The 288,358-nt window shown below is 41.1% G+C and overlaps 2 protein-coding genes and 1 long non-coding RNA gene across 10 annotated transcripts; 1 reads left to right on the forward strand and 2 right to left on the reverse strand.

Moving 5' to 3' along the window:
* Positions 1 to 420: 420 nt before the first annotated feature.
* On the reverse strand, positions 421 to 108,608 carry CUNH3orf22 (chromosome unknown C3orf22 homolog). Of its 7 annotated transcripts, XM_089521222.1 has the most exons (33): positions 108,539 to 108,608; positions 106,964 to 107,049; positions 106,454 to 106,540; positions 101,934 to 102,043; positions 100,463 to 100,585; positions 98,782 to 98,858; positions 96,717 to 96,934; positions 94,654 to 94,819; positions 93,572 to 93,778; positions 92,956 to 93,117; positions 66,819 to 66,899; positions 64,858 to 65,020; positions 63,258 to 63,332; positions 62,297 to 62,449; positions 61,365 to 61,470; positions 45,873 to 45,978; positions 42,613 to 42,818; positions 37,174 to 37,256; positions 36,197 to 36,271; positions 35,106 to 35,238; positions 32,658 to 32,812; positions 32,026 to 32,194; positions 29,560 to 29,627; positions 27,352 to 27,435; positions 26,502 to 26,606; positions 21,651 to 21,720; positions 16,049 to 16,083; positions 12,414 to 12,436; positions 9,989 to 10,051; positions 8,867 to 8,994; positions 4,371 to 4,506; positions 2,641 to 2,781; positions 421 to 1,473 (listed from the first exon to the last, which is right to left on the reverse strand). In XM_089521222.1, exons 4-33 carry the CDS (start codon positions 102,030 to 102,032, stop codon positions 1,326 to 1,328), a joined length of 3,558 nt encoding a protein of 1,185 aa, XP_089377348.1. In that variant the 5' UTR covers positions 102,033 to 102,043; positions 106,454 to 106,540; positions 106,964 to 107,049; positions 108,539 to 108,608; the 3' UTR covers positions 421 to 1,325. The 7 variants fall into 7 exon arrangements, with proteins under 7 accessions (XP_089377348.1, XP_089377318.1, XP_089377338.1 ...); XM_089521192.1 differs by lacking the exon at positions 106,964 to 107,049 and having other exon boundaries at positions 108,539 to 108,592; XM_089521212.1 differs by lacking the exons at positions 42,613 to 42,818; positions 45,873 to 45,978; positions 106,964 to 107,049 and having other exon boundaries at positions 108,539 to 108,592.
* On the forward strand, positions 54,697 to 65,431 carry LOC149321409 (uncharacterized). 2 transcript variants are annotated; one of them, XR_016280930.1, is made up of 5 exons: positions 54,697 to 54,863; positions 56,107 to 56,261; positions 57,581 to 57,706; positions 58,703 to 58,748; positions 64,870 to 65,431. It is a non-coding gene; the product is annotated as an uncharacterized LOC149321409 (long non-coding RNA). The 2 variants fall into 2 exon arrangements; XR_016280931.1 differs by lacking the exon at positions 56,107 to 56,261.
* Positions 108,609 to 116,121: 7,513 nt separating the features above from the next.
* Positions 116,122 to 149,280, reverse strand: TXNRD3 (thioredoxin reductase 3). The gene is made up of 16 exons (XM_089521279.1): positions 149,034 to 149,280; positions 135,540 to 135,600; positions 132,388 to 132,497; positions 131,009 to 131,128; positions 130,211 to 130,283; positions 128,781 to 128,900; positions 128,198 to 128,340; positions 126,827 to 126,942; positions 126,521 to 126,746; positions 126,225 to 126,317; positions 125,278 to 125,354; positions 124,510 to 124,666; positions 123,796 to 123,903; positions 119,431 to 119,526; positions 117,854 to 117,988; positions 116,122 to 117,345 (listed from the first exon to the last, which is right to left on the reverse strand). The coding sequence occupies exons 1-16, from the start codon at positions 149,154 to 149,156 to the stop codon at positions 117,277 to 117,279; spliced, it is 1,827 nt and encodes a 608-aa protein (XP_089377405.1). The 5' UTR covers positions 149,157 to 149,280; the 3' UTR covers positions 116,122 to 117,276.
* Between the last annotated feature and the right edge of the window lie 139,078 nt (positions 149,281 to 288,358).

Raw genomic sequence — 288,358 nt, forward strand, 5'->3', positions numbered from 1 at the left:
ATGGTTCCAAAGAAAGAAAGAAAAATTCCAGAGATGAAGTGAAAAGAGGAGAATGTGTGATTGTTAGATTTTCACACAGGAAACAATAAAAATGTCATGAAGTTCATTTTATTAAGACTATACAATGACAAAGAAGTTTACCTTTCTGGAAACTATCAAAAACAACTGCATTGTGTTGCTTTATGGCAAAACCAACATATAGGCCTCTCTGCTTGCCTTTATTCTAATGTTATACAGATGGTTTGCTGCAGAGACTGCATATGGGTCAGATCACAGTATTACAATCAATAAGGCAGTCTCTGTTATGTGGGGTCAGACACACTGAAAAGTGCAACTGAAAAACAAAATCTTCCACAAGAAGATGACTGTTAATCTCAGAGTATCTTTTAAAATACAACTGTATTTACTGATGTAGCACCATTATATCAAAAATATTTTATTTAAAGATCCGAGGACAGCAGTCTTAATGGTGTGTTGTACTTGCATTTCTTCAATTAGCATATACTAAATAATATTTTATAAAAATATGTAACAAACCAAAAATACCAAGTAAAAGCAGAAAGAATAGTAGGGTTCAGCCACCTGAGGACTAATGCATACAACCATTTTTGAGGTGGAAGAATCTTCCGTGTTCACATGGATAAATCAGATATGGATTACTTAGATATCACTAAGAGTGTATCAGTTTTAATGGGTGCCATTCATGTAGCTATAAATTAGTCATTAAGTAGGAAAAGAAACTACTGGAATGGATAAATCATCTTATTGAATGGGCGATCCCCAAACATGTGATCCCTCTGGTTTTTCAAAGACTGCTTGCAAGGAATTAATTCTGTTTTGTGCTTGAAGCCAACTTGAGGAAAGAAAACTGTGTGTAGTCCGAGATGCACTAGAAGTCTTAAGTGAAAGCCAAAATGAGATGGACCAAAAGGGAAGATACTATTTTAGTCTTCTGGAAATTCAGGCTTCTCACAATGTTAAAATAGGAAACATCTGCAAAAATAAGATCTCTGGGGTTAGCTGAATCCATAATTAATCTTTTGTCTGGTCATTAATACTTAGTTACTAATCACTTGTGAACTGAGGACTCTCATTTATGAAGTATTCATGTGCAAATTGAGCAAAAGCACAGTATGTCATAAAATAATTCATACCACAAAATGAAATAAGAGAGCTCAAATACTGGTGTTATTACTTAGCTAACCAACTCTGGGAACCTATTCAAAGTTACAACCCAGAAACTTGCTGTCTAGTGAACCTATGGAAGGAGCAGGGGAGACATGAAAGCATTCATAAATTGAAACCGTTGAAAATGAATAGAAAGATTAGCATGATTCCTGCACGTCTGACAGTAGAGAATGAAGAATCTTTTCCTTCATCTTTGGGAAACGGACACTGAGTAACTTGCTCTCCAGAGGGCTCATAGGAGGAGTTGAAGGTGCTGAAACTGGCTTAGTCACTAAGATATATCTCCTGAAAGAGAAGAAAGGAGAAATAAATGGCAGGTCAGCAATGATTTTTGAGAAGATCATAATAGACAGACAGACAGACAGACAGACAGACAGACAGACAGACAGAGATGACAATGAGTCCAAAAAAGAATTAAAAGCAGAGACACCAAAAAGGTGCTTTTAAAGTATTGAGATTACCTTATTTCCGACTGTATTACTTTTGTCTAATAATGGCAAGGAGATCTTTCAGAATATTAAACTCTGTTGTTATTATTGGTTGTTACCGATAGTAATGAACTTGGATTGGAAGCTTAATGACGATGAACTGAAGGCTTCATCCTTCAACAAGCTTGAATGCATTTGCTTGGTGCCATTGGTTCCCACAAATAATTACCTTTCCCCTAAAACTTTCTTCATGATGGCTGTGCCAATACCAGAGACTTTTCTGCAGTGCCCTCATTCTTCCCTGTCATGAGAAACAGTTTCTTGGGCCTCCTTTAAAATGAACAACAGCTTGTCAGCTGTGAGCCATCTTGCAAGGCCTTTCTGTTGTCATCAGCAACAGTTTAGGTTAAGTGGGAAAAGTGACAGAAAAATGTTAGAGACTCTTTATTTTTCCTGTGTTGAAGGACAATAGATATTAAGAAATCTAGTTGAGGGAGGAGGGACACTGTATTTTCCCCCCTTTTAATCAAGCCAAATCAAGCCAAAGGAAGATTGATGAGCATGAATTACCAGTGCTATGAATTAATGAGTTTAGATGCTCAAATAAAGTTTTGTTTTACATTCCAAGATAGCAGGAATCGTTTTCTGCTTATTTAAGATTCATAAAGGGGAAGTGAAAATGAGGTGATGAGGGACAGCTAGCCTTGAACTGGCATTGTGAATTTGTTTATTCTGAAACTACAAGAAGTCCAATGAATTTTAATTTTAAATTTTTCTCTGAGGCAATAGAATTTCATTTTGTTTTCCTTTAAAGAGAACTCTCTTGGCATCATCCTCTCTCAAAACAAAACAAAACCCATAAAAATGAAATGAAAGGTCATTCTACTTTTACAATTTACATATAATCCATGACTTCTGACAGCAGTGAGAGTGACATGTCTTCCACAAGGGAGTGGTGAGTGTGGTAGGGAAAGGCTGGCAAAGGCATGGTTGTGTAAGGGTGAGTGTTATGTTCTAAACATACCCTTTTACTGGGATCGATTTTGTTGGTTCCAGCTTTTTCTCAACAGGCAGGCCACTTATTTTATGTTCCTTACTTAACTTCATCTTGGGGCAATACAGCTTTATGCCCAGATCTTCTGTGGTTGGTGTTCCCCAGGCCAGCCTATAAATACAAGAGGTTACAATAATTAATACAGCATGAAGAGGAATTCTCAGAAGGCAAGCTGAAGCACAGTTTATGGAGTTACATGTTCAATTAACAAAGCAGATGTTTTGGGTCTCAGACTGCAGTCCTGTGTGTATACTTCTGGAAGTCAAACCCCCTAAACACAATGTGACATGCTTCCATGAAAAGATGAGCAGGATCAGACACTTCAGCCTTTCTGCCTAATAAGCCAAGTGTGCATAACTGCCCTTTATTCTTTTCAAAATAATTTCTGGTCAAAATGTCTGGACAAAAATGCTTTGGTAATGATATGGGGAGTATGAAGTGGATGTTGGACTTATATCACACCTGAAGAATGTCTCTTAATTTTGCATGAAAAGAAAGTGGGGTCAGAACGCATTCACGTGAATTCACTAGTTCAGCAAATTTACGTGAATGCAAATTGCGTTCGAACTGGCTTCCCATTGCTCGAAAATAGCATGCCATTGCCCGAATTTGTGTTTGATCACCTCTCACGCGATAACGTGAAACCCCATGATTGCGCTCGGACTGACTTCCCATTGCCTGAATTTGCATGTGGTAGTTTATCACGCAGTAACGTGAAACCCCATGATTGTTCAGATTGCCATTGGATTATACTTCCAATTTCCTTTGTCTGATAAACTCTGTTGTAGCTGCACTCATGTCCTGTTGGTAGGCTTCCCATAAGCAACTGGTTGGCTACTGTATTGGACTAAGTAGGCCTTTGGTTCTGGCTGCTGTGAGTTCTGATGCAGCAATAATACTATAATTACCAATTTCTGATTGTAATGGTTGGCTTGGATGATATGATCATCACTTTGTTCTCTTCTGTTTCTTCAGACACACTTAAATGAATATAACAGTGAAGTAGAGGACAATTCCCAGTCTTTTGAAAATTTAACTACAGTTGTCCCTCCGAATTTGCGGACATAGCATTTGCAGTTTTGATTATTTGTGAATGTTAAGCCCGCTGGCATACACTCCTCCTCCCTCTTCTTCGAGTTTTTCTTGGTGGAAGAAAAAAGTCCAGGAGGGATGGAGCAGCCAGGAAGAGGGTTAAAATGTATAACCATGGTCCTTGGACAATGAATGAGAAGATTCTTGCTTTCCCAGGGAGAAAAAAATAATAATGTATTTCATTTGCTCAGGAAATATAAAACCCTGCCAACTGAAGTTCAGTGTTTTGGGTGAATTCTAGAAGGATAGATAAACAAGGAAGCCTAAGTTATTGTATCTTTAAGACATTATGAGGTGAAGTAGGACAAATGAAGCAGTTGATATTCTGAAGGATTGGTCAAAGGCGGAGCTCTGAAGGTAAATCTGAAAAAGCAAAATGAAGTGGGGAAGCAATCCAATCTGCACCACTCATCTTCACTGTATTTGATATAACTATCCTCTTTAACCTTCTGTACCAACAGAATATAAACCTGTATAATCATAGTATCCCTCATTAAGGGGAAATGAACTTTAATTTGTATGAATGACTGGAGAGCATTTCAAAACACGATAGGACAAAATGAACTTTAAAATGTAGATTGAAAAAAAAGTAATTATGTGTCATTTACCTGTAAGGAAAATCTCTAGGGAGCCTTATGGTAGTTTCTTCCATCACTGTGTACGAACGGGTGTGATTTTGTTTGTAAGGCTTCATTAAGGTAAGCAAAGTTTCAGGAATGATTTCAGAAGGTTGTAGATCTAGATCTAGGTAATCAAGAACGAAGAGAAGGAACTCTTAAAAGTATGTTGTTATTACATTAATTCTTAAGGAGATACAGTAAATACCAATAGTAGCAGCATCCTTATAACAGAATGTTTTTCTTCAAGAAAACTTGTTGGGATCTTCTTTGGTATCTTTTTAGTCCTAGATGAGTGCCTTTTTATTGTCAAAGGCTTTTTGCATTTTTATATTTGATTTTTAGTAATATGAGACTTAAATGTGCTCTTCATTTTTATTATATGAGTGTTTTACTATATGTAGTGATTTTATGGTTTTATTTTATTGCAAGTCAGTCTAGAAAAGATGTCATTGAAGAATAATAGAATAAATCAGTGTATTATTGTGTTTCTCCTACTGCATCTAGGGGCTGCAGAAGATGCTATACTATGTGTATAACAAAACAAAAATTTGTTTAATGACTTATTTATTTGTTCATGGTGATGCAAACTGCCTTGATTTAACCCAATTCACTGTGTTATCTGGCATGCAAATGAATCTAAAGTTAGGGATATAGACAGACTAATGGTACTTTTGTTACAAAGGCAGCCTAAAGTGGGTGAAAATAGTTATATTTCCCAGTCTGGGCATCCTTGGAGAAAAGATCTGCCAGGAGAAGGCAAACAGATTTGCATATGTGTAAGGACATTCTTACAGATAATAGAAGTTGTTCTTCTCTGTGTTACTCAAAGCAGTCTGAAAAAAGTGTTATCATTAGACTTTGTGCCTGTGAACAAATACTTGTGCCCCTCTGTAATAAGTGCACTTGGAACAAAAACGACTTGCCAGGTTATTTTAAAAAAACACACACATAAACAATACTTGAGTTACATGAAATGATCTCAAATCTAGAGCTGCATTATCAATATGACCACCTGAGGCTCAAGATGAATATGACAATAGCAGGATAAAGGGACTTACCTCTTCAGCTCAACATCTTGTTTAAATCTGATCTCCTTCTTTTGCAGGCAATGTTTAGCATGTATCTGTCATCTGGGCAGTACACCATGTACTAACACAACATAACCAATGGCTAAAGGCTTAATTAGAATAAGGTGCCAAGACCCAGGTACATGCTGTATTGCATGTTAAGTTGCCCACATCTCAATCAAATTGGACTTGCTGATACTGAGTATGAGATCATGGATAAGAATTAGCTTGTCTTCAGGTAAAAACTTATACCACATAAGGGACATGAAATATCTTGAACTGACTTTCTGTTTCTAGCCATAAATGTTAAAAAACCAGACCTGAACTAAAGCAAAAGCAAGTCCATAGTAGCAAGAGGTTCAAAAGGAGGTCTCCTGCTCTGAATTAGCACTACAGACACAGACCAATTACCGGTAAGTGGTCATCCAGGTACAAGAGGGTAAAGATGATTTAACCCCTTTAGAAAATGCTTCACAAGGAGATCAGTGAAAAACAAACCAGTTTTTGGAGCCAACTTCAAAGATATAGCTGCCAAATTAATCTTAAGGAAAATGTCAACAAAAGATAGAAGATGCACCAACAATTTTATGACATTAATAAGTGAAACTGGACCTTCAGGAACATTATGTTCATTCAGAAAAGTAACAAATCTTGTACATTTAGAATCATATGTTTTATTTGGATTCTGAACAACCTTCAGTATCGCTTTAAGCTGAAGAGTGAAGGGATGGTTCTCCATCCTGTTACGTAAAGTGTCATCAAGTCTCAGAGACAAATGTTGCCCCTCTTCTCAGCCAGAAGATCTAGACAAAGAGGCAATCTCATGTCTTCACTGCAGGACAGATGAAGCACTATAGAAAACCATGCCCGATTGGAGGAAATATGTAGACAAATTTGTAGAAAAGAATATACCAGTAAAAGGGTACGGTGTCTCTGGGTGAACTGGCCTCTTTCCCTGCTCTGTTGCAGTAAACTATGCACTCTGCATACACCCATGAGGCAAAGAGGTCTGTCTGAGGCCAACCACAGTGATTAGCTATGAGTGGAACAGAGTCCTTTGTAGAGATCATGCGATAAAGGAGCATCTGCTAAGATGTTTTTCTTGCCCACAGGGACTATGCTGTGACAATGGCATACTCCCATAGAAGGAGAGTAATGCTGAGGAGCTTGTTGGCATGAATAATACCTTAATTGCTGATGTAAAAATTTGCTGTCATGTTGTTTGTTGCAACTTGAAAACCCAACAAAAAAGAAGTGATTTGAACGAGCGAAAAGCTTTGAAAATTGTAAGAAGCTCTAGAGTACCTAGGGGAAGATAATGTTCCACAGCAGACCAATATGAAATGGTTTTAGAGGTATAAAAGAAGATGGAAGTAGTTTAATGCTCAGAAAAATGTTCCTAGCAGCTGCTAATGTGGGTGACGAAAAGGAACTGAAGAGACTTGGGGTAAGCACGCTGCTGAGGGAATGGGGTGGGGTTCCCACCACATCTCTTAGCTAGAGAATGTTCCATGACTGTTATCTTGAAAGTGCCAAACCTCATTTGTGTGATATCAAATAAACAATAAAGAAGAAGCAACAATGGCAGCATAAGGAAGGGGAGAGAAACTAGCAAGAAGAGAAGGAGCTAGAACTATAATCAGTGAGACAACAGGAAGGAGGAAAGGAGAAGCCAAAGCAGAGTGAAAACCTTACAGTACAAGAGTCTTGCAGCAACTGTTATGTTCTTCCAGAGGAGTAGTCAAGCCAAGCCAAAGTGTGTTGTATCAGTGGTTATCTGCTATATCTTTTGTATTTACCTGCATGATGAATATAAGTTACAATTGGGTATTCTTCTAACAGTCGATTATTGGATGTTTAAGGAAGGTAATTGGAAAGCATGGATTCAATGTGACCTGGTATATGTGGGCCAGTTGTTTAGTACTGCCAAGACATTTTGCTGTCTGGGATGGAGGAGCAAATGGTGCCCATTTCTATTGATCCACATCAAGATGGTTAGTACACAAAGCAAGTCAATAGCTAGCTAGCAAGCTAGCTAGATCATTTTATTTACTAACAGACTTACACGAAAAGAAATAACTAAACATTTGCTGCTCTTTCATGAAAGTAAAAATCTACTGTATTAGGCATTCAACTCATTTTCCCTCATAGTGAGGACAGCCTGCAATTGTTGCTTGAAACAGAACTATATTTTTGAACAGGCCAAGAAGTAGAAAACCTCTTTATTTTTTCTTAAAATATGAGCACAAGCTCTACATTTCACCTCCAACCATGGTATCTCAGAAATCTCAAAAATGCAAAACTTAGTAGTTATGGGGAGACTTCAATTACCATGTCTGTTGGGAAACTAACTTGGGTAAGCACAGGCCGTCCCAACAAATTCTTGATGAGCTTTGCTAATTTCCTATTTTTTAATAGGGAGAAGAAGGAACAAAGAGTTTGGCAATCCTGGACTTGATCCTAACCAACAAGAAAGTGTTGGTTGCTTGAATCAAAGCAGCTGGTATTTTAGGGGGACATGGTAATGCTAAAATCCACAATTGTGGGACAGGGCAAAGAAGAGCATATTTAAACATAGGCCTAAGATATGAAGCAAGATGATTTTAACAAGCTCAGGGAAATAGTGGAATCCCACTAGAGATGCTGAAGGAAAAAGACACTCAACAAGGGTGGGAGTTCTTAAAGGAGGAGTTGCAAAAAGCACAATCATGAACAATCCCCTGGAGGAAGAAAAATGGGAAACATTAAAAAAAAAAAAAAGCAACGTGGCTACAGAGCAAGCTCAAGGAGAAAGTGAAAATAAGGGGCATGGAAAAATAACAAATAATCAAGATACAGTACAGATGTGTTTCCTAGGTTTTCAGGAACAGTATACGAAAGCTAAATCTTGATTAGCAAAGAGGCAAACAGGAAACAACAAGTGTTTCCCCCCAGATGCATTTAAAACGAGCATGACCAAGGAGACAGTGGGACCACAATAAGGATGGTAGAACACTAACAGAACACAATGAAAATGCAGAACTATCCAATACCTATTTTGCTTCAATTTCTTCCCAGAAAAAGAACTGTGTACAGCAGCAGGGAACTTGGCAAGAGATCTGGATTGCATATCAAGGTTGATAGGGAATTAGTCAGGAATCACCTCTGTGTTTTATACCTTCAAGTCATCTCCAGCTTAAGGCAAATCTATCATGATTTTTTTTTGGTTGTTGTTGCAAGATTTATTTAGAGGAGTTTGCCTTTGTCCTCCTCTAAGACTGGGTTTCCATGGCTGAGCAGGGATTTGAATCCTGGTCTCTAGTCATACTGGAATGCTCAAACCGCTATACCATGCTGAAGTTTATTCACTGGTCATTTGCTGTGCCCCCAAATTTTACATTTTAAGGAAGGTATACTAATAAAAATCAATAACATTACATTGTTGAGAGTTGGTAGGTGTGAAACAGTGGTTCCGGGAGCATGGCCTCCTGTTAAGCTCTAGCATTAGACGTCGCTCCTCTGCTTGCCAGATTCGTTCATTTTCTTTCCTCCTCCAAGTCACTGCTCTGTAGAAAGGACATGACAGCTGACATGAATTTGATATGTTCAAAAGTGGTATTAATTTCTATTTTTTCTAGTTTATTATTGAAAATCTGCAGGCAAACTGGAAGAGTGTAGACTAAGATCTGATGATTGTTTATCTTGGCTGTTGCTTATTTCACACACAAAAAAGCCTTAGAATTTGACTGCCTTCAACAAGCGAAATACTATAATGTTCAAAATAGATAATGGGTGTGTCAAACATTAGAATTTTCTTCCCAGGTAGCGGAACCAGTGTTCAATACTGCTAAACATCAGAAGGCAAAAGGTCTCTGTTATTATTTCATCTGCTGATATTTCTATTCTGTTGAATTAGGTTTCAGTTGGAATATATGTTTTCTGCTTTTTAATTAACATTAGGCTGAGATCCTGTTTGAAGTTAGTGGAGTTTAGAATTCTGCTAGCATACTTATTTAGAGGTCCAGGTGCCCAAGAGAGAGAAAGGACAAACAGCAGCATGATGGAATTTCCCAGGACCCCACCCATAGTCAATCAGTCATTGGGGCTGGGGTGATCTTTTTAAGAACTATCTGCTGGGCACAGTTTGCTACTCTGCTGAGATACTCAGATACAAGATACTGCTGAACACGTGTCAAAATAAGTCCACATGGATTTGAAAAATGCATCACAAGTGCTATAACAGCTGCATATAATTGAGCTGTGCTTATATTGCATTGGGCAGAAGGTCACTCCTGAAAAAAAATCACAAGTACTTTGTATGCTTGATAGGCAAACATATACATTAATAAGAATTTTATCTGGCATCACCCTCTGTCTCCTTGACCCAAACTGTGCCCTCATCCTAGCTACTGCTGGATTATGCCCAGTTCTTCCTAAATTAAAATTAAGCACTTGGATCAAGAAAGGTTTAAAACCCCTAATTTAGGTAGAATCATATCTGTGTGCTTTCTGTCACAAAGGCAGATTGCAATATTTAAAAATAAATACTTTATAACATACTTTTCATAAGGTGATTCATAATGTTCCTTTTTCTCTTGCTTAGTCTTCTTTCCTGAAAGTGGCCTATGGATGAAATAAAATTGATTTTAAATATAATTTAAATATATCAGTGCTTTAAGTAATAACAGAAACAGCTTATATTTTACAGAATTGTGTTCCTATATTGGTTTATGGATCGACTGTTTAGAATGCAATCAGACTGAAGAATATATATAAGGAACATTTTAAAGTGCAATCTCCCATTTATGTCTGCATTTAGACTTAAAATATGATGCATCTTGTTGCTCACCTATTAACCTTTTTATTTTTGAAATGTTATTTTCTTAGTTGCAGATGAAGATGGTGATGATTATGAAACTGAGCTCACTATTGACTTTGTAGATGTCCTCTTTTTCCAAAGATTTTTTTAGAACTATTCACAAGTGTGTCAAAGAAATGTCAGAAGACTTATATCATTTATCTGTAAAGCTCAGGGCCACACAACTTTAATTAATAGCCAATTTCAATAGATTCCGTTAGGTCCCATTTACTAGAACACATAAGTAAAGGTAAAAAACAAAACATCTGACAAAAATATTGCTGCCATTTGCTGTACTACAAACTTCGAAGGTTCACTGACAGAAAATTTACAGTGAAAGGAGCCATTAGCCTACAAGTTTATGGGAGAAAAAACACAGAACACCAAAACCGCAAGTCCAGATAGTGAAAAAAGTTCAATATTTTAAAGCCAGGTTTGAAATTACTTAATTGCATCCACTATTAATAAAAGAGCATTAGCTTTCACTAAAAATGTAAGTGCCCAGTTGTTGCCAGTTATCACAGTGCTTTTGCACTCCTTGGCCAGAACATTGGAAGATGAGAGCAGCTTTACTTTTTCCTGCAGATCTGAGCTGAATACTGACTGATTCCTTTTCTTGTATCTGAACAAATAAGATGGTTAGAGATTGTTTGAAAATGAAAGTTAAATACTCAGGGGAGTGTCCTAGATCTTCCAAAAGAATCTCTGATACCTGCTGTGGCTCTAATCATAGAAGATGAAGCGGAAGATGTGTGATATAAATAAATATTTATTATTATTTAAAAATATTTATTAGAAACCCCAACACACAGTTGGAAAAAAACCCTAGTTTTGTGTCAGTTTTCCCATTTTAAAAATGAATTTTTCACTTTTTCTGAACCATGGAGGAATTTTGTTTCAGCCAAGAACCAAGTCTATAGAATCTTAATAAGTATAGCTACATGACTATCAGAAGAAGATTTCAATTTTAGAAATGACGGAATCACATATTTTAGTGGCTTGGTAGCTTGGAAGATTTTCTCGCCATTTTTAACAGCTTTTATTGTATTGTAAATTTAAGCACTGAACTCAACCACTGTTCCTAAGGGTGATGGAGTAAATGGAGAGAGTGCAAACAAAAAACACCGTTCTCCAATCCCACTGCACTTAGTTTTAGAAATAAAACCTCAGGATGAAATTAAGAATTACAATACAGAAATAACAACAGAAGGAACTACTGCAAGCATAATTAAAAGAGTTTTCTAGATGTTTACAGCAAATTTGCACTCTTGGGCCCTCATCTTGAATTGAAGAAACAAGCTAATTTAGAATTCTTGGAAAGATCTAGCAAGTAGAGAACGACTGTGACTAAATGATGAAAAACACACCCAGCTTTTCTCTATAGTTGTTGATTAATTAAGCAATGTTTGCATAATACTAGTGTCAGCATTTTCAACTGTATCACAGCACAAACATTTATTAGCAAAGTTCTACATTTATCATGTATGTAAACACATACACAGTGTTTTCTCGCTCTAATTATAGCCAAGGAATTGATAAAATCGACACAGGTTATGGTCTAAAGTAGAAGTTACTTTAATTAGGACAATTTTTTCTACAGCACTTTTAAAAAATTGACATCATAAACAAAGTCTAATTTTGACTATATATCACAGATAAAACACATGAGTTACCATTTTCCTTTTATGTGAACAGTGCAAGGGCTGAATACAGTGCTAGAAGAATGGACATGAGCAGTAAAATGGATTCCCTCTCCCTCTGTAGCTTTCCTTAATATGCTTCAGATGGCTGAGAAACATTCTGAAGTAGGCTAGGTGCCAAAGCACACTGCAGAAATAATCCAGTTTGACACCATTTTAACTGCTTTGGTTCAATGCAAGGGAATTCTGGGATTTGTAGTTTTGTGAGCCATTTAGCATTCTCTGTCAGAGAGCTCTGGTGCCACAATAAATTACAGTTCCCAGGATTCCCAAGCACTGAGCCAGGGCAATTAAAATGGTTTCAAACTGGATTATTTCTGCTGTGTGTTTTGGACCTAGGAGAATGGGTAGTGAGGAAAAGAGGAAGTGCATGTGGAAGGCAGTTCATATGGTGTTGGATATAACCTTGTGTTGCTTTTTTACATACCTTTTTCCAGCAGGTACCAAACCCTAAGAGAGAGGAGAATAGGAAAATGAGAGGTTAGAAATTTTTAAAACAATATTTTTGTCCACTTTTTTTACATGGAAAAGATAGGTGTTAATTACTTATATTGAAGACTCTCAAGCTAATATATTGGTGCTCCTTAGAACAGAACATTAGTACTTATTGTGAATATTCCTTTTCTGCAATTGTGGGGAGGGAATTCTTCATACTGGGTTTGGCTCATTCCTCATGCTTCTTTCGATGGGCTTTTGTTCTTTCAATCATCCTTACCACACTAAGGAGGAGAACCAGTCCCATCTTTTGAGTGATGGGAAAAAATATACTGCCAGCAGCTTAAAATGTACAAATTCCACCAACTAGGGTGGGAAGGATTTCCTCCCCACAATTGCAAAAAAGGAACTTTCATGGTACCAATGTTCCATTTTCCTGCAGTGTGGGGAGGTCATCCTTTATGCTGTGATCTACACCAGCGGTCACACCACCTGGGCAGGCAATAGCCTACTACACATACACAACCTGCTGCAGAACATGTCTACCAAAGGAAGTGCCTGCTGAAATACAGGTTGTGTACTTGTAACTGTAGTTCTTTGAGTGGCCATCCGTGAACTCACAACAAATCAGTTATCCTGTGCCTGCACAGTGCCTCTTTCGTAACGTTCTAAACCATTCTGAACAGTTTTGATGATAGCCCTCTCCACCTCTGCTGGCCCTATATAATAGGCTCTCGACAAAACCCGCCAGTTCTATAGGACGCCGATATAGTCATCCATGTGAATCAGTAGGACATGATGAGGGGAGGACAGGTGGGGTTGTGTGAGTTCACAGATGACCACTCAAAAAACTAAAATTACAGGTATACAACCTACCCTGCTTCTTTGTGGTCTCTGTGACTCACACAAATGGGAGACTAGCAAGCTACAAGAAGTAGGAGGTGGAAATGTTGGTGCAGATAATGAGCCTTTACTAAAAAACTTCTGGATAGTCAACAATCACAAGCACAACAAACCTCCTGCTCCACTATGTCATAAAACAAGAATGACAGAATTGTCACAGTTTCAAGGGAAGAGAGAGTCCCTGAAACAATACAGCATGGTACTGAGATAAGTCAGGATTTGAAAGCATTCAACAATATGATATAAACAGTAAGTAAATTCAAAGGTATTCAGCCATACAGTACAGACACACTATTCAATCAGTATAATCAGTTAAGGAATGAAGTACAGCTTTCCCATCCACCTCAGAAAGATCCCTATCTGTGTATAATCAGTGTTGCCCTTGGACCTGGAGTCCTCCCAGTTAGTACTGGTATGCACTGCTGCACACAGTCCAAAGGTTACCTAAGCCTCTTGCAAAGACAATTCCCCCAGCATTTGAAGTAATATGACAGTTGATGGGGACCCACCCACCCCTGCCATCTCCACACCTATTCTTTGGGTAATGGGGAGTCTTTGTTACCAGTATTTGGCCTGGGAAATATGAAAAACATCTGAACATTAAGAAAGAGAAACTGGATTACTAGAATTAAAATTGCTGTGAAGTGTAGAAACAGTACACAGGTTGAATTGGTTAGCATAGACATTGTAGAAGTTCTAAATCAAACTGGACACAGAAAAATCTTCAATTTTAATACAGTAAGTAGACATACTAGATCTATGCAGTCAAGTAAAACCTGTTCCTGAATTATAAAATTATTATACAACATGCCCGCGCCATAAGCAGACTTAAGGTCAAGTGGATGGAAATCCGTAATATGGTGAGTGGGGCACGTGCCCATGGCACGCGCCATGCTGTGCACCACATGGGTGTGCTCCGTTCAAATGAATGGGGCTTGATCATATGCAGAATTTGCCTTATGCGGGGGGGGGGGGGGGAGGTCCAGAACGGATCCCCAGCGTAAGGCAAGAGCGCACTGTACTGACTTCATCCTGAAAAATATTAAGTATCAATCAATTTTAGTATACTGAAACATCAATGCTATTTTGAAAGGCACATATAAACACACTAATTAGCCAATATAAATTTATCATTACCTGCCCCCTCCCCATGTTTATTAAGCTACATATATCTTTCATAATTGTGAATGGAACAGCCCGAGATAACTTGGGTCACATAAGCATAGCTAACATCTTTCTATACTGGTGAATGATCAGCAGTTCTCATAGTTCCTTGAGAGGAGGTAGGATTACTATATATACTCAAGTAAAAATCTGGAAATTTTAATCAAAACATGATCCCAAAAAACCTGAGTTGACTTATCCACACCACAGTCAATGTATGTATTGTACTCTTATCAAAAAGAGAACCATCCCCTTCTCTAAGTAGAGAGGAGAAAGGCAAGAGCTTAGTCCATCCCTTGAGCACCTAACAGATGCATTGCCCCCCTGTACTCTCTCGCCTGTGGCACCACTTCTAACTTTTTTTGAATGCCTGTGTGGGAAAATGTTGGCAGTGCAGCTCTTTGGTGCTTCCTCTCAAAGGAGTACTGAGAGGGATGAGGCTTTGGAGGATCCCCACGAGCACAAGTCATCACTTCTTTAACCAGTTTCAAAATTGAGGTGAAGACCATCCTGTTCAGAGAAGCGTTCGCAGGCATTGTGTGACTATTATTTGTTAACTGACTTTTTAATTTGTTCCCTGTGTTACTTTAGTGAACCCTTTCCTGTATTGTTAAGTATTATTTATATGTATTATACTATTGTTTCTTAGATTGTATGCCACGGGCAGGTTTACTTTATCTATTTTATTGTTTGTATGTACAGTGCTGTGTAAAGACATTTGTGTATGTTTGTCAGATTTACTGGGTTAAAAGCACTCCAAGTTATCACATTAAAATTAACGGTTGTAATTCTTGCTAACGTAGGCTGCATCTGCATTTCAGAAATAATGTAGTTTGATGACATGTTAACTGCCGTGAATCAATGCTGTGGAATTCTGGGAATTGTCGTTTGTTTTGGCACCAGAGCTCTCTGACATAGAAGACTAAATGTCTCACAAAACTACAGTTTCCAGAATTATATAACATTGAGCCATTGCAGTTAAAGGCCCCATTCTCATTTGCACACTTGCCCTGGATAGAACCCTGGATGGATGGATGCAGTGTCTCTTCCTATGGGAAAACCCTTGGAGGAGATCCCTGGCTCTGCCCTGGTGGAGTTCCTGTGATGCAATTAGCCATATATGGTCTTGTCTTCCCTGTTGCAAGTGGGAAAACACTGAAAACAAGACTATATATGCCTAAATGCATCACAGGAACTCCAGTGGGGAAGAGCCAGGGATCCCCCCCCCCCAGGTTTTCCCACAGGAAGAGACGGAGGACCTTCCTGACTCCTCTCCATCACTCCCTCCCTCCTCCACTCTGATTAGGGCTATGTGGCCATGTTCTAGCAGAGTTTCTTCCTGATGTTTTGCCAGCATCTGTGGCTGGCATCTTCAGAGAATGCTTTGCCTGGAAAAATTGGGTGTATATATACTGTGTGAGCCTGGGAATGCAGGAGTGATTTGCATGTGTATTGTTCTGTGCTGATGGCTGACCTCAGGCTGGGAGGCTAATGCAAGAGAGGATTAGCACAGCATCCAATATTCTTTTCAATATAACACCAATAATAAATATATCATACCTCAGTTCCCAGGGCAGAGGATACTTTTTGTCCTGCTGCAGAAAAAGAGAGAGAAAAAGGAACAAAAATTACATATACTACATTATTTTTAGATATTACTTAATGCTACCTAAATAGATATCTGACCAGGAATTTGATTTCTTGCCTCATTTTCCTTGGGTTAGATCATGACTAATTTAAAGTCTGTTTGACTTTAGTGGATATATTCTAAGCATGACTAAAGTGGTATTTCTTATTATATTTGATAAGAAAAATATTTTGTACATGGAGCATTGTGGAAGCAGAACATACATGTAGTATCAACAGTGATTTGTGGGAGTTACTCATGGTACTGGCATTCCTAAGATTAGTCTTGGCTATTATTGTCAAAGCCAAATTCGGACCATGCTTAGCCAACCCCAAAACTAGAATGGGGCACATTCTGTATTTCACAGTGCTTCAAAGTAGTAATTTAAACTGGAGCCAGAAGTACAACAAGTTGTCTCTCTCTCTCTCTCTCTCTCTGTGTGTGTGTGTGTGTGTGTGTGTGTGTGTATTATGTTTGTTAAGATAAGACCAGACCACTCATAAAGCAGAATAGTGCCTATCAATGGCCTAAATCCAACATCACAGAAGTGCCCATCTGCTAGTGCAGTAGAAATTCCTTCTTCTCCCCTTGCCATCCTGCTGAAACCTGTTGCCAAAAACCAAAATAAAAGAAAACCTTACTTAAGAGAAGACGTGACTCAGTAGAAAAGACAACAATGCTTGGTAAGGTAGAAGGCAGCAAGAAAAGAGAACGACTGCACTAAAAATCAATAGATTCAATCAAGAAAGCCACCACCCTAAGTTTGCAAGACCTGAGCAGGGCTAAGGATGACAGTGAAACTTGAAAGTCTCTCACTTATATGGTTGCCATATAAGTCCAAATCAACTTGATGGATAATAACAACAAACCAAAAACTATCTCAGTTTGATATATACTTCATTTGATTTACCTGCTGTCCCTGAGGAGGATGTTGTCAAACTTGTGAGGACAGACCTTTGTTTACACAAATGTCATTAAACATGATGTACTTTATGCTACATCACAATGGCAAAATTGGTTTCACTGCAGCATGGCATTAATGCATGATGTTGTTAGCTCCCAGAACAAAGTAGGGTTTTAATAGAGTCTGGTATTCAGAATAATAGAATACCTTCCTAAATCTGGAGGTTATAGACTAGAGTGATAGTATGTACTTCAGTCATTAATGAGCTACTCCATTTAGAAGGGGAAGGATATAAGGAAAAACAGAAGGGCTTCATGCATAAACTAGGTAGGGATTGGTGGTCTTTCGAGATTAAAGTAATATTTTCATATATATTTTTTTTCTTTCTTTCTGAAAGATAAAGGGTATCTTGATGTTAAACCATGACTGTTCATGCATATATTCTCAAATATTCTTGATTTCAAGGAAAAAGAGGTGTATTAGGAAAAAATGTCAACTACTGGAAGACTTGTGGAGCCTTTTTTGCAAAAATTTCATGAAGACATATTATACTGTATATAAAATAGTGGATGTTTGTGCAAAAACAGCATAAACAAAAACAATGATTTTTGTGTTAAAATCCTCCATTAAGATTTCACAAAATAGCCCTAAATGTAGAAAATAGTGAAAAATATACAAAAGTGCATGTAATCTTCTCCAGCAGGTAGAAAACATCCTGTATTTTCCCTTTTTCACTAAGAAAGAAAGAAAGAAAGAAAGAAAGACAGAAAGTGAATATTTAAGTCCAGTATTATTAGTAACTCCTCAAAGAGCTTTCTTTGTTTTGGAAAAGAAGGTAGATAAAGAGTCCCAAAGATAACTAATGTAGCTAATAAATTTAAGATCTGGCCAAAATGAGTGACTTTAAGTTATTGGAGAGATATGGTATAATGCTTCTAAAATGGTACCTATAAGTCTTATTCATTGTATTGTGGATATCAACAATTTCTTTCTTTTTCTCTCTCTCACAAGCCCTCTTAGAGTTACAAGATGTCAAAATAATGCATGACACAAATAGGTATTTCATTTACCATGTTAAAATTAGTTTTAATCTTTGGCAGCTGGCTGCTGCCTGCTATGTCACACACCTGCAGTGTGGAAGCATGCATATGATTCACAGAAAGCAAGGAGAACTAGCAAAATTATCTCTCTCCATGACAGTAACCAAACTGCTATTTTAGAGACTTCTCCCTTTTCCTTGTGTACAGCCATATGCTTTCCCTCTTCCTTCCATTTTTCCTTGACATCTAGCCAGATGAAACATTCTGATGAAATTTTTATGATGCTCTCACTTCACTCCTTTGGTGATGTTTAGCTGATCTTAGGTCCAAAACATACTGCAGAAATAATCAATTTTGACACTGCTTTAACTGCCCTGGCTCAATGCTAGGGAATTCTGAGAACAACTGTAGTTTTGTGAGACATTTAGCCTTATCAGTTAGAGACCTCTGGTGCCACAATAGCCTACAAGTCCCAGGATTCTCTAGCACTGAGCCAGGGGAGTTAAAGCAGTCTCAGACTTGGACCTTAATGAAAGTAGTGGGGAGCCAGCATGGTGTAGTGTTTTGAACATTAGACTAGACTTCTGGGAGCTCTGGGTTTGAATCTCTCCTTAGCCATCGAAAACCACCGAATGACCTTGGGCAAGTCACACGCTTTCAGCCTTACAGGAAGGCAATGACAAAACTATGAATGATTCTTGCTGAGTAAACCCTATGACAGCATCACCATAAAAGTTGGAGTTGACTGAAATAGTATCCTACAGTTACATTTCTAGTGGCCCAAATTCTTAGGACTAATAAAACAGTCAGCAGAGAAGACAAGTCTTGAATAAAAGAATTAGCATTAGATTTAACCATATTCAAGAAGTAAAGGTTTTCAAAAAATTCATTTTTCAAAAACAGTGCAGCCTGTACTCCACCTACTGGTTAATTAAGGTAACTTTACACAACTGTACACAAAAGCATTTTTCTAAGGCTGAAAGCACTGATGTAATTGACAGTGTAATCAAGTAGGCATGTCAGCAAAATCCAGGACAAAATCTGAAGGTACCAGATTTCCCCCTGTTTCATAAGAACAACATCCTCACAATTCTGGACTGCCTTGTCTGTGACTGATCAGGGAAGATTGAAATTTATGAAGATATTTATGGATATTGCCTGTAGAAAATATTGTTTTAGTTTAGAACGTAATTGATGATGAAGATGAAAGAGATGCAAATGAAGGAGAAGTGACACATGTTTGTATCTACAAATACATATTACTAGATTTTCATTACTCTGTCTTGTATTACTGTGCATATTATTTTCCACCTAAAAATCTGCTAGTGTGAAAAAATTTATAGAAAGAATACTTGGCAGATACCAGAGCAGGTGGATTATGTGTGATTCACATATCAGTATATATATCTATATCTATCACATATATCACCTCTTCCTATCCAACCAGGGCACACAGGGAGTGGTTCCAAACAGTGCACTGCACAGGCACAGTTAACCCATCTGTGTGATTTCATTGATGACCACTTGAAGACCCATAGTTACAGGTAAATATCATGTTCATTTATAGGATTTAAGCTTATATGGCAAGAGATTTCATGAACTAGGACACACCTGCTGACCAGGGGATCTAGAGTGCATCGGTACCAAAGGGGGCTTAACTGAAGGACAAGAAGCATGTCAGTATCTATGAGATGGGTAATTTCATATATTCATATTGCTCTGCCACTGGCATCTATAGGCTCTAGGTAAAGTAATATTCAGGAGATGATAAGTCAGAGTACCTGCATGGAGAATCCCAATGATAGTATTGAAGATAAAAATCTTCTCTACCTTTTCTTCTCTATGTTTTAGAGAAGAACCTTCTCTATAAGCATCCTATGTGACTGAGTACCACGTCAACAGTGCTATGACAGCTATAGGACCAAGACTCGGGTGAGCTGGAGGAAGAAGAAAAAGAAGAGGATGAAGGCATTTTCTACAATGGTTTTTTAGGAGTTGAAGGATGTTTCTTCATTAGGGGTGGCTTTTGTAGTATAGCTGCTCTTGGAGAAGATGGAAATGATGGAAGGTTTGGCAGGAATCAGCTACCTGTGGGCTATCTCAGGAGGTGAAGTAGTGTCTCCATCTGGAGTAATCTCTCCATCTGAAGCTGTATAAACCATTTCTAGATCATGAGATCCATCTGGTGACAAAGCAACTACAGTGTGTCCCCTGGGGTGTGTTTTCTTTGGTTGAGGCAAAGCAATAACAATTGGAATGAACGCCTCAGATGGTTGGTCAGTATTGGCTCATTTCCGCTTCTTGGTGTTTCTTCCAAGATCACTGATATTGGTCAGAGACTGATTCAGATACTTCTTCTAGGGATTCGCCTGGAGTTGGTGGAACATGAGCTCAAGCAGGGCAGTGAGCAGGTGTGGATTTGGTTGACATTTTCAGCAATGTTGCCAGTGACAAAGCAACTCTATGCTTGGTTGTTGAATCCAAAGCAAGTCTTTCCACTGAAGGGCACCTTGAAGAGTCAGAAGCTGTTTCCATGAGAATACTTTTCAAGGCAATCTGTATCAAGTAACTCAGTGTCATCAATACCAACTGTATCCGAGGTAAGGTTTTAAACCGAGGCTTCGTGATTTGATACTGAAGTGACATGAATCACTTTGTTCTGTGCTGATGTATCAGGAACTTTGAGAGCATTGTCCCACAAGAGAACTTACAGGCCCAAGGCACAATTTTGATGGGCCTGCGGAGTGAAGGTCCAACAATGGGAACAGGCAGCCACATTGTGCTCTTTTCCTAAACAAATAAGGCACTTGGAGTGCCCTTCTTTCTCTGCTCTTTCCTCTGCAGGGGACACAACATTTAAATGATGATGAAGAGGTCATAAAATTGTAGACTCCAGCCAGGCAGGATTACTGGGCAAGGGGGAAACCAAGCAAGGAATCGATAGAACGAGGTAGGTTAGACCAGAAAGACAATGACAATATGAACCAAGAAGCCAAACTAAAATGCAGAGAAATTTGAAAACGAAGTCCAAATCCAAATCAGTCAAGAGAGGTCAATCAGAAAAACAGCAAGGACACTCAGAAGGCATCTAATTGATACTGCTGCAGCAGAAGACAAAAAGGAAGTGAGGGTTTAGGTGGGAAGTGCACTATTGGGGTGTGTGAAGAATGGGCTAGGCTACTTCCAAAATATTTACATAATAGATCTAGAAAGTGCAGAATGAGACACTATGCAGGTGCAGTTAACCTGTTTGGATGAATCACAGGGACCATGAAGAAGAAACTTATCTATGTAAAAATAATCATTATTAACCAATAAGTTGAGACCACAGTGGGGTGGTGAAAAGAATCAGGATATTAAGTATGTCTTAATTGCATTATATGATTTTCATAAAATGAAGAAATATTCATTAAATACAATATTCATTTCACAAAGATAATTTCTACTAGTATGAGCTTTATTTTATACAGAATATTAATTATTTTTGAAATAAACCTCCTACTTACTTACTATGAAAAATTATTTTTAATGTCCCACTTCCTTCTTTTTCCACAAACGAAATTCAATCTAATTTCAAAATAATGATCTTACCAACAGAAATAACTGACTGGGATGATCGAGCATAGGAGGTATATGTGACTTTTCTTGATCGCATAGCACTCTGATAGATAAAAGGAAAGGAAAGTTATTTTCCTGCAATGAATCTCATGCAACTCAAACCACCAATGGAGTAGACACCACTGGTGGAATAGATTATTCACCCTCTGTAGCCTCCCACATACCACCAAACTGCTCTGGGACCTGGGAGAATTTGTAGAGGAGATGCAGGCATGGGAGTTTCTAGGGAAAAGAGAGGAAAGGGGAAATTAACTTGTGTGACATCAGATGTATGTCCTTCAGTGCCCCACCACCACCACACAAATCCATTTATTTTCACTAAGAATGATGTAGTAGCATATCTGAATTGGATCTCATTATGCTCCTTTTAATCAGGGTGCGGAAACAGGTTCCAAATGTGAGTTTCAAACAAAAGACAACTGTGGTTCCACACTGCTTGTAACTCCAGTATTTGGAACAGAAATGTTCAAGGCACTGGCTAGTCATGCTCCATTCTGTCCTGTAACAACCCTAGTTCTATAGCTTCAGGCTTGTGTGCAGTACAAAGACACTTATTATCATTTGCATTGTTCCTTGGTGCAGGAAGCATATGGTTAAGGCATCTGTTAATAATGGCTTTTTCCCCTCAAACTGCAGGTTTCACACCACCCTTTCTTCTTGCATTGATCACAGCTAGATATATAGGCTTGGGATTTTTCAGCATGGAGTCCAATTTGCAATTTGGGGAAGTTGTCAGGTCAGAAGTGGTTAGTACCACAGGCAGCATGAGTACAGCCAGGCCACATTTCTGCACCAAACCTTTCAAAAAATCCATAGCCTGCAGAGTACACAACGTGACTTCATGTGACAGCTTACAATTCCATGCAATAGCATGCAAAATGCCTGCAACCAATGAAATCTGGATTTGTTGTTACTATTAGCTGCCCTCGAGTCAGTTCCGACTCATGGTGACCCTGTGGATGAGACATCTCCAAGAATCGCTATCTTCCACTGCCTTGCCCAGATCCTGCAAACTCCCCTGATTGAGTCTGTCTATTTATTATTATTATTATTATTATTATTATTATTATTATTATTAATCTTTTTATATAGCACTGTAAATTTACAGAGTGCTGTACATACAATCAATTAAAATAGATACAATGAACCTGCTTATGGCATACATTCTACAAAAATAATTAAATATAATACGTATTAGTATATGTTAACATTCAATAATGGCAGACAACAAATTTTAAAAAAAATAACAATCATGTAATGTCTGGGAATGCTTCCCTGAACAGTATTGTCTTTAACTCAGTTTTGAAGCTGGTTAAAGAGGTGATGACCCATGCTCATGGGGGAAGGAGGTTCCAGGAGTGAGGGGCAGCAAGTGAAAAGGGACGGATCTGGGATGGGGCTGTGAAAATCCTTGGTTGGGACAGCAGACCTTGACTACCAGAACAGAGGGCACAAGTGGGAAGGTAAGGAGAAAGAAGCTCCGATAAATAAGGAGGGACCAGCCCATGCAGGGCTTTAAAAGTCATCAACAGAAGCTTATACCAAATACAGAAAGGGAGGGGGAGCCAGTGGAGGGATGAAAATGAGGAGAGATATGACTGAAGTGGTAAGCAGGTGTGATAATGCATGCAGATGAATGCTGGACAGAAATAAAAGGATGGGGGTGAAAAAGAGGAAGCTCTGCCAGAAGAAGGTGACAAAAATCCAGTTGCAGGACCACTAGGGCATGGACCAGAATCTTGAAAATGAAAGAAATTGTTGGATTTTAGCAATATTATAGAGAAAGAATCTGCATGCCTTGGCTATGGCCTGAATCTGGAGGCTACATGACAGGGAAGAATAAAAAATGAAACCAAGACTACAGGCTTCCTGCACAAGCCGAATAGAGATGTCATCAACAAGAACAGAAAAGGAACTTTGTACGGTAGGCTTTAGTGGAAAAACAAGATCTGGTTTATGGTCTTCCTCTCTTTCTTCTACCCTCTACCTTTCCTAGCATTATTGTTTATTCTAGTGATCCACTGCCTTCTCATTATGTGGCCAAAGTATAACACTTTCAATTTGATCATCTTAGCTTTCAAGGAGAGCCCTGGTCTGAACAATTAAAAAACCCATTTGTTTGTCTTTTTGGCTGTCCATGGTATCCCAAGCACTTTTCTCCAGCATCACATTTCAAATAAGTTGATTTTCTTTCTGTCTGCTCATTTACTGTCCAGCTCTCACATCCGTACATGGTAATTGGGAACACAATGACCTGGATGATCATAACTCTAATAAATAATAATAAATAATAAAAGCTTTATTTTTACCCTGCCTCTCTGTCAAAGACAATTGAGTGCTCTAGTGCTCAGTTGTTTAGACCAACAAGTCTTTGTTCTTCAGTATCTTTTCCAGTTCTTTCATAGCTGCTCCTCCCATTCCTAGTCTTCTTATTTCTTGACTGCAGTATCCATTCTGGTCAGTGTTTGAGCCTAGATATGGGAGTTCTTTAACTATTTCAATTCCCTCGTTGTCTAGATTGAATTTGTTATTTCTTCTGTGGTCTTTATTTTTGTTTTCTTTATGTTCGGCATCAGACCTGCCTTTGTACTTTCATCTTTGACCTTCCTTATTAACTGTTTTAATTCCTGTATGTCTTCTGCTAATAATATGGTATCGTCCGCATATATTAGATTGTTAATGCTGCTTCTTCTTAACTCTTTTTTCTGATTCTAATTCTGTTTTTCTTATTATGTTTTCAGCATATATGTTAAACACGTAAGCTGATAGGATGCAGCCTTGCCTGACCCCTTTGCCTATTGGGAACCACTCTGTTTCCCCGAATTCTTTCTGATGGTGGCCTCTTGTCCTTAGTAGAGATTCTTCATTAGGACTATCACATGTAATGGCACCCCCATGTCTTTGATTGCCTTCCATAGCTTTTCGTGATCTATAAAATCAAATGCTTTGTTGTAGTTTATGAAACACATGCAATTTTTTTTAATTCTTTGGTGCACTCCATTAGCCATCATATGTTTGCAATATGGTGCCTAGAGCCCCCCCTTCCTTTTCTGAATCCTGCTTGAACATCTGGGATTTCTCTCTCCATGTATGGCTCGAGTCTATGCTGAAGAATTTTGAGCATTATTTTGCTTTGAGATTAGAGCTATTGTCCTATAGTTGCTGCAGTCTTTTTTCTTGTGAATCGTTATGTATATTGAGTGTTTCTGGTCTCTTGGCCACCACTTTCTTTTCCATATTTGTTGGCATATTTCAGTTAGCACTGATGTTGCATCTGTCTGTAGGCACTGTAGCAGTTCAATGAATGCAAGAAAACACTAACAGTGGCCAAAAAGAATACAAGAAACCATGATGACAGATGAAACACTTCATGCAATAAAAGAAAGAAGAAAAGCAAAAGCAAAGGGAGATAGGAACAAAGCCAGAAGTATAAACACAACTGTCCAACGTCTGACATGGAGTGATAAGGAGAAATACTACAATGACCAATGCAGAGAAATAGAAGACAACAACAGAAAGGGAAGAATGAGAGACCTCTATTTAAAAAAAAAACTGAGAAATAAAAGCCAAGTTCAAACTGAGGGCAGGGATGTTGTACGGAGAAAAAAAGAACATAATACAAGAAGAGGAAGAAATAAAAAGACGCTGGAGGCAATACACAGAAGAGTTATACAACAGAGATGAGGGAATGAATGAATTAGATTTGGAATGAGGAAATCTGGGTATATAATGATAAAACCAAATTGAGCCCTCATCTGAATAATCTCCTTCATAAAGGTATCTAGCTAATCAAATATAGTTACATGTCATATTTCAGAGGAAGGCAATGGCAAACCACCTCTGAGAATTCTTTGCCTAAGAAAATCCTAAGAAATTAATGTGGTTGCCATAAATTGACAGGTGACTTCAAGGCTCATACACACCAACACACCCACACACTAAAGCTAAAGCAGCATTAAAGCAAAGTTCTACCTTCACTCTAAATGTGTAAAGTCTGAATTCAACCTGTTCCAATTTTGATTCACCTCTACTTAAGCATTTCAGTAGAGATCTGGAAGATTCCTTCCTAACACCTGATTTACCTTTCTCTGTATCCCATACTCCCCTGTCTTATCAGTTTCCCTGCTCAGAATTGAGCTAATGATAGAAATGTCTCCACAGAACCTGAAACGTAACAACAGTGGTAAAACAAAAGGAAATTCTCATTGTTAATTTCCAGAAAGAATATTGTGTTTTTGATGTTTCTTCTGCTCAGATACTTTGAAAAAACATTCTGCCTAATGACTATCAATACATTATGACCCCCCGTATCTGTGTGAGCTATGTTCCCAGATTTACCAAAGATAGTGAAAAATGTAGATAATAGTGAATGCTACATCTCTCCCAGTTGACCATACTAGAGGATCTCCAGATGCCTAGACATTTTTTCCAGACATGGGTAAGTGAAACTGTGGTTATCGATCCCACGGATACAGTGGTGGGACTGTAGCTTTAAGTATCCAGTGACTTAGAGCCAATACCATTGGGATATTATTGCCTACAATGCACATGTTCATTTATGTGTTATAAACTGGTATTTCTGTTGTTGTTTTTAGAGGCAGTACTAAAATATCTCACCTTTCCCACTCCAAATTGTCAATGCATAAAAGCAATGTTAGTGTATTATTTGAAGTACTCAAATCTAGAGGAGATTTTTTTCCATATAAAATTAATATGGAAATTAAAAAACAAACTTTCTTTTACCTCTAGCCAAATGAGAAACAACTGAAATAAAGTTGTAAAAATCAAGGATACGGTTTTATTTATCAACAGAAAAAGGAGTACCTTTGGCACTGAAATTATTTTTGCACGTTTTGGTGTCCGCATCCTTTTCAGGACCATCCTTTCCATTCTGAGCTTTTTCCGGATGCGCTCTCTGGATACATGTTTCTAAACATATCACAGATGTAATATGTGATATATTATATTGCATAACAACATCTAATGCAAACATATGTCTCTATAGACATTGGTGCAAACTGAGACATTTAGACATTGGTATAGGGACTCTTTAGATGATTAGTTAACTAACTTAACTAATTTCAATATATTTTAAGCTAGCTGTGCCACATCTGGGAGCCCTCCTGCTCATTCTGCTGAGTGGGATCATGGATTTCTTCCTCAAGTCCTCCCCTGACAAGCACCATTGCTTGTAAGAATATTAGAAGTGACTGTAGCGTTCACTCAGAAACTAGTACTTATCACTGTCCACTGAAGCTCATTCTAATTAAAAATAATAATTGTAAGCTGCTTTGAGAGCCTTTAGGGCTGAAGAGCGAAGTATAAATACTGTGAATAAATAAATAGATAGAATCTGGAAAATCAGTCCCAGTAGAAGGCAGTACAGTTTAATAACTGAACATCATTGGGACATTATTATAATCACAGGACAGGAACAAGAAATGGCTTCAGTCACAGGAGACAATTTGCCACAGTAAATAGCAGCATTCATACTGTAAATTTTGCACCAATATCATCCTAAGGGTCAACACCAGGGTTTAGAAGTCAACTGGTGTAAGCATAAAATAACTGCTACTGATGGAAGTGAGTGTATTTAGCCTTCTAAAATATCTAGTACAGGGAAATTTCTCTTCATCTAGGACTGAGATGGACAAATACATAAACATAAATAAACCTCAGAGAATGTCTTTATTTCCTGAACTTCAACTGAGTCCAAGGGTGCAGCTTTTTCTTCAAGACGAGAGCTCCATGTACCAAACTAAATGATCAAAATAGAGAACCAAAAGTCATACTCACGTTACAACTGACCATATATATGATAAAATGAATGAAGTGTGCCATCAATTATGTTTGCCACCTTAACTGTGTAACCAATAATGATCTATCTACCATAACTGAATGCTCAGAACCACCTCTCTATTGCATGGTTAATTATACAATATGCCAATGCCACAGTTGGGTTAACTGATTTAAAAGTAATACAGAGAAGATAGGACACCCCCCCATCATTACATCACTCAGACTGCAGTAAAATAGACAAATAATAAAATAAGGAAATCCACAGGCCCAGTGGTTCCCAACCTTTGGTATTCCATTTGTTTTAGACTTCAGATCCCAGAAGCCCCAGCCAACTTAATCAACAGTCAGAAATTATGGGAGCTGAAGTCCAAAACATCTGGTGGGCCAAAGGTTGGGCACAGGCCTCTCAAACCTTAGGTAAGGGCTGGATACATTTCCCTACCCATTAGTTTCCCATAGGTGCACATAAAACCTGACCTAGGCCTGAGTGCTTGCTAAGAAGAACCAAGGGATCTACTATTGCTGTGCTACATCTGCTATAGAGGTAGGCACATGGCAGAGCTGTAGTGTTATGGGGATAATTCCATGCACTTCCAGATTTCTGAAGTCAAGATCTGGATATCAGGAGCACAACACACCCATCTCTTGAGTCCATCTAACCTTTTTTCAAAGCCGCATTTTAATTTGATTGTTTCCCTCACATTGCTTCAATTGACTGATCAACAAAGCAAAGGCCATTAAATCAAAGGGGGAGCTGCCTTTCTTCACAATGTGTGTGATCTTATTCTTAGCACTTTTCTGAATGGTGAAACCTGGAGAGTATCTCTTAATTTATTCTGAACAAATCTCACAAATTTGCTTGCCTGCCATAAATTATTAAAAGCTTTTTTAAAAAAAACTTTAAAATAATAAGCCCAGTGTATTCAAGATAAACAACAATTTAGGGCATGCTTTGGCAAAATAAAGCACCTCCAGAATTCATGGATTTCAATGGGAGTTACGGTATTGAAACTTTCCAGTTCTTTTTCTATGATTCTATGATTCTTTTTGTTTTGATTTTACTTGCAAAGGAGATTATTGCACAGGGATGGGGACAGGAGAGGGTCTGTCTCCCTCCCTTATTCCATCTGTAACCACGATCACACGAAAGAAATTCACACATGTTGCACTCATCCAGTCATTGTCCCATCAGTGAAGTGCAATTGTATTAATGGGTTCTTCCATTAATACAAAATGACAGGAAATGAGAGGATAATTCCACTTCACTCATGGGACAATAACAGGATCAGTGCAACATCATATGAAAGTCTTTTGCTTGATTGTTGTCATTTGTATTTCCCGGATAGGACAATGGCAGGATTGGCACAACGTCATGTGAAAGTCCTTTCCATGATAATGCAGGAAGGACAGGACAAGGACAAGGAAAGGACAGAGAAAGGACAGGACAGGATGTCCTTTTCACCATCCAATAATCTCATAGTCATTGTTTTGCATACAAACTTTTTTGAAATATCCCAGATTTCCCTCATTCCCTCTCCACTGTGTTCTTCATCCTCTCCCTCCCACTGATAATGGGTCACATCTACACTCAGGCAATGCTTCAGAAATTGATTTTCACCCATTCCACTGAGCCCTTTTATTCAGGAATTATTGTCAAAGTGTTAAAATAATTTAGCAATAACACACTAGTTAAGCATTATCATCATTCTGTTGCTAGCATTCCTCTTTCCCTTGCTTTATTTCTATTGAATCTGGGTCCTGGGAATAATAACTGTTTTTTTTGGCAGTGCCAAAAAACTGTTTCCTGGTATAACACAACCACAGAGAGGTGCATTTCATTTTGGGAAATACTGAGTCAATTTAAACTGACCTTGGGAGTGGGAATGAAAAGTCTTTGATAATGCCCAGAGTTCCCTTGGAATACCTCTGGATTGTAAAAACATCATGGAGCTTTTCAAAATAAAACTGGTTTGTACAGAAACAAAATCTGTAGCTTTCAGAGACTTTTGTCTTGTCTGAAAGGCTCTTAGTTATGAAACCAATGAGGTTTAAATATTGTTAACCTCAGTATTAAATAGGATACCTTGACACTCCTGGTTTGTCTTTCTGTACTAGGATACTTTTCTTCTTCATTTTCATAAACATCAGAATCTATAAAAAGATTTTTAAAAGCCTCTCATGTATCATGATTCTGAAAACAAAGGATTAAATCTGTGTATACCATTTCTGTGTTGGTAAGAAGTTATGTACACAGATGTGCTGTTTTCACAGCAGTGCTATTTTATATTTCACATTTACGTACTAAATGAAAAAAATGAAATCAACTTGAAAATGTACTTCCACATGGAAGCTTGTGTGCCAATGAAAGTACAAAAACTGCTACCAAACCTACTCACTATGCAGTTAAGCAAACTTTTCCAGTAGTAGCTGTGCAAGCACTCTAAAATAGTGTAGCAGCTATTTTCTTTCTGTTTGTGGTACCAAATTTATTTTCTTAGTGAAAATGGCAAATGAATTTGAAAAAATGATTTTTAAAAAATGCAATCTAAATAATTATTACTCTTACCAAGATAAAATATGCTATTACCTGATTATGTTGGACTGACATAACATGCTCTATTGCAAAATGTAACGTACACTGAATGATGGTTAACACTAAAGCTTACTTAACTCTATAGAACACATAATGTCTTTTATTTCTGGTGTTTAGGCTGTGAACACCAGTTTATACAGTGGATCCTTGTTATACGCTGGGGTTTGGTTCCAAGATCCCCCGTGTATAACAAAATCCGTGTATGCTCAAGTCCCATTAAGTATAATAACATAGCAAAATGGTGTCCCTAATAAAAAATGGATCATCAAAGTAAATTTATACTTTTTTGGAACATTTTCAAACCGTGTATGCTTAAATCCGTGTATAAAAAATCCGTGTATAAGAAGGGCCAACTGTATAGACATAATAGCACCACCTATGCACAAAGTGGAGGGATCAGCTGGGTTGGGAAACAAAGTATTTGCTGAAGTATAAATAGCACTTTGGAAAATTATCTAAAGAGGGGAGGAGAGCAAGTATCTAAAGAAGGGGACAGAGTTCAAACAGCCTAGTGAGAGAATTCAAGGACATAGCCGTTTTAGTCTGGATCAGTATGACTCAGGCCTGAAACACACAGGCCAAAAGAAGTAGCTTCTGGCTGCATGGGAGGTGTGCTGTTTATACAACACATGTCTCTAATGCTGGTAGAAGCCACACCAAGGTTGTGCTCTGATCTTTTAGACTAGAATAAAAAGGAGCAGCTCTTGGCAGTGCAGTTTGGGTGTGGTGGAGGCAGTCCACTTTCATAGTGGGACATGCAGTCACCGTAGACCTGCTCACTTTGTACCTTCAAGCCATCTGCTTCACCCAGTCTTAAATGTGCTATAAATTCCCTTTGCAACCTAGGCTGCATCCGCACTGCAGAAATAATCTGGTTTGGCACCTCTTTAACTGCCATGGCTCCATGCTATGGTATTCTGGGAATTGTAGTTTGTTGTGGCACCAGAACTTTCTGACAGAAGAGATTAACTATCTCACAAAACTATAATTCCAAAAATTCCATAGCATGGAGCAATGACACTTAAAGTGATGTCAAACCAGATTATTTCTGCAGTGCAGATGCAGTTCTAGTGAAGCTCAGTGGTGTCACTAAGGCAGTGTGGGGGTGCAGAGTGCACTGGGTGATACTCCAGGGGGGGTATCACCCAGTGGTGGAGGGACTGGCATGGCTACTAGGCAAGTGAGAAGGACAGGTTACTCACCTGTAACGGCATTTCTTTGAGTGGTCATCTGAGAATACATACAAATGGATTGAACTGCACAGGTGCAGGAGAATCCATTTGTATGATTCGCAGAGACCACGAAGTAGAAAGGGTGCTTTCCCGCTGCCCAGCAGTCACACCAGACTCTAAACATATTCTCCAGAAAGCCATACCCTCCCCCTGTAGCATCAGCTGCTGGGGGGGGGGGGCGCGCAGAGGAATCTATAGAACCCCCTGCTGCAGGCACTTCCCTCTGCTTGGTTCTTTTACAAATGAAGTCAATACAGGCATGCTCAGTTACTCAATTTGGAATTGATTTTAGGGTTGTTGTTGGTTTTTTTGCCGAAATTGTGTATTGGCTTCAGTCTTGCACTGGAGAACTTGGTAACCATGCTGACATCTAGAGGGAAGCTCTGGAAAAGGTTATCCTTCTCCACATATGAAAATCATAAGCCTGGATTCCCACATGCCTAGTTGTGTGTAATTAAAAACCTTGTTGGACACTTACTTCTGAGTAGTATGAACAAACTGTTTTGCAGCTTATCTTACATCAGAGGGTTGGAGGTACAGATACAGTGTTGGTCTAAACATCTAATACACATTTCATGTTCTTCATTATCACAACAATTGAGGAAAGAACATGTGTAGGTATGCTAATGGTTGAAAACAAATCAGCATCTGCTTCCAAAAGAATATTTGTAATATTTCAATATATATAATGAAAGTGCAAAATAGAAATAACTTTTTTGAATACCTATGCCTGATAATGGCTCCAAGGTCTTTGTTTTGATCGAAGTGGGGGCATTCTCTGGCATTATTTCTAGTAATTCTGGAGAAATCTCTTCACTGATTTGATGCTGCTTTTCATGGAGACTTTCTGGTAATGGCTCTACAGTGGATGCTTCATTCACTGCCTCATAAATCTTAACAATCAATAAAGCAATATCATATTTCATGAAGAGAATATAGCACCATCTTTTATTTCAAATACACACACACACACACACACACACACACACACAGAGAGAGAGAGAGAGAGAGAGAGAGAGAGAGAGAGAGTGATTTCTCACTGATAACTTAAAAGATGGCAACCTTAGAATTATTATATAAACCCAATACAAACATATCAAAATAAATCAAAAAAGATGAACTGGATCCAGTGTTTTATAAGAAAATCACTATATAAATGTAAAATGTCTTAACTAATCTAGCCATATCTGCAGCTATGGAAAAGAAAGAGAAGGATAAAAAGTAAGTGTGGGAGGTGAAAAGCAAAAAGAAGCTATAAAGGAGGAAGGAGAAAAAGAGCAAGAAATGTGAGAACACAACAAGAAACAACTACTCTAGCAGTCTGTTCAAAATAGTCATATAAGGTCTCATACAAACCTGTTCCTCAGGTTGTGTTTTAATCCTGAGCTCTTCATGGACTAGAGACGAACATGGTGAAACCCCAAAGAATGGTATTTCGCACTCTGTAGGTGGAGTAGATTTTGGCCCTGGCACATATTTCATGTCCTTTGTTACAATCATTTTTCTAGACACTGAGGGAAGAAAACCACAATCATTTCAATAAGGCCCCTCACTTCTCCACTCCTTCATTTTAATGCACATGAGTAAAACTCCTGTTGGTTTATCCCAACTACAGTAGATCCATTGAATCAATTGCTGAATCACCATCCAACCAGTCAACACATAGGTATAACCAATTGATTCAATGGGTCTAGTCTAGTCAGGATTAACAGGACATAGGCCATCATGAATCAAGGAAATTAGTGGTTAGGGAAAATCAAGCTATGTTAGACTGAAATGAAATAATACACTTCTTGAACAAAGTAAATATTCAACAAAAAGTCTCATGCATTTCTGTTTCCAATAATACCTAACTGTGTTTTATCAACCACTGACCTATATTGTGACTAAGGGGCAGAGCAGACAGGCAGGAAAAAGCAGCTCAATCCTGCTTTTTCCAATAGCGTGTTAAAACTCTGCTGTCCGCACAGCCCACTCCCAAGGCTGGCTGAATACCCATTGGAAGACCGTTTCATGACATGTCACTGGGTAATTTTTTTTGTTGCTTCCCCACAATGCATATGCAATGTTGCACAAACACACCACCTGTAACATCCACTTACCTCTCATGTACTGCTCAGATGCCATCCCATTGGCTGGCTGCCCCTTTGATCAGCCACACAGTCATACGTACAATGCTCTGCCAGTACAGGTACAAGGCATCAGTGTGCAAGTGATACATTGGCAAAGCACAATCATGGAGGGCCCCCCCCCCCCGCCCATGATCCCTTCACCCCATACCCTCTTATTGGACTGTCTGGTTTGTGTATGTTGTAATTACATCGATTGGATCTACTGCACTTTAATTTTTTTGCTTTGCCGCAGCCCCACACTGGCACTGGATTGTTTATATGCAGGTGCGAAGATGCACATTTTCTGCACTATGGCAGGGAATCCTGGTCTCCTCCAGTTTTGAGCCCTGGAGCATGGCTTCGTTTCAGTTTTTACCTCTTCGGGGGCATGCACCATACAAATGCCCTGCCTTGAAACTGGCTGGAAACTGCTTTAATTGCCCATCTGTTTCACTCCTCTTAGAGATGTAGGTAAACAGGAAGCCTGATACATTCTTCAACAAATAGGATAAAAAAAGGCAAATGTTCTAACACCTGTCTCATTCTAACAGCAGAAACTGGGCATATTATGAATACAATTGTTCTTGGCTCACTATTGTGCCAAAATGTACGATTTGATTTGACCTGATTTGAGCACAGGTATGAATGACTCCTGCACTTGTCATGTGGGGAAAGCCCAGTGATATATTGACAGATATTATTGTCAGGGGGCTTGATTTGCCATTTGTTCTTACTCACTGTGATGCTTGGGTGAGGTTGTTTTTCTCTGTGTCATGAGACTTTATCACATGCTGGGAAAGCCAGGATTAAAAAGGCATTTTCCTGGCAAAGTCCCAAGATACCAGCAAGACACTTTGCGATTAGAGAGGACTTATCCTGGGAATAACTAGGGAATAACCAGCAACAAATCATTCATGGGATTTCCCTGTGAATGATTTGTTGCTGATAATAATAATAATAATAATAATAATGTTTATTTATATACCGCTTTTCCAAATTAGATCAAAGCGGTGTACAACAGGAAGTACAATACAAAGTCAAAATAAAACATGACAGGCCTCTCTGGTTATTCCCTGGTTACTCCTAGGATAGGTCCTCTCTAATTGCGACGTCATCTGAAAATCTTCACCATGATCTCAGGACTTTGCTGGGAAAATGCCTTTTTAATCCTGGCTTGTCCCCGCTTTCCCCCCATGTGATAAAGTCCTAAGACTACAGTCTATTTATTTTGCCCCACAGAATTCAGTGAAGGTCATTAAAAGCTTGTCTGTAGAATTCTACCCTACCTTGATCACACTAGACTGTTGTAAAACTCTTCAAACACATTGTACAGGTATGTTTTCCCATTAGAACTTTTAGTGGATAATACATCTTATAACAGTTACCAGATTCAAATAAATGTCAAACACCAGAGAGATCTCAAACAAAATGTTGCATGTCTGGGTGTTTCTGTTCCATACCAAGAAAATGGTGGCAACTTCCCCTGATCACCAAACTAATCATGCTTTTTAAAATATACCATTTTCAACTCTTCCAATAACATACCAAACAACAAGGTAAAATCTTTCCACTAAATAGCAATGAACCCCAGGGGAAAATGAAAAGAAAAAAAAAAAACAGCTCTTTTCTTCTGGGCATGCTAAATCTGTCTACTAAATTTCTTTAGTCAAAAAAATTCCTTTAAAACAATTACTTATCGCTTTATCTTGTTCTTCTAAGTTGGGGGTTACAGGTTGGAGCAGAAAATCAAATATCTTCAGGGATCCTTCTGATGTGCAAGGAGAGCAGTAGACCTCTGAAGGAGCTATCGGTAATCTCCAGGACTCCTATTGGATAAAGAAAAGGGGGAAAAAGAATAGATATATATTTAAGATTGTAAATTAATGAAATATTTTTAGTTGCTGAATTATCTATTTTTACACTGAATATTCAACAAATTAAATTTAAATAAATCTGGATATAACTTAGTGTTGATACCATTCTGAGCTATTGAAGGAACTGTGGGATATTTGGTTTATTAAATGATACATTATCAGTCACCAAGGAAATGAGCCTTTACTATTTGTTTTTCACTGCCTATCAAGGTAACTTTCAAAAACAGTAGAATTAACATATTTTCAAAACCACAAACAAATATGTAAATTTTCATCCCAAATATGTTTACAGCTGACCTGTTTTGATTAACGAATAATATTTTTAGATTAATATGCCTATAGCATTTTGTTTGAGATCCCTCTGGTGTTTGACAATTATTTATTTACCAAATATGCCTAACATAGCCATAAGCTTTATTAACTATATATCACTTTTGAATTGCATTGTCTCTTCAAGCAACCTGGGACAACATTTATGGGGTTATTCCATGTTATCTCTACAACAACTATTATTATTATTATTAAACTTTATTTATAAAGCACTGTAGATTAATTAAAATAAATAAATAAAAATCTGCAGGAGGCATACATTATAGAAACAATAATTACAAATTCATACAATTTACATTAAAATAATAACTATTAAACAACATAAGTTAAAATGACAAAGGAACTGAGATTTATGTAATGGCTCTGTGGTTGTCTAAGCATGGGAACTATGTTATCTTTCAATTTAAGGAATGACTGGATTTATGCTATTGGTAAGGCAAAAAGAAAGTATCCATTAACAGAAAAGAAAGGTAAGCACTCCTTTACACATATATTTGTTATGTATCTTTTTCTATATGTACAGGTTACATCCACTGTGTAGAACATGTTTCCTTACACTATGGTAACTATATAGCCTAACCTTTCCTTTCTTCTTTGGCAACACCTGCAACTCTGATGTGAAGTCTTCAGTGAAGGCAAAACCCTTGTAAGGTTCCTAGAGAACAGTAAATATATTCAGGGTGAGATTCAATTTTGAACATACTATGCATGGATTTCTAGCTATAAAGAATATATGTTATAGAACGTAGACTTTTTAAAAATTCTTAATCACATTCATTGTATATCTATTCATGTAGATGTTGCATGCCATGCATATGAGCTAGACATTACAGTTCCAAGATAAAATATTGATGTAGACTGGCCCTAATCTAATTTTAAAAGCCAGCCAGGATACGAGAGCAATCCAGCCCCAACGCCAGAAACACCACGCGCAGCTGCAAGGAGGCAGGAACTGGTGGGAGCAGCACCCCTCAAAGTCGGCTCGCCGGTGAAGCCTCCAAGTCAACATGAACTAATATTACAACAGCTGGAGGATATAGTAGTACAAGGTGGTTGTTATAATTTGATAGTATTGTCTGATAGTATTTGATAGTATTGTCTTAATTGTTATCTATTTTATATTTGTTTGTATTGTAATGAGTTTTTGCTGCTGTGATTGCATTTGTATATTTGATATTGGTTTGAGGGTATATCTTAATAGACTTTAATGTTATTAATTTAATTGTATTTTGATTAATTTAACTGTATTTAGTTAAGGTAAGGGGATGAATTTTTAGTTGTATATTTGCTAATGTCATTGTTTATGCATTTTTGTAAACCGCTTTGATCTGTTGGGAAAGCAGTATATAAATTTTAAAAAATTATTTATATAAAATAATGTTGAAATCAGAAATTCCCTGTGGAGTCATTGCATTACCATACATGTAACAGAGGGTGGCAGACTTTGCAGCTGATGTTTCTTGCAATTCATTTTAATAGTTCATGTCTTCAAGAACAAAGTGCTGTGTTCAGCCTTGCTTACTTTGTAAAGAAATGTAATGTCAAGACAGAACATACCAGGTAGGTTGCCATTTCAATTGATTTAGACACATCAATTTTTTCTTGATCATCTTGAGGTTGACTTTCAAAAATATAGGATTCTGGAAAAGAGGTCACAATGTCAGTATTTATATTACATAATTCATATTAAAATATAATATCATAGTGAAAGTTTCATGATAAAATCTACTTAAATTTTATGTATAATTTTGTATAGAATGTTATCTGTTTAAAAACAGTCAAAGAAATCATTGTGTTTTTCATGAAATATTACTGGCATTTTCAGTGCTTTCTCAAAATGAACAGCAAACACATAAGTAAACACATTCCTGTTATTTTTAGGATTCCTTATCCCATTAAATACATTACCATTATTAGCTAGTGCATGTTTTGCAAGCTGGGAATGAAAGAAGTGCACGTCCTCCTCAACTATGAACCCCCTTTTCTTTTGTTGGTTTCATCTCTAGATTACTGCTAATTGTGAACACCAAAGCAAGATTTGCAAATCCATTTCAGATCTTGGTTAGGATGGAAATCTAAGGAGATTATCACATAACCTTTGCTCCCAGCATAGACACAGGATGTAACTTTAAGAAGACGGATTTTATCACATTCACCTGTTGCCGGGCCACAGGCAACCTGTTTGCAGCCTGGGCTTTTCCAGGATTCTCTCACATCTTTTAACAACTGGGATTTTTCCGTTCTTGAAAAGCTGCAGCAGAAGCCTGAATTGCAAATGGGCTGCCTGCTGCCTGGTGATGGCTGAATGCAATAAGATCCACCTTCTTAAAGTAACATCCTGCAGCTATGCCAGGAGCAAAAGTAATGCAATGATTTCCTAATTTGTGGTCAAAATGACTAGTACCATTTCCATTACAAACTATAATTAAAAGTGGCAAGAAATGTGCTGCTGAGCTGAAGAAGATCAAATATCCATTTCTGAGTGTGCCTCCTCCTTTGCTTATTACACAGAAAACATAACAAAACATTACCCAATGAATAATTAACAACTGGAATCTTTAAATATGTGTTTGTAAATCCTAGGTTATCCACACAGAGTATTTGTTATTCTGTAAATGAAGGCAAAGCAGTCTTAATTTTGAAATAATCAGAATTTGTATACAATAGCTACAACAGATTTTTAAATTTATTTTTATTTTGTTAATTTATTTAGAGTATTTATATCCTGCTCTTCAGCTATAATCCTATCTTTCTGCTTGCACAGGAGTCACAGTTATTATTAAATGGCATATTTTGTTTAAGCAGTATGCATTGTTCATATGGTGGGACCAGTAATTTTACAGTGAAATAATTTTACAAGGGAGGGGGTGTTCTTCTAATGATAATAAATATTATATTATTTACTTTAAAATATGCTGAGCTGCATTTCATGGCCCTCCTACTCTTCCCACTGAAGAATGGCTGGTGAATTTCTCCTCCCTGGTCCTGTCCTGGTGACACCATTTATGATGACCAACTGGAAGCAATCAAAATTCACTGGGCCATTTATTACACACTCATTCTTTACCCATCACCTCTTATCATATGTTACATGATTATATGTTATATAATAATTTTACACCCAGCTTGACCTCTGCACCAGGTGCTCTTTTCTTCTGCCCGATCTTACGAAATAGAGAGATTGTGAAGATGTTTGTGTGTGGACACCAGAGACATAGAGATGCAGTAAGGTCTGAAGTTGCCCTGAAAATACCTCCTCTAGTATCTCCAATACATTGGCACACTTCAAGTCTTTTAAAGGCAAATCTGATGATAATTTGAAAGGCTGGATATTTTGTTGTTGTGTGCCTTCAATTTATTTTGGACTCATGGCAACTCTAAGCCAACCCTATCAGGGAGTTTTCTTGGCAAGATTTGTTAAAAGAGGAGTGGCCTTTGCCTTCCTCTGAAGCCAAGAGAGTGTAACTTGCTCACATTCACCCAAAGGTTTTCCATGGCTGAGCAGGCATTTGAACCCTGGTCTCCAGAGCCATAGTCCAACGATGAAACCACATGACATTGGTTAACATTTTTTAAAAAATAATGTAGCATGTTCTTTGCCCTGTATCTCCATGCCTTCCCAATCCTAACAAACCAGCAATAGATTCTGTCACTTCTGGATTCTGCATATTATTGCAGAGCTAAGTGCCTCATCACAAAGCATGTGCCATCACAATTGCTTTGAAGGCTTTGGGGACTTTTCTCACACAGGTCTCCTCATTTGCCCTTGACTGGGAGTTAGCCAATTCATGGCTGAGAGCTAAAAGAAACATAGGCGGGTTACAGACCGCCAAAAAATACGTATGGAATACGTATTAGGGTTAGGAAGGGGCGGTGCTTCCGCACCCCCTAACCCTAGTACGTATTCCATACGTACAACATGGCGGCGCCCCTTCCACATGGGGGCCGCCATGTTTATGTATCGGACGCATAGCGTCCAGACGTGTCGCGGCGCCTATGACGTCGCGAATGCGCCAGCGGCGCCTCGCGACGTCACAGAGGCGCCGCAAGAAGGAGCTCCATTTTGGAGCTCCTTTTTTGCTCCACGCGGGAGCCGCGCGGTGTGGCTGCTGCGGCTCCCGCAAGGAGCAAACGGCGGCGGCGGCAGACCGCCTCAAAGCGGCGGTCTATAACCTGCCATAAAGTGTTCTTTTAACTGGGAAAGTATAAGACTTTCACATGCTCATTTCATGAACAGCTTTGTCCATAACATTTTTTTGTGAATATATTAATTCAGGACTATTTATTTATTTAGTTTACACCCTACCTTTCCCCTGAGATGGGATTCAAAGCGGCTTATAAAATATAAACCATTACAAATCATATTTTACATGAGTTAAAAAAGAATTAAATGCCATTTCTATTAAAACTATGAATAAAACAATTGATATATATTTGAAACATAAATTTCTAATAAAAAAATTAAAATAAAATACAGCGCACCACTTCACACATACTTCTGCTAAGACACTTCACATCTCAAAAATCTGCCTAAGCAAAGATGTCCTCACCTGCCAGCAGAAAGAGAGGAGGGAGGTTGTTCCACAGCCTGGGAGCAGCTGTGGAGAAGGCTCTCTCGCATAGGATTGAGAGAAGGTTCTCTCTTGCAGATCCTAAGACTCTCACTGGTTTGTATAGGGAGATACAACCTTTCAGACTGTCCCTTCCATTTCCTCTCCCAACCCCTTTCCTGTTCTCCAGGTATCATTCAGTTAGTCACCTTTGACTACTGAAAATGCTGAACACAATTAGGTCACTTTGAGTTTCCCTGGTACTAAGATTTCTTTGTTCTTATTTCTGCACACACAAAAAGTCTTATTTCTGCAAAATTTGGAATTATTAGAAGTCTGATGATATCTCCCTGTTATAATAATAATAATAATAATTTGTTTTATTTATATACCGCTATTCCAAAGATCATAGCGGTGAACAGCAAGTAAGCTAATTAGCAAGTAAGATAGCGTTATTTTTGTTGTTACTTTGTGCTTTGAAGTCATTTCTGACGTATGGCAACCCTATCATGGGATTTTCTGAGGCTGAGAATGTGTGACTCGCCCAAGATCACCCAAAGGATTTCAATGGCCCAGTGGGGATTTAAATCCTGGTCTCCCAAGTCATGGTCCTATGATCAAACTACTATGCTACACTGGCTCATTTTTAACATAAGCATGTTTTATAAGCATATAAACTTTATAAGTATATAAACTTAAAGAGAGAGTATATTTTTATAAGTGTCATTGGCCCTTAGTATCTTCTGGGGTTTGGTTCCAGGACCCCTCCCCCCCAATGGATGCCAAAATCAGTAGATGATGAAGTCCCATTAAATATAATGGCATACTAAAATGGCTTCCCTTATATAAAATGACAAAATCAAGGTTTGCATTTTGGAATTTATATATTTATTTAAATATTTTCAAACCATGGATGGTTGAATCTGTGAATAAAGAATTTATGGATAAGGAGGTCCAACTGTATATAAATATAAGCATATACTTAAATATAAGCATATACTTAATAAGCATATATTTATATAAATATATTTTGCAAACAAATGGATTCTAAGACAGATTAAGCCTGAGCTCTCCATGGGAGCCACAATGACTGAACTGAAGCTGTCATACTTTGGCCATATCATGAGATGGCATGAATCATTAGAAAAGTCAATGATGCTAGGACAGGTATGGAGCACTAGAAAGAAGGGAAGACCACATGCCAGAGAGCATCAGGGAGGCCGCAAGTATGAGCTCGTAGAATCTGAGTAGAGCAGTGGAGGACAGAGGGTCTTAGAAATGTCTCATCCACAGGATTGTCATGAGCTGAGGTCGACTCGGGGGCACGTAACAACATATTTTGCATACATGGTGAATCAATTAACTATTAGTATACAGAACAATCTGTCTTGATATAAACTAAAAAATAAGGTTGCACTGCTATATAAACTGATTTCAAATAGTGTGTCTAGGGCTGCAACCATTTGTTGAATACAGTGGAATATGTTTCAGAATAAAAAGGAATGATCACTCCATGAGTACCAACTATTTCAAAGAGCACAGAGAATTAATGTTTTTAGAACAGGTCCCAGACACACTAGGGTCTATTTGTGCCCTGTAAAGATGAGCATTGGACTAGTGCATTACTATCTTCCTCCTGCTCCACACTGTCACTTTCCCAGGAGTCTGTTGACCTGCAGTGGCCCCCTGCGTCACATCTTCTCCTGGCCAGTCAATCAGAGACTGAACCAGCCAGATTGGAGCAGGGTGGGGGAAACCCAAGACGTGGACAGCAAAGAGAACATTTCCTCTCTGGTCCTCTAGGGGGAGACTGTGCCACACTGCCAGCTATTCACATTTCAGTATTCTTGCCATCCTCCCTTGGTTATATGCACTTACATGTGGGGAAATCTGTAGCTATGCTTAGATCTGAATATAAGTCTATAGTGAGCCTATCCCTGGCTCTTTCTTTCTTTCTTTCTTTCTTTCTTTCTTTCTTTCTTTCTTTCTCTCTCTCTCTCTCTCTCCTTATCACAACTTTTGGTAGTTTAGCACTGGGATAGATCCAGTTTGGGGAGGAGAGACAGTGTCCTTGTGTCAATCTTCTCCATTCTGGAGCTCCCCTTTAAGGTATCCTAGGCATAACACTTCAAAGGAATACATCCAGGTTGGAGGCAGTTGGATCTACTTTGCCCCATGTGTTGGGGAAATCGTGCAGTGTCTCACATCCATGTGGAAGTCTACTTCCTATTATTCCCTCAGCAGCTGGGCTACAATAGTAGTCTATCAAATGGTATATGGGTCCTCTGAGGCCTCTAGCTGCAGCTTTATGCCATACCAAATCTCCATGGTTGTAACCAATGAAACTGTGGCCTTTTTTATTCCAACAAAGTCTCACTATGTGCTTGTGTTCCCTCACTTCACAACCAGTTCCAGTATCCACCACTAAGGCTTCAATATAGCCTACCTGCTGCTGAGACTGTAGCAGTTTCAATATTTGTTGTTGATATATCAAGTGCCTTGCTGTGAGACATGATATAAAGATCACCTTTGAAAGCCAATAAAATGTCACCAGAACTATTCAGGAAACAAGCTGTGCTTAAAGTGTTATCAAGAGTAATCTCAGCCAACAGAAACTTCTGAAGATTCCATAGCTTTATCACAGTATCTGAACTAGAAAAGGGAAAAGGAGGGAACAACTTGGGAAACAGCCATAGAATATAATTTAATTCACATATATACAATTGCTTAATTCTGAAATGTAAAAGCCATCAATAACACACTACACTGTAAGTAAACAGGAAAGCAATCATAAATATTTCCAGAGGGTAGCTACATAAAGAAAGTGTCCTGCAATACCTTAAAGACCAAGAAATATAGCATGCACTAGTATGCCAAGTGGAGGGAAATTAAATGCAGAAAGTACTGACAGTGGCATTTATATTATTAACATTGTCATTCACTAAACTGTTGTTGGAAATTCCAGATAACATTTCATGCATCTGATGACGTGGGTAATAAACCATGAAATTCCAAATTCATTTGTCTTTAAGATGCTGCAGAACTCAATTGTTTAGGAAGGAAATGATGTGCATATGTTCTATGTACCTTAGTTTTGCTATGAGTTTCACTCAGTGATTAGGAATCCATTAGCAATCACAATCACAATAATACTTTCCCATCAAAACTGGCTACATCTGAGATACCTTTCATTAATGTACCCAGTTCTTTTTTTAAAAAAAGCTGTGAGCTTTTAGGTTCCTATAACTGTTGTTTGGATAATGTGGAGGTTCCACCTAAAACCATTAAAAACCTTCTTATCATTTCCAACTTAAATTTAGTATAATTACAATGTTATGCTCCTTTCTATAAGCATATGTCATGAACTTTATTTCGGCGAGCTTCAGCATTCTAATCTATGCTTGTTCCAATAATGCATTTATTGTGCAATCATTCTTCCTCATTCATAGAATCTTATGGAAGATCATTTACAACCCTCTCATATTTCTCACTGCTTCTCCCATGTTTTTCTTGCCACAGTAAATCCATTTGGAAAGGAAAGAAGGAATAATCAAATGCAGTACTAGGAACTGTTCATCTGACAGACCCTATGTCTTGGTATAAGGTTTTATTGTATTTAATTAATTAAAAAACACTCTAGCTATATCTACTTATATTGTCTTCTGTGAGAAGAAGGCTTTTGATTTTTTTTTAAAATGCCATCATATCTTCTCTTTGCTTCCTTTCCCCTTAGCCTCTTTAGGTCTCTGCTTATAAAGACTGCTTGTGTGGACAGAAATTGTTACTTGCTCCACTTCTCAGTTTGAATCATCTTTTTTTGGTACATGGGTGATACACTTTTCTGAATGCATTCTATACTGGTGCCTTATACAACTGAATTAATAGTTATTAGAAATGTTTATGTAACACACCAAGTAAGTTTCTCAAGACTTTTATTTAAACCTTCATTCTGTTAGTGGCTTTGCGTCATTAAGATTGACTAATTTCTGATTATCTCTTTCCTCCTGTTACTACCTGATGAATCCCAAACCCAATGAGATGTTTATAAATGCAAGACCTTACATTTTGTGCTACTGAATATCATTCCATTTATATCACTGTGTTCTACTGAGGTCATCCAGTGCTTTCTGAATAAACTCACAGTTATCTGTATGTAAAGTCGAAGGCTTTCATGGCCAGCATCCATGTTTTTTTGTGGGTTTTTTGGGCTATGTGGCCATATTCTAGCAGAGTTTCTTTCTGACGTTTTGCCAGCATCTGTGGCTGGCATCTTCAGAGAATGTTTGCCTGGAAAGGACTTGGGTATATATATTGTGTGATCTGGAAAGGCAGGAGTGATTTGCATGTGTATTGTTGGTTGCTAATGGCAGTCCTCAGGGTGTGAGGGTCTGCACAAGAGGACTAATGTCTGCTTGATTAGTGCTCATAATGTCAAGCAGACATTAGTCCTCTTGTGCAGACCCTCACACCTTGAGGCCTGCCATTAGCAACCAACAATACACATGCAAATCACTCCTGCCTTTCCAGATCACACAATTTATATAGCCAAGTCCTTTCCAGGAAAACATTCTCTGAAGATGCCAGCCACAGATGCTGGCGAAACGTCAGAAAGAAACTCTGCTAGAATATGGCCACACAGCCCGAAAAACCCACAAAAAAATCACAGTTATCTGTTTCCTAAATATCCTGATGGCACAGATCCCATCTGATCTTGGAAACTAAGCAGAGTTAGGCCTAGTTAGTATGCAGAAAGGAGACCACCAGGGAATACCAGGTGCTGTAAGCTATACTTCAGATGAAGACATTGGCAAATACCTCTGAGTATTCCTTGCCTAAGAAGACCTTATGAAATTAATGAGGTTGCCATAAGTTGACAGGTGACTTGAAATCACACACCTTACTTATCTTAATCTCTTTAACCATATACAACAGCCATCTCCTTCCTTGAATGAGGCAGAGATCTGAGAAGCTGCAGCTTACATCAGCCAAAATATAAGTCACATTCTATTACATTAATCAGCGTGGAAATCACACAACCTTCCAGATGTTGTTGACTGAACTGTCAGCAGCCCAAGTCAGTATAATAGAGAAGAATGTTGGGAGTTTCAGTTCAACAACATATTGAGAGCCACACGATTCTCGCCTTTGTTTTAAATCCAGCTATGAATTCCATCTAGAGTTGACCCACTGAATCAATAGGATTTTCATAAGAGCTAACTTCCTCTAATCAGGAATTTAGGTTTGATTAATATTTTTATTGTACTGAAGAGACATAATCTGTCTATTATTATTAGTGTATTAGTATTATTCCCCACCTTTTTCAAGATTTAAGATGGCTTACAAAGGTTAAAATAGATACAGTGGGGGGGAGGGGGATAACATCATATAAAAGTTAAAAATATAATTAAACTGAGAATTAAAAGCAACTAAAAGCATAACAAGTAAAAAGACCAAACAAACAATATAGCACATTCTCCCTCCCCTTCCCTCCCCGAAGCAATTAGACCTCAAAAACCTATTAAAACCTAAGCCTTGCCTGTTTATCAAAGGATATCAGGGAGAGTGCCAGTCTAACCTCTGCAGGAAGAGAATTCCAGAGCACTATACCTGGGATCATAGTATAGTTTTATGGATTTAACAATATATGCATCTTCATATTTGTCCTTATATTCTCTATACAAAAATAATATGAATATCTTCACCTACCCACAACTTAAAAAGATAGAAAGATTCTCACAGGAATCAACAGCTACTACAGGGCCATCATGGCAATTGTCCAAGCAGGAGTAATCATATTTTTTTTCACCTTTCCCTTGAAGACAGAAAATTGAAGTAATATGTGAATTATATGTATATTAATATAGGTTTTAAATATACTCTAGTCAGGCAGTCACAATGATGTTTGTCAGGATATGTAATTTCCCTAGATTATTTAGAGTACAATGGTTCTCCATTGATAACAGCCGACAAAACACAGTGTTTTATTGTACCTGAGTTTGATTTACAAGGCATGAGCTCTATGAATAGATTACACCATCCCAAATGCTTTCAACCGGCTGAGAGTTTCAGCTATTTCAGATAACATGTATATTAAAAATGTTATTTTTACATCTGTAGTACAGTGTTTAACAAACACTTCTGCAACAGGCTGTTATTTAACAGATCAGGCTAGTGGTTTATTTACCTTAGTTATTGTTTACTCTGACTGGCAGGGGCACACCAAGTCTCAACCCAGTTATTACCTATCATCTGATCCCTAACTGGGAATGCCACTTGATGAACTTGGTGCATGCCCTCTGCTGTCTTATTGTAAACTACTTAAGAGAATTCTGTTATGGGACAGCATATGAACATTATAAATAAATACCAGGGTAGTAGTAGCTACCCTGTTTCCCCCAAAACAAGACATACCCATAAAATAAGCCGTAGCAGGATTTCTAAGCATTTGCACAACATAAGCCATACCCCCAAAATAAGACATAGTGATAGGCCCGGCACAGAACGGAAGGTGGTGGGAAGGGAGCGGAAAGATTGGGGCCAATGGTTCCAAAGGAAATGGAGTCACAAGAAATTCAGGATGGAATTCCAGGTTTGGAGAGTTATGACAATGTTCCAGAAGAAGATGACTTAAATATATTTGAATAAATGTAGATTGTTATACCATACTTAATAAAATATAAGACATCCCCTGAAAATAAGCCATAGTGTGTCTTCTTGAGGAAAAATAAATATAAGACAGTGTCTTATTTTTGGGGAAACACGGAAGAGTGGTGTAGTTGTTAGGGGATTTGGCCTAAGAAATTGGGAGACCAATGTTTAAAACCCCATCCAGTCATGACAATTGCCTGGACAATATAGTAGTTTTGTTGGGCAAGTCACACACTCTCAGCTTCAGAGGATGGCAATGGCAAACCACCAAGAAACTTGCCAAGAAAACCCCATCATAGGGTCACCATAAGTCCACAATGACTTGAAGGCACACAACAATAGCCATGCTGTATCCAACAGAATCCTGGGATTTGTAGTCTTGTGTGGTATTTATAATTCTCAAGCTGAGAATTCTATTGCCCTGCCAAACTATAAATCCGAGGTTTCTGTAGAAAACAATGTCAGCTAAAGTGGTATCAAAATACCACCGTAATATGAGAGACATTTACCTAGGAGAAAATCCTACTGAACTCATTGAGACTTACATCTGAGTAGATATGTACATAATTCCATTGTTAATGTAAATAGAACATTGCTATACAGAATAAAAACCTCTCTTGAAATAAGCAGACAGTAAAAACTTTCCCACTGTACAAACAACAAGTTACAATTTTTTTCCCATGGCATTGTGCAGCCCTAAAACATACAGATGAATTGCAATTTGAAATGAAAGGGATGGAGAGAAGAAAACTAATAAAACTAGATCCATTTCAAGCCAGATTTGGGGCAGGCTACTGAGTTGAGACAGCCTTAGTCACCTCAGTCGATGATCTCCTTATAGGCACCGACAGGGGAAGTGTGACCCTGCTGGTGCTCTTGGACCTCTCAGCAGCCTCTGATACCGTTAACCACGGTATCCTTCTGGAACGCCTGAGAGAGTTGGGAATCAGAGGCTCTGCTTTGCAGTGGATCTGATCCTACCTCTCGGGTGGATTCCAGATGGTGTCGCTTGGGGACAGTTATCCGACCAAGAGGGAGCTTATGTCAGATGTCCCTCAAGGTGCGATTATGTCCCCAATGCTGTTTAACATTTACATGAAGCTGCTGGGTGAGATCATCCAGAGACATGGGGTGGGGTGTTATCATTACGCTGATGACACCCAAATATATTTTAGTCATGCAGTGACTAAGGATGGCATCTGTCCTCTGAATGCCTTTCTTAATGCAGTAATGGACTGGATGAGGGAAAACAGGTAAGATGGAGGTAATTGCAATAGGGACTCCCAATCCGGAAATGGAGTTATGCCAACCAGTTCTGGACCTGGTCACACTTCCCCTGAAGGACTCTGTTCACAGTCTGGGGGTGCTCCTAGACTTGTCTCTCCATCTGATGGCTCAGGTGGACACGACGGTCAGGAGCACTTGCTATCAGCTTTGGCTGATACGCCAGCTGCGCCACTTCCTGGAGTGGGAAGACCTTGAAACATTGGTACATGCACTGGCAACCTCTCGGCTCGGACTTTTGTAATGTGCTCTACATGGGGCTACCTTTGTGTCAAGTTTGGAAACTTCAATTGGTACAGAATATGGCAGCCAGGCTGGTTACTGGCACACCTAGATCTGCCCATATCAAACCAGTTTTAAAATCCCTTCACTGCCTATTAGCTTCCAGACAAGATACAAAACCGTTAAAGCCCTACATGGCTTGGGTCCTGACTTCTTGCGGGAACACCTTCTCCCATATCATCCTCTCCGCACTCTTCACTCCACTGGGAAGAATTTGCTTCAACCGAAGAGGACTAGACTTTCTGCAGTGACCCAGTGTTCCTTTTCAGCAGCTGCTCCTAGACTCTGGAACGACCTGCCGGATGAGATCTGTCAGATTATCACCTTGGAAACCTTTAAGAAGGCTATTAAGATGGATCTCTTTCAGCAGGCCTTTCCAGACTAGAACATCTTTGTTGACCTGACTCCCCTCCCTCCTTTTTCTTCCATTATCCTCCATCTCTATCTTTATTTTACCCGGACCCCACTAGAAACTCTTATTTCATTTTAATTGTTATTGTATTTAATGTTTTTAATGTCTTTTTTTGATTTAATCTCTTTTTAGCGTTAATTATGTTTTTATGATTGGGGGGAGGGATGGGGATCTTTGCATTTTTAATGTAGTTCTCTTTTAACTGTATTTTGTTTTACTGTTGTAATCCACTTGGATTTCTTAAGATTAAGTGGAATATAAATAAATATTATTATTATTATTATTAGTTTTAAAATATAAGGTTACAAAAATCTTAATAACAATACTGATCCTATTTTAGGGAAATTAGAGGTGTATAAAGAAACCTGTGTTTCTGAGAAAGAGAGGATGGGAAAGCATCTGGTACAACCTTTTGGAGATGCCAAAATTCAAAGGCAAGCTCCTCCCTAAGCACCTAGTTGTCAGAGCTACTCCCTTTCCCTGCTTCTTATAAGGTGTATTTATTCCTTTTTCTTACCTCAAGAACCAATAGAAGCACAGGATGTTATGTTCTGAAGCTTGAGGAGAATGTAGCAATTTGCTTTTGCCTAAGCCAATTGGGAGGTGCAAGATTCCACCCCCTCCTCTCTGGCCTGCTGAGTTAATGGAGTGCAAACTACCTTTATACTTTGAACTTGATTTGTGTTACCCTAGAGGGTGAGGAGGGTGTTGGGGGTCCCCAACAGCAGTCTCAGCATCACCTTGAAATTTTTAGGGAAATTATAGCTCAAAAGGAAGCCTATGAGAGGAGGCCAACTTCAGGGATTTTTTCATAATAATAATGGAACAGACAAAAAAGGACCAGAAGAATTGATGGTTTTGGCATCAGAGTATCAAAACATTGATTAGATTTGAGACAGTCCCTGGATGGTTTGGCAACAGGGGTGGCCTCTGATTACTTTGTGACAGGACTCCCTTTGTTTCCATTGCAAGAGGAAATGCAAAGAGCCAGGACGGTGGTGGAGGCTAGGTCTCCCACATGTCATCAGGTCAGCATGTCTTTATGCTTGTATCTTTCTATTAATTGTTAATTAATTATGAAACCCCATATCCAGCTAGAGTGGTGTAGGGTATGCTAATATTTGCAGCAACTGAAGTAAGCCTAGAATCAGGGCAGGAAAGTGGGAGGAGAGAGAAACTGGGGCATTTAAAAGCAGCTGAGTGAGTGTAGCAGCAAAAGAATTAATCAGGCTGTCCCTGCCAAACTAGGATAGTTTGAGTGTATGCTGTATAGAAACACAGCACAATGCGGTGGGTTTTTTTAAATGTTACAGCTGTTGTGTGGAAAAGATGCCTATTCCTGTCAAGCAGGCATTCCAGTGTGAATTAGGATCTGTATTTTAGAACTAACAATGCATAAGCCATTAATCATAACCTACATATAAAAAACCCACATAAACTTTAACAGAAATCAGCATTATGAACCCATTATCCTCTAAAAATTCATTGGATGATGCTAACCAACTAGTAAACCACAAAGCATGAGTACTCATGAGTAAGTGGAGAAATGACTATGTATGTGTCAACAGTAAATAAAATAGTACTGGAAGATCTGGCAACAGTACTTCATTTTGATCTTTATTTTCCTTTCACGTTGTCTACTTACAAAATAAACTAGTGAATTCCTCAACCAAATCATTTTAATCATATCTATTTTTCAAATTTATTTGCATGTGGTGGGGATATTTAATTTATACATATATAATCTAATTATACTGTATCAAAGTATGAAACAGACATCTTTAAGCAAAGTAGGAAAATTAAGATCTAATCATACACTCCCAAGCTACTAAACATGGAAAAGAGAATGTTCGAGCTAGTTCAGTACATCAAAATAATACATTTACTCATAAAACTAAGATGGCTTAGATATACTGGTAATTTAAGTATTTCTGTATCACCTAACAATCCACAAGGACTCCCAATGTGATGAACAAATAAAAATCAATTAAAACAATACAAAGATAAAAGCATTTTGAAAGCACATTAAAATACTCTTTAAAGACTCCTAAAAAGCAATTTTAAAACAATCCCAGAATCCAGTTTTAAAACAGTTAAAACAGCAATTTCAAGCACTAAATGCCATGTGAAATAACAGTGTTTTGGGTGTCCACTGAAAGCATGAAAGAGATGGGTCTTCCTTCATTCCACAATTGAGGCACTGATAAAGTGAAACCCCTATTATGTGTACCCACCAACCTAACTTCACAAGGTGTTGAGACATGCAACAGGGCTTCCTCTAAAGAGGCTGAAATGGAAGGAGATGGTCTTTCAGATGGTGGTGCAGTGGTTAAATGTCTGTACTGCAGCCATTCACTCAAAACCACAAGGTTGCGAGTTCAAGACCAGCAAAAGGGCCCAAGCTCGACTCAGGCTTGCCTCCTTCCAAGGTCGCTAAAATGAGTACCCAGACTGTTGGGGGCAAATTAGCTTACTTGCTAATTAGCTTACTTGCTGTTCACCGCTATGATCTTTGGAATAGCGGTATATAAATAAAACATATTATTATTATTATTATTATTATTATTATTATTATTATCCTGGCCAAGTTGTTTAGGGCTTTGTAGGTCAACACCAGCACCTTGAATTGAGCTATTCCTTTGGAAGCTACTATGCCCTTCTTAGTTTCTAAAAAATGTGTTTTAAAAATAGTTCAATAAAAAGGGGGGGGGGAACCTAGGTGAACAGAACAGCAAAGAGTGAAAACCAGATTATAGTAGCATATCAATACAAGCTTGGGCCAGGTAAAAATGCATCACATAGAATCCTTTTTTTATTTAAGAAAATAACTTACAAAATTTATCTGTGGAATCATTTAACAAAAGACAACAGAGCTTAAATTAAACTCTTTTACTAATTAATACATATATAGATGGAATTAAATAGGAGTCACACAAGTTCATATTAATCACAGAGGAAACTCTGTGCTGTTGATCATGAAATAGTTACTCAACCTTCTGACATAATCCTAGGCCCAACCCAATCCTTTAGGGTGAGGAGGCAGTTTCAGTATCCAAACATGACAGTGAATTCTTTCTTTCCTTCAGTTGTCAAGAGTACCCAAAACTTATGTATGTACATATCCAAATGGGGAAATTAGGTTGATTTACAGGAAGCTCTGGTAGCTGCAAATAGGTTTAGCATTTGGAGGAAGAGTTAAAATTACTGGCACATCTTCCTTGCAAAAAAACAACAACCCCAAAACAAACAAACTCTTAACACCTACAACCAAAATCTCCAAATCAATCCTGCTCATAATCATTTACTTACATGATGTATAAAAACGGACATGATTAACAATGGAATGTGTGTAGTTGGCTCACAATGCTTTTACCACATACCGATGTAAAATGTATTGTACAGAAAAATAGCAAGAAAATGATTCATGTCCAAGGACTACCTTGCCATGTTGCTACAGAAGATCAGGTATCTTATCTGTAACTGTGATTCTTCAAGTGGTCATCTGTGCCCTCACATAAATGGGTTCTGTGCCTGCGCAGAGATCACCTATGGAACATTCTAGAGCTCAGTAGCTTGGTAGAAATATCCTATCCCCACTGCCTACTGCGCATGCTCCAGCCCGCCAAGTTACTATCTCCTCAGTTTTGAAGTCTACCATATATAACAGGGGACACAGGGCAGATTGTGTGAGGGCATAGATCACCACTCGAAGAACCACAGTTACATGTAAGCAACCTGTTTTTCTTCATTGTGATCTCTGTGCCTGGGTGACTGTAGGAGGGTCAGGTCTCTGAAGAACAGAAGAAAGGACAGCAAGACCAAAATCAGCAACTGCTCTAGATCTGCAATCCAAGTGGTAATGTTGATTAAAAGTAGAAGGTTGAGATCAAGTAACAGCTTTACACAAGTCAGGCAAGGAGATTCCTTGTAAAAAAAAAGCCATTGAGGAGGCAATTGCTCTGGTAGAGTGAGCCTGGAAGTAATCGGAATTGGGTGCTTCGTTATTTCATAAGCCAAGCAAACAACTTGTACAATCCATTTTTTTGAGAAACCACACTCTTACCTTTCCAGGCACATCCATGGCAAATGAAGAGTCTGTTAAAGAGATGAAACGAATCTGTCCTTTGGATATAAAAAGACAAGTGTCCAAAAGACGTCCAAGCAGTGTATTTATTATTAGTAGTATTATTAACCTTTGTTTATAAAGCGCTGTAAATTTACACAGCGCTGTACATACAATCTTTTAATTAGGCGGTTCCCTGCCCTCAGGCTTACAATCTAAAAAGACACGACACAAAAGGAGAAGGGAGTGGTGGAGGGGAAGGGGATGAGGGCCAGCAGTTCTTCTCTACCTCCGAGGCCTGGACCAAGGCAGATGGACTGGAGGGAGGGCTTGGCTTCTTAATGGATGGGTTAACTTCTTCCAGGGAGGCCTGTTGGAGTTAGCCTGCCTCTCTAGTAGGATAATACATATAAAGTACATAGCAATACAGGAAATGATTTCAAAAACAGGCAACGAAAGAACATCAAATAGCAAGTGACAGTTATGCAATGCCTGGGAACGCTTCTCTGAACAGGATGGTCTTCAACTCCGTTTTGAAGCTGGTTAAAGATTGGAGTTGAAGACCATCCTGTTCAGAGAACAACTTATCCAGGGCAGACTGCGGATTAGGGTAAAATGCGAGTAACACAATGCATGGGTTAACTTGGAATTGAGACACTACCTTTGGTACAAAGGAGATGTCTGGTTGTAACAGTACTTTCTCTTGGTGGAAGATGAGAAAGGATTCATTGTAATGAAGAATAGTAAGCTCAGAGGTTCTCCTTGTGGAGGTAATAGCCACCATAAAGGCTGTCTTCAGGGTAAGGAAGAGGCCATTTGTTCAAAGGGTTGGTGTGTCAGTTGAGAAAGGACCAAGGACAGCGACCAAGGTGAAGTTTCAGAGGCCAGCAGTGGGTACAGGAGAGCTAAGCTCTTAAGGAATTTCTTAACAATCGGGTCAATAAAGAGAGTTTGAGTCATATGATGAGCAACAATTGCCGCCAAGTACCGTATTTTCCGGTGTATAAGACGACTAGGCGTATAAGACGACCCCCAACTTTTCCAGTTAAAATATAGAGTTTGGGATATACTTGCCGTATAAGACCACCCCTCTTCCAATGCACACCAAATAAAAATTTAAAAAACATCACTGCATTTACCCCAACTCATTCTCTAATCTTGGCTTGCTTGCTTGCCTGGTTGCTTATCTCTCTCTCTCTCTCTCTTTCTCATCTATCTATCTATCTATCTATCTATCTATCTATCTATCTATCTATCTATCCATCCATCCATCCATCTCTATCTCTCTCTCTCTCTCTCTCTCTATCTCTATCTCCCTATCTATTTCTCTATCTATCTATCTATCTATCTATCTATCTATCTATCTATCTATTTCTCTCTCTCTCTCCCTCCCCCTCTCTCTATTTCTCTCTCTCTCTATCTCCCCCTCTCTCTCTATCTCCCTCTCTCTCTCCCTCTCTCTATCTCCCTCCCTCCCTCTCTCTCTCCCTCCCTCTCTCTCTCTATCTCCCTCCCTCCCTCTCTCTCCCTCCCTCTCTATTTCTCTCTCTCTCTCTCTATCTATTTCTCTCTCTCGGCATCTATCTATCTATCTATCTATCTATCTATCTATCTATCTATCTATCTATTTCTCTCTCTCTCTGCCTCCCCCCCTCTCTCTATTTCTCTCTATCTATCTCCCTCTATCTCCCTCCCCCCTCTCTATCTCCCTCTCCCTCTCTCTCTATCTCCCTCCCTCTCTCTCCCTTTTTCTATCTCTCTCTCTCCCTCTCTCTCTCTATCTCCCTCCCTCTCTCTCTCTCCCTCCCTCCCTCTCTATTTCTCTCTCTCTCTCTCATTTTTTATTTTTATTTTTATTTACCTCAGGCCTTTGCTGAGGCCTTCAAAGCCTGCCTTGCATGCAGGCAGTGCCCTGGCCTACTATAGGCCAAGTTTAGGGGGCCTGATGCCCACAAACGCCGGCTTCCAAAGAGCTCCGGAGGCCTTTGGAAGCTGGCAGGACAACCAGGTAAGTGCTCTTACCGGCGTACAAGACGCCCCCCCAACTTTTGACCCTGTTTTAGAGGGTCAGAAAGTAGTCTTGTACGCCGGAAAATACGGTAGATCTTTATAGTTGAAAAGACAAGTCCCCTTTCCACAAGGTGCAAGAGGAAGTGCAGGACAATAGATATCTGTGCTAGAGAAGTCAGCTCTGATCTTGAATTAGTGAAGGAACAGAAGTGTTACCATTTGTAATCACAGGCACATTTAGTAGAATCTAGCAGTGGAAAAGATGCAGAGGAGTTCAGGAGCCATTAGGCAGAAAGTCTGAAGGTCCAATATAGGACTCGACCCTTGTAGTGTGAGAGGAGGTCCATCCATATCGGAAGATTCAGGTACCTCAACTATGACAGATGGAGAAATGGTGTTATTAATATGGCATTGGCCATGTCCCCTGCAAGTCTTACTACCACTTTTGACAGCAGGGAAATGGAGGGAATGTATACAGTAGACACTAGGGCCATAGTAAAAGAAAGGTGTTTCCCAGTGACCCCCTCACCTTGTCCAACCTGTGAGTACAAATGAGGACACTTTGTGTTGTGTACTTTGGCAAACAGGTCTATCTGAGATAGACCCCCATCTTGATGTGATCTGTAAAAAAAATTGTCTGATAGGGTCCACTTGTCCTTGCCTGTCAGATGAACTGCTATCGGATGTATTCTTCACTGCACACAACCAATGCCACAGGTGTAGGGCCAGATGGAGTAATGTGGAGGAGTGTGTTCCTCTCTGTTTATGTAGCAAACTACAATTGTGTTGTCCATAATAACCTGAACTGTCCAATTCCCAATCAATTTCTCAAATGCCTTGAGGGCCTTGAACACTGCTAAAATCTCTAAGGCATTGATGTGTAGAATTGATTCAGCAGAAGACCAAAGCCTTTGCACCATCAGGCCACTGCAATGGGCACACCAACCTTTTTCTGAGGCATCAGTGGTCACCATGCACACTGGGTTTGGGATGTGGAATGGCATACCTTTGTGGAGGTAAGGGTAGATTTAGAAGCCCTGGGTTCTCAAATGTGAAGCAACTACAGCCATACATTTGGTGAATACTCTCAGGGCTGTTGAAAGTCCAAAGGGAAGCATCTTGTACTGATAGAGGTTGTTGCCTATTGCAAAGCAAAGGAATCTGTAGTGTTGGGGGCGGATTCTGATGTGAAAGGATGCATCTTTCAGGTCTATTGATGCATATCAATTGTTCATATGCAGGAAAGGTAGCATGGCATGCAACATGACCATTTTGAATCTCCTGGGTCTGATGTAACTGTTGACTCCTCTGAGATCCAATATTGGCCAAAGTCCTCCATCCCTTTTGAGAACTATGAAGTACCTGGAGAAGAAGTTGCTCCTCTTGCAATTTGCAGGTATACATTGCACAGCGCCCTATCGAAGGAGTGTGCTGATTTCCTCTACACAGCCTGGGTATGTCGAAACATGTCAACAGGGGAAATATTTCAGAATTCTGTGGCATAGCCCATACCAATGATGGTGACAACCCAAGCATCTATGGTGATGTTCTGCCAGGTGGAGTAATGGCAGCATAACATGGGGACTTGAGAAGACAGTGGGCCTATGACAGAGGGGTTTGGGATTGATTGAACTGGTGTCCTCAGCAAGGAGTCAGAAATGAGATTTGCAGGATGAAGAGGATTTTTTAAAAGGTGGGAGTCTGAAATGTGGTGGATTTAAAGAAACACCATTGGAAAGAGGAGGTCTGAGATGATGGGCAAGAGAATCCAGACCTTGATCTGGAGAAAGTGGAGGTGGAAGGTTGGCAATGCCAGTAAGGCTTGAACAAGTGTTGCTGGTGTTTTTTGTCCAGAAAGGCCAATCATCCTCACAGTGACTTGCACCTTGCAGAGGTGATACAGGGACTCATCAGTAGTTGAGTTAAAAAGAACACTCAGTATTGGGGTTGATACCGATAGAAGCAACATTCAGATTGGTACTATAACAGTCGGCATCAATAGTAAGGGCATCAGAGGAGGGGAAGGTGGAGGATAGAACAAAGTACCAATAGTACACGGTGGTAGAGAGGGAGGGACCCTGGAGTGCAGAGGAAGGTGCAGGAAAAATGAAGGTGGTGAACATTCCCAACACTGAGGAGAAGGTGGTGAACGACAGAGGTAAAAGTCAGTACTTCAATTAGTATCTTCCTCTCCTATCAGAAGATGAATGGGGCCAGCTTTGGTACCACTGCAGGGAGTGACGGAATAGTGTTGGAGCCCTCCGGTGGTATCAGTCCTGGTAGTAACGTGAGTAGGAACAGTATGATGCAGGGCGTTGCTCCATAGGTCCTCAAGTTAGTATCTATCGAGATACAACAGGGAAGTGTATGGGGAGTCACCTCAATAAGAATAGCCTCATGTTGAAGAAGTAAGTGTCTGATTCTTCATAAAGGGAGATCTGTCCCATCAGTATTGAGGTGAGGAGAACCTTGGTCTTTGGGTCAGCAAGAGAGGATCTGATTCCATAGGAGAATACTGGTCTTGATGCCAGATGGAGAGCCAGGAGGAATGGCAACAGAAAGTCAAGGACGCATGACCTCGGAGGCTGCACAGTTTCCTGGGAAGTAGCAGCTGTTGATGCCAATAAGACCCCTGAATCCTGTGGAATTGTGGAAGTTGTTTGCACAGTAGGAGGTTTCGAGTTTTTCTTCTTCTACTTCACCTTTCCCACAAAGGCATCCAAGTCACAATGAACATCAAAATGCTGATCAGGTGAATGAGGTCGCTTGTGGCCAGATTTGGACTTCTTGGCTAGTTCTTGAGATGACATCAATATGGATGAAGTGTCTATCGGTATCAAAGTCAGTATCTAAGTCAGTATAGATGTTAGTTCCATAGCAGAGACAGGAATAACTGTCAATTTCAGAGTGGAGCTGGGATTTTTTGATTTGGAGAGTGGGATGGAAGCCAGCAGTGTAGACTTGCTGGAGACTATGGCTTCAGAAACTATAAAGGACTGTACCCAACAATAAACTTGGAGGCAGAAAGTTGAATAGCATTGAGTCCTATTCTTGAGATCTTGGGCTGTGAATCCCCTGCAAATAGCACAGTGCTCAACAATATGTCCTATGCCCTTCCCCCAAGCAGAAGAGACATTCAGAGTGCATGTTAGAGAAAAATTCGGAGTGGAAACTTTTCAAACACAAGTACATTTAAAGAGAGAAGCTGAGGCCAGAGGAAAAAAAGAGACAACACTTGGGGGGGGGGGGGGGGGCATGACAAGAAAATGATAAGAGTGGAGAGAGAGGAGTTTATCACATGTGAGGAATTTCTTTTAATTTTGAATGAAAAGAAAGTGGGGCCAGAACGCATTCACGTGAATTCGCTAGTTCAGAGAATTTATGTGAATGCGAATTGCATTCGAACTGGCTTCCCATTGCTCTGATAGTCTTGAAGACAGGGAAGGTTGGGCAAGCAGCGAGAGCTGACCAATCCAAGCAGGCTTTGTATACAACAAGTTTTCCTGCTAAGTACCTGCATGTCATAAGCATTTGAATTACCATATTGAAATCAAATCTGATGTTTTTTTTAATTTTTATTTGGTGTGCATTGGAAAAGGTGTAGTCTTATATAGCGAGTATATCCCAAACTCTATATTTTAACTGGAAAAGTTGGGGGTCGTCTTATACACCCAGTCATCTTATACACCAGAAAATACGGTAATTGTATTACTTTTTGGATAGAGCAGCTTTTTAAAATTTGTGTGTGAAAATGCTAGAGGCAAGCTGTGTTGTTTTGCAATGGTCATGAATGTAGGAACTAAACAAACAAGTGTTTTTTTTCCTTTTTAAATTCAGGTTTGCAGCATGCCACCTACACAGAAGAGAAATGCCACCATCCTGAGTAAGAAGATACAAATTAGTTGTTGCAAGCAGATAAGGAGGAAGTTCTGTACTAAGCAGGCATGCCACACCTTTAAAATATATGCGTCAAACTTTTCCAGTTCCTTAGGAAATCGAGGGTTGTGACACAGATACTACTTACATTTCACCTTTTACATACATACACCAAATCAAACCCTGAACTATAATATTAATATTTCGTGTCATAGCAGATATTATTAGGAAGGTATGAGAAAGAGACAACAAATATTTCCGTTGCCTGTGATTGGTCCCTATCATAAACTTAAGGGTTTAAATGTAACTAAACAAAATAGGAACTACAAAAGTTTTAATTTTTTGGTTGTTTGTTTAGTCATTAATTTATTAATTATTTTATCTACCAATTTCCAGTCTGATATTGGATAAATTAGATGGTTCTCCCCATTGCTCTATGGATGTTCCCCACAGAGAATTCAAGCAGGGTAGGAGAGAGAGAGGAACACCAGTTGAGAGCCAGGGGAATTCTCAGGCCAGGGACACCAGCATGATTTCTCCTTCTGCTCACATCACCCATTCCAAGCTTCAGTGGGACAGGGGGAGAAGAGACCAACACATTTCCCACCTATCCTGTCTACATTCCCCACTGGAAAGGAAATCTCACTGCTCTGCAATCTCAGGGGCCATTCCGACTACCTTGTGTACTGAATTGTAACCTGGATTAAAAGTGGGAAGTTCCCACTGGCACTGGTTTAAACACATCAGGATCAGGGTCTTGCACACCAGATGCAGGGCAAATCCCCCTTAGAGCGTTTTTTCCAAAAGTGGATTATTTCCCGTGTCTTTTAGGAAAACCCGTTTCTTTCCTGCTGCTGGCAAATGTGAACTTGGCCCCGGTCATGATCGGGTCAAGTTCAGGGGAGGGATTTAGGTCAGAGGGAGGGCAGAGGGTGGAACATGCCTCCCCTCTCGCACCGGTCGCTTTGCAAGCGGCATTTTTTTTAAAAAAAAAATTTTGTGTGTGACAGAATATGGGAATGCTTGTGCTACATATGTTTCCCTTTTAAATTTGGCAAATTGATACAATGTGTGAATGCTTTTGCTACATATGTGTATGTAAGAAGAGATGGCATTCTGGGGTGGCAATCGGAGGGAAAGCAAAGAAAGAGGATGCAGAGATGGCATTCTGAGGTGGCCTCCCAAGCAAACAAACATAGATTATTATTATCATTATCATTATTATTATTATTATTATTATTATTATTATTACTGTGACAGATTATGTGCATGCTTTGGGCTGGAAGGGAAGGGAAGGGGAGAGGTTCCAAAGAGGAGGAAATGCTGGGCTTTTGATTTACAAACTATTGCCTGGTCCTCTAACTAGTATCATTTTTGGACAAGCTATTTGAATGTGTGGTGTCTAGCTAATTCCAGGTTTCTGATGGCCAAACTGATTATTAGGTTGCATTCCAATCTTGGATCCAAACATAGATATTAAATTAAATCTAGGTAAATTCTGGATGCCCTGGTGATCTCATAATTATGCTGGATCATTGGCCATGGTATCCTATGATAATCTAGCTGGTATTAGCTTGGGAGCAAGCTACAATGGCTCCACCCCTTTTGGAAGAATAAGTTCTAGAGGGTGGTACTGGGGGATGATGCTATTTCCTATGGACTTGGCATGTCTTTTTTAATCTGACAGGTAAAGTTATCTGGAAATCTGGACTGAGATCCTAACCCAGCTGTATAATTTCTACCAGCAAATCTTGGGAAAGCATTGGAGGTCCTAAATTGTTGTTTGAGGGCATTTTGGGGTGGATGAAAGTGAAAAAAAATCAGATAGAAAATGAGTACAGTTGGTTGGTTGTTCTTGTGATTTTTAAGAAGGTATTAATTAGTGCTAGTAGAATTTACGGGCGGTGGAATTAGTCTTTAAAGACCAAAACCAAGGCTGGAAAAATCTATCATCTCCAAGTGCTTTGGACTATAACTCCAACAGTCTGACACGAGTTGGGGAAGATGAGAGAGTGGGGAAAAACCTTTTTTTCCATTTTGGCACCAGGGTTACAGGAGTTTGGCTGGAGCCTTGTCTCTGTCCATGTGAATGACAAGGACCTGTAGTCTCCATGGGCTCAGTGTGCCGGATTCCAATTATTATTATTATTATTAACCTTTATTTATAAAGCGCTGTAAATTTACACAGCGCTGTACATACAAACTTTTAATTAGGCAGTTCCCTGCCCTCAGAACATACACCCACCCATCAAGGAACAGCTACTGACTAACTAGAAGACCAATTTGTATTTTAAATTCACGTAGTTTGGCAACTGTATACCTTTGCCTTAAAGCAAATCACCCAAATATAACTCACTTTGGCAAAACTGATTTTATAAAATCCCAGTTTTTCCAGTAGATAGATTTAAACCATGCCCTTGGCACCAGAGTGATTTAAATTTGTTTAACTTTGGATCATGCCTCCACCCCACCCCGGTTACTAAGCCAGAAAAAAATTCTGAGTAAAACTTGAGAACAATATATTTTTAATCTTATTTTAAGTACTGATTTATTCCCATCTCAAATATCAAAAATTAGCCTCCAAATTACATGGACATTCAATTATTATTACTAATAATCTTACCATTATTATTCAGACTTTTTCCAGAAAATGTGATTCCTTCCTCTTTATTGTGAATATTTAAAATATCCACAATTCCAGATGTTAAGCCAATAAATAGTGAACTGTTCTGAAATATACATATAATTTTAGTTTGACACACATAAGCTTTCTTTCTGTTTACACATTAAATTTATAGTTAATAAATGAAAAGTGTTCACATTACCACCTTGTTCTGAATAGAACATTCATTCTTTTTATTTTATGAAGCAATTAGCCTTTTTCAGTCAATTTTTTGCTCTTTCATCATTTCTGCAATGACTATAAGAAAGGATGGTGGAATTACATCTACAGTAATCATCATTATCATATGCAGTTCATGAGATACCACCTATTTGTTATATAAAATGCATAAATGTGGGCTCTTATCCTAATGCCGTTATTCTGTTTCACTTAGTACTTTTGTTTCATACTCACATCTGTTAATAACATTTCTCATTTCTGGGCTGTGACTGCTATGCTTCATGAATTAAGTCATGAGAATGTAACCTGGAAGACTATACACAAATGGCTGTGTTCCCAGAAATTCTTACAATGTACTAAAATGTGGAAGAGAATTTCTCATATTTACTCCATAGCAGCTTCTCTGGATGTTTATAAGTGCTTTCTATGTTTTGTTTATGCTAACATAAGTGTTTGCCAGAATTGCTTCTCTAAATCTTTGTCAAATTTAATAGAAGTGTAAAAGTAACTAGTGAACACCATACTCTGTACTAAAAGATCAATCCAGAAATGTACCTAGAAATGTCAAACACTAGAGAAAGTTCATGCTAGGTGCTTCAGAGGAAGTGTTTGATGAAACCAGCTAACTATAAATCACAATAATAATAGTTTTGTCAGCAATGTGTCAGAATGTCATGTTCTCATAATATTACTCCGTTATTCTTGTTACTCACAAGCCTTGTAAAAACCGTGGTTTCATTCGATGTTTCTATCTGGAAAACCAGTTCCAGATTAGGCAAGTTTCTGAAATGTATCAATTTGTGTTTTGGCCTCTGGTACATGATTATCAGTTGCCGATAGGTTACATCATGTCTCAAATGGATCACCTAAATTAATTGATTCATATATTAATTGACACTTATCTTTAATAACTGCAATTACTGAATGGATACACACTTGATAAAATAAAAAAGCTCATAAATGAAACAGTAGTATAACATTCTCAAACACTTTTTAGTAACAATAACAGCTTCATATTAACTTTAAATGATATTAAATTGTTGTCATGAAAATATAAGACTTAGAATTTTTTTTGTGATTCTGAAGAGTTTTAAAAACTGGCTCCATTTCTATTCTTATAGTGGATTAAATTATTTCAGCTGCATATTCATCATTCAAATACACAGAATATAAATTGATATACTGTTGTACAGGATAAGCAAAGGAAAGGCCATGGGCCACACGTGTCCCTTGGGTCCCTTCTTTGTGTTCCCGGAAGCCAATCTGAAGCCTTCAAATGCTCCCAGCCCCCCCCCCCTTTTTTTTTAAGTCAGGCACTTTTTATATCAAAACTGCCCCAATCAGTCAATTATAAATACTATAAAATAAATAATAAATAATAAATAAATTACCCCAGGAACCTTCCCAAGCTGCCCACATACCCCAAAGCCTACCCCTCCCCCAACTGGTTGAAAATATGCTAAACCCATGCAGTCACATTGGGCATACTGGTACAGCCCATCAGAGGAGACAAATGTAGAAAATATTCCCCCCAAGTTCCCCAACTGACTAATGTAGAAGTATAGAGGGGGGAAACTACCCTTTTAATGGCTGTACTACAAAACCTCTATTTTATATTAACATTGAAATATACATTTTCAGTATCATTAATAAAAGTCAGAAAAGTGCACTTACTGGATCTTTATTAGCTGTCATTTCATAATATACCAAATTCTGTATTGAAGTATGAAGAAAGAGAACTCTCCCATCCTTTAAAGAAATATCATTATATTATATTGAATTATATTATCAGGAATGTGATACAAAACCCTGTCTATATACTCACAGAAGCACAGTAATTTCAGGACCATCTTATTTCCAGACCATGGTACTGGAAGCAGGACATCATAAGCTACTGAAGATACTGATGTATAAGTCTAGAAATTTAAGTCAAAAAATTGACCGAAAAAATCTGAGTTGACTTATCCATGGGTCAGTGTAGATACTGTACTTTAACTCTCATTTTTTAAAAAGGGAACCATCCCATGGTGAAAGGAAAGAGTGTAATTTTGTCCTGGAAGCACTGACCTCTTTCTCTTCTCTCATACATCCAGCCTTTAATGTGAGCACATAGTTATGCCTGCTGAAATTTTGTAAGTTCTTTGGCATTGTTTTCTTTTGCTTCATCATTTAGATCCTTTGTTACATGCCCCTACATTTTACCCTCGACTTATCCACAGGTCATTTAAAAATCCATAATTTTGGCCCCAAAACCTGCCCTCGACTTATACATGAGGTCGACTTATGGTTGAGTAAATACAGTAATATATAGGGATGCCCCTGTAAAGAAAGTATTTTTCTAAAACGGGAAGCACCTAGGATATTATTTATTTATTTATAGTAAAAAAATAATAAATAGAAAACTTCCCTTTAACTTGGAGTAACCTGTAGTTTGTGGCTCCAGGGTAGGGACATATGGGTGGATTGAAATGCTTTAAATCTACAAATAGGCATGTAGAAGTATAAAGTGTGGGAAAATCACTAGTACAGAGTTTGTACTAATCCTGTCCCACAGGCACAACTCTGCATGCAGGGGCATGGGAAAGGTGTTGTGAGGATAGCGCACCAAGATTCCTTCTGCTTTAGCAGACTGCCATCTATTTTTAAAAGCTCTATATTAAAAACTGGTAGACTGAAAGCTTGGCAGGATGCAAGAAAAAAGTTCAAATTACTGTATAACTTGTGCGCAACCTCAGATTTCCTTGTGATCATCAGAGCTACAAACTAACAGTATAAGTATAGTATAAGTAAGTATAAGTGTAGAATACGTAAGCTTTATAGCAAACATACGATCTGCTTATTTAAAAACTTTAATTTGTGCACTGCTTTATTAAGATGTTATCTGCATAAACTTCCTGGGAGTATTTTTAACCATGCTATATTTCTAGAAACACACCCTTAAAAATATTATACTTCTTGCCTCAGCCAGTTCCTCAAGAAAGAGAACGGGAATTCCCTCCAAATTAGAATATTTCATAAAACAGAATAAAATAAAATAGCTAAGCAATATTTTAAAGGATGCATTCACACCAGTCGATAAGCCAATTATGGTCAACCTGGTTACCCTTAAGTCTCAAATACGTGTACACCTTTACAAATTCTAATGCAGGGTTTTTGTGTTTCCAACTATTGTGAAACATCTAAATGTGTATAGCATTTGCAAATTATCTATACTAACAAGTATAAAGCTAGCTAATTAATTTAATTATATGCATTTTTGTTTTTTGTTTTTTACCTGCATACCAAGAACCAGAAATTCCTGATTATCTGCATACACCATTCCTTCATCTATCAAGTAGCACAATGGCGAAGACAAGCTGCAGAGGCATTCACACCTTACTGAGGCTTTAACATTTCTTTTTCGAGTATGTTGAAAATATTCATTTTTCTGAACACAGCTAGAAAGATATATTGATGCAGCACCAAATAAGAATGCATATAATGGATTGCAAGCCAATTTTCATATGTTCAAAAGATAAATTTACTAAAACATTTCAAAATTTTACATTTAAATTCAGTTTGACACAGAAATTCATTAAGTAGGACCAACGTGCTGCCTATACGTCCTTTGATGTATGAGTAGTATATTGAAAATAAATGGCAAACCTATAAGTAGTAGCAGGGAAGAGAAAAGTTCCAATAAAGCTACTATGGCTGTGCTTGTATTAGGTAAATTTGCTATATCAGACAAATAATTCATTGGAAACAGACAGAAAAGGTTGTCTCTAAGGAAAAAGTTTTATTTTATTTATTCATCTATTTTGCTTTTTGTAATAATATTTTAACCATTATTATTTTACTTTCATATGTCTTCTTTTTCTGAGAATTATATGTCCTTTAGCCAGACCAATAAACTACTCTGAGATAATAACTTGTTCAGACCATTTTTTTTCTATTGCTGATCTGATTATATCTTTGTTCTGGAGCTAAAAAGACAAATCAGTTTCTTCCCACATGCTTGTATATGCATGATCCCAGAGACATTCTGTATATTTCAATTGCTTTTCCATTTACAAAAATAATGGCTATAATTTAAATAATGGAAAGAAGTTTGGTTGATTTGTATAATTTGGGATGCATATACACTGCAGAAATAATCCAAGTTTACAGAGGGGCACCATCAGACCAAACTGGGCATGGGCATGCACATAACACATGCCCCTAGATCCCTTAGAGGCCACACTGAGGCCCATTCAGTTTGTGGCAGTGGGCCCTCGGGATCCCAGTATCTGGTTGCTGCGGTCCTGCAGCAATCTCAGGGCGATCAGGGCAGAAATGGCCTCTGGATGCTAATTCTGCCTCATTTTCTTTGCCCTTGTAACTGCCCTGGCTCAACACTAAGGAATTCTGAGAACTGTAATTCTGTGAAGTATTTAGCCATCTCGGTCAAAGAGCTCTGGTGCTATAATTTCCAGAATTTCACATTGTTAAGACACAGCAGTTAAAGCGGTGTCAACCTGGATTATTTCTGCAATGCGGATGAACCCTTGGATGATTTGCACAAAGTGCCAATAACTCATATCTAGGATTTTTATATCTATGCTGACATTTTTGTTATTCAAGTTTTATCAGGAAGTTCAAATAAATTTCTCTGTAAAACGGAATCTAAAGGGTGGCCCCCTATACGATCCTCACAAGCCAATGCATCATATAGTGAATGACTCACTCCGACCCACAAGGCTGCCAGTTCTCCAAATGCAAAAGGACTGTGAAATTATGTTAGAAGTGAAGTCGAAGGCTTTCACGTCAGCATCCGTAGTTTTTTGTGGGTTTTTTGGGCTATGTGGCTGGGTTCTGGAAGAGTTTATTCCTGATGTTTCGCCAGCAACTGTGGCTGGCATCTTCTCTGAAACATCAGGAACAAATTCTTCCATAACACGGCCACATAGCCAGAAAAACCCACAAAAAACTATGTTAGAAGTATTAAATATGTAAAATTTCTTCACTATATGTCCTGTCAACCTCTAAAATTCGACTGTTCATCACTCCCTGCTTGAACAAGGATCACATATGGTGCTCTTGAAATGTTGTAAAATGAAAATTGCAGCAAAGCTTTTTTCAAAAGTAAGCTATATAAATAAACTGACTTTAAGTGAAATAAGTGAAGACAGCTTGTTGTAAACAGAACTGAAAAAGTTGTCAAACAATAATATGTAGTAACAGGACAGTCCAAAGGATAGCTTAAAAATGACTTACGAGGCTAAGGGGTGTTTTCTCTGCAAGTGTTGCTGTAGCTCTCCAATAGTCCACACTGCTGCTCTACATGCAGGATCAGTTCTAGAATTAGAACACACTTCAGCTGTGATATCTAGATATCTATATCATTCCTGCAGTGAAATCAAAATATGGCATGTCTGTCTGACACAATACTCTTGTCTGAAATTATAAATCATTTATATTTAAGCTGAATCAAATGATCTACACAGAAGAAATAATTTTAAATGCTCCAACTAAGTAAAAAAGATATAATCTTGTCTTTGTGTACAATGCTAGAATAAGGAGGGACTGGGACAAGTACATTCTTGGGCTCTATTTAAAAATGTCTTCCAACTTCTTTCCCCCTCACCTTAGGATCGCCAGAAGTTGGAAATGACTCAAAGGCACACAACAAAAACAATGGACGTTATCAGACAAGGGCAATTGGAAGTATAATCCAATGGCAATCTGAACGCAATCATGGGGTTTAACGTTATTGCGTGAGTGTGATCACATGCAATTTCGGGCAATGGCAAGCTATTTTCGGGCAATGGGAAGTCAGTCTGAACACAATTCGAATTCACGTAAATTAGCTGAACTAGCGAATTCACGTGAATGCGTTCTGACCCCACTTCCTTTTCATTTGAAATTAAGAGAAATTCCTCCCGTTTGATAAACTCCAATAAACTTATCTATATATGCCTAGAAGATCAGAAGAAAGGCACAGGATGAATTGTTTCCAGGTTAACTGTATTCTCTTTCATTAAATATATTATGACTTCCATAGCAAAATAAAGTCTAACTTAGGCCCAAAACACATGCAAAATACAGCATCTTACAGCTGCTTCAGGCATTGAGCAATCAGGGAGTTATCAGGGCTGGAGCAGCCTCTGTCCGTTTCAAGCTGACAATCTGCTTTCCCCAAAAAATGCTTTATTTTGTATCTAATTTATTGGAACATATAGTCAATGCAACAGGACTAGTAACAAAAAAAAAATACATCTAACTGAAAAAGATAAAAAGAGATCTGACAGATGGAAAACAAAATGAGAAGACAATCTTGGGATAACAATACAAAGAACTGTATGATATGTATTATGAGCTGAAGACATAATATCAATAATACTAAGGCAGAATGCCTTAAAATTTATTATTATTTATTAAAAATATTATTACAGACTTGTGGTATAACAATATCAATGTGCCTGCCAAAGCTTGCCATCCATGGATTTAAGCATCCACTGAAAGCCATGAAAACTGCAAGACTTGAGGTCCTGTGGTTTTTTTCATCCATGGGGAGAAGTGGGGGAAACAAAACCCCCATAGATATTAAGGGCTGACTGAACAAATAACAGAAAATAGTGGGGAAAATGTAAACAGGAAAATTATATACAGTCATCCGTCCCAATTCGCGATCTTGCCGTTCGCATCCTTCGGTCTTTCACGGACGGCAAGCTGGGAGGGACATAATGGCGCACTGTGTAGGGGAGCGTGCCCCCAGTGTAAACAATGGGGCTCCAATATTGGTGATTTTCCTGATTCACGGGTGTGTCCCCCCAGAACGGATCCCCCACAAATTGGAAGGGACGACTGTATTGATATTTGGTGAACTGAAAGTCAGTGTGGTCTGGTTTGAGTGTGGACTACAACTCTGGAGATCAGGGTTTGATTCCATGCTTGGCCATGGGTGAGTTACCTTGATTTGATTCCCTTCTTGGCCACTGAGTGACTCTGGTGAATCATACACTTTCAGCCTGTCAAGAACTGCCTGCTCCATTCAGTTCAGTAAACCAGTCTTGTATTTGAATAGCAAGCCATATTTCAGTAACCAAAGATGTTAAGAGTATTACTTCTGCAGACAGAACTATCATAATCTCCAGGTATCCACATAGAGTAAGCAGTATACCCATCCCATACATTCGTGGGCTTTATCCCCATTCGTTCACAAACCAAAACATTTCAATAGCCAGAGTTATTCCGACTTTACTCCACACATCTTTCCCAAACCCTGTCAAGCTGCTCACACACCTGGCTTTGGTGTATATAGGTACTATCCCACACACATCTGTTCATTATCTAGCTAAGCAATTATTTCACTTTGCACAAGTACCACAAATCCCATCAGCTTTACCAGCAAACCCCTCTTCCATTCTCATGCAACTGGATAAAGCATTAACAGTAGCAGTTTACACAATAGTAAAACAGCAAACGGAAGTAAATCAGCAAACAGCATAACACACCAGCTATTTTCATGGCAGGATCTGTCAAATTCCTGACACAGCCCCAGAAAACCCATTAGGGCAGTCGTTCTCAACCTTTCTATGCCCCACACCTCTAGGAAATGTTTCATTATTGTTTATACCCCTTACAAAAATAACATCACATTTGAAGATAAAGAAATCTAATTTCAATTGTATTGAACCACATACAATACTGTGGACGAACAAATTAAACTTTAAAAAATAAATAAGTGAATAAAATGAAATTCTAAATTGATTTAATGAATATATGTTAAAATTAGATTCTAATTCATTCAGAAAAAAAAAATGTATACAATAAAATGAATCCCAATTGTGAACATAAAATTGAATTACTTCTTTGTTCCTGCTTCTTATTCATGATTTTGTGAAAACATGAAAGAAGTCTGCCTGTGGATTCCGGAGAGTCCTAGATTTTGTCTTGACTGACAAAAGAGGACTGAATCTAGATTCATATAAGCATTGTTATTGCACCCCTGAAATTCCATCTCGCACCCCTTGAGGTATGGTTACAACCCCATTGGGAATTCCTGCCTTAGGAGTTCACTTTAGGGTCTCCATAAGTTAGAAACAACTTGTAAGCACACAACATTTGGTAAATTATATGCTACCACTGGCACTATTATGAGGGCCAGTGTGGCACAGTGGTTTGAGTTTGGGACCAATGACAATGATTTGCCTTCCATGGACACAAGGGCTCTATTCATAAAAGTCTCCCCATTCAATTTTCATAAGTTTCTTCTCTTCCCACTACAGTACTTTCTTGAAAAGAAAATAATATTTTCAATATTTTCTCAACTACATCCCTCTCTAATTAATACAAAATTTGCATTACACATTGCACAATGGTCTAAGGCACTTTGCTTCAACGTTTTCAAAATTAAATTTTCTCTGCTCAGCTTCATCATGCAACCTCTCTTTGTGCCAAATTCTCTTTTCTAAAAATCAGACTGAATATGAAGGCTTCAGACAGCTACATTCCTCAGTTTGTTCAAAGTCCACACTAGCAATCTTCATTATATAAAGATTGGATGAACAATTCTGGAGACCAGGATTCAAATCACCACTCAGCCATGGAAACCCACTGGGTGACCTTGGGCAAGTCACTCTCTCTCAGCCTCCTAGGAAGGCAAAAACAAACCCCCCTCTTAACAAATCTTGCCAAGAAAACCCTATGATAGGTTTGTCTTAAGCTGGAAATGATGTGAAGGCACACATCATCATGATCATAATCAACAACAGCAACAACATGTGTGAATATTTATATAATAAAAAAATGAAGATCTATGAATTGCCAATATTACTGCAAGAACATCCCAGAGGACACTATGAACGGTTTGGGGCATTGATCCCAGGCAAATCTTTCTTGAAAATAGAAAGAGGCATCTAAGGCAAATGAAAAGGGCAACAAAAGGCGACTGATAATGACCAGTCTTACAGAACGGTTTCCCTTGCTTAAATCTAACCAAGGTAGGTGATCAAACGGGGTGTGTGTTATTGCCAGGTGTGGCATACCCTAGGAGACTGTGACTCTGTGGCTGAATGTACGCAAACTATGATCCCTGGATATTCAAAAAAGAGCTGTCTTATTGCAGTGTCCAATATATATTTCCCTCCTTAGGATCTTTTCTAGTTCTTTCATAGCTGCCCTCCCCATTCCTAGTCTTCTGATTTCTCAGCTGCTGTCTCTGTTTTGATCAATGTTTGATCCAAGGTTCAGAAAGTCTTTTACTATTTCAATTTCCTTTTTGTCTATACTGAATTTATGTAGACCCTCTGTGGACATTATTTTTGTTTTCTTTGTGTTCAGCATTAAGCCTGCTTTTGCACTTTCTTCCTTAACCTTCCTTAGTAGTTGTTCCAAATCTGTGATGTTTTCTGCTAGTATTATGATGTCTTCCGCATATCTTAGATTGTTGATATTCCTTCCTCCTTTCTTCATTCCTTCTTCTGTGTCTAAGCTTGTACTGATCCTTTAAGTCTACAAAGAGCTGCTTTGCTGATATCACCAGGTTGCCCTTGCTCCAGTTGGTTTTCCCCAGATTCTCTGTCCTTTGAGACTGGAGTCATCAGTCCTCCCTGTATGAGGCATTTCCCAAGCCTCTACATGCTTTCAAACACATTCACAAAGAGAAAATTGAAGTAGAACATAGGACAGGCTCCTGTAAATGAAAAATCTGTCAACAATCCATGGACTTCTGAGTTTGATAAGAGAGAGAAAAAAACCTACACCTTTAATCAACATTGCTAAACTGTGGACTAAAACGTTGTGGTAGAAATTCCTTGTTGAAATAAAAAGCTATAGAAAGATGGAGTCACCTTTGTCAGCCAGAGAGATGGTTTTTGAAATAAAGGCTTGGAGTTTAGAAAAACTAGAGCAAAGGAATAATGAGTGCATCTTGACCTGGATGGAAGCTGGTACCAGTAAAAAAGACATAACATAAACTACTGAGATAGGATACATAGTTGACATTCAGAAGCAAGGTTAGAAGGAGTGATGATGCAGTTTTAATGTATGCATGTATTTCTGTTCTGATTGTAAGAATTCTGTATGTTTAAATTGTAATTAGCCAATCAGGTGTATTGAAGAAGCTTCTTTGTCTTCAATAATATAAAAAGAGCCATTTTTGTCTTGTTCGGGGCCTCAGCTTTTTGGAACTTGAATTCCAGAGTTCATTGTTTTCCTTTGTCGACAATTGGAAATAAACTTATGGATTTTCAATTACTAGGTCCTCTTGCCAATTCTTTTGCTCTGTCAGTCCTAGATTTTTAAGTTTCCTGAAATTTCTGTTACAACGTTACCCTTCTATTTACATGTCTAATCCAGATACCATTGCTTAGAATATTGGTTTGTAAATGGGTTTCAAAGGGATAATGGAGACACGTTAATTTAAGCTCAAAGTCTGTGTAAGGCAAGCTGCTTGCAAGACCTTTGATTTGGGTAGAAATTTACTGAATTAGCTCTGATCTATCTTGGATAACATGCAGACAATTCTAAAAGGCCACACGGCACACAGAAAAATTCAGTGCGTTTTCAAATTTTTTACTGATTTAACACTGACTTATTTAATAAAGAATCTCTGTGCATCTGCAGGCCTTTCTGGGGCTATATTTCAGGCATAATCCAGTCATATGATACGAAGGCACTTAACAAGGTCTGTTGAGTGCTTTCATAACCTGCTTATCATTGTTTTGTACAACACACCCAACTTTCTCCTGCAGTTGTACATTCCAAAAGATCAGTATCAGCACAAAAACTATCATTCATTTGTGCTATCAGTCTTTTATTTCAGGAACCCTTGATGAGCTTCCAAGAAACAGGGCTCCCAGGACCATATGTTTTTAAAGCACTTATCTTTAGGGAATTGCCTCCTTCCATATAATCTGCCCCGTGCACTCTGTATAATCTGCTCCATACTCTCAGATACTCTGGGAGGAATTTGTTGCAGTCCACAAAGACCAGATTGACGGCGACCTCCCAGAGGGCTTTTTCCGTGATCACTCCCACTTTATGGAATGGCCTGCCAGACGAGATCCGTCAAATTACCAACCTAGAGAGTTTCAAGAAAGCTGTCAAGACGGATCTCTTCCGGCCTTCCCGGAATAGATCCCTCCCTCCAGAGACATATATAAGTGAAGATTCTGCCCACCGTTATTCTATCATTGTACCATTGTTTTTAGATTTTATTGTCTGTAATTTTAATGGTTAGAATTGTTTAATCCTTTTTAAGAGGGGGATGGCATATATTGTTATATTTTTAAAGGTTGTACGCCACTTTAATTGTGGTAACAAAAAGCGGAATATAAATAAAAGTTTTATTTATTTATTATTTATGATCTAGGAAGTACAGTTCAATACAGTGCTCCCTCGGGTTACGAATTTAATTCGTTCCGCGGCGCCGTTCGTAACCCGATACATTTCGCAACCCGAAAAGCCGCTGGAAAGCCGCTAGCCGCGCTTTGAATTTCGCGCCGAAACGCGCCGAAAAGATCTTCATAACCCGAAAAATCCTTCGTAACCCGGAACAGTTTTTTTAAATCTAACTTTTTCGTACCCCGGAAATTTCGTAACGCGGTGAATTCGTATCCCGGGGTACCACTGTACATGAACATTTCATTTTAATTGATAATCTTACAAAACCATTACAAAAGTGAAATTCAACAAATACAATGGAAGAAACCTTTTAAAAATCTCAGATGGGACAGAGCAGGAAGGAGGGTTAATCTTGCCCAAAATAGGGCAGATTATTCCTGAACGAAAGACTGATGGATTCTCCATCCTAGCTATCTGGGATGGGAATGAGAAGGTACCATAGGGGATGAGTTAACTCTCTCCCATTTTTTAAACCTAGATAAAATCCTCATTTTCTGGAATTTGTTCCTGATAAATCTTCTGAATTATTTTAAAATCATTTAGATGCTGAATATACTGAAAAGAGCTAATTTTTGGAAATATATATGCAAAGAAAGGGAAATGGAAAAAAGAAAAGGAAGAGAAAGGGGAAGGGGAAGGAAAGATAGAAATACATAGGATAATGTGGGCTAGGCATAGACATTAATATAAACTGCATGTATAGCCAAAAATATATTTCCATGCAGCTGACGTCTCTAAACTACACACACATGTGGTGATAAAGCAATAATATCATTGGATGGTGAATGTTTATCTTTCCAATCTCAAAGTATAAGTCTTTTAGCTATAGTAAAAGTGCAAAGGATACAATTGTTTCTAGTTAACCAATTTTGAGTTGATCTCAACTCATAGCGACTTTGTGGATGAGACATCTCCAAGGCGGGATACAGACGGGCAGGGGAAGACGTCTTGGAGGTGTATTCTGCTGAATACGGAGCCTCCAGACCGCCCGCCCCGGGGGCGTGCTTCAGGTGTCGGGGCTTCCACACGGGGGGCAGTGAAGACGCCTCACCTGGGTCCGTTTCGGACCCGTAGCTTCTATACCGCCGCCTTGGAGGACGCCGCAAAGAAAGGGGCAGCTTCCGCACGGGCGGCCCAAACCGCGGCTTTTTTTTTCTTTTGCCGCATGAGAAGTGCGCAGCTGCGGCACTCCAGCAGCAGCCGGCAATTTCCCTTTTGCCGGCTGCGGAATGCGCATGTGCACATTTAAAGCGCCAGGCCCCTTTAAACTTTTTTCCCCGCCCTGCCCAAGAACAAAGGTGGCCTCCTGCCAGCTGGTGATCAGCTGATGTTGGCATCCTTGCCCGCTTGCGCATTGCGAGTGGCACCACTGGCATCATGGAAGCCCCCTCTTCTTTGTTCCCTTTGGTCTTCCTGAAGCTGCAATCCACAGCCACAGCTGTCGCCGCTGCCACCGCCGTCTTCTCCACCTCCTCCACCTCCTCTGCCCCCTCCGCCTCCATTGCCGCTGCAATGGAGGTCCCATCATCCACCACCATAACAGCTGTAGACTTGGATGACAGCAGTAGTGATGGTGATGATGACACAGAACAGCACATGGCAGTGGCTGCCATAGCACTTCATCAGGCTACTGTTGGCGGTGCCAAGGCCCTGGCCAGAGTGGCACGCCTCCGCCGATGCTGGAAGGTCCCTGCATCCCAAGACTTGTGGGACAACTTTGTCTCAACCATATGGTCTGAGGAGCAATGGAGGCATTTCTTCCGAATGCCCCGTGCCCTCTTCCACAGGCTAGTGGGCATCCTGCACCCAGAACTGGAGAAGGCAGACACAGTGATGAGGAAAGCCATCCCGGTGGAGAAGAGCGTGGCCATTGGTGTCTTTTCACTGGCACACAAGTCCAGCTACATTGTGACGGGGGCGCTGTTTGGGACTGGCGTTGCCATCATGGGGGAGATCATGGTGGAGTTTGCCCTGGCCATGGAGAAGCTGCTGCTGTCACGGACCGTGTACCTGGGGAACGCACGTGAGGTAGGGACAGCCAGACCACCTTCCCTTTCATCTTTGGCAGCTCTGTGATATTCTGTGTCAAGTGTCACCCCCTCACTGTACATTTGCTGTTCTTGCTATGGTGCAGTTGCGCATGTGTAAAAGAGTTGTCATCTCAATTCCTCTCTTTCTCTCCCTTCCTTTCCCCCACAGATTATGGATGCCTTTGGTCGCCGCGGCTTCCCACAAGTGGTTGGCCTCATGGACGGGTGCCACTGCCTGATCATACCACCCTTGGGGCTGAGGAATGCCTATGTCAACAGAAGGGGCTCCTCTTCTGTCATCCTGCAAGGGACATGTGACCACACAGGAAGATTCGTGGACGTGGAGCTCGAATGACATGGGTCAGCCCACGATGCCAGGGTGGCATGGAATTCTCTCATCTACGAGGCCATGGAGGCTGGCATCTATGTGCAAGGGAATCCCAGCATCAACATCAGAGGCCAGCAGATCGGGCCCCTGATACTGGCTGACTGTGCCTACTCCATTCGGAAGTGGCTCATGACACCGTTTAAGACCCCCCGCACTCCCAAACAGAAGCTCTTCAACAAGAAGTTGAATCGCGTGAGGGGGGCCGTGGAGAGATCGTTTGGCAGATTGAAGGCGAGATGGCGCTGTCTCACTGCCCCACTGCTGGTGGCAGAGGAGAACGTGGTGCCCATCCTGGCATCATGTGTCATTCTGCACAACATCTGTGAGACCAAGGGCAGGGTCCTGGATGAGGGCATGCGATATAGGCGCCGTTTTGTGCTGCCCACCCTAGCACCAATCACAGAGGCTCAAGAGAAAGAGAAGAAGAAAGCAGGGGAGACTGTGAGGGATGCCCTGGCAGATTTTTTTCTGACAAGGAGAATCTGAAGGATGGCTCCTATGCCATCATCTGTGATGTCAGAGTGCAATGTCCTGTAATAGCATAAGCACATGAATAAATGTATCCCATTATCCACAGCCTGTGTCTGCCTATCATTCCTGATCTGTGCTGTGGGCATGTTTTGCCACGTGCCTGAGGGGGACACACACAAACGCACACACACAAAAGGTCTCCTGGCGCCTGTTTTCCTGGGTGAAAAAGATACATCAGCTCCAACTGCCAATTACCCCTTTGACAATGTATCAATCCCCCTCAAATTCAAGCTTTCCTAATGGCTCATTTGAATGTATCAATAGGGCACCCAGAGGGCATCTATTGGGGGACAGATTCAAACTGCTCCTCTGAAAGCTATCATTGGCCTAGGACCACCTTGGCCTAACGGCCCTGAGCCGCAGGTGCCCATATATACCCGTGCGCAACTGTGCAAGACCCCAGGACGGCGATCAACATGGCAGCGCCACGCAGGAGGGTCCCGGTCCGATTCGCCTACTGGACCGATGAGGAGGTCGGGATCCTCCTGGACTCCCTGATGCCACAGGCAGCCGCTTGAAGGGTGATGGCCAGCACTAACAAGCCGAACCGGGGGTATTTTCTCCAGGCGTCCCGTGCCCTCGAAGAGTGAGGGTTTCGAAGAAAGATGCATCAGTGCAGAGTAAAGTTTAAAACTCTGAAGGCATCTTTCTTCGAAACCCTCGAAGACTTTGGGGAGCACCCCCCGGTTGACAGGCGGCCACCATTCTTTGAGCGGCTGAAGGACCTGTGGGTCAGGGGAGATAGGCCCAGACCGGAAGATCGCCGTCCTCCAGGTAAGTCAGAGCTCTTGCCATGCCCTGTCCTCCCCTCTTTGACCCTTCCCTTGCCCTCCTCTCCTTCCTGCATGGTGCCAATGCCATCCCTCCTCTTCCCTTCTGCAGGCGTGCGGCCGAGGCGGAGGCGGAGGGAGGGAGGGCACCGTGCTAGGTCACCCTCTCCACCATCCTCGGGGGACGAGGATGTCCCCGAGGGTGGGCCACAGCCAGGACCAGCTGCTGTGACCCCTCCGCAGCCAGAGCAGGCTCCTCTGGCGGCAGGTAGGTTCCTAGGGTGAGGGGTGGGGGTTGCCTGACTGCAGCCCCCATGACACTTGTGCCCTCCTCTGCCATGCCAGCATGGTAACTTGGGCCTTTTCTTCCTCTTTTGCAGGGCTTGAAGTCCTTGCTGCTGTTGCCGCCGCCGAGGAGCCTGGCCCGAGCCGCCGCCTGCCTGGCCAGCCAGAGGACTTGGCCCTGGATGCCAGGGCCATGGATCGCCTGCTCCAAGCCCGGCAGCAAGGTAAGTGTGGAGGTGAACCCAGGGAAGGGAGTGGGGGTACCCAAAACCCTGCCTGTGGGAGTGGGTGATGGGCTCCACAGGCTGATCCTAACCATCCTCTTTCTTTTCCCCCCACAGAGAACCGGACGGAGCGGAGGTTCTCTGCGCTGGAGGACAAGGTGGAGAAGCTGGTGGAGAGAGTGTCCTCCATGGAGCAGACACTCCAAGAGATCCTCCGCCGGCTTCCCGCCCCACCGCCGCCTCCCCCTCCCTGAAGCAGCTTCCCTCCCCTGCCCCCTGTGCCATCCCCCCTTCACCACCACCCTTTACCATCCCCCTTCCCTTTGTAAATAGTTGTAAATAAGATTTTTATTGTTGTTATTAATAAAAAAAATTATTTTAAAAAATACTTGTGTGGTTCATTATGCGCAACTGCGGCAGTGTGGCTGTGAGTGTGAATGTGACAGCTTAGGCGTAACTGTGCAGTCTAAAGCTAGGCAGGAGTGCTGGGAGGTAGCAATGTCCAAACTCTGTCCTTCCAGGCGTTTGGACTTCATCTCCCAGAATCCCAGACCACAGGGCAAGGTGTCTGGGGATTCTGGGAGATGAAGTCCAAACACCTGGAAGGACAGAGTTTGGACATTGCTGGTTTGGGGACCAGTGAGCCAGGCATGGTGGGAGGAGGGAACAGGAAGGGTAGACTAGAGTAGATAGGGCTGGGAGGGAACACATGCCCTGGGAGGCGAAAGGTCTTGGGCACATTCAAGGTCCGGGGTCTCATCCTCGTCCTCCTCCTCCACCGCCACAGGCTCCGCTCTGGCTGGCTGGCCCGCCGGGACCCTCACACGCTCCGCATGAGACCAAGACGTCCCCCTGCCTTTTTTCGGGGTGCTGGTGGATGGCTGTGCCATCCTGCCTGGTGCCAAAGGGGAGCCGCCGCACAGCTGTGCCAGGAGCAGCCGAACTGTACCCGTTCCCAGGTGAAAATGGTGCAGGAATGTGTGTAGGGGGTCACTTTAAATTCCAAACTTTCCCTTATCACTTTCTACAACCAAAACATCCGCCGGCAAAACTTACAACTTCCCGCGATTCCAGCAACGCATGCGCACATGGAGCTCTAGGGTTAGGGTTACGAGACTTAAAATGCGCCGCAGCTGTGCCGCAGCTTCCACAGCTGCATGGCAGCAGATGCTGCAATTAAAGCCCGACTGCAAACCACGCATGTCCCGGACCCCGACCCAATATGCGACGCAGCTGACACGGAGCTTTTAAATGGGCAACTTAAATTAGCGGCATAGCAATTCTGACGTACCGGTGCAGCAGCTTACAGACAGAGCTGCGCAGCTGCGCATCAAACAGAAAAGAAGCGGAGAAAAGCAGCACCTTTTTAATGCCGCTTCTTCCCGCTTGGGGCATGCGGGGGGCGTGTTCATGGCGGCATTCAGGTAAGGGCCGTCTGAAGGCTCTACCTTCATGACGTCATGAATACACCCCTTTTTGCCAGTCTGTATCCTGCCCAAGATTCCCTGTCCTCCACTGCTCTGCTTAGGTCCTGTAAATTCATACCTGCGACCTCCTTAATAGAATCCATCCATCAAGCATTCAGTTATCCTCTCTTTCTACATCCCTCCACCTTTCCCAGCATTATTGTCTTTTCCAGCAAGTCATGCCTTTTCCAGTGAGTCATGATGTGCCAAAATATGACAACCTCAACTTTATCATCTTGGCTTCCAGGGAGAGTTCAGTCTTGATCTGTTCTAAGAACCATTCATTTGTCTTTTTAGTTGCCCAGTGTCCTCAGCACTCTTCTCTAGCACCACATCTCAAATGAATTTATTTTCCTCTTTTCCAGACTGTCCAGTTCTCATATCCATACTTAGTTATGGGGAATACAGTGGCTTAGATGACTCTAACTTTTTTGCTCAGTTGTATACCTTTACTCTTTAGGTTTTTTTTTCCTAGATCTGTCATAGCTGCACTCCTCATTCCCAATCTTCCTGTGTTATCTTGACTGCAGTCCCCATTCTGATCAATCCAAGGTAAGGGAGCTCTTTTACTATTTTGATTTCTTCATTGTCTAGGCTGAATTTGTGTAAATCCTCCGTGGCCATATTTATTTTCTTTATGTTCATGTTACTATATTTATGTTTATGTTATTTTCTTTATGTTTATCAGTACACCTGTAATTATCATCTGTTAAAATTCTAAGTGACAGGGAACAAACATATGTGTCTAAAAATATCAAAGATTTTTCAAACAGAAAATTAATTCATTATAATACATCCAGTGAAAAGGGGGTGAACACTGAACATGCTCACATAATATGTATTATATCACCAACATTAAATTGAAACAAACAGTTGCTTTTTCTAAGAAAGAAAGAAAGAAAGAAAGAAAGGTGTCCAGTGTGCTGAACAAAGCATAGTTTTAATCTAGCAGGTTTATATAGCTAAGATTGTGATTAAGATTATAGCTATGAATCATAAAATCATAGAGCTGGAAGAGACTGCAAGGGCCATCCAGTCCAACCCCATCCTGCTATGCAGGAAATCACAATGAAAGCATCCCCGACAGATGGCCATCCAGTCTCTGTTTAAAGACCTCTAAGGAAGGAGACTCCACTACACTCCGAGGGAGTGTGTTTCACTTTCGAACAGCCCTTACTGTCAGGAACTTCCTCCTAATGTTGAGGTGGAATCTCTTTTCCTGCAGCTTGCATCCATTGTTCTGGGTCCTGTTCCCTGGAGCAGCAGAAAACAAGCTTGCTCCATCCTCAGTGTGACACCCCTTCAAATACTTAAGCAACAACTAATGAAACAAAAGGGGACAAGGTGGAAAATGTTGTTATTTAAACAACAACAACAACAAAACAAGGAGAGTTCACTTGGAGAACAATCTGTCATATGAGTGTTTGCATGCCATCTGAATTAGTCCACACAACCTGAGAAACTGTGTATGAGAACTGGGTATAACATATCATAGGAATCTGAATGTGATGGATCACTAAGATTAGTGACTGTGTCATATGTCATTTCCTAGCAAGGAAAGAAATATTAGTACTGGTCAAAGGCAATTCATCATAAGAGGAAATCTACAAAAGTGAAAGGAGAGATGCATCTATAAATCACATTTAAATTCACTCTTTCTATTGCTGGCTCATCAGCTCATCCCGTTGAACTTAACTTGGATATGGAAACGATAGCTGTCCTTATGCTTTAAGCAGAAACATGCAGTCTTGGCAGAGGACCAGTGCCAAGAACTGGTTTGACAGAATGCATCCTGTTCTGTTATTAGACCTCTTAGCATCATAAGTTATCCACTGTGGTACCCTTCTGTGGCATTTGCCTATCACAGGCCTCATAATCAACATTTTGTAGTGGTTCTGGTCCAGTTTGGCTAAACATCCCCAACTGGAGCTAGAGGATTATCACTTGACTGCTGGCTATGAGGTTTTGAGCACTATTTGTCATCTGTTATTAATATTTAGAAGAAGTTACTGGGAGAGCCATCAGAGATAGGGGTGAATCTGATTATGTTGATGAGATCCAGCTCTACCTCTTCCAAATGATGGATTCCAGGATAATTGCCTGTATGCAGTGATGGAATGAATGTGAGCTGACAACCCGAAGCCCACACCATACAAAAAAGAGTTTCTCTTAGTCAGCTAACAAGTCAATTAAGGACTGGAAGTACAACCTGTTCTGTGTGCTGTTGCACACTTTCTGAAGAACAGGTTTACAGCTTACAGGTGCTTCTAGACCAGCCATTACGCCTAGAGATGATGAGCCTGCTGTAGCCAGCAGTGCCTTTGCCCAGCATTGGCTACAGTAATGGCTAGGCCCTCTTTATTTTATTTTTATTCCATCTTTCTCCTGGCATGGGTGTTACTCCAAGGTCAGGCCCCTGATCACACCTCTCAATTGTGATATCAATTTAATATTACAAAAGTTGCTGCGGTTGGTAACCTGGAAGGCAACCCCACTGCAGAAACCCGGCCATAACATATTTGAAAATCAGGATGCCTGCAGCATGCGAGGAAGCAAGAGCACCCACCACAATGAGATTTATTTATTTCACTTCACTTCCAAAGACACCAGCAGGGCAATGATGAGGATTCTGGTCAAAGAAAGTGATTGTGCATACACAGACAAAGGACTCTTCTCCAGTTGTAGTTTTCCTTTCTCTGACATAGTCAAGCCAATGGTTCAAACATTTCTCTCCCTTGGGAAAAGGAGGTAATCCATTCACCCCAAAATGGCTGCCCCGGGACATGATTTTGAGTATATATACCACTACTTAGATACTAGTCTGAAGCAAGACAGAATGTCTTTTCAACTTCTGCTAGATTCCTGAGTAAACTGGCCATCCATTTGGCAAAGCAGCTATGACTGTAAGCCATCTCCATTCCAGATACTCCTTGCGTGGAAACAAGCTTCAAGTTCGGTACATTATTACCATTAGTAAGGCCTTCACTTTTCACCCCCCCCTCCCTTTGCTTTGTTAGTTCTTGTGTGTGTGCATGGGTGTGTAAGTGTGTGCTGATTACTTTGTTAATAAACTACCAAACCTATTTGGAATTGCATCTGGAGTTCTGTGTGATTTCAAACCAATATAGAAAGGGGAAAGATCCTAGTTGAATGTTGTCCCAGCCAAAGTATTTTTATCTGAGCTATTAAAATTCACCTGAAACCTACTAATTTGTGGGTGCCCTCCCAGGACCTCAGCATTTTGGGTAACAAGAGCTTCAAGGCCCTTCCTGGACAAAATAATCTGTATCTTTATCATCTGGAGTTTAAATTATCACAATGTGCTCTATGTGGGGCTGTCTTTGAAAATTGTTAGAAAATTGCAGCTAGTGCAAAATGCAGCATCCAGACTGGTTTCTGTGCATTGTGTAGAATACTCCAATAGCAGTAGTGTAAATGTATTCTGGGTTTATACTGGCATATATTTAGGGTTTCTTCATAAATGTCACATTGTATCTGTTAGGAAACTAAGGTTCATGTGGACAAATAATGTTATATTTAATGTGATGTGCACATAATTTTTTCTTTACCTCAGAATGCAAATATTGTATTATGGTTCTCTACATCCAATGCTGTTCTACTTTTTAGCTGTGGCAACATATCAGCCCTAAGCAAATGGGCAGGATAGCATGGGCCAAGTCTGTGCTACCCTGCCCTGGATCCTGGGTCAATGTGGCAACAGGCGGGTGTTTACACATGTAAATACTACCACCATGTGTCCCATACCTGCCTCTGCCATTACAACTGCTGAGAAGACCTCTGTTGAAGCCCATAAGGGTGGAAACACGGCACCTGGCTAGACCCAGGCATCACCATGTGATATCATAGGCTGCGGTGTGGCTCTTCTCAGCAGCTGCAACAACAGAGTCAGGCACAGCGCACATGAGGCCATCCAGTTTGCCATCTGTCACCGTGGAGTTTCCTAGAAAACAACTGGCCTTTTTAGATTGGGTTAAGGCTCCTTTGAACATGATCAGTCAGGATCCACTGGATCCACATCCAGTCTGCCTGATGCTGGCCCAGGGCTAATGGCCGGCACTGTCCAAACAGGATGATGTGAGGCTGGAGGGAGCATGGGCCTTTTGGCCCATGTGTACAGGCCCATTAACCAAGTTTTGTCCACAGTATATAAGAAAATACAAGTCTGACTTGTCCATTATTATTATTATTATTATTAACCTTTATTTATAAAGCGCTGTAAATTTACACAGCGCTGTACATACAATCTTTTTAATTGGCGGTTCCTTGCCCTCAGGCTTACAATCTAAAAAGACACGACACAGAAGGAGAAGGGAGTGGTGGTGGGGAAGGGGCCTGTCTAATAAGACAATACATATAAAATACATAGCAATACAGGAAATGATTCAATAAAACAGACAACAAAAGAACATCAAATAGCAAGTGAGAATTATGCAATGCCTGGGAACGCTTCTCTGAACAGGATAATAATAATAATAAAATTTTATTTATATACTGCTTTTCCATTGATCAAAGCGGTTTAACAACATGTAAAACTTACAATATAAAAACATCAATATATTAAAAACACAGTAAACAATAAACCATATCTCATGCCAGCTCAACAATGCTGTCAGAAGGGGGGGGGGGGGAGAGCATTCAGGAGTCAGGAGTCAGGGATATGCCTGCTCAAAAAGGTGTGTTTTCAGCCCCTTCTTAAATTGGACTAAGGAGGTGGCCGAGCGGAGGCCGCCGGGGAGCGAGTTCCAGAGCTTGGGGCCTGAGATAGAAAAGGCCCTCCTGGTGGTGATAGACAATCTAGCCTCCGGAACTCTTAACATTTGCTTCCCGGCTGATCTGAGTGTGCGGGGCGGATTATATGGAGAGAGGCGGTCCTCCAAGTACCCTGGGCCCAAGCCATTGAGGGCTTTATAGGTAATAACCAACACCTTGTATTGTGCCCGGAAGCGAATAGGCAGCCAATGAAGGTCTTTTAAGACCGGTATTATGTGACTGGTCCTTGGTGTATTAGTGACCAGTCTTGCCGCCATATTCTGCACCAGTTGCAGCTTCCGGATATGGTACAAGGGTTGCCCCATGTAGAGCACATTGCAGAAATCCAAACGAGAGGTTACCAGAGCATGTACTTCACGCTCCCCGTGAAGGACTCCGTGCGCAGCCTGGGGGTGCTTCTTGACTCGTCCCTTCGCCTGACTACTCAGGTGAATGCAACGGTCAAGAGCACCTGTCACCAGCTTCGGCTTATTCGCCAGCTGCGCCCATACCTGGCCCAGAGGGACCTTGAAACTGTGGTACATGCCCTGGTAACCTCGAGACTGGATTTCTGCAATGTACTCTACATGGGGCAACCCTTATACCAAACCCGGAAGCTACAAATGGTGCAGAACATGGCAGCCAGGCTGGTCACTGGCACTTCCAGGGCCAGCCATATAACACCGGTATTAAAAGATATCCATTGGCTGCCCATTCGCTTCCGGGCGCAATATAAGGTGTTGGTGATGACCTATAAAGCCCTAAATGGCTTGGGCCCAGGATACCTGAAGGACCGCCTCTCCCCATACATTCCGCCCCGCACCCTCAGAACATCTGGGCAGCAATTACTTAGGGTTCCCGGGGCGAGGTTTGTCTCCACTACTAGGAGGACATTTTCCATCGCCGCCCCGGCCCTTTGGAACACGCTGCCCATAGAGCTCTGCTCAGCCACCACCCTGGCCCAATTTAGACGGGATTTAAAGACCTTCCTGTTCAGGATTGCATTCTCAGATTAAAGTCTTTTAGGCCTCCTTCCTCCGCACTGGCAACGGGATTGGCTAACCCGGGGCTTTTTGTTTTTATGGAATTGCTGTACGGTTTTATTGTCTATTGTTTATTGTACTGTTTTAACCTGCTGTAAACCGCCCTGATCTGTTGGAAGGGCGGTATATAAATAAAAATTTTATTATTTATTTATGTACTACTGTTTCTAGGTCCCCCCGGCTCAGGTAGGGACGCAGCTGGCGTATCAGCCGAAGCTGATAACAGGTGCTCCTGACCGTCGCATCCACCTGTGAGGTAAGGTGGAGTGAAGAATCAAGAAGCACCCCCAGACTGCTTACAGAGTCCTTCATGGGAAGTGTGATCCCATTCAGGACAGGTGGAAATACCGCCATCCCTGGGCCAGGAGAACCTATCACGAGCACTTCCGTTTTCTCTGGATTCAGGCTGAGTCTGTTTTCCCTCATCCAGCCCATTACCAACTCCAGACAGACAACAAGAGGAGAGATGCCATCCTTGGTCACTGAATCAGTCAGAGACATAGAGAAGACTATTTGGGTGACATCAGCGTACTGATAACACCACGCCCCATGCCTCCGGATGATCTCTCCCAGCGGTTTCATGTAAATGTTAAAGAGCATGGGGGACAGAATGGCTCCTTGAGGGACGCCAGATGTAAGGGCCCTCTTATCGGAGCACACGTCCCCCAGCTGCACCATCTGGAACCTCCCGGAGAGGTAGGATCGGAACCACTGGAGCGCAGTGCACCCGATTCCCAACTCTGCCAGGCGCTCCAGAAGGATACCATGGTCTATGGTATCGAAAGCCGCTGAGATGTCTAAGAGCACTAACAGGGACACGCTACCCCTGTCCATGCCCAGACGGAGATCATCGACCAGGGCGACCAGGGCAGTCTCAACCCCGTAGCCTGCCCAAAAGCCGGTTTGCAATGGGTCTAGATAATCCGTTTCATCCAAGATCGATTGAAGCTGGATTGCAACCGCCCTCTTGATCACCTTCCCCAAAAATGGCAATAGCGATACTGGCCGATAATTTTTATGCATCAGGGGGTCAAGGGAGGGCTTTTTTAGCAATGGTTTTACAATGGCCAATTTCAAGCTAGATGGAAATTGCCCATCCCTCAATGATGTATTAATTATACGGTATAACATGGAAGTTACCACCGGTCCCCCCTGAGCCGCTAGCCATGAGGGACAGGGATCGAGGGAACAAGTTGTCTTCCTAACACTTCTAAGGATCTTGTCCACATCCTTGGTACTTACAGACTCAAAGTGATCCAGTATAACCGAGTCCACAGAAGCTCTGGATGCCTCTACTCCGGGTTCTGCACCAATACTAGCGTCAAGACCTTCCCTTATCAGAGAGGTTTTATCCGCAAAGAAGTTGTTAAATTGGTCGCAGCAGGCCTTAGATGGTTCAAGGATAGGGTTCAGAGCAGGAGGGAGCTGAGTTAGCTCCCTCACCACCCTGAACAGCTCTGCTGGACGCGACTCCGCGGACGCGATACGTGCACCAAAGAACGAATTCTTTGCTGCATCTATCGCCTCTCCGTAGTCCTCCAAAAGACGGTCTAGGAGAGCCTTGTCGGCTAAGCGCTGGTATCTCTGCCAGTCACGCTCTAGCCGTCGCAGCACCCGCTTCCTTGCCCGGAGATCTTCCGTATACCAGGGCTTCTTTTTGGAAGCAGGCCTGAGAGGGTGCTTGGGAGCGATACTGTGTATAGCCCTGGAGAGATCAATGTCCCAGGTGTTAGTCAGGGCATCAACAGACTCGCCGTCATTTCCAACCATAAACCCCTCTAGGGCTTCTTGGAACCTTTTGGGTTCCATCAGCCTTCGAGGGTGGACCATCCTAATAGGTCCGCCACCCCCGGGAGGGATCTGGGTAGATGCCTTGATTTTTGCCTCCACCAGGAAATGATCCGTCCATGACAGGGCGGAAATATTAGTTATTTCCGCCCACGGAATTTCCATGTCCGTGCAAAAGACCATATCGAGTTTATTACCCGCAGAATGCGTAGGCCCCGAGACCAGTTGTGACAGGCCCATGGCTGTCTTCAGCTCCATTTTGAAGCTGGTTAAGGAAGTGATGGCTCTTGCTCGCGGGGGAAGAAGGTTCCAGGAGTGAAGGGCAGCAAGTGAAAAGGGGCGAATCCAAGATGGGGCAGAGGAAATCCTGGGCTGGGACAGCAGACCTTGACTACCAGAACAGAGGGCCCTGGTGGGAAGGTGAGGGGAAATAAGGTCTGATAAGTAAGGAGGGGCCAGTCCATGGAGGGCTTCAGCAAATCTGTTTTTTACTTCCATTTGAAAAGTTACCATCTTATTAAAAACCAAGTACAGTGCAATGTGACTGCAAACATAGTTAAAAAATCCAAAATGTCAGTTACTAATCTATCCATGTAGTCAGAGATAAAACCTTTCAAAAATAAATCCAAACAAATCATTTGGAATTAAGGATGAATAACTCTGATAAAACCACAAGGGCTGAAAATGTTGCAATTCACTGAGCACATTGTTTAAGACACTGCCTTTCTGGCAAGAGTTTACAGTGTACAACAAAAAGCCCTAGTTGTACGTACGGCTGTGAGAGCCAACTGGGATGGGATAGGAAGGGGGAAAGTATATGCTATGGTAACAGTGTAAATTGTAGCAGTAAGGTGACTGGTAGGCCCTAGATCTCCCCTCTGAGGGAGACTGCACTAGCCCCTTTCTTGCTGTCCTTCCATCAGCAAGCACACACATTGTTCCCATAACCTTTCAGAAACTGGCTGTTTTAAAGAAAATGATTTTAATAGTGTTCTCACTTGCTTTTAACCAGTTCCCCCCTTTTTAAAAAAACAACAATATTCTACATTGTTTTAAATTAAACAATCTTAGCAGTAACATTGTTTTTATTTAAATCTGTCTGTCTATCTATCTATCTATCTATCTATCTATCTATCTATCATCATATATTTTTGTTCCATATTTTGGGGGGGGGGTGATTAAAAAATGGAAAAGAAAAATATAATATAAGCAAAATGTTTCAGCTTCTGCCTGCTTCAGTTGTTAAAGATGGAACTGAGCTACATACAAGTTTCCAAATTAGAACATTCTGTCTCCACTATTCTTTAGAGGTTGATGTATTTTCCTCTAAGTTGAAGCCTTCAATCTATAGATCCAAAATTTCTCCCTCTTATCCAAAATGTCTGAGAGAGACAGCACCAAAGAAGAACAAATCAGAGAGGCTGTGATGTTGAGTTGAAACTGGCCACTGGTTGCTCTCATTTGCTGGTTAGAATTGCAGACGTGGTTCCTAAAACTTGTACACAGGTCTGTGGTAGTACAGCCCACATAGTGCAACTGACATCCTGCATGTTTGCATTCAACGACATAAATAAGATTGAAGGACCAGCAGATGATGTGTTCCTGCCAGTTACTCTGCTCCTAAAAGTGAAGTTCTACTTAAGGTATTTATTTACAGGTGATGCAATGTTTTGAATCACAAGGGTACATCTCTGGATTGTTGGCTGGTATTGTCATGACAGCTTTCACCAGCAATCTCTGTAGATTTGTTGGCATGCAGAAAGCTATAACTGGAGTCTTGCTGATGGCTTCAGCAAGATGTTCAGAATTTGTTAGCAATGGCTAGCATTCTCTAACTGCCATACTAATTAGGAGATACTGGATGAAAATCTACCACAAAAGAAATGTATTGTTGGTTTTTCAATTCTGTTAATCATTTCAATAAATCTATATATGTAGTATAGTGATTAACTGCATCTTTGTGAAATCCAGAACAAAACTGGGAGAAATACTGTTGGTCTGCTTTTTAATCACCTCTCTCTCTCTCTCTCTCTGTAAATGTATATGAATGTGTGTACATATGTGTGTGTCATCTCAAGATTGTAATGACCAATATTGAATATGCGATATTGCAATTGTTTATTGGACACTTTTTAATAGTGCATTTCCTTATTTCAATCTAGTTTCTACAAAAACAAAACAAAATATAACATAGTAAAATGAAAACAAAATATTTTGCAACAAACAAGACATTTAACTATTGATAAAAATAAATGTCTTCTAGTAGGTCTTGCATGTCCTTTAAAAGTGCACAAGATTAATGTTGGGGTACTTTGGAAGAAGGGTCATGACACTGATGTGAGGCAGTTGGAGCAGTAAGAAAAGATTAGACCCTTCTGGTAAATGCTGGGAAGTGACAGTAGCCTCTAAGGATATCTTCTTAACTGTGAGCCAGTGAAGAAGTAATGGTTGCATTACTTCAAGAGCAGCAATTGGCCACAATTTTCCCTTCTGCCAGTTACAATCAGTTTCTTGTTGTGACCATTACTTGATATTATTATTATACTGGCACACTTCTTTTTAAAAGGAATATCCCCTAATTTGTCTGGTTGTTCCTTTGTCTGGTAAAGCGGAGGCTGAGAGAAGCATGTATGTCTTTGCAAAAGTAACATCTCTACTCCCCTCCTCATTCTTCTCATTTATGTCCTGCTACGAAAGCTGGATGAAAGATGATAGGATCATAGATAAGGGATATACGTATCAAATTTGCAGATGACACCAAATTAGGAGGAATAGCTAATACCTCAGAAGACAGAATCAAAATTCAACATGATCTTAACAGATCAGAAAGCTGGGCCAAAGCTAACAAAATGAATTTCAACAGAGAAATGTAAGGTACTGCACTTAGGGCGGAAAAATGAAATGCACAGATATAGGATGGGGGACACCTGGCTGAATGAAACTACGTGTGAAAGGGATCTAGGAGTCCAAGTAGACCACAAATTGAACATGAGTGAACAGTGCAATGTGGCAGCTAACAAGGCCAATGCAATTTTAGGCTGCATCAATAGAAGTATAGTGTCTAGATCAAGGGAAGTAATAGTGTCACTCTATTCTGCTTTGGTCAGGTCCCACCTGGAATACTGTGTCTGGTTCTGGGCACCACAATTTAAAAAGAATGTTGAGAAACTGGAGCATGTCCAAAGGAGGGCGCCCAAAATGGTGAAGGGTCTATGCCTTGTGAGGAAAGACTTAGGGAGGTGGATATGTTTCGCCTGGAGACGAGAAAGTTAAGAGGTGATATGATAGCCTTGTTTAAGTATTTGAAGGGATGTCATATTGAGGATGGAGCAAGCTTGTTTTCTGCTGCTCCAGAGACTAGAATGCAGAACAATGGATGCAAGTTACAAGAAAAGAGATTCCACTTCAACATTAGGAGGAACTTCCTGGGAGTAAGTGTTAAGGAAAATGCAACATGGGATATACAGTGAATGAAATAAAACATGTATGTGAGAGTCAGGGTGATTCAGCAGAAGCAATTAGAAGCCACACAGGTGTATAAGGTAATGTAATTAGCAAGTCCTAAATGCCAAGGACAGAAATGTAAAGTGGATAATTGAACACACCTGAGAATTGTTAAGTGGACAAGGTAAAATGATGAAATCATTAATTGTGGGTTGAACCAAGAGAACCAATGAAAGTGGATGTACACGCCCACTGGGTGGAAACAGACAACAGTGGGTGGTATTTTGCAATGACTATAATAATGGCTATGATTCCCAATGTATTTTGTGGGTAGTAGTAGTGAGGAGTATTGGATGGTTTTGGAGCTGTATATAGTAGAATTAAGTAGATCTTTTATATAAGACTACTGAGTTGTCTGGTGTCTTGGGTGAAGATACAAGAGCCAGCTGGATCCTGAAGAAGTGGGAAGACTTCTGTGGAAGCAAGAGTGAGAAGGCTTGGAGAGTTTGTCAGGGTCTTCAGCCTATTCTCTGTAACTCTGCTGCTTTAGAGCAAAGCTTTAACCACTGGCCAAAACTGGTCAGCGCCGGTGCGTAACAAGGTGGTGAGTTCGAGCCAGAGGTGAAGAGCTACAACTCCCATCATCCCTGACAGTAAGAGCTGTTTGACAGTGGAACACACTCCCTTAGAGTGTGGTTCAGTCTCCTTCCTTGGAGGTCTTTAAACAGAGGCTGGGTGGCCATCTGTCAGGGAGGGTTTGATTGTGAATTCCTGCATGGCAGGGGGTTGGACTGGATGGCCCTTGTGGTCTCTTCCAATTCTATGATTCTAGGAAGAAAATCAACTAATTTGAAATTTGGTGCTGGAAAAAAGTTTTATGGCTACTGTAAACTGCTAGAAAGGAGGCTGCCCGCCTTGGCGGGATGGCCCAGTTGCTGCTTGGGGAGAGCCCGGCTTGGGCGGCCCCCAAAACCCTTGTGCGTGGTCACCCGAGCCATGATTGGTCAGTGCTAGGGGGAAGGGAGGGACTTCCGCACATGCCAATGGGGACTACGAGTCCCAGAAGGCGGCGGGGGTGGAAGTGCCTCCCAATTGGGCAGTCATCAGGTGGCGCCACCCAGGATTGGTGGGGAGGCTGGGAGGTGAGTCCTCTGCCCCATCCTGGCTTCCCATTGAAGCACAGGCCTATTTAAGGCCATGAGGCGCCCTGGTCGGTGCCACTGCTAGCTCGGCTCACCCACCCTCCTTCCTTCTGTGGGAAGAGAGTTGCTGTCATAACTTTGGAGGCGGTTGCCTAGGTCTCGGATCTGGTGGGCATGGTTTCCAGGGCTGCATAGCGCTGGATCAGGAGTCCAATGGGGACACGGGGGTGCTGTGAGCGATGCAGTGTTGCCATTGCGGGAGTAACATCGATACAGCGTTCCCCGTTGACATGTGATAAAGATGCGATGATGCGCATATGTGGAGATGCATTCAATCACATGATGAATTATCGGAACAGATGGGCGCTTAACTAGTCTATCCCTTGCCATCCCGAAGTTTGGCCGAGACCAAGTACTTTGGTTCATCCATTCAGTCAGGGGCTGATGGATGACAGATCCAGACCTCATGAATTACAGCCAACCCTACATTTGCTTGTTATTGTTGTGTTAAATAAAGTTGTGGCCTTTTTTCTTCCAACTGCTGTGTATGGTATTTGTTCCATGGCGGCTTCCCTCTGAGGCAAAGACCAATATATGGATCCTAGAGCAAATCAAGCCTGAACTTTCCCTAGAAGCCAAGATGACAGAAATCCCTTAAAAATAAACTCTAGAGTAGAGTTTGGAAGTTGCACATTGGACATATCATGAGAAGACATGGCTCACTAGAAAAGACAATAATGTTTAGTAAGGTAGAAGGCAGTAGGAAAAGACAAAGATGCCTGGAAGACCTGTATAATGGCGTAATGGTGGCGCAATAATGGTGGTGCTCTGTGTATATGGGTGCCACCATTATGACATAATGCATAGCGTCCACATGTCACACCTCACCAGTTACGTCATGGGTGCGCCATTGGTGCACTCACAACGTAATTGGTGCAGGGAGGGAAAGAACCCGCTTTTTGCAGGTTCTTTTTCCTCCGCAGGGAAGCTGTGCGGTTTGGCAGCTGTGGCTTCCCTGGGAGGAAAAACAGGCACCAAAAAACGGCAGTCTGTACTGTGCCATAGCTACCTAGAAAACCTCCATTGTCTGCTGTCAGTATAATGCCATCACATTTTAAAACTAGAATAACCATTGTTTTTGTGGGTTTTTCAGCCTATAGAATAATCATTTCATAAGACTCTGCAAACAGAAGATTCAAGTCAAGGAAAATCCCTAGTCTCCATGTTGACCTATACACTAGAGAATCAACACAGATGTATTTCCTGACTTCTTTTTTATACATGTCAGCAACGTAAATTCTCGAAATTTCCCTAATTCTCCATCAATAGGAGTATTTTAACATAATGTAAACAGACTGATAGTCAAAGGGGTCATGCACACCAGCAGCTTGGAGCAGCCTCTGGCCACTCCAGCCCCGGTCACCCCAACACAGCCCCATGACAACCATATAGCCCAGTCTCGATCCAGGATGCCACCACTGCGGTCCCAAATGGGATACTGGCAAAGAAAAGACTTTCCTGACTCCTTCTTGTGCCAGCTTTTCCCAGCTGGGTGAGCTCTTTGCATGCCTTCCAGCAACTCTGGGGGCATCTGTTGTCTGCACGCCCCTTCCCCAAAGTGGCCGGAAGCTGCTCTTTCCTGCCCATCTATTTCAGGCCAAAGAGATCTTGTAGCACCTTTGAGACTAACTACAAGAAAGAATGTGTGGCATAAGCTTTCATAGACTGTATTTGCACTGCAGAAATAATCCAGTTTTGTGAGATGTTTAGCCTTCTCTGTCAGAGAGTTTTGATGCCCCAATAATATACAATTCCCAGAATTCCATATCATTCAGTCAGTACCACAGCAGTTAAAGTGGTATCAAACTGGATTATTTCTGCACTGTGGAAGCAGCCTTAGACTTATACTACTTCTTTAGATGCATCTTCATTGAATACTGATACTCCAGACAAACACTGCTATGACTTGGAATGTAAATAGACTGAGGTAGACACCATGAAGAGTCATTCTATGGATGTGCAGAGGAGCAATCTAAAATCATCTGGGTTATGTTCCCTCATGCCATTTATGAATTATACTATTCTATTCGATTATTAAAGTGTTAAATGCCATAATTTCATTACCTTGCTGTATAGACCCATATATCGGTAGGTGTCAAGAGAAGATAAATTGTTCCACTAGCTCGATTATAGGTAAAGCTTAGAAGTGGGTGGAGAACAGAGGGACAAAGAGGCGGCAGAACTGTGCATAACCTTGTCCCATTATGAAGAGAGAATATCCTTAAGCTTTAAAAAGAAACAGAGAAATAAATATTAAAATTTTTAAGCCTGTGAGTTAGCTATGGTTTACATGAGAGCATTAAAAAAAAAAACCACCTCTTTTTCATTCTCATAAAAACAGAGCTTGGAAAGGGGGGTGGGTTATATTATTATTATTATTATTATTATTATTATTATTACTCCCAGAATTCTTCTACCAGAAAGGCCATTGGTCATGCAAGCTGGGGGTTTCTGAGAGCTGTCATTTAAAAAGCAACCATTCTAAAACTCCATTTTTAAAAGGAGAGTACTATTTGCTTCAGTGAAGTCATGTCTAGATATTGATATCAAAATAGATACAAAGATAACATTACTCTCCCTTTTGAAATGTGGTTCATGTCCAGATATTCTGACTTTTCATTGTTTTATTCATTATACAAAAAATTCAGCTTTTGCTGTTTTTCTTAACATTTCAACATACCTGTTGTCAACACCCATTGCAACTACTCTACTAGATTTTCCATCAGCACCACAGAGGTAGAGATTCCTTATTGGACTACTGACATGACTCCAAAAGCTGGTAAATGAGTTGAGATCATATATATGAAGACCGCGGGCAGAACAGCAGTACAGAAATGTATCTTCCATTATGCCAATCCAAAGTACTCCTTCTTGAAACAGTGATATGCTAGATATGAAAGAATATTATTGTACAGAAAATGAGAAAAAAAGAAAAGACAGCTGCCTTGTACATACTACAGAAGAGATTGGATTGAAATGCATATCCCCAAAGTTTGTCAAATTCATTAAAACAGTAGTAATGACAAACATTTCCCAGCCCAGGTTTATCCAGATGTTTTGGACCACAGTCTTTATCATCCATAGCCACTGGCACATACTGTCTTAGGATAACAGGAGAAGGTAGATTTCAATTGAATATCAAAAGAAATTTCTTGACAGTAAGAGCCATTTGCCAAAGGAAGCAATCAGAGTGGTGGTGGTGTCTCCTTCTCTGGACGTCTTCAAAAAGAGGCTGGATAGCTGGGGATGCTTTTGTTGGAGATCCTGCATTGAGCTTGATGACCCATGAGGCCCTTTCCAACTCTATGATTCTATAATGCTACATCTGGAGGCGGCCAAATTGTATTGGCCTGAGACATATGTGTATTTACATATTTCCTTCCATACAAAATTGGACCCACAGCAGCTAATAAAACTGAATATAGCAAATACAATGAAAACATTAAAAAAGCAAACACAAAGAAATAAAACACACATTGGTAAAAGCATACCTTCTGTTAAAAGCCCCTCCACTAAAACCAAGGTGAATTGTCAAACATCTGTGTAAATATAAAGGCCTCTCCCCATAGTCTACTCCCCAGTGAGTTCTATGAGTTCTGTGAAACCTATTCCCAACCAAGTATGCACGCAATTACACCGTCAAGAAATAGTACCACACACTTGTATATAAAGTACTAATTATTTTGGTTGAGAGGGCCTTTCTCCTCTGAAAGAGTACCTCTGCAGCCAAACCTTGTATGTTTACAAACTGGACTACATTACCTGTAAAAAATGTCCATTGTTTCAAATGACCAGAGTTTGACTGATCCATCTAGAGATCCAGAGATAAATAAAGTAGTAGTGCTTGGATGGAGCAGCAGCTTTGTGACACTGTCGGAATGACCTTGAAATACATGTAGCAAGCAGCCTTGGTCATTCCAAGATTTTACTGGGTATAAAAAAAAGAGGGGGGGGGGGACAAAAATCATTTAAAAATGCTGTGATAATTGAGTTACAAATATTATTGGCTTGGGTTCAAAATGTTTGGAGTGAGTTATAGGGAGTTTTTGTTTTACCAGTTTACAGGCAAGCGTAATGTACTCTCTACCTCTAATTCAAAGGTCTTCTGTGGTTCTTCTACTTGGAACTCTCTACCATGTCTCTGTGGTTATATGCATGACTGAGACGGAGAGTCCACTCTCCAGTTTCACATTGCTTTTTCTGTCAAGATCCATAGATATTCTGTGCTTAAATTACTGGAGTGGGGCCATATGGTTCCCTTACTTTATTTGGAGACACTTCAATTTACAGAGTAGTGCTGGTGGAGAGGATAAAATTCAGATAACATTTAGAGGACCCAGGGATAAATTGGTTTGCAGATTAACAGGACTGATTCTTAAGAAGTGTCAGAAGAAACTGAGTGGCAGAAAGGACCCTCACCCTAGCCCAGAAATCCTTTAGAAAAATTGGGAAACATTACTGAATTGTTTGACCCATCACAGCCACCTTATTTCTGGTGATCCCTCTTTCCTCCTCAACTCACTGCAGCACAATTCACCTTATTTATGTGGGATTCACAGTCTTGAAGAAGGGATTCTGAAGGAAGGCAGGGGAGAGGAAGGCAGAACAGCAACTTCCTTCCATCTCCAATCTGCTGGGACCTCTCAGGGTCCAAGCCAATAGAAATCTTCCTGTTTTCCTGCCTGTAATTTGAGCACCGTTTTTCATGAATAGAAGGACCTTTTCCAAACATTCTTCTGTTCACAGAAAAAAAAATCTGAATCAAACCCATAATCTACAGATGATGGTAGTAGTTTGAGACTCTGGAGACCAAGGTCCCCACTCACACAGACACACACTGGGTGATCCTGGGTAAGTCACATACTTTCAGCCCCAGAAGAAGGCAATGACAAAACCTCTCTGAATAAATCTTGAGAAGAAAACCCCTGGATACTTTCACCTTAGGTCGCTATAAATTGGAAATGACTTGGAGGCACACAACAAAATTAACAACAGCATTCTACCAAAGATACTGTAAATCTTGGAATATATCTGAAAAGTCCCACTGCCTTCACTAGTGCAAATCCCTTCTCTAAGCCATAACATCAAACAATGCTACTGGTGTGCTCAGTGTTAACTCCTATAGATAGCCACCCCCAATCCCAGAATATCTCCTATAGTAAATCCTTAAAAGAAACATCACACTATCCATCCTTCTGGATATCTCATGATTCTTGTATTGATTTTGTGAAAGAGAATAAATGCTTCCACAACTGACTGAACAATGGCAGTGATGAATAAATCAAAACTGAGGACTTGGGAAGAAGAGAATGAAGAACAAAAATCTAATAGTACCATAAATTTAATCCCCCCCCCCCCCCCGCATGATATTATGAGCACTGACACAGCTGGTATGAAGGAGAGTACAAAGTAAGGTCAACCTTTGCTTGATACAAAACACAGTACAATTTGATTCTGTTTAGCTTTTCTGCACTCTTGAATACCCCAACCTGATTTTTTTTTTGTCACAAAACAAGAAACTGTACAACTTGCCATTTAAATATAATTTTACAACCACCTCAGATGTCTCAAAGGTCCAAAAGGTAATTTTTTAAAAAATTACTCCTCCCCTCAAAACAAACAAACAAACAAACAAAAAAGGCCCAGAGGGAAAGATTATACTTCAGTTTGCATGCCTTCAGGTGCTTCTGGGGGCAATTGCCATTTTGGGGCTGAAAATGTGGGGGGTATGGGGCACATTTATACTTAATAAAATCTGCTATCAAATAAAGAGGTAAGTATGAAGATATGTTTAGGCTAGGGGCTCTTTTTCTGAGTGAACTTACTTTCACTGCCTTTGGAGGAAGTTAGGAAAAGTCTAGTATCAGCTGAGTAAACACAGGAAAGAATAGCAGTTTCATGTGCATTTAATATCTCAAGTAGCATGTTCCCATTGATGTCATAACAGTAGAAGTGGCCATCGGAAAAGCAGTAGTATCTTTGCATAAGGACATCAAAATCCATATTTGTACACCAGCTTCTTCCCATATACGGATATTCTGTGCTGTATTGTACAGTAAAACATTATTGAAACATTGCAATGTGAAAATGCTTTTAAAAACAGACCATGGTCAAAAAGAGATATATAGAGAAAATGTGTTTTTGTACTGATTGATACTGTTGAGTAGGAAACATGGAACTCTCCTGGAATAATTATTTTGTTCTGCCCCCCCCCCCCGACATGATCAAAGGTTAAGAAGATTCCCTAGATCTCTTCAAAGGGATAAGATTTCACAGATGCAACATGCACTAGTAAATGTATAGCAAACTGTATTTACTATATAATAAATTATGAAATCTATATTGGGTAGTTCTATTAGCACTCATACAAAATGATCTAGAGATTAATTGAAGATTTTATTATTTTTCAACAACTGTGATTATCTAAACATAGATGGATTTCAGCTTTTTACCACAGTATTATAGTTATAACCTAGGCATATATGTTCATATCATTATAACAGTGGAACTTTGAGGTTTACTAGCAACCCTAGTCTGACACACCCATTTTTCAGCTATGGTTATGTTAGAACCATGCATGCATGCATGGATTCTGTCAGAATTCTGAATATGTGGCCAATACGTGTGGAATTTCTTGTTCATGTTTTCTTTTCAAATGATAAATTACATTATATGCTACATGCTAGCTTGCTTGGTGCTGATGGGTAGGCTAATAGTTGCTGCAGCTTATGAGTAAATGGATAGCTAGTTGGTATGGGGGGATGGAATAGTTTTGGGAACAATAGGTTTGGAATGTGTAAGATGTGGGCTGAGTTGGGTTGGTGGTGTCTGGTAGTGATGAAAAGTGGGGTGGATGGTAGAAATACTTGAGCCTGAAAGAGATAGGGTTGGTCAGAAGGTTGAAAAGGGGGACTGGCTAGTAGGGGGAATGAAGCTAAGGGAATAGGAAGTGGGAGCTAGTTTTGGTGCCAGTATGGAGTGCGGGTGTTTAGATTTTTGGGGTTTTAATGTATTGCTTGGCTGTTGGGGGGCAGTTCTGGCTTAAACGCTGACTGGTGAATTTCTGACTATGTGTATTCAATAAAGTTCTTTGCTGTTTCAATACACTGGACTCTGATGCACATTGGTTCTGAGTTTGCTCAAGTCTGACAGGTGCTCTTGGAAAACTTTTTATTTTATTTTATTTTATTTAGTTGCAAAACAATTGGAAAATTCTGGCATAGGTTTAGAGTGAATTGCACAACATTAGTTGTCTCTGTGTTGATGTGTCTTTATCTCAGTTGTGAGGGTGTTCAAAATGCACTGGAGGGATATTGTTTCAAAACACTGGAAAATAATTGCAAAACTTTAGCACAAGTTTGGAGGGGATTTCAAATTTTGGGGCTCATAATTAACAAAGCTACAAAACTGAAAGTATAGCATCATCAAGAATGGAGAAGTGTTGCACTACACATCTATAGTCAGAATAAATATAATTGAAGGGGAACTAGTAATAAAAAGGATTTAGATACTGTTTTATCAACAAGCACTTCAGAAATAGTATTTCAGTACTCTTCATATCAAATCTAAAACGATGTATACAAAATGTATGGTGAAAGGATTGAACCAAAAAGATAAAATTAAGTAGACTTGCCTAAAGCTACCTAGTGAGTTCATAGCTCAGGTGAGTTTTGAACTGGAACCATCCAGTACACTATAATTAACAATCAGTTCAGTATTGCAAAATGAAGGTATTGCTAGTTTAAGTTCCAAATAATAAACAATTAAGAATGCCTTTCTCACAGTCATACTCCCACGTATTTTTTTGTAGTCAGATATAAATGTATACAAAATATGTATACTACAGGGAACACACATACATGTATCTAAATTGAAACTATACTCAAGTACCTGGGGAAAAGTCTGTACTTGTACATTGGAACAGGAGCACACTGTTCTGGAAGCTCCGTTTCTTTAAATTTCCAGGTCTAAATAAGAAAAATACATATCTATAAACTAACGTGATAAACTTAAATGTTCTCCAGATCATGATGTTTAAGACAGCAATTCTATGCAGGCTACGTGGAACATGTTTATGTTTGTGCAAATAAGCATATATAGAATTGAGCTCTAAGTGTGAAAGTTTTTTTTTACAGATCAAATCATTCATGATTTTAAATTGCTGTTACAATAATAGTTGACCTATTATGAAATATGTTTTATAGTATTCCTTTTCATTAAATAATTATACATGTTTAGAGAACTGAAACCAACAAAGTTATATGTGTTATAAAATGTAAGTGAACAAAGAAATCTATTTTCAAAAGCAACTGTTTTTGAGCCAAACATCATAAAGGAGAGATGAAGGTTTTATACAATTGCACACTCATGAAGTACAATCAAATTCTTCTTTCTTCAGATTAACCCACTAGTTCAACAATTCAGTGGAAAGAAATTTATATTTCATTAATTCCCTATTATGTTCAATTATACTTGTATGAAATGCAAATCCAGCATGTATCAAATGGCATATTCAAAACAATTCAAGGAAAAGTAATGTTACCCAAATGCTGGAGTCCCAGGAGGGCACCCACAAATTAATAGGTTTTAGGGAAATTTTAATTGCTCAAATTATATTTTTGGCCAGTGAACAGTCAGCCTTGGGATCTTAACCCAATTTATAATGGTTCCAAATCACACAAAACTCCAGAGGCAATTCCAAATAGGTTTTGGACTCATGCACACACATAAGAACTAACAAAGCAAAGATGAGACAAGGTGAATATTGGAGGCCTTGCTAATGATGATACGTTACCAATCTTGAATTGTGGTTCAAATTGATGGGCATCTGGAACAGAGACGGCTCAATAGCTGCTGAGGCAAGTGGAGTGGCCGGCTTACTGATATACCTAGTAAAAACCGACACAGTGCCTGCCTGGTTACAAACTACACCAAACTGCTAGTGTGCGGGCACTGGTATATATACTCAAAATCAGATATTGGGGCAGTAATCAAGGAATGAATGGATTAACTTGCTGCAAAATGGGTTTCCAGGAGAGAAGAATGGTTAAGAGATGGAGCAAATGTTTGAATGATTGGTGTGAACATCTCAGACAAAGGAAAACCCCTTGCTGCTGGAGAAGCATTCTTTGTCTGTGTATTCAGTCACCTTCTTTGGCCAGAATCCCATATCCCCCTCCATACACAAAAGGGATTAAGCTGATGCTAACTCCTTTGCTAGAGCCAACTGGATTTCCAAATATGGCATGGCCACGTTTCCACAGTGGGATCACCTTTCCAGGTCACTCATTGGTTACTCACTTCAGCATCCTTTTAAAATCAAATATGAGGGGCCTGGTCTTGCAGTAACAGTAACATAGATGTTACTGATGAATAAGAATTTCAGTGAGAGACTCATAAGGCAAAATGTTTTATATGTTGTGATTAAAAAGAAAAATCATGGGGCATGTGCTATCCGAATTGCAATAGCTTCATGCTGTGCCTACAAAATTACTGTAGGAAGATACTCCTTCAGTAATAGTAACTAGTATTCACAAAATTAAATTACATTAAATAAGAAATCATGACATACCTTAACTCCTTTAAATCCACCGCTTATGAGTTCATCTTTTACTGGGTTGAATGATATGAATGTTAACCGTCCAGAACCACGATTTTCTACTGAGCAAATCTCAACATAGTTCTTGTTGTAAACCTCAAGAAAACAAATAGTAACTTCAAATAATCTATTAATAACCTTAGAGAAAACAAAACAACCAACAGACACAGGGCACTGACCATGTACTTAATGCAAGCAACACAACTTTGTTTAAAATATACTCAAGCTATATGTGGTATCTGAAAGTAAGACTGTATCCTCCAACAGTATGGATCTGACATTTCTAGGAGTTTGTTCTCGAAGGCAAACTAAAGTAAAAAAAAAAAAAAAAAAAAACACTAGTGTAGAGCTACTCAAAGTGGTATCCACAGACTAGTGACAAGACTGACAGTCTATGGTGTATTTCCAAGAAACTATGGTTGTATGATAATAATATGACAAAGATATGATGATGGTCTCTGAATGTTGGAAAATAATTTCCAGTCTGCTGCATCAGATAGTTTTAGAAGCAGTGCGTTAATGGTTGCCCACCAACATGGCAGGCTACTTTAAAATCCTTGTGTTAAGTTTAAGGAAAGGTATACTGTTATAAGAATTACTTATGATAATTAAATATGTTTAGAAATGGGGAAAGTATACTATAGAACTGAGAGCCAATGCAGTGTAGTGGTTTGAGCACTGGACTAGGACACTGGAGTGGATACTCACTGGGCAAGTCACACTTTCAGCCCCAGAAAACCCCATGGTAAGTTCACCTTAGGGTCACCATAAGACTTGAAGGCACACAACAATGCCATAGTTACTTTTTCCTCAAAAATCTACTGACTCTGTAAGTATGTGGGTCTACTTATATGAATCAGTGACAGTGGTATTCAAATTCTAATGCACATCCCTCTTATATCTAAATACATCTGTAACACTGGGGGAAAACACATTTTGTTCAAGATTTATGATAAAACTGATTTTAATATAATAATAATAATAATAATAATAATAATAATAATAATAATTTATAGTCTGCCCAATCACAAGGAATCTGGGCGGGTTACAGCAATTAAAATACATAGAAAATACAATAAAATTCAAAATAGTCCCTTCCCAAACCAATTTATTCAGGTGATGATAGACAGTACACAGTAGAATTTAGAGCAGCATATTGTTCACGTAAATAGGCATTTAAAAACCTCCCCCAAGTTTGCAATTAAATGACAGATTGAGGAAAAGGCCAAATAACCCCATGATGTTTTCCCATTCAAAATTCTTGTCTTCCAAATTTTTCTTTTAATGATCATACTCCTGTTACAAGTTAGTCCCATAGGTTCATACTGCTCAAAATTATAGAATTCATTTATCCCAGACAGAAAGTTTTTAAAACTATCTTCTTATTTTTATTGTTTTCTCACAAAAAAGCAGTTGAGATAAAAACAGCAATATATAATTTTACCTTGATTGCAAAATCTTTTTGTAGAACGAAGTAAACATTGAATTTTTCAGAGTAAGTGATTATTCTTGCCATGCTGAAGTGATATTTTGGAAAATTCATCTCTCTTTTGACTAAAATGTTTAACAGAAAGAAAATTAGAAAACTACACAAGGTAATAAAAAAGGTAAATGTTGTCAAGTCACATCCGCCTGTAGGGGGCGGTGCTCATCTCCATTACTAAGCCAAAGAGTCAGCGTTGTCAAAGATGACTTTGTGATTGTGTGGCCAGCATGATTGCACAAAATGCTGTTACCTTCCCACCGAAGTGGTTCCTATTTATCTACTTGGATTTTTACATGCTTTCAGAACCAAAGATGCTTTTTGGAACCAACCCCCAGTACCAAGGGCCTACTGTAAAAAGAAGTGACCTTTTCACTTTTGCATCTGGTGTCCACTGCTGACTTTAGCCTGCTACCAACATGCAACCTTTGGCAAGAATACCTATAGGGAAATATGGCCATCAATAGAGTAAAAAAGATTACTCTGCAAAGGACACCTTGTGGTTTGTGTCAGGCAGCATAAGGAGGTAGATTTCAGTTTGGTAGAGAACAGAGCTGTATAACAAATACTTTAAGGGATGCATTTCTTTACTTCAGAAGATATGAACAAAAATATAAATAGTACCCAAAACCAAGAAGAAAATATCAAATATAGCCAGCCATGTACATTTGCAGGGGTTAGCGTTGCAAGAACCTTGTGAAACCATGTGAAAATAGAAATAATGTGAATCTCCATGGAGCCCCTCCATTGCAGGACTCTTTTGGGGGCACTGAGGAAATAGGGAGGAGAGATGCAGCGGCAGTGCTGCCAAAGGGACTCGCCCTGCCTGCCTCTTTCTCTGCCCACTTTCCCTGCCTGCCTTTTTCTCCCATGGTTAGGGAGCACGTGGTGTCAGGCAGAGTACAAGGAAGGAATCCATTTTCTCTTTCTCTTGCTTTCATCCCTTTCTCCTCTCCCTCTCCTGACAAACTCATGAATAATCAAATCCGTGGATGTTAAAGCTATTAATGTTGAGAGCTGACAGTTGTTCTTCCTCATTTTGACAGAAAACAGTAATGTGGAAATTAATATTTTGTTTCCAATAATTCTGTAAAGGGAAAAACTATTCCAATTAAGCACTGAAAACAATTAAAAATACTATTCCAAAGTGCTCAAAGCAGCTTACCAAAAGAAATGTACAATGAAAAACAAAGCTATACAATTATCAGAATAATTTTAAAGGCAATCAAGCAGTCATCAGAGAAGTCAACCAAATGTAAACTGCTACTGAAATATTAACTGTCATCCTGATAAAAGTATTACTTTTTTTGGCAAGACCCGAGTAGGGCTGTTGATGACCATGGCACAGGAGGCCTCTCATTCATAACACTGCCACAAGTAAAAGCTGACTTGACAGTAAATTCCCCTATGCTTGTCAATATCTACATGAAGCTACTGGGAAACGTCATCTGGAGGTTTAGGGCTGGGTGTCCATTTCTCCTTTACAACTGATGCCAAAGAGCCTGTGGTAGCACTAAGTCATTATCTGGATGTAGTAACGGACTGGACATGGACAAGTACACTGAGGCTTCATCCAGACAAGATGGAATTATTGCTGGTCAGTAGGAAAACCAATCTGGGACTAGGATCACATCCGGTTCTGGATAGGGTAGTTCTCCCTCTGAAAGATCAGTTTTATAACTTATGGGTGTTCTAGGACTCAGCAGTACTCCAGGTTGCTGTGGTGGCCAGGAGGACCTTTGCCTAGCTTCAGCCAGTACACAAGTTACGCCCTTTCTCAGGGAAAGCAGATCTGACCACAGTGATTCATGTCTTAAACCCGTTCCGCATGGGTGTAAAGTACGTGGCAAGCGCATACTAGGGTTAGAAAGGGGTGTCCTTTCCGGATGCCCCTAACCCTAGTACGCGTTCGGCGCATACAAAATGGTGGCGCCCGTTTTATACGGGCGCCACCATCTTGATGTCGCGGCCGCTTAGTGGCCGCATATCACACAACACAAGTGATGTTATGAGTGCGTGACTAGCGACTTGCGCCGCCACTTCTGGGGCACAAAAAGAAGCCGCTTTTTGCGGCTTCTTTTTGCTGCATCCGGGAATCGTGCGGTTTGTCCGCTACGGTTCCCGGACACAGCAACCAGCGGCGCCGGCAGAGCGCCCATTTTGGCCGCTCTGTAACGTGCCTTAGTTACCTATCCATTAGACTACTGTAATACACTCTATGTGGGGCTTCCCTTGAAAAGTGTTTGGAAGCTGTAGCTAGTGCAAAATGCAGCAGTCAGATTAATGTCAGGTGTGAGTTTTAGAGACCTTATAACACTAATCCTGCAAGAACTGCACTGGCTTCCAATTTCCTTCCAAGCTCAATTTAAGGTGCTGCTGTTGACATACAAAGCCCTAAACTGGGGGATTTGGGAATCTTAGGTCCTGTACTTCAGTGGTTCCGGTCCTATCTCTTGGGCAGGTTTCAGATGGTGGTGCTTGGGGATAGCTGTTCCTCAAAAAAAGGAGATGTTATATGTGATACCACAAGGTGCTATCCTATCCCCAATGCTTTTCAACATATACGTGAAATTGCTGGGGGAGATCATCCGGAGGCATGGGGTGGGGTGCTATCAGTATGCTGATGACACCAAAATATATTTCTCCATGGCTTTAAATACAGCCTCAGCTAAGGATAATGTGTCTCCTCTGAATGAATGCCTTGAGGAGGTAATGGGCTGGATGAGGAAAGACAAACTGAAGCTGAATCCAGACAAGACAAATATGCTTACTATCAAGGGTCCTATCCTTGTTTTGGAGGTGTATCAACCAGTCCTGGATGGCATTACACTCCCCCTGAAAGACTGTGTTCACAGCTTGGCAGTGCTTCTGGATCTATTGCTCCAAATGACAGTTCCAATAGATGCAATAGCCAGGAGTGCTTATTATCAGCTTTGGCTGATATGCCAGCTGTGCCCCTTCCTAGTGTTGGAGGACTTAAAGATGGTACTGCACATACTGGTAAATTGAAGGCTGGATTTTGCAATGTTCTCTGCATTGGGCTACCTCTGCACCAAGTTAGGAAACCTCAGTTAGTGGCAGCCAGATTGATTACTAGAACATCTAGGAGTGATCATATTACAGCAATATTCAAATCATTCTACTGGCTGCCAATTAGTTTCCAGGCAAGGTGCAAAGTGTTGGTAATTACTTTTAAAGTCCTACATGATTTGTGTCCAGATTACCTACAGGATCACCTCCTCTTACATAATCCTCCCTGTACACTCAGGTCCTCTGGTGGACATTTACTCCAGTCAGCCAGGACTAGGTTGGCAACTATGGCCCAGAATAAATGAAGTGGCTTCCATCTACTTTGGAGGTATGCCAATTTGACAACACATGCCTCCGAAGTGGCAGCAAGCTGGCCACACTCTGGCCCTTTGAACTGGAGCAAAAAGGAGCTAGGATAATCCAATTTCTGGAAGTGCTGGACTGCCTCAGTGAGCACAGCCCGCACTGGAAGTGGGACATGTGGTCAGTGGCGTCTGCACCCACTTCTGGCAGGAGCAGACTCGAGACACTCTTTCCCATCTATCTGCTCCAGCCGTATCAGCCAGAGGACCTTTCCTTCAGCCACCCCTAGACTGTGTAATGACCTGCTAGAAGAGATGCACCAGCTGAATATGCTATCTGAATTTAAAAGAGCATTAAAGACCCGTCTCTTCCAACAGGCTTATCCAGTTGATTTTTAAATGGTGAATTTTAAATGTGGGTTGCTTTAATATGTGTACATCTTATTTATTCTTTTTCACTGATACGTGTTTTAACTGATGTCTTTTTAACTGATGCTGTTTGTATGTTAATTGTTGTTGTTCCCTGCCTCAATCCATGGGGAGAGATAGGAAAGAAATAATAATAATAATAATAATAATAATAATAATAATAATAATAATAATAGACTTGGACCAAGCTATCTGAAAGACTGCCTCCTCCTACATGAGTCTGCCAGAAATTTGAGGTCTTCAGAGAAGGCCTTGTTGTGTGATCCAACACCTCATGAACTTAGGTTTGTGGGTACACATGACATTCTCAGTAGCCACACCTTGGCTGTGAAATTAGGCTTCCCCCCTCTCTTTTAAGCTTCCAGTGAGAAGTCAGAACAGTGCTGGTCTACATGGCATTCAGTGTTTAAATTGCCGTTTTAAACTGTTCTAGGATTGTTTTAGACTTCTTTTAGGAGTTTTTAAAAAGGATTTTGATGTGTTTTTAATGTGTTATCTTTGTGTTGTTTTAATTGGTTTTTATTTGTTCATCACCCTGGGAGCCCTTCTGGGCTGAAAGGTGATACAGAAATACATTAAATTAAAAAAAATTAAAGTACAATAACAACATAAAAAGTAGATACACTATATACTATTTTGTTTATGTGTTTCTTTCCAGTGACATCTAAACAAATGCAGTACGTGAAATAAAATTTTAATCAGATCACAGATACACCTCACCATTTCGACTAGAAGGAAGTAAATCCAAGCTGAAAAATCCTTTACCATCTGCAAGGACCAGTCTTTTACTCCGGCTGTTATAGGTTGCTGAAATAATTTGTGAAGAGGAATGTATTAGGCTATGACTCTAGATGGGAAAAAAGGAAAAGAAATCTGGCCTTCTGTGACTGAAAAGCATTCTGAAATAAAAGTGTGTGTGAGAGGGTGGGGGGTTAGAAATAAAATTTATAGGATTGGATCCAGACCCTCTGAGGGGAGTACTGCTCAGGACCCACCTGCTGTTGGAAAAAAGGAGCAAGACATCTCCCCGTTTTTTTGCCAGTGACTGCACCCCCAATGTCATCTCTCATTGTATTATTATATTATATATTATTACTTAGACCTCCCTGGAACATATTTAGCAAATTAAAAGTGGCTACACTCTATTTATGAGAGACAAAGAAAAGTGGGTACACATGACGTTCCATCATATGGTTTGTTTTTAACAGGTTAGAATTTATTTTCTCTTACCTCCCACTATATCTAAACCATGCTGAATGACGCTTTTAATGAAGACAAACCCAAATGTAAGAAAATTGGTGCTCTTCTTTGTAATTCTGCAACAGGGAGAATGATTTCATACTTTAGAGACACAAACAAACAATTCTGTGGACATAAAGAGCATTGGTGAGGGTAAGGGCAGTAAAAATAAATTTTTAATGAAGCATATTTGGAATAGTAATTAATGACTCCTATATGACTGAAATGTATTTTATTTTGTCCCTACCTAATTAATAACTGGAAATCACGTGGAAATATACGTTGAGTCTTCCTTATTTGGAATTCTCAAACACTACAAAATCTAAAACTTTTTCATCATTGGCCCAGATAGTGACACCTTTGCTTTCCGATGGTTCAACATACACACACTTTGTTTCATGCACAAAGTTATTTGTAAAGATTGTATATAAAATTACTTTCAGGTTATATGTACTAGATGTACACAAATGAATAAATTATTTTTGCATTTAGACTTGAGTCCAATCTCCAAGTCATCTATCTATCTATCTATCTATCTATCTATCTATCTATCTATCTGCAAATATTTTAAAATTCCAAAGTCCAAAATATTTCTAGTCCCAATCATTTTGCATAAGGGGGACTCAACCTGTACCTAAGAACAAAATAAACTGGACTTTATTCCAAATGATCAAACGTGTAATTAACCTAATAATAGCACAGAAGTTGTTTTTGACAGAAAAAAAATATACCACAAGTAAAAGCCTTGTGACTTACTGGGCTCCTGCTGCTCTACTGGGGAGTGAAGTACTGACCAGAAATTATTTTCTCTGAGTGCACTAGCTTTTTCTTTTCTAGAAGCCTACATAATTCAGGATTCAGGCAAAATAGCAAGAAAACCAGCCAATGTAAATCAACAAGCTGGCTGGTAGGGAAAGGGGTCTTTGTGCTTCATAAGCATACTGGAAATGGGGGCCAGATCCACTTTGAGAAGATGGGGTCAGCAAGTCTATGATAGGTAGTTCAGGGGTCTCTATAAGGGACTTTGGGGTAGAGACAGCCTAGTTCACATCCAGCTTGGGTGTGCAGGGTTTGCTTTACACTCAGGTGGAAGGGGAACCAAACAGTGGCCTCTGCCCATGTGGACTCCCATGTTTGTCATATTTGGTTACCCCAGCAGGCAAGTTGAGAAAACCATTCTCCATCAGTTGACAGGAGGGTCACCAGTGTATGGATTAAGTTCTTGAGCTGTAACCAATTAAAGGTGTGTTATGTTTTTTGTCTCCACATTTCTTTAATATGGCCAAACAGAGCTTATCAATGAAGTAGTTTAGCCTATATGCAAAGCTTTCTAACATGCCTTGCATACAAAATTCTATAAGAAAGAAGCATCATCATCATCATTATTATTATTATTATTATTATTATTATTATAGTTTATTTATAGAGCACTGTAGATTTACACCAATCAAAATACAATTAAAATCCTGCCATCGGCTTACAATCTAATAAAAAAGTTGCTGCTATCTTCTAAATAAAGCTCCTATTCCAGACATACTTTTATAATTAATACATGTGTGTACTTACACTCGTGTTGTGTCTTTTAATATTTGATCCTCTTCAGATTTAGCAACATTTACTTCATCTTCGAAAATTAATCTTTAAAATAATAACATACACATTTGAATTATTCAAAATGATGATACAATATCTGTTACAATAATACACAGACTAAACAATAACAGAAATTTTTGAGAATACTGAGTCTTTATGCACCGGGGGCTGTGCTAGGTTCTATTAACTTTAGTGCACGCAGTGGTTAGAGATCCTAAGGAGGAAAGCATCAGTGGCCAAGGGAACAAAGTAAAATATTTATTGTAAGAACTCTATGCTAAGAACACAGGGAGCTCTTCTAATCTAGCTACAACTCTAGGGAAGAGCTGAGTGAGTTCTGGGAGAAGAGATGGAAACATCCCTGAGGCCTCACACATCTTTTTTTTTTACCCAAACAATGCAAATAACCTTACTCGTGCATTCCAGGTTTGTTATTCACACCATGGAACAGCATCTTTCCGGAAACAGCATCACTCTGCATCTGTGAGAGTTTGCTTGCTCATATGTGTGGGCACCATTCTCTTTTCCCCACATCTACTGGCATCCATCAGCCAGACCCAGGATGTTTTTTGGCGCTCCCCCCCCCCCCTGCTTAATTGACTACATTTGGGTTGCATGTGAACAATAAAGATTCATCTCAAAGTCATCCTGGATTATTTTCATCTTGTGAATAACTCCTAAGAGTATCAGTTTTCATTTCAGAGGGGCTCAGGATAGGTAGATAGAGGGGGAACTCATTGAAGGTCACTCAAACTGTCTAAACCTATTGCTATTGCCCACTATGAGGCATTAACTATTTCAGCTGCAAAGCAGTGTTGCACTTCCAACAGGATCAGTGTCTCAAACACAATCAAGGGAATTACTGATGCCAGCAGCAAGTGTTTCGCTGTAGAGAGGCTCTGTTCAGGATTCTGAACACTCCATTTCATACCCCTTTCCCCTGGTTTTCCATTTCAATCATTTAGTCAGTTAGCATTCCTCAGGCAATAAGCATGCCCACCCCTCCGCAGACTTTTAGAGGGCAATTTTTTAAAGGACATATGTTTAGTGGGTAGAAACAGCAAAACCATCTCTATAATTTTACATTTAGTTCAATTAATTGGAAGAAAAATCATTTCATAGCTAGAGGAACACACTCTTAATTGTAGATAATGATGAGTTATTATGGGCCAGAGTATAGCGTCACAAAATCCATGTCATCTTCCCCTCCATTGTATGTAATAAAACTGATGACTAGTCAGAAGAAGAATAAACACCAGATGGCATCTCCAAGGAAGTGCTGACTTTACTACATAGGCAAGTTAGCAATCAAAAAGGACAAGATGAGAAACAATCACAAAAAGTATAAATGCAAAAACAACATGCACATTAACCATGTGGGATTAGGACACGTTTGAAGATAATCCTTTTGTGTGCTGCAACGAGATATCTCATAAACAGAAACTCCTAATAGAGGAGTCACTATTATAGAGATTAGATAATGGCGAACACAAATGGAGGACTACTGGTGGCACAGTAGTTAAATGCCTATACTGCAGCCACCCACTCAAAAACCACAAGGTTGTGAGTTGAATACCAGCCAGGGCTCTGGGTCAATTCAGCCTGGCATCCTTCTGTAGTGGCTAAAATGAGTACCTAGCTTGTTGTGGGCAATTAGCTTATACTTTGTAAACCACTTAGTTAGTACATCTGTAAGTGATTCTTTGCTATTGCTATTGTTACCATACGAAAGCTGCCTTAAAGCAAGAAATATATTTGGGAAAGCAAATATAACTATTCCATGCAAAGAGTAAGACTCTATTATATGGAAAGCTCTTGTCCCCCTTGAAGTATTATAAACACATCTTAGAAGAGACTAGTTTTATTGCTTCTGTGGCATCTAAAAAGTAATATTATCATAAAAGGAATTTCCAAGACGAAAGATCAGCAGCATAGTCCTACACATATTCACTCAGAAGTAAGTCTGACGGAGCACAATGAAAGATTTCCTCATGAGTGTGAAAAAAAAGTACAGATGCGCAGTTCTGCTAGGATTGCCATCATTCTTTTCCAGAAAACCAGAACAAAAGTATGCAAGACAGGATTGGGGTAGTGTATCAAAAACCCCAGCACCTATAAAAAGTCTTCCACTCACCACATTTTGATATTTAACATTGCATGCAATCAGCTCCACATTTTGATGGATTCAGCAAGCCAGCCACTGTATTTCAAGTTGTGGTTTATTTATATATTGCCATCCATTTACATTCTGGGGTTTATAGTTTGCTGCTTCAACCGGCCCAGCTGGCAGGGACATTTTCCAAACTCTTCAATCCGGGATTTTCCTGGTTTTCTGGAACAAATGGTAAGGCTACATTCTGCAGATGGAAGCAGTTCCACAGGCAGAATTGGGAGGACAATTTCACCTCCTGCCATATTCCTTTAAGGTATGCTATGGGGAACTTGGAAACTTTCTAATGTGTGTGTTGGGGGGGGGGGGGGGTCAGGAAGAAAGAAAGTCCTAACTTGAGTGTGGGAAAAGGCAGTGGGAGGAGGGAATTGCTCTTCTTCCAATTCTGCTGACAGAATCACTTCTGACAGTGGAAATACATTGTTGGACCCTGGCCAGAGGTTACTGAGATTCAGCTTTATAACTCATTTTCTTTTTCAGGGTACTGTATTATTAAGGAATGTGATAATTTCAGCACTTGTGATTCACCATGTGAGGGCATACAAGGCCACTTCTCAAACGGTGGTATTCGGGGCTGTTGTGGGGCTCAAAAAATGAATGTTCTGATACTACACTTCTTCTTCTGAGACTTCAAGTCAACTCCAACTTTCAGTGCTGCTACCACTGGGCTTTTTGTCAAGAGGAGGTTTGCCATTGTCTTTCTTTTACACTGAGAGAGTGAGACTTACCTGTCTACAGTCACATTTCCATGGCTTAGAAGGAATTTGAACCCCAGTCTACTAGAGTCCTAGTCCAACACTCAAACCACAATGTCATGCTGGCTCAGGACTAAAGGTATTTAAATATGTTACTGTACAAACACAAGCAACTTTCACATATCTATGATTCGCAGAAGGTTTTCAAGCTAGAAAAGGCAAGGATGCATTTGAAATATATTCAGGGTTAAATTCAGATAGACTCATAACAAGAGAAAACAATGCAAACATGTTTTAATTTAATCATCACGGAACCTTAATTTACCTTTTCTTCTTAGCCTTGATACTTCTTCTCTTCGGCTTTTTAAAAGCACTAACAATTGTCTGGCCTTCTTCCATTCTAATAAGCACACGATGACTCTGTCGTTAAGTAAAATTCTCTTTGGTGCAGAATGATCCTTTGTATTAGTAACTAAGAAGCATGTATCTGAAATGGGAAAAATAATAAAAACATTAATTTACATAATGAACTTAAAAATAGAGCTGTAAAATGCATTGGACTGTATATGTATAAAACAGGTTTTGAAACAGGTGCTAAATCCCTGATTTGTTACACTGTCTGACTCTTTGCTATGGAATTCTGGGAGATGGAGTTTGTTGTGGGGCCCCAAACTCCATCTCCCAGAATTCCATAGCCTTGAGCCAAACAACAAGTTAAAGCGGTACCAAACCGCGTTATCTATCCAATGTGGATGCATGATGCAGCCCAAGAGGTCGCTTTTGAGCCTCTTCCAAAGGAACGATGGCTGCTTTTTGCAGCTGTGAGTGCTACAGACAACGAGGCCAAGAGGAGACTCGCCTCATTGCTTGGCTGGAGGGAAGCTCCCTCTCAGGAAGGAAGAAGGCGCTAACCCTCGCGCCTCAGTCCGCCATTTTGAGCAACGGACCTCGCTCGGAGACGGGGTTCCAAGCGCCTCTGCGCATGCGCGCCTTGCCCTGGAACTGAGGAGGCTTCGTTCTTAGACGCCTGCTGTTGCTTCCGTTCTTTTTCTCTCTGTGTGTCTCTGAGGGAAGGAGCCTCTCTAAATAAAGCCTCATTCCCCAACACCTCCGACGTTGTTGTTGTTCTTGTTGGCCTTTCATGACGTCCCTAAGGCAAACCTATCGTGGAGTTTTCGTGACAAGATTTGTTCAGAAGTGGTTTGTCATTGCTTTCCACAGAGAAGGCTGAGAGAGTGTGACTTGACTTGGGTCAATCTCCTGTAGTCCAACACTCAAACCACCCCCCCACACACACACACACAACTGCCAAGGTTTCTTCATATGCCATTGCTATTGGGCTGAGAGTATGTGACTTCACCCAGTGGGTTTACATGGCCAAGCCATGATTCGAGCCCTGGTCTCCAGAGTCCTAGTCCGACGCTAGGCTCTCACTAATGCCTCTGTGTGCATTCAGTCAAAAAGAAACCTACTCATGCTTTTCATTAGGCCTGCGCCTCTATAAGTGTTTACTATTTCATCAGTTCCTTCCAAAACAGCCCTGGCGGTGATGTGCCTTCAAGTCCATTCTGATTTATGGTAAAGGGTGTTTCTTGGCAAGACAAGAGGTTTGCCATTGTTTTCCTCCTAAGGCTTAGCCCTTTAAAAGCTTTTGGACTTCGGCTCCCAGAAGCCTCAGCCATGTTGGCCAATAGTCTGGGATTCTGGGAGCTGAAGTCCAAATTCCCTTGAAGAGCACAGTTTGGAGACCACTGGCTTAGAGTGTCCTGTCCAGGTCGCCCAATGGGTTTCCACGGCCAAGCGGGGATTCGAGCCCTTGTCTCCTGGAGTCTTAGACCAACCTTAAAACCACTGTACACTGCCCAACATGATGGTTTCATCAAAATCTTTTTCTGAGACACTGGATAATTATTTGGAGAGCTTGTCTACTTTCATTAACAGTTCTCAGTGACAAGACTTTTGCAATACAGACCAGAGTGGAAATTTATTCCAGAATAACTTTAATTAATTTAATTATAATGCAGGCTGAAACCAAAGTGCTGGCACAAATTAACAAAGGGCCCTTTGACAGGCTTCAAAGTACATGATGCTTATGTACAATACCACATGCTTGACTTCAATAGTATGTAGCACTGCTTTTTGTTACAGTACTGGAGTCATTAAAGCATTAAATTGGAATTGTGTGCTTCTCCAGATGTTCTCGAATTGCAACTGTCATCAGCCTGAGGCAGTATTGCCAAAGATGTTGGGAGGTGCAGTCCAACTACCTCTGGAGAGCCACATGATTTCCACCCCAACATTAAAGGCTTCGAGCATCTCTGCACTTTAAAGATGCAAGGAATGTGAAGTTTCAAGTAACTGCACAGAAATCTGCAGTAGCAGCATTGGAACCCCCCCCCCCCCAAGTTACATTTTATATTACTTTCCACATCCCAAACTGCTTCTTACTCTTGAAGAAACTCCAATTTTAAATGTCTTCATCTATGTACTCAACCTCCACTAACTTTTAACCTATGGATTGAAATGTTCACAGCTTGAAAATATTCAGAAAATACGTAAATTCCAAAAAGCAAACCTTGACTTTGCCATTTCATGTAAGAGACACCATTTTACGATCCATTGTATTTAATGAGACTTTAGCATCCATGGATTTTGGTATCCTGGATCCAAACCAAGGGCCCACCCTATTATGTTCCATGTAACAGTTGTTTTCTTAAGTTACAGAACTTAAGTAAGAAACATCAGATTCTATGACTTGTGAACCCATTAACATTTAATGTAATTACATCCCCATTATGTTCATTGTAAAGAAACCAGTTGAACTGTATAGGTTTGTCCTGAAGACACTTTTCTCATTCAGCTGGAATAACAGCTATTAGCATTTCATAGAGTTGGAAGAGAACACATGGGCCATCCAGTCCAACCCCTGCCATGCAGGAAATCACATTCAAAGCATCCCCGACAGGTGGCCATCTGGTCTGTTTAAAGACCTCTAAGGAAGGAGACTTCACTACTTTCCAAGGGAGTTTGTTTCACTGTCGAACAGCCTTTACTGTCAGGAAGTTCCTCCTAATGTTGAGGTAGAACCTCTTTTCCTGGAGCTTGCATCCATTGTTCCAGGTCCTGTTCCCTGGAGCAGCAGAAAACAAGCTTGCTCCATCCTCAGTGTGACACCCCTTCAAATACTTAAGCAACAACTAATGAAACAAAGGGGGAGAAGGTGGTAAATGTTGTTATTTAAACAACAGCAACAAAACAAAGAGAGTTCACTTGGAGAACAATCTGTCATATGAGTGCTTGCATGCCATCTGAATTAGTCCACACAGCCTGAGCAGCTGTGTATGAGAACTGGGTATAACATGTCATAGGAATCTGAATGTGATGGATAACTAAGATTAGTGACTGTGTCATATGTCATTTCCTAGCAAGGAAAGAAATATTAGTACTGGTCAAAGGCAATTCATCATAAGAGGAAATCTACAAAAGCGAAAGGAGAGATGCATCTATAAATCACATTTAAATTCACTCTTTCTATTGCTGGCTCATCAGCTCATCCTGTTGAACTTAACTTGGATATGGAAACGATAGCTGTCCTTATGCTCTTATGCCCTTACTGTCAGGAAGTTCTTCCTAATGTTGAGGTGGAATCTCTTTTCTTGTAACTTGCATCCATTGTTCTGAGTCCTGTTCTCTGGATCAGCAGAAAACAAGCTTGCTCCCTCCTCAATATGACATCCCTTCAAATATTTAAACAGGGCTATCATATCACCTCTTAACCTTCTCTTCTCCAGGCTAAACATCCCCAGCTCCCTAAGTCGCTCCTCAGCATCCTCTTTGAATTGTGGTGCCCAGAATTGGACACAATATTCCAGGCGGGGCCTGACCAAAGCAGAATAGTGGCACTATTACTTCTCTTGATCTAGACACTATACTTATACTGATGCATCCTTAAATCGCATTGGCCTTGTTAGCTGCCACATCACACTGTTGACTCATGTTCAATTTGTGGTCTACCTGGACTCCTAGATCCCTTTCACAAGTAGTCTCATTCAGCCAGGTGTCCCCCATCCTATTTATGTCCATTTCATTTTTCCGCCCTAAGTGCAGTACCTTACATTTCTCCCTGTTGAAGTTCATTTTGTTAGTTTTGCCCAGCTTTCTAGTTTATTCAGATCATTTTGAATTTTGATCCTGTCCTCTGGAGTATTAGCTACTCCTCCTAGTTTGGTATCATCTGCAAATTTGATGAGTATGCCCACAATTCTGTCCAAGTCATTGATAAAGATGTTGAATAGCACTGGGCCCAGGACAGAACCTTGTGGGACCCCACTGGTCACTTCTCTCCAGGATGAAAAGGAGACATTGTTGAGCACCCTTTGAGATCGGCTGGTCAACCAATCACAAATCCATGTAACAGTTATCTTATCTAGCTCACATTTTACCAGTGTGTTTGCAAAAATGTCATGGGGAACCTTACTGAAGGCCTTACTGAAGGCCTTACTGAAATCAAGATACAGTAGAGTCTTGATTATCTGTCCTTCGGTCATGTGACATACCGGATTATCTGACGCCGCGGCTACTTGGGGGTGGGGCTGTAGGCATTTCTGTGCCTGACACGCCCCCAAACACGACAGGCAAGGAGAGAATGTATTGACAAACCTTCATTTTTCTTAAGAACGTGACACTGTATATCATGTGACATTACTCATTTATTGAACTTGAGATTCCATGATGCATCATAAATAGTTTTTAAAAACTGTTATTATGATACAGTTTTTGAAAAAGCATTTCAGAAGACATATTTAGACAAAACAAAACAAACCCAACACAAAATTCTTCAAAGCAAATGTCCTGCCAGAGACGTTTTAAGGTACTGGGAATTTTTATGAAGCAAAATGAATTGATGCTTGCTGCTATACCATTGTTCAAGCAAAGTACTTGCATACAAGTGATCTAAACCAAATACATTCCATGTTATGAAAACTATTTGGTTATAGTATAAATGGGAACAAGATTAAGTTATTATTAGCAGATTTCAATTGAACTTGGAATATTTTTCTTCACTTGTGAAATATGACAGAGGAATCTGAAGATGACAGAAAATCACTCCAGCAAAAAGAAGTTGTATCTTTTTCTGCTAAAATAAATTTATGCCACAAAATCTGTAAAAATTGGTAATTGTCCTGGGAACTACATAGACAGCATATTAAAAATAAATTTACCATATTATGTGCCCTGTGAGCTCTGATGCATATACAGAATAATGCTTTAGCTTTGTTCGCTTATTTTCTAATTTATGACTATTTAAAGAGAGATATTTATAAACACTGCAAACAGACCTCACCATTCATGTTAACAACAGATAAAACACAATGGTGACTCAAGGGAGTTAAGAGGAGTTGCTAGCATAGGTTACCAACTATACATTCATCTGTTCCTGACACATTCATACAAAAGTACTAAAACTAAGAACATTAAACTTCATTTGTGCGACTCAAGAATTTCCTCTGGAAGGAAACTAATTGTTTGACTGGACGAATTGGTTTTCCCAACTTTGCATAGAAATCATCCGTCATGACTCGCCTCCAAACGGGGTTCAGAGCCAAAACTTCAAAAATGCACTTCTGTGCCATTCTAAGCAAGTCAAGATGAAAGTTAACCCTGCTGTTGTAAACTGTTTCCTGTAGACACCACTACCTTTAAATAGAGGTTTAAGAAATGTACTATGTAGAAAAAGCAATATACTGCTATCTGATACCATTTGTTCACCCATGTATGTTTGTATGCATCTTAAAACCTTCAATACAGGTAACTGGAGCGAAGGGAAACAGTTAAAACAGCAGGGTTTAACCTCAGCAGCCACTCTGACCAATATCTTTCCCTGAAGCCTTCGTAATGTCCATGGTAGTGAACACCTGAAAAAGAATGAAACAAATATTTTTAAGATTAATACTTTTAAGAATCTACAAACCACACCATACCATTCTGTTTGCATGACAGACACTAAAGCCCAACAGTGAGATTTTTTAAAAAAAATCAACCTATGCATTAACCTATCACATAGCATTAACCTATGCTTTACAAGAAAATGAGGAGGGAAAAATCTAAAGTGGTGGATTTGGCACTTAAACACATAGTTCCAAAATATTAAAATTTGACCAATGAAGGATGTTTTACTGCACAGGAAACATGTATCCCAGCTACCTCAAATGATACAACTGCTCTAGACCAATAAACATTGAAGAGAGGGGGAGCAGAAGGAAACAAGTACTGCAGGACATAGTTGTAACAGGACAAGGAGGGTGTTTAATTAAAGAAACAGATCTTTAGGAGATAGTTATGATGAAGAGAAAAACATTTCCAGATGCAGCAAAACAGGTAATGTAAGTTACAAAAGTATGATGAGAATGTAATTACTGTTACCTCTGCACATGTTGGATGTATACCAATTGTTTCATCAAGTAACTCCTTTGTGATGCCACATTTCATTGCTGCCCCAAAACCTTGGGTAATCTCCCCAGCATTGGGCCCAAGAACATGAAATCCTATTACACGGTTCTTTGTTTAAAAGGAGTTGGGGTTGCAAAACAGATAAAAAACAATCCAGTTAGTATATTCCCTTCCTCTGCAGGCAACTGCTTACTTTTCAGGAGCTTCTGTCTGTTTTTGGTGCACTGCAGAAAACACTACCATTCTGGGCATTTCAGTTGGTTTCACCTAAGTAAGGATAGTTAGTCAAAATTGTGAGCATACCAAGACTTGACTTGGTGAAGCCAACAACAATGTGTTCATTTTGTTCTTTTATGTCCTAACTCATTATGTAAACTTGAGTGAAGTGTCATGTGACAATTGCTAGACTGAATTAATGAGATTTTAAAGCATTTGGCTTCTGGAGGGGAAAAAAATACGCCCACACAAACACAAAACTAGCCAAGTTCTGCTTTTATGACAAGCTGGTTAGGAGCAGCTAATTAAGGGAGAGACCACAAGGCTTTATTAATTAAAAAGTTAGCTTTACTAAGCATGGGTTTTCACACATTCTATAATTAATCAGAGTATGTGAGGAAAGTAGGAAATAAGATAACCTAACACTACAAATATAGACTGAAGGGAAAGCATGGAAAAGACAGGAGGTCAGAGTAAATCTGTTCACACCTCTTTAAACCTAGCTACATAAGAGTGATGCTGGCTTCCACAAACTAAGCTTTATCCCAGACTCCTGCTTCTAATACAACACAGTAGTGCTTGTCTCCAGGACCTACATAAATAAATACATACGGAACCATGTACACTTGCATTGGAAGTGTATCACCAGTGTATAGACCATGGTTACATGCTATCATGGGAGAGAATTTTTTTACTTGAGCCTAAGTTGGGAATCACCAGTGCATTTTTCAAGGAGATGCCTCAGACATTGAGCTGCCATTTTGGCTTCAATACGCAGCTCCTATAAACCATTGAACTAGAGCCTAGCATCCTTCCAAGGTCGCTAAAATGACTACCTAGCTTTTAGTTCACACATTGCTTTTAGTTCAAATTTAAAACAAATTTATTGGCCCCAATAAGTTGGGTACTCATTTTAGCAACCTTGGAAGGATGCTAGGCTGAGTCAACCCTGAGCCCCTGGCTGGGACTGAACTCACAACATTGTGGTTTGTGCATGAATGGCTGAAGTATCAGCATTTAACCACTACGCCACCAGGGCTCCAGGGATCATACTGAGCAACGGTAGAATGATTCATACATAGTTAAGTTATACAGTCCACCCTCTGTATCTGCGGATCCGCAGATGGCAAGGGCCCATTTTTCTTAATGGCAGCAAGTGCACACGGCTGTGCTAGTGAGCAGTTGCATGCTGCAGTGCCGTTATTAAAAACTGGACTTGAGTGTACATGGATTTTAGTATCCATGGGGGATCCAGAGGTTCGATTGTATGCCATCTGGTTTTTTATGCTTTGAAAATATGAATTAATAAGAAAAGTTTAAATCAGAATACATACATTGTCAAACTTCTTGCAGATTACTTTTGCATAGCAGGTATTGTTGTCTCTGTTAGGTATTGTCCATTCAAGTGGCCAGAAGAGATTGTGATATACCTAAAGAAAAAAAATTAATTTGATAAGCCAGTTTAAGCCTCCTAAGAAAATACAAAATTAGCAAAAATCTTCACAAAACTTTACTGGAAGCAATGGACAAATCAGATTTCCAAAACCAGTTAAGATATGCTCAAACTAAAAATGGAGGTTTAGCACAACCTAACTTATTTTATTATGAGGCCTTAAAACAAACTCTTCAATTCACCAGACATGATGAGACATCTCTAGGGACAAATATCAATCATAATGATGGAGATTGTCACATAAACTCACAATTATTATCAGCCCCTCTAAACAGAGAATTTGTAATAGCATGAATTCATATCACAAAAAATTATTAGAATATGGAATTAATGGAGGCTGGTTATGGTTCCACTACAATTTCCAGTATGTCCTTTTTGGCTACATCCTTGGTTAAAGAAGCTTAAACAGATGAACATTTTCAAAACTGGGCAGAAAGGTGCTTATCTAAAATTTTATTTTTTTAATAATCTTTATTGTTATATTTACAATTTAAAAAAGACATTCTTTCAACATAATAGTTTTACAATACAGTTGGCCCTTCTTATACACGGATTCAAGCATCCACGGTTTGAAAATGTTTTAAAAAAGTATAAATTTCAAATATAAAACCTTGATTTTCCATTTTTTATAAGGGAACCATTTTGCTATGTCATTACATTTAATAGGACTTGAGCATACACGGATTTTGTTATACACGTGGGATCTTGGAACCAAACCCCAGCGTATAATATTGCCAAAATCCGACCATATCTCTCCGCCTCTACTGCCAAGATCCTGGTCCATGCCCTAGTGATCTCACGATTTGATTGCTGTAACGTCCTCCTGGCTGGGCTTCCTCTTTCTCACCTCCGTCCTTTAATCTCTGTTCAGCATTCAGCTGCACGCATTATCACTTCCACCCACCGCTCTGACCACATCTCTCCTGGGTTGGCATCCCTTCACTGGCTCCCCCTCCCTTTCCGCATTCAGTATAAACTCCTGCTGTTGACATTTAAAGCCCTCCATGGACTGGCCCCTCCTTACTTATCAGACCTTATTTCCCCTCACCTTCCCACCAGGGCCCTCTGTTCTGGTAGTCAACGTCTGCTGTCCCAGCCCAGGATTTCCTCTGCCCCATCTCGGATTCGCCCCTTTTCACTTGCTGCCCCTCACTCCTGGAACCTTCTTCCCCCACAAGCAAGAGCCATCACTTCTTTAATCAGCTTCAAAACGGAGTTGAAAACCATCCTGTTCAGAGAAGCCTTCCCAGGCATTGCAAAATTGTCGCTTACTATTTGATGTTCTTTTGGTGCTTGTTTATCAAACCATTTCCTGTATTGCTATGTACTGTATATGCATTATCCTACTTGAGAGTATGTATTTTCCCTGGAAAATGATTAACCATCCATTATGAAGCCAAGCCCTCCCTCCAGTCCATCTGCCTTGGTCCAGGCCTCGGAGGTAGAGAGGAACTGCTGGACCTCTTACCCTTTCCCTCCACCACTCCCTTCTCCTTCTGTGTCATGTCTTTTTAGATTGTAAGCCCGAGGGCAGGGAACCATCTAACTAAAAAGATTGCATGTACAGCGCTGTGTAAATTTACAGCGCTTCATAAATAAAGGTTAATAATAATACTAATAATAATAATGATAATAATAATAATAATAAGTATAACAAGGGTCCACTGTATTTCTTTCCCTCTCTCCCACCCTATCCAACTTGTTTGATGTAATTGTTACTGAACAATATTTACAGCTAACCCTTATATATTCCTCTATTTTTTTCTCTTATCTTCTTTATCTCACATTTCAATATATTGTTCTGGTTGGTGATAAGACTATGCATTTCCTCATATTCTTTTTGCTTACAAAAACCTTTTGAAATATTCTTATAAATTAAGTTAAATTAATCATCTTTTTTTTGCAATGCTTGATTAAAGGATCTCATATTTGTTCTTCTTCTTTAACTACCTTAACTCTCATTCCCAACGTTATTTTATCCATCTTGATTATATCCAATGATTTTATCAGCCATTCACCAATATTCAGCATTTCTTTTTCTCTCCAATGTTTTGCTAATACCATTCTGGCGGTTGTTACTAAATACAATATTGGTTTCAATTTCTTCCTTACATTTTCCTTATCAGCCATGTTTAATAAACATAATTCAGGTTCTAAACTAAATTCTATTTGACCTATTTCTTGTATTGTTTTATGTACCTCTTTCTAGTATTTTTTAACCCTTGGGCATGTCCACCACATATGGTAAAACGAACCTATTTGTTCATTTCATTTCCAACATAACCCATTATTATTTTTGTAAATTTTTGACAGTCTGTATGGAGTTAGGTACCATCTATGTAACATTTTAATAAAATTTTCTTCGAGATCTTCTCGAGTTTGCATTATACATTTACCATTTTTTTTTTACTTTTAAAATCTCTTTGTATTTTAACCAGCCTTTTCCTTTTAGTTTTTCTCTTTTCATAAATGCTTCATGTGGCAATGCCCAATCCGGTATTTGTCTGTATATTTTTGTTTTGTAAATTTTCCAAATTCGTCATAGTTCTCTCTTTATCTAAAATTTTAAAGAAGTGTTCCATTAACAATTGGACAGATACATTCTATACTGTGACAATGAAGAGTCACAGTTAAGAAGGCTTCAAACTCTTCCTTCAGTAAAAAGAACAGTACGTATGGAAACCTCTCAAAGAACTAGCATTATTTTTTTTTTGAGGATTATTGTAATGCCTCATCAAGTGCCATGAGGAGTTTAGGACCCACAATAGATAATGCTTTTCTTGAAAATGAATACCTATAATATTGTATAATTCTATACAAGAAATGTGAATTGCTTAGGAAACATATCTAAATACTTCCATCTCAGATAGAAACTGGAATAGAATTTGGTCCTGTGCTTCCTTTAAAGCTACTTCAACATTTTTGAATATATATATATATATATATATAGAGAGAGAGAGAGAGAGAGAGATGACATTTTATTCCCTCAGTTATCATTAAATAATAAATATTATCTTCTTGTTGGAAAAGGATTGTGAACAAAGAGGAACTATTCATATATGGTTATACTTTCCACAAATAAGAGAAATGTGTGAACAGGTAATGGATGTAATAGTGGTTGAAGTGCTGGACTATGACTCTGGAGACCAGGATTTGATTTCAGCTCTGCCATGAAACCCACTGGATGACTGGGTGACCTTGGGCAAGTCACACCCTCAGGTTCAGGGGAAGACTGCAACAAATCTCCTCTGAATAATTCTTGCCAAGAAAACCCCACAATAGATTTACCTTAGGGTTGCCATAAATAAGAAATGACCTGAAGGCACACATCAACAATAAATTTGACGTAATAGATAAAATCACATCCCAGCACATTCACAGTGATGACAGACTACTATTACTATTTATTTTTTACAAACAATAACAAAAACTTTCATCACCTGTTATATCTATTTTATTATCAGTGTCTAGAATAATTATAGCAAAGGGATAGAAACATCCCTAGGAAGTGGATTTTCTTGCCTGGTAGGAGGCATCTGGCATTTAATGAAAATTTAACAACTAAGTGCTAAGGTTTTTTTTAGTTTGCATGATCTTTATGTACTTCTTATGCACTATATAAAAGGTGTAATTGCTCCCTAAAGTTAGATGTTTATTTGGAGAACAAAGCATAGCAAGAGCAATGATACACTGCCTCCAACCAGGTAAAAGAAGTCGGAGCATTTACATAAGCATGCTGCCAAGAAATATCCTAGGGCCTAGGCCAGTGATAGTGAACCTTTTTGAGGCCAAGTGCCCAAACTGCAACCCAAAACCCACTTATTTATTGCAAAGTGCCATGTCCCTCTGGCTTTCTAGTAACAAACTCTGGCAAACTCTGTGCTGGGACGATGGCACATATGCCCACAGAGAGGGCTCTGAGTGCCACCTCTGGCACGCGTGCCAAAGGTTCGGCATCACTGGCCTAGGCAGTGTACCATGTCATCATTTAACATCTAGTAAGACATTGCTAGGAAAATTTCCTGAAATGAGTGGAATTCCTTTTTCAACAATGAAAACATAAAGATTGCAAAGTCACCGTTCCTTCAGCTTTCTGGTGCTTATTTCTTCTCAAAAGGTAAAATGACCAATCAGTTACTGGTGACACATATATAATTCATCTAAAGCAAAAGTTTTAAAACATGATGTGGCTGCACTTATATAAATAACCACTTATGCTGGATTAGTTTTATAATTTTCCTCTCACCTCTATGTTTTCTTGCCCAAATTGTTCAATGGCACGTTCTTCTGATAGTCCACAACACCCATATTCCAAAGGTGTGAACACTGTAGTTGAAACATTGACGTAGTCACACTAAAATTGAAAGCATAATCTGAGAAGTGGGAAATGCCAAAAAGTCTATCCTATAGAAGCCATTTATTTGGCTATAACACAAAAAGGGCATATCCTTCAACAGAGAAGCAACCCTAGATTTAATACATACTAGAAGGGCACAGGTAGACAGATATGTATGTTTCATATTTCAAATCAACTCTAGCAGTCCTAGGGATGCCTGGGACTTGTCACTGTCATTATATTAGTCCTTTCCTCAGGTTAAATTACATCCTGTCTAGTATTTCCCATCCTTTTTATGAGCAGGTGATAGTTACCAGTGCCATTAGAAACAGTAACTGCTGCTGTATCAGCAGTTGGACAAGGACCAGAAATTATGGTCAGAATACTAGTTGTACCATTCACTGAATGCCTGAAACCAGTCCTAGAAGCAGCTGAGTCTGGAAACAGTTCATCAACTCGGACTAAATCACATTTTAGCTATGATTAAAATTTGAAAAAAATTATGAGCACTTTAATCTATTTCAAAATTTCAGAAAAGCAAACAACCCTCAACCCTAACAGAATGGTACCCCGCTCTTTGTCCAAATGTACAATTATGAATATTGCTAAAAGTTGCAGGTTTACCTTTATGGAGCTCCCTCCAAAAAGTCTGCGGGCTAAGAGCTTGCCTGCCTGTATGGCAACTGGTGTAAGTTCAAGCTTTCCATCTAAAATATCTCCAACAGCATATACATAAGGCACATTGGTTTGTTCTTCATCATTTACAGGTATTTTTCCATTCCTTTTTATGGAAGAAAAAAAGTTATCATTCCAAAGTTACAGCTTCATGATTTAATTGCATCTAAGAGTATACATGAAGATATACATCATGCTATTTTTTATCTAGAAAATACCATAAACCTTGTGGCTCTTAGCATGCCAGACTTCTCTTTATAATGGCAGTTTCAAACTGTCTAAAGACTGAGGTTGGATGTAATAACTTCAAAAGCTCCTCCAGAAAACCAATTTTGATTGTTTTAACTATTACAAACTAATCTAAGGACATGGAATCCTCTGTTTAGTTCATAATGCTAAATGAAACTAGTTAAACAAAAACTTTCAAAAATTTCAAAACTGAAATGCAATAATATTAAATCCTAAACATGGATGACAGTGAACCTTAAATGTATACAGTTGGAAAACGTAGTTTCAAATGAAAATTGCTTACAATAATCACCTTCAATATTAAGAAGTCAGCAATTTTTATTCCTAATTAATAGTTTTTTCAACTGAATTATGAAAATATATGCATTTCAGGGGAAATGGGAGGAAAGGTTTGTTAATGACCAAGGTGGACATCCAGAAAAAATATTAGTTGGACTGCTAGACAAATCAAAACATTAGAACACTTACTTTTCATTAATTTTCACACCAATTTTGTCCAGGCCAATATTTCCCGTACAAGCATCACGACCCACAGCTATCAAAACCTGCACAAAGTGAATAATATGTAACAGGGCAGCCTTGTATGCAGGGCTCTAGGTATTTGGCCACTCTAGGCGAGAAATATTTTTACACCCCCTGTTGCCCCTCATAACTATTTTCACCCTTGATTTCTGCTGTTTCATTAGTGAAACACTATTGCATGATCACTACCAAAAATGCAAAACAGGAAAACAGACTAGTTTGTTTGTTGTAAACAGTAAGCTCAAGACGACTGGCGTTCTGTGTTGTGGCACCAAGGGTAAGGTGGGTGGGCGGTGAGAAGAGAGGGAGCTATTGACCTTGACGTTACATTCAAGGCGCATGCGGAAGGCGGATGATGTACCATGTGAATGTACCATGTGAATGTACCTTGTGATGTACCATGTGACTGTCATATGGTAGCTTGCTTTTATGTCGCTTGCTGTAACAAGTTTTCACTTTAATATTGTTTAATTATGCAAAAAAATATACAAAAAAAGCCACCAAGGCGCCCCTAAATTTTGCCACACTAGGTGGCTGCCTTGTTCACCTATATGGATGAGCCGGCCCTGCTTGAATGCAAAGTTTCTCTTTAAAATTATTTATAAACAAAAAAAAAAATGCTTAACACTCATTTAATCATTAATCATTTCAAATGATCAAAAATCCCCCTGAGCCAACCCTCCAGTACCATTTGTTGGATGATCCAAATATATGGACAAAAGGTAGCACAAATCTGTTGCACAAATTTATTTGGATGGGTCTTGCATCAGGCTATGATGCAATTCTTGCTCAGGTTTTAACTGAGTTGTAAAGGTTGCCATTTAACAGAACAGCCAGCTTTACCATCCACACCCAGGAAACCATACAAGACTACAGCGTTGTTTTCTCCTTACAGTGTTATAGTCGCCTTCAATAATATCTGGTCCATTTGTGGATTGTGCAATCACTTTGAGTCTTCCAGGCATGCCATCTTCCAACTTTATGACCTACACAAACAATCATAAGCACAGAAATTTTTATCTCACCGCACAAGACTATTCCTGTCACATTTTTCATCATGACTTATATACTAGCGCTAGTAGATCACATCACACTGTTTACATTTATATGCAGCATTACTCAGCATTGCAAAGAAAAAATGTCAATCATCAACACTCCTCTTTTTGACTTAAGAAGTAAAGACACTTGCCTCAATGGGAACAAACTTCCTGATGAATTTTATACCATGAGTTTCCATGTAAGCACCTGCTCTCTCTGCCATTTCCTGATCAAAGCCACGGAGAAGGATAGAGCGAACCATAACAGTGACATCTAAACCCAGGCCAGCAAGAAATCCTGCACATTCCAGAGCTACGTAAGAAGCTCCCACAATCAATGTCTTTCCAGGGCAGTAGGGCAGTGAGAAGAGGTCATCACTGAAAACAATATTAGTACAAACTGTTAAAGATTCAGAAAACGTTTTAATTTATTGAGAAATCTTTTCATTTCAGCTCACCTTGTAATACAGTATTCTTTGTCTCCTGGAATACCTAAATATCGAGGTCTTTCTCCTGTAGCAATAACAAATGTCTGAGCTGTGTGGAAAGTTTCTTGTCCTTTTCTATTGACTGCCTAGTAAACAAATAAAAGGGTTGAACTGGTTAGTGTCTTTTCTAAATGTCACAAGATACTGCCAGAAATAAACTTTAACTTAGTAGTCACTACTGTAAAAATAGCACATACAACAGAACAACATAATATATTTACTTAAATATGAATAAATTTATTAAGTTCATAGAGGGCAATTATTTTACTTATTTTTCACTCTTATAGGTACACGATGGAAAATACTAACTGCAACACTCTAATCATAAGAAAATGCCGAGAAATCTTGAGAACTATCTGTTGCCAGACATACCCTTTGGAGAAACAGTTCATTGAAATTGCTGCATGTTCATTTTCAAATTGCTTTATAAAATATTTAGAGAGTACAATTCCATCTGGTTGAATGTATTATGGTTGGCCCTCCAGATTCGCGATTTTGGGATTCGTGAATTCGATTATTCATGAGTCCGTAGCTGTGTGCACGTGCACTCCTCCCTCTTTGTCCCTCCCAGGCTTTTCCCTTGTGAGTGACGAAAAAGCCAGGAGGGTGCACTCGCACAGCTAGGGACTTGCAAATAATTGAGCTCCCTGAAGCCTTGGGACTGAAGGAGGAAGCAGCAGGCTGCTTCCTTCCCTCTCAAAGGCTGAGAGAAGTCCCCGGATGTCTCCCAAGCCTTCAGAGGGAAGGGAGAAGCCGCCAAAGCGCCCTCATTCCTTCCCTCCCAAGATCTGAGAGAGGTCTCCAGACTTCTCCCAAGCCTTCAAAGGAAGGGAGCAGCAGCTAGCATGCGCTCCCATGCCCTTCCAGCATCTCAAACAGCTTGCTAGAGCTGTTTGAGGCTTTGGAGAGGGAAAGGGCGTGCGTGTGCACTGGTCTCCGCCCATTATTCATGAATTTTTCATATTCGCAAGGGTCCTCCACCCCTAACCCCTGTAAATCTGTATTTCTTTATGACTGTACTTTTTATGCAATCTGATGAGGCATAAATGAAAATAAATTTACTGAGGTCCTTCTGTCTATGCCTTCCTTATAATTACTAATGCATATGTACTATCCTCTCTTCTCTTTTCCTGGCCAATGCCATTCAAGCACTTTTGGCAGAAATATGTTTATTTGAAAAATAAAACCATTCAGTCTCTCAACCACATTTGAATCACTGGATGTTGCCCATTCCCTTCTGTTTATGTACCACTCATTACAATAATTCTTTATACACAGCATTAACCATACATGCAAAACAATGAATACAGTAAAAGGCAATGAGGACAGTTCTTCAGATACCTTGATCTTGTGTGGCCCGACAAACTCCCCATATGCATTGAAGTACGTTACAGTCTTCTCACGTAATGCCACCCGATAACCCCAATTCAAGGATCCTATATAATTTTGAATTGCTTCAACCATGCTCTCCCAGTTGTGTTTAACTAAGTGAGAAAGAATAATAATTTGCAGAACAGTTTATTGGATCCAACTAATTAAATATAAAGACAGAGCAAATTCAGATATAACTTAGAATCATCTCATTTGGACAGCAAAGTTTGCCAATAAAGAGCTCCAAATATTTGTAATAATGGGGGTGGGGGAGCTAACATTTAAAAAAATTGTGACATCTCACTGCCTAAGAGTTCTGTTCGTCATTAAATGTGACAAAAGCAAGTCAATGTAGAAGCAGCATTCAGTCACATTCGTGAGGCTGAGAAGGCAGGGCGAAATGAGAAAAGAAAGGCATTACAAATTCTTTACATTTCTTTTAAGACATACAAATTGTTTATCTAATTTTACTAGTTGCAGGGCTTTGCTCCCAACCATCAAAATGTATCAATTCCTTTACTTTCCCATCAATGAATTCTTAATTTTCACGAACCTTGCTCATCATATTCCCAGCCAAACTTCCTTGAATCTTGCAAGGCCTGTCCTAAAAGAGCTGACTGATGCATCAGCTTCTTAGGAATGCAGCCAACATTTACACAAGTGCCACCTAGTCCTGAAATGCAAAGTATATATTTAATTAAGCAGCATCTTGTTTAGTATTAATATTATTTAATAAAGGTAATCCATGATACACAAAGATCACATGCTTAGCATCTTTGTTGCTCTTTCATATTCCTATACACTTACTCCATTTCAACTTTTTATTGTGTATCAGTACAACTTTACAAGTCTTGCAAATTTAAGGCCGTTTCAAACATGTTCTTTTACACTTTATCCTTGCAATATAACTCTACACACAGGAAATGAAACAGAGTACATTTGCCTTTCCAAGTAACAGATCTTCAGACAACAGGTTAAAGAAAGCAGGTTCATAGAAGTAAAAATGGCAAGAGTATTTAATTTAATCTTATAGACAATAGAAAAGACTGCCATAGAAGATGATGGACTTTCTAAGCAGGTGGCTATCAAGCCTTTGTCATGAATGCTGTAGCACCATTTTTCTTCATGGGCAGGGTTGGGCTTGCTGCTAAGGTTCCTTTCAATTCTGAAGTTCTACATGCATGATAAAGAGCATGGTAGAAAGCATAAAAAGGGATTAAATCCAATGTTTTGCTAGCAAAGTAAGCTTTTCCCCTTCCCTCTATAAACCTCCGCACCGCCTAAAAGACTGTTTTAGAAGATTCCCCATACAATTTCTCATTTAAGACAAATACTTTACATAATCCATGTATTTTACTTTACTATTTTACAATTCTAAAATACATACATATATACATATGTATGGATAGATAGATAGATGATAGATAGATAGATAGATAGATAGATAGATAGATAGATAGATAGAATTGTAAAATACATACATATATACATATATATATTGGAAAAAAAATCTGTGTTTGCAGAGAACTGTTTCAAATAACTATGAGTCCCTATTTCTCATAGAACACAGAACTACAGGTTTGTTGAGTAATTACGCCAGAAACCATGGGCAAAAAGGTGAAATCCAGAATAACCAGAAAATTTGCAAGTTCCCTTCCTCACTGCAACCCCCTCTATATACGCCTAGTACTGGGTCCAGTGGGCTTTGAAGTCCTTCAGAGCCAATTTGGGTGCCGTGAAAGGCTACTGGGGAAGAGGAAGGGAGTTCTGTTGAAAACATCACTACTGCCACACCAAAAGTTAGGTTTAATTGTTGAACACAACTTGTATTTTTATTCTGGGAACCATGCGGATCACCATTACTTTCTCATCAAACATCAAGAGCCAATCACACGCAGCAAGACATTGAAAACACATGAATAAAAAGAAGAGAATGTAAGTGAATTTAATAAGCAATAACATTGCAACTTATTAAAAACATACCCCATGTAGTACCCATTGGTGATGGTACAACATAGTCAAGCACCATGACTTTCTTTCCTAAAGTTGCAGCTTCCTGTAACGAACAATGTAGACGTAAGACAAATTGTCTTCAAATGAACAATTTATAGGTTAATTCATGAAATCTATCTTACTTTAAGACAGCTGTACTTAAACTTTTTTGTTGAGCCACAGACCCTTTTGAGAATCTGAGGAAAGCTATGGATCCCCTTCCCAGTAAAATATATTTAACCATTCAAAAATATAATTTCCCTAAGTGATTAACAGAGCAAGGATAATGCAAACTTTGAACATTTGTTTTCCTGATAGTTCTTATAACCTCATTTAAAGAAAAACTGTTTTTTTAACATAGTAAATAAAGTTTCATAATATGTTCTAATCACCTGTGCTGGACATACAACATGTAAAGGATAATTCAGAAGGGACAAAAAGGTTTATAGGATGCTACATACAATTATTCTTTTAACTTAAAAAGCAGTATTCTGACCACCCAGTTCTGTGAATGTTTACTCAGTATTAAATTTCATTCTATTCCGCCAAACCTACTTCCATGTAACTTCTGAAGACTGCAGTTTGAATCTTTCTCAGAAGCAACATCATCTTTTCCCAAGCTTCTGCAGCCCTTTTTGCTTTAAAAAAAAAAAGATTAAACAAGAAGCTTTTTCCTGCGGTGCAATTACTACTGGTATATGATAAATTGGACAAAAACATTAAAGGCAGTTTTAAAACAAACTGCAACAAATGTTCAGTGTGCTCAACACTTATTAGCAGAAATCATACCTTGGAACATGCGAGTCCACCAGAACCACCACCAATAACAATTAGGTCATAGTCATAGACTTCCATTTCTTCACCCTTGCCTTCCCCTAAAAGCTTCTGCAATAACCCACTATGGTAAGCCTATAATAAGAATACAAGATACAAAGATTAGTGTATTTCATTAGTCTCATGAAGCCAAACTCATGGCACTGAATTGCACCCAATGCTCTTCTTCCATTCATGGAAGGTATTTTGTTCAAGAAACTGCCTTTGAAAATGTAAGAGGGCAAATCTTAATGGACTTTTTTTTTGCCCTACAGCTCCCTACACATGTTACCATTCTCTTCAGAGGATTAGGGGATGCTCTGAAACAGGAAGGGGAATACAGGGGAAAGAGTGTCCACTACCAAGTTCTGATGTCTCCACTTGTTCTTCCTGTTATCCTCCTTTGTCGCCCTGCTGGATTACCATTATGGAGAGAGGTAAACAAACTGGTTGCTCTTGTTTGATTTGTCTGTGGCTACTGATACCATTGACTATTGACTGTATCCTTTGTGGACTGAGAGCACTGTGGTTTTGCTCCTACCTACACTGTAGGTTCTAAAAATTGGCATTCAGAGACTGTTCCCTAGACTCCTCGCAACTGTGCAATAGGTGTTAGTTACAGGATTCTAATGTATCCCCCATGGCTATTTAGTAATTATATAATTATCATGACAATTATGAATATGAACAATCTTCAAGAGATTTGGAGCAAAATATCATCAGTGGGCTGACAACATCCAGCAATATTTCTCTATCACATCTGAATGAGATGCAGTCATGCAGATCCTGGACCAGTGTGTGATGTAGTTGTGAATAAACTGAGACTGAATCCTGGCAATCCTTGTGAATGGGGTTCCACCCCCTCTGAAAACTCAGATATACAGCCTGGGCATAGTCCTGGATCAGTCTTTCTTTCTGGAAGCTTAGGTGATATCGATGGTTCAGAGTGCCTTTTACCAACATTGACTGGTACACCAGGTGCAGCAGTTCTTGGATAGGTAGCTTGGGTACAGTAGTCTATACACTCGTAAGCTATATATGAGGCTGTCCTTATAAAGGTGATCCAGAAGCTACAGCTTGTACAGAATGCTTTGGACTAGGTTTATCAGTGTTGTACATACCAAGAGTACAAACTTCTCTACTAAAGGAATTATACTAGCTGTATTTGCTGCCTTATTAAAAAGAAACCTCATACTGAAACACAGTGGTAGATAAATACATAATTAAGTTAGAACAGTTCAGCACTACATTGTATAATTAAGAGGTTGCAAAAGTGCTATTGATTGGAGAAGCTAGTTATAAAAGCAGAGTTATGATCTTATTACAATGCCAAAGAGGAGGAAGTGCAAGATTACCTGAAAAGTCTGATCACATCCACCCACATGAGTTCCATTTACAAACACATTGGGAACAGTTCTTTGGCCGGTCAATTCTAGTAACATTTCCTGGATGCTGGGTCCTTCATCTGGAGACAATAAAGGGAAAATTATGTTTACAATGATAATGTTCACTAAAATGCAACTCGCAATAAAGATTAACAATAAATCAAGGAGCAGAAACAGTTGCAATCACTACAATGATTCAAATGGATTCAACCCAGCATTTCCCTAAATTGCAACGGAAGCTTTTATGTTTCTTAAGGAAATGTAGAGAACTGACTTGACTTATACAAAGGCCAAATACAAGAGAATTTGGGAAAATAACAAATACCAAAATACAAAATATCATGTGGAACATCTTCAGACCGGTTGCATTTGGATTTAACGCTACACCTTCAGCTTGCATACTCCCGCCTCTGGCACAGCCATGAAGAAGAAATGAGATTAAATACTGCATAACATTTTACCAAATTCCTGACTGCAACATGCTAAATCATAAGTTACTTTATGCTTAGTTTTCTGAATAAAGCAGATTCTTAAATCATATGTATGTCCCTGTAGCCCTTGCTAAAGGTGAAGGAAACTGGGAACTGCAGTGCCAACAAAACCAGCAGCCAAGGATTTTCCAGTCCTGTATTAACCATCATTAGGATTCAGAACAGCTTACCTTAATTTGAAAGGCATGAATCTAAAACATGTTATTCTGTGCAGCAAAAAGTTGTGTGGCTACTTAAGAATTAGTATACTTTATTTGTCAAAAATTTTCATGGACCACAGGTTACTTTGTAAAAAGAATGTGAAGAACTGACTACAGTCCATCAAAGATTATCACAAATAAAATGTGTTCATCTTCCTGGGTCACAAGGTCCTTTAAGAAACTATAGAATCTAGGGCCTGTTACAGACAGCCAAAATAAAGCTGCTTTGAGTCACTTTGGAGGTATGGTGTTTCAATGATGCATGCGCCCTAAGAGTCCAGAAGCCACACCAAAGCCACGCTCCAGACTGGAGTGTGGCTTTGGTGTGACTTCTGGACTCTTAGGACACATGCATCATTGAAACACCATACCTCCACTGTGACTCGAAGCAGCTTTATTTTGGCTGTCTGTAACAGGCCAATGGAATCCTCTCCACAGAAAGTCAAAGAACATTTTTGTTTTGCATCTGGTTCATCTGATTCCCTGGAGCTTATCAATGAACATCCTCAAGCAGAAGTGGGAAACGTGAAATCCTGGGGCCACATTCAGGTTGTAAGGATGCTTTACCACCCTTGACCCTCCAGAACCATGCCTCCAGGAATAGGAAATTGCTTTTTAAATAACTGCCAGGCCCTTTCTGCACCATTTAAATCACCTATTTTTCAGAACTATAAGGGGACTTCCAATCACATCCACATGTGTGCGTATATGTATGTCTATTTTTGGCAGCCAATGCTGCCCATAGAGGGCTGCAGAGACAGAAAATTGGTCTTTGAATCTACTGTAGCAGCCCATCCCTAGCCCAGGAATCCACTGACCCACAATTAAGAATTCTTGCCCTTAAAAAAGGCAGTAACTCCCACTGTGAGTGTCATAATAAGCTAGGAATCTGTAAATGTTCCCACATAGTAGTTATGAAGCACGATGCTTTGTTGTTGTTGGCCTTCAAGTCGTTTTTGATTTAGGATGACCTTATTGTGAATCTATCACTGGGTTTTCTTGGCAAGATTTGTTCAGAGGGGATTTGCCTTTGCCTTCCTCTGAGGCTGGCTTTTCCAAGGTCCTGAGGTAGGTTTCCATGGCTGAGTAGGGATTTAAAAACTTGTCTCCCAGGGTCCTAGTTCAACACTCAAACCACTACAGCACTCTCAAAATGCTTCATTGATAAATAAATCTTATTGAGAAAGCTAGTATGGTATAGTAGTTTGAGTACTGGACACAGAAGTCATCCCTTCATATCCACAGATTCTTTATTCACGGATTCAACTATCCACAACTTGAAAATAGACCAAAAAATATATAAACGCCAAAAAGCAAACCCTGGTTTTGCTATTTTATATAAGGGGCACCATTTTACTATGCCACTGTGTATATATTGGGACTTGAATATCCATGAATTTTGGTATCCACAGGAAGTTCTGGAACCAAACCCCAACAGATACCAAGGGCCCACTGTAAATGTGTTGTTCTGGGATAATACCTATTAAAACAGACTACTTATTAACCAATACAGTATCTTTTGGGGCTGAAGTCTTAATTCAACACAAAATAATCTAATTATGAGTTGACAGAAACCAAAGCCTAAGGGCAGATAAATGTAGTTCAAGTGGATTTTGCTAAGCCTCATGGTTAGTCACAACACTGGGAATTTATATAAAAGACAAGATCATGCTTGTTCTGACAGCTTGGCTTTTTAACTTCTGTTAAGGAGTACATAATTTTAATTCTGTACTTGAAACAACATCAATTGTAGACTTTTCATCCAAATATAACCTCATTTTAAAAAATCAAGCCTGCATTTTGACCCAAGTTTGCCAAGGGGGGGGGGGGGGTAGAAATAAGAAACAAAAAAACACCATAAATGAAAGTACAGAAACAAACAAACAAAATCTCAGTACACATCAAATCGCACCATTGCCTTTGGTTACTTATTGCTAATTTTCTTTTTGTCCTATTCTTTCCTTTTAACACCGTGAAATTACAGGTAAAAGACAATGTGTTCATCTCTGCCCTGAGGGCCTTCCCACAATGGTTGGCCATTATGTGACCAGAATACCTTAAATTCTATGTGACAGCTCTGTACAATCAAAAATGTAGTCACATTATGGACATGTTCCCCAAAGAACACAGTAGAATTTACTTCTAAATAAGCACACAAAGAAATAAGTTGTAAATTTTAATAATCTCACCAAATAAACAAGTTCAATACAGAACAGGCTAAGAACGCACAGAATGTTCTAACAAATTTCCAGGACTGGCCATCAGTAGTACTGGTTTGAAATACTTGCTACTTAATTCAGTATTTATTTCCCTATTAATCTTAAAATGCCTGTTTCAGGATTCTATGCATCCTTCTGTATCAGAATTCTGTATTCTTTCCAATGCCTCAGCAATTTCCTCATGAAGTTTTGTGACATATTAGGTCACTTACCAGTCTTGTCAAGTTCTAGAACACTATATTCGACTGCCAAAGAATGAAAGAGATCTTGTACCTGCAAAAAGATTAAAAAACAAACAAAAAAGCTTCATTTATATAGCACTTCATACTGAACTAACGGTGTCTAAGCGGTTTACAACTGTAAGCTAATTGCCCCCAACAATCTGGGTACTCATAAAGACATAAAAATGGAACTTTTATGGCTCTTAAAGATCAAAGGTGCATTTTTATTCCTTATGATATAATTTTACTTTGTTGAAAATGGTAAATATGAGATCTTAAGATACATCGTGTAGGGGACTACAACTTTATTTTCTTTCCCTTTTAGGAATGTCAGACCAAAGACTATTTTGCACAAATTTAGAATAGGAACGTATCCTTTTATTTGGTTGCTATGGTCTATGCAAAAATAACTAAATTTGCAGTATCACCCTCAAAGGGGGTAATAAAGTCTTACTGTTTAACTCTGACTCCAGTCAATAGAAATTACTTCTGAGTAGACATTTACTAGGTTACACTGTAAATCAAATACATTCAAGCCTTTATTTATTATACTACTACTAACAACAACAACAATAATTATTATTATTATTATTTGTATTCTACTTTTTTACAAAGGAATCAAAGTAGATTCCAACAGTATAAATAAAACATCAAACAATTAAAAATTACAATTAAAAAACCCCAAAACCCCAACCCTCCCCCCAGTGATAAAAAGAGTGATCAACCTATAAAAAAAGATTAAACATAAAAAAAAAATAAAACTATCTAGTAGGAATTTGGAAGGAACTATTTGTTCACCTTCACAGGCACTGGTATCACTACAGCTTCCTACAGCAGTTTGTGTGTCACATTTTAGCAGAGATATGCTATGACTACCTTTCCCCAAATTGAGTCCCACTAGAGATTTTTGTCTAAATGTCTTCTCAGCCAGCGTACATGAGCAACAGTCAGGGAATCCCAACTCAGAAAGGCATGAACCTAGAGATATATAGGCACTATTCCTCGCATCGCAGTTGACTCATGTTCAAATTTGCAGATGACACCAAATTAGGAAGAGTAGCTAATACTCCAGAGGACAGGATCAAAATTCAAAATGACCTGAATAGACTAGAAAGCTGGGCCAAAGCTAACAAAATGAAATTCAACACGGAGAAATGTAAAGTACTACACTTAGGATGGAAAAATGAAATGCACATATATAGGATGGGGGGCACCCAGCTGAACGAAACTACATTTGAAAGGGATCTAGGAGTCCAAGTTGACCACAAATTGAACATGAGTCAACAATGTGATGCGGCAGCTAAAAGGGCTAATGCAATTTTAGGCTGCATCAATAGACGTATAGTGTCTAGATCTAGGGAAGTAATAGTGCCACTCTATTCTGCTTTGGTCAGGCCCCACCTGAAATACTGTCTCCAGTTCTGGGCACCACAATTCAAAAAGGGCGCTGAGAAACTGGAGCGTGTCCAAAGGAGGGTGACTAAAATGGTGAAGGGCCTGGAAACCATGCCCTATGAGGAACGACTTATGGAACTGGGGATGTTTAGCCTGGAGAGGAGAAGGTTAAGAGGTGATATGATAGCCCTGTTTAAATATATGAAGGGATGTCATACTGAAGAGGGAACAAGCTTGTTTTCTGCTGTTCCAGAGACTTCCGGAGGAAGCAATGGCACACACACCGCAGACATGAGCCCCATTGTTTTTAATGGAGCTCCACCATACATGGTATCTCCCTTGTGCAGTGGGGAGGTTCTGGAATGGATCCCCCACACAAGGGAAGGGCCCACTGTACTTGGCTGGGAGACTACCAATGAATACCAGGTGCTGTTCAGAGAAATAAACAGGCAAAAACACCTCTGAGTACTGCTAGCCTAAGAAAACCCTATGAAATTCATGGGGTTGCCATGAGTCGACAAGCCACTTTAACAGCAATATACACATAAACACCCCAAGTATATAATATTTTTAATTGGGTTTATACACCACCTTTCCCCTGGGATGGGATCCAAGGCAGCTTTACAATCCTTGTTTTATCTATTCTCATTGGCACAGAAAATGTCACAGTAACAGGAAAAGAAAGCTAAATATCAAGTAAACTATTACCACATCTTAGTAATTTGCAAAAATGTATGTCAGTGCAGTATAGCATATACCTCTCTGTAACGGGAGTTCCAGAGCCTGGGGACAGCCACTAAGTAGCTCTCTCTTGTATAAAATTACCAGTAACAGCTAATGTTAAATGGCAATCATTTATTTAAAACAAACAAACAAATGCTACAAGACAGGAATTATGTAAAAAGAAATACATAAGCATATACATAAGATTTAAGAGTTACTCTAAATATAGTCGAGAATCATTTTTTGTACCATTGGCAGTACTTTTCCAAGACCCTGGAAGTGAACAAATTTAGTTTGTTATGTTAAGATCAAGAAAAAGCTAATTTGGCTTTATTGCACAGATTTTGCATAAATCATCCTAGGGTCTCAACAAATGGCCCCAAAAGGGCGGCTTCTACCCGCCCTTTTCCTACCCGGATTGGAACTGTGGCAACCTCACACTGCAGCCCCAATCTGGTCTTTCAAGGGTGCAGAAAGGAGCTGCAAAAAATGGCTCCTTTTCAGCCCTCGAAAGGGTGCCATAGCCACGACGGCCAGTTATATGGCACTTCTTCGGCGCTGCATCTTCTAAATGCAGTGCCGGAGGTGGGTCATGATGCCCAGCACTGTCCCAAGTGGTGCGTGATATCAGGGCGCCCGGGGGGCAGGGGCAGTCAGGTATGTTTTGTGAGGACGCTAGGTCCTGACTCTGCGTCCATGCCTGCCTTTCAGGCCCCTAATGTATTTTTTAAAAAACTGCCTGAAAATTGCTGTGAAAACACCTTGCAACATGGAAGCATGTGGAAAGAAGCCCCACACCCCTCTGCTTTTGTGAAAGAGCATGTACAGACTGGCACTTTGTGCCAGCCTGCAGGCAAACTAGGGCTGAACTAGGACTGAGCATTCACATGCTCCAAGCCCTAGTTCTGCCGCCTGGGGGCCATCTTGGCACGCACTCATACACATAGGGCATGCCATGATGATGTCCCTTGGGTGCAGCGCCCAAACGGTGCTATGCACAAGGAGCATCATCATGGCATGCAAGCACACCAATAGCACCCCTTTGGGGGACACAGAAAGTGTTCCTTTTCATCGTTCCGGAAGCCGCAGCATCTGGTTGCCACAGCCTCCACCTGGGGCAAAAACGGGCAGCGTTGAGCCACCCGTCTATCGAGCCCCAGAATGCCTCTCCAAACAGCAATAATCTCCTACTTCAAATCAAAACCTAGTTCTCAGTTCCTGTTATAGCCAGTGTACCTGTCTCTTAATTACATAAATCTTCAGGGATGAAACTCAAGATGATACCAAAATATCTTCATGTGTGCTCTATGAAGAAGAAAACCCATCATGTAAGGTATGCAAGTAGAATGAATTGTCAAAACAGAGAAGCTACTACCACAATAAAATGTTTGCTAGCTGGAGGGAGAGGGATTAATTTTAAAACTCTGAATAATTGTAACCCAATATTTCTAGCACAAGATAAATAAGCAGAAAAACAAAGTAGAGCAAAGATACATGCCAAAGGATATGAGCTATCTATGAACCTTGTGGTAGTTTTGCTCACTGATGTATGGTAACTGATGAAAAATGAACAGTGATCAAGATTACTGTACTTTTCACAAGTCAGTGTAATCTTTTCCTTCAACAGAAGGATGGTAGAGTTCATTAACATATAAACCAACATTATTTTATGAAGGAAAGATTCCCTGGAGATTTGTTTGGCAATAGAGCAGAACAAAGATGTTTGAAAAGTGAGAATATTATTGAATGTTATGATGTGTTGCTCAATTTTCAAATTTCTTTTTGTTATGCTGAATGATTTACCAGTTGTTACTTTCCTCTGGGGCTCCGCAAGATAATATTCAAAGCTGTCTTAGATATTTTAATGATAGTTTAACAAGTGTATTTATTTTGAAGTGATTTTTAAAAAGTGATGTTAAAGGTGTTCTGCTATAAATTTTTCAGTACCCTAATCTGACACTACTGTGTCACGTAGCATGGAAAGGGTCAGATGCTAACAAAACTGGAGCTAAACCTGGTGGAATACTCCCATCAACACTGTGAAACCACAGTACACACAGCCATGGTTTAGCTTCAGTCATATGCTCTAGTTCACAAGCAGTCAAAGTGCAAGCCTCCAAATGTTGTTGACCTGCAGTCCAACATCATCTGGAGGGCCAATCTTGCTCAGCCTTGCTCTAGCAACTTCCCTTTTCTTCTCAACTCTTCTCAGGGTGGTAACAAATGTGTGATGCTCACTAAATGGATGGGAACTTCTTTCAATTCTTCAGTACAACTTGGACTACAAACTCAAGGCCAGCATTAAATAATAGCTGTATTGTAAACATGTTCCAAGGAATCATTTGACAGTTGAACTGTACAACCCTAATCTGTAAAACATTATTTAACAGAGCCAGAAGTGACAACCTATCTCCTAAAACAGTTCTTGTACACTGTTGCTTCTCCAAACCAGTTAATCTACCTTTAGAAAGTGAAGCAAACTAGCTGGCTCCCATTTCTGATATTTCATTAAATCCATTAGGATTTTGTAACAAACATTAAACTGGCCTGGTATTTTATTATGTTTACATATGCATATTTATATGCAGATATGCAATATTCTATGTAAAAGCATACTAAAAGACTGCTGTCAAATGTCATGTACATTTTTGGGAATTTTTCCGCAGACTTAAAGCATTTCAATTGTAAGTGTCCTTTTTCCTGACCATTTCTATCTCAGACAATAAGAATGCAGTAGTCATTAGAATAAGCAGCTTGCCCTTTATGACTTTTTTATTTTTGGGGAAAAAATGAAACAGGTTTTTCCAGTTTGTAGATTTTCAGCAATTGAGCACAGAAGCTAAATCCCATCACTACCTTCCCATCAAGATGCACAGCTTACAAACAAATGTGCCAAATGGCTTAGGATGTTGAGCTGTGAAGTCCTGCTACTGCCTATAATATTACTGCTCAAAGTGTAAAAAAATTTTTGATATCGAGGCCAACCCTTCTTGAAGGCCAACCATAACAATCTCCCAATCAACCTACACAATCCAGTGTTTTTACAATATACATACAATATACAGCCAAGCCAACGGAGCCAAGTAACTCAATCAAGCTAGATATTTTCCTTAATTGAAATCAAGATAAATCTCATATCTTTTAAATTCTAAAGATAGTGTATCATTTATTCAAAGCTACGCTTGAACAGCTTTGCAAAGGAAGTTTAAATAGTGGCCATTATCCACATGTCAACACTGTGCTCCCTGTCAACACCCTGCCTTTAGTTGCAGCAGTTTTTAGATTAAGAGGATAGGAAGAATCACAATGAAACTTGAAAAGACCGGAGAAAGATTTGCCATTTGAAGGCTGGAAAGCACATTAACCATTAGAAATATAAAACTGTATCCAGTCTTGAATCATGCTTAGAATAAAACATATTTTAAAAAATGGATTTAAGTGAATCCTGTTAATTTCAATGGGGTTCCTCTTAGCATGACTTAATCTGAATCCAACTCACTGTTTTATTTATTCTACACTGAATATTAACTCCATTCAAATGGAATGATGTTCTAATTATATCCTCCCTCAAAGGTAACTATACCTACAAAATATCTTATTTTCTATAATTCTTTCAGGCTTTATATGATTAATGTTATTATTCAGTGAATTCACTTTTTATTTATCTTCAGACACAATGGAAACATGTGGCACTGAAATAAGTATTAAAATATTTGTAAGTATTCTGATAATACATTTGTTTGTGTAACTTTAAAAAGACCCTGAGGATACAGTCTTACACATATCTACCTGAAAGTAAGTACCACTGAAGTAAGTGGGGCTTATTTCTGGGAAGACCTAAAGGGCATTGCATTGCAAATGTACTTCCCTCCCAATTCTTAAAAAATGTCTGCAATCTCCTTCTGACGGGCCTTCCTCTTCTCACCTCTGTCCTTTAATTTCTGTTCAGCATTCAGCGGCACATATCATCATGTCTGCTCACTGCTTTGATCACATTTTTCCTTTATTGTCATCCCTTCATTTGCTCCCCCTCCCTTTCTGTATTCATTATAAACTTCTGATGGTGACTTTTAAAGTTCTGCACGGTCTGGCCCCTCTTTATTTGCTGGAGTTAGTTTCTCCTTACCTTCCCAATCACAGCCTCCAATCTGGTAATGAAGGACTGCTGTCCCAGACAAAGGATTTTCACTTGTTCAGATCTGCCCCTTTTCACTTGCTGCCCCCCACTTCTGGAATCTCTTTCCCGCACAAGCATGGTTCATCACCTTTTTAACCAGCTTTAAACTGAATTGAAGACAATACTGTTTAGAGAAGCATTCCCATACATTACATGATTGCTATCTTATGCTTATTTTCATTTGTTAGCTATATTTTATTGCTTTGAACTTTCAATATATATCAATATGTATTACTTTTAATTGCTTTTCTTAAAATGTATGCCACTGGCAGGTTTATTTTACTTTTTATCCATTTTTAATTGATTATATACAGTGCTGTGTAAATCTGCAGAGCTTTATAAATAAAGCTTAGTAATAACAACAAAGCAAATAAAATCACTATGTACTTTTTATAAATAAACAAAAAAGGGGCTAAATTCTGATTGGTACTGGAATCAAATCTGATCTCAAGTTTTCCAGGAAGCCCATGTAGCTGAATGGACAAAGAGCTTAATTTGCAGCTCAAGTAACAATGGGAAGGATATATTTAGATCGATGCCACTGAAAGTGGTAGTCTGTGGATGGTGCTGGTCCCCAAGTCATTGCTTGCTCTTCTATGACAAGTTTCCAGGAAAGAAAGAACTATTGTGAAAAGGTGATGCAGGAGGAGGTTCGGGTTGAGCGGGCGAGGGAGAAGGCAGGCGGGCAGGAAGACCCGGGGAGGCACCAGAGGGAGGAAGGAGAGGGGGGAGAAAAGGCAGCACAGGCGGAAAGATGAGAGGGAGAGTCAACCACAGAGGGGAGGACCTCAGGGCCCTTATAAGGAAGGAGGGGGAGGCATTCGAGAGGAGGAGAGCACGCGGAGGATGGGGGTGTGGAGAGACGGATGGGAAAGGGAGAGTGCAGGTCATTAGAAGCTCCCTACGGGTTGGGTGCCCTATTAGCCTGCCATCTGCCCACGGGCGCCCTCAGGTCGGGCCTCATCAAGCAGTGGAATTTGCTGACCCCCAGTGGGAAGGCAGCTTGGGTGATGACTATGGGAGCTCTGGTTGGGGCCTGGTAGACTGCAGCCGACCAATCTGGAAGGGACCTGATGGGACCTGCAAGGAGAAAGGTGGGAGCACAGACTGCACCCTCCGGAGAGGAGCTCGTACTAGCAGAGAAAGCCTTCATGTAGGAGAAGAGACTTGGTGAGGGAATGCAGCCTCTCCTTTCGGCTGCTGGTGAAGGACATAGAGTTGGACGAGTGCTGCAACTTGGCCCAAACCGAGACGGACATTTTCCTTTGTGAAGAGGAGTGAAGTTTACTACCTCATTAAAGTTTGGTTGAGGTGCACTGCACCTTGTTGGTCTGCGTGTCTGTTTGTGTTCAACTGGAAGTCATCATGGATCCAAAAAGCCTTAACCACACTGCAGGAGCGCCGGCCCCCTCCACAACTACATATAGCCAATGGACAGAAATGGGATACTGGTCTCTGGCTTTTATTGTTAGCTGCCCTTGAGCCAACCTCGACTCATGCTGGCACTGTGAATGAGCCTTTCCCAAGACCCCCTTTCCTCAACTGCTCTGTTTAGATCCTGCAAGTTCAGGTCCATTACCTCCCTGATTCAGTCTAACCACCTGGCACCTTCCACTTTTCCTAGCATTATTGTCTTTTCTAGCGAGTCCGGGAACAAATGCTGGTTTTCACACATCAGAAAGCTTGAGAGGCAGTCATTCAGTTATCTTTTGAGTTGTTCTAAGCCCCCTCTCCCCAGTGATGGGAATATGGAGAAGAGAAGGTTAAGAGGTGATATGATAGCCCTGTTTAAATATTTGAAAGGATGTCATATTGAGGAGAGAGCAAGCTTGTTTTCTGCTGCTCCAGAGAACAGGACCTGGAACAATGGATGCAAGCTACAGGAAAAGAGATTCCACCTCAACATTAGGAAGAACGTCCTGACAGTAAGGGCTGTTCGACAGTGGAACACACTCCCTCAGAGTGTAGTGGAGTCTCCTTCCTTGGAGGTCTTTAAGCAGAGGCTAGATGGCCATCTACTGGGGATGCTTTGATTTGGATTTCCTGCATGGCAGGGGGTTGGACTGGATGGCCCGTGCGTTCTCTTCCAACTCTATGATTCTATGATATGAGATTGAAACTACTTTGGATATTACTTGCAGAGTCTACTTTACCTTCCTCAGGTCCCAACTTGCTTGCTTTCCATCTTTCCAACAGCAGAAAGGTAAGGACACAAGGGCAGGGAGGAGATACCAAGATCAGTGTTCCTGCTCCAGGGTCACACCTCTGCTTTGAAATGGCAGGAGACAAAATGTAATCTATCATATGGCACCATTCCAGGGAACAAGAGATTACAACTTTGAGTAACTAATAATGCCCCCTTTCCCCCTGTATAAATTAATTCCCTTTTTCTTCCGCATCTTTAAATAGGTACTGTCATGTTCTCTTATGTGGTGACATGAGGGGAATTCAGCATACTCCAGTTAATACTTTTCCATATTCAAGTCTGTCAGCTGGTCAAGAACACATCACATTTAACCTCTACAAATCTCTCTCTCTCTGCAATGACTCATTTTTGCTGTGAGCTCCCTCCCTAGTGTCGGCCTGCTATGACTCCTTATGCAGAGTTGGGCAGCTTATGAGCAAGAGTTATACAAGACCAGAAATGAGCACTTACTCAAGACACCTAGTTTCCTTCTTTTTCCCCCTATGCTTTCCCTTTGTGTAACAGTATTAGTGCAAAAAGTAGCCACACCTGAAAGCTCAGTGGCAACAGACAGGCAGCATTTCTGACTGTTTAAAATCCCTAGGTCCTGCTTTTCTTTAACACAGCAGAACTTCTATCTCCATCAGCAAAACAGAAAGCGTAAAAGCCACATCAGAGAAGAAATCTAACATCTTATCTAACTGATTTGTTGCTCTGCACAACACTTTTATGCAAGGTGTTCTTAATCACATGCTTATTTGCTTCAATTAAAAGCATGCCTATTAGTTGCAGCCACAAGCATGTGATGAGATATCAAGAGACAATCTGGAACCATAATTGATTGCTCAGCTCTTAATTGCCCTATTTCCATCAAGGAAGCCTCTATTCAACAGCTCCAGTGTGGGTGGTTCACGAGTGACGCAGCAAACGAAACATTGATGTTTATCACACTATACTCTTAAAGTGCTACTATTCCACTTTGACTCCTCTAGCTGCCTCCTGTTGCATTCTGGGATTGGCAGTTTTAAGGAGGGGTATTTAGAATTCTCAGGCAGAGAACTTCTCTGCCTGAGAATTCTAAATACCCCTCTTTAAAACTGCAAATCCCACAATGCAACAGGAGGCAGCTAGAGGAGTCAAAGTGGAATAGTAGCATTTTAAGAGCATAGTATGATAAACATCATTAACAGAGGGGGAAACTCAATTCATACATAATCCCCATTATCTTTACCTCTTTCCTCACAATTACTGCACCTTCTCATCCACCCACCCCCCACCGCAAACATTTTACATGGCTTCTAAAGATACAAACACATTGCCAATGAGTAGCAGATTGGTTAAATGCCTAGCACAACTAGTTTATACCCATGATCATAAGCCGCTCTGGGAGTTTTTATGGCCGAAGAGTGAGGTATAAATACAGTAAATAAACAATAAAATCATAACTGTCTAATTAAATATAATAATTGTAAGCCGCTCTGATAGCCTTTAGGGCTGAAGAATGGGGTATAAATACCATAAAATAAATAAATAAATACTGAATTGAGATTTTTATTCATCAGGGGCCCAGATGTCTTGTAAAACAAATCTGAAAGTGTTTAATTTCTAAAGCTTTTTGTGGGTTTTTTGGACTATGTGGTCATGTTCTATAATTTTTTAATTAAAATTTTATTAATACATTCCAAAACAAAACATGACAAACAGTACACCAAATCAACAATAAATACAGGCAATAACCCAGGTAAGGCCCTGAAAGTTATAGATAAAAGGTGTGTTCAGGGATCCTGAAAGACATCTTTCCATAAAAAATTAGCTAAAATTGGGGGGTGTCTAGAGACTAAATCTTGCTGGATGTATTCAATAAATGGGTGCCAAATCTTATGAAAGGTCAATCCAAAGTGTAAGCCTCTCGCTCTGTTGTTATTATCTGCCATTTTCTCCATTAACCACAAGTCCCAGAGTCAAGTCCACCATGTTCTATAATTTTATGATTAATGTTTAATTTCTGTTTCCTAGATATGGGCTTCAGTCACATTTCATTTCCACAAAATGCTTCCAGATAGAAAACTCCTACTACTCATAATTTAAAGGCATTATGCAAGTATTCTGTTGTTTTTCTTTAACAGTTTTCCTCTGGTAAAAAAGAAAAGAAAAGATGGAAGAAACCAAACAAAAAATTGGGAGACTGCAAACTGAGAAAAAATAACAACAACAACCTGGAATTCCTATAAGCTTCTATGAAGAAAGCAATCTGACAGCACACCAAAGTTTTGTCCTGGAAGTGACTTTTCTGATAACTAAATCCTAACAAAAGCTCTAAGAGAAACATCTGTCAATACTGATTTCCACACAAAGAACTTGATGAGAAGTAGATTTATAGACTGCCATACAATTGCCATAAAGAGAATGCAACATGTAAGACATTAACTGTTAAGTAATCCAGCAGTGAAGTCACTTGCAGGCAATGGGATAAATTTATTTATATGCCGCCTTTGTCCCAGAGTGGGACCAAAGGCGGCTCACAGAAGGAAAGCAATTAAAATACTACCCAGCTTAGGGAAAAATCCTTTCCCCCAGGCTTGCCTCTGAACTCCAACCCTGCCATTATTTTCCCCCTTAATCCCTTCCTGGAGTGGATATTTGGGCCTCAGGGTAGCCCCCTTAAATGTGGACCTGTGGCTGGATTACTGTGGTGGGCTTGTACTGGTACACATGGCCTGACTCCTTATCAGGCTTTGTGAGACAGCCAGAGACAATTTTTTAAAAACAGCAATAATAAGTATAGGTTTATTGAATGCATGAACTTTTGAGCATTCACTTCCCGAAACCAGAGTCAGTTCTCTCTTATGACTGGCTACCTTGTCTTCAATCCAAACTCTGGCTGCAGAATTACAGTGGGCCCTCCATATTGGTTGGGGTTAGGGGCGCAGGACCCCTGTGAAAGTGGGAAAACTACAAATAAAAACAAAACAAAACAAATTTATAAACCCAAGATGAGAGATCTGGAAAGTGAAGCATGCCGACAGAAAGAAAATCAACTCATTTGAGATGTGGTGCTGGAGAGGATTGCTGAGGATACCGTGAAGACAAACAAGAAGATAAACAAATGGGTCCTTGCACAGATCAAGCCAGAAATCTCCCTGGAAGCCAAGATGGCAAAACTAAGGTTGTTTTACTTTGGAGACATCTTGAGAAGACATGAATCAATGAAAAGAACAGTAATGTTAGGAAAGGTGGAGGGAAGTAGAAAGAGAGGAAAGCCGCATGTAGATGGATGGACTCTATTAGGGAGATCATGGGTATGAATTTACAGGGCCTAAGCAGAGCAGTGGAGGACTGGGGGTCTTGGAGATGTCTCATCCACACGGCCCCCATGGGTCCAGATCGACTCAAGGGTGGTTAACAACAACAACTGTTCTAGGTTCCACAGATTACCATGTTTCTGAAAATGTTTTTCAAAACTAGAAGTGGATTTATCTAGTTTTGTTTTTCTTATTTTCTCTGTCTCTTTTTCCTGGTGCAGCTCCAGAGGGGCAAGGGTCTCTGAGGCAGAATATACTTGGCCACATCCTGAGAAGGCATGGTCCACTAGAAGAGACAATAATGCTGGGAAAAGTGGAGGGCTGTAGAAAGAGAGGAAGACTGAGTGTCTGATGGCTTTACTCAATCAGGGAGACCACAAGACCTGAGAAGAGACCTTGGAGATGTCTCATCCATGCGTGGGATTGACTCAAGGGAAGTTAAAAACAGCAATAACACTTCTCTAGGCATTTGTAGGTCCTCCAGCACAAGTCTGTGGTCAATACTGGCCTGTGGAGGGCCTCCAAATGCCTCAAGAAGTGTCCCCTCCAGGAATCTCCAGGTCCTTCAGCGCAGAGAAAAACGTATTAATCCATTCCGTGAATAACCAAACCCTTAAAAGTCAAATTCGCAAGAGCAGAGGGCCCTCTGTAATTCAATTTGACACCACTTTAACAGCCATGGCTCCATCCTGTGGCATTCTGGGATCTGTAGGTTTGATGCAGAAACAAAAAATGCAAGCCTATGACTGACATCTTCAATTCTTTTCTCCTGTTTCCCTGATGAAGAAGCTGGTGTAACTTTGAAAGCTTGTGACATGTACTTGTGCATTTTGGTTATGGCCCAATAAAGGCATCATTGTTTGGATGTTACTGGGTTTGCTATATGGCTAACAACACATTGCTACCCCTAGACATCTCCCCAAACAACACACACACAGCCTGGAGCCACAGCCATTAAAGTGGTGTCGGACTGGAGAAGAGAAGGTTAAGAGCTGATATGATAGCCCTGTTTAAATATTTGAAAGGATGTCATATTGAGGAGGGAGCAAGCTTATTTTCTGCTGCTCCAGAGACTAGGATCCGGAACAATGGATGCAAGCTACTGGAAAAGAGATTCCACCTCAACATTAGGAAGAACTTCCTGAGAGTAAGGGCTGTCCGACAGTGGAACACACTCCTTCCTTGGAGTGTAGTGAGTCTCCCTCCTTGGAGGCCTTTAAGCAGAGGCTGGACGGCCATCTGTCAGGGATGCTTTGATTGAGATTTCCTGCATGGCAGAATGGGGTTGGACTGGATGCCCTTGAGGTCTCTTCCAACTCTATGACTGCATTAGCTTTCCCTCTCCCTCTCTCCCGGAATCTCTCTGCGGCGCCTTTCCCTTTCCGAAGCCACTCATTCTGTTGTCGAAGCTTCGTTACAAAGTTTGGCCCCTCTCGGCTTCCATACCAAGGAGGACAAAGCAGGGTAGCCAACCCCCAAATGGACGCAAAACGTCCCCGTCGGGGTCGGGGGTGTCGGGAATGAGACCCTGCTGGAGAGGAGGCTCCAGGCCCTCGGGGAGGGGGAGGATGCGGGGCCAAAGCGGCCTAGAAAGCGACAGGGGGACCGGCCTGACATCAGGGCCTCTCTCTGCCCTCTGAGGGGCGGTTGCCAGGGCCACGGCTGTTCCTTTCCCTCCCCTCCCCTCGCCGCCCGGGCCTTACCTTCCGGCAGAAGGGGCAGTAGCTCTTGCTGAAGATCATGACCCGGTGGGAGGTGATCATGGTCCGCACGCGGAGCTTCAGCGCGTCCCAGTCCGGCATCCGGACTTGGCCCGGGGGCGGCATGGCTTCGCTCTTCGGCCTCGACGCGGCGGCCGCAGCGAAGGGAGAGAGGGACGAAAGGAGAAACAGCCGCTACTGAGACTCCTCCAGCGCGAGACGGAGGGAGAAGCAACGCCTCGCTCACTTTCACGCATGCGCAGTACGGACGACAAGAGAGCCACACACTCCGCCGCTCCTCCAATGAGGAGGAAAAGAGCAGCTCTAAACCGGAAAGGGGCGGGGCGAGACCTCGCTCGCGCCTCCTTTTTTCCAGACGGGCAAATCGGGTGAGGCCCCGGAGGCGGGACCAGCCCCAACGGACCAATGAGAGGGCGCGATGAGGCGAAGCCGGGTTTTCTAGGTCCTGCAAGCGCGAGCCTCTCCGCCCCCCCCCTCTATTGGGCGGTTAGTCCGGGTGGCCCTGGGGCCTGGCTTTGCGTTGTCAGCATGAGCTTTCCTAGGCTTAAGTCTACTTCCTCATATGCTTTTGGTGGAGTGGAAGCTAGGCATATATACATATATATGACAGTCATACAAGCACACACACACATATATATATGACATATACAGACACACACATATATATGACATACAGAGACACATATATGACAAATACATACAACATACAGGCACACATATATGACATATACACACACACGCATATATGACATACACATATAAAGCATTTTATATACTGTATATATATATATATATATATATATATGACACACACATATATGACATATACAGACATTATACAGACATACACACACACACACATTTATATATGCCATAGGTATGAGAAATGGCATGTACATGTGTCCTTGTCTTCCACTCCACCAAAAGCATCTGAGGAAGTAGACTAAAGTCTACGAAAGCTCATGTTGCCAACTAGTTTCTTGCAGTTATTCTCAAAGGTGCTGCAAGATCTCTCTGCGTACTGATTCCACAGACTAGCAGCACTACTTCTTCCTAGATTACCGCACTACACTCTTGTAGCACTGCTTTTCTACTTAATGCACTCTTATAGTACAGTGCGCCCGCGTCATATGCAGCTTTCAGCATACGCTGAAAGTCGCGTTGGGAGAAGGGGTGGTGTGTCCCATAGGAAACAATGGGGAATGCACCCTTGGCGGGCATGCACTGCTGTGCTGCCACACCGCTGCATGCATGAGCCCCATTTGAACGGGGCTCAAGCATAGGCGGAATGTGCTTTACGCGGGGGAGTCCAGAACAGATCCCTGCGTAAAGTAAGGGCACACTGTACCCTCTTATATTCCTCTTCTACTGCTCTGGCTGCTCTGCATTCTGAGGCTTGTAGTTCAGTGAGGCCCAAGAGCTCCCTGGCTGAGGATTCTGAAGTCCCAGAATGCAACAGGAGGAGGCAGCCAGAGCAGTTAAAGTGGAATAGCAGCTCTATATGAGTGTACCTGGCTGAGCACCCTGGCGAGGGGAAGCCACTCCTCACCAAGGAGAGGAAGCTGTGAGGGAGGAAGAAGGGTGATGGGCTGACAGAGGGCGGCCTGTTTCTGCCTTGCCTGAGCTGGCCGGAGGGGTGGCCACACAATGAGAAAGGAAGGATGGAGCAGCACCTCAGAGAAGTGAGCCAGGCAGGCCAGTGCCGGCCGCAGAGTGCCTGGCTTGGGGGCACTGTCTGAGGGAGGGCTCCTCCGCCGCCCTTTCCTCCTTGTCTTGCTCAAGGGGCTCCAGAACCGTTGACTGCGTGCTCCAGGGAAGTCTAGTTCCTTCACCACTGCCTCCTCATGCAGTCCAGTGTTTAACACACACACACAACCATTCTCATGTTTGTTGCTGTTGTTGCGTGCCTTCAAGTCCTTCCTGACTTATGACCACCCTCAGGCGAACCCACCCTGGGGTTTTGTTGGAAAATCACTGCATTCTCTCTCCCCCTCCTCAGATAGATACCATGTTTCCCCATAAACAAGACACTGTCTTATATTTTTTTCCCTCAAGAAGACACACTATGGCTTATTTCCAGGGGATGACTTAATTTTTATTAAGTATGGTACAACAATCTACATTTATTCAAATATAGTTGCCGTCTTCTTCCAGAACATCATCATAACTCTCCAAGCCCAGAATTCAATCCTGAATTTCTTGCGACTCCATTTCCTTTAGAACCATTGGCCCCAGTCTTTCAACTCCCTTTCTGCCCCCTTCCATTCTGCGCCAGGCCTATCACTATGTCTTATTTTCAGGGTATGGCTTATATTTTGCAAGTGCTTAGAAATCCTGCTATGGCTTATTTTATGGGTATGTCTTGTTTTGGGGGAAACAGGTTGGGTTTTCCCTTGCATGCAAACTCTACTGCCTTCCCTCTTTAAAACATCCCATTTGGTCCTGCTGAATCAGAGGGGCAATAAATACCTTTGTAACTTGGTAAACAATTCATGTGATTCAGCTTACTTCCTTTAGGAAGTTTTGTCACACACAAAAAAGGAGAGATTCTCCCCTACTCTATATATCAACTTTCTTCAGAAAGACAGTGAGATAAAGATTTCTTTTTTTACCTAACTATTCATTAGATAGGTTAGGATGTAGCCTCTATACACATGTGGATTCAAGCCATTAGTAAAGTTTTGTTTTAAACTACACGCTAATTGTGTTGTCTTTGAGTCAGCTCAGTCCTTAGGGAGCATTGTTAGATAAAGACACTTTTCTGCTTCTCTGCTGATTTAAAAGCTAGGCCTTAACAGGCTTGGCTTTGATAGTTTGATATTTTTGTTACCTTAACAAAGGCTGAAGCCTTAGGAAAAACTTGAATTCCCAACAGTTTTCATGGCAAGATTTCTTCAGAGGAGGATTTGCCATTGCCTTCCCCTGAGCCTGAGAGAGAAAGGTTGCCATGGGGGTACATTTTGGAATTCCTCCTTCACAGAAGGCTGGAATGTAGGACATGTCCCGCAAAAGGAGGAGGACGTCTGGGCACCCTGGTCACTTACCTTCCTCCATTCTCACATAGTCCTCTCCTTCACAGATTCTTGTGGCTGGGGAACAGTCTACTTGACCCAGAAGCAGTGGTGTCAGTAGGGTTAAGGTTATATTGGTGTGGTAATTGAGACACACACACACACCGCTGCCATTGCCTGGCTGGCACATCCTCCAGCCACTCACATCTGCCAGCCAGGCTGACTCTGCCATGGTGATAATGGGCAAAGCTGCTACCTCCTGGCAGCGGGTGCTTTCCAGGTCTGGTGCAGCTGCAGGGGGTATTCTTTCCAAGTAGCCATGCCAAACCCAGAAAGTAGTGCCAATGGACTCTTTCTGAGTCTGGTGTGCCTGCTGCACAAGCATCCGTGCCAGACTCAGAAAGCAGCACTGATGAGGGGCAATGCACAAGTAGCCACGTCAGACTGGGAAAGCATTGCTGATGAGGAAGATGGTGGAGGAGCTGCAGCCCCACCAGATGTTCATCTCCTCCTAGGTGTTGCCCAGTACAGTCCACAAGCCCTGCACCCCCCTAGTGATGCCCCTGCCCAGAAGGAACATGTTTTGAAAGGGACAATACACCATACAGAAATATTCAAGTCCAGGTTGGGTCTCCCTCATCCAGAATTCTGGAAAGCAAAAAATACTCCAAAATCCAAAGCTTTTTCCATGGATGGCTGAGAGAGTAACACCTTTGCTTTCTGATGGTTCATTGCACACAAACTTTTGTTTCATACACAAAAGTATTCAAAACATTGTACAAACTAATAATAATAATAATCATAATAATAATAATAAATTTTATTTCTATTTCCCACCTCTCCCTGTGTATCGAGGCAGGATTACAACAAAAAAAATATTCCAGCAATAAAAACATTTCAAATACATTCAATAAAAACAATAGCATATTATCAGTACAATAAATTTAATAAAATACAATTAACTTTCATAAAACATACAGTACTAGTGCCTTCTTGCAGTTCAATCCTATATATTTATGCACAAGAATAACGTCAGGCTATGTGTTTAAGGTACTGTACATATGAAGCATAAATGAATTTTGTGTTTAGAGTTGGGTCCCATCTCCAATATATAGTATGCAAATATTCCAAAATTCAATTTTTTAAAAAAGGAATCCAAAATCCCAAACACTTCTGGTCCCAAGCATTTCAGAAAAGGGAGACGCAACCTGTATGGGATGTTTAACTGTGGAATCTCTTATCATTTTCAAAATCAAACTTATCTGTTCAGTGACCTCATTCCAGAAGTGGATAAACAAGTTTACAAGATTTTAATATATGCACAAAATGAACACACAACACAGAATATCTCCAAATTGCTGCTGGGTAATTTGGTTTCTATTTGCAAGTTGCTGAAGCATCCAAGAAACCCTGTGGATAATCCTGTGTTGTATTAATTGTAATCTTATATCCAGCATTGTTGCTTAATGGCCCATACTGCTTCCTTCCATTGATTATGGTGAATCACTTCATTAAGCACTGTACTCCAGCCCTCCCTGTTTTTCTTTCATGTTTTGAACCAGCATTTCCTGAGTTTTACACCCTCCAGCCATTTTTGGCCTGGTGGCCAACACAGTTGTAGTTTATGGGCCATGCTGGTTGGGGATAATGGGAGTTGGAGTCCAAAACATCTGGAGACAACCAAGTTGGGAAAGACTAACTATTAGAAATTTAAAAGACTAACAGAAGTCCAGCCATTAGAAATTTATAGATTTCTTAGATGCACATAGGTCCAAAATGCACTGCAGAAATAATCCACTTTGGGACCACTTTAACTGCCCTGGCTCAATGCTTGGGAATTCTGGGAACTATAATTTTCTGAGACATTTAGCCTTCTCTGTCAGAGAGCTCTGGTGCTACAATACACAACAATTTCCAGGATTCCATAGCACTGAGCCAGGGCAGTTAAAGCAGTCTCAAACTGGATTATTTATGCAGTGTGTTTTGGATCTTAGATCAGTTTCTATGCTACAAGTACACCATTTTTCATAGCATAGTAAAGAGTGTGTGTTCTATAATACTTTAAAGCTTACCAATATATCTCATTATGGTATGCAAATTACTAAAATATATTAAAAAATCCAAAATCCAAAACACTTCTCGTCGCAAGCATTTCGGGTAAGAGAGACTCAACCTGTATGAGATGTTTAACTGTGGAATCTCTTATCATTTTCAAAATCAAGCATATCTGTTCAGTGACCTCATTCCAGAAGTGGATAAACAAGTTTACAAGATTATTCTAAATCCAAAAAATGAGCACACAACACAGAACATCTCCAAATGCCATCACTCTGAACATGCCAAATGTTTGTGTTGTGTGACTCAAGATCAATTTTTCCTATGGAAATAAGTGCTAGATTAAGTATCAAATTATTTTATATCAGGAATCCTAAATTATGGCAAATGTGTCTCTCTCTTTTTGAGTCACTACCTGGTTTCCTGTTTCTTGCAGCCTTTTTGTTGGTGGTGTTTCTCAGAAATGTAAGATGAGCTTTCTTTTCACAAATCAAAGACAGATTACAGAAATCTTTTTGGAACTGCTATTTCATGAAACCAGGCATGGCCATGCTCCACATGTTTTCCACTCCCCATGAGCCAGTGTGGTGTAGTGGTTTGAGTGTTGGACTACAACTCTGGAAACCAGGATTCGTATTCCCAGCTCGACCATGAAACCCACTGGGTAAGCTTGGGCAAGTCACATACTCTCAGCCTTAGAAGATGGCAATGACAAAGTTCTGAATACATCTTGCCAGGGAAACCAATGATACGTTTGCCTTAGGGGTCACCAGAAATCTGAAATGACTTGAATACAAACAACAAAGAGTTCTGCAACATCCTGTCATGGATGCCATTTTGAGTGAAGTGACTTTGTTTCACTCCCAATCACTTCAAGAAAACTTTAAATACTTTTTCTTGTTATTTCAGCATCGGAACACCATTGTTTAGCTTTCTTCAGGCAACTCCTCTTTTTTTCAGTTAATACTTGGGAGTGTTAAGGAACTGGTGGGGGGCAGAGGGAGGTCTCAGGGCTGCTTTGGACCCCCCAGAGGCCCACACTCAATCTTTGGTAGGCACGTTCGAGACCGGATGGCACATGATGGGGTGAGCCCCCATCACTAGTTCCAGCTTTTGCTAACCTAGCAGTTCAAAAGCATGCAAATGCAAGTAGATAGATACCACTTCGGTGGGAAGCTAATAATGTTCTGTGCAGTCATGCTGGCCACATGATCACAGAGTAGTCTCTGACAATGCTGGCTCTGCAGCTTACTATATATACTCGTATAAGTCTAGAAATTTAGGTCAAAAAATTGACCCCAAAAACCGGAGTCAACTTATCCATGGGTCAATGTAAGTACTGTATCTTAACTCTTATTTAAAAGAAGGAACCATCCCATGGTGAAAGTCAAGAGTATAATCTGCCCTGAAAGCACTGACCCCCTCTACTCTCTCATCCATCCAGCCTTAAGAGTGAGCACAAAGATTTATGTCTGCTTAAATTTTGGAAGTTATTTGACATTGTTTTGCTTTGCTTCATCCTTTAGATTCTTTGTTATATGCCCCTAAATTCTACCCTCGACCTATCCAAGGGTCATGTCAAAATCCATAATTTTGGCACCCAAACCTGCCCTCGACATATACATGAGGTCGACTTATAGTTGAGTATATATGGGTAGTAACATAGATGAGCACTGCCCCCTATGGTCTGATATGACAACCTTGCCAATGGGGAATACCTTTACCTTTATTCCCACCTCAGACTTTCCAATGTATTACTGATGAAAACTGAAATACATGTAGTCAAGATGGCAAAAGTTATGAATGAGGAGAGGCCACACCGGTTCCCCCCCCCCCCCCCTGAAACCACTGGGAGGGAACTGAAGAATTAATTGAGGAGTAAACTACTTGTTCACTTTGCATTCAGTTTTCAGCAATTGAAGCAAGCCAAGGACAAAGCGGGGAAAGAAAGGAGGAAAAAGAAACCAGGACATTTTAAAAGCAGCTGTCAAATCAGATAGATGGAGAGTATACCACACCAGAATTAAACCCACTTTAGAAAATCAGGATACATTCTCCTCCCCCCCCTCCACTCTTGCCCTCCCTATATAGTTGACTGTGTTAAAACAAGGGATCTATGAACAAAAATTAGGTAACAGCACATCACTTTCCTAGACTGACAGTTGTAATTTGGTATGTATTATGTGTGCTCTTGAAATTACATATTAAAATCTTCAAGGTATTCAAAGCTTTTTAAAATTGGCACTGAATGTTAAGCAGAGTTTAATTATAATAGTCTTGGAAACATGAACATTTTAATTACCTGGGAATTTCCCATATGGACAAATTTAACATTGTCAGCTACTTAAATGTACCACAGTATCTTACAGGATTTTACCCGGTTCCTGGTAGAATGGGTCACAAAAGCAGGGCGAGGTAATTTGAGGCTGCATTTCACGACATAATCCATGCAGTTTTGACACCACTTTAACTGCTATGGCTCAGTGCAATGGCCAGATAGACCAGAATAAAGCTGCTTTGGGTCACTTTGGAGGTATGCTGTTTAAATGATACATGCATCTTCAGAGGCCAGAAGCTGCACCAAAGCTGTGCTTAGGATTGAGCGTGGCTTTGGCACAGCTTCTGGTCTCTTAGGACACATGCATACACAGCGTGCCTCCAAAGTGACCTGAAGCAGCTTTATTTTGGCCTGTCTGTATGGGCTCATAGTTTGTTGTGGCACCTAAGCACTAGCTCACAAAACTACAAATCCCAGAATTTCCATAGCATTGATTCATGACAGTTAAAACAGTGTTAAACTGAATTATTTCTGCAGTGCAAATAGAGCCTGAGAAGTATTAAGAACCAGAGGTATTCCAGGTAAAGGTAACACAGGCGGTACCCGCCACTTTCCCTGACGGATCGGGGCCTCAGTGCCACAGCGGCAGCCCTGGAAGCCCCGATCCGCCGCTCTTCCAGGCCACGGGAAGCAGCAAAAGGCCACTTCCTGCGGCCTGGAAAGGGGTGTCCTTGGGGCTTCATGCCTCAAGGACACCCGACAGCGGCAGGGAAAAAGAGAAAGGGGCCCATATAATTCTGGCCATATTTCTTCCAGTTGATGGACATCATTAAATCTACCACAGTTAATTGGTTGTGTCTGTCAGTAAGGCCCAGTACAGACTGCCAAAAGGTGGCTGTCTGGGGCCAATTTTAGGGCTTGGGATTGCGGAGTGACTGCATGATCTCGAGACCTACTACGCAGCGGCGGTGCCATGATGGCGCAGCTCCATTCACATGGGGGCTGCCATGATGATGCAAGCGCGGTGCAGTATCCGCACTTGGGTCATCGACACGTGACATCCACCGCACACACCAAAAGCAAAACCAGGTCCCTCCACAGCAAAAACGTGTGCCTCCAGCCCACCCTTTTAGGGCGGTCTGTCGAGCCCCTAAGTTTCTCCAAATCAGGATGAGATAGTCATGTAGGTGTAGGTAGGAAAAGGGATCTCAGCATTGTAAAAGATCACTAGCTAAACAAGTTGACTGTGTAATGTGACAGTTAAAAAGGCTAATAAAAGCTTAGGCAACATTAATACATGATTTCCAAAACACGGGAAGTAAAACTTTGTTTTATTCTGCACTAGTTAGATGTCTATCCATATGGAGATAAATTGGAATAGGTAATGAAGATAGTTGAAAACAAGTATAAATAGGTAATAGAGATGGTTGGAAACAGGTTTGATAAGGACATTATCACACCAGCCCTTTTCTCACTGAAGTCATTCTTGTGATACAAAAATTGGGAACATGCCACTTTCTAGACAGTCATCATCACAACTCTCTCATTCATGTGACTGGAGCTGCTGCCCCCCCACATCGCGCTTTCTTCCTGCCCTCTCCCTTTACCCTGCCTTTCTGTCTTATGCCCTGTCACCATGCCTTTAGGTGTTTTATATATATATGTGTGTGTGTGTGTGTGTGTGTGTGTGTGTGTGTGTATTCCAATGTTCTTCGCACAATTCCAGACCTCTGCAGCAATGATTTGAGCTTTAAAAAGTTGTTTAAAACTTTAATTGAGGGTGCAGAGCTGAAGAGCTCTGGAATTGCTTGAAAAACTGGGGAAAAAAGAAAGGAAGAAAAAAGAATAGAGGGGGAGGGGAGGAGGAAAAGACACTGACATCACATGAATGACAATCATGCAACTGCCCTAGAAATGACTTTTCACACTTGGGGTATTGCACAATTGCCAGGTCATTCCCAGGTTTCTCCCAAAAGGCACAGGTGGGGGATAGGTCAGCTATGGGTGGGAAAAAGCATCATGCTATCCTTATCGCCAAAGCTGGTTCCTACCCAGTGAAATCACAGTTTAAAAGCCACGTGAGGTAATCTCCTAAGTCATTTGTTGTTGTTAACTGCCCTTGGGTCGACCCCAATTCATGTTGATCCTGTGGATGAGACATCTCCAATACCCCCTGCCCTCCACTGCTCTGCTCAGGTCCTGCAGGTTCAGGCTCATGATCTCCCGGATTGAGTCTAGCCATCTAACATGTGGCTTTCCTCTTTTCTACTACCTTCTACCTTGCCTAGCCTTATCGTATTTTCTAATGAGTCATGCCTTCTCATGATATGGTCAAAGTATGACAGCCTTAGTTTTGTCATCTTGGCTTCCAATGAGAGTCCGGGCTTTATCTGTTCTAGAACGCAATGGTTTGTCTTTTTGGCTGTCTACAGTATCCTCAGCACAACTCCAGCTAAGTCATGGAGATGGTTAAAACAAGTCCTGTAAAAAAAAGACACAAGAAACTTGATACATTTGACCTGGAGAAGAGAAGACTGTCAGGGTCATGATAGAACTCTAAGTAGGGATGGTTGGTAGATCCATCATAAGATGGTACATCCATTCTTGATTTTACTATCGTTCCTTCCACAGCTTCTCCGACTTGAATGGAAGCTCCAAATGTCTGAAGAGATAGCATCCAGCACTGGCAAAGCTGCTGTCCATCTTAGAACAGTTACAGGAAGAACACATATAAACAGGAAGAGAGGATTCATCATCTCCAATATTTGATTTTGGTGGCCCAGAGCACAGTTCGATGGGTTTAAACTACAGGATGGTAGCTTTCTGTTGAGTACTGGAAAAACCTTGAATCTTGGAGAATGCTGATAGCAAAACATGGTCAGCAATGGAACCGGTTGCCTAGAGATGAGCCTTCCTTCTTTGGAAGGCTAGACAGACATCTGTCTGTAATGATCTGTTGCTATATAAACAGGAGCCTATTCTAGATGGCATATAAAACTGTCTGTCCCTGTAATTCTAGAAGGTTACCATCCATATATGAAAGTATTTTGTCTATCACATCTTCTTAATAACACATATTTAAGCAATACTGTCTTCTATGAATGAAGGGATTATTGCAATATATCTTTGATTCATAGAGAAGTATTTTGAGATTATAAAATCTGAGAGAATATATATATATGAGGGGTAACGAATCATATGACAAAGCTCTTAATCTGTAAGAATAAAGGTCAGGGTTTTATATAAACATAATTTCCATTGACTTTCATCTTACCAAGAGCTTTTATCTTTTTAATTGCATTTTATTCTTTTATTGTGTGATTTGTTTTAATACTGTAATAGTTTGATTCTATTTTAATGCTTACTTTTTGTATGCTTCTATTTGTATTGTTCTTTTAAATTGTGAGCCGCTTTAAGTCTCAATGGGGGGGGGGGGGCAGGATATAAATCAATATAACAACAGTGGAGCTTATTTTTGAAACATTATCACAAACATTAGCTAATAACCATCAGTCCTTTTTTTCCCTGTTAGGATTACAGAGACAACCCCAGATATGTCAAATGATTCCCCAACAGCAGAGAAATTAGCACTGCTGAGAGCAAGTGATGCTCATACAGTCTTATTTATTTATTGCACTGGATCTTTTTCATTATGACCACATGTAGAACTAGTTGTGTCTATTGCAGGAATGGGGAACCTTTGGCCTTCCAATGGTTGAGAAACAACTACTCCCATTATGATTCACCTGGCTGGCTAGAACGGGTGGGAACTGGACTTTAAAACATCTGATAATCCACAGGTTCCACAGCTTTAGTAATTAGAGGAGGAAGAAGATTATAAAAGTTCAAACCATTAGGCTTATTCAGGGTTCTTTCTCATGCTTTGTTTCTGCCTTTTGTTCATAATGGATTTGTTGTGGGAAAGTTACTAAAACCCCATTTGTGAATTCATTTGGGGTAGAGGGATTTAAAAGGCACAAGAATAAACAAGGCTGTCATCTGGCTAGCTGGGGTTTCTATCACCTGACAAGTTGGATTTGTGAAAACATGAAGATATATTTCTTGTTTCAAATTTGTGTTGTATTTCTTTCTGGGTAAGTGGCTCTCAGAACAGAAGATGTATCCTAACTCAGCTCTGCTGGTGCCATTCTTCAGCAAAGAAAAACGTCAGCACGAAATCGCTATATTAGAACACACTGTAAAGTTTGGTTCTGTCAATTTGGACTTCAGCTGACCTTTGTATTCCAGTGAAGGTCTTAATTAGAATAGTATGACTGGGACAACTGTGTTTGAAGAATCCATTTGCTTATTTTAAGCTTTATATAGAACTGTTTGATTTTTATGTTCCATGTCTTTTGATTCTTCTTAAAAAAACACCTGTGTCTAGTAATGTAATGAGTTTATGTTTCCGAACTAACATTCATACCATACCACATTAGAAAATTAAGAGATTTGTGTGTGCGTGTCAGTGTTATCTATGGTTTTTAGTAATTATGTGTTTCTGTTTGGCATGTAGTGTAGTGTATCGATGTGTTATTTTAAACAATAAAAAGTAAATAAGTAAAAAGTAAAAGTAATAAAACATAGATGTGTACATACACATATACACAGGTACAATGTTTGTACATACAATGGAGCAGAGCGTAGAATGTTAATCTTAAAACAGATTTATTACTTAAAATATTTATTAGTTAAATTACAACTGCCATGGCCTTGGCCTTAGAGGAAGAGAAAAAGAGGCCGCCGGTTCAAGTGGTTAAGACGCTGACTCTGTTGATTGCAAGATCAGCAGGTTGGCAGTTCGAAGCTTGGCCACTGCATAATGGCGTGAGCTCCCGTCACTAGTCCCAGCTTCTGCCAACCTAGCAGTTCGAAAGCATGCAAATACAAGTAGATAAATAAGTACCACTTTTTAGTGAAGGTAAACAGTGTTCTGTGCAATCATGCTGGTCACATGATCACAGAGTAGTTTCTGACAACACTGGCTCTTCGGCTTAGTAACAGAGATGAGTACTGCACCCTACAGTCGGACATGACTTGACAACCTTGTCAATGGGGAATACATTTACCTTTACAGCTCCACCAGGCTTAGCCCAGAGGCCCTCCTTCCATTCCAACTGCTATCCCCATGGCCTCAGAGGGAGAGAAGAACTGGATTGGATCCCCTTGCCCACTGCCATTCCCTTCTCCTTTTGTGTCTTGTCTTTTTAGATTGTAAGCCTGAGAACAGGGAATTGTCTAACAATTTGTAAGCCACTCTGAGAGCATTTCTAAAGAGTGGAGTATAAGTACAATAAATAATAATAATAATAATAATAATAATAATAATAATAATAATACTTTGATTAAGACTGTGCCTGGGCATGCTGCATTTATCAGTGCAATAATCTTTGTATGTAAAGTGTAGCTTCTTAAAGGAAAAAGGATGGAGGGTATAACATTATTTTGCATTTGCTCAGTTGTAATTTCTTTATTTCCATGCAGTCACAGCTGTATTTTCTAATTTGCTAGTCATATTATAGTTGCTTAAATTGTTATGCTGTAGCCATTATAATTACTACCTCATATTTTATATTACTCACTGTTTTATAATGATGCATTACTTTTACCATCTTGCCTATCATTTCAAGAGGTGTTTTTCTGTGTTAAAGTACCCTTTCTCATTGAGGACAAAAATATGCAAATATTTTTACATTCCCATTAAGTATTTCTTGGTATAATAAAAAGGAGGGAACATAATGCCCTTGTTATTTTCATTATATTATCATATAATGATAACATTATCAGTATTGTTATTATCATTATATTATTATCATCATTATATTATCATTAAAGAGTAACATTGCTACCCCTCATTATGCAGAAAAGCATAATTGCTTTCTAACAAATTATTTTCAAGTTCCAGTCTGGAGATTATGCACATCATGCATGATGTGACTTCTGTTCCACATGAGGTTACACTAGTTTTAAGGCGCTACAAGCCATATTTTGTTTGAACCCTTTAAGTATGTGACTCTTAAAATTCCTGCCTACAGAATCTTTCCTTTTAAAAAAAAAATCCCAAAAGGTAGGAAATGAGAAAGCCTGGCGAAAACTGCCACCTGGAGGATTGGATCTGACAGTGCAGTCAGTCTACCAGGCTAAATTTCTGTTTTAGGAGGATCATGAAAAGAAATCAATTTGCAGAGAACTATTTGGAAATACGAGACAATTTTGAGTTCAATAGCTAAAAATTAAAAATTTATTTTAATTATTTAAAGTACATAAAAGATATTCCTTTAAGAGTAACTCTGCATCCAATGATTACTTGAAAAGTTGTTTAAAGCCAATGAAATTCATGGATTTGAGAAGTTTGCCTAACTTTTAGTAGCATTGTGGTCATAATTTTTAAATCAGATAAGGGCAAAGAGAGAGAGAGGAAAGAGAGATTTGCAGAATTAGAACCACTGCAGACTGTATAAACTGAAACAAAAGTGTGGTACAGACCGCTGCCAGTGGCCTAATTCCCTTTGGAGGGAAGCCACAGCCGCCAAACAGTGCAGCTTCACTCCGGAGTAAAAAGAACCCAGAAAAACCAGGTTCTTTTTGCGCTGCAGGGCAGACGTAACAAGTGCGCCAATGGTGCACTTGTGACATAAGCGACATGTGGTGCCTTATGGATGCCTCACGACGCTTACATTACAATGGTGGCACCCGTGTACATGGGATGCTGCCATTGTTACACCACCATTCCATACTAGGATTAGGGACCATGCGGTTGCTGTGCAGTCCCTAACCCTAGTATCACCGCCGCCACGCCACAAAAAACTCAACTGTATCGGGCCAAAGCCACATGAAGATCACACGAGCTACACTGAAGAGATGCACATGGTTATCCATGCATGAATATAGGGTAATTCCTTCTACATCAGAAACATTATGATTTCCAACACTGAAATCAAAATTATGAACCGAGAAAAGTTGGTAGAATGCCCCTCAGGCCCTCTTTATGCTTCAATGGACTTTTCTCTGCATCTGTAATTCTGTCATTGTTTAGAGAAAACTCAAGAGCCTTGATATCGTCAGATTAATCTTTATCACACACAGTACTTACATACTAGAATCTAGTGACTTAGATCTTTGTTTTATAGTTGTCTGCTAGTACTGCAATATATTCCCATTAACATGAAGACAGAAGTATGGGATGGAACTCCATAAGGGGAAGAAAACTGTCACTGTGGGAAGCATAAACCTCATTTAGATCACCTACCTCTCTTCCATTTATGAGTGCCTTTATACTTCTGAAGTAGAATGCTCATCCCCTGTCTCTTTACCAATGGAGCAACTTATTTACACAATTAATCAGACAGTCATATGAATAAATGTGTAAATAAGTTGCTCCATTGCTTGAGTTTTGTATGACATTTATAAGACACTTTTTATTCCACCAGAGAGGGACCTAGGGGAACTCACAGCATAATAGAAAAAAATTAAATTAATTTAAAAGTAGCATGCTAACACCACAGCGAAAAACAAATCATCAGGAATAGGGTTGCCATAATTTGCTGCCACCAAACCAGTACAAAATGTAAGACAAAATTTGCCCCAAATGTAGGACATTCAACAAAAATGGAGGGCCCAGGCTGAGGCGGGGAGGCCTAGTAGGTGGCCTCACTGCCTCAGCCTGGGTCCTCCATTTTTGTTGAATGTCCTACATTTGGGACAAATTTTGGAGGAGGCCCAGGCCGAGGCACCGAGCGCGGCGCCACCTCCTCCTAGGCCTCCCTACACTCGGCACTTTGGCCTGTGTCTCCGGCAGCTGTAGGGAGGCCCAGGCTGAGATGCCGAGCGTGGCACCCCCTCCTAGGCCTTCCCGCGGCTGGAGGAGGACCAGGCCAAGGCGGGGAGGCCCAGGAAGCAGTGCCGCACTTGGGGCTTCAGCCTGCATCTCTGGCAGCTGCGGAGAGGCCCAGGCCAAGGTGCCGAGTGCGCCGCCGCCTCCTAGGCCTCCCTGCAGCTGGCAGAGGACCAGGCTGAAGCCTGGAGGCCCAGGATGTTGCGCCACACTTGGCGCTTTGCCTGGGTCTCCGGCAGCTGCGGGGAGGCCCAGACCAAGGTGCCAAGTGCGGCACCGCCTCCTAGGCCTCCTCGTGCTTGGCACTTTGGCCTGTGTCTCCGGCAGCTGTAGGGAGGCCCAGGCTGAGATGCCGAGCGTGGCACCCCCTCCTAGGCCTTCCCGCGGCTGGAGGAGGACCAGGCCAAGGCGGGGAGGCCCAGGAAGCAGTGCCGCACTTGGGGCTTCAGCCTGCATCTCTGGCAGCTGCGGAGAGGCCCAGGCCAAGGTGCCGAGTGCGCCGCCGCCTCCTAGGCCTCCCTGCAGCTGGCAGAGGACCAGGCTGAAGCCTGGAGGCCCAGGATGTTGCGCCACACTTGGCGCTTTGCCTGGGTCTCCGGCAGCTGCGGGGAGGCCCAGACCAAGGTGCCAAGTGCGGCACCGCCTCCTAGGCCTCCTCGTGCTTGGCACTTTGGCCTGGGTCTCCGGCAGCTGCAGGGAGGCCCAGGCCAAGGCGTCAAGTGCGGTGCTGCCTCCTAGGCCTCCTCACGGCTGGTGGAGGACCAGGCCGATGGGGAGGCCCAGGAAGCAGCGCCGTGCTCGGCACTTCGGCCTGGATTTTCGGCATCTGCGGGAAGGCCCAGGCTTGCCGCCTCCTCCTAGGCATCCCCGCACTTGGTGCTTCTGCCCAGGTCTCTGGCAGCTGTGGGGACGCCCAGGCCAAGGCGCTGAGTGCGGTGCTGTCTCCTAGGCCTCCCCACAACTGGAGGAGGCTCACTGGCCCAGGCGCCACCGCCTCCAATCCTGGGGAGGCCTAGCTAGCCATGCTTATCAGGGCTGCAGCAGGCAGCGCTGGCTGCACTCGCGGCCTCAGCCCAAGTGAGGTCAGCTAGGCCTCTCTGGCCAGGGCTGGAGGAGGCTGAGGCTCTGTGCTGCTGCGCAGAGTGCCACCTTCTCCACTCCTGGGGAAGAGGGGGGAGGGAGGAGGATCTGGGCCGAGCCGGGAAGAGACTTTCTGCCTTGCTCCAGGCCCATTTCCTCCAGGAGACTGGAGATTTACAAAATGCGGCCTGGAGCAAGGCAGAAATTTGGGCCTGGAGGGATCTTTTTTGTACCTCCAATCCGGGATTGTCCCGCCCAGATCTGGGATATAGCAACCCTAACCAGGAACAAATGATATTCCAATTGAATTGCTGCAGTCCACATTGACAGAGTCTACTCTATTGCTAACCAATATATGTCAGCGGATATGGAAAACAAAACAATGGCTAAAAGATTGGAAGTGATCAATATACATTCCCATCCACAAAAAGGGAGACACAAGAGACTGCAGCAGGTATAGAATCATAGCAGTGATCTCCCATGCAAGCAAAATCATGCTCAAAATTCTGCAACATAGACTCCAACCATACATGAAGAGAGAAATCCCAGAGGTTCAAGTGGGGTTCAGGAAAGGAAGAGGTACTAAGGACCACATTGCAAACATATGATGGCTAATTGAGCACACCAGAGAATTCCAAAAGAAAATCAGCATGTGCTTTACAGAATATAGCAAAGCCTTTGAATGCATAGACCCTGGAAGGCTATGGAACGCCCTTAAAGACATGAGAGTGCCAACACATCTGAGAGTCCTGATGAGGAATCTGCACTCAGAACAAGGGGCTACTATCAGGACAGAACACAGAGAAACAGAATGGTTCCCAATTGGCAAAGGGCTCAGACAAGGCTGTATCTTTTCATCCAACCTGTTCAAGTGTATGCAAAACATATTATAAGAAATTCAGGCTTGGACACAGAAGAAGGAGGAGTGAAAATAGGAGGAAGGAATATCAACAATCTAAGATATGCAGATGGCACCATAATATTAGCAGAAAACCTTACAGACCTGGAACACCGACTAAGGAAAATCAAGGAAGAAAGTGCAAAGGCAGGCTTAATGTTGAACATAAAGAAAACAAAAAATAATGAGCACCAAGGTCTTTCAGAAGTTCAACCTAGACAATGAATTAAAAAAAAGTAAAAGAATTCTCAAATCTGGGATCAAACATTGATAGAAATGGGGACTGCAGTCAGGAAATCAGAAGAAGATTAAGAATGGGGAGGGTGGCTGTGAAAGAACTAGAAAAGATTCTAAAATGCAAAGATATACAACTCAGTACAAAAGGTAGAATTATACAAGCCATCGTATTCCCTCTTACCATGTATGGATGTGAGAGCTGGATTGTTAGGAAAGATGATAAGAAGAGAATCAATTCATTTGAGATGTGGTGCTGGATCCCCTGGACAGCCAAAAGGACAAACAAATGGGTCCTAGAGCTGATCAAGCCGGAAACCTCCCTGGAAGCCAAGATGACGAAACTGAGGCTGTCGTACTTTGAACACATCATGAGAAGAAAGGACGCATTGGAAAAGACAATAATGCCGGGAAAGGTGGCGGGAAGTAGGAAGAGAGGAAGGCCACATGCCAGATCGATGGACTCTATTAAGGAGGTCACAGATATGGGGATGCAGGAATTAAGCAGATCAGTGGATGACAGGGAGTCTTGGAGATGTCTCATCCGTAGGGTTGCCATGAGTTGGGATCGACTCAAGGGCAGTTAACAAGAACAAACATCATAGCCTAAGAAGCAATCACTCAAGGGATCAGACATAAATGCTATTGAGACAGAATGGTGTTAAAACAATTTCTGAAAGATGGAAGTAGCTAAAAAGCTTTCCATGGGAGAGTATTCCAGAACCAGGTGGGTAGCCAGGATGTGCTAAGCTATGTTTTTGTCACTAGCACCTCTGTACCCCTGTCCATGCTATCTACCTGGGAGGCAAAAGCTGTGTTAGGAGGGAACAGCTATGACTGAAAGTTAAGGCTTCAAGGTAAGGGAAGACAGGTACCTTCACAGGGTGTTACGGTTCCTTCTCCTGCTTCTCATTCTGTTAGGCCTTAAAGTGACTGCAAACACCAATCAAATATTTAGTATAGCGTGTGTTGCTGTTACGTCCAACAAATGGTGCTTTTTAAAAAAAAAAAACATATTTTTACTTGTCACAGGTGTGACATCTATATAATAGTAGGTACATGTATATTAAAATATGCATGTATTCAAATGGGATGTTGTGTCAAAATTTCAAAGCAATCAGTGAAGAACTTTCTGAAATTTAAGATTTTGAACAAACGAACATTTACATTTTTATTTATATAGATATTTGAGTGGATTATATTTTTTTTTGCTTAAAACACTTGTATTGGCAAGCCATCTATCCTGTTGCTTTATTTCTTCCCGGTGATTTAAGAACAGCATCCACTTCCTTTTCTAGAACTGTGGGTTCCATGACAAAAGGTTTTTCTTTCAATGACTTTGTCATTGTTTCATCTCCTTTATTGAGTTCTTCAGTGCTTTGTTTCCATCATTTATTTATTTATTTGTTGATCATACCATGTGCTTTCCTGATGGTTATATAACATCCCTATTCTTGGTTTGAATTTCTCCTTCATTTCTATGATATTTTGGAAGAGGTCTCTTGTTCTATGTTTTCTTTTTGTTGTCTTCCATTTTTCGGTATTGAGTACTATAATACCTCTCTTTACTCACAACTGTGTTCAGAATTCTGCTCCTGCATCTGTTGCCTATTATTTGTTTTGATTTTTGTTTGTCCTTAACCATTTGAACCATTCAGTGATTCCCCCCCCCCCCAAGTTATGGCTGTGGATAGTGTCTTTTTGTGTTCTTCCCCGATGATGTCCCAGGTTTTGATTCAGAATTCTTCTGGCTCCATGCCTCTTAGGCTTAATGGTGTAAATGTATTTTTTACATGGCCTTTATCAGCCTCAACCTGTCTGATGCAGGAAACCATATTGGCTGCAGTGCTACCATAGCCTCTTACCTCACAAAACCATGAAATCACATTACTATGAAAAGGTAGTGCCATGGTGGGGATTACATATTAAGAGCATACAGTGCACCCTTTTTTTTATGTGTGGATCCGTTCTGGACTCCCCCGCGTAAAACAAAAAATGCCTATGCTCGAGCCCCATTTAAATGAATGGGGCTCGTGCATGTGGCAGCGCGCGTGTACCACCGGCGCACGCCCCATTCGTCCCTATGGGATGCACCACCCCTTCCTCCCTGTGCAGCTTTCAGTGTATGCTGAAAGCCACGTATAACGCAGGTGCACTGTATATTCATTATAATAAATAATAATAAAAACTTTATTTATATACCGCCTTTCCAGGGTGATCAAAGCGGTTCACAACATGAAATAATTCCTTACAATACAGAGTAAAATGCAGTACCAATAAAACAATATCTTATATTATATTTTAATATTATATTTTAATACATTTGTTAACAACATGTATGTTTCATGTTCAGTGCGTGCACAATTTTGCATAATGGTTTGTGAACTTAAATCATGATCTGAACATTTCCAAGTAAAGACATTTAGCTGTTTGCCCTTTAGTTGATGCGGTCCAAAAAATGTCACTGGGGTCTGTACCCACTCTTGGCATTTCTGATGACAGTAGAAAGGCAATAATAATAAATAATAAATTAAATAGCTAGTAATTTGCTGCCCTTTCATGGTAATCAAAGCTGCTGCCTGAGAAGTCTTCTTACTATGCCTAACGACAGAGCTGGCCGTTCTCTATCTTTGTTTTTTACTTCCAGATTCTTTCTTTGGTAAAGGCATAGCCCAGAGTTGACAGCATGGCCAACTACAATAAAAGGTTAAAATTTTTGAAGATAGAATATTCAAATATTTCCTGCTGTTTTGTTCGCACAGCCAATTTATTTTATCCTGCAGCAGCTCAAGTACACACAGCGGGGAGGTCAGAGAATAATTCAAAAGCACACATTTTTACATTGTCTTTTGTCACAGATGTATTAGCAGTTGGTCTCCTAAGTTCTGTTTACATGGCTTTTCTCTTTGGTAGCTGAAAGCCTGTCCATTCAATGCAGTATGGTTCAGCAAAAAACTTTGTCCTTCTGTCAGAATGATTTCATCAAGTACTACCTCTGCAAAGATTTACAAACCAGCTCATAGGCATAAATGCTATTGGTACTCCCAATGAATCTCCTCTAATTGAGATTAACAATAGGATTTAAACCTTACAGTGTGATTGTGGGAAAATCCAAGCTGATATAAATTTGTGACTGAAGACTTGTTGGAAATGTTCCTTATGGAGGGCTACAGTTCTGAGAGTCCTCCAATCGGTATGGCCAGTTCTGTTTTGTTGCTGTTGTGTGCCTTCAAGTCATTTCCGACTTATGGCGACCCTAAAGTGAATCACTTCTTATAAGACAGGGCATTATTACCATTTCTTATGAGGGCCAAAATTCAGCCGAAAGTAAACATAGTATAGTCTCATTGATTTCAGTGGTAGAGTTTATCACAGAGATAGGGACTATGTGGCAGTCCAGATGTTTTCAGACTACAACCCACAACTGGTTGTGCTTGCTAGTCACAGTACAACAGCATCCAGAGGACCACATACTTTCCAGCTCTTGATGCTTAAGGATTCACTCTGTGCCCACTTGCTTGGGGAGTACATTCCAGGTTCAAAATATGTTTCCAGTACCAAAAGTGAACTGCGCTATCAGTTCCTTCACACAAAATTCCACCTCTGATTACTTCATATTTTCTACATTTTGTCATCTGAATTTAGACTGCAGGGGTGAGGGTATTCCATTTGGTATTTCTAAAACATTTGGAGCCAGAGACCTTTCCTGATGCATGGCAGATAATAAAGTTACAACAGAAACAATAATATTTATTTATATCCTGCCCTCATCCAGTTTGGGACTCCAGCCAGTTTACAACAGTTAAAGAAGACATAGCTAAAATTAGCCACATATCTACTAGTAGAGCCCAATTTCTCTTCTGTAAACACCTGCCTAAAACACAAAGCCCACCATGAACTTCACCACAAAGATTCAAGTGTTGCAATACTTTCCAGTTCCCAGTAATTAGGTCAGCAATTACCTCTTACTGTTGAGTACTCCTGTGGTGAAGAACATTGCACGGGGCTATTAATAACTTCTGCAGTTAATTTTAATGCACTTAATCCATCTATAATGCATATGTTGAAAGGAATCTAAGTGCTGCATCATAAAGGTCAAATACCCCATCTAAATCAAACTTAATACAGCTATTGATTGATTTCAGTTAAAATGAAACAAAGGAGCAAACTTGTGGCCAGGATAAACTTTAAGCAGCCATAAAAATGTAAGTGTGGACATCTGCTGCCAGGCAGAAGCGACATTCCTGTCCTAGACGAACCCATGCTCTGACCATCTATAGCCACATTGCATGCCCAATATTCACTGCAGCTAATCTCTCCACTAGAGCAGCATGGTGTAGTGGTTTGAACATTGGTCTGTGACTCTGGAGATCAAAGTTCAAATCCCTGCTTGGCCATGGAAACACAATGGGTGACCTTGGGCAAGTCACACTCTCTCAGCTTGAGAGGATGGCAATGCGAAACACTCTCTGAACAAATATTGCCAAGAAAAAACATGATAGGTTGCCTTAGGATCACTATGAGACTGAAGCAACTTAAAAGACAGAGAACAACAATCCCCACACTGCAAACCAGCCCTGTGTGTGTGTCTTCAAATTGCCTGTCGACTCTTGGTGACCCTATGGATTTCACTGGGTTTTCTTAGGCAACAAATACTCAAGATATTGTGGTTGTTGTCCTCAGTTTAGATGGTATGGAAGGGTATTCAGCAGGCAGGCCCCTTCTCCTTCTGGCCATATGGATACTGGGAGATTCTTAAAGTCCAGGAAATAAACTTTAAATTCTGCTGGAGACTTTCATGTCAGGAGGTAGTGAATCCAATCCAGCTTTTAGTATGAATTGTAAGGGAGCTATCCAAGGTGCTAAAGCTATTTTGAGGATAAGGACCAGCATCCAGGATAATTCTTTTAAAGTCCAGACTTAAATCCAGAGCCAAGTGACCACTCCACTGACATGAAAACCGCCAGCTATCAGGAACTGCTTCTCTGGGCAGGAAATCTCTGTCAATTTATTAACCTTGTTCTCTAGGTCTGGTATCAGTACCAGCCATCTGCTCATCCTCTCCAGGATCAGAGTGCATTACAGTGATAAGACTTACTTTTTTAGGAAGAAAACTGCTCTTCCCCATCTATGATATGTGGTCTGAATATTACACTATATTTTTAAATAAAATAAAATAAAATAAAATAAAATAAAATAAAATAAAAAGCTGTTTAAAGCCAACTTGGGTCCTGTGCTGGGAGAAAGGTGGGATATAAAACCAACCAACCAACCAGCCAACCCACCAACCATCTCTCTTTAAGCCCAAAAAGTCTTATGCAATACATTCGGGGATAGTCTGTACTAATCTGGAGTGTGAAATGGGGGGGGGGGGGGAGAGGAAAAGTTCCATCAAATAACTTCTTGTCTAAGGAAGAAAAGAAAGAGCCACAATAGAAATGGGTTCCGTAATCTTGACACTTTTTCTATGTAGCTATTTTGATGTCAGTGAATCACTGATACACATGAACAATGTCTTCTTGCATCCAGCATTTAAGCCAACAAATGAGTACAAGTGAACAGGAGGTTTGCTTTATTATTAATATGCTGGAGGGTAAAAAATACAGTAGAGGGCAGTGTGTCATCAGGTTTCTGGGTATCATCGGCAAAATCAAGTTGGATGGATGGGAACGAGGCCATTCTAGTGCCTGAAGAACTAAATAATGGAAAATTAGAAATACTTCTGACAAATGCGAGGGTTTCAGAGGGCTTTTTTTAAAAGCAGTTTTTTATGCCATAATGATTTGACTGCTTTAATTTTTATAGTAATAGGAAAGTGCTAGCATCAGTATCTTTTCCCATTATGTATGGTTCTCAACAGCAGCCTCATTAAAGGGGGAATCATGAACTACAGATGGCAATAATGCAGGCTGGCTACCCATCATAATGTAACATTTTATCACTGACTGAATGTTGGGTTTTAAAATTGGAAGAATCCTGAAGCACTTGATAAAGCTGCTGCCCTCAGCACCGCTGCCCTGCTTTCTTTGTGGCATGACAGGAAGCAGACAACTGGGAATAAATGGAGAACATGCACATTTTAGACACAAAATGCAGGAAAAAGAAAATGTTGGGCAAGAATGATGAGAGAAATCCTTCTTTGTGGCTGATTTCTTAAGATCTACAGCATCTCTTTGGAACAGGCCCAAAATTCCAGGTATAGGTCCCTTACTTGAACCCATAGCTCTTTGTTCCAGAGGTAAATTAGTGAAATAAACAAAAATAGTCAAAAGAATAAAGAATCTTGGTGCTCCTTTAAGAGGAAAAGATTTATTACGGCCTACCCCTGGTGTGTGAGTCATATTTTGCTCCTCCGTGGCTTAGTTTTTCCCTCTGGATGTTGTTACCAATATAGAATATAGTCGGGAAGGGCAAATTTGATTCTGGAAGTATTCTGTCTCCATAGACCAGTGGGAAGCCTATGGCTAATCTTGGGCCAGTCACCCTCTCTTACCCTGACCTGCCTCACTGTTTGGAGGCTCTGATCCCATGGATAATTGAATTGGAGAGGTAGAGATGGTTAAAGTAGCAGGGATGGATTGGTACAGAGATTCTTTTGTCACATAAGGAAAGTATCTTTAACAGGCTTGTGAAGTCCAATTTCCCTTCCAGTCCTAGGACCCTTTCACACTACACAATTTTAGCATGATAAAGACATTTTAATTGCCATGGCTGCAACATGTGGAATCCTGCAGTGTGAAGTTTGAGGAAGCACTAGACCTCTCTGGCTTAGAATTATAAGTGCTCCTCCTAAATTGCATATCCCAGGATTCCATAGGATGTTGCCAGGACAATTAAAGTGGAATCATAGTGAGATACTTGTGTAGTATCAAAGAGTCCCAATCTGGTGAGGCTTAGTCTCAATAGATGTGTGGCTTTGGTTTGTTCTATGTCTGTATCTGTGCATACATTGCTCCACTTTGCTGCAAAATCCTTATGTTTCCATGTGGTGTTCCTGATAAACAGCCTGCTGTTTATCAGCCTACCTGCCTCTGCTGAGTGCTGACCTGAGAGTAGAACCCACTGGGCCATGGAAGCCCGAATAAATACTTCACCCCTGGAATCCACAGGCAAAGCGGAAGCAGTATACTCTTTCCCCAGATATATCACTGAGCCTCATTACAAAGATGACAAAAACATTAGAGGGGTGCCTGCGGGGGGAAAAAGTGTTATTTATTTTCATAATTGAGTCCCAGAACACTTAACTAGGATCTTTGCTTTCTCTAGTCTTCAGGTTTTTTAATAAGCTAAAAATATGCCTGTACTCGTTATGTGTGGGCAGATTCTTTGCTCATTCTTCTCTTCAGAGACTCAAAGAAGATGAAGAAAACTGAATAGTGCCAAAAGGAAGCCCACACACTCTCTTACAGCTTCTGCTGGGTCATTCTGATGAAGAGTCAGCAACTTCAGGTACTCCTTTTCAATTCCTTATTTTCCAGCTCTTTATTCCCTTCACACTCCAAACAGACCTTTTGAGGGGTGGGAATGGGAATCAGGGTGTAGTTAATGGTGAGGCAACATGGAGGCATTACCCTTCTCCAAGTAAGAATTCTACCCACCAATGAAATTTTCCTTCCGTTTCCGAATTTCTAGTATTCCAGAGAGTGAGACACTGAAAATCATTCAGAGTTGAGATTGCTTAGGGGATGATCTTCACCTGAGAATTGACAGGGGAAGTCTGTCCCTGCTGGTGCTTTTGGATCTCTCAGCAGCATTTGATACCATTAACCATGGTATCCTTCTGGAATGCCTGAGGAGTTTCAGAATTGGAGGCACTGTGTTTTAGTGGTTCCAGTCCTATCTCTCAGGCAAATTCCAGATGGTGTTGTTTGGGAATAGCTGCTCCTCAAAAAATGTGGCTGTTATATTGCATACCACAAGGTGCCATCCTATTCCTAATGCTGGTTCACATCTACATCAAAGTGCTGGGAGAGCTCAGCCAGAGGCATGGGACAGGGTGCTATCAGTATGCTGATGACACCCAAATATACTTCTTTATGCCTTCATCAGCTAAGGAAAGTGTGCCTGCTCTGAATGAATGCCCGGAGAAAGTGATGCATTAGATGAAAAGAAACAAACTGAAACTGAATCTATTCACGAGGGAGGTGTTTACTATCAAGGATCCTAACCTGGGTTTGGAGGTTTATCAACCAGTCCTGAAAGGGGTACACTCCAGGAACTTGGAGGTGTTCTTCAATCCATCACTCCAAATGGCAGCCCACATAAATGTGAAAGGAATGATTCATATCAGCTTCAGTTACTGCCAGCTGTACCCATTCCTAGAAATCACAGACTCATAGGGGTCATTCTCACTGGCAGGATGAATTGCTTCATGATTCACTCCTGTCCCGGTTTGGAAAGCAATTTCAAAAGACCCATAGTTCTTGTTATGAAAGGATTTCCCCCCCTTACCCTGTGTGGTCGGGTTTTTCTTGAGGCAATTGTGGTTCCCACTGGCAGCACCACTTTAAACTTTCCTGTCAATCATCTGATGTAAGCCTGGCTTGGAAATTGGAGGGGGGGGATTGGAGGCTGAAAGAGTGTGTTCTGAGGCTGAGAGAGTGTGACAAGGAGGATGGCAATGGAGCAAGGCGAGGGGAACGGAGAAGAAGAGGAGGAGGAGGAGGCAAGGCTGGGGAGGGAGCTTGGGGCTGGGGAAGAGACATCGCCAGGCTGGGAAGGGAGAAGAGGGGGAGGAGGATGACGGAAATGGTGGGCCCTGGGATCCAGGGAGGCTTGTAGGAAGGAGGACAGGGCATGTTTTCTTTTCTTTCATTCTTTTTCTTTTTTTATAAATACAATTAAGCGCTTAAGTGACAGAGTGATTTAGCACTTTTGCAAGTAGTTGCTAAACCATTCTGCCACTTAAGCGCTTATTTTTATTTATTTATTTATTTAAAAAAGGAACCAAACATCACACTAAATAATGACAAGACAGCACTCCAGAGGGTGTGTGTGACATCTCCCCAAAAATGGGGAGGGATGGTAAGCACCCCCCTGTGATTCCAATCTGTCGTTCCCATTTTCTCCACAAGCTTTGGAATCGTGTTTTTTCAAAAGAACCTCTTTTTAGCTGGTGTCTGGAAAAAGCGGTTCTTTTGCCTTTGCCTCGCTTCATCATAACAGATTCAATCACATCGCAACAGGAACCGGTTTCAAATGGGAACTAGGGTCATTTAATTCACTCAGCAATCTGATTCTTTTTATAGTGGGAATGGGGCCATAGTAGAATCATAGAGTTGGAAGAGACCGGAAGAGACCACAAGAGCCATCCATTCCAACCCCCTACTGTTTTGTCCCAAGAGCGATGCTATGGACTTTGGGTGTAGTATAGCCTCTGGCACTCAGGAACACAGCCTGAACAAAAGACTTGTCCACAAATATCTTAAGTTTTCATAGGTTTACTGGTTATAAACACAAAACATGAAACTGATCTCCTTTTTCTCAATAGTCCTTCTTAAATACCTTGCTCTTTCTTCTTGGTGGGTTTTATCTTTCTTCTTCTGTGGACTTATCTTTGTCAAAGGAAAATACTCTCTCCAGGTCTGACTTGGTTGAAATCTTACTACACAACTGAAACTAGCTAATAATAAATAATAATAAAATTTTTATTTATATGCCGCCCTTCCTACGATCAGGGCGGCTCACAACAGTTTAAAATATACAAAGTACACAGTTACAAAATTAAAATCAAACAACAGACAAAAACCCCGTATAAGACCCAGGGATTTCCCACAATCCTTGTCTTTCTTAAAGCTGTAGATCTCTATTTCACCTCCTAAATTGATACATAGAAAGTCTAATATAATCTCAACTAAATATATGTCTCAAGAGCATCAGAGATGCTCTGGAGGCATGACACCTACCATCTCACAATCAAAGCATCCCCAGATTTTTGAAATATCAGAAATGGGAGCCAGCTAGTTTGCTTAACTTTCTAAAAGTAGATTAACTGATTTGGAGAAGCAGCAGCAGTGGTTCCCTGCCTTGAATTACAGGGAAAGACAAGTAAGAAATAATAATAATAATAATAATAATAATAATAATAATAATAGTGATGGTGATGATGTAGAATTTGTAGTTTGGTGAGACATTTAGCCTTCTCTATTATTCAGCTCTGATGCCACAATAAACTACAATTCCCAGGATTCCCTAGCATAAGCCAGGGCAGTTAAAGCAGCCTCAAACTGGATTATTTATGCAGTATGTTTTGGGCCTCCATAAACCTTCTTTCCCTTATAGATCCAGTCCAGAGATGTTCTTTGTCAGAACTAAACAGCAAGCATTAACATTGCCTAATTTAACTACACACAGTTTCACAATCATGGCAGGCTCATTTCCCATTTGTTACAATTAATGAACCCAATGGCTCTTCTCATTCCCACACCACCCCTTCTTTGTTGTTCCAGCTAGATTCCTCTCACCAGAACAACCTTGAATAAAGCTTGAGTTATACCTGCACCCTCTCCAGAGTTGTCTTACCACCTGCAGCTGAAATCATGGTGTCTCTGCTATTTCTACTGTATAACCCATCAGATAACATTCCCATTATATTATGGCAGCCAAGGTGTATCTGCAGCTCCTGATACCATATGTCTGAACTCCAATTCTTACCAACCCCAGCCAACCTACTCAGGCAAAGTGTGGTGGAGATAGTAGTATCTGGAGAGCTAAAGGTCTCCCAGCCTTGGTTTAAAGCAGGGTTGTGCAACTGAGGAGGAGGGAAGGACCTATTTTCATCCCTGCACAGTCCCCTTCCCCATGTGCTGCCCTATGGCTGTGGTGGAACATCAATTTGTGGCACTTTTCTCCCTTTTTCATTTGTTTATTTCTAGGTGTGAGGGAAGTAAATTGCCGCTTTTCCATATGGTTTTTGGTTATTTGTCTGATTTGGAGGTGAACAATTGCCTCCAAATCAATGGGAATTTAATATTTTTAAAGGGTTGGACATCTTTTGGCATCACCAGGAGGCTTCCGGGTTTGTAAAATTGGGGCTCATGATCCACATGCAGCCTGACGTCTGTACTTTGCCCATCCTAGTTTAGAGTCTGGCTTTTATAACATTTCACTCAGCAAAGTATATGGACCACAGATGATCAGTCTTGGAATATGGTTAGTTGGCAATTTATCCTAGAGCCAGACTGCTGCAAATATTGTCTGATTCTTTCCCTATGATCCCAACATAGAAATACACTTAAATATACTTGCAATTCAAGCAAGCTCCACTAAGGTCCAAAATACACTGCAGAAATAATCCAGGTTGAGACTGCTTTAACTGTCCTGACTCAATGCTAGGGAATTCTGGGAACTTTTTGTAGTTTTGTGAGGCATTTAGCCTTTTCTGTCAGAGAGCTCTGGTGCCACAAATAAACTATAATTCTCAGGATTCCCTAGGACTGAGCCAGGGCAGTTAAAGTGGTCTCAAGGTGGATTATTTATGCAGTGTGTTTTGGACCTAAATTCATTGGAGCTGATTTCTAAATCTAGGATTACACACCTTTGCTGATACAAAGATATAGCCATGTTAATCTGTAGAATCAGTATGTAATACCTTTGAGACTAAGTAAAAGAAAGAAATTGATAGCATGAGCTTTCGTAGACTTCTGACTTCTTTTCTAGGCATCTGAGGAAGTAGACTGAAGCTCATGCTGCCAAGGTCTTTCTTTCATTTAGTCTCAAAGGTGCTACAGAATCTCTCTTTGCTGATACGGTTGACCAAAACTATTGCTGCACACAAAATTACAGGTACAGACACATATTTAATAGTGAATGTAAACCTTACAAATGTACACCTTACGAATTATTCCCACTGTAGCTACTCTGCTTGTGTTCACATTTGAAAATCCTTCTGCAGCACAACTAAGGCAGCCACTCCTGGGTTTGCTTCTGTATCTTCTCCTTCTCAGCTGATTGTTCCAGAATCCGTTGCTTGGAACAGCACTATAGCACAATTAGGATAAGAGAATTCTCTAGGCAGAAAGGAGGAGAAGCAACAGTTGCCCTGCTGCCTTCTACACTGCAAAGTATGTTGTTTTCATATAGGAGCCAGTATAATTGGTGTGCAGAGTTCCATCATTAGCTACATTTCAACTGGAGTGTAATTACTAGTGAGAAAGTGTGAACACTGCAGGGGTAAGGGAAATCCCAGTGGTTAATTACATTGTTAGAAACAGTAACACAGAGAAGCAGCTTGTAAGAAGAGAGTCAATCAGCAGGAAATCCCTGCTTTTCTCCAGCTCTCAGTTTCATGGCAGCACTATGCTCACAATAGGCTCTTCTGGATTCCTCTTCAGTCTCTCTCTTTGGGAGATCACTCCTCCACTTTAGAGTTTCAGTCATTCTGTCAACACTTTTTTTAAGGATGCAGTTCCAACACATGCTTCCTTAGAAATCAGTTTGATTGAAATCAGTGGGACTGAACTGAAGCAGAATATGATTGCAGTTAATGGTGGGCTACTCTCTTTGTTTCACTTCCAGGTTTCTTAAAATAAATCCTAAATTTGTTATATCAGATTGATAAAGAAATGTGTGAAATTTGATAAAATCTTATAAAAATTATCAGAATAAAATTATCAGCTATCTGGAAAAATTGAATAGACACAGCTGTTCCAAGTATGGGGAGAAAGAAGTCGTGCCTGACTGTAGTGGTAGCTGGTGCTTCCAATGTCAATAGGGGGTTGAATACACTTTGGATTTTCATCTTTAAAGAAGCTATCCAGGGTACTGAGCCTATTTTAAAGAGATATCTGTGGAAGGTATATGACAGCCTTCCCCAACCCGGTGCTCCCCAGAAGTGTCAAACTACAGCCATGTTATCTAGGGATGATGGGAGTTGTAGCTGGAGGACATTAGGTTGGCAATGTCTGGTATGGTGTATTTCTTTTCTGCTTGAATCTCATTTCTCTCCTTACTCTTAGTCTTAATTTCAGCCTATGGACAAGCTGGTGGCAATGAAGGCTGCACAACCCAGTCCTCTCAATTGCTTAGACCAATGAGTGATCCTGAGTTGAATGACTTTTTTTTATTGGGCCTAAATACCTTGAATCTTGGAAAGTTAACAGGGTCAGCCCTGGTTAGTACTTGCATGAGACATTGTCAACAAGCACCAGGTGCTGTAAACTATATTTCAGAGAAAAGAACTGGCAAAATGTATTCCATACCGAAGAAAACTCCATGAGATTTACAGGGTCATCATAAGTTAACAGGTGACTTGAAGACATACACCCCCAAACCCCCACAGTATGATCTGTTTGGGGGGCAGAATGCAAAAGAGGAGAGGGCTCTTGAACTATTAATCATGGTTTCCTGCACCTTCTATCAATCCTTCTTCATTGTAGCTCTCAACAGTGCACAGCTCTTCTCCGAACTGGGAAAGCCCAATCCCCTGGTGGGACTCAGTTGAATCATCTAAACCTACTTATTCTGTCATCTCTCTGATGTCCTTGCTATCTTTCTTCTGGCACACTGTTCTTTATTTAGTAGGGTGTCATATACGCCTGGTGGGTGGGTGGCTCTTCTGCCATCTGGCAAGAGATTGGACAAAATGTCCACTATGTTTCATCCTGTTCTGACAAATTGTCATCCTGTTAATTGATTTCACTATATTTAAACTCATCATTTTTAATCCAGGTCTGCTCAGCTGGTAACTCAACAAATGTGATGTAGTTTGTCAGGTGCTCAGCAACCACCTAATTTCACCATCCTCAATAGCAGAACTTGAAAAAATGGCCTAGAACATGGGAACAGAATGTGGAAGCTTTAATTTGAACAAACAACTTTTCTAGTCTCTGTCAAGCAGGCATCAAAAAAGAGGAGGGTTATCCAGCCCCTGATGGGCCTTCTGTACTGGTACTACTAGGCCAATATGTTGAGGAGAAAGAAATGGTAAAAATGTCAGGACTGGATACACTGCAAAGATGCTGGCTGTTATACTAGCTGCTTAGTTTGAGTACCTCATGGGAAAAGGTCTTTGAGGGGAGCGGGAAGGAGACAATTTCAAGTATGTGATGAATTTGTTCAAGTAATGATGACAGAGCTTGTTGGATGGCCTTATATAGCTGAATGGTTTGGGTCTCCATTCTGTCTGTGTGTACTCAGATAAAGTTCAAAACGACCTTTTAAAAAATCCATTCTAAAGATTCTCTTTACTTCAGGAAGGTCTGACTTTAGCAGCTTAAATTTAATTTTGTTCTTGAGGGAAATGCCTACAGTGGTGTGTGTGTGCGTGGGGAGGGGAGCTGAAGATATTCACAGAAGGACAGAGAAAATGTCATTTTTTGAAAAAAGCAAGGAGGAAAAGCATGTGCCAGTTAGTGAAAAGTAATTAATGGATTTTTCTTCTTCCAGCTCTCCCTGGTTTGATATTCAAACTCATGACTTTTACAGTGATTGACAGCTCTGCCGCTGCTGCTTATGTTAACACAAAATTATTAATCTAATTAAAAGGAATCTATAGGCAAAAAGTATGAAGATTCCTCAGTGAACAAGCACACACTTAAGCATCAAGTAATATATCTTACCTTATTAGTACTACTCCATAGCTCTCTCATTGTATTAAAAAAAACTTTCCTTGTTCTGCAGGCTGAAACTCATATTCTGTGATCACTGCGAGATTGTGTGTGTCTACTTGGAAGTAAAGCCCACAGAGTTCAATGGGACTCTCTCTCTCTCTCTCTCTCTCTCTCTCTCTCTCTCTCTCTCTCTCTCTCTCTGTGTGTGTGTGTGTGTGTGTACAGCACCATGCCCTAAAATGCAGATGTAATCTCTTAATTTATGTGTTCTGTTGCAGAATAGAATTGACCACAATATCTTGAGTTCAGTGGTGCAGTAATAAATTTTGGCATAGTGCTTTGAGTGTTGGACTATGACTATGGAGACCAGGGTTTGATTCCCAGCTCAGCCATGAAATCCGCCGGGTGACCTTGGGCAAGTTACACTCTCTCAGCCTCAGGGGAAGGCAATGGCAAACTTCCTCTGAACAAATCTTGCCAAGAAAACCCTGTAATAGGGTTGCAGTAAGTTGGAAATAACTTGAAGGCACATAATAGTGACAAATTCTGAAGTGGGCAGGCAGTCATCAAGATGGATCCCATAGCTCTGCCCCTGCAAACATTTCTTGCACCCACCACCAGAAGCTGTGTGAGGCAATTTCCCACATCTTGAGACTTCTAGGGTCTGTTTTAGGCTATGGTGGTCTCCCCCTTCCCCAAAAAAAGAAGCCCTGGAAGTCACTAAAACAGGCCAGCACTCCTCCCACTTAGTAAAATCTCCCCATGTCCCCTAAAGAATGCAGTAGACCCTTTTCAATTGTTTTTCATATTTAATTTTGTGGGGAAAGGTACAGCTTTCCCAGGTCTTGTGAAAGGAACAGTGGCGTTGCTCGAGTGTGTGGGGAATGTGGACCACACGAGGTGACATCATCAGAGGGGGTGACACCGGTCAGCAGCAAGGTGCCCCAAAGACCCTCTCCCTGAAAGAAGTGGGGAACCTTTTTGATGTGCTGCTCCCCTTTGGAGGGGTGAGGATGGTGGTGAAGCCACAGACCTTTTTCCCTGCTCCCTCATCCTGCAGTCTCCACCTCCTGATCTGTTTGGACCCTTTCTGCCATTGTCTTCCAGGAGGGGCAGATTGCTTGCAGTGCCTTCCTCTTTTTACTTGTGGGTGGAGATCTTTTGTAATTAAAAAAAAAACTTCTCAGGGCAGCATCCTAACTTTGCTCTCTTGGCTGGGAGGGACAGATGGCAGTGACAGAATGTTGGGTTCCCTGGGGTGAGACCCTCTTCCCCATCTGCATCCCCATCCAAAGGAGGTCCATGGGGGTAACACCATGAGTTACCTCACTGGGTGACACCAACCCTAATAATGCCACTGGGAAGGAGTATGTGTGTGGCCCCAAACTTGATGAAATTGTTCACCATTCATGGACACACAGCACAAGATGCCCCAGCAGTTTCTTTTCTCAGCACCGGAAAGACACACTCCCACGTCAGTTTGCTGCTAAACTTGGCATAATTAACTTGCTGCAGGCTCTTTCACACCACACAATTGTAGCACTTTAAGTGCCGTGGTTCACATCCTATAGAACTTACTGCAGGCCTTGACATCATTGTGTCTGCTAATCAAAAGTGTCAGCATATTGCCCTTTGAGCCCTGTGGCCCTTTCACACCACACTATTGTAGCACTATGATTCCACTTTAAGTGCTGTGGTTCACATCCTATAGAATTCTATGGTTTGCAATTAAGGTAGTGGCATTTAGAATTCTCTGCCAGAGAGCCCTTGTGCCTCACCAACTGTGGACCCAAGGGCCCTTTCACAACTGTACACAGTTATAGCTCTGTGATTCCACTGTAACTGCTATGGCTACCTCCTGCGAAATCTTGGGGGTTTGTAGTTTGGTGAAGTATTAGAGTTCTTTGGTTGATAATTCAAAATATTCCTCCCTAAACTTGCAGATCTCAAAAGAGTCCATAGGATGGGCCCCAGCATGAATGAAACCAGGTTGGAAGTTTGAAGGAGTTACATGCAAGACATATAGGGAAGACTAATACCATCCAATCCAACCCAACATAATCATCCCTGCTCCAACTTTTGGTTTCATACACTATCAACATACTGTTCCAGTGTGTGAAATGTGACCTGAGATATCATCTCTGGCTGCATCTGCACTGCAGAAATAATCCAGGTTGACACCTCTTTAACTGCCATGGCTCTATGCTATAGAATCCTAAAATTTGTAGGTTGTTGTGGTACCAGAGCTCTCTGAGAAAGAAGGCTAAATTTCTCACAAAATGACAACTCCCAGGATTCCACAGGATGGTGCCATGACAGTTAAAGTGCTGTCAGACTGCATTATTTTTGCAGCTGCTAAATTTTTCTTAGGCATAAAAAACTGCTAGGTGGTTTAAGGGAGGTAAACTGCTATTCTCTTAATCTCCACCCCTTAATGACCGACTTTACAGAACATTTGTAAGAACTGCTGAAATAATGTGTATGAAGCACTTTTAACACTTGGAATGCATTGTATAAATCAGAAGTATTATCTCTTTTTATTATTTACTTTACTAACCTTCCCCAAATCAATGCCACCCTCTGAATATACCATTTCTAATTGCTGCTTGTTTTCAATAAAATCTCTCATCTCCATTCATAATGAACGGAGGTAGCTGCAGTGAAATTGCTATTCAGCACTCAATAAAGAGAAGGCAGCATCTAAAAGCAGTTCAGGGGAAAAGGCCGCATGCCTTAAAAAACGCCTTCCAAGACAAGGGAAGCACACAGCCTTTAGTAGCTTTAAAGGCAAAGCACAATTGCCTCATGAGCTCTGGAAAGGCATAGCAAAGTAGAATGCAATTAACAGCTCTTTAAACCTAGACCTATTCAAGTACAGTCTGCAAGAAATCTCAGCTTTTAATACGGGGTGAGCAAACTGTGGTCCCAAGCCTCTATGTGCCCCCCCCCCCCAATTGTTTTTCTGATTTAAAGTACCTCCCCAATTCCCCAGACTACCCATTTTATGGACATCAATTGTGTGGCAGTCATGTATCATTGTAGAATACATTCAGAGATTTTTCCATGAATGTATTTATCAGACATTGAAGTCATGCACTGACTGCTCAATCCATGCATGTAAAATACAAAAAACATGCATGCTGTACTTCACAGGTAATAATCAGCACACATATATGAGGATTTATCTCTGTGTTGTAAAATTGTAATGTAAAGGACACTGGGGAATGTGAGAAATAGGAATGGATCTCTCAAGCAGAGGGATCAAGTTAGTAATGCAGAAGCTGAACAACAATCAACCCCGTGCCCACCATGGATGCATGATCTAGCAAAGAAAATAAATAACGTGGAGTCGAAGGCTTTCATGGCCAGCATCCATAGTTTTTTGTGGGGTTTTCGGGCTATGTGGCCATGTTCTAGAAGAGTTTTCTTCCTAACATTTCACCAGCATCTGTGGCTGACATCTTCAGAGAATGCTTGCCTGGAAAAGAGTTGGGTATATATTGTTTTGTTGCTAATGGCAGGCCTCAGGGTGGGAGGATATGCAAAGGAGGATTAATGTCTGCTTGATTAGTGCTCATTGTCTGCTGGGAAGCCCTTGACCCTGGGAGATTTCTCATTTGCATTTGTCGAGTCTTCAGCTTGCTGTTTTTCAGGACTGGAAACCAAATCTTGTTTACTTTCAGGGTTTCCTCTTTCCTGTTGAAATTGTCCATTAGCAACAAAACAGTAGACATTCAAATCACTCCTCCTTTCCCAGGGTGACACAGTATATATATATATATACCCAACTCCTTTCCAGGTAAGCATTCTCTGAAGATGCCAGCCACAGGAAGAAAACTCTTCTAGAATATGGCGACATAGCCTGAAAACCCCACAAAAAACTATAAAAATAAATAATGTTAGTCATCTTTGTAAAACATATAAAATAGGTTTACTTGCAATTACTTGTGTGTTCTCATGAGGGCTAGCCTGGTATAGTAGTTTGAGCATTGGACTATGATTCTGGAGACCAGGATTCAAAAACACAATCTCAGCCTCAGAAAACCCTGTAATTGGCTTGCTATAAGTTGAAAGCAATTTGAAGGAAGACAACAACACTGAAATACATGGTCTAATGAAAAAGGGAGAAAAACAAGAAAATGGTGGAGAGTTAGAGTAATGTAGGAAGAGATCCGGTAGGGTAAAAAAAACAAAATAGTCTTTTTTATGCTAATACTTTTGGGAAATCTTTCCTCAATGTGAATATTTTGCATTTTGGCAAGGAAAAGGAAGAAGCACTTAATTTATTCTGGTTAACATGTATAATTCAGGCAAAGTACTTGTATAGGTGGATTAAAGTTGCTGCATTCTTTCTGGAGATTCTAATTTTCCTTAAACTTCATAAAAATAAGAATAGATGGGAGAACCACTGTGTATGAATAAAAGCATTAGAGTGACAAAGTTGATTCACACAGTGCTGGCAACTTACAGTACTTTCTTAACACTCTTACCTCTGTGGAACAAAAGGCTTATTGGGAACAGATGACTACATGGTCATTTGGATAGATTTCTGCATTTAGATGTCTTTGTCTGCGTGTGCATGGCAGGGAGGTGACTGATGCTTTGGCGAGACTAAATACAGCAACAGACTGTCCTATTCTCTCAGCCCCAATGTGTTTCAGAGATAATGTCTATTGGGAAAGGCAAATGCAAAGATGCTTGACTAACTGGAAACAATCACTCAAGGCCTACATTGACATACCTGAAATAAAATTACAGAATCAAACAAATATGCAGAACCTTTATTTAAAAAACCTAGTAAATAGTAAAGTACCCTTATAGTGGGTAGAATATTTATAGAGGAAAGTCTGGCACTGCAGAATCCCTGTCCAAGGAACCTGGACCTGCCAGCTTAAAAGGGAGGAGATAGATCCCCCCCACCCACTTGCCAATAGTCCGCCAAAATCTAGAAACATAGAAGAACTATGCTTATATTTAGTTGGTGGCTAAACTTGCTCCTTGCTCTTGCTGAGGTGTAAATTAGACATTAAGAGGAATGCATGTTCCGAAGCATTAGCACATTCATAATTCTAAAGGATTAACCTCCAAATGATTTCCTCAGAGATACATGTTTCAGCAATCAGTCGCAAATTAAGACCATATTTATCTTCCAATGACTAACCACAAGAGAAAGCATGCCAAATGTAAGGTATATAGATGAGGAAAATCACATGCTATGACAAACTGACATCATTCATTGGTGTAATGAATACTTCTTCTAAAAACATATTAAGTGCATAGTCTAGAACTCTGAATCACAAAACAGCTTGGTAGTATATGCATACTTCCACCCTTTCATCTGCATAGGCCTGCCCTGAATTTGGGATGTAGCACATATGCAGTTGAGGATATAGAAATACAATAAACACACTCTTAAATACATGTTAAAAAAATGCATGGAGGATAATTCAGGGCTTTGAGGGTTAGCCCTCTTGTTAGTACACCCAAATAGCATGCCCCTGCCATCCACATATTTGAAGCATATCAGGAGATACTCTGGATGACACTGCTGTAGATGCATAGAATTCCTCCACACATGTAATGCAGCAACATGCCAATGGAATCCATGGTGTCACTATTTATATGCATGGAATGTATATCCACTGGGCACATCAGTTGAAGGACTAGCTTCTATGGCTGTGGGTCATCCTTTAAAAAGTTACTTTTTGGGGATTACATCCTGTCTGGGAATCTTGGGAACTGTAGTCTGTTTTCAATGACCAGAATAATATGTACATTCATATACATGGTAGAAGATGTATATATGTATCTGAAAACACCACAACAGGGAAGGTAAATGTGCAACTGGATGCCTTTGACACCATCACTTAAGAAACAAACCCCAGCTTTGCCTCCATCCATCTGCATAGTAGCACCTCCTTTGGCCACTTCTAAAAATGCTTATCTGGCCCAGTGCACTGAACTTTTCAATATGAAAAGATGTCATATTGAGATGGAGAAGGCTTGCTTTCTGCTGCTTTAGGCCTGGTACACACAGGCAGAAAGCGGCATGGTGGCACTGATTCTAGGGTTCTGGAGCATGCAGCAACCACATGCTCTGAAACCCTAGTCTGTACAGATGATGGCATCATGGTGGCCTTGTCAGGGATGATGGGAGTTGTAGCTCTTCACCTCTGGCTCGAACTCACCACCTTGTTACGCACCGGCGCTGACCAGTTTTGGCCAGTGATTAAAGCTTTGCTCTAAAGCATGCAGAGTTACAGAGAATAGGCTGAAGACCCTGACAAACTCTCCAAGCCTTCTCACTCTTGCTTCCACAGAAGTCTTCACACTTCTTCAGGATCCAGCTGGCTCTTGTATCTTCACCCAAAACACCAGACAACTCAGTAGTCTTATATAAAAGATCTACTTTATTCTACTATATACAGCTCCAAAACTATCCAATACAACTCCAATACAACAATACTTCTCACTACTACTATCCACTGCTACCCACTGCTACTACCCACAAAATACATTAGGATTCATAGCCATTATTATAGTCCTTGGATCATACCACCCACTCTTGTCAGTATCCACCCAGTGGGCGTGTACATCCACTCTCATTGGTTCTCTTGTTTCTACCCAGAATTAATGATTTCATCATCTCAGCCTTGACCACTTAACAATTCTCAGGTGTGTTCAATTATCCACTTTGCATTTCTGTCCTTGGCATTTAGGACTTGTTAATTCCATTACCTTTTACACCTGTGTGGCTCTTAATTGCTTCTGCTGAGTCACCCTGACTCTCACATACAAGTTTTATTTCTTTTACTGTATATCCCATGTTGCTTTTTCCTTAACAATCCCCTCCGAAATAAAATATTGTATGTGGCTTACAATGTCATTCCAACCATTTGTGTCAATCTTTCATGTTTTTCTACTGTTAGTGCTTTAGTAAACAAATCTGCTATGTTATTTTGTGTTTCTATGTACCTCAACTCTATTTCTCCTTTTTGAACCATGTCTCTTACATTTTGGTACCTTACACCCACATATTTGGTTCTGTTCTTCAAACTTTCTGTTTCAGCCATTGTCTTCAAAACCTTGTGGCTGTTCCATAAAAATTTCTTCATCCAAATTTGCATTTAAATAAGCTGTTTCAAAATCAAAATGTTCCACAACTAAATTCCTTCTTGCTGCTACAGCTAACACCATTCTCAAACTTTCTGGCTTTGCAGTTGGAGAGTAAGTCTAGTCAAAATTCTCATACTGTTGCTGTGCAAATCCCTTAGCTACTAATCTTGCTTTGTACTTAGTGCTTCCATCAGGCATTTCCTTTCTCTTGTATACCCATTTACAGCCAATTACTTTCTTATCTCTGGGTCTATCAACAATTTCAAACACATTTTTGTTCACCAAGCAACTAAATTCACTATCCATTGCTTCACACCATCTTTCCTGTTCTTCCCTAGAAAAGGTTTCTAACTCTTCAAAACTCTCAGGCTCTTCTACCACTGTACAAGCTCTTGCCTGTGTCACAACAAATCTATCTGGTGACTTTCTAACTCTGTGACTTCGCCTGGGTATGAATTCTGTCGTTCTGCCTCTCTCCTCATCACTGTCTGCACTAGAAGTTGTTGTCCTTCTGTTAAATCTTTTGTCTTCTGTCATCCTAGTGGTTACTGGTCTTGATTGTGTCTCCCCATCTGAGGTACTACCACTACTGCTAGTAGAGGCTTCTGGCTTGCCTTAAACCCCTCCGTTTCCTGAAGTTGGTTCAGTCTGGGCTTCTTGCTCACTTGAGCTACCTAACCTTAAGAACACTTCCTTGTTGGCATGCAGCTTGTCCCAGCCAGCATGTCTTTCAAAATTTGCAGACCTGGAGTACTGTACTTCTCTTCCTCCCAAAAGAAATTTATAGCTGTTCCCTGAGTATCCTAAGAACATTAGCCTTTTACTTTTTGGTTCTCCTTTCCTTCTAAAACAGGCAGGTATGTACACATGTGCATATTGTCCAAAGACTCTTAAGTATTTGAAATTTGGCACTCTCCCATACAATATCCTGTAGGGAATGTCTTCAATCTCTGAATGAAACAACCTATTACTTATGTGTATGGCAGTCAGAGTTGCTTCACCCCAGAAGCTGTCATTTACTCCTGCATCTGCCATCAGGCAAGCAGAAATCCTTTTAATGTCTTGGATTTTCCTTTCTGCTAAACCATCCTCACTTTGACAAGCAGGATTAGTGGTTTCATGTCTTATCCCCACCTTCTGAAACCAATTATACAGCTGGTTGTTTAAAAATTCGCCACCTCTATCTGTAACAATAGTTCCAACTCTGCTATCAAATTGTCTTTCTACCATTCTTACCCATGCTTTCAAACTTTGCCCAGCATCAGACTTATTTTTCAATATTCTTACAAAAGCATACCTTGAAAAACTGTCCACAATTACTAGGAAATATTTGCTTCCTCCTAAAGACAAACAATTAGCTTGGGCTACATCAGCATGTACAAATTGAAATGGTCTTTGAGCAATTCTCTTAGATCTCTTAGCTACTGGAAAAGCTCTGACCTTGACTTGATTACAAACAGTACAGTCTAAATGATTTTTACATTCTGCCACTTTTAGATCTGGACACATGCTTATTAAATTCTTTAAACACTTAAAACTAGCATGGCCAAATTTTCTGTGGAGCTCATGTATGCAGTCTTTGTGCAACGGAACATTATCAATATTGTTAGCATTCTCAACCTTGTAATTATCAACATTTTCTTCTAAGAAATAAAGCTTATCCTTTTTCAAGCCTATGCCACGCAGTTCCCCATTCAATGTTATTTTACACAGGTTCTTTTCAAATGTGACTATGTAGTCTCTGTCTGTTAATCTGCTTACTGATAACAAGTTGTTTTCTAATTCTTTCACATGCAAAACATCATTAAAGTTTTCTTTTAGCCCTGGAATGTAAACTGTCCCCATTTGATTTACAGTACTGAGCTCATTCCCATCAGCCAAAACTACAGCATTTACATTGGCTGGCTTCTTATCACTAATTAAATTAATATTGTTACACATGGAGGACGAAGCTCCTGAATCTACGAGCCATTTAGAGTTTGCATTTCGTTTTTCTTTTATCATGGTCGCAAACCCCTTATTATTATTTCTATTGTCCTTCAAAAATGGCGGCTGGGACTGCTTCTGCCTCTGGTAGTGCCGTGGTTGCCATCTGCTCTCTTGCTTGCTTCTCTCAGCAGCCAAAAGATTACAGTGCTTCTGCAGATGTCCAATCTTCTTGCAGTATAAACATCTCCGTTGCTCCCTCGAAGAAGCTGCCTGGTCCAGCCCACGCACATCAGGCTTGGCTTGCTCACTTGGCACAGTCTTAGAAGTTGCTGCGTCATTTCTCTCAGACTGTCTCCTCTGGTTCTCTTCCAGAATTCTGGCCACAATTAAGTCTCTAGTCAACTCTGCTTCCGGTAAGTTTTGCAAACTGTTGGTAATGTTGCCCCAAGTAGGGTCTAATGATTCAATCAAAATATAACACTGCTGTTCTCTACTTATTTCCACTCCTCTTAGCTCAGCCTGCACAAACAAGTCTTGCATCGTTTTCAAATGCTCTACCACACACTGGCCTTTTGCCATCTTCTGCCTATAAATTCTCTTAGACCATAGCATTTTTGCAAAGGCAGTCGAAGGAGTGTGTAGTCTCTGCAGAGTGTCCCACACATCTTTGGCGGTTTCCTTATCTCTGACATCATTAATCAAGTCTTCTTCCAGCATTAGGAAAAGACAAGCCTTGGCTTTGTTATCTTTCTCTTTCGTGGCTGCATTTGTTGCGGCTGGCAGCCCGGCTTCAACAGTGGCCCACAAACTTTCTTTTACTAGCAGAGACTGGGCATAAATCTTCCAGGTGGAGTAGTTGCTTCTATTTAATTTACTAAACTTCAAAATCTCCATCTTAATTTGTGCAGTGACTCAATTGACACAGTCCTTCTGAGTATGCACAGCTGACCCCTTTCGGGCTTAATCAAAACACTGGAGGAGTTACTCACGGAGCTGATCAGTGCAGCGCAAACAGCTTGCTCTGATCTGTCTTCCACAAAACTGTCTTCCACTCTCTGGAACTTTCAGCTTCTGTGGGTGCTGGGTGCTGCAGTATCTGGGCCCATAACCCTTGTCAGGGATGATGGGAGTTGTAGCTCTTCACCTCTGGCTTGAACTCACCACCTTGTTACGCACCAGCGCTGACCAGTTTTGGCCAGTGGTTAAAGCTTTGCTCTAAAGCATGCAGAGTTACAGAGAATAGGCTGAAGACCCTGACAAACTCTCCAAGCCTTCTCACTCTTGCTTCCACAGAAGTCTTCACACTTCTTCAGGATCCAGCTGGCTCTTGTATCTTCACCCAAGACACCAGACAACTCAGTAGTCTTATATAAAAGATCTACTTTATTCTACTATATACAGCTCCAAAACTATCCAATACAACAATACTTCTCACTACTACTATCCACTGCTACTACCCACAAAATACATTAGGATTCATAGCCATTATTATAGTCCTTGGATCATACCACCCACTCTTGTCAGTATCCACCCAGTGGGCGTGTACATCCACTCTCATTGGTTCTCTTGTTTCTACCCAGAATTAATGATTTCATCATCTCATCCTTGACCACTTAACAATTCTCAGGTGTGTTCAATTATCCACTTTGCATTTCTGTCCTTGGCATTTAGGACTTGTTAATTCCATTACCTTATACACCTGTGTGGCTCTTAATTGCTTCTGCTGAGTCACCCTGACTCTCACATACAAGTTTTATTTCTTTCACTGTATATCCCATGTTGCTTTTTCCTTAACAGGCCTCCCATCCACACAGGAGCTGCCATGATGACGATGCTGCCATACAGTTACCAGACGTCGCTGGCAGGAAGTGGTGTCAAGCTTCCTGCTTGCAACACTGCAAAAATGAAGCTGCTCTAGGCAGCTTCTTTTTTGCTGTGCATCATTGCAAACAGGGGCAGTGTTTCACCACCAGTGTGTTCCAGCCCATAGAGACCAAGACACAGAGCAATGGATTCAAACTACAGGAAAAGAGATTCCACCTCAACATTAGGAAAATCTCCTGACAATGAGAAACTATTTGCCATTGGAATACACCATCTTGAAGTGTGATGCAGTCTTCTTCTTTGGAGGTTTTAAAACAAAGGCTGGATGGCCATTGTTGGGGGTGTCTTCCTGTATGGCAGAGGGGCTGGACTGGATGACTTTTGGGGTCTCTTCCAACTCTATGATTCTATGTGACTATGGTGTATCTAAATCACAGAGTGCCATGCAAACTCCTATATTCATAAGCCAAACTGTGTCCTTAATTGCTGGATTTCATCCAGGAACTCAGGGTGAATTTAGTACAGGTCTGTAGGATTCTATATGCATATGCTGTAAATGGGCCATATTGTATTACCATGGATCCCAGCACCCCAGATGGCAGAGGGTAGGTGTGTCGAAGCCCCACTCCATATGGTGGCTGGATAGCTATATGTGAACCATTCATTTCTTACTCATGCTAAAGTGTGATGGAAAGTTGAATAATCAACCATTAAACAGTACAGTTTATTTATTTATTATTGGAAGATGAATTCAAGCACCTAGACCAGGCTCTACAGGCTAATGGTTATTCCAGCTCAGATATCAGAAGGGCTGCCAGGCCCAGAAAAATCCAGAGGAGTGAAGACAAGCAACCACTCAAAGGAAAGGTATTTTTACCATACATCAAAGGAGTCACAGACAGATTAGGAAAACTGGTGAAGAAACACAATATCCAAATGTTTTACAAACCAACCAAGAAAATCCAGCAAATGCTGCGCTCAGCAAAGGACAAGAGAAACTCTCTCACAGCCACAGGAGTTTACTGGATACCATGTAGCTGTGGACAAGTGTACATAGGGACCACCAAACGCAGTGTACAAACACGAAATAAGGAACATGAGAGACACTGCAGACTGAGGGCCCATTCCCACTACCTAAAGCCTCGAATCCAAAATTGAGTTAAAAAGCCCCAGTTCCCACTGAAAATCAATTCAGATCCTCATCTGATTGATTCCAGTGAGGAAAAAACGGGGTAAATGCAAAAAAGCTGGGGTAAGAATCGATTCCAACCCATGTCCAACATGTGGGAACGTCAGATTGGGATCAATTCTTCTCCTTTGCCCAGTTCCCTTTCTTCCTATTGCTGGCGCTTCTGTCCCTCCCCTCCCCTCCCCTCCATTGAAATCTATAAACACCTGGATAATTTCAACCAGAATGAAGAAACCCTTAAAAGAACAAAGTTTGGCTACCAGTCCTGAAGAATAGCAAAATGAAGACTCAGCAAATGCAAATGGAAAATCACCCAAGGTCAGGGGCTTTCCCAGCAGATAATGATCACCAATTACCAGACACTAATCCTCTTTGCATATCCTCCAACCCTGAGGCCCTGCCATCAACAACAGAACAATACATAGATTAACATGGAATTCCTCCAGACCCAGAGTCACACAGCTCTCTTCTAGGCCTGCATTCTCTGAAGATGCCAGCCACAGATGCTGGCAAAATGTAAGAATAAACTCTTCTAGAACATGGCCACACAGCCCTAAAAACCCACAAAAATATTTATTTATTTATTGTTAGTCAACTGTCTATCCTGTCTTTCCTGCAGTGAGCTCAAGGTGGCTTACATGGCTCCCCTCTTCCCTACTTTATCCACAAAACACCCCTGTAAAATAGACTAGGCTGAAAGAGAGAGAGATAGAGGTTGGTTGGCCCAAGATCATCATTGACTTTCATGGCTCAGAAGGGTCTAGAAGAGGGCAGCAGCATCACTCTCCAGCATGTCACCTGATGCATAGGACAGGGTGAAAAGGCCATGCCCCCTCACTTCATGAGTAGAATGGTTTGCAGAAGGCAGAGAGTACTCTCAGCTGGGTGTCACCCCTCCTCTGGGATGTTACCCAGAGTGGTCCTCACTCTCTGCACTCCACTGGTAGAGGGGATTTTCTGGCCTTCCAGAAGTTGTTAGATTGCAACTCCCAACATTTCTTGATATTGTTTGTTCTGGCTAGGGCCAATGGTAGTTGCAGTCCAACAACATCTGGGGGGCTGTAGAATCCCCAATTCTTGTCTAGAACCTGAATTACCTAAGTTTTAAACCAACACTTAGGCACTGACGCTTTTAGGAGATTATCATATTGATAAATAATCTGGCTGCTCCCTAATGGAATGCAGCTGGGTTGCAGGATGCAGGTGGGTATTATTGCACATAATTTGCTGCTGCTACCACTGGGCAGCTGCATCCTGGGTCCCAGCCACGCTTCAGAGGCCGTTTTTCAAAGTCGGAAACTCCCATTTTTGAAAAGCAGTCGCCGGTGTGGTTGGGACCCAGGATACAGCTGGGATGCAGTCATCTGGCTGCAGCGCAGCAAATTATGTGTGATAATACCTGCCTGCATCCTGTTAGGGAGCAACCAGGTTATTTGTCAATGAGATAATCCCCTCAACCTGTTAAAGTACTTGTTCATTCATTCATATTTTTGCTTACATGCACACATACACACTGCACAGTGATAGCAGAGAAACAGCTAGCTGTTCTTTTTAACAATGTAGTTAAAAATGTCTGGCAACTCTTATAATACTAGCAGCTTCACTGAAAACATTATCCTGGTCCAGGCTTGCTTTCTCCTGCCCAGTCACAAAGCAGTAGATATCTCTAGCAATAGCCTGTATTAAGAATGAATTATCTGACAAGAGGGGGAGATTTGAATGTCAGTTCACGAGCTCCAGCCCACCCTCTGGACTGGATCAGATTCTGCATTCTTTTTTCACAGGAACTGCTGTGCAGTTGGGAACATGTGGGCCTTTTTAGAAACCGCCCAAGGCAGAAAGTCAAAGAAACTCTTAAAGCAGGATAAAGTATTTCATGACTGTATAATCCCACAGTAGCCTGGAGGTTTAGAGTTGTTTTGTACTGTTTTTGATGAACAGCTTATAAAGAGATGGTGCCTTCTCAGTAAATGCTCTGGCAGCTTATGAACTGTATCCACAAAAACTCTTTTGCTTTCAGGCCTTTGGTTCAATGCAGGCGAACAAGCACTCTTCCCTAGCATTGTTTCATCAAGGACAGCATGTTTGCACAGACAGTATAAGCATGGAGAATATATGCATGGTTTGAGAATATAGGTATGGATTCATCAAGATGAACTCATGTAGACTCACAGATAAATATATTTCAGGAGATCAAAAGAATTCTTGCCCACCCACACATGAAACCTCAAACTGATAAGCAACACTGTTTTCATTGTTGGGTATCTGTACACTTCAGGTATAATCTGGTTTTACACATATACATACACATAGAGAGTCAGTGTGATGTAGCGGTTTGATTTTTGGACTACGACTATGGAGTCCAGGAGTCAATTCCCATTTTGGCCATGAAGCCCACTGGGTGACCTTGGGAAAATCACACTCTCTCAACCTCAGAGGAGGGCCATGGCAAACTTCCTCTGAACAAATCTTGCCAACAAAGCCCCATGATAGTTTTGCCTTAGGGTCACCATAAATTGGAAATGACTTGGAGGCACACAACAACAACAATGAATGGATAATAACAGAATAAAGGTGGGTGATACACATAAAACAGTGACTTTACTTTTGTTGTTTTTGTGTGCCTTCAAATCATTTCCAAATCTATAGTAACCCTAGAATTAAACTATCATGGGATTATATTGGTAGTATTTGTTCAAAGGGGCTCACCCTTGCTTTTCTCTGAGGTGGTGACAGTTGATTTGCCCAAAGTCACCTAGTGGGTTTCTATGGCTGAGCAGGGATTTGAATTTGGTAGTCCTAGGACATTATTACATGGACAAATAATCTGACTGCTCCCTAACAGGATACATCCATGTTGCGGGACGCAGGCAGCTATTATTATTAATAATTTGCTGCCAATTCTGCTGGGCAATTGCATCCCGGCTGCATCCTGGGTCCCAGGCTTGCTTTGGAGGATGCTTTTCAATGCCAGGAGCTTTCTGTCTTTGCAAAGTGGACTCTGAGCTTTCCGGCTTTGAAAAGTGGATGCCTGGGACCTGAGATACTTCCAGGATGCAATCACCCAGCAGAATCGGTGATGAATTATGAGCGATAATACCAGCCTACATCCCGCAACCCAGCGGCATTCTGTTTGAGAGCAGTCAGGTTATTTGTCCATGTGATAATCTCCCTAGTCCAATACTGAAACCATTATAACACACCAGCTATCCTTTTCTTCATTTAGGAAAAGATTAATCTGTTAATCTTACTTTCTTCCACTTTTTATTATTCTTTTTGTATAAAACACTCAACTTCCTCTCAGAATTTGAAAATCCTGGTGAGTTTTTATGTCCATTAAATAAACTAAATGCAAGTCTTACTCAGTCATACTCTGCCAGTGAAGCATCAGCTATTCAGCAAGGCAAAGTCTCTTGGAATAAATATATTTTCACCTGCTAATAAATGACAACAATAAAGGGGGACATCCAGGTTTTCTAGGAAATAGTATAGCCACTGGAAAAGTCTTTCTTCGTGTTTGAGTAACAATTTGTAAGATTTGTAAGTAAGATTTATAATTTGGTAAGGCACTTAGACTGAGCCAGTGTGGTATAGTGGTTTGAGTGTTTGACTACAACTCTGAAGACCAGAGTTCAAATCCCTGCTCAGTCATGAAAACATGCTGGGTGGCCTTGGACAAGTCATACTCTCTCAGCCTCAGAGGAAAGCAATGGCAAATCCCCACTAAACAAATATTTACCAAGAAAAACCTGTAATAGATTCAACTTAGGATCACCATAAATCAGAAACAACTTGAAGGCACACAACAATAGCAACAAAGGCTCTTAGAACTGTCTGTTAGAGAGCTCTAGTGGATTTGCCTGAACTGATTTCTCTCACAGAAGATTCTAAGTACCTCACTGTGATGTCCAGCCAGGACTGTTTGAATCTCCCCCTACATTTTCTTTCATATAAGTTCAGGCCATAGTATGTTTTAGTATAGGAAATGTTCGTTGTATTAGTTGTGGGAGGAGCTATAGGATCCCCTGCATTTTTCCAGGTTTGGTTTGCCCCTTCCCAGCAAGCTCTGTTTATTTTAGGCAGTCTTTGCTGCGAGCTTGCAGAGAGCTGTCTTTTGGTGGCAAACAGGCCCAGACAGCCGGAAAGGGCATTTCTTACATGTTAGCCAATTTAGTTACCAGGAACAAGTTAGCCAAGTTAGTTACCAACATCAAATAAGTCAAAGAAATCAGGAGCTGAAAGACTCTGCACCAGTTCCATTGAGTGAGGAGATCAAACCAAGATCAAACCCAGAGAGATGATACCCTGAAGATTACTAAAAATCAAACTGTAAAGTATCTTTTATTTCACGTTATCTAGAGCTGAGGAGGAGAAAACTCTTTACTTTTGTTCTTTAAATTAAACTTCCCCCTTTTTGAACTTTACATTCAGCACCAGAGCCTTTTTGGGTAAAATAATTTGATTTCACCAGGGTACCAGCGTTGCACACCCAAACCTGCCACTACCTTTAGTTGGGTGTGTCTTCACACTCACTAAACCCAGAAACTTCAGCATTCCACAAGATGAAGCTGTGGCAATTAAAGTAGTATCAGAATGCTATTATAGGATAGCAGACATACAGTCTAGTTACTAAACTACAATGTACAGATTGCATTAGAGAAAGCATGGCACAAAATTGTGTAATGGTTCCCAATTGACAAAGTGGTCAGGCAAGAATGGATCCTTTCACCATATCTGTTCAACTTATATGCAGAATATATTATATGGAATGCAGGCTTGGACAGAGAAGAAGAAGGAATGAAAATAGGAGGAAGGAATATCAACTATCTAAGGCATGCAGACGACACCATAATACTAGCAGAAAACATCACCAACCTAGAGCAACTACTAAAGATGGTCAAGGAAGAAAGTGCAAAGGCAGGGTTACTGCTGAACATAAATAATGGCCACAGAGGATCTACACAAATTTAGCCTAGACAATAGAGAAATAGAAATAGTAAAATAGTTCTCATACCTGGGATCAAACAGGTTGACCAGAACGGGGGCTACAGTCAAGAAATCAGAAGACAACTAAGAATGGGGAGGGCTGATCTGAAAGAACTAGATATCCTAAAGAGTAAAGATATACAACTGAGTGCTAAAGTTAGAATCATACAAGCTAATGTATTCCCTGTTTCCATGTATGGATGAGAGAGCTGCACAGTTAAGAAAGTGGACAGAAAGAAAATAAATTCATTATACATGTGGTGCTGAAGAATGTTGCTAAGGATTCTGTGGACAGCCAAAAGACAAACAAATGGGACCAGTCCAGAAATCTCCCTGGAAGCCAAAATGATCAAACTGAGGCTGTCATATTTTGTTCACATCATGAGAAGGCATGTCTCATTGGGAAAAACAATAATGCTAAGAAAGGTGGAGAGAAGCAGAAAGAGAGGAAGGTTGCATGCTAGATGAATAGATTCTATTAAGGAGGCCATGGGTATAAACGTACATGAACTAAACAGAGCAGTGAAGGATAGGGAGTCTTGGAGATGTCTCATTCTCAGTCACCATGAGTTGAGATCAACTCAAGGGCAGTTAAAACAAAAATTAATATAGGATATGTCTGCACCTACATGCACAAAGGATTTTTTTTTTTTATTCAGGAACTAATTGCTGGACTGGAATGTGAAACCCAGTAGCCCCAACATCAGCATTCAATGATAGGGCAAGCCCTGCATACTTGTCATTGTGTGGAATGAGGCAGGCTTTTCATGCTTTCCAGCTTTTTTTCTTCCTTGTAGGCTTATTTTCTATTACCCCATTGCCTTCAAGATAACCTCCCACACCTTTCTAACCCCCTCCTTTCCTTTTATTATTCCACAACTGTCATTTTTGGCCATTAGGCAGCAATGCCTTCATAAACATAGGGCGTGCTGTCTCAAATAATCAGTTACCATTTCTGCTGATCTTGATTAGAGTTTGTAGCTAATCAATCAAATGTGATTCATTTCTTAGATCAAACAACATTTGCATAATTCATTCAGCCTGCCATAAATGTGCAGGATTTGACGTCAAATCTGTTATTCTCCTTGTTTCAAAAACCATTAGCACAAAGGTTAATCAAACTTTGTCTTTGACATATGGAAAGCAGCCACTTGCTGGAGGACACAGGTGTTGTGGGTTATTGCCCTCCTGCCCTGCATATTTCAGCTGCTTTTAAAATGTCCCAGTTTCTCTCTCCTCCTTTAATTTCCTCACTTTCTTCCTGGCTTGTTTCAATTGCTGCAAACTGAGATCAAAGTGAAAAAGCAGTTTCCATTCAACTGGGTGGGGGGAGTAGAATCTTGCTCTTTCCAGTAGGCTCAGGCAAAAGCAAGCTGCTGTATCTTCTCCTAGCTTGTCTGTTCTTTTTCATTAATAATTTTTGCTATCTTGACCGTGCTCTAATGTTGTTTGGCCATAAGTGTCCCAGCTTTCACCTGTGAAATGTTGGAGAATATGTATATATCACAGTTTTGTTATCAGAGCAGTCCTAAGGTGGTTGGCAGGGAGATCCTGTGGTGAGGAAACAGTCGCTCCCTAAGCCCTGTAGCCTCAAGTTACATCTTCCTTTAATCTTGGGTGCATCTACAGTGCAGAAATAACGCAGTCTGACAACACTTTAACTGCTTTGGCACCAACCTACAGGATCCTGGGATTTGTAGTTTGGTGAGGCACCATTACGCTTGGAAAGAGAAGGCTAAAGATCTTGTAAAACTACAAATCCCAGGATTCCAAAGGGTAGAGCTACAAACTGCATTGATTCTACAGTGTAGATGCACTCCCTGCTTGGAGAGGGAACATAGGCCCAGTACAGACTGCTGAAAAGCGGCAGTCTGAGGCCAATTTTAGGGCTCAGGTTTGCGGAGCGATTGCATGGTCCCAAGTTGTACTGTGCGGTGGCAGCATCATCATGCTAGCCTCCCGTTCTCATGGGGGCGCCATGATGACATAAGCGCAGTGCAGTGTCCACACATTGTGGCACTGTGCCGCGTGACAGTGCCTCATGGCTTTTACTCGATTCTTTTTGGTGCGGAAGGAGGTCGCATAGTTTGGCTGCTGTGTCATTCCTCAGCAGCAAAAACGGATGGCTCCAGCCCATCCTTTTGGGGTGGTCTGTCGAGCCCCATGATCTACGAGTTCTAGGGTTGATTTACTGTCTTGACTTATTTAACAACAGCCACCTTAGGCTCACTGAAGGAAGGCAGGCAGGCTCAGAATGTGTGAAAGAAAAACACTGCATTCATATATCTTTCATCTAAATGTAGATGTGATTGGCCTGGACCTGAACAAGCTGGTATGCTCTTCCTGAACTAATTATAAACTCTCATCTCTTTGCTATTCAAGGGATGTCATGTTGACACTCAATGGGTTAACAAGGCTAGGGAGCCAGCTGGTGCTTTCACCCTGTAGTGTTGAATTAAACAGCACAATAACCAGGAAGATGAATATACATAACCAAAGTAGTGCAACACAGCCCAGAGCCTGTTCAAAAGATTTTTTTTAAAAAAATAATTTGTGTGGATGATCTGGTTTTATTACTTTCAATGAGTTAGCATCTCAAAGGTGGCATTGAATAAGGGATGCTGTAAAAGCAGCACCTTGTACTTTTCTTTCAAGCTGTCTCTGCCTGGTGCTAAAAGAGATGAAAGAGAAACTGCGCAGCAATGACCCAAGAGCCCAAGCTCTGCTCAAGTGTTCCATGGGGCATCGCCTGAAACAAAAAGAAGTGCCAAACAGCTTGCAGTGGGCCACAATGGGAAGGATGAAAATTACACAATTCATTATCTCCGGTGGGAACCAAAATCCATTTCCCACATGTGACATGTGGCATGTATTATGCAGTTTTTAAGATGCATTGCAAATATACCTGGACTCACATGAAGTCAGAAAAAATGGAACTGTGGGAGCATATTTCTATTCATCTGTGCCTAAGAGGCTTTCACCATCATGTGCAACAGGAAGAAAAACCACCAGAATTCAGTTCTAGATTGTGTTGATTTGTTTTACACATTTCAATGCCATCTTTCAACTGATGGCTCCCAAAACAGTCAGTATAAAAATCACACAGTAACATCACAAACGAATTGCAGGATAATAAACACCAGCTTAGAAACAGATGGTTGAAAGTGCTAGGACTCAATTTTTTTAAGGGCAAATGAAAGGGCCTTTGTCACTATCATGTGGGTGATAAAATAATATGCATGTTAATTCACTCATATCTCTAGGAGAAGTGGGTGGGTTCAGTCTGTTTTAACAACAGGATAGTTATAATCCAAGTTCTGATTTCCCAGTCCTTTATTGTTATGCCCCTTCAAGTTATTCCCAGTTTATGTTGAACTTATCATGGGGTTTTCTTGGCAAGATTTGTTCAGAGGGGGGTTGCCTTTGCTTCCCTCAGCGACTGAGAGAATATGAGTTGCCCAAGGTCACCCTTTGGATTTCCATGGCTGAATGGGGATTGAACCCTGGTGGCCCTCAGTATCCACAGATTTCTTATGCACAGATCCAACCACCCACCTGAAAACAGTTTAAATATACAAATACAAACAGTTTAAATATACAAATTTCCAAAAGCAAACCTTGATTTTGCCATTTTATATAAGGGTCACCATTTTACTATGCCATTGTATTTAATGGGACGTGAACATGCACAGATTTTGATATCCATGGAGGCTCCTGGAACCAAACCCCAGCAGATACCAAGGGCCCATTGTAGTGCAATGCACTGTCCTGGTGTTCAGTGTTGATGGGTAATTTCAAGATTCTTCTGTTTCTTTTCCTTTAACTCTGATATACCAGAACAGGCATTTTAGTTCTACAGGGTCATGTTTTATTGCAGAATCCATACAAAATTAGACTTGTTGTGTAGGCATTCTGAAGCATTGGTACCTTAGTTGTAAACAACTGTAAACACTTCCCATTCCTTCTATTGGTCTATGACCATAAATAAATATATACTGTCATGAATTTTCCCCCTCCAATAAAAAACAGTTGATACAAAACAATATCCTAAGAAATCTATTGCTTTTTGCCACTGTGGTACTTTTGGCCCCAGCCCAATATCATTTCCCATCAAACCACAAACTACAGAGAAGCAGTAGTTACTGGCCTCAAAGGGACACTGGACTTCTTATTGGGACCAGTGATTAACTTCCTACAAAGGAAGACTGGGAAGAGAAACAGCTGAGCAGGAATAAATCTACACATTCCAGTCCACTGAGCTGAACAGAAATAATGGTTTCCAGACACACCATACATATTACAACACTAGTTAACACCCCAGCCTCATGATGGCTCTCTTGTCAGTTTGTCACATCTCTGTGATAACCCACAATTCTGTGGTTCTGACCAAAACCCAGAGTTGTTTCACTACACCTCTTAAATGGGAGTGAACAGCTACTACTGTGTACCAATGGGGACTGCCTTCTTCCTTCAGATACCTGTTCACTCTCCTGAGGAAAAGAGTCTTTCCAATCACAGAGGGACAAATTGGCATCCAACTCATGGTTTTCTAGCTTTAAGTAGAGTGTTTGTTTAATTTTATATGTATGATTTGTGTTTAAGACTTCTTCCTATCCAAAATGGAGATAAAGTACAATCACAAAATACAGTCACAAACCATATGCTCTTTGTTCGAGTCTCCTTTACATGGCAGAATATCAATTAGGTCCTACCTTAGATAGGAACCTGAGACAAAATGCCCTAAGTCAAGATGCCCATTAGTTGCTGAGCTTTCAAATACAGTCCACATTCTGTGATAACATCTTACTACCCAAATGTCCATGAATCATATACATAAATCTGTGTGCTCCACAGAAAAACACAAAATCTTCCTCTTTAAATGTGGTAGAGGAAGAATTAACAGAGGATGAGTAAAGTGGTATTTGGGATAGGGATGGATGGTCTTCCAATTCTCAATAAATAAATATTAATACACTGCTGGTGCTTTCACAAATTGAATATCTATGCCATATAGAAAGTTATCCTCCGCTACTGCCCTTTGTAGGCTCCTTAGATTTAGAATGAAGTGTGGATCAAGTCAAGTACGTTTGCACAGATGCTGTAACATTTTCCCAAGGGATGGTTGTCATGAGTATCTGAAATATGTACCTTCTTGTTTCTGCTTTTAGTGGCAGTAGCAATCCACTGATTGCATCTCAGCTTCTGTTTGGAAAGGAATGCACCAGTTGATACTGATCTATATTTATATTTTGCTCTCCCATTTTTGCAGGGAAAGATCTGCAGTTCAACAGGAGAATGTTTCTGCATGCAAAAAATCCCAAGTTCTATCCTGCCATCTCCATGTAGTGCTGGGAAACACTTCTGTCTGAAACTTTGGTAAACTGCTGCTTATCAGATAGTGTAGAGATCATACCAAAGTAGATGGGCCAATAGTTTGACTCAGCACTGGGCATCTTCCTAAGCTTCCTTTGATAATGTAGGACTGACTGGCATCATAGATTAGATGAGTTTCCCTTGGGACACTATGCATGCAGCAGCAACTGATTATATATAACCTTGAATGTTCATTGGTAAGGGCAAACTTTACTACCTTGATATGTAAATATGGACGTAAAACTGTGCAATAACCTGGTGTACATCCTACAGCTTCTTCACCTTGAATTTTATACCCCTTAACTCTAGCATTGGGGATGCTGCTCCAACTTCCACTTTCTATGATCTGGATACAAATTTCAGGTTTTAAAATACCTGAGTTGCCACTATAATAATATTTGCTTGTGTACTGCTGCTAAGGGCTTTCAACTGGGAATTCAAATCAAGTGTGCGTTTTCTAAAAAGATTGCTAGTGTGAACCTTGGAGATACATACTCATTCTTAGTGGGTTGGTTTTCTTTCCTCTTGCCTGGTGAACAGATTACTCATTGCAACTTGATAAATGATGAACCGCTGTAACACCCCCTTCCTTTTATAGTTTACAGTTTTTTCCAAGTGCTTTGGCACCATATGCTATAAATTCATGAAGCTACTGTAGCATGTAACAGGTTTTTTGTTTGTTTGTAAATGTTATTTATATAGTAATCCCTGCATCTGTATGCTCCTGCATCTGATATATGTATGCACATGTAGCTATGGCTGCATTCAAAGGGATTCTCAGCAGATTTCTTAGCCATCATGCATCACAGCTGAATGGAATTGGATAGGAAGCATTTTCACTCAGCATCAGAGCCAGTTATCCCTGGAAGAAAACATGACAATTTTAATCATCAGTAACCAGAGTGGTAACACATTAAGTATTGCTATTCCTGAATCCTCATTCATAATAAATAGTCCACTTCATTTGTATGAGAGAGATACTCTGTTTACTTGCTTGTATTGAACAATCTAAATTATTAAGGAGCCTCAGCTAATGCCAGCATGGTGAGGCAACCTGAGGTCTACTGAAGGGAAGGTGGAGAAGGCAGCTTCTTTTCTGGGTCTCCAATTCAAGAGGGTACTGGAAGAGTCTACATCTGGATTCAGAGGAAACTCATTCAGACTCAGAGGAGAGCACTGGATTTGTTGGAACTATGAGTTCTGGAATATCGCCATTGGTTTTCTGGTCTTTGTTTTCCTAGCTGTAAAATGAAACAGTACCTTTTATTATACATAATATAGTCGCCCCTCCTTTTTCATGGGAATCCATTCTGAACCCCCTCGCAAAAACAGAATTTTGCCTATATTCAAGCTCCATTGGCTTGAATATAGGCGTGGGGGCATGGGGGCACACAGGTGGGTGCACAGGGGCATGCAGGCACATGCTGCAGGCAACCACCCTGTTCATTCTCCCTCCATTTGTCCCTCACACATAAGCTGCACTTTCAGGCTGAGGCAGGTTATAGACCGCCGCTTTGAGGCGGTCTGCCGCCGCCGCCGTTTGCTCCATGCGGGAGCCGCAGCAGCCACACCGTGCGGCTGCCGCGCGGAGCAAAAAAGGAGCTCCAAAATGGAGCTCCTTCTTGCGGCGCCTCTGTGACGTCGCAAGGCACTGCTGGTGCATTTGCGACATCATAGGCGCCGCGACACGTCTGGACGCTATGCATCCAATACATAAACATGGCGGCCCCCATGTGGAAGGGGCGCCGCCATGTTGTACATATGGAATACGTACTAGGGTTAGGGGGTGCGGAAGCACCGCCCCTTCCTAACCCTAATACGTATTCCATACGTATTTTTTGGCGGTCTGTAACCCGCCTATATTGTCTCAGGGTAGCTTGCAAAATGGGCACTGTTGATTATAACTTCATAATTTAACATGCTTCTTGAAAACAATAGCTAAATAAGTACAGTTTAGATCATATTCAGTGATTGTTAGGAGATAATCACACTCAGACAGGACAAGATCGGGATCGCTCTCCCATCCTTATCCCGTCCATAGGGGGGATCACACAAAAGCCTTTCATATCATATATGCTAATCCTGCATTATCCTGTCATTGAAGTGCCATTGCATAAAAGCAAAATGCTGGGGCAATGCCACTTCAATGATGGGACAATGACAGGATCAGCACAGCGTCATTTGAAAGGCTTTTACACGATCAGTGTCACTCATGCTTTCTGGATTGGACAATGTCTGGATAAGTGTGACACTGTATGAAAGTCCTTCTCGCAGCCATGCGAGACAGGGACAGGACAATGACGTCCCCATCCTTTATCTGATAGTCTCCTTAGAGTTGGCAGCCTCAACATGCCCATACTCGGCAGTTGTTAGTTTGCACATCTCTTTAAGAGTTTAGGCATACCTACATGTCATTTCCTATTTATTAATTGTACCCTCTTTTTGTCCTGCATCAGTTCTCAGTTAGTCTGAGGTTTGTACTTCCTCTATTTTGTAGCCTGCAACCATCTCTGTTTCTTCTGTGTTTGAAGAGCACATGGTACAGAGCTTCTCACCATAAAATGTTGTGAAACCTTGCGCATCTGTCTGTAAACTTACTTCATAGGTATTTGCAAAGAACTAAGACCCTGTGCAGACTGGCCATTAAGGCCGGCCTGGGGGCAGAGCCGGGGTGTGGCGTCCACATGATGCAAGCCCTGACTCTGTCCCCAGGGCACCGTGATGCCGCGCGCCACTCCACACAGTGTGCAGCATCACGGTGCCCCTCTGATGCTATGTCCACACAACGCAGTACCAAAGAAGTGCCTTAAAGCTGCGCAGCCGTGGCTATTGCGCCCTTTCCAGGGCTGCAGCATGCAGTTGCCACAGCCCTGATCCGGAGCAGGTGAAGGCAGCTGCAGGCCACCCCTTAGGAGTGGTCTGCACAGCCCCTAAACTTCTCTGTTAGATGCTACTATACGTGTGGGTGGTGGTAGTGTGGGACTGGTTGTGGCTCATCATCTGTTTGTCAATGCTAATTTCTTTATTTGCTCATTCTATTGATGGGGTGTGCTACTATTTCACATTCCCTCTCCTTCAAGCTCATCTCTTTTATGTCGAATTTGAATTCTTGTGTCCTGCACTCTATGCATTTTTAGCACTCTGTCAACCTACACCAGCATTATTATCTTGAAACTTACAGTTGTAGCACCGCTTGCATCATGGACACTGCAGTTTTGAGCTCATTTTTTGCACAATGGATGACTTGCCAAGTCAAAAGCAAGAGGATGTGTTTGAGGAACTCTATGGCCTGTTACAGACTGCCAAAATAAAGCTGCTTCGGGTCTCTTTGGAGATATGCTATTTAAATGATGCATGGGTCCTAAGAATCTGGAAGCTGCACCAAAGCTGCACTCCAGTGCTTAGGAATGGAATGTGGCTTTGGTGCGACCTCCGGACTCTTAGGACCGATGCATCATTTAAATAGCATATCTCCAAAGAGACCCGAAGCAGCTTTATTTTGGCAGTCTGTAACAGGCCTATGTCTGTTTGTGGAGCTATTTGGTACTAGGGCCCTGCAGAATTTGAGTTGTTTTTTTTTTAAAAACCTCTTGTGTTGCCATGTTGGTGTATCACTGCAATAGGATATTAGCCTGTGTGTACAAAACCTTATAAATGCATGTATTCAAAATGGCTTTAACAGCTTGGAGAGCTGGTCCAAAACTAACTAAATGATTTTCGACAGGAATAAAGGTAAGATAACATTTAGGCAGGAAAATGAAACAAGCAAATGTAGGATAGGTGGCACCTAATTTCACAGCAGTGCAAGTGAAAAGGAGCTAAGGATCTTAGTAGACCACATGTTAAATTTGAGTCAACAGTATGATGCAGTGGCCAAAAACTGAACACAATTCTATGTTGCATTCACATGGGTACAGTGTCTAGACTGAGGCTGTATCCACACTACAGAAATAATCCAGGTTGACACTGCATGAACTGCCATGGCTTAATGCTTTGGAATTCGGGGAATTGTCATTTTGTGAGACATTTAGCCTTCTCTGACAGAGAGCTCTGGTGCCACAACAATTGCTATACTCCCATAGCACTGAGCCACGCCAGCTAAAGCTATGCCACTATGGATTATTTCTGCAGTGTGGATACAACCTAAGGCCCCTTTCACACTGGCACTTTTGCCCTGGGTAGATCTGGGCAGATCCGGTAATCCCTATACCGAATCTGTCCGGAACGATGTTCCCACCATCTTTACCCCAATCGAACCTCTCCAGTGCAATTTACCCCGCTGGTGTTCACACTTCACAAAGTAGCGATTTAAGATGGAGCCTCCTCCATTCACTTCCACTGTCATCAATGATGATGTGTCATGCAACCATTCGCCAATGGCATAGGTGCTTCCCCCTCCTTTTTTTTTTTTTTTTTTTAAAAAAATCTAGTGGCAACATTAGCATATTCTGTCAACTTGTTACATATAAAAAAAGGCCTGGGTTTAACGTTTGTATGATGAACAGAGGTCCACCAGTCCAGCTTTGTGCCCAGGTTACTTTATGCCCCCCTCCATTAATCTTTCCCTCCCTCTTTTCTCTCCTCACGGTCTCCTTACCCCACTCCTAGGTGCCCAGAGCTGCCTTCTCCCCCTCTGCCACTCTCCCTCTTTGCCCCCTTCAATCCTACCGCTGACACGGGCACAGACAGCCCTCCCATCATTTCCCCTCTACTGCCTGCACATGAGAGACACGGGGAGCCTTGGCCATTGAGGGCCCTTTGCCTTTAGTGCCTTTCTTTCCTTTCCCTCACTGGCCCTGGCTTGGAAAGCAAAAGGGAAACATATGTAGCACAAGCATTCACACTTCTACCAATTTGCCCAAAAGAAACATATGTAGCATAAAGCATTCGCATAATCTGTCACAAAATAATTTTTTTTTTTAAAAATGCCGCTTGCCAAGTGACCAGTGTAAGGCATGTTCCGCCCACTGCCCCCCCAAATGACCCAATCACGATGGGGGTCAAGTTCACATTTGTCGGCACCATGAAAGAGCTGGATTTTCCAAAAAGAAATGAGAAAAACCAGCTTTCGGAAAACCTGCGCTGAGGGGGATTTGCCTCGGTTTGGGTGTGCAAAACCCCGATCCGAGTGTGCAAAAACCGACACCAGTGGGAACAACCCACTTTTAATCTGGTTTGCAATTCGGTCTAAAAGGTAGTGTGAATGACTCCTAAGAGAAGTAATAGTAACACTCTATTCTGTTTTGATAAAGACCCACCTAGAATACTGTGTCCAGTTTTGAGCACCACAGTTAAAGGGGGATATTTAAAGTTAAAGTTGGAACATGTCCGAAGCAGGGTTATCAAGATGGTAAAAGGTCGGAAACCAAGCTGTATGAGGATTGGTTTAGTGGGGTAGGTATGTTTAGCCTGGACAAGAGAAGACGGAGAAGTGATTTGAAAGCTTTCTTTATACATTTGAAAAGATGTCCATATAAAAGAGGCAGGAAACTTGTCTGTTGCTGCTCCAGGGACTAGGATATAATATAATAGATTCAAATGATAAGAGAAGAGATTCCACATAAACATGAGAAAGAACATCCTTATGGTAAGAGCTGATGGATAGTGGAATAAACTGCCTCAGAGGGTGGTAGAGTTTCCTTCTTTGGAGGTCTTTAAACAAAGATTGGATGACCATCTGTCAAGAGTGCTTTAGTTGTCTATTCCTAAATGGCAAATGGTTGGACTACATGGTGTAACGAACCCCCTTTCTTATGTGGCAGGCGCTTGGGACTTTTATTATCTCATCTTTGCCACCAAATATGTAATGACTCTTTATGCTCTACCACCAAATACAATTGATGACAGCACCCTGTTTAAAACTCAGGTTCACAGTATTATATAATATAGTAGTGTGGATATAATATATATGACAGACAAGCCTTTAGATAAAACAAAATATGAATTTTATTGAACAAAGGGTTTGAACAGATATTACTTGAACTGAATGGCATTAAACAGGCACGTGTTACTTCTTAGTGGTTACTTTGTTACAACAGTTACACTTGCTACAGAGTATTACTATTACTAGATGTTAAGGACACTGACACTGTCCTTCCTGCCTATTTTCCTAAGCTTAGACACCATAGTATTGTCACTCAGGCTTACTATAATAACTTCCTAACTGGTTAAAAGTCCCTCACTGTAGACTATAACCAAGTTCCCCTCTGGAACAGACCCTTCCTCTAACTGTCCCACTCTGGACCAAGCAGTTCCCTATCTGACTATTCCCTCAGGAACTTCTGTAACTGAAACCACTCTTTCTGAGTCTGGCTACACTGAGGGGATGTTCTCATTGGCTGATACGCCGGTTCCCGAATCGAATCCAAGGTGAGGCGTTCCTATTAGAAACCGGATTAACTCTAGAACAGTTCTAGAACAACCCGCAATCGTCCCCACTAAAAATCGAATCGTAAAGTGGTTTATAAATTTGATTCGTGTTTTCGTCATTTAACGCGGGTTAAAAAAATAGAAAAGTCGAACCTATATTTTTTCCTTGAATCGGGATAGGAATCGGAGCATTGAAATAGGAACGACAGCCTTTGAAATCGGGTTAGCTGGATGGGAGGAGCGGAGCGCGATGGGCTGGCTTGGGGGGGAGTCGCCCTTTCTGTCCCCATCCATCGTGGCTGTCGCCATTTTTGCTTCCCTCACCCCTTTGTCCGCTGTGGTCTTTCAATAAGAGATAAGGATTTTTTTTATTTTTTATTTTAATGGTTTACAGGCGCTTAATCTCTTCAGCGCTTTAAGTGCCTCAAGTCCCGGCTGTTCAAGCGCCTGCATCTGCCAAAGGACTACAAGGCTTTCCCCGGTGGATTGCAACCTCCCCTCTGTCTGGGGAGAGCCCATTTCTAACGGAGGAGAGGCAGGAAGGGAAGCCTCCTCTCGAAGAGGCATTCCCTGCCCGCTTGGGCTCTGATCTCGCCCAGGCAGGGAAGGGAAGCCTCCTCGCAAGGACGCATCTGATCTCGCCCAGGCAGGAAGGGCTCTGATCAAATGGGGGGCGGGGAATAGTGCCTTTCCATCTCTCTTTCTTAAACGGAATCTGCCTTCTCCTCCAACCCTGGAAAGAGAATCTTTGGGAAGAGTGCTCCCTCCCTGCTTTTCCAGCAGCCTCCTTCATTGATCTCTGGGCTCTCTGAAGGGATTCTCCCTGGATGTCTTGGGAGACATGAAGAGGAGATGCTGTCCTGCAAAACCCATCCCCATAGTTTCTCTGGAAACAGCTTGGGCTCCCCAAATTCGCTTTGCCAGAAGCCTCTCCCATTGATCTCTGGGCTCTCTGAAGGGATTCTCCCTGGCTGTCTTGGGAGACATGAAGAGGGGATGCTGTCCTGCAAAACCCATCCCCATAGTTTCTCTGGAAACAGCTTGGGCTCCCCAAATTCGCTTTGCCAGAAGCCTCTCCCATTGATCTCTGGGCTCTCTGAAGGGATTCTCCCTGGCTGTCTTGGGAGACATGAAGAGAGGATGCTGTCCTGCAAAACCCATCCCCATAGTTTCTCTGGAAACAGCTTGGGCTCCCCAAATTCGCTTTGCCAGAAGCCTCCCCCAGCCTGGGGTCTTTCTTCCAAGGCAGCAAAAGTGCTTTGGGCAGTTTTCTCTCCCTCAACCATCCTTCCCCACGAATAATTGCAGGACTCATAGGCACTTTAAGCGCCTCCTCATTGGATCTTTTATAACAAACCGTGAAATTTAAAAGTGATGTTATGATGACGTTGCTTTGATTGACAGCCCCAAAATGGTGAGTGGGAACGAAATAAGGCTAAAACCGATTTATATATACACCGTTTTATTTGAATAGGAACGAAAGCGGATCACTTAAAGCGAATCGATTGGTAAATGAGAACGAAGAAAAAAAAGCGATTCGGAACGCGGGATAAGACCAGGGTTATTTTGAATTGATTTAACTGATACCGGTGTATTTTAAAGCGTTGTAAATCGCAAGTGGGAACCACCCCTGAGTCTCTTGTTTCTAGACTCCCAAACTAATACTGTCCCTCACTGGACCTATCATACCCTTTCTTAGTCTATTATCAACGGTCCCTCTAACAAACTGCTGTTCTCTCAGGAACTATCGGAACACAGTCCTCTCTTGGACTCTACTGTTCCCCAACTCTCCAATCCCAACTGTCTCCCCAACTGAACTCCAGCTTCAACCTTTAACATTCTAAACCCTAACTGCCAAGCAGAATCTTCAAACTCCTCAGCCAGCACCTGATTGGCTTAGGGTCTCTGGCTTCTGATTGGTTGGTTTGTGAGTCAGTTCATCACACATGGCCCTTGTGTCTTTCTCTGATTCTGAGTACAGACTTCTCACAGTTCAAGAAATGGAAGAAATCTCTTATAGTAGGTTTGTAGTTCAAGGCATTTTCCAGCCGGAAGAGGAGCAGCAAATGCCAGCAAGACCCCACTTGCTCAGGCTGATGCTCCCAGTGCCCCAAGTCAGGAAATTTATTTTGGCACACGTGGGAAATTTTCCTAGAGTGCTTCTCCCCCTGTGTGTGTATGTGTCTTCCAGACAGAAGTCAACTTATAGAAACCCCATGAATTTCATATGGTTTTCTCAGACAAGGATTATTCAGAAGTAGCTTTTCCAGTCCCTTCCTCTGAAATACAGCCTACATCACCTGATATTCATTAGTGGTCTCCCATCCAAATACTAACCAGGGTTGGCCCTACTTAGCTTTAAAGCAGACGGGATGTGGTACCTTTATGGAATTTAGGCATTGCCTGGCATAAAAACACTGTGATAACAAATGAAATAGCTAAGGGTTTAGTAGTTTTTCATGACGCACAAGATTTGCTAATTGCTTGAAGCAGCTGCCTCACCTTGCTTAATGTTAGGGCTGGACTTGGCCTATAAGAACACAACCAATATTTCCTTCACAACCAAACAGACTTTCTTTAAAAACTTTCTTTAGAAACTTTATTTAAAAACCAAAATTTGTAGAAAATATGCACTCTATAATGATAAAGTGCAGTGAAGCTGCTAAGAGTGTGTAGATGCCATTTCACGGTGTCAAAACTATCAATTTATTGCAGAACTGGTATCTTTGGAGAACGGAAGACAGTCTTGCCAGATAAGCCTGAGGCCAAGACACAGACATCAATGATGTGGGAATTTTAAAAGGACACATGCAAAGATGCTTCAGTCGTAAAAACATAAACAAGCTCCTTTATTTTCTGTAAGCTCTCAGGGGGGAAAAAGAAATCTGTTTTTTTTATAAAGAAGCAATTGCTGCCAAATGCTAAAAGAAAAGGGGAAAAAGTGTCACAACATCTTTTCGACTCAAATTTTGATCTTGTTCCAAATAATGACAAATGACTAATTTGCTAAGCTAAGGGGAAAAGAGACCTCAAATTTGCACTTTTGGTTGGAATACTTCATTGAAAGTCTACACTGAAGGAGGAAGATTAACTCCAGAGGCACTTTGACAGTGCACAATTATAGTGCTATATTTCACTTTAGGTTCCATGGTTTCATTCTATAGAGTCTTGTGATTTGCAGTTTAGGGAGGGACATTCAGAATTCTCAAGCAAAGAGCTCTGGGGCCCATTCACACTACACAATTATAGCGTTGTTATTCCACTTTACCTTCCATGGTTCCATCCTATGGGATCCTGAGATTTGTAGTTTAGTGAACCACTATAGCTAAAAATTCTAAAGGCCTCTCCCTAAACTGTCAATGTTGGGATTTTATAAGATGTTGCGATAATGGTTAAATAATATCATTATAATTGTGTAGTGTGAATAGGCCCTCGTACTAGGTTGGCATCCTTGGTAGCTCTTGGGATCCCATTACATTGCTGTCAACCTCCAAGCCGTGGCTACTGAGAAGAAGGAGTCACCAGCCACCACTTTCTGCCTGCTTTCTCTGAGCAGCTTTGAGTACTGGACCACTCAGCAGTGTACAGTGTCCACCTACTAGTAGCTAGTAGAGGCAGAAAGTATTTTGTCAACCTCGTCTTGCCAAAATCTGTGTCTGTCTTTATTGTTATTCTGTGAATTCTGCCCAGAAAGTTGTGTGGCTGGACAAAGTGAAATGCATTCTGTACTGCAGAAGAATGATGGCATTAAAGCCACAATCTATTTTATGAAACATCTTATGGCACCCTATTGCTCAATCCAACAAACATTTTACGTTTATTTACTGTTTCCCCAGTCTCCCTACATGTCAGCGTTTCTTGTCAATTGTAATTCACTGCCGTCTCTCCAGCTATAGATAATGGTGGTGAAGCCATATTTGTTTTGAAAAGACAAGAAGGGCCCAGGAGTTGTTGGTCATGAAAACAGCAAGTTAGGTTTATGCATTGAAATGACAAATTGACTTTTTAAAAAGTATTCTGATGGGATTTCTCTCTGGTACTGCTCTGGAAATGCAGAAGTATTTGCTTCGCTTTCTTTATCAAAAAGGAGAGCATTCAAGAATAATTACAGGACAATACAATAACACAAAAATACAATATGTGCATATTCTTATATATAGAAATGCATATAAATGCTGGCAACCTTCAAAGATCATGTACATTATGCAGAATAGTACAGTGCTTTTCCAGACAAATGCAATTCTGGGTAAAGAAAACAGGCACAATGGATGTTCAAACTGCAAACAGAAAGATTTAAATAGAAATAGAAAATAATGAATAGAAAGACAGCTAGGTCTGCAAAAAAGCTTTATTAAAATGGAAAGCTGTGTCCAGAATGAGGCTGGAAGCTGCCTGGAAACAGTTTCACTACAGAAAACCTTGTAGCCCTTTTAGACTTCATTGTTATAGCACTATGATTCCACTTTAACTGCCATGACTGCAGCCTAGGGAACTCTGGGGTTTAAAAGTTTGGTGAGGCACTAGAGGGAAAAACTCTGGTTGAGCATTCTGAATGCCCTTTGTAAACCAAAAATACTATAATTTTTCCCCTTATCTTTCCCTATTCAGTTTCATCCTTCATGTTACAGCAATAGGTTAGGATAGCAATATCAAGTAGACCATATTACAAAATACACATATATAAGTTATTATTTTGTTAGAGTTTTGCAACAGTTAGCCCATGTGCTAGCAGAAGTTATCCAGGATGAAGAGCAGACTAGCATGCCTGGCACAAAGTAGGGATGATTTTTTTTTTATTTCCTTGTAATTCCTGGTAGTGCTGGAAAAGAGTGCTGAGGGCTACTGTGGACAGCCAAAAAGACAAGCAAATGGGTCCTTGATCTGAACAAGCTTAAATTCTACCTGGAAGTCAAGATGGTGAAACTGAGACAGTCATACTTTGACCACTTCATGAGAAGGGATGACTCACTAGATAAGACAATAATGCTAGGGAAGGTAGAGGGCAACAGAAAGACTGCACACCAGGTGGCTAGATTCAGTCAGTGAGGTCATGGGCCTGAATTTACAGGATCTAAACAGAGCAGTAGAAGATAGGGGGTCTCACATGTACACCATGAGTCGTGATTGACTAGAGCAGGGGTAGGCAACCTGCGGCCCGTGGGCCGGATGCGGCTCGGCAAGGCCATGGGACTGGCCCCAGCCCGGTCCTGCCGCTGATTGCCGCCAGGGCCTTTGGTGTCTCACGCGAGGGGCAAGGGGGGCAATTGTCTATAGAAGCCTCAGAAACATGCATTTATCTTAACATTTTTTAAAAAACCAGCAAATTTTTATTTAAAAAGTGCCCTCCGTTTGAAAATTTTGTCCTACATCTGTCTCGGTTTATTTATTTATTTAATTTTTAAAAAAATTATTTAATTATTTATTTTTTGGCTTCGGCCCCCCAGTTGTTTGAGGGACAGCAACCCGGCCCCCGTCTCAAAAAGGTTGCCTACCCCTGCACTAGAGGGCAGTTAACAACAAAATGTTCTTCCTTCCCCAGTTTATACTGACTTGTCAGAGACTGGAGGGTACTTTTTTTCTGCATGCCAAATCATACAGTTTTAACACATTAGAATAAGTGATGCAAGGAGACAGCACATAATAAAATAAAATAAAATAAAATAAATAATTCAGTGAGGGGCTGGAGTTCAATTTAAGGTTCATTCAAAAAAGGAAGAAAGTCCCTGGAAGAATCAAGACTTTCCAGTTCTTTTGCTTTGATTTTATCTGCATATTCACAGGTTTGCATCCCAACTCTTTCTTGAAATATCACAGATTTCTCTTGCTCTCTGTGTCCTCCCTCAACATCTTCCCTCTCTCACTGATCACATGTCACATCCAGACACATGCAGCATTTCAGGAATTAGATTTTTGTGGGTTTTTTCGGGCTATGTGACCATGTTCTAGAAGAGCTTCTTCCTGATGTTTTGCCAGCATCTGTGACTAGCATCTTCAGAGAATGCTTGCCTGGAAAAGAGTTGGGTATATATACTGTGTGACCTGGGAAGGCAGGAGTGATTTGCATGTGGATTGTTCGGTTGCTAATGGCAGGCCTCAGGGTGGGAGGGTCTGCAAAAAAGGATTACCCACAAAAATCTATGGATGCTGGCCATGAAAGCCTTTGACTTCACATTTCAGGAATTGATTTTCAGCAATTTCCACAGAGTCTTCTTTATTCAGGATTATTGTCAAAATGCTAGTGCTTTAGCAGTATTAAACCAGTCAAGCATTAGAACAATTATATTTTGATGCAAACCTTCCTCTTTCCCTTGCTTGATCTCTATTGAATATGTATTATGTAAACAATAGCTGTCTTTTACTGGTGGCAGCCATTTTAGCTAGTTCTGGAATAATACAGGCTGCCAAGTAGAGATACATATAATTCTGGAAAATTTAAACTAACCCAGGGAGTAGGAATGAAAAGACCTTGGTAATGCTGGGAGTTCCTAGGAAATACTTTGGGATGAAGAAAATGTCATTTTGTTCTCTGGAATAAAACTGCTATGTACAGGAACAAAACCTGGGACTTTTAGAGATTTTCTTTCCATCTGGAGGGGCTCAAATGTGAAGAGGTGATATGGAAATTTCTAACTTCCTTAAAGGAATTCAGCTCTCCGGGGCCAAATGACTTGCATATTTCGATGAAAAGGAACTTGTGGATGTAATTTCAAAGCCTTTGCACATACTTTATCAGGTTCTGGGAGATCTTGTAAAAATCTTCAAAAAGAAAAAAGAGGGGAAGGAGGGAAAAGAAGTGACAAGAGGAGTGTTAATAGTGTTTTCTCCTGGGCTGACTGTTACTCAACATCTTTATAAGTGATTCGGATGAAAGGGCAGCTGACATTGAAAAACCACATCTGCAGATGATACCAAACTGGGAGGAGTAGCTAACATCTCAGAGCACAGAATTAACAATAGTATAAATCAAGGTAACCAAGGGCCATTTCAGACTATATTTTTATAGCACTGTGTTCTACTTTTAACTGCCATGGCTGCATGAGGACTGGTTTGGGTCCTATGCCACCATGAGTCCCATGTTGACATATTTAGTTTGCATAGGCATGTTTAGTTTGAAAAAGTGAATACTGATATGATAGTAATTTTCAAATATTTGAAGGTCTCTCACATGGAAGATCAACTAAACCTGTTTTCATGCTGCTTCAGAGGATGTAATGTTCTTTTGGGCTTCCTGATCCATTCAAATCCTGGCTGAACTGTCTTTAAAACTTGCCACCAAGATAACTTTGGCTTATGGTGACCTTGTGAATGAGAGACCGCCAAGAAAATGGTCATCAACTGACCTGGGTCTTGCAAACTCAGAGCTATGGCTTCCTTGACTGAATCAACCCACCACTAGTGCAGGCCCACACTTTTCCTACAGCCTTTCACTTTACCAAACATTATAATCTCTTCCAGTGAGTCACATCATCTCATGATATGCCCAAAGTACTACAGTCTTAGTTTTGTCATCTTTACCTCTACTGAGAGTCCAGACTTGATTTGCTCTAAGACCTATTCATTTGTCTTCTTAGCAGTTCATCGTATCCATAGCACTCTCCTTCAGCACCACATTTCAAATGTGCTGACATTTTTCCTGTCAGTTTTCTTCATCCTCAAGCTTGCATACCTTTACAGTGAAATCAGAAATACTTTGACTACAAACAGAGGAAAATGAATGCAGTTACAGAAATAAAAGCAACAAAAGCATTCTCATATCCCTTCAGCTAAATGCAGACACAGCTTAAAGTGCAGTTGGTTCCCAAACATGGACAGGCTGTCACTTTTGCTCCTGAGGGCCATTGTTATTTTGCAGACAAGGCACACCAACATTCCCCACTCTAGGCCTGAGAGAAGCAGCTGCCCTAATTATACTCTAACAGGACTCTAACTTTATGCTATGGTTACACTTGCAGGTTAGGATAATAGAATCATAGAGTTGGAAGAGACCACAAGGGCCACCCAGTCCAACCTCCTGCCATGCAGGAACTCACAATCAAAGCACCCCCTACATATGGCCATCCAGTCTCTGTTTAAAAACCTCCAAAGAAGGGGACTCCACCGCACTCCGAGGGAGTGTATTCCACTGCTGAATAGCTCTTACTATCAGTTCTTCCTAATAATAATTATAATAATAATAACTTTTATTTATATCCTTCCTACTTCGACTAGGACCAAGGTGGCTTACAGTAAAATAGTCCAATACATAGTAAAATAATAATATACAATAATCCCAAATTCTACTCTGATCCCCTTAAAATAACAGTTAAATCACAAATGCATTAAAAGATTCATACTACAATCAATTAGGTCAACTAAAACTGGAAGGAAGGATGGGGTACGAGGTAATCAATGAGATAGACTACACGATAGTCAATTCAATGGGTGGCTGCAACCTATTCCAGAAAGGCCTGCAAGAGAGATCCATCTTGACAGTTTTCTTAAAGCTATTCAAGCTTGTAATGTGATGGATCTCATCTGACAGGCCGTTCCATAGTTTGGGAGCAGTTGCAGAGACGGTCTCCTGGGTTGCCATAGTAGTTCTAGTGTTCACTGGTTGTAACAAGTTCTTTCCTGAGGACCTGAGGGCACGGGGCAGATTATATGGAAGGAGGCGATCCCGTAAATAGGTTGGACCCAAGCCATGTAGGGCTTTAAAGGTCATAACCAACACCTTGTATTGCTCCTGGAAACCAATGAGTAGCCAGTGGAGTAATGTTTAGGTGGAATCTCTTTTCCTGTACTTTGCATCAATTGCTTTGTATCCTAGTCTCTGGAGTGTCTCTGGATGGGGAGTTATTATCTCCCACTTTCTAGAAAGAGGCTAGAGTTTCCTATTTCCAGAAAGAAGTTTCCTATTTCCAGAAAAGAGATTCCACCTCAACATTAGGAAAAACTTCCTGACAGTAAGGGCTGTCCGACAGTGGAACAAACTCCCTCGGAGTGTAGTGGAGTCTCCTTCCTTGGAGGTCTTTAAACAGAGGCTAGATGGCCATCTGTCGGAGATGATTTGATTTGGATTCCTGCATGGCAGGGGGTTGGACTGGATGGCCCTTGCGGTCTCTTCCAACTCTATTATTCTATGATTAAGTGTCCTTACCAGTAGCAAAGCTGGCAAGGCCTAACACTAGTTGCACAGATGTTTTGGTTAGCCAATCCAGGTGGCTCTGCTTTGCACAGGATGCTTAGGGGAACTTTCAGGATTATACGAAGACAAAAGCAGAGGGAAAATAGGCCTGTGATAAGTAGCATATATAGGCCTGTAAACAAGCTCAAATATAGATATGGTCAATCGTGATGATAATAGTAATGCATACCTCAGTTAAGAAAGCCTCTGACAAAGAAGCTCATTTTATTAAGTTTTTTTCACCTCCCCAGCCACGCCATCTTTCCTCCTCATTGTTGGTCTATCTGGACATTTTTTACAGCATCGGCACTGGGACAAATGTGGATTGGAGAGACACAGACTTTTGATGTCTGGTTACTGCAGCGTGTCTTTAGTAAAAGTTTGAGCTGGGGAAAGAATGTGATCTGGTTCTAGCTGACCCTACTGTAACCATGTGAGCTTGCTTATAACAGGCAAGGTAAACATCAGCTGTCTCCAGAAGCCTTTACTGAGTATGTGTGAGCAGAAAAACAGAGAAAAGAGGAAAGCAGATAAGGCTGCCTCACCAGTTCTCACTGGCATGTTAAAGAAGTATAGGTCTGTAAATTTGACCACCAGAGTAGAAATCATAAGAAAGTGGAGGCTGGTGAAAGAAAAGATAATCTCTGGATGTACTTTGGAAGAAGCTTTCAGGTATTCTCTCAAAAGTTTTATTTTGTGAGGCAAGGATGATGATGATGATGACGACTGGGACTCAGTCGTGATCTGGTTGTTTCATTTCACATGTGCTTATTGTCAATTTTGAATAAAGACGTTTGCTTAAACATATTGAACTGCTCTTCTGTAGGATCTTATCCCTATTCTTTCATGTTATTTTGCCTCTGATACAAAATTTTGTTAAAGAAGTTAAGGATAAGGATACACAGAATTCATTAACTGAGATATACTTCTATATGACTCTTTAGAGGTTCAGAAACAACACACTATTAATCTCCCAGAAACACAAACCACACTAGAGGGTAGGATCCAAACCAACAAATATAAACTACAAGAATAGATATTTTGACAAAATATTAGGAAGAACTTTCAGATGGTAAGAACTGATTAGCTATGAACTGGACTCAAGGTATGATAGGCTCTCTTTTGGTGAAGGTTTCTAAACAGAGGCTGGTTTACCATCCTTAGATTTAGCTGTGAATTTCTACACATGTAAGGAGTTGGACTGGATGATGCTTAGTATTCTTTCCAGTTCTATAATATGATCAATTTATAATTCTAACTCATTTAAGCTAGGATTTGTACTGTTGTTTGATGGGACATTTGACATTTGTTGATTCATGATTCTTTCGCATTCAGATCTGAGCAGGCCAAAGCTACCAGTGCCAAATGGCTAAGCACTAATGATCATGATGATGATTACACAGCTTGATTTTTCTGACTCAGGACCATACCATTTTACAAAATGTCATATTCTACTTTTGTACATTCAGGTTTGCTGTCACACCAACCACTTGCCACCTTTATAGACTCAAAGAAATTCTCCTGTGATATAGGATTGGCTGGAGACCTTGGACAAGTTAATTTCCCCTTGTAATATGAGACAGTTTCTGCCTACATGTGAGCTTTCGCACATTATTTTTGAACTTGCCTCTTTGGGATTTATGGTGTACAGCTCCTTGGACTAAAATTTACCCAAGTCTCCAGCGGGCACAACCACGGAATTCTGTGAGTTGTAATCTCATGAAGTAATTTTTCTGAGCTTTGGGTGTTTTAGAGCTTATCCAGACTGGCCAAATATGTCAGGAGATCATGGTTTTTATTCTTGTAACCATTTCTTTTGTTTCTAAGATCCAGATGTAATTCCTGGATAGTTCAAATTATCTATCAACCTTTTTGTTTCTGTGCCTTCTTGTTCCTCAAAAAAGTCATACTTGCTTCTAGTTTGTCAACCTTCCCCTTTTCATTCGTTTTAGCCTTTTCCTTCACATTTTGAGCTGGAAAATAATAAATAACAATATTTATTTATTTATTTATACCCCACTCTTCAGCCAAAAGGCTATCAGAGCATCTTACTGCCTTCAGGCTTATAATCTAAAAAGACAAGACACAAAAGGAGAAGGGAATGGCAGTGGGGAAGGGGCAAAGTCCAGCAGATCTTCTCTTCCTCTGAGGCCTAGACCATGGCAGATGGACTGGAGGGAGAGCCCTTCTTCTTACTCTGATTAGGCCCGACAGAACTGGCCTGCCCTTCTCTCCCTCTGGATGATGATGGACGAAGGGAGGGCCTTCTGATTAGGCAAGGCCTGATGGAGCTGGCTTGCCTTTCTCTCCTTCTGGATGGTGGATGGAGGGAGGGCCTTTTTCTTTTCAGACAAGGCCTGATGGAGTTGGCCTGCCCTTCTCTCCCATCTGCAGTGTTGGTTGTGTGTGCATCCATGAACACAACCACACATGCCTGGAGTGGAGGACAGAGGACAGTTTGCAAAACTGCTTAGGAGGGGGGCAGTGGAAAGAGGAAATGGAATTTAATGAAAGAAATTGTCAGGATTCCCTGCTTAATTTAAAGTGCCAGAAGACTCTCTTCTGTTTAGTGGGGACTGAGTAATCTCACTCAGTACAATAATTACTGTAATAAGAAAGAGTAGACCATGCATTTTAATTAAAAAAAAAAAGATTTGTGGATGTGGAAACAGGAAGAAATAACCCAAAGTGACAGCAATAATTGTCACTTTGGGCAAACCCCGAGTCTCTTCAGCTCTGAGATACTATGGCCTGTTACAGACTGCCAAAATAAAGCTGCTTCGGGTCTCTTTGGAGGTATGCTATTTAAATCATGCATGCATCCTAAGAATCCGGAAGCTGCACCAAAAGCTGCACTCCGGTGCTTAGGAATGGAGTGTGGCTTTGGTGTGAACTCCGGACTCTTAGGACCCATGCATCATTTAAATAGCATACCTCCAAAGAGACCCGAAGCAGCTTTATTTTGGTAGTCTGTAACAGGCCTATATTTTTAAATGTTTGGACTAGAGAGAAAATGGTGTCATAAAGACATTGTAATGAGAGCCACATGGTGTAGTCATTTGAGTGTTGCACTAGGACTCTGGAGACAAGGGTTCAACTTCCAGCTCAGCCATGGAAACCCACTGGATGACCCTGGGCAAATCATATTCTCTCAGCCTCAGAGGAGGGCAATGGCAAACCCCTCTGAAGAAACATGCCAAGAAAACTGCATGGCAAGTTTGCTTTAGGGTTGGCATTAGTCAGAAATGACTTGAAGGCACACAATAGTAACAAACAACATTGTAAGATTCATGCACCATTTGATTCCATGACCCTCTACAGTATCATGGAATCAAATAAAGGAACATGTGGCAGTAAGAGAATAGGCTAAGCAACGTTTTCTCTCCAGTGCTCTTTATCTTTTGACTGTAGCCCCCAACTACACATTTCAGTAAAACAAATAACCTCCATATAACACCGGTCTTGAAGTCCCTGCACTGGCTGCCTATTAGTTTCCGGGCAAAGTACAAGGTGTTGGTGATTACCTTTAAAGCCCTACATGGCTTGGGCCCAGAGTACTTGAGGGAACGCCTTCTTCCCTATTGTCCGTCCCGCACACTAAGGTCCTCTGGAAGAAATCTACTACAGCCAAAAAAATCTAGGTTAACATCAGTTTCCCAGAGGGCCTTTTCTATTACTGCTCCAAAACTATGGAACAACCTGCCAGAGGAGATCCGTCGCATTACCACTCTGACAGCTTTTAAGAAAGCACTCAAGACGGATCTCTTCCGGCAGGCCTTTCCAACTTAGTTACCCTCCCCAGGTATAGAGATATTTGTCCCCTCATCTGTCTATTCTTCCCCACCTATCTTTCTGCCTATTTTTTTTGTTTAATGTCTTTAATGTTTTTAATGTTTTTATACTATTACTGTTTAATTCTGTTTTAGTACTGGGAATGGGGGGAGGTAGGTCTAGGGTTTGATTTTTTTTAAAAAAAAACCCTCTATTGTAACTTGATGTATTTTACTGTTGTAACCCACCCGGATTCTTCATGATTGGGCGGGCTAGAAATAAATCTTTATTATATTATATTTCTACCCACCCACACTACAAATGGTTGGGGAAAAGAGCTCTAGAACTCTTAGTCCATGTGGGAATTAATTTGCAGCCTAAGCAGTTTGAGGCATTTTATCAGGGCTTTAAGTCATTGCATTTTGAGGAGCAATAAATGAGGCACAGGTGTTCTGCAAGGACAGCAAAATGTTGAAAGGGTAAAAAACTATATTCCACTCAGTCACTTAATAAGCCAGCAAAACAGCCAGTGGTGTTCTTAAGAAGAAAAGCTGGTTACCTAAGAAAGATTGTGAGGTATGCTCAGCAGGGATGTACAAATCATGCTTCTTTTTGGGTAGGCTGACCGACCACTGTTCTCATTTTGAAATAAATTTAGCAAGGAAGTGCTTTACATTTATTGAAAGTCTTGTACAATCATTGCTTATTCATGTTTGATTCATCTCACTACCCCTCCTTCTCTCTTTTTAGAAAGACTGGATACTAAAATATGTCAATCTGGAATATTTCCCCATTATTTGGCATTGTCAGTTAAGTGCAGAACACAACTCCCTGGTACACAATTCCTTCTGACATTCAATCAGAACAACTGACCTAACATTTGAGTACTGACACTTAAATTATGGGGGCAGCTTTTGAAAAGCTAAATGTTCCCCTTTTACTCTTCTACCTTTCTGTCCCTTTCCCCCCCAGCTAATGCTGCGACTGATGGCTCCTTGTCATGTTGCCGTTCTGTTAAAAGTGTCAGCATGGAGAAAATTGTGCTTTCCTTGAGTGGTGGCCAATTTCCTGGTGGCAGTTCGGAGATGGTTCTGTTTCTTTACAGAGAGGGGGGTTGGTAAGAGGCTGTGGAGGATTCCATTTTCTTATAAGATCACCTTGTGTCTGTCATGAGAAAAGGATTGTCTGAACGGAAAAGGAATAAGATCTACAGCTATGCTTCCGACATCATTGAGGTCTGGCAGGGAGGGCAAACATGGCAGATCCAGGACCCCCCCCCCCCCAAATCTGTACTAGTTTATGCCATGGTTGCCTTTCCCTAAAGCAAGGGTGTACAACTGGGGCCCTGTCACAGCATACAATTACAGTTCCACTATTTCATTTTGCCTACCATGGGATGTGTAGTTTGATGAGGCACGAAAGGCCTCTATCCAAGAATTCTAGCTTACCAGTGCTAGGATTCCATGGGATGATGCCATGACACTTAAAGTGGATGGTTGCACTATAACTGTGCCATGTGGATTGATGCCAGGCTTTCGAAAAGAATTGCCACTCCTGGAGGCTTCTAGTCCTCCTAGTTTTAAACCAGGGGTAGACAACTGCAAGAAGGGTTGGGAAACAATTTTTCACCCTGCACTTCCTCTTCTCCAGTAGGCTCCACACAGAACAACCAGAAGAGATTTTACATCACGTAACAATTAAACAAATGTACAAAATTCCCTGGCAGTCATGGCAATGAGAGGTCTGGTGTGGGAGGTAAAAGCGGAAACTGGGGGTGGGGCTGCGGTGGCAGAGCTCATACCTGGTGACATCCTAGCCCCACCCCAGAAGAGGGGAGACACATGGTTGGGCCTTCCCCTGTGCACTGTACCCCAACGCTCTCCTGCATCTCCACATGTTTTCCTCATAACCACACATGCTCCTCTCCGTGCACCATCCCCACACTTATTCCTCTGTTCCCACACTGTCCCTGTGTGCACTTCTCCATCCCTGCTTGTACTCCTCCACCCTACATGTGTCCCTTCATCCCCATGCATGCTCCTGTGTCCCTGTATCCCTCCAGGGAAGGGAAAATGCCACCCTCAGAAGCCCCCACCCCCCAGAAACACCCCCCCACCAGGTGACACTAGGTGCAGGGATGCCACTGGGCCACAGAGCATGTGCTGTGAACCTGACATGCATTGGCATCTTCCTTTAGGCCTCCAAATCTGTATTTATTTATTGATTTGATTTATATGCCATCTTTCTCTCAACCTGGGACCCAAGGTGGCTATAAAAATCAAGAATGATTTTGTGGAACTGCAGTGGAGATTTCTAAAAGAACTGAGCATTTTTCCAGTCCAGAAAAATATTCTCATTTAAGGTTCAACTTTGATTTGTCTTTCTGGTTTAATATCTCCCATATTTGTTTTCCTTTGGGATCTATTTTTATATCTCTTTTCTTGCCAGTTTAAAATTTTGGGCCTCTTTTAGATATGAATCTTTCTTCTCATCCTCTTTATTTTTGCTTTAGCTCAATCTTGTCACTTCTGACTTCTAGATCTCTTTAGTCTACTTTGTTCTTTTATCTCAACTGGTATCACAAGGATTTTTCTCTTATGTTGTCTTGACTGATAATGATTATTTTAAAGCTCTTCTATCTGCCTTTCCTTTCTTTTTCCTTCATCATCTTTCCTTCACTTTAATTTCTTCAGCTCATTTATTCCCTTACTCCTCATTTTATCCATCTTTCCCCCTTCTTTCTGCCCTGTGTCTGGTATTTTTTTTAAAAATAGGACTCAATTTGTGAGCTTATAAAAGCCTTTATATGCTGGGTCTTTGTATGTTTTCTTCTCCCTTTGTACTCATTCTTGTTCCTTTACATAGTGGTGAATTTTACTTCTTGTCATATCCAAAGATATCTTCTATTGCTCTCATTTGTGTTCATTCCTCCTTGACTTCCTTCTCCCTAGAAGTCTTTCTGAACAGCTGGTTAGAACATCTCTATCAATTCAGGAGTTTAAATAGTGAATGAAGGCATGCCTCTTTCTTCTGATAAAGACAAAGGGGCTTATTCTCCATTATTTTCATTCCTTTTGTCTCTCTTCTTCATCCCATCCTTCCCTCCCAAGACCAGAAACTTTTTTGGACTAATATTCTCCAAATCCCTTAGCCAGCATAGCCAATGGCTATGGCTCCTAGAAGTTATAGACACCCCTCCCCCAATTCTTCTTTTTTCATAAGATTGTAAGCTTCTGATGACAAGCTTTCCCTTTTCCATGTTTTGTGGAAAGATGCCCTTCCTAGCCAGCATAATGATTGCTCCAGTATCACTCAGGGCTTTGCCCTATATTCTTGTCTCCTGCAAACAGGCAAAGGCAGCTTTGCAGAAATGCTGGCAAGATCATCGGCTGTGAGAGAAGTGCTGTGGCATTGCCCTGGGGAAGGCACCACTGTTAATAAATCTTTCCAGCCAGCCAGAGACACCGCAAGGCTTTCCTGAAGAACTAAAGCGATAAATGCTGCAGTTGCCCTTGTGCCACGCCTGACAGTAACAGCAGCTGTTACCAAGCCAACGGTTAAAGTAAATGTGTGTGTGTGTTGGAGGAATCTCTATAGCACAAGAACACAGAGGTGGAGAGATTTGTTTGAATGGCTAGTACCATTATGTCTCGTAGGTTTTAGAAGATTTCATATCCTTCGAGTGACTTAATTTGGCACGAACAGTCCTTAGTAATCCTCTGTCATCTCACTTTTTCTGCTGTTTTCGAAATGTCCTAGTTTTTGTCTCCTGTTCCTATTTTCTCCCTTTGTCCGTAGTTTACTTCAGTTTTTGCAAACTGAGTTCAAAGTAGTTTGTGCTCAGTTAGCTCACCAGGAGAAAGATGAGAGGACTGGTGGAATCTTGTCCTTCTCTGCAAACTCAGGTGAAAGCAAATTGCTGCAGCCTCATTGATAACTTTTGGCCCGGTACAGACTGCCGGAAAGTGGCGGTCTGAGGCTTTTTAGGGCTCAGGATTGTGGAGTGACTTCATGGTCCCAAGCCCTTCTGTGTGGTGGTGGCGCAATCATGGTGTGGCCCCATCCACATGGGGGCCGCCATGATGACGCAAGTGCAGTGCAGCATCTAAACATTGCAGCCCCATGCATGCATCATCACTGCATGTGAGTGCACCATTGGCACCCGCTGCACAAACTAAAACAGACTTTTTAGTCCTGTCGAAGGCTGTGGTGTTTGATTGGTGCAGTCTCCATCAGGAGTAAAAACGGGGAGCTCCAGCCTGCCCTTTCAGGGTGGTCTGTTGAGCCCCTTTTGCTATATTGACCAAACATGTCCCATTAGATGCTGGTTGACCACACATCCCAGTTTTCATTTGTGAAGTGTTGGAGGATATGTCTTCAAAATACGGGATAAAAAACAGCCCCCCCCCCCCCCGTTAATCATCTCAGAGTTGAATTTTATGTGCCACTATCCTGTCTAATTCCAACTTAATCAGTCTCCATTTGGTCACAGCATCTATCGCAATGGCCTTGCTGCTTGTGCCTATGGTACCTCATGCAAGTATTGAAATGAAGCCCTTCAAGCATGAATAATAAACTAAAACACACTTGAGAAGATAGATTAAACACCCAGCACATTGAGATAGTGTTTGTAATGCAGATAAAGCACTTGTACTTTAATTTTCCAGCCACTAACAACAAAATAAGCAAATATGCAAGAATGGCATTTTTCTTTTTAAAACCATCTCCAAAGGAAGCAACTGGAAATAGTTTCTAGAAAACAGTTTATGCAGAGAGATTATGCACTTTTATCACAGCATAATCTATGGGCATGTCTACACTCACAGGAAAACTCAAACTCACCTCATGTCCACTTTGTTCCAAGTACATGATGTTCTTGCAGATTTGTAGCCAATGTGGATCTTTTTGCTGAAAACCTGATTTTAAAAGAACTGCTTTTTGCCCTGCATTTGCCTGGAAAATGTGGATTTCTGTATGTGTGTCTGGAGCCCCATGGTGGCATCGGCATAGAGCCAGGGAGAGGAGATCATACATACATACAGATATGCAATTAGATTATACAATCTATCAGTACTGCATTTGGGAATGGGGGCAGAAATGACATTAATGTAAAAAACAGAATTGGAAAAAAGTTCTTTTGGATTTTTTTTCTGTTCAAAGCAGAGCTTTCATCTTTGGTAGATTTGGTGTTTATTACATACACTGAGCTATTGTGGTGGCGGCTTGATGTATAATTAATGTATTAATGACATCAACAGGGAATGTTTTTATTTAAATAAACTTTTATTAAACTACAATTATACAAAAGAAAAAGAGAAAGAGAGAAAAACAAAAAGCACATAGACTAACATTACATACTATATACATAACAAAATAACATAATAACATTGACAACATACATAAAACTCCACAGTAACTGATAAAAATAATAATTTCCATATTCTATACTCACAGTTCCACGGTAAATCCTGCAATTCCGATTCATTAATATAAAGAATGTTCTTTAAATCTCTATACATGATTAGCCTCTAAGTCTTAATCCATACGTTTAAATACAGGTTTGAAACCTTATCTAGATATTAATGCTTTGTTTTCCTATTCTTTCACAACAGGGGTTGTTTGACATACTCTCCAACTATCCCAATTTGGCAAGGATAGTCTTTGATTAATCTTCTGCATTCCACTTTTTCAGATGCCTTAAAAAAATCCCAGTTTCTCAGTCCTTTCACTTTCCTTCTTTGTCCCCAGCTTACTTCAATTGCTGTGAACGAGCTGATATTCAATTAAGGAGCTTACTGCAGTAACAAGTAAGTCAATTTACCTCTTCTGGTTTGAATTCAGGATCCAGGATGCCCCCACATGTTATCATACCTAAATTGCTGCCGATCTAGCCGGGATGCTGCCGCCTGGATGCATCCCAGGTCGAAACCTCACTCAGCCAGCCAATTTTTGAAGTCAGAAGTTCCCTGGCTTCAAAAAAGTGCTGGCTGAGTGAGGCTTAGACCAAGGATGCATCTGGGCGGCAGCATCCTGGCTAGGTCAGCTGCAATTTAGGTATGATAACATCCAGGGGCATCCCTCAATTCAAGCCTGGATTATTTGTTAATGCGATAAGCTCCGAAATCAGCAAGGGGAGAGGAGAAGAGGGATGAAATTTTGCCCTTCCCAGCAATCTCAGGCAAAAGCAAACTGCTGCAACCTCTCCTAACATGTGTGTTTGTCCTCATAATTAGTTTTTGCCAACTTGGCCATACTCTGATGTTGTTTGACCACATGTGCCCCAGTTTTCTTGTGTAAAGTCTTGGAGAGTATGACCTTAGCACCCAGATTTGGGCCCTAAAATCTCAGGGCCTGGAATATTCCCTAGCTAGTAACCAAACCCACAGCCTCATAGCAACCAGAAAGGTCCCAAACAAAAGGCTGAGAGTTCAGAAAGGTTTTGCATTCAGAACCTTTTCGGTTTAAATCTAACCCATTATCCTTTTAGAAAAATATATGCCCCCAGCTGGTGCATCTGATTATAATGATTATAATTATGGCCTTGGCGAAATGAAATCAAGGTATTGCAGACTAAAACCACCCAGAAACTCTCAAAAATGTCAGTTTTCCTGAAAGTTATCCTTCCTGCCCAGGATACAAAGGATGTAGAAAGGGTCAATAAATATTTTGAAATACACAAGTTTGTTTTGTATGAAGAATAAATCAATAAACATTCATTTCATTTCATTCTGCTGTTAATAATGCAGGCATACAGTATCTATGCAGAACATTTTACTCAATATGTTAGATAACAATAAAAAAGAGAACATATTTACAATTTCTGGTAATACAGATATTACTTATGACAGGTATGAACAACAGACTTCAGGGTCATAGAAATGACTTTTTCCCCTTGTGATGAGTAGAAATTTAGCTCTAAAAAGATAGCACACACACACTGCTTCACATTGTGTCTTCAGACACGTATATATTGTTGGGTATTGGCCAGAGGAGTAGTCTGCAAGGGGAGATGAAATCCACAGTGACCTGTAGGATAGTATAGTGCTACCACACTATAATGTGGCTAATGAATGTGTTATCAGTAAAGGTATAGAATGTAACTACACTCTGAATGGGGTGCTGCTTGTTTTTGTATCCTGAAGTGCCTGGCAACCTATTATCTGCATGGTCGAATACAGCTATTTTTTACTCCAGATACCTGACTTGTCTTGCTTTTTGGCTTGGCTGGGCAAGTAGAAAACAGAGAGAGTTTCCTGACAACAGTTGCTAGTACAGCAAGATCCCTACCTTTCCCCCAGAGCCTGGTAAAAATGCCAACATTTAGAATTAAACTTTTCTGGCAGAGGTTGACCATAGAGCTGTGCTGGAGAGTCCTAGATCTCACGTTAAAATACAGTGTTTTTTATTCATGTTTCTTCTACTCTCACCAGGGTCCTGTGTCCCTTTCCCCAGTGAAGGTGGAAGGCCCTTCGTATCCAATTTTGGATTCGAACCCCTCCCCTCCATTGTAATAATTTAATTGAATAATTTTGGCTGTTAAATATGTGATAGTCAGAAATCCTTCCTGATCTACTGAAAGTCCTCTCAAAGATCCACCAGTAGATCCAGGTCCCCCACTCCCAACTCTTGCCTGGTGGTTCCTGAAGTACCTCTCCTTTGTCAATGTAGTTCAGAAAGGGCTCAGGTTAAAAGAAAAGAAAAGAAAAGAAAAAGAAAAAAAGGATTTAATTCTGGCCAGTTTTTAGAATTTGGCTCATAGGTGAACAGAAGGCTGTGCTCCTTGTGGTATTGCTCCTGCATGTTTCTCCAGGTTTATTTGACAGGGATGAAGAGGAAACTTCAGAACTCTTGAAAACCTGCACAGATAATGAACAGAAACAGAACAGGGGCTGTTTGCTACCACATGCCTTGCTTGTTTTTAGGCAGATGTTTTCACGCTTACTACCTTCTAGGAATCCTTTGTGAGTCAGTTCACGTACCAAGAAACATTTGCACATCTGCTTCAAAACCTCAGCATGTTGTATAGGATAGCTGGAAAATGTTCTAATGCTGGCACAGGCAGAACACAGGCTCCCAGGGTTTGCCATCTAATCATAACTCAGGCTGTCTTGCTATCTCTAACAATCTTGTGGCACCTGCTCTAAGCCACAATGTCCTCTGGTTCCTCCAATTTGCTTGGTTGAGTTGTATCAACCAACTTCCCTTGCCCCACATGGAAATCATGGGGAAACACATGTAATGAGCACAAACATAGCTAATTTCTACACTGACATGGCTGTCCAGATATATTTACTGAGAAATAAGTCATGCTCAGTTCAATTACCTGAGAAGTATATTTATAATTCTCCCAGTGTATTTGTCCTGTTTATGCTTTCTTCTTCCAGCAGAATTGATGTGGAAGGAGTGATGCTGCCCAAACTAAGTATTGGGTTGTGGCTGAAAGTCTAAAAGAAGCAATGGAACAAACAGGATGATTTGAAAGCATGCATTACCTATAGGTACACAATCAGTAAGTTCTGTCATTTGGATATGACAAGGCTAAGAAGTAGCAATACAGGGGTTCATTGGGCAGGCAAATGAGAAAGCAGAGGTAATATGCCAAAGAAAGACAGGGCTGAAGCAGATGGCCTGGAAGGAGCAATTTCCTCGCCAGGAAAAAGTTTCTCCCTTTGCACCTGGTTGCGTGGGAGCGGCAGGCTGAGTGGCTGAGAGGCCTCTTGCCTGCACCAGCCTTCGTTGGAAGGGTGGCATGGGTGAGAGGCATCTCGATTCAGCCAGCTTACTTGGTTGCTGTTCCCAAGGTGACCAGGTGGAAAGGGAGCAGTGACTGAGGCCCCATTCTCACTATAAAAAGGATCGGATTGCTGAGCCAATTAAATGACTCTAGTTCCCATTTGAAACCGGTTCCTGTCGCCATGTGATTGAATCTGTCATGATGAAGCAAGGCAAAGGCAAAAGAACTGCTTTTTCGAGACACCAGCTAAAAGGAGGTTCTTTTGAAAAAAACGCGATTCCAAAGCTTGTCGAGCAAGTGGGAACCACAGATTGGAATCGCAGCATTCTGGAGGGGAGGGACTAATGGCAGAGGGGTGTTTACCATCCCTCCCCATTTTTGGGGAGATGTCTCCCCCCCCCCAGTGCTATCTTGTCATTATTGGTGTGATGTTTGGTTCCCCTTTAAAAAAAAACAACTAAGCGCTTAAGTGACAGAATAGTTTAGCAACTACTTGCAAAGGTGCTAAACCACTGTGTCACTTAAGCGCTTAACTGTATTTACAAAAAAAGAAAAGAAAGAAAAAAAATGCCCTGTCCTCCTTCTCACAGGCCTCCCTGGGTTCCGGTGCCCTCCATTTCTGTCGTCGTCCTCCTCCTCCTCCTCCTCCTCCTCTTCTCCCTTCCTGGCCTGGCAATGTCCCTCCTCAGCCTTGCCTCCGTCTCCTCCTCCCCTTCCCCTCTCCCCCCACCTTGCCTTGCTCCATTGCCATCCTCTTTGTCACACTCTCTCAGCCTCACACTCTCTCACCCTCAGAACACACTCTCTCAGCCTCCAACCCCCCCCCCCTCCATTTCTAAGCCAGGCTTACGTCAGATGATTTGCAGGGGAGTTTAAAGTGGTGCTGCCAGTGGGAACCACAAATGCCTCAAGAAAAACCCAATCACACACTCCTTGATCCAACACTGGGAGAGGCACGTAATAAATAAATACTATTATTATTATTAGTAATAATAATAATAATAATAATACTTTTATTTTTATCCCGCTTTTCTGTGATGAGACAATCAAAGAGGCTCACAACATATTAAAATATCCACATTTATAACATTATGTCTCAAATCCCCCCTTAAAACAGAATTAAACATGTTACAATTAAAATATCTATTAAAAACACAATAAAAAATACAATGAGGACAGAGCGGTGGGCTAATACGTGATGTGAGGGGCAGCCATTCTGTCTTGATGGCTTTTTTAAAGCTGATTAAGCTGGCAATTTGACGGATCTTGTCCAGCAGGCCATTCCATAGTCTGGGAGCAATTGCAGAGAAGGCCCTCTGGGAGGTAGCAGTTAGTCTTTTTAAAGGTTGCAATAGATTCCTCTGAAAGGACCTGGGTGTGCGGGGTGGATTATATGGGAGCAGGCGATCCCTCAAATAGGTTGGGCCTAGGCCATGTAGAGCTTTAAAGGTTATAACCAACACCTTGTACTGTGCCCGGAAACTAAAAGGCAGCCAGTGAAGAGATTTTAGGACAGGTGTTTTTCCAGCGACCAGCCTGGCTGCCATATTTTGCACTAGTTGAAGTTTCCGGACTAGGCACAAGGGTAGCCCCATGTAGAGCAGAAACAAACCCCTTCATAATGAGAACTAGGGGTCTTTTGAAATCATTTTCCAAACTGCGGCAGGAGCGAATCACAAAGCATTTCTTCCTGCAAGTGAGAATGACCCCTTTGATTAGTTGTTTTGAATTTGCAGTAGAATAGAAGATCTAATATCAAGAAATATGTATGGGGGGGGGGGGGAGGTAGGGTCATAGAATTATAGAGTTGGAAGAGACTGAAAGGGCCATCCAGTCCAACCCCATTCTGCCATGCAAGAAATCTCAATCAAAGCATCCCCAACAGATGGCCATCCAGGCTCTGCTTAAAGGCTTCCAAGGAAGGAGACTCCACCACACTCCGAGGGAGTTTGTTCCACTGTTGAACAGCCCTTACTGTCAGGAAGTTCTTCCTAATGTTGAGGTGGAATCTCTTTTCCTGTAGCTTGCATCAATTGCTCCGGGTCCTAGTCTCTGGAGTGGCAGAAAACAAGTTTGCTCCCTCCTCAATATGACCTATTTAAACAGGACTATCATATCACCTCTTAACCTTCTCTTCTCCAGGCTAAACATCCCCAGCTCCCTAAGTCATTCCTCATAGGACATGGTTTCCAGGCCCTTCACCTTTTAGTCACCCTCCTTTGGACACGCTCCAGATTCTCAATGTCCTTTTTTAATTGTGGTGCCCAGAACTGGACACAATATTCCAGGTGGGGCCTGGCCAAAGCAGAATAGAGTGGCACTATTACTTCCCTTGATCTAGACACTATACTTCTATTGATGCAGCCTAAAATCGCATTGGTCTTGTTAGCTGCCGCGTTGCACTGTTGACTCATGTTCAATTTGTGGTCTACTTGGACTCCTACATCCCTTTCACATGTAGTCTTGTTCAGCCAGGTGTCACCCATCCTAGCTGAACGAGACTACATGTGAAAGGGATCTAGGAGTCCAAGTAGACTACAAATTGAACATGACAAGGGTGGTAGCTGGAAAAAGTCTGGGGACCATTGATCTAGACAAAGTCTCTGGAAGGGATGGATTCATCTACCTGGTTGCTCTAGACAGGATGGGCGAGCAAAATGAATGCTAATGGTTTGCTTAGTATATCTGACACTCTGGCTGCCCTTTTTTTAAGTAGCCTCGATCCTGGAGATGAGCAAGGGAGACATGAGCTCCTGAGGGGGAAGGAGCTATAAGAAGTTGGAGTACACAGTAAACAGCAGTAAGTATCCCAGAAGGGTGCAAGCCAGATGATTTTGGACTAGGAAAGCCTGGGCCACTAAGAATACATTTTCCCTGGCCTGATCTGACCTGGTCTGATCTGTGGAGGGCAATGAGTATAAGCAGCCGTTCCCTGTGTATCTGGGGGACCATTCCTACCTCCCCTATACTTGCCTGCGTGTGGAATGTCTGAATGCCACCTAGGCACATAAAACTGAATGTGCTGAGGCAAAAACGGTGGCTGAGTTACTTTTTTCAAATGTTAGTTTGAGAACATGATTTTCATATGTATATTTAGAGAGATACATATGGTTACGCAGCATTAGAATGTTTTGGTCCTACAGGGACAGGAGAGCTTGATGGAATGGGTGGGTGAGGAGACACATGCTTGCTCCATTTCATGCACTTGGCCAGAACAGGGGATATGTGATGTCTGATTCAGGCACCAGAATGGTCCATAGCAATGCTTCTCAAGCTACCTGATGTGGTGGTTTGGCAAATTTGTGAGGTCTAAAATTTTCTGCTATATTTCTCAGTGGAAAATTTTCCGTACCAAATAGCTGGGGTTTCTTTATCCATAGTTGCCTGAGCTGCTCTCTTTAGGTATATGATCTTAAAAAATAGTATTCTTTCAGGAGCAGTAATGTTTTATTAAATATGAGGGGGGTATATGGTATTGTCTTTACATTATTACAAACATTTCAATTAAATAATTTCCATATAAAGCTTTGAATGGGTTTGAATATATTTTTAAACCAAATGTTCAACCAGATAACATTATTTAGAGATTTCCCCCTACTTTTTCCAGAAGACCAATATCACTGTGGACTGATGGCCCACCCACATGTGCTAGAAACTAGTGCATCTTTGAGTCACATCAATATTTTATAGTAAAGTTTCCTGGAGATTCTTCCTGGAACAGCAGCCAATGACTCACAAACTGACACCAATCCATGGACGGCCACTTTAAGTAGCATGAGTCAAGAGCAGGGGTGGGTATGGATGGCACTGGGGCCATGTCCAACTCCTGAAGGCTCCTTTTGTGACCATCAGTTTCTTCAGGCTTCCCAGAATTCCTTTTTTCTGCCCCACCCAAAATATGAAGATTTCCCCAGAAGCCTCCAGCACCAGCAATTTGCCTTTAAATAAGTTTCAGGAACCCATTTCCACTCTTTGATATAAAAGGATCTCCATTTTTCAAATCCAGGAATCAAGTTATGATCAGTTCAGGTTTTGCTTGTTGCTTTTAGCCATTTCGTGTGCCCCCCCTCCCCCCCCCCCCAGGAAACTGCAGTATTCCAAAATTGGCTCCCAGATGCCCAGCCCAGTTTAGAGGGAGGAAGGAAGGAAACTGGAGAGTCTGTGTAGAAGGAATGGCAGTGAGAAAAATTCAACAACACAAGGCGTCACGGGCCCAAAAAGCAGCAATTGTCTTTTGAAATAATCAGTGAGACTCTTGGCTGTGAATGACTATCACTGTGAATACAACAGTCTCATCACCTTCCATTACTTTCTATATTATAGCCAGCAAACAAGTTATTATTCATTAGGGGATACTGTGGGCACAAAATGAATAACAAGGTTCTCCACTTCTGGACAGCTACTAGAAGCTTTTCCCATGCAAACTTTCTCACCAACTCCAGCCCTTTCCCCCTCCCACCCCACATTTGTTGCCAAAATCAATTGAAATGCAGTTAAGTATTGGAATAATTTTGAATTCCTCTTGCTATATATGGGCAAAGGCAACATGTACAACCAGTGCATGAAAATTTTATAATTCTACACAGGAGAAAAAAAGACATCAAAAAGCATAATTTAATACATTCTCATTGAAAAGGTTATGAATTGCACATGCCCCTATGCTGTATAGCCAATAATCCTAATTATCACAGCTGTCTACTTTTAGAAAGTTAACTTCACAACCCAAAGGTCTCCTCTTCCCCCTTCCTCTTTTTTCTTTAAAAAAAGGAGAAGGAGAAAGGGAAGGAAGGAACCATTAGAATCCATTGAGGTAGTTTACTCTGGCAGCTTAGGCTGCATCTACACTGTGGAGTTAATGCAGTTTGACGCTGCTTTAATTACCATGGTTTAGTGTTATGGAATTGTGGAGCTGTAATTCTGTGAGATATTTAGCCTTCTCTATCAGAGAGCTTTGGTGCCACAATAATCTACAAATCCCAGGATTCCATAGGATGGAGCCATGACAGTTAAAGCAGTATTAAACCACATTAATTCTGCAGTGTGGTAGCAGTCAGAGATGACTATCACTTCTGCCTCTCTGCAGCTGCATACTTGTTCAATAGGTGCCATATTAGGGTTGCCAATTCAGTATCATCCCAGACCCTGAAGTTTTAAAGCCAAAACCTGAGACCTAGGGATGGTCCCTGGTGCTGTCATTAAGCCTTGTGCATTAAGTACCAATTGCAGTTGCTCATGACTTGTTATTCAAATACACACACATATACAGAATGTAAGTTCTTTGAAAACTAGGACAGATTTTTTTTTTTTAATTAAAGGAGCTGTCTCCAGATCAAGGTGAAATGAGGGGGCTACTCTTTGTCACAAACTTGGGAAAGGGGATAAGGAATATTTAATGTAGTCTGTTTTCTTCCAATATGAAAGTGCATGCAGAGCAAAACAGAGGGTGACCCATAGCACCGCAAACACTGGTAGGGAAAGAGGAAAGCAACTAAAGGAATGCAGAGACCTTGTGCTACAACTTTGTAAATTGCAACAACTCAATTAAGCTTTGAAAATTGCAGCTCAGCTAGATGAGCTGGAGATTTACACACAGTACTTTCCTCTTGCCTGGAACGGAGCCTCTCAAAACTGGAGAATATGCATCATCTCCTCCCTAGAGATGACCCATGAAAACTGGAGAATGAGGGCCAGCCCTATGACAGATACTCACAGAGAGTAATAGAGCAGTTTGCTATCATGATTTACCAGGAGGTTTCTGACCTACTTCTCCTTGCCTCACTGAAGCCACCATTTCCATGCATGTGGTGAGGTAGTTCAGAACAATGCACTGAGCTGTGGAAATACCTCTTGAGAAAGACACTGCTTCTAGTTAGGTTTTCCTCTCTGCATTCCGAATGTGGCTCCTATTTGAATTTTGAGCTTTAGAGAAAAGAGACAAGGTGCAACTAGATTGTCTCCCATTACTGTTACCACAATACTCAAGAGTTTTGCTAACATCTCTTCCATTTGTTAGAGTGAATGATCAGAAGACTTACTCTGCTTGTACAGTATCTTCCAAAATCCACAAAACAATGATAACTTTATTGTGCCAATCAGAATGTACATTATACATGTTGCAAGCTTTCAAAGCTCCACTGCCTTTTTCATCAGGCAAAGGTGTTAAAAATGATACAGTATGTATAATGTTGTAAAGATTGCAACATGTATAATGTGTATTTTAGTTGGCCCAGTAAAGGATCACAGTTTGTGGATTTTGGATGACACAGTATTTTGCTATATGGCTAATAAGGCTACCCCTGAATATGTTTTCTACTTACAACAGGTGAGAGAAAGAGAGGTGGAATAACGTAATTCCTGTGGGTCATGATGGTTTCAGTCTCTTTATGATCTTAACCTCTGCTTAATTTATTACAATGGATTAATTTTGGCCGTTAAAAAATGAAGCAAAATATCTGAAATGAGCCTATATTTGAGAGCTATCCTGCCAAATTAAAAAAAAAATGTATAAGGGAGCAGATTGTGTATTGTGGAGTGAGGAAAAATAAATAATGTGTAAATGCTGCTTCACACTGCAGCTTTTCAGATCCCTGCCCCCTTTCTGGGATATTTACATGGTAATAATTGGCTAACACATTGCTTAGAGCAGGGGTAGGCAACCCTTTTGAGCTGGGGGCCGGGTTGCTGTCCCTCAGACAACTGGGGGGGCCGAAGCCAAAAATTAAATAATTAAATAATTTTTTAAAAATTAAATAAATAAATAAACCGGGACAAATGTAGGACAAAATTTTCAAATGGAGGGCACTTTTTAAATAAAAAATGGAGGTCATGTGAAAAAATTTACTGATTTTTTAAAAAATGTTAAGATAAATGCATGTTTCTGAGGCTTCTATAGACAATTGCCCCACCGTGCCCCTTGTGCGAGACGCCAAAGGCCCTGGCGGAAATTGGCGGCAGGACCGGGCTGGGGCCAGTCCCAAGGCCTCGCCGGGCCGCATCTGGCCCGCGGGCCGCAGGTTGCCTACCCCTGGCTTAGAGAGTGCTTAGCACTATAATGTGGTATAGAAATGTAAGTGCTATTGCTATTGCTATCTGTCTACTCACAGCTATGTCTTATTGAGTTCAGCAGGACTTACTCTCAGGTAACTGGATATAGGAATTTAGACATGGGACAAAAACAGACAGTGGTAAAGTCATGGCTTAATACTGCCCCTTTGAGCACCGGGTTGGGACTGCAGCAACTGCACGGCACACCCCCAACCCGGCATTTTCCTGGCACAAAAAGAAGCGGTGGAAAGCATTTTTTCAGCACTTCTGTGGCACAGCATGTGTAAATGCTGCATTGCCAAAACACTGTGAATTCGCTGCACATGTGGTCAGCCATGCAGCTTTCTGGTGTCCTGGGAGCATGCTGCTGTCTGAATGTCACACCCCCATGCCACTGGGAAGGCTTTATTTGCCAGTCTGCTTTGTCCCTTAGTTTCATACTCTATAGTAAGGATAGAAACTGTGCAGCAGAGGTATAATTCTTCATTAATTTTCTTCTCTAAGGAAGCATGCTGTTTCCCATGTAGAAAAAGCCGTTTCCTGTATAAAACAACCAAATACAAATTTCATACAGAATAAGTCCTGAACAGTGAAGATTCTTTTCAGTCCAGGATTCTTCTCAGCAGGATTTCTTGACACTAAGGCCTGTTACAGACTCCCAAAATAAAGCTGCTTCGGGTCTCTTTGGAGGTATGCTGTTTAAATGATGCATGCATCCTAAGAATCCGGAAGCTGCACCAAAGCTGCATTCCAGTGCTTAGGAATGGAGAGTGGCTTTGGCGCGACCTCCAGACTCTTAGGACCCATGCATCGTTTAAATAGCATACCTCCAAAGAGACCCGAAGCAGCTTTATTTTGGTAGTCTGTAACAGGCCTAAAAAAAATATTTTTCCACCTTTTCTCCACCATTTTCAAATCTTTTTTCACTCCCTGCTGTGCAGGTATCCAGATATTGTGGATTGTGACTCCCAGTATTCCATCATCAGTGGTCTGCCAGTTAGGAAAGCTGAAAGCTACAATCCAATAATAGCTGAAGCACTACACTATTCCCATCTGAGCTCTGCCAGAAACTCTAGATCCTCTTTTGGTTATCTTTTAGTTCCCTTTGATGTATTCTCTTTTGGTTCTCTTGATACATATAATTCTTTGCAATATCTACGTGAATAACAACCATGGATGTTTGCTCTTCCACACATTTCCATTTGGTGCTACATGAATTCTGTCAATTAAATTTTAATGGAAACTTCAATAACTGGAATAGGAGTGCAACAAAGATGGTGAGTGACCTGATGATCAAGTCTTATGAAGAAAGATGGAATGAGAGGGGCACATTTAGCCTGAAGAGACAATTAAGAGCTGACAAGATCGCTATCTTCAAATATATGCTAGACAGTATGTGGTGTCCAGAGAGCAGGATTTGAACCAGGGGATTCAAATGTCAAGGACTGAGATTAAATTTAAGGAAGAACAGGGTGGCAGGGTCAGTGTGCCGCAAAAGAATGACGTGAGTATCATTGTGATAACAGAGGTGAAATTTAAGAGGCTTTCTGGAGAGATCCAGTGGTCCTGAAGGCTTGTTGGGGGCTTGATGGAGAGATCCAGTGGTTCCTCAATGACTGCTTTGTTATTATGACCAAAAATGGGACAGATTGAGTATGGGGCAGGGCTCATGTTGTTCTAATTTCTTTGATCAAAAAGGCTTATCATAAAGTTCCATCGGGAGGAACTAAGGTACCTCTCCTTTGTAGATTTTTGTGGGTTTTTTGGACTATGTGGCCATGTTCTAGAAGAGTTTCTTCCTGACGTTTCGCACAGATGCTGGCGAAACATCAGGACGAAACTCTTCTAGAACATGGCCACATAGCCCAAAAAACCCACAAAAATCTATGGATGCCAGCTATGAAGGCCTTCGACCGTACCTCTCCTTCCTCACCCCAATCCCCATTTTACTGATGTTTTGCCCCATTTTACTGATGTTTTACTTCTCCCACATTACTCAGCCATTGTAGCTACATCTGCCAATGCAACCTCCCAAGGCCCTCTTTGAAGCTAGGCAGCTGTACCAATATAGTGATTTCCAAGGCTCTGGGGAGTGGGATGGTCAGCAAAGAAGTGTCCAGCTTTCTCCCAGTAGCAACACTTTGCAACAGGTGCAACAACTGTAAATGTAAATTCCAATATTTACAACGTCACAACTTGCATTTACAACATTGCAAATACTGTCAGACCAGCAATTTATAATGTACTCAGCTTTAGCTTTGGGGTAGCTCTCCAGATAATAGGACGTAAGGGTTTGCATCCTTTTCTTAGCCCCTACTAGAATAATCAGTAGGGATTTAATCTGTGGGACCAATCAGCAATCGATTCAGTGAGTCTACTCTAGTTGCAATAGGACAGATGGAATTTTCTGTACATCAGAATGAAATTCCTAACCAGAGAACTGGGCGGGAGAGATATATCAGAAACAGTTGCCGATGGCTAATTCTAAGAGAAAAATTTCTCATAGGTCTCAAATGGAAACCATTATTGCTGGTTACAAAGCAGCTAGGCATGACATTCTGGTTGCATCTAACATATTGGACAGTGGGGGATCTAGCTTTTAGCAGCTGTCAGAATGCACACCCAAATGAGCTTTAAATGTGGGTACTGCATTGCTTGTAGCACAGCAAAGATTACCACATGCTCGCCACACTTGCTGCACCTTCATAGTAATGTGGGAAATACATACTTTTCATTTTTTAAAAAGAGGAATTAAAAGAATAGTACACCTCTCACAAGTCTAATTTGACTGTGGGTAGCAAATGAATATGAAAGCTGCTGGCTGGCTGTTTAAAATCACAGGAGTTGGCAGTTTGACCATTGAGCTGGTTGGATGTATCACTCTCTTCCCCCCACTCCCCAAACCCATTTGGAAATTTAGTGACAGAAGGATATGCTTTTTTTTAGGCTAATTCCTCTCTGGATTGCTAACATAGAAGCACCCAGAAACTGACATTTTACACAAAGCAATGCTTCATCCAGACAAACAATATCACAGCGATGTAACTGCAAAGCAAGCTTCCTTTCCCCCCTCCCTCAGCATTCTTCTGCTGCCACCTGTGATAGCAAATCAAAATGTTCAACATATTGCATACTCTGAAATAAGCAATCTTGGATCAAATGAATGTGCCATACATTCAGCGCCTTTAATAACTCAATGATAATGTACAAAGGATATGGAACCATTATGCTAAAAGAATTTTGGTCAAGGATATCTGACCCAAAGTCTGACCTACTAAAGAATGTGGTCCTTTTAATGGGAAGAAAATCCTTGAGAGAGGAGAAAGCTTCCTGTTAAGGAAAGGAGCTAACCTTTCATCTCACAAAGAATTAAAATTAAAAACAAACCCACAATCCACAGTGGGGAGAGGTGCCCTTCAGAGGTTTAAAGGTCAGATTAGACTGACACAGATCAGAATTGTAGCATCAGACAATTCTGAATTTTGTTTAAGCAGTTTAATGGCACCAGAATGAATCAGCTTTCTAATTTGCCACCAGACCAAATTACTGAAATAATTCAAGTTTAGAAACATTAACTTCTTTTCATTTCTGGATATTTCAGGTGAATTGGCATGGCTCTTTGTGTGGGTTAAATGTTTTGTATCAATTCAATACAGTATCTATGCAGCCATTAATGGTCTATATATGCTCAAACGTTTCACCTGTTGAGTTCTACTCAACACCTTCACCTGTATTGACACATTGTGAGGAAGACACATTTCTAACAGCATGTAGAGGGCAATGGAGACAATGGCCCCATTCCCACTGGGCTATAAAGCGAATCAAGAATCGGATTATAGGAACATCGTTTCCATTTGAACTTGAGTTTGATCCTAGTTTAAGGAAAATCTTTCCCATTTGAATTCGTGTTCGATCCTACTTTGATTGATTTCTCTAATGAAAACCCAAATCAGCGGTGGATAACCCAGGTTATCCAGAGGTTCTTTTCCAGAGGTTCTTTTGTCAGGGACTGTGTCCGATCCGGGGTAAATTAATGGGAATGTCGGGTGTCCAATTCAGGTATTTTGGGATGGGAGGGCCAATGTTAAAGGGGCTGGTCTGGGGCTGTCACCCACTTTGTTCTGTTTCCTGGTGTTCCTGGCACCATTTCCCCGTTTGAGTAACCTTTCCTCGGTGCTGCGGGAAGTGATCACATGTGTAGCAGGACTGTAGCTAGGCTGGGGCAAGGGGGTTCTAAAGAGAGGGAGACAGAGAGACTTAGGCTGTATCTAGACTGGAGATATCACCCGGTTTGGCACCGCTTTCACTCTTTCCTGGCTGTAGGCTATGGAATTCTGGAAATTGGGACCACAACAAACTCCAACTCCCAGAATACCATAGCCTTGAGCCAGGATGCATAAAAGCAGTGCCAAACCGGGTGATTTCTCCAGTGTAGATGCAGCCTCAGTCTCTCTCTCTCTCTGATGACCGTGCGTCTGTGTGCTCCCCTGCCCCTTCTGCCTGAGAGTTGGAGTTTGTTGTGGGACTGGGCACACATACACACACACACGGAAAAACTTTTGGATCTGAATTGGATCCTCTCTTATTCTTCCTTCTCCTCCTCTTCTTCCTCCCCTCTTGCTCCTCCTTCCTCCCCTTTTCCTCCTCCTCTTCCTCTTCCACTCTGGGTCTGACAATATACACCAATTCCCAGAATACCATAGTCTAATAATAAATTATTTATATACCGCTTTTCCAAAAAGATCAAAGCGGTTTACATAGAGTTTAAAACCAATTACAAAACACATCATAAAATAGATAAAACCAAGAGCACTAAATACAATATACAATCTAAAAACAATCATTCAATCAATCAATAGGGTGAGGTAGAGAGTCAACGGGATCAGAGTACACGACTTCATTTTCCAGGGGGGAAGGCTTGACAGAAGAGGAAGGTTTTAAGCCTCTTTTTAAATGTTTCCAGGGGGTGATAAGATGAAGCTCCTCAGGAAGACTGTTTCAGATTTGTGGGGCCGCTACTGAGAAGGCCCTCTGGGATGTAGTAGCATATTTAGATGATGGAATTTCTAGCAAGTTCTTCCCGGTTGTTCTGAGTGTGCGGGGTGGATTGTATGGGGAGATGTGGTCCCTCAAGTAACTCGGGCCCAAGCCATGTAGGGCTTTATAGGTAATAACCAACACCTTGTATTGTGTTCGGAAGCGAATAGGCAGCCAGTGCAGATCTTTCAGAGTAGGTGTTATATGATCAAACCTGAACGCACCGGTGACCAATCTGGCTGCCATATTTTGTACTAACTGAAGCTTCCGGGCTTGGTACAAGGGTTGCCCCATGTAGTGCGCACATCTAGAGCCAGAAAAGAGTGAAAGAGATGCTAAGAGTGTAGATGCAGCCTCTCTCTCTCTGGTGTGCGTGCTCTCCCCTGCCCCGAGTCCTGGGAGTTGGGGTTTGTTGCTAGCCAGCTGGACCCTTCTTATTTCTCTTCCTCCTGCTCCTCCTCTTGTTCCTCCCCTCTTCTTCTTCCTCCTCCTCCTCCTCCTCCTCCTCCTCCTCCTCCTCCTCCTCCTTCCTCCCCTCTTCCTCCTCCTCCTCCTCTTCCTCTCCTCTTCCTCCTCTTTTTTAATCTTCTTTCTCCTATTCCCCCCTCCTCCTCCTTTCTCCTCCCCCCTTCCTCCTCTTCCTCTTCTGTTGTTGTTGCTGTTGTGTGCCTTCAACTCCTTTTGGACTTATGGCAACCCTGCAGAGTTTCCCTGGCAAGTTTCTTCAGGGGGAGGTTGCCTTTACCTTCCCCTGTAAGGCTGAGAGAGTGTGATGTGTCCATGGTTTCCCAGTGGGTTTGCATGGCCAGTCTGTCTCCTCCAATTTTCTAGCCACCAAGCCAGCCCTCTCTTCTCCCCCTTCTTCTTCTTTTTCCTCCTCCTCCTCCTCTTCTTCCCCTCATCTTCCTCTTCTGTTGTTGTTGTTGTTGTTGTTGTTGTTGTTGTTGTTGTTGTTGTTGTGTGATTTCAACTCCTTTCTGACTTATGGCAACCCTGCAGAGTTCCCTTGGCATAGTTTCTTCGGGGGGGGGGGTGCGTTTACTTTCTCCTGAGAGGCTGAGAGAGTGTGTCTTGCCCAATGTCTACCAGGGGGTTTGCATGGCCAGTCTGTCTCCTCCAATTCTCTAGCCACCAAGCCAGCCCCCTCATCCCCCTTCTTCTTTTTTCTCCTCCTCTTCTTCTTCCCCTCTTCCAATCACAATGACGCCTAGCCACCCAAGCGCTCAGGTGCTTCAGCGATCCATTGACCACTAAAAACAAGCAAACAGAAAAACAGGTTTGAAAGACACAAATGAGAAAGGGGAACAAAAATAGCCCGCATCAAAATGCATCGAAGCAACTGATGTCACTGTGATGTCTAATCGCCTAAGCGCTTCATTGACAGCTTAAAAAAGAAAGAAAAAATGGTTCAAGACAGGCAATGGGAACGGGGAACAAAAAAGTCTGTGTCAAAATACAATGGAGAAATATCAATGGGAACGAGAACATGGGTCAAGAAAAAGCAAGTCCGTTTGCTCCCTTTTGTAATGGGAATGCTAAATGTGATTTGAATACGACTCGGGAACTCGATCCAAGCTAGATGTGCAGCAAGATTTGTCGCTTTATAGCCCAGTGGGAATGGGGCCAACATGAAGTTTTGTAGCAAGCCTGCTCACTATTAATCCAGGCTTGTGGTAACCTGCTTTTGTGAATGGTTTGTTATAAGATAGGGGTGATCAACATGTGGCCTTGCAGATGTTATAGATTTCAAGCTCCCATCATTTTCCACCATTGGCTACTCTGGCTAGGATTTATGGGAGCAGCAGTCCAAACACATTTGAATGAGCACAAGTTCCCTATCCTTTTAGTAAGGAGAATTTTGAAGTTACATTTTGAATTCAAGCTCAGGTTCTCAGATTCCCACTGCCAGCCGTGGAAGCTGTGGTTCAGAAAACGAACTCTTCCAAACTCCAGCTATAAGCACAGACCACAGTTATTCAACCATACTGCTAATTTTCTGCTCCCAATAGTTGGTGCATAGAATGTTGTATAGGGAAAAGTTTGAACAATATTGTTAATGTAAAAGTTAAATAGAAAGGGGGCCAAGATCCTTCAGTCTTCTGTCATCTGTTTTGTTCTTCATAATTCTTATCATCCTCATTGCCCTTCTCTGAATTTACTCCAATTTGTCTATATTCTTAAAATGAGGGACCAAGAACTGAACATAATACTCCAGATGATGCCTGACCAATACAATATATAATTGGACCATTACCTCCTTCAGCTTGGAAACTATGCTTCTATTAATGGAGGCTAAGATATTGTTTGCTTTCTTTGCTGCACAATCATGCTTGCTTGCTTCAACTTATGATTAACAATGTAAAGAAGACTCCCCAATATTCACATCATTGATGAGAAAGGGAATTTCAGCTTATCAAGACAGGTTTCAAAAAAATTGTAAAATGCATTTCAGGACTTTTTGATAAAAAATTCATTTATGCATGGTGGAAATCACAGTACAGAAAACACTGTACAGTGTGAAATAAACCTCTCTTTTTTGCACAAAGATATTTTTTGTGCAAATAGTAGGAGGTTTTTGGACAAAAGAAAAATTCACATACAAAAAAATTCCCCAGTGTGAAAAATTATTGAAAAATGCACACAATGTCTTGTGGAGAGAAAAAGTCTGAAATTCTTTATTCTTGCATTCAAAAAAGAAAGCAACGAAGATGCTAAAAAAGAGATCCCTAAGCCTACATTACCATTCCTACACTTATGAGTTAGGATTTCAGACTAGGCAAACATTCTTACAGGAAAAGTTACCCTGCAATATTATGTTCAAGTTTCAGAAACCCAGACATTAATTACAAGGCAGGGGAGGGTACTTGGCACAGAGGTAAAGGGATTGTTTTGCATTGTGGAATCAGAGATCTGCTCCACAACAGCAGCTTCAGTTAAACTTCTGGAACAGCAGCATGAATTGAAAGGATCTATTACAGGGCCTCTTGGCAGCAGAGACAATTGTATACACACTCACCAAGAGGTAAGTCCCACTGAGTTCAGTGAGGCTTCCTCCTGAGCAGACATCTGTAGGATCAAACTCCATGTAAATCTGGGTGGGCAACTATGGCCAGCCATATATTTTGGATCCCAAGTCCCATAACATTGTTTTAACATTGTTATTAGAATTACTGTTGGCGAATTTTATAATCTGATTGTAATCCTGCTTTGATCCACCAGGAGAGGCGGGAAAACATAAATAAAACAACTTCTTCTTCTTCTTCTTCTTCTTCTTCTTCTTCTTCTTCTTCTTATCTCCCACCACTTGCTATGCTAACTAGTGCTGATGGGAGTTGAAGTACAATGACATTTGAAGAGTCACTATTGCACACCTTTAGTATAGTTTCTGCTGGGTAGTTCTCAGAAAGAGCAACTCAGTGGGGCAGCTTAGGCCCGCTACACATGGGCTTAAAAGTACGCGCGGAGCACGTACTAGGGTTAAGACGGGGCGGTGCTTCCGCACCGCCCTAACCCTAATGTGTGCTGTGCACGCATAAAATGGCAGCCGCTGTTCCACACGGCCGCCGTTATCAATACGTCACGGCCGCGCCACCTCCAAATGAGGCCGTGCGGTTGTGACGTATTGGGGTCACGGCAGGGTGCCTAGGGCACCCTTTCCGCGACCCCCGAAGGAGCTCCGTTTCAGAGCTCCTTCCTGGTTTGGTCCGCTGGGCGCAGCTTTTAGACGGCTGCGCCCAGCGGACCAAAGGAGAAAGGGGCCAAATGGCCCCTTTCTCCTTCTCCCCGCCGCCGTGGGGTGTCCTTGGGGCTTGAAGCCCCAAGGACACCCCTTTCCAGGCTGCGGGGAAGGGGCCTTTTGCCGCTTCCCCGCAGCCTGGAAAGCGGCGGATCGGGGCTTTAGCGGCTGCCGCTCTGGCTGCTGAGGCCCCGATCCAGCGGGGAAAGGTGCGCCTACAGGCCGCCCCAAAGGGGTGGTCTGTAACGCGCCTTAGTTATTATTGTCTCAGTATTACAGAACCAAGGGTGAGGGTCTGATGATGAGCGCCTAATGCTCCCCATTGAGACTATGAATGAGATAAGATTTGAACTTGGAGAGATCATAGCTTGGTAGCTGAGCACCTGTCTTTCACATAGAAAGCCCTAGGGCTAGGCTCAGGCATCTCTGGTTAAAAGATATGGATCTCTGCCACGAGAGCTGTTGCCAGTCAGGTGGATAAAACTAGTCTAGATGGACCTAATGTAAAGCAGCTTCCAGTTACCCAAACATCACAGCTCATGCAAGCACACTGCTGTGGAACTCAGCTCCTGTTAACCCCAGGAAAGCAAAGCCTTTCAGTATGGACTGGCCCAAATATAACATTCCCTTTGACCTGAATGGGTTTTTAGCTCTCACATCTACTTCAAGCTCTTACCATGTTAATTTCATCAGAGAATCACAACCTACCTTTTCCTATAGCTTGTGAATACAAAAGTGGATAAATTTGGAGTTTGGAAAGTAACTTTTAAGATGAATTAATATAAGGCCACGGTGAAGCAATTCATAACTGAGTAGCAGTAGAATCAAGCTCCAGATCCCAGAGCATCGTCCTGCCACTTGCTTAGTTATGAACAGCTTCCTTATGTTGTCATATATTCATTCTTCTTAAAAGTAACTTTCTAAGCTGTGATTAAATGGCAATCTGTGAGTGACAGAAAACACCAGCCACTGGGTGTCACTGATGTTCCACTGGAAAACAACCATCTTAACAGCCTCCTCCTTGTATACAATGCTTAAAACTGAGCTGGGCAAGGAGAGGTGGTTGGTTTCTTTCAACTGGATTTGATTCTTCAGTACAACTCCTCCTCTCCTCTCATTAACATTATCCAGGATGGTCCACATTCTAGAAGGGCATGTATTTCCCCCCCTATCCATCCCAAACAGATACTGTAGAGGCTTCCAAAACAGATTGATTACTACACTTCATTGCAAGCATAGCAAGCACTGTGATGGTGGTAGTGGGGTGTGTGTATATCTGTTTTATAAATTGAGGTTTGCATCAGCCTTCACCGTGAATATTTACTAGACGTCTCAAGCCACCTACTGAGCTTAATTTTAAAGGGCACTTGGTTGGGAATTGGATTATTACAGGGTTATCCTTCTCCAAATTCATTTTTAAAGCAGTTTGTTGAAACATTTAGTTTTAAGATATATCTGTTGTGAAGGATGAAATATTCTCCCCGTTTATTCTCCTTCTCCATTATAGATTCATACATCTGAACTCCTCACCCTACGCTAATGGATGCTGTATCCACTTTAGGTTTGCAGTATTCCGAATCCTTGCAGTTCTCTTTTGACTATTGTGAAATATGGAGGGAAATGACCTACAATGATCTTACTTTAGGAACATTTTGTTTCTGTTTTCTTTTAAAGTAATTTCTGTAACACCATCATTGAAGACTATGTAAGGGCATGTTTTACACAGGTTTAAAAGGCTCTATAACCTGTGGGGGTAGCAGTGGGAAATGCAGCTGTCTGTCTATCTAGCACAACCAAATGTTAAGGATTAGAATGATACACCTAGAGTTTGTAGGGTCCAAAGGTTAAAATGCTGTGAATGTAACAACTGCCCTGGTTTATGAGCAGTCCTGTCCCACTGACATATTCCAGCTCCCAGCAGTATGCTTTTGTGCAGTGGCATCTATGAGGCTGGTGTCACCTAATGCAGGGAGAGTGACCTGCCTTGCCCTTCCTCTGGCCACCTGGCCACCCAGATCACCCTGCCCCCAGAAAGGCCTGCAAGGTCTGGCACAGCTGCAGCCACACCAGACCCTGAAGGCAGCTCTCCCCTAGCACTGCTGCAACTGAGAGGGCAGCAATGTGACTTCCAGAACGCCCATTTAGGGCTCTCTGTAGCTGCTGGGCAAGCAGGAAAGTGTCCTTTCTTGCTTGCCCAGTAGCTGTCCAATCTTTCTGGGTGTAACTGGGTGAAAGCTCCCTCTGGGGTTTCACCTGGTATAGTACAGACCATTTGCACCTCCTAGTGACACTACTGTTTTTCTGTATACTTGGGAGTTACAAACCAGATACAGATACTAGAGCTGTGCAACCAATTTGACTGGGTCTGGAAATGAATCTGACCATTTTTGAACTGATATGGATTATGTCTGAATCATATCTGATGGGTTCAAAGCTATTGGGAAGAGTCTACTGATCCAGATATCAAATCACTGAAAAGGGGAAAAATATTGTGTCTGCAAAAGTTACAGAATAGGACAGTAAAAAAGAAATGTGAGGATAGGATTAAGAGGAGGGAAAGGAATGGAGTGATCTTGTTCATTGACAGCTATAACTTTCCAGTCCTGGGCAAGAATCTCTTCAGTACTGTCCAGTTACAGGTCTGGGGGCAGAGCTGGTGGTGGTGGAGATGGTGACTAGCACCCTTTTGCTCTTTTTCTGGTCCTCTGTTAGCAGCAGGAATGTCTTTGAAAAAGCTTTGTTTGAGTTTGGTGACAGTTTTGCATTTACTGGAGCTCCTTTCCTTATCTTATAGAAACATCAACCTTCCTTTCCCTATCCAATCACACTTATTATATTTCTATTTCCCTTCTATTTCTTCCTTTCTTGGTTTCATCTTCTCTTCTTCCCTCTCCTCATCCTTCCCACTCTTTTTTTTTTACTTGCCTGATCCTTCTTCTTATTCAGCCCACTTTTAATTTTAAGTTAAAATAAGGGTGCCTCTATGTTCATCCCCTCTCTCACAGACTCATCTTCTCAGACTTGGCTTGTTTCAACATACATCACTTCCTCCATGCTTCCTCAGCTGTACAACTAGCAAAACCAATCTTTCTTTGTATCTCCAAGAAATATATTTTCCTTTAATAAAATACTCTTTTTATGAGGACCACCTTTATTGATAATTCCAAATGCCAGTGTTCATATTATCCAGTACATACAGAATGTCTTTCCTTCATCATTAACTCCAGCCTGCCCAATGCCTGATCATTCATCAATTGGATCATGGGTATTGATCTGACAAATTTGGCTTTGTGTGGACAGGGTTACTCCATGCACTGCTTTACAATATAACCCTACAAGTAACTCTTGCTGCATTCTGTGGCACTTGCAAATAAACATACAAAAAATTACAGCCGTCAGTCTAACCCTTCATATTTACTTGGAAATAAGGAGCCCATAGTCAAGTGGGATTTCTTGCCATGCAAGCAAATGAAAAAGATTACATCTTGACAACCTTAAATATACAGTTCTGTTTAATTTTACTATTTATGGTGTTTCAAAACTTCCTTAGGAACTGCTTTGGGAATACAATCTGCCCTCCAAATTCATAGAGTTCTTATTTCAGCCCTGGTGGTGCAGTGGTTAAATGTCTGTACTGCAGCCACAGGGTTGTGAGTTCAATCCTAGGGCTCCAAGGTTAATTCAGCCTTCCATTATTTCTTAGGTTGGTAAAATAAGTACCCAGCTTCTTGGGGACAAATGGCTTACAGATTGTAAACTGCTTAGAGACTGCTGAGCCCACTATTAAGTGGTATAGAAATGTAAATGCTAAATGGTAATTCATGGATCTGATTATTCACAATTTTGTACCGATTCCCAATTAACTCAACTCTTCTCCTCTTCCCTTCTCACCACTTCCTGTCCTGACAAGAGCACCAGCCTATTACTCCCTTTGCCACCTTGGCACAAAGATGCCTTAGCCAGATTTTCAAAGTCTCTTTGCACATCTAGGACACTAAAACCAATTTAAGAAGCCAGTGGCCATTCCACCTCCCCACTCCACTCCCCTGCCTCCTGTCTTATCAACAATGCCAGCCTATCACTCCCTTTCCCACCAAGTACAAAGGTGGGAAAAGAAATGGTAGGCTGGTGCTATTGGGAGACAGGAGGTGGAGAGGAGGTAGAGGAGTTGGGTGAGTAGGAGGATCAGTTGTTGGTGGTGTTGTGTGCCTTCAAATCATTTCCTACTTATGGTAACTCTAAGGCGAAACTATCATGAGGTTTTTTTGGCAAGTTTCTTCAGAGAGTGTTTGCCATTGCTATCCTCTGAAGCTGAGAGTGTGTGACTTGTCCAGGGTCACCCAGTGGGTTTCCATGGCCAAGCTGGGTTTTGAACCTGATGTCTGGAGTCATAGTAAAGTGCTGAAACCACACACCATGCTGGATGCTTAAGTTGGTTTCAGTGTCCTCAGCTAGAGGGCATGGAGGGGCTTTGAAAATTTGGCTGCGGTGTTGTGGTGCCAAAGTGGGAAAGAGAGCAATAGGCTGGCATTGTTGGCAGGACAGGAAGTGGGGGAGTAGAGTGAGGAGGTGGATCAGCCCTGGCTGTTTAAATTGATGTCAGTGGGCTGGGGCTGTTGGTGGAGAGGAATCTGTAGCATGCATGTTCTTTTTTTTTTTTGGGGGGGGGGGTGTTACAATATTCGTAGTTTTTCCACTTTTATGGAGATCCTGTGCCCCTAACCCTCATGAATATAGAAGACAGATTGTACTTTTTCAGTCTGAAGAGTGATATACGAACACACACATCTCACCAAGAAATTAAGGCCAAAATGCTATTGTTTGTTCTGACTAGACTCATTGAATCTGTTGGATTTGCCTACATGGTGACTCAGGACTGAACAATTGATGCAATAGGTTTACCCTATTTGGGAATAGGCAACCAGATTCCAGCCAAAAAAACATGCACATAATTCCCATTGGTTTCCATGGAACTAACATTTCATGCATGTTTGCTCAAGAAGCAAGACCAGCTAAAAGGGAGGCATTCCAAAGTCAACATGCTGAGAATTGTGCTGTTTGCTTGCAGTTAGGCACTCTTATTTGGGAGTAAATCTTTTTGAATTGAATGGAACGTAGGTCTTGAGTAAATCTACATTGGGGGCCCATCCCTCCTGTTTTATGTTCAAAAGCTGACTACTTCCCACTTGAAGATGAGTTAGGCCACATCACTATACTGGAAGCTTAGTTTAGAGGAAGATTGGAGAATGTTCAGCTGTCCAGATGATGAACTGTGACTCCCATCAGCTCTAGCTATAATAGCTAATTGTGAGGGATTATGGAACATGCAGATCTCTCATTCTTTTATATGATAAAGTGATAATTGAAGGTGGTCGGATGCTTAACAGTTTAGAAGCAAAAATGAATCCACTTGATAATAAGGCAATATTTTATGGTCACTGAGTATAGTCAGTGATGACGAACAATGGGAGCCACAGCCCAGCCGCATCTGGAAGGCTACTTAGAATCAGAGAATCAGAGAGTTGGAAGAGACCACTAGGGCCATCCAGTCCAACCCCCTGCCATGCAGGAACTCACAATCAAACCCTCCCCGACAGATGTCCATCCAGCCTCTGCTTAAAGACCTCCAAGGAAGGAAACTCCACTACACTCTGAGGGAGTGTGTTCCACCGTTGAACAGCCCTTACTGTCAGGAAGTTCCTCCTAATGTTGAGGTGGAATCTCTTTTCCTGGAGCTTGCATCCATTGTTCCAGGTCCTGTTCTCTGGAGCAGCAGAAAACAAACTTGTTCCCTCATCGGTATGACATCCATTCAAGTATTTAAACAGGGCTATCATATCACCTCTTAACAGTCTCCTCTCCAGGCTAAACATTCCCAGCTCCCTAAGCCGTACCTCATAGGGCATGGTTTCCAGGCCCTTCACTCCTTTAGACACGCTCCAGTTTCTCAACATCCTTTTTAAATTGTGGTGCCCAGAACTGGGCACAGTATTCTAGGTGGGGCCTAACCAAAGCAGGTGGGGCCTGACCAAAGCAAAATAGAGTGGCACTATTACTTCCCTTGATCTAGACACTTGTTACCATCTCTGTCTCAGAAGGGTGAAGGGGAGGACATACATGCTGTACAAATGTTTCTTCTCTAACTCCTTGCTGCTGCTTCCCAGCACCTGCCACTTAAGGCAACTTACTCTGCCTAATGCTAGGACTGTTCCCTGACACTCTGTAAGAGGAACCCCCCCTCCCAGGAAATGTACAAACAGCTTCCTTTATATACCGCTTCATACTGAACTAACAATGTCTAAGCGGTTTACAACTGTAAGCTAATTGCCCCCAACAATCTGGGTACTCATTTTAGCGACATCGGAAGGATGCAAGCCTGAGTTGAGCTTGAGCCCTTTTGCTGGTATTGAACTTGCAACCTTATGGTTTTGAGTGAGTGGCTGCAATACAGGCATTTAACCACCGCGCCACCAGGGCTTCTTTGTTGCAATGAAGAGATCTCTGATGAACAGATTAGTTCACATTTGAATAGGCAATCTTGCATAGAGACTTTATTTATTTACAGAACAAAAGCCACTGCTAGGATGGTTGTGAACCAGTTCTCTATTACTTTAATTCTACCAGGACACTGTCAGTATCTCTTTTTTGGGGAGTGAGTGGGTGAGGAGGCAGGAAAATGCCAGAATTACTTCCCAGTTTGCATTCCATTGAGGTTTATTGTATCAACATTTGGTCTAATTATCATCTTCCCTGTTTGCTCCTGGGAGTTTACTGAGTGTAAAGCTTGTCATCTTTTCATCTAAGAAGGCTCAGCATAATCCAGGGGAAGGAAAAGGAAAGAGTGAGAGAGAGGCAGAGGGAGAGAAGAGGGGGAAGTTTCTAATATCTTGGCTGACTCATCAGAAATCTATAGTGCCTCCCTTTTCCTCTGATAGTGCACAAGCCCCCAGTGGATAAAAGATACATTTCTGAAAAATGGAAAATGTGGGTTGTTTAATAACAATAATTTCCTAGGAAAAAGGCACTTTGCAGCAATAATGTGGCTATGCTTTTAAGTTCTTTCTCAAGCAGCATGCACAGAAACAGCTACAAGCTACTGCATAACTGAATGCAGAGAGATGAAAACATGGCAGTGCTTTGGCTGCTGCCAACAATCTCACTCTCTTCTCTGGTAATGTCATGCTTAAGGAGTCAGGTGCAAGAGGGAGGGAGAGAGAGAGAGCAGTAAACAGCCAGACTAGCTGCAAAAAATACACACATGAGACACACAATGCCTTAACAAAAGGGCATTCTCAGAGTGTGTTATATTATACAGCAAGCTGTTCCATCTTTACAAAAGGTCCCAGTGTTAACTAGAAGAATTGGGGCATAGGGAACATATTTTGCATTCCTCCTGGGCATGAAGGCAATGTCTAAAGTGATCTAGACCCACAGAATGCAGTCCCTGGGAACCCCAAATAGCATTGTTTTGGTGTGTAGAAGAAGTGGTTTATAAGCCTCCTCTTTTGTAGACCTTGAAAAATACTCTGTGAGAATTCCAGAGCCTCCAGATCCCCCCAACTTATTGTTGGAGGGGATTTTGGAGTTCATTCTAAATATAAACAAATTATGCGCAAATGTGGCAATTTGCCTTCCTGCCCACCAACCTTTTGAATGGATGCAATAGCAGTGGTGCAAGAGTATTTTCACTCTGGAAAATATAACAAGTGACATAGAAGACTGTTTTGCCAACGAGGTGTTGAAATTGTGTATTGTTGTTTTTGCAATGACTGGATCCAAATTTGTCAAAGCTAAAACAGAAAATGTCACACAAGGGACACTCTTGCACCCTGCTGTTTTATTGCACTGATGCAGTAAAACAATAAAACTTTCAGAACAATGAATTTCAAAAGAAATGTCCCATCCCTCATTGGAATGGGTAATCACTGCCCCTTTTGAGGAACAAGATACCATAATTATCTCACACGCAGGGAGAACAGTAATTTTATTGTCCACCATTCTTCAGGCATGATAGGAATTATTCTGTCACTTCACATTCCTACCACTGACTATGGAACGGGACTTGGGGGCACTGTTCTACATTGCTTCCATTCTTTCTTGAAGGGGAGAAATAAGAAGGTGATGCAGAGAAAGCCCTGTTCAGCCTCCTGGATGTTGGCCTGTGGAGTTCCTTGGGGCTCATTTTTGTCCCTCATGCTGTTTAATATGCACATGAAACTGTTGGAAGTGGTTACCCAGAGTTTTGAGGTTTGGTATCACCAGTATGACAATGACCCCCAAATCCATCTCTCTGCATACCAGTTTGGGAACCATTATTACAAACAAATACAAACAGCTTCATTTATATACCGCTTCATACTGAACTAACAGTGTCTAAGCGGTTTACAACTGTAAGCTAGTTGCCCCCAACAATCTGGGTACTCATTTTAGTGACATCAGAAGCTTGAACCCTTTCACTGGTATTGAACTCGCAACCTTATGGTTTTGAGTGAGTGGCTGCATGTCTTCAACTGCAGGACCTCAGCTGTAGTGGACATTACTGGTTTGCCACTTAAGGCAACTTACTCTGCCTAATGCTAGGGCTGTTCCCTGCCACTCTGTAAGAGGACCCCCCCCCTAGGAAATGTACCTAAACAAACAAACAAACAGCTTCCTTTATATACCGCTTCATACTGAACTAACGTCTAAGCGGTTTACAACTGTAAGCTAATTGCCCCCAACAATCTGGGTACTCATTTCAGCGACATTGGAAGGATGCAAGCCTGAGTCGAGCTTGAGCCCTTTTGCTGGTATTGAACTCGCAACCTTATGGTTTTGAGTGCGTGGCTGCATGTCTTCAACTGCAGGACCTCAGCTGTAGTGGACATTACTGGTCTGGGCCTCTTTCCCAGGCTGCTCCTTAACCCCACCTCCCTGCCCTATTGCTCTACCTAGCATGCTTTTTTGCTTGTTTGTTTGTTTATCTCTCCCCCCCCCCCCCCCATTTAGGCATTATGGCAATGTGATTTCAGTGTGGGGATGTTGGGAGAAAAGCAAAAAGTTAAAAAGAAAAGAAAGCCATCCTGATTGGAGATAGTGGGGGGGGGGGGGGGGGAGGGAGAGACTGAGATCACATTTCTCTTCTGCATTCGGTACAAGCTTCTCCTGCTCACCTTTAAAGCCCTCCATGGGCTGGCCCCTCCCTATCTCTCCGAACTACTTTCTCCCTACATCCCCATTCGTTCCCTCCGTTCTGGTAGCCAAGGTCTCCTGTCCCAGCCCAGGATTTCCACTGCAGCGTCCCGGAATCATCCCTTCTCGCTTGCCCTCACTCCTGGAACCTCCTCCCCTTATAAGCATGACTCAACACGTCTCTAACCAGCTTCAAAGCCAAGTTAAAGACCATATTGTTTAGGGGAGCGTTCCCAGGGAGTCTGTGATTGTGTCCTGGTTGTTCAGATGCTTGACTCAATAGTGCATATTGCTGTTTTAACTTGTTTTATATGATGTTTTTAATTTGTTGCTTTAACTTTTAGATTGTACGCCATAGGTAGGCTTTTATATTCTTGATTTTACTTGGTTTTGTACACCGCCGTGTAGATTTACGGCGCTTTATAAATAAAGCTAATAATAATAATAATAATAATAATAATCATCATCACATGAATGGCCAATGCTGGGACTGCTGCTGGAAGATTATCGCACACAGAGCCAATGCTACAGCAGCAATATTGGCAGCTATTGATGGGCATAGCCTGTCACCCTGAGGTTTTTTTGGTGGGTATAGACAGCTTCACTCCCTCCAACTGTTTTGCATGAGGCCTATCTCTCCATCCTCCCCTCCTTACTCCAGTGCACATGAATGAGGAAGAATATTGCTCCATTCACTTCCAGAGGAAAGGGGTATGAAGAGCCTGGGAGCTGTTCCAGACTAGCCTGACAAGCTCAATGGCTTTGCTGGTGAGCCCAACAGTAGCTCTTGTAATTTAAAAAATTTAGACCATGATATCATGATCATGAGATAGCAGGGCCTGTCCCTTCTTCTCTGCTCTGCAGCACAAGGGGAGGAATCTCAAACTGCCTGAAAACTGTGTGTGTATTCATTTGTTAGCCTCAGTTTTTTTTTAAAAAAATTATAAGGCAATGGTGGTTGATGCTTAATGGTATCATTAGGGGTGTGGGGCAAAATAAGGGAATTGCCTCTCCAAATAAGAATTTTGCCCCTCTAATGGACTGTTCTATCGGTCCCTTAAATTTCTAGCATTGCAGAGATTGAGATATTGAAACTCAGTTGCTTATATTTGGTGTGTCTTGCATTCCTTTGGTAATCTTGCCTGTCCCTTTTCTTTTGATGCCTAAATTCCATTTCTAAATGAACATCTGATGTTTTAAGTTACTGAATTACTAGAAATTTGAGTCTGGCACCAAATATTATTGGGGGAGGGCAGAATTTTCATGGGGGGGAGACAATAGTATTATTTTGACACCCCCCCCCCCATGGGTTTCATGCTCACTGACATCACCAGGAGCTACTCCTTCTGACATCAGCATGACCATCTTCCTGTAACTATACAAGGGATTATTCTTAGCTCTCAGATTTTGTTTCCTAAATCTCAGGGTCTGGGATAGGCCTGACCTGCCAACCTTACAGCTCAGTGTTATAAGGCATGATATAGACAGTACTTTCTGTAACCCTTTCTCCAACACAGTGACTAAAGGTGCAAATTCCTTGTCCTTTTCTGCGTCTGATCACCCTGTCATCAATAGGTCCAAGAGGAATTTCTCTCTCAGTCCAGATTCTAGACACCATGATTCTTGGTTCTGTCCCTTCCTATGAACTAACATCCTCTCTCTCTCTCACACACACACACACAATATACCTTGCACATGTTTCTTTTCTGTCTTGTGCCCGCAAAGGTGGCAGCTTCCTTAAAGATGTGGCAGTCCCCTGGAACTCTTAAATGCTCCCTCTGCTGAGCCAACAGCATAAGATGTGAAATAGAAACAAGGGAAAATACGACACCCTCTGCTAATAGATGCAAAGCAATGGAAAACAATTTTGCCAACTAGGCGACTCAAATTAGACTCATCTCTCGCAGGAATATTGTCGATTTGTAGCTCTTATTACAGTATAATACTACTTCCCTAAAAGTTTGTGTGTGCATTTTAATGAATTCATAAAGCCTGGACTGTAAAAACCCCATGGGGGAAACCTGGCAGCTCTTTAATTCAGCATTAAAGCTCAACTGATGTCAATTGAATTGATTTCTGCACATCGAAACTGCATTCGCTGAATGAAAACTTTAGTCCTCCCCATTCCCCGTTTTAAAGCTCGCTTTAATACAATTGGCTCCTTGAGTCAGGTTCAATTACATGTTGAAAGTTTATAATCTGGTGCAGCGAATGGAAGCTGTGAAATCAAGAGAGAAAACCCAGCTAACCTGATTAAACTTTATATGGCAACCATTCAGGGTGATGGAGAATCCTTTCTCTAGTGTCAAGGGAGCATCCTTTCTAAAGTATGCAAGATGGCCTGTATATGGCATTCGATTATATTTCCACAACTAATACAGTGACTGAAATGCCTCTAACATGAGTTCAGAAGCATTACTTCATTTTGAAGTGTGCCTTTTTTATGGGGTAAAAAGCAAAAATACAATGGGGAAGGGCATGAAGTTGCTCCAGCTCCAGCTCCTTCTGAGCTCCTTCTTAGAAGAAGCAATAGCAAAATCGATGCTAGAATCCCCAGTTCAAATCTCAGCTTGTCTATGAACATGAGTGAATTTGAGTAATGATGAAGGAATCATGAATAGATGGGGGAAGATCCTGGAGAACAGTTCTTAGGGAATAACATCAGAAAGGACTAAATAGACCAAATGCAATTAAGCAGGGCCTCTAGGTTGGCCAAAAGGCTCGGGATTTGGTGGCAGTTATAGCTGTAGCTGACAGTTGTTTCCCTGATGTCTATATGATGTTCTTTCTGTCCCTGTATTTTTCTTCTGAGTTCCCCATGTTCACAGGGTTTTTTAAAACCATCTGCCTCTGTCTGTTGACTTGGTTCTTCCTGCTGTACTTTGGGAGGTCCTATGGCGTGTGGTGGAGTCTCCTTCCTTGGAAGTCTTTAAACAGAGGCTGGATGGTATGCTTTGACTGAGATTTCCTGCATGGCAGGGGGTTGGACTGGATGGCCCTTGTGGTCTCTTCCAACTCTACAATTCTATGACTCTATGATTCTATGAATATATTTTAATTGTATGGGTTGCTGCAATGGTTTCCAAGGGTGCATCTACACTGTAGAAATAATGCAGTTCATTAATGAAATGTTGCTCTATCCTCTGGAATCCTAGGATGCATAGATTTACAAGATCTTTAGCCTTCTCTATCAAGGACTGCTGGTGCCTCACAAAACTACAAATCCCAGGATTCTGTAGGATCTAGCCATGATAGTTAAAGTGTGTCAAAATGCATTTTTCTACAGTGATGCATTCCACTGACCTTTATTCCCAATTACCAAACTGAATATTTCTTCTTCTTCTTCTTCTTTCCTTTATGGCAATTTAGTACTGTCACTTTAATATTAAAAAATAAATAAGTGCATGAGACAGGGAGAGTGGATACTGGGATGGAGCATGAGGTAAGTAAATAAAGTATTTTTCATTAATAAAAGTTTTATTTATATTCCGCTTTTTGCTAAAAACAATCAAAGTGGCTTACAAGAGTTAAAATACAACCATATATACAAAATACCCCCCCTTAAAAGACAATTAAACAATATGGAATTTAAAATTACATAACAATGCAAACCAATAAAAGTGGCAGAGTCATAATATATATATATATATATATATGTGTGTGTGTGTGTGTGTGTGTGTGTGTGTGGAGGGGCAATCACCACATGGCCAAATAGTTTATTCTGGAAAGGCCTGCCGGAAGAGATCCGTCTTGATAGCTTTCTTGAGGCTGTCTAAGTTGGTGATTTGACGGATCTCGTCCGGCAGGCCATTCCACAGGCTGGGAGCGGTTGCAGAAAAGGCCTGGGAGGTTGCAGTCAGTCTAGTTTTTATAGGTTGCAATAAATTCTTGCCAGAAGACCTGAGAGTACTGGGAGGATTATATGGAAGTAGGCAATCCCTTAGATAGGTTGGGCACAAGCTGTGTAGGGCTTTAAAGGTAATAACCAACACCTTGTACTGTGCTTGAAAACTAATAGGCAGCCATTGGAGTGACTTTAATATTGGTGTTATATGGTTACTCCTAGTGTTCCGTTTGTGTTGGGGGTGGTAGGAAGATGAAGGGAAACCTTATATCAAATGGGAGAAAAAAGTGGTTTGAAAGAAACGTGCAGATTAGGATAGCACTCAGCTCTCCTCCAATCCTGGTATAGTTATAAAGGGTATGACTGGAAGTTGAAACAACCATGGCAAGGAGTTTTGGAACAAAATCCCCTAGCTTAATACTCCAACATTTACTGGAACTATTGGATAGTATGGAGAAACCCTCAGTCTCTCCAATTGTAAAGTGAGAGTTATAAGAAGAATGATATGACTCACAGAAGTTGTGCCTGTGTGCTCACAGTAAACAGTAGAGAGATCCATGGCACCTTTAAGTCTAACAGATTTATTATAGCATAGACTGCAGTCCACTTCCCCAGGTGCATCAATGGAAGTGTAATCCAGTGGTTTAAATACATGTGCAGGGCATGTTGTTGGAGGCAGGATGTTGACAGTGGGTCAGAGTGATTGCAGATAATACAGGCACTCCATGAGACCAAGAGTCCTGGTCACAGAATGCTTGATTTCATGGAGCACCTGTCTATTCTAAGTTGAGTGTGTGCAATGTGCAGACAGCAGAATATAAACCCAGACACCCACCCCCAGTCATCTATTTAGTTTGTGTGTGAAGAAGTGCATGACAGAAGCTGGGGACAGAGAGAAGCAAGGAGAAGGGGAGAGAGAGAGAGAGAGAGAGAGAGAGAGAGAGAGAGAGAGAGAGAGAGAGAGGTTGGAATGAAGGAGCTCATAGCAAGCCCCAAATTGTTTATCTCCACAAGTGCTTTGACTTATAAGTAGTCTGGGCTCAGCAGTGGTACTTCTGGAGCTGAGCCAGAAGTCAAATTAAACTCCTTATGCCAAGAGTTGTCTCTTAAAACACTTGTGAGTGACCTTTTTTACTTCCTCCAGTTCTCTTTCCAAATGCACAGAAATGAGGCCTTTGGCACAACCTCCTAATAGTTCCCATGTCTGACTGCACAGAGGGGCAACCACAATTGGCCAGGAGGCAGTTTTCCACCCCTATGTCTGAGGGCTGCATGAACCACAACCACAACAGCAAAGTCCACTTTTTTTTTTTTTAAAGCAAAATGGTGCAGATGGCCTGGAAACCCAATTTAAAGGCAAACTGCTGCTTCTGGAGGCTTCCAAGAAAGGCAATTTGCCATCTCTTATTGGTCCAAAAAGTGGGAAGCTAGGCAGGATGAGAAATGCATAAAACAGTCTCAGGGCCATGTATGGGTTGAATTTTGCCCACCACGTCCTACTGTAACTAACAATAAATACATAAATGCAAATCCAGTCACTATGTACCAGTGTCTCATGCCCCATTTCTGGATTTGTTTTCTTGTCTGTATCATTTTTTAAAAATGTAAGCCACTCAAGGCAAGGACCTGTCCTTTCTCAGTATGGCAGTAATATTGATACTGGCATACTGGTGATACTGATCAAGGTTTTGAAGGCACCTAAAAGAGCAGTGAGAATCAGGCAAGAATGAGCTGTTCTGAAGAGTTCTTTGCTCACATAAGGTTAGCCAGAGAGAACTTTGCTCCAAAAACTCAAAAGGCCATAAATCAGTGTCTCAAAACCCTTCTGACCTCTTTTTGCTTTTGATGATAGCTTAGATTTAAGAAAAAGGGAGGAAAAATATGTAGCCTTTTCATAGCATCATAAAAAAGGAAAAGGAAATTTGGGAATGGAGAGACATCACTGAAAATTAGCTTCCATTTTTTGTACTTTTAATGCTAACAAGAGAGTCCCTTAGGGTTTCTAATCTCTGTCAATTTACAGGCATATAAACCATTTTGCTTTGTTGGGTTTGCCAAGAGATATACGCTTGCAATGTAAATTGTTAGGAAGAAAGGAACAGCAAAGAGGTTTTTATTATTTCTTCTCCCTCCTCCTTCATTCAGATCTCTCTTTCTCTCGTGCTCTCTCAGTCCCTCTCCCCATCTTTCTTTCTGCTGTATCATCAACTTTTGGTACCAGACAAAAATAGCTGTAAAATATGGAAATGTCTTGTTCATAGCACAGTGATTTTTTTAAAGGCTTCTGCTGTGCAAATGCAGCTGAGCTCACCTTCTATCGCCTTCTGCCATCTTCCACAGTTAAGTTGCTTCCTCGCTATTTTGGTGAATAAGCAGATACAATGACAAACTGTTCACAAAGCTAAAACAATATCAGAAGGCCATTAAAGTTTTGATTTAAACTCTCAGAAAAAGAGATGTATATTCACAGCAGCAGTACAACAGGAGTCATGAGGCTCTACTGAGTAGACATGTCTCCCTCAGCATGACACTGAATTGTGTGAACTTGATATACTAGGAAGCTGGTATTGGGCTCTGAATAATGTCTAGGCATTACTGAGGTTTGATGAGAAAAGGTTTAGGGAGCTGCCTGGGCATGTTTAACCTGACATTAAGCCATGTGAAGAACAGCTTAGTGAGCTGGGTATGTTTAGGGTTAGGGTTAGAGGAACAGAATTTGAAAAGGTGATATGATGACCAACTTTAAGTACATAAAGAGATATCATGTAGAAAATCAGAAATCTTGTTTTTTGCTGCTCCATTGTGGTGTATTGGTTTGAACATTGGACTACGAGCAGGGACGTAGCCAAGGGGGGGGGGGTCCAGGGGGTCTGGACCCCCCCTTCAGGCTTGGGAACGTTCAAGCTCCTTCCTCCTCCTCCTCCCCCCCTCCATCAAAAGCGCGGAGGACTCGGATGGAGAAGGAAAGGGAGAAAGTTGCAGGGAGGGAGCAGGGACTGGGAGGCTCAGACAGAGAGAGAGAGAGAGGGAGGGAGGGACGGAGGGACGGAGGGAGTGGGAGTGGGCGGGGGTCCCTCCCTGTGACTTCTTTCCCTTTCTTTTCCTCTCCATCTGAGTCCTTCCACTCCTCCTTCTCCTCCTCCCCTGTGCTTCCCCTGGGGAAGGAGAGGAGGAGGGGGAGAAGGAGAGGAAGAAGAAGAAGGGAAGAAAGACAGGAAGGAAGGAAAAAGAGGAAGGAAGAATGATAAGAAGGGAGGGAGGAACTGAAGAAAAGAAGGAAAAGAAAGGAAGTAAGAGGAAGGGGAGAAAGGAAGAAAGAAAGCAAGAAAGAAAAAGGATGGAAGGAAGCTTCTAAAAGGAAAGATAAAAGAAAGAAAAGGTCACTTCTGACTTTCCTTTCAGGAGTTATATCCATATACAATATAGTAAAATGATGATGATGATGATGATGATGATGATGATGATGATGATGATGATGATAATAATAATATCATCAACCATAGCTTGAGTCTCCCTTACCCAGAATGCTGAGGACTAGATGTATTTTGGATTTTTGAGTTTTTCAGAGTATATTTATATATGTATAATGGGATATAATGGGAGATGGGACCCACATCCAACCATTAAATCCATGTATGTTTCATATGCATCTCATAGACATAGGCTGAAGGTAATTTAATACACAATATTTGTAAAATAATGTTGTGCTTCTGTACACCGAGCTGCCAGAAAAATCCTGAGACCACTATTCCTTGTATAATTCAATAATTCAGTAATTTCTCTAAACCTTCAGAATTCCCAAGTTTCCTTGAGTTGGGGTCAGACCAGATGCTCTCATGGTCAGTTTTGGATTTCGGAATAATTCAGATTTCAGAAGTCCAGAGAAAGGAGACTCTGGTTCTACTCTGTACATTTCTTCTGATAATGAACTCAGGTTTTCAAAAACAGTCATTTCTGGATTTTTGCAACAACAAAAAAGAGAAGGGTCTGTGATGCAAAAAAGCAAGAAGCTTCCTTCCGGTTTTGTTTTTTCTCTTTTTTAAAGGACAAATAAAATAAAATACAGTTAGCTGGCCCCTTTTCAGCATGTCAGTGGGGATGCTTTGATTGAGAGTTCCTGCATGGCAGAATGGGGTTGGACTGGATGGCCCTTGGGGTCTCTTCCGAGTCTCTGATTCTATGATTAATTAATTAACATAAGGAATCAATCTAAGTGGGTCGCCAATGAAAGGCCGGCTGCAAAGGTCTGGGCCTCTCTGCCCTCCTGCCTTGGAAGCAAAGTCCTTTGGCAGACCTCTGGGTTTTACTTTGCAAGGAGTTTTTATTTTCCTTATTTTCGCCTTTTTAAAGGGGTTTCCTCCAAATTCTGCCAGATAATGAATTGGGGCTGTTGAGTCCTATGGCCCTGCTCCAGGCAATGCTAGACTGCAGGTCCCATCATCCAGAAGCACCACAGACTGCTGGGAACTGCAGTCTAATAAGGCTGCACACTGCAGAAATAATCCAATTCGACACCACTTTACTGCTATGGAAAATCCTGGGATTTGTAGTATGTTGTGGCACCAGAGCTCTCTGACAAAGAAGGCTAAATGTTTCACAAAACTATAATACCCAGATATTATTGTTGTTGTTGTTGTTATTATTATTTTCTTATATCCCGCCTTTCTCCCAATATACGGACTCAAGGTGGCGATTTTCCATAGCATTAATATAAAGTATGTCTTTCTACAATGTAGATGGACACCCCCATTACATAATTTGTTGGGGATGTTTTTATTTAGATTTCCTGCATGGCAGAATGGGGTTGGACTGGATGGCCCTTCTTTGGGTCTCTTCCAACTCTGTGATTCTATGATTCTATAGCACTCTGATCCTACTGTGATTTTAATTGTTTTTAAATGTATAAAGTTTTAAAGTTATAAAGTCTTATAATGCAACCCATGCACTGATGGACTATTGCACTATACTTTTTTATTGATTGATTTTATATCCTGCCTTTCTCCCAAAATAGGAGTCTCTTAAAGGGGTTTGTTTTTTATAAAAAGAAAGGAACGTATAATGTCTTGGAATTTAAAATTATGATAGAGATAGATAGATAGATAGATAGATAGATAGATAGATAGATAGATAGATGATAGATAGATGAGTCTTGGAATTAAAATTGTGTGTTCGTGTGTATGTCTTGGTATTAAAAATGTTTCTTGGAAGTGGGAATGAAATGTTATGTGGATGCAGCCTTGGTTCTTAGCTCAGCTCAGAAGTTGGAATGCAGTGTCTCAAAGCATGAACAGAGTGTCTCTGAGCATGAACAGCGGCTGCCGCTTATTGCTTGAGTAGCTGCACTTTGCTTTATCGAGCTGAATTTATCAGATGTAAACACCTTCAGAGGAAGGACTCAGTTTGCATCTGCACTGAAAAAATAATCCAGTTTGATGCCACTTTAACTGCCCTTGGCTCCATGTCATGGAATGCTGGGATTTGTAGTTTGTTGTGGCATCTGACAGAGATGGCTAAACAGCTCCTCAGAACTACAGATCCCAAGATTCCATAGCATGGAGCCATAACGGAAGTTAAAGTGGTGCCGTTGTGAGGTTAACGCTCGACCCTCTTTTTGTGTCTGGGGGGGGGGGCTCTTAGCTTCTCAAAATGGTGGCACTTAGTCTGGACCCCCCCCTTCCCAAACTCCTGGCTATGTCCCTGCTATGAGTCTGGAGACTAGGGTTTGAATCCTCTCTCAGCCATGGAAACCAACTTGGTGACTTTGGGCAAGTCACAGGAGTTTATTACACAGCCTTTTTTGCCTGATCCGGCCATGGGATGGAATTGGGCTTGAATGGTTTTGAACATGTGTCATTGCACACAAAAATGCAGACTTTGTCACAGGGTGATTACAAGCTTCCATCCCTCAAAAACGGCTGGCTAAGTGTGGCTGGGGGATGGCTTGTAATCGCCCTGCAACAAATTCTGCATTTTTGTGTCTGATAATACCTGTTCAAGTACATTCAATTCCAATTCTGCCCCATGCCCGGATCGGGCAAAAAAGGCTGTGAGATAAAATCTACAGTCTTTCAGCTTGAGAGGAAGGCAAGGGCAAATCCCCTCTGAACAAATCTTGCCAAGAAAAAACTGTGATACATTCACTTTAGGATTTTTTTTTGTCAGAAATGATGTCAAAGCACATGACAAGACCCAAACCGGTGGACTCAAATTACAAAAAAGAAATTGCACCTAAACTTTAGGAAGAACTTTCTGGTGGTAATGACTCTTTGACAGTGAAATGGACTTCTCCAGAGACTTTTTGACAGATTGGGAACTAAAAATTTCAACCCAATTAGAAATGGTTGAGTAGCCATTCCATTCCATTCCTCTCTCACATATACATACCAAAAAACCCAGCCTCCTCTCTCCTCCCAAACAAAGAAACTGGCCCTCAACGTCACTCCACATTGGAAATAGTTCCCCCAAAGGGGAAACTGATTTGGTAGTAACCCCTCTGGTGATGATTTGCCATCCCAGGCAGCCCTCTTATATCGCTTTTCAGAAGGGAGGAGATGGCAGTTATGCTGGTGAGACAGCAGTTGGTTCAGTACTCAGCCAGGCAATGATTCACAAGAGAAAGGCACCAGTAGCAGCCAGTGGGATCACTAGGATTAGTGATGCCACTGGCTACTAGTGTTGGTGACATCACTAGGAGGTCATCCCCCCATTGACCTTCTCCCATACCACATCATACAGAATTCATAGTAATAGTTTTTGTAATGTAACTCATAAATCATAATCCCCATATATTGCTGTAATGGTAATAGTTGTGACATAAACAACTAGCAAAATTACACCTTTAAATTACAGTGTTATATGCACAGCCTAAAAGTATTTGCTTGTACGTACTGTAGTTCCATGTGGTTACAGAGAAAATTTGGTAAGATATTATGTTTTCAAATAAAATTTTAAAAGGATATTTTTTTTAAAAAAATTGAAATGTAATTTTACATTTATTTTTTTAAATTAAAATTTATTTTTGTTAAAAAAATATATTTTTTTACAAAAAAACTGGAGCCATTTCTTTCTCATCTCACTGAGCCTCGCCCCAGTCATACTATTTTAAAAGAACACAGTGAACCTTACAGCCTGTTTCTGCCAGAAGGGAGATGTCTGGGGAACAATGGTGCCACCCTGCTTTGGGTGTCACCTGGTGTGATCTGCATCTCCCACACTCCTTAATGACATCCCTGGTAGCAGCAGAAGAACACAAGTAGCCAACAGGCAGTTCTCTTCACGTATAACGCTGGAGTAGGGAGCCTTTCACTTTTAATTCCATTTAAACTGCCATAGCAACATCCTATGGAAATTTTGGGATTTGCAATTGAGGGAGGGACATATAGAAGTCTCAGACAATGCGCTTTATTTCTTCACCAGAGTACAAACCCCAGGATTTCATAAGAGCAGCTAACATGGAGGCATAATACTACAGCTATACAGTGTGAAAAGGCCCAAGAACCAGGTAATCCAGTGTTAAAAATATAAAAAAAAGCATTTCCCCGCTGTAGTATGGAAAGTCTCTCCAGCCCAACTCAGGATTTGCATAGCTTGCTAAAAGCCGATCTGCCACAAAAAATAGGCCACTCAGCCAGCAGGTGATTTTATCCTGCTTCTCTAGTCGGCATTCACTCCTGGCACACCTTTATGTAAACCACCCTTTACTGCCTAAAGGAGAGAATAAACTGGGTCCTCGATAATTAGGAAACTTTTCTGGCCAGCATCACAGAAGATGAGGCTTAACTCTTGGCTTGGTTTTCATCTAACTTTGCTCAGCTTTCCTGTAACATCTACCACAGGGATGAAAAGACTCCATGGACACTTGTGACAAGAGCAGTTCGTTTGATGTTTCCAAGAAAACTTATGAAGGAGAGAAGGAAGGAAGGAAGATGACATCACTAGTTCTCCAGCCTCAGAAATGATAAAGGTGCAGAATTTTAGACACAGAAGCTCAGCCAGGAAAAAAAGAAATTAGCAATTTGTGGTGCAAAAGTAGCCCATTGTTGTTGAGCTGGGAGGTTTCAACTGATAAAGGATGCCTGTTTCTTTAACCATTGTCTCTTAGGCTCTTTCTGTAACAAAAGTTACTATAAATGTTGTTGTTCTGAACTTGCTGCACCTTCATTCATGGTCTATATGCCCATTCTGCTTGCTGCTGGAATAAGCGGAATTTGATCTGAATTAGGATTCAGTGATTCCAGTATCTCTATATCTATAATGTGATGGATCAAGACACCTTCTGTCATGGGTAGAGACGTTCTTACTACTGACTTAAGGTCTTAAGGTTTGCATAGCTCCATGCAAGTACACACACAGTATTTTCCAACTTAAACCCAGGCTGGGCCAGGAAATACTTCTTTTTAAACACTAGAGACTTGAAGGGACTAAGTTCAGGAAACAGTAAACTAAATGAACTGGTGGTGGTGGGAACTGATGATGTCCATTAGTGGGATAGTGAATCTTTTGTTGTTGTATGCCTTCAAATCATTTCCAACTTAATGGTAACCAACTAAAGCAAACCTATCACAGGGTTTTCTTGGAATGATTTGTTCAGAAAAGGCTTGCCATTGTCTTCCTCTGAGGTTGAAAGAGCGTGACTTACTCCAGGTCACCCATGGCTGAGCAGGGATTTGAATCCTGGTCTCCAGAGAGGTAGTCCAACTCTCAAACCACTATCTACATTGGTTCTCATAGGCTGAATCTGTACTGCATAAATAATGCAAGGTCATACAACTTTAACTGCCATGGGTCTATCCTATGGAATCCTGAGATTTGTAGTTTATTGTGACAGCAGAGCTCTCTGAGAGAGATGGCTAATCCCAGAATTCCATGGCATTGAACCATGACAGTTAAAGTGGTATCAAACTGCATTGTTTCTACAGTGCAGATGCAGCCATAGTAAATCTTCTCTGGGCTTTATCCTGAATTTCAAAGGACTTTGAAGGTGCTAAACCCCATCCCCAAAATAGTTCCAGTACTTTGGATAGATTCTAAAAATCAGAGCAAGTTCATTGCCACATTGGCACAAACTAACACTGACCACTTAATCTGACAGAAGAAGCCCTATTCCTATGTTCCTAAAAGTGGTGGCTAATGCACTCTAATTCAAATGGCAAATTGTTCATGCTGTTCTTCTAAAAACTCTCAGATACAGAGAAGGATGTTGGAGCAATGACCCATGAGTTCCCTTCAGACAGTATGAATCAGCAGTGTGCATGTAGCGAAATCCATGTTTGCAAGTTTATAAAATAGCCAAATGAGAACAGTTGCTAACAGCTACATTAAACAATGTAAAATGCAGATGAGGATTTAGTTCTAACTAGAGTTTATTCGGTTAATTGGCTAGAGTAATTGTTTCAAAAGCCTGTTCCAGAATAGAGGAAAACAGCACAAATTAAAATTCATTTAATCATATGCATTAACACTCAGGGGTGTATAGATTTCTGCAGAGGAGGCTTTAGTTCAAAGTAGGGATGCAACATTTAGCCAAAACCCTGCTTTATTGTAGGAACAAAGCCTATAGAGATATGCGCTTTTAATTCCACATTTAGAAAACAGGGGAAAATAGATATAAAGGTGGGATTTAAGATAAACCTTGGGCAAACAAATAATAAACTGGAGGTGAAGGAGCTGTCCTAGCTGACAGATTGTTCTGATTTGTCACCCAGTGGGTAATCTGTGCTGATATGTAGATCTTGGTAGACACAAGTACACAGTTGGGAATCTTGGAGTAAAGATTTATGCAGGGCAAAATCTTAGAACTGGTTACAGTAGAAATTATCTTTAACCCCCTCCCCATGAACAGTTGTATTAATTCATTAGCTGGCATATTACTGAGATGACTTCTTCTTTTCCTCATTTTCATGCGCACCGGACACAGAACACTCCTGTGTCCACTGGTCTACTATCACAACAATGTAGTCTTCTCAATTAACGTTTTGGCCACAGTTCCTAGTCTGCAATGCAGCAGGATCCAGTGATTTGCTGGAGACAGCAATATGATGCAGGGAAGCACAAACAGGCAGAAAAAATAAAACCAGGAAATAGTGTCTGGATGGTGTGCATAGTGTTAGTCTGTTGTGGTGGTTGTGGTGATAGATGCAGTTTAGGTTCTGCTTCAGGGAACCAAAAGTCTCAGGATAACAGAGAGTGCCAACTTTGCATTTTGGAAGAACATTCATGGAGTGAAGCTTAAATCACTTTTCACTCTTTTGAGCATATGTTTTTGTTAATGGAGAAGATAAAATAGACTAGAAATAGTTGTAGCATGCATGAATATTTTGCCCATTAGTATTACAAACTCACTTAAACTTGGGTCCAGCTGACCTCGGGGATCGCCTTCTCCCATACAATCCGCCCCACACATTGAAGTCCTCAAATAAAGATCTACTGCAATCAGCTAAGATTAGACTGGCTCCAGTTACTCAGAGGACCTTCTCGTCTGCCACTCCCCCCAAGCTATGAAATGGCCTGCCAGAGGAGATTTGATGTATCACTAGTCTGGATTGCTTCAAAAATGCAGTCAAGACACATCTCATCTGGCAGGCCTTTCCAGAATAAGATCAATACCCTAACAATCTGTGACTGATTGTTGATGAATGCTTAGTTGCCTCTGCTCTGGTCATTGTCAATAATTTTTAATTATTTAATTATAAAATTATTAATGGTTGTTTTAACCATCAATAATTTAGTTGTATTTTATTATTACTAATGGGAGGGTTAGGGAGGGGTAGAGTTATAATGTTATTGTATGATATTGTACAGTGCACCCTTCTTTTATGTGGGGGATCCGTTCTGGACCCCCCGTGTAAAAGAAATAGCACATATGCTTGAGCCCCATTACAAGTAATGGAGCTTGTGCTCACGGCAGAGTGGTGTGGTGACGGCATGCACATGCCGTCGGTGCGTGTACCATTGTTTCTTGCTGCCGCTTCTTCCGGCGCTGTTTTCAGCGTATGCTGAAAGCAGGGTATAATGCACCCGCGTATGACGCGGGTGCACTGTATTGATATTGTAATTTATTGGTCTATTTTAATGTAAGCTGCTTTGGTTGCTCAGAGGAGCGGGATAAAAATAAATATTATTATTATTATTATTATTATTGTTATTATTATTATTATTATACAAGAACCATTTCAAGCCCCATGTGTGAAACTGCCTCAACTTACTGATTTTTACTTCCTCACAACTTCTGTTTCATTATCTAGGGGGCTGACATACTGCTCTTCAAAAATGTAAACATTTCCAAGGTGGCTAATGTAATACTAATTAGTAATATATATATATATATATATGAGGTAAAAGGCAACACAAAATCCAGAATTTTCTCCAACCGCCCCCCCCCCCAGGAAATGAGAAGTCAGACTTTCCTGAAAAATTCTACAAACAGGGTATCATAATCAAGAAGCCCACCTCCTCACTTCAGTTATACAGATGAGGGATCCAGAGAACTGTCTCTATAGATAACTGTGGTGTTGAAGTAGGTTAATGTGGGAATAAGTGTGCTTTCAAGTACTTGGGTTCCAAACTAGAACTCAATAAAGGCTGAATGGGGCCCTAATTTTTCAGTCTTCAGATGTCCTGACTCTTGAATTTTTGAGGTGAACACATGGAGAATTATACTCAAGGAAACTTGATTCTTTTTTAAAAGCAAAACCCTTGTGTGCTTTGTTTTGGGTTGAAACAGGCAATGGACTTTGGTTTTGAGGGATGAGGCTTGTTCAGTCTGTGGTAATTCAGGAGGTGGAACTGCTTTATTAGTAGGAACCAGTGCTCTGCACTTGGATATGCACCAGAAACTGATACGAGTGTTTGAGTATCAGCAAAACATGCTTCCAATCTGTCATGCTCTGCTTCCAGAACATGAACATGAACATGATCATGGACTTTGACTTCAGAGACTTAAATAGTGGACCTGCTGGGACCTGTTGCTGAACCAGCATAGGAGGAGACATGGCCACATGTCTCAGACAGACCAGAATGCAATACTATCTCTGGCCGAGAGTCTTGCCCATTCAGATGTAGAAGACCACTTATCCCTATCTACCTTTGCCAAGTGGAGACAACAAAAGGAGGGCTTGAGGAGGTTTCAAAAGATTTTTAGGATGCATAAATCAATTAAGCAACAGTCGTGTTGCGCTGCTAATCTATAAATTTCTAAAAACTCCTGCCCTTCGAGAGTTGTTGGAAATTATCTATCTGGCTCCCTGTTGTGTTCCTGAACTCTGTGCTTGACCTGGACTGAATTTATGTACCTTGAATGCTGTGTACCTGGCATGGACTGTGGATGCTTACTCTAGGTGACTTGGACAGTGCTGATGAACTCTGTTTGGGACTTAAGGCTTGTATTAACTAAAGTAAAGTAAGTGCTGAACTATAAGCTACCCTGTGATTGTGCTTGCTCATTAGCTGCTGGCTATCTGCCTTTGACTGGTTGCCAGGACAGTGTCTGAGGCACTGTCATTGGCCCTATCATCTTGTCTGACAATTGTGTTTTGTAACAATAGCACTTTCAAAGTTGTTTTCAAAGGCATGTGCAGCACATTGCACCCATCTAATCTGTAGAGCAGCAGAGCATGGAGAAGCATAGTGAGGTTCATCCAGTCTCATTAGGCCCACACGAGGCTGTCTTTACTGACAATAGCTCAGCGACTCTGAACCTGAGGTACAGGCCTAGCTAAAGAATCTGCATACCATTTCCTGGAATATACTGGCCATCTAAAAACTGTACTTACATTTCTGCATATTTTTACAAGCAGTTTAAATTGGAGTTGTTTTCCTGGACTCTGAATGTAAATTCACACTGGCATAAATCGGGGGGCCAGTTTCACAGGGGATTAGTAGAGATGGAGCTCAAGTAATCACAAAGTTAGCAATTTTACTTAACCCAGCCATAACCAAGTTTAAAGAGGTTTAAAACATAAGACGTCAAAACTTACTTTTTTAAGGCTAGAAAAGCTCCTCCATTCCAGACAATATGACTCGATTTGCTTATCTCTGCCTGAGCAAGCAGAGGAACTCCTTCTCAATCCTCATTCTTCCACTTCACTTAACTGTATTATGCATTATGGGTGAGACATTTATTCAGAATGAATTTATTTCAGAAAAAACATAAATCTGAAATGTCGTAAATAGGACAATACAAATGGAGACCTACCTATACTCCTCCCAGGTTTTTTCCATATTTGAATTTGGTGGATGGAACAGCCAGCAAGAAATACTCTTACAGATACTCTAGTATCACATACTTTGGCAAATACTCTGGAAGATAAACAAAGCAAAAGGAGGGGAAAATGCCGAACTTTGTTTTCCATCTCAAACACTCTCTATCTCTATTTTCCCTGAGTTTTGGGGAGAATTTCCTCATGTGACAGAGCTTCTGCTCTCTTGAAATACAAGATCAGCAATGACATGATTTTTTAAAAAACTTTACATTTACTGCATACTCTTACTTGATACATATTTGTCTTTCACTTCTAGGCTGCAGTTCTAAGTATCTTTTCCTCAGGGTCAGCCCTATTCACACCAGTGTGATTTCCATTTCAGTCAGTATCAGTAGGACCACACTGCCAATTCAGCTTTGTCACAGCTTTGTGTTCAGAGGCTAACATGGAGATAAGCTACATTGCTCCTCTCCCTCCTTCTCATACAATCGAGCATCTTGCAGCTGAAACTACTTGTGATTGTTTATTGGGGGGGGGGGGGCATCACACTTATGCATGTTTAAGCAGAATTGCTAAATGTAAAAGAGACCATAAGAGAGAAGAGATTTGAATGAGAGTAGGAGGATGTTGAAAGCAACTTTTAAGGAGCAGTGAAGTCTTTTGTCTAAACAAAATAGATACTAGAGCCTAGTTTTCTAAAGCAGGGGAACAGAGGGAAGATGTAAAGTCATCTCCAAAGGAAGACAAAACTGTAAGGAGTGGAAAAATTCCTTTTTGGAGAGGAAAGAGAGTAGCTTCCTAGCCTCCAAGGGATTTGGGAGGGCATCAAAGGACCATGTGGCTAAAACTGGATTGTGTATGATGGGCCTTATATAGTCACCCAGAAAATGTCTGTCAGAACATAAAAGTCTTTACTTGTGTGCCAAAGGAAGTAGGATGGTGCCATTTTAACTCCTCTGGGAAGAGACTCCCAGAGCCTGGAGACAGTGAGAAGGCCCTCTCCTGTCTTCTCACCAGATGTATCTGTGAGGGTGATGGGACACCATAAATTATTCCATTGGGCCCTGGAACGGGCCCATTGCATCCTAAAAAGGAGGCGTTCTGGGGATGGAATGGGGCTAAGAATGGAGTTTACCACACACTGGAACGCCGCCGCTGCTGCCAGATGTTCCAATCGTGTTGTACATCTGTTCCAGGGGGTGTGATTTCTGAGAAAGCTTTGGAACAGTTCTTCAAAATCGCGCCCCCTGGAACAGATGTAGGATGCGATTGGAACATCTGGCGGCAGTGGCGGCATTCCAGTGTGTGGTAAAATCCAATCTTAGCCCCATTCTGTCCCCAGAACGCTTCCTTTTTAGGACGCAACAGGCCCGTTCCAGGGCCTGTGCGATAAAGTTCAGAGAGAAGGGACTCCTTAACAGATCTCAAGGCATGGGCTGAATCACAAGGGAGAATACGGTCCTTCAAACAACCTGGATCTGAGGCGTTTAGGGCTTTAAAGGTCATAACCAGCCACAACCAATTATAGTCTGGTATTGTGGTTTTTGCCATAACAACTCAAACCAATGGCCCATTTTATACTAGGCTTTTCTTAAGAAAATAAAAGATGTATGTGTCCTGGAAGAGTTTAGCTTTCCGTGTTAGAACTAATGCAGTAGTTAAGCAAAGAGGATATGAAAGTAATGCCTTCCTGGTCAAATTGTTGCTTACTTTAACTCCCCAAAGCAGGGGGATTGATAGAACTTGTGATTTTATTTAATAGTGATCAATTTAAATGGTCTGTCTTAAAACCAAAAAGGAGGGTTAATGAAGGTAGAGACTTTACATTAAATAGATCAGAGCATCTCTGAGTTTCATGCTAACAGCAAACAGATCGAATGGCAACTGTGAGGTGTAATTGGAAATGTAAGAGAACTGGTGGGGAATAGCCTACTGAGCAGTGTAATAATACTTGTTGCTGACTAACAGCACAAACCAGTACTTGGATTTAACCTAGTATATTCCTACTGATTTTATGAAACTAACAATGCCTTTGCATGTCCTTCTCAGTAATAGAAGACTGGCACAAAGATTTTTGCAAAGGGGATTATACTTTGTGGACATGTCAAAATAGTCATAAGCTTTGTATGTTGTTTGCAAGGATCCCCTTTCTACACCACTGGCAGTAGGAGTGATACAATCTGGCATAATCTCCCACATTATCCCAGAAGGCATAACATTTGGAAGTGCTGTAGGTTTTCAGTCTAGCCAGAATGCAGGCCCCAAAGCCAAGGATAACAATGTCAAGTAACATTAATATTTGACCTCATGCTGAGATCTCATATGACCAAATTAGCCTACACTGAGTTTATTTCCTTAACTTGTAACTCCCACACATATTCCATTACGTATTCCATTACTATATCCTGAAAACTGCCACACCCCTGCAGATCAGCCTACTAATCAAGTATTGGGGATTAGCAATATTATTATTATTATTATTATTATTATTATTATTAAACTTTATTTCTAAAGCGCTGTAATTATACACAGTGCTGTACAAAGTCAGTAAAATTAAAGAATATATAAAAGCCTGCCCGAGGCGTACACTCTAAAAGTAATAACAATTAGATGGAGGAATAGATAAAATTACAGCAAATCACATCAAACATTATCAGACAGCCAGATGACAATCACAGATTCCCTGAGAACGCTTCCCTAAACAATATGATTTTCAGCTCAGCCTTAAAACTGGTTAGGGAAATGATGAGCCATGCATGCAGAGGAAGAAGGTTCCAGGAATATGTAATTAATATCACCCTCATGATTTTCATGAGATCCTCTCCAAGATATCTGGCCTACTGCTGGACTGAATGCTGAGCCACATTGGCTATCGTTAGAGATGAAAGCTAATTTTGTTAGATTCAGTTGTCTCAACAGAAGTTGCTTTTTCTTATGTCTCCAACTGAAAGAAGAAAAATGCTTTCCCCCGAATATTCACATTTACCCCGAATATTCACAAGGCTTATGGGGTGTTTTGGAGGCAATAGTGTATCTTTTAAAAACTGAAACTCTAAACTCCATACAATGGAAGGGGGGGGGGGGCAAACAAACATACCTTAAGCCAATATGGAAAAATGCATGAGTGAAATGTGTATACACATTAGCAAACAAAATGTTAAAATGTGCATTAATTTCCATGGAAAAACTTTCAACATAGCCTTGCCACCCAATACAACACAAGGTTAGGAAGAAAATACAGAAGGGATTGGGAAAAAAGTGATACAAGTTGAAACAAATTTTCATGTTCCTAGCTCTTGTGTTGCTGAGCACTTTTTATGTTCCAAGGATCAGTTCTATATAAATCCCATTCACTCATTTTGAAAGCTTGCTAAATCAACACATGATGGAGGGGGGGGGGGAGTTCTGTCCCCCTTCTCCAGTTCCATCACACTCCTCATATGGAGAGCAATGAGTTGGAACAGGACAGCTTCTGCTATGCCTGGGATGAACTCCACATGACCAGAAGCCCTAAAATTGTGGAAACATTAAAATAGAGCATATATACTTCATAATGGAATGGAATAATAATAATAATAATAATAATAATAATAATAATAATAATAATAAATTGTGGTGAGCCTCTCCCCATCTTAAACTGACAAATAGCTCATCTACAGATGCATGGTTGCATGTTTTATTCGCTATTTTCCCACCTCATAGAGGCCAGTTTATTGATTGTTTGTTAGACTGTGTGACACAGAGGATACTGGGCTCTCATGCTATCCTACACTGGCTAGCCTTCAGATAGTAACCATCTGTAACATCTATATGTTAGGCAGCCAAAATTAAATGTGCACAAGCAACATTGCGCTAGGGCAGCTCTAGCAAAATTGGTTCTGTCACATCTTCCTTGCTTATTGCCACTTATAAAGAATGTGGGATTATTTCTGAAGCTCTGAGATGAGCTCAAAATACAACCATTGCACCTATTTGGTATCTGGATGTCATTTTCTCTTCATAGATTCCTCAGAGATCAGTTCTGAGGGAAATGTACAAGTTTCCCATTCTGCTAATACATAAAATAACCAGATGGAACATGAGGCTAGAAACGATATGGGACTTCTGTCTCGGTGAATCAGTTTCAAGGGCTTGGTCCAGTTTCATTTTATATTGCTCAAACAATTCAGTTATTCCAAAAGAATTGTTATAAGGCAATTCTCTTTTTGCTTTTACTCAGGTTGAATAGATCTTGTTTTAGACAGTCCTAGGGTACTTCACATATCACACGTTATTTTTCTACCCTTTGTAACTTATTCATTCACATTCTGTCTCTCACATGGACAAAAAAGTCTACTCCATTTCCTGTAGCCCAGCTGAGAATAACAGAATGTGGCCTGACATATATGGCCTGAAAGGGGCTATCCCAGTATGCCCATAGCCTTGCTGGTGGAACACAGGACTAAGGCTTCCAGGGATGACCACAACTGATGGCAGGTTCAATTGGAAGTATGTTGGCAGCCCATCAGCTACCCTAACTATGAAAGAGGTGAAAGATTGCTTAGGTCCAAAACACACAGCAGAAACAATTCAGTTTGAGACCACTTTATCTGCCCTGGCTCAGTGCTAGCGAATTCCGGGAACTATGGTTTTGTGAGACATTAAGCATCCTCTGTCAGAGAACTCTGGTGCCACAATAAATTAAAGTGCACCTGCGCTGTATGCGGGTGCACTATACACAGCTTCAAGCTTACGCTAAAGCTGTGTGACAAGTAAACAAATGATGTGTGCGCTCATGGCATGTGTGCTGTGCCGTGCCATGAACATGCGTCCCATTGTTTACAATGGGGGTGTGAGCATAAGTAGAATTCCCCTTATGCAGGGGATCCGGAATGGATCCCTGTATAAGGGAAGGGCCCACTGGATAGTTCTCAGGATTCCCTAGCACTGAGCCAGGACAATTAAAGTGGTCTCAAACTGGATTACTTCTGCAGTGTGTTTTGGACCTAAGTTATACTCTAAAGGTGAGTGAGAAATAAACAAGGATTTATATCTCCTTCTTGATGTGCTTCACTCAAATCCTGCATGGTTAAAAAAAATGGAAGTTGACCTCCTCTCACTCCAACTACCAGTGACCTGTGCCAATATTTAACTCACATTATACTTCATAAGAGAGTATTACTAAGATTTCTGGTAAAGGGAACAGGAGGACTGGGCTTTAGTTCCAATAGCCACCAATTAAGGAGAGTGTGATTTTGACACTCACAGTTTGATGACAATCATTCTGTGAGTGATTCCGGATCTTATTGTGGCAATACAAAACTCAAGGGAAACGCAACTAGCATAAATGCACCACTCAAAGGAAACTTGCCCTTCATTCTGCTCACATGAGAGCTAAATGTGGGGTGAGGATATAGACACACTTGCAAGCCCTACCACCAATGCACTAACCCTACTTATTCCATCCTCAATCTCCCCACATTGCAAAAGTAGTCCCAAGAGAGGTGTCCACTCCATCTGAACACAAAAATTTGTTTGAAAGTTCTCCAACATAGAACTCTGCTATATCAGTACTACCACTGATGACTTGACATGCTAGCCAGTAGAAATAGATATTCTCTTCAGATCTCTTTTTTCAAAGTGTGAAGTTTGAAAACCAAGGGAAAGGACATACGCATGTTGGGAATTGGCCTTATATTTATGACCATGAGTCCTTGCTCATTGCACAGTTATACCACTATAATTCCATTCTAACTAACATAACTGCATTCTAAGACATCCTGGTTGTTTGATGACACACTACAGCTTTCCAGTTAGGAATTCTAATTACTCCTCCTTAAACTATAAATGGAGCAAGCATGGTGCAGTGTTTTCAACATTGGTCTATGGCTCTGGAGAGCAGGATTTGAATCTTAGGAGGGTTACAGACTGCCCATATAGAGGTGGCGCGGCCATGACATCCTCATGGCGGCGGCCGTCTGGAATGGCCGTCGTCATTTTTTACGCACGGAGCGCATATTAGGGTTAGGGAGGTGCGGAAGCACCACACCTCCCTAACCCTAGTACGCGCTCTGTGCGTACTTTAATGGTGGTGTGTAACCCGCCCTAGTTTGGTCATGCAAACCGACTTGGTGATCTTGGGAAATTCACACTTTCAGCCTTAGATGATGGCAAAGGTAAACCTCCTCTAAAGAAACTTGCCAAGAGAAACCAGTGATTGTTTTGCCTTAGGTTCACCATAAGTCGGAAATGACTTGAAGGCACACAACAATAAACTATAAAGCCCAATATTTCATAGAATGTCACCAAGACAATTAAAGTGGAATCATACTACTCTAATTCTGTAGTGGAAAAGGGCTCCATGCCCACTTACCATTTTCACCCTTAATGTCCTAGAATGGCAGCTATGAAAGAACTAGAGATGATTATGAAATGTAAAGATATATCATTGGATATTAAAGTTAGGGTTGTGCATAGCGTTGTATTTCTGATTTCTATGTATTGTTGTGAAAGCTGGACAGTGTAGAAAGCTGATTTGAAGAAAATCAACTCATTTGAAATGTGGTGTTGGAGAAGAGTTCCATGGATACTGTGGACTGATAAAAAGACAAATAAATCAAGCCTGAACACTCCCTAGAAGCCAAGAGGACTGAACTAGGATTGAGTACTGGGCCATATCATGAGAAGACATGGCCCACCAGAAAAGACAATAGTGCTTAGTGAAGTAGAAGGCAGCAGGAAAAGAGGAAGACTGCATTGCTGATGGAGAGAGACAGTCAATGAAGCCTTGGTCCTGAGTCTGCAAGACCTGAGCAGGGCTGCTGATGGAAGGATGACTTGGAGGTCTCTTGTTCACAGGTTTGCCCTAAAATGTGGAATTAACAATAGTTGAAAGCAACAGTAACCATAGTGAACAGATGCATATAAGATTTATGTGTGCATGTGAAGATCTTATGGACTCAGTTTTTCAGAGTATCTCTGTTTCAGCTGTAAGATGGGCTCTAACTTTGCTGGTGTCCTTCAAAATCTCTAATGCCTATTTGACACAGATGGTTGTTTGATACACTATACTCTTCCATTCACAAACATGAGTAGGAGCTGCCACCTTGAAACTGAAGCCGTATAGATGTTAAAGCCCCTATTGTTTCAGGTGGATATGTATCTAGCAGTGGTCCCCAAACTGTGCTCTTTAAGGGATTTTGGACTTCAGCTCCCAGAATTCCAGACTATTGACCAACATGGCTGAGGCTTCTGGGAGCTGAAGTCCAAAATCTCTTAAAGGGCACAGTTTGGGGACCATTTGTCTAGACTATTGGGAAGTTGATGAACTGACCTCAAAGAAAGGGCAACCATTATGAGACCCCTAAATTCTGCTCAGATTAAATTTTGAGTCAGAGAAGAATTCCTGTTCTATCTCACTTTCAATATCTCTCCTTCCCAAAGCTTCCTTCCATGTTCTCTTAAACAACACCAATTTGGCTGGGCTGGTGCTTCTGAGCTGGCAATGAACCAAGGACAAAATGGACAACTGAGCCCCCATCCCTAAACCTTCATGAAAGAGATGGATATACTGAGATTTAGGAATCAACATTAGAGCTACTTTCTAGGTTATTCAGATATCAACATTTGGCTTTTTTTAAATGTAGTGTTTAGAGCCAGCTTTTGTAGTGATTTGATTGTTGGACTAGGACTCTAGGAGATCAGCCATGGAAACCCACTGGGACACTGTGGGCAAATCACGTTCGCTCAACTTCAGAAAAAGGTAAAGGCATCCCCCCACCTTGAATAAATCTTGCCAAGAAAGCCCTTTGATTGGGTCGCCATAAATCAGAGTTAACTTGATGGAACACAATAAAAGGAAGTTATTGCTTGTTCTTTCATTGCCCAGTTCCCAAGGCGTTCAGGTCCTCAGGATTTGGCGCCAGCCTCTGCCTCCTGCCTGCCATCTCCACTCTCCTCAACCCTGGCTGATGGCTAAAATAGCTGGGACTAGTTAGTCAGTGAGAAGCAATGTTTTTAACATTGTTTGTTTTTAAAACACCCTAGCTTATTTTCCAAGATACCACTCATTCTTATCAACACTTGTTACTCTTCCTTGATGGTCCCTTAAACCACTTAGAGTAGCTGGCATAATAAGCTACACTTGTTCCACATACATTTTCTATGTACTTCTGTTGTTGATTTTGCCACATTTATGCTATTTGTGTTGCTTCTGAAGATCCCCTACAGGTCTTTTTATTTCCCCATGGTGTTTACTCTCTGCCAGATGGTTAGATTTGACTCCCACTACTCAAATGTGAACATTTCCAGTTTTAGCAGCCTCATCCAAGAAAATGTCTTGGAAACACTAAGTATGCCGCTCTTTCATGGTTTTACCTGGATTCACTTGCTTCAAAACCATAAAAGGAAATTACTGCTCATGTGGTCTGGTCTACATCTGACCCTTTATCAGGAAACCGAGAAAATAAAGTAAAAAACACCTCTCTTTATGGTAGGGGACGAGTACTGTCTTTTAACAAATTGTAATGCCAGGAAATGAAATGAAGTAAATGGACTTTTTATCTGCTTATTCATGCCAACTTGCTCTTAAGATTTAATTTAAAAGTGAAAGGAGGATAGAAGTTGAATTACATTATTCTAGAATTATGAGATATGGCTCTTGATATTGGATGCATATAATTTTGTTGCATTTGTTTCCAAAATGTTGCTTCACAAAATGTTCAGCATCTATGTCTATGACCATATCAGCGCCTGATGTTAGAAATACCCAGAGCTTAGAATAATATGTAAGAAGTAATTTTGTTTTATACAGATTTATACAGAGGGGGTTTGCTGTTGCCATCCTCTGAGGCTGAGATACTGGCACTTGTCCAAGGTCATGCAGGAGGTTTCTGTGGGTGATCAGGGATTTGAAACTTGTTCTTGGAGAGTTCTAGTCCAACATCCAAACCACTGGCTCCTATGCACCTATGAACAACATTATCTGTAACACTTCAATATTGCAGCATAATAATATTTTTGAAAACACACACATATAAAAACTACTGACCTTATTAATTTTTAGAGTAAAGAATAACATTTTGTTTTTACTGCTAATGTTGCTTTTGTGGTGGGAGGAGATTTGGGCCATTTTTGGATTTCTAAGTGAATTTTAAAAAATGAATAAAAAGCAATCAAACATTCTGTGGTATTATGCTATGCTTTAAATAGTGAGCCTAATACAATTAATTACTTTTAAAAAACATTCTAAACTCTAAAAAAAAAGGGGGGGGATTGAAACAAGATATCTGAAAATAAAACCTTTAACAAAAATCTGGAATTTTTGGTACCTCTTTCCCTCCCATACTAGAGCGCTTGCTTTTTACTCCATTTTGCTTAATTATGTGATCAGTTTTAGTATGAGATGCCAGGCTCACATATTGCATGACCAAATAGAATTGCCAAGTGTGGATTGAGCCAAACAAAACAATGCTGAAAACTCAATATTAACAGCCTGATGTCAAATCAAAATGTTGGGGAGATGTGGGATTCCTGCAGGTGCGGGGACTGATGAGACTCATAGCACTGATAGTGGGAATTCTCTGGGGCATTTTCCTGACCTGGTCAGAAAAAAATAATCCATTAGAAAGACTCCGTGGCACATCGACAAACAAGCCCTTCAAATTAACCAGACAGTTTAGAGCCCTCTCTAATCAATATCTCCTTGCTGGCACCTGCAAATATTTGATTATCTAACAAATGTACTTTAAAAGTCCCTTCTGGGATGTGGGGCTTCATTTTGCTTCCACTCAGTAAATAAGGGAGTGGGGGGATTGCTTACTGTTTGCAGTGCGGTGACAAGTGCCTATTCTGGACAAACACAGCTTGTGGAGAAATTTTTTGCCAAGCTTTCTGGTGGCCTGGTTGCCAAGCAACAAGGGGAAAAAGCTACTGTAACATGGCCCTAGCATAGCGGAATATGTTGTTAATTGCCAGTGTGTCAACTGCCTTGGGTGTTAGCCTGAAGTCTTTCAAGCTGCAACGAAACAGGCTATATGCTCTCTCTGTATTAGCACCGGGACCATCTAGGCTGGGGTGATCATTCTCAAACTAGCCCAAAACCAGATGGAGAAGTCTGTTTTTTGGTTTATTCTAAAGATTTTCTCAGTAGCTTAAGGTTGCAATCCAGTGCCTATGTACTTGAGGATATGCCCCCTTGAATTAAATGATACCTACTTTTGAAAAGACATGCATAAGGTAGTGCTGCATATTTATACTAAGAACCTTATCACATTAAAAGCAAACCCAACAGGCAAACGGAGTGAAGCGTGTTTATCGTTCTGTCTCCGCATGATGTCGAATACACCAAACAGCGTCTGTGTTTTTCCCCTTAGAGCTGAGCACTATAGGCTCAAGAGCTTCTTGGTTTTTGGGATAGGCATCTATTGCACAAGAAAGCCCTACCACTGCACTCCAACACCCTGCTTTTAATCTGGGGATGAGAAGTCTTCAGTGAGAGGATCCATTATAGTCATGGCAGTTTTCTTAAAAAATCAAGGAAAAATTACCCCTGGTTTCTTCTCCTTGTCCTCCTCCACCTCCTCTTTCTCCTCCTTGTCTTCTTTTGGTCTTTTGTGTGTGTGCGCATTTTATTTTATTTTATTTTATTTTGCAGTATCACTTACATCTACTAAACTCTATTTCAGGAAAGAAGTTGTTTCCAACCTTTAGAACTGGCAAGGTCTGCCTTCTCTGTAACCAGCAGGAAAGAACATGAATTAGTGGTTCCATATGGCATTTAATACAGAGTTGTATTTTCCAGCTCTCACTATTCCCATGGTCAAGATCCTTCTGTAATGCTCTGCTCAGAAGGAGGGCCTGGCTGAAGTATCTGATACCATACCAGCCTGTTCAGGGGCAAAGCTGTGGGGCATGAAATTGCTGCCACCCTCTCCCTCAAGATTTGAAAACTTTCCATTCAAGTTTTCTGAAGCATTTTACAGCTGCAGGGAGATTATGGTCATTTTTCTACTACAGCTTTGGAACAGAGAAAAGCAACATGAGGAGAAATTGGGAAAGGATCCCAGCATTGCTTAGGCACCTGGTTGACTCCTTTCTTTGCTCTGCCACACAGTGCATGGAAAGAGATATGCAGCAATTTGCTGGCAATGAATAGGCAATACTTTCCTGTGTTTCTGAGGAGTGAAAAACAATGGCTGTGCTAATGGCTGAAGAGCCACAGGAGAAGGGAAAATCTTAAGGCTGAACAGCAGTTTCAGCAAAGAGAGAGAGTATGAAAGAGAGAGATTGTTAGAGGCAAAAACTTTAACATGCCTCTACTCCATAGGTGCTACTTAGCATGTCTCACTCTAAGCATTTAGGCGTAGCATGTATTCATGGCATTGCTAGTATTAACCACATCCTTTCTCTTCCTGCATCAGTTTGTCTGCAGTTAGTCGGAAAGGCTGAGGCTGCATCTGCACTTTAGAATTAATGCTATTTGACGCTGCTTTATCTGCCATGGTTCAATGCTATAGAATTCAGGGATTTCTAGTTTTGTGAGATACTTAGCCTTCTCTATCACAGAGCTCAGGTGTAACAACAAACCAGAAACCACAGGATTCCATACGATAGAGCCATGGCCATTAAAGCAGTGTCAAAATGCATTAATTCTGCAATGTGGCAGCAACCTGAGTTTGTATGTCTACCATTGTGTAGCCAGCAGTTCTCTCTCTCTCTCTCCAATGTTTGAGGAATACCTATTACAGATTTTCTGGCCAGGAGATGCTATGAAAACTTTTATATTTGTCAGTGGATCTACTACTTCTCATATATATATATATATATATATATATATATATATATATATATAATGACTGAGCCAGCTTTACTTCTCTTTCATATGCTTTGCCTGTGGTATGCACTATTATAACTCACATAATAATATGAGGTGAGAATTTTGGGCTATTCCAAAACCCTGCTGAAAAACTACCTACTTACGCATTTAAAAAAATTATTTACTTGTTAAAAGTATTTATCTATCACCTCTTGGCCCACCAAGACTACCAGGGTGATACATAACACCTAAACACATGATTTAAAATGAATAAAAAAATAAAAATAAAAACACTCTTTTAAAAAGCCAGCCTTCCTCCCCCCCTTTTAACCCCACCTGTTTTTTCTTTGTATCTCATGTCTTCTTTGATTATGAACCTGAGGTCAGGGGCTGTCTTGTTTTTCCTCACTGGACATGAACAGTTACAAGACCAACAGGCTTATCTTGTTAAGGAAAATGCAACATGGGATATACAGTCAAAGAAATAAAACATGTATGTGAGAGTCAGGATGACTCAGCAAAAGCAATTAGGAGCCACACAGGTGTAAAAGGTAATGTAATTAGCAAGTCCTAAATGCCAAGGACAGAAATGCAAAGTGGATAATTGAACACACCTGAGAATTGTTAAGTGGACAAGGTGAGATGATGAAATCATTAATTGTGGGTTGAACCAAGAGAACCAATGAAAATGGATGTACACGCCCACTGGGTGGAAACAGACAAGAGTGGGTGGTGTTTTCCAAGGGCTATAATAATTGCTATGAATCCCAATGTATTTTGTGGGTAGTAGTGGATAGTTGAGGAGTTGTATTGGATAGTTTTGGAGCTGTATATAGTAGAATAAAGTAGATCTTTTATATAAGACTACTGAGTTGTCTGGTGTCTTGAGTGAAGATACAAGAGCCAGCTGGATCCTGAAGAAGTGTGAAGACTTCTGTGGAAGCAAGAGTGAGAAGGCTTGGAGAGTTTGTCAGGGTCTTCAGCCTATTCTATGTAACTCTGCTGCTTTAGAGCAAAGCTTTAACCACTGGCCAAAACTGGTCAGCGCCGGTGCGTAACAAGGTGGTGAGTTCGAGCCAGAGGTGAAGAGCTACAACTCCCATCATCCCTGACATATCAAACAAGGAAAGCAAGCAGATGTTCGGCCGGATAGTGCCTTTTTACGCGCCTTACCACAAGACATCATAGTTATTCAGTTCCCATCCTGTGGAAGATGGTCATAAAAGTATGTCTTTTTTTCTAGCTGGAAAAATCAGTTCAACAAAAGATTTACTTTTACAACTGTCATCCATGGGAAGAGAATTGAAGAATTATGACATCATGTGGTAAGGCATATAGAAAGGCACTACTATCAAGATGAATTTCCATTTTCTTTTCTTGCGTGATAAGTTCCTTCAAGCCCTTTTGGCTAAGATGCTCGTTGCTGAAGGGGAGGAGCTTCTGTGAGTCACATCTGTGAGTCACAAGGGGGCGGAGCTAGCAGACTAGCTTTATATACCAACTTCTAGAGCCTTTCAGAACAGTCCGGCCAGAGAGAGGAGAAGGAGAGGAGCTGCTTGGCAGCCATTTTGAGACCGTGTGCTCGAGACCGTGTGCTCGTTGCTGAAGGGGAGGAGCTTCTGTGAGTCACATCTGTGAGTCACAAGGGGGCGGAGCTAGCAGACTAGCTTTATATACCAACTTCCAGAGCCTTTCAGAACAGTCCGGCCAGAGAGAGGAGAAGGAGAGGAGCTGCTTGGCAGCCATTTTGAGACCGTGTGCTCGAGACCGTGTGCTCGTTGCTGAAGGGGAGGAGCTTCTGTGAGTCACATCTGTGAGTCACAAGGGGGCGGAGCTAGCAGACTAGCTTTATATACCAACTTCTAGAGCCTTTCAGAACAGTCCGGCCAGAGAGAGGAGAAGGAGAGGAGCTGCTTGGCAGCCATTTTGATACCGTGTGCTCGAGACCGTGTGCTCGTTGCTGAAGGGGAGGAGCTTCTGTGAGTCACATCTGTGAGTCACAAGGGGGCGGAGCTAGCAGACTAGCTTTATATACCAACTTCCAGAGCCTTTCAGAACAGAATTTTAGTTTTCTTTAACTGAACAACTCTGCTCAAGTGGCATCACGTTAGAATCGGATATTAAAACAGAACCTTCCCTTTAAGTGTAAGATAGCAGCCAGTACATTCCTTTAAAGAAGTATTCCCAGTAGATTGACTGTTATACTCATTACTAAAGACTTTGCAGTATGGACAACGAGGGATCTGCTGCAGTCACCTGCAACTCTTGTGGGATGTTTCTCTTCTTGCCTACAGAAGTGGAGAACTTCACATGCACCAAGTGCAAGTTGGTAGCACTCTTGGAGGAGAAAGTGCAGCAGCTGGAGTCCAGAGTAGCTACACTTCAGCATATTAGGGAACAAGAGGATTTCCTGGACTCAATAGAACTAACCATCTTGGATGAGTACCACGCAGAGGAAGATGCTAGGGTGGAAGAGGTCACTTGCCAAACAGAGGAGGCAGACAGCTGGAGGAATGTCACAAAGAGAAGTAAGCCAAGAAGGAATTGTTCGGGGAGCTTGCAGCTAGAGAATCGATTCCAAGCTCTTTCCCTTATCAAGGAGGATGAAGAAGAGCAGCATGGACAGACTTCAGGGACGGAGCAGGGGAGCCGGAGAGTCCCACCTGAGGGAACAGTCGCTGCTAAGCCTCGGAGGAGGCGTGTGGTCGTAGTGGGGGACTCCTTGCTGAGGGGTACAGAAGCAGTGATTTGTAGGCCTGACAAGATGTCTCGAGAGGTGTGTTGTCTTCCAGGTGCAAAGATCCGTGATGTGACAGAGAGGCTGACAAGACTGGTCAAGCCTACTGACCAATACCCCTTCCTTTTGGTCCATGTGGGAACTAATGATACTGCAAGACACAGCATTCAGAACATCAAAAGGGATTACGAGGCGCTTGGTAGGAAGCTGAAAGGAATGGATGTACAGGTTGTCATCTCGTCTCTTCTGCCAGTTGAAGGGCATGGTCCAGGAAGGGAGAGGAAAATAGCAGATGTGAACAACTGGCTTCGCAGATGGTGCCGCCGAGAAGGATTTGGATTCTTCTATCATG

Source organism: Sceloporus occidentalis, unplaced genomic scaffold (genome assembly GCF_023333645.1).
Source record: "Sceloporus occidentalis isolate IW3139 unplaced genomic scaffold, rSceOcc1.0.p SCAF_1, whole genome shotgun sequence".
Lineage (NCBI taxonomy): Eukaryota > Metazoa > Chordata > Lepidosauria > Squamata > Phrynosomatidae > Sceloporus > Sceloporus occidentalis.

Excerpts from the sequence above, each read along its gene's own strand:
- CUNH3orf22 (XM_089521222.1), bottom strand. The coding sequence starts at position 102,032 with ATGAATTTTCCAAAATATCACTTCAGCATGGCAAGAATAATCACTTAC. Across the intron at positions 36,272-37,173 it reads TTGAAATGGCAACCTACCTG|GAACCTTACAAGGGTTTTGC; the intron begins GTATGTTCTGTC and ends ACTGTTCTCTAG. Across the intron at positions 26,607-27,351 it reads AAATAAAGACATTCTCTGAG|AAACATGTATCCAGAGAGCG; the intron begins GTTTATTTATGT and ends TGATATGTTTAG.